The 288,358-nt window shown below is 37.2% G+C and overlaps 2 protein-coding genes across 5 annotated transcripts; one reads left to right on the forward strand and one right to left on the reverse strand.

The window, feature by feature from the left end:
* Positions 1-44,424: 44,424 nt before the first annotated feature.
* On the reverse strand, positions 44,425-52,120 carry Ndufa4 (NDUFA4 mitochondrial complex associated). Its single transcript, XM_052173248.1, has 4 exons — positions 51,963-52,120; positions 50,814-50,902; positions 49,793-49,853; positions 44,425-44,639 (listed from the first exon to the last, which is right to left on the reverse strand). The coding sequence occupies exons 1-4, from the start codon at positions 52,002-52,004 to the stop codon at positions 44,583-44,585; spliced, it is 249 nt and encodes an 82-aa protein (XP_052029208.1). The 5' UTR covers positions 52,005-52,120; the 3' UTR covers positions 44,425-44,582.
* Positions 52,121-52,446: 326 nt separating this feature from the next.
* On the forward strand, positions 52,447-227,094 carry Phf14 (PHD finger protein 14). 4 transcript variants are annotated; one of them, XM_052173245.1, is made up of 18 exons: positions 52,447-52,647; positions 83,909-84,019; positions 90,771-91,534; positions 97,710-97,854; positions 112,513-112,672; positions 118,335-118,446; positions 119,370-119,507; positions 124,385-124,531; positions 125,048-125,318; positions 125,634-125,740; positions 126,772-126,867; positions 128,126-128,229; positions 130,036-130,167; positions 142,443-142,611; positions 149,926-149,976; positions 150,099-150,220; positions 191,278-191,395; positions 226,890-227,094. In XM_052173245.1, coding segments are annotated over exons 1-18 (2,823 nt in total). In that variant the 5' UTR covers positions 52,447-52,646; the 3' UTR covers positions 226,965-227,094. The 4 variants fall into 4 exon arrangements, 3 of the variants coding, with proteins under 3 accessions (XP_052029205.1, XP_052029204.1, XP_052029207.1); XR_007976556.1 differs by lacking the exons at positions 52,447-52,647; positions 226,890-227,094 and adding exons at positions 83,084-83,477; positions 188,993-189,173 and having other exon boundaries at positions 191,278-191,374; XM_052173244.1 differs by lacking the exon at positions 52,447-52,647 and adding an exon at positions 83,084-83,477.
* Positions 227,095-288,358: the final 61,264 nt, after the last annotated feature.

Raw genomic sequence — 288,358 nt, forward strand, 5'->3', positions numbered from 1 at the left:
AAGAGAAGAGAAGAGAAGAGAAGAGAACCCAGGAAAGTGTTAGCTGGGGTTGGTGATGAAGACCCATGCTCTCAACACTTGGGAGATGGAGACAGGATAATCAAAAGTTCAAGGTCATGTATCTACATAGTGAGTTCAAAAGAGTCTATCTGAAAAACTAACAGAAAAATTTAAAAGCACTATCCCTAGATCAGCCCATCAAAATACACATAAAAATTTAGCCCTTACTTTTATAGGAAATTCAAATGTAAAACCCATATACAAATCAGGAAGTCAAGTTAATTGAAGAATAATACACATTTGTGGCTTTCCTTCAAAGTTGTAGTCTGGTGAAGTTTTATTCATGGGATCTGATTTCTGCACTTTAGATTAGCATACTTTGAAAAGGGACATTGTAGTACAATGAAAATGTAAAGATCTGGGTTTGAGTCAGCTCTGTTGGTCATTTATAGGAAGCATGGATTGTATAAAAAGATGATATTATTTCAGTCTGAAATTGATTTGTAACATACGATATTTCATTTTGTTTGTTCATATTGATCAGATAATCCCCCAAATCAGCTTGAAAATTTCATCTCTGTTCATAGATGAGGAAAACCACGAAATTGCTTTTAACTAATTTACATAAGTATAGTAGAGTTTTATTCTAAATAAAGTATCAAATATAAATATTCATCTAAAATTCTAGAGAATTTAGCAATGTAAATTACCTATGAATTACATACACATTTGTATTTAAATCTTTTCCACTTTTATTAAAAATAGATCCTTTTCTCGGTCAATATATCCTAATTACAGTTTCCCTCCCCTCCATCCCTCCCAGTTCCTTCCCACCTCCCTTTCCGTCTGGATCTCTCTCCCATTATATGTTGGACAGAAGAGATAGCACAGCATGTAAACCTAAAGACTTGATCCTCATGACGGGAAGAGAAAATAAACTGACTCCTTCAAGTTGTCCTCTGAACTCTATGTGCGCATACATACACATAAAATAATACATACACATAAAATAATAATAATAATGTAAATCTCACTAAATATTAAATTATGAAAACAAAATAATTATAACGTGGGTTGGACTTTTTCTGTTCTCAGTGAACGTGATAATGTGCCCCTTGTCATTCATAAAACTAGTCCTTACTTTTATAGGAAAGTTTCTCTTAACTAATTTACTCTAAAGTTGAGTTGGCAAAAGTTTCCCATTTCACATATAGAATACTAAATTTCAGATTTTCTGGCCCATATCAAATCAAATATACCTTATTTATCAAACAAATATGTATCAAACAAATTTACTCATGTAAATTTTCAAGCAACTTGGTGTTGTACAATAACAAAAACAATTGATTAGATATACAATTTAAATTAGCTTTTGTTAATCTTAATAGACCTTTAAATCCTTAAAAGTATATCACTGTGTAGATATGTTACAAAACCACAAACCCCGATGAATTGACAGGACTTGCATTGACTGGTATAGTAAGGTCAGTTGGGCATTCCGGAAGCTATATCCTATAGGCTAAATGCAGTATTATTTTAACTATATCTCTCAGAATCTAAGCCTTTATGAGACAGGACCAAAGGCTACATGGACCAAGGCTGACCTTTGAATAGTGATCCTCCTGACTCTAACTCCTGTTTACACGTATGGGACACTAAGCCTGTTGGGTCTACAAACTTCTGTGGGAGTCCTAAGCTTAAAATAAAGATGAGACCAGATTGTCTACCTAATCAGAATTTTTAAAAAAAAAAAAATCTGTATAAAACTGTATGCCAATGACATATCTCCGTAGTAGAGTACTAACGTATGTAAGGCCCTGAGTTGGACTCATCAGGGAGAAAAATCACAAAATACTAGGAATTAAATTTCAATAATTACCAATCAAAACACCACTGTATGTTAGATAGTCAGATAGTAATAATAATGTTCTCTCTACAGTCTATTGTAGTTTCTCTAGTGAGGCAGTCAGCATTAAGACTCCTTGGCATCTGAGTTACTTTAATTCTGTTGTTAGAGGACAATTCTATTAAGTCAGAAACCATTTTACTTTTAAAATGCAGCAGGTTCTATTCTTTTGGTTGTGGTTGTCTTCAGGAGACAATAGTCATTGTATATTTTAATATCTAGACATACGTTGATGTATTTTGTTTCTTGGTTTGGTTTTCTTACTGGCTTGTTGCTCTCCATTAATGAAGACCAGCCTGTCAAGACTAGAGAAAACACATGTGGCTTTCTTTTCATCCAACCAAGGGTCAGTTTAAAGGATTGCTGAATGCTTCCTCAGGCATTCATAAGCGTCAGCAATGGCTCCAGTGAGAAAACACTAGCATTGATACTGATCACGTGGCTGGATTTTAATAGTTGTTTCATTTGTACTTATTAGTTGGGATAGTGATGCATTTGCCCTGTTCAGCCCTTCAAGTTTCTGATTCCCTTTAAACCTCACTTGTAAACAGACTGATTCTTTTCTGAGCTTGTAATACCTTGACATGAGTAGGTACTACCTTACATTTCTAATCCGTTTCTCTAGGAAAAAAAAAAAAAAAGCTTTCTCCCTGGGAGTTATAAAATTATTACATTTGTGATATTTTTCCTTCCAAATTGTTCCTTTTCAGTTCCATTCCACATGGTTTTTTGTTTAGTTGGTTGGTTGGCTGGTTGATTGGTTTGGTTTGGGTATTTTTGTTTTGATTTGTTTTGTTGTTGTTTGTTTGTTTTTGTACTTGTGGACAACGGGAGAAAACAGAGTCACATAGTTCCAGCTGGCCTGCAGTCTGCTATAGAGCTAAAGCTGCCCTTGAACTACTTGTCCCCCTGTTTCTACTTCTCACTTGCTGAAATTACAGGTATTCACCATGACGCCAAGCTTTTCCAAGAATGTTCCCACTGCAGTTCATAAATTATTATAGATTGCTATACTACAATTCTTTATTATTGAATATAATCTTGATTTACATTTCAAATGCTAAAACCTTTCCCTGTTTCCCTGAAAACTCCCAAGCCCTCCTCCCACCCCTGCCTCCAAGTATATGCCCTTCCACCTGACCCATTCCCACCTAGTCTCCCCCACCCCACACTCGTCGATTTCCCTTTGTTGGGGCATTTATTGAGCCTTCACCTGACCAAGGGCCACTCCTCCCACTAATGCCCAGCAAGGCATTCCTCTGCCACATTTTGGGCTAGAACCATGTGTACCCCTTGGTTGATGATTTAGTCTCTGGGAGTTCTGGGGCATCTGGGTGGCCGACATCATTGTTCTTCCTATGGGGCTGTAAAACCAGTATTACATAATTTAGATTTTTATCTTAGAACAGTTTTACTTTGGATCCAATTTTCTATAGCATAGATTAGCTTATGCTTCAATAACAATTTTATTCATAAATTCAGCCATACTGCTAAATTGCATCAAATATGCAGTGGCTTAGAATAACAGTGCATGTTGCTCATGCAACGTGGTCATTGTGATTAAGTATGAGTGGGAGATAGGGAGTAGACTCTTCCCCGTATCATCCACACTCAGGAATCCTATAGTTGACATGAGTCGACTTGCATTTTCTCCACTTTGTAAAACCTTCTACCTAGAAATGAAAAATACCCTTTCTCTTTTCATATAATTATTGAATAAAAGTCACCTCAAGGTGACTTGTGAAATATTACCTATAAATAAAAATATTCCATTAAAAAACTATTCTTTCAAGAATTAAAATAGGCTCAAGACATGAGGAGGTAAGTACTCCATTGTGTAGATATTCACCTTTTTACTATCACCTCATTACCCAAGACTAACTCTCTTATAGATAGAGTCTCTGTATTGTTCTATATAGCTCTTCTTTAAAGCTGTTGTGCTACTAAAGAAGATTTATATGAGAGAAGCAAACCTTTTCTTGTTCTTTTACAAGAAACTACCCACATTTATAAGGTTCTCTGACCTCAAAAATTACTGGTCACTTATTCAAATCAATCTTAAAAATGGAGAACAAAACAAGGCACAGAATTGTCTCCAACTAATTCAAAGCAGCACAAATCAACACAGTATACAGGATATACACGCAACACATAATACAAGGAAGGATCCAAGACCAGAACTTCCTGCTGCCTGCTGCCTGCTGCCTGGTTCAGTGCTGCGATGAGTATCTGTCACTTACTCCCACTGAACTCTGCCTTGTCTTCCCCCAGCAGCAAACCTTTCCTGCCTTGAGTTCCTTTTTTTTTTGTTAATTTTGTTACAGTAAAATGAAAACAACTAATCCACGAATGGTTTGTAAACATATACTTAACATTCTCCTTCGTATCTGCTAATCTTTATGCTTATTAGTATGTACATGCATGTTACTTTAAAAAAGAAAATAAGTTGTTTTCAACAAAGTTCATCATAAAATTACTTTATGTCATTGTCCTACTCCAAAGTAAAAACATTAGTAAAGTAAGGTTAAATCTAATGATGTACCATTTCAAGGAAGAAGCCCTGAATAACAGCACATATTTCCTAACCTATCCTTACTCTCTCTAACATTCTTTGTCTCCCACTCCCAATTCCCATATTGTTTACTCTGAAATTTAAACAAATTCCCAAAGTACCATGTCCCAGTTGAGAATGAAATTAAACTGCCATAAGTGAGTGTGAAATTTTGTTTCTTACCACCACTGATCAGCAAGGGATATCACCTCCAGTTGTAAGAAAAGCACTTATGGAATGAACTGTGTTCGGCAAATTCTCAATTGTTGATCCAGGCATGGTGGTGGAAGCCTTTCATCCCAACGTTCAGGAAAAAGCTAGAAGATATCTAGCTTGGCCTAGATAGTGAATTCCAGGCAAGTTAAGACTAGCTATACCTTGTCTCCAAAAAGAGTACATATTCTGACCCTCTCTATAATCATACAATATGATTATACTTGCAAATAAATCCTTTAAATGTAATTAAAGTTAAGTGCCATTACAAGAAGAAGAAGGAGGAGGAGGAGGAGGCGGAGGAGGAGGAGGAGGAGGAGGAGGAGGAGGAGGAGGAGGAGGAGGAGGAGGAGGAGGAGAAGGAGAAGGAGAAGGAGAAGGAGAAGAAGAAGAAGAAGAAGAAGAAGAAGAAGAAGAAGAAGAAGAAGAAGAAGAAGAAGAAGAAGAAGAAGAAGAAGAAGAAGAAGAAGAAGAGAGAAGAAGAGAGAAGAAGAGAGAAGAAGAGAGAAGAGAGAAGAGAAGAGAAAAGAAAAGAAAAAGAAAATGAAAAAGAAGAAGAGCTCAGGGAGACTGTCCCCCTCTCTTTCTTTCTGTAGCAAGAAAAGTGTCATGGAAGAAAACATTCAGGAGACAGCGATCTATAAAGCAGTGAACAACAGAAATCCAATGTGACTGCTCCTTGCCCTCAGACATGTAGTCTCCAGTACTGTGAAGGGGCAGGAAACAGTGTAACAATCACTTTGTCTGTGGTATTTTGTTGTGGCACCGAGGATTGCCAATACACTAATCTAAAAGAGGTCAGTCACACTCTGTCAGCTACATATTTGTTGAGTCGGTTGTATTCTTTCTTGTTCTCTTGCTTCTTAGAAGGAGAAAAACAAAGCTTAAAAAGGAAAACCTGCATCTCCAAAATAATCTCTCTACCAAAGTCTGTCACTACTTTCTAACGCAAATTCTTCCTTTTGTTCCTAGTGGCTTTCCCTTCCCTCTGGAACTAAGCCAATTTAGGACACTTCCGTGTTGGTAAGGAGGTTGTTTTGACAAGCACAATATCCAAAAAAGATGATAATCTTTCAAAGATTTGGGACAACAGTGAATTTGAACAATTCTCCTGGCCCTTCAATAGTAGACTCTGTAATGGAGACTAGCTAGACCTTCCTTCCACATCCACTGACACCCTCCCTCTGAGCCAACTGCGCTGACATCGCTGGATTCCTGGACCTAGCCTCTCTTCTCTGAATCTACCATTGACTATCATTTTCTGTTAATTAATTTCCATCTAAAGATAAGTAATGTAATTATAAACTGGTAAATATTCCATTTACTCTAGTATATGAAGTTAAATTTAATTATGTTACAACTGTTTACTTTATAATATGATTATTTTATGCCTAGAGACTCTTATCTGTGTTCATTGTCTCCTTCTTCATTGTCCACTCATTCCTCAGCCAACTCCACAGAAATTGTTGTCATGATTGACAGTTTCCAAGGTTTGGCAGCTAATGTTTGTACTTTTATGATTAAATTTTTTGCAACAATAAACAACCACCACCACTAATCTTTTTTGAAAATTTTCTCACTCCAAGTCTTCTAGATTATAAGATGTAACCCTTGAAGCACTTCTCAGTATCTTTCTCTGTTTCTTTCTACCAAATCTCTAAATGTTAGAACATTTTATGCATGCCCCAAATCTTTTTTCTTTTGTTCTACCTCTGTGTCATGTTCTGTGTGTGAGTGCATGCACGCACATGTTATGTGCGTGTGTGCATGTATGTCTTTCTGTCTGTCTCTCTTGCTTGCTCTCACTTTTGTGTGCCTGTATGCATGATGCATGTATCTTGCTTACTCTCACTCTGCATCCGTCTCTGTCTGTATCTGTCTGTCTCTGTCTCTGTCTTTCTCTGTCTGTCTCTTTGTCTCTCTGTCTCTCTTTCTGCTATGAACAAATCTCCAACCCTTAAGTGCCACCAACATGTTGATGTCATAAATATGTACCCCTATCCTTCTCCTTTACAGACTGTCACATTTCTATAGCAACTGCATACTTTTCACTACTTAAATGTCTGACAAATGTACCAAGCTGCCTTCCCAAACAGAATTCTTGGTTTCTTCCACTGTTTTTCTTTCCCAGATTCTCATAGATGAGCAATACAACAGCAGCCACTCCTTTTCTCAGTTAATTGGATCAGAACCCAAAGGGGAACTCTTGTATTATACTTTCTTTTCTCCCTTTCATCTACCAAGTCCTGTTGCTTATGGTTTCACACCATATCAAGATTCTAGTCCCTTATCTCCATCCTCTTGCCTGCACCTGGTTCATAACTAATTTCTCTCCTTTTACTCTTTCCATCTTCCATCCGTTCTCCAAGCAGCAAATCATTTTCTGAAAAATCAACACAAGATTATATTGCTTCTTGAATAAACTATATCCTCAGAGTGAATTTCCATTCTTCACATGATCAACTGTCTTGTTTATGTCTTTCTGTGTAAATTTTCACATGGCTATCCTCTGTCCATGTGAGCTGTGAGCTTATTTGATTCCTCTTCAGAGTAGTAGTAGGTGTTGCCCCCGTTTGCTGACACTTAACAGCTAACCCCTGTTCCCCCAGCTTTACCCTCAGCCTCCTCATTCCTACTCTCCAGGTTTCAGTTTTCATGACTACCTTACAGAGACTATCTTTTCACTCCTCACAGCCAAAGTCCTTCACGATTCAAGTATGTTCCTGTTCATCAGCTTCCTAGTACTTAATACAGTCTATCCCTAACATCATTACCTGTTTTGTGTCTTTTCCAATCATAACAAGAACTATCATAGTATAACCTCTGACTTCCACAAACTGTTCCATGTCTTCCTGATCATAAAGCTAGTGTGTTGGCATTCACTATCATTCACAGTGTTCACTAATATTTGTGGATATCTCTCTTACATACAAAAGGTTGGCTGCACTTCCCTGCCAGTTTTGATTTTAAAGGTAGCCACATGACTTGCATTAGCCAAAGAGAGAAATGAGACCTGGAGGATCTCATCATTGGATAGAAACTTTGAGAGACACTATTCTTTTCCATGCCTTTAGCGACTGTATAGAATGAGTGAGAATCTCATTTGAGACACTCCTGGAACATACCATTTTCTTGTTTTAATACAGAATAGTTCTTCCAAATTCCCTTGGTTGGACTGAGGCTAATGGGATATAAGATTTTCCGTGATGAACCTAAGAAAATCACTGGAAACCAAAAGAATTTGGTCACTCTAGGAACTAAGAAAGATATATTTAAATAAGCCTGTGATAGTTTTAATAAGAATGGCTCCCATTGGCTCATATATTTAAATGATTAGTCACCTGGAAGTGGTACTATTTGAAAGGACTAGATGTGGCCTGTTGAAGTAGGAATGGCCTTGTTAAAGTATGCCATCATGGTTGGGCTTTGAAGTTTCAATACCCTATACCAACCCAAGACCAAGTGCCTTCAGTCTCTCTCTCTCTCTCTCTCTCTCTCTCTCTCTCTCTCTCTCTCTCTCTCTCTCTCTCTCTCTCTCTCTCTTTCTCCTGCAAACCAGGATGTAATGTTTTCAGCTACTACTTCATGTCCATGCACACCACCATGCTTCCCGCCATGATAATAGACTAAACTTCTGAAACTGTAAGCAAGCCACCAGTTAAACTCTTCATTTTCTAAGAGTTGTCTTGGTTGTGGTGGCTTTTCACAGAAATAGAACAGTAACTAAGTAATGGCTTTCATCATAGAGTGAGCATAATAAGCAGAGAAACAAGCCATTGTGATCCTACTGAGATTTGGATATTTTGTGATCTACATTACTGCCTAGCATCTCTTGAGAAATGAAGAATTGATACTTGTCAGGCAGGTACTACCATTGCAAAAAACAAACAAACAAACAAACAAAAACAACTATAATAACAATAAAACATAGTGTGGAATTGAATCTAGGAAACAAGACATAAGGACAGATTTTTTTTTTCAGAGACTGAAAGCATGATTTCATGAAACCATACCATAATAAAATAATTCATAGCTTTTCTATCTGGAGTAACTTAGAGTGACAATTATATCCTAATGTATTAGAAAGCCTAAAGAAAAAAGGTTTTAAAATGAGTTTAATCATAATTTACATTTTCTGTCTTCCACTGAAGTGTAATAAGAAAATTAACTGAGGAAAATAATTAGCTTACAACAAGCATAAGTATAAATTTAGAAAGAGTATATAGGTTCAGCTGTGAAGAGTAACACTCCCCAAATTCAAGAAGGAAAGGATGAAACAGACTGTTAAGCAAGAAGGAATGACAAAATCAGCTCTCCAATAGAAAACTAACAAAAAGTATGTAACTAAATTGAAGTGGCCCAGGATCTTCTTTCAATTGGTCATAATGGTCCAGGGAAGCTGGCTCTGGTAAGTTCAATACATTGCAATTAAGTTAAGGTACAGAAAGAAAATGATGAAAGTGAGAGGAAGAGAGAGAAAATGAAAGAGAGGAAGGTGGGCTCACAGGAAGAAAGAGAAGTAGACATGGTTTTTTTTTTTAATCCAGTAAAATGTAACTGTGTTTGGAAAAGAGAGTAAATGTATCATTGATTCTGGAGTAACCAAATTCAGATTTAGGAGTGGTTAAGTTTGCGGGAAATTTTTTTTATGTCCAATAAATCTGGTCTTAGTCTAGAAATATCTATGACTGCTTGAGACTTAGTTGACTTTTAAGATCTTCTTCCTACAAGAAGTAGGTAGAGATAAAGTTACTCAATCTCCAAGAATGGAGCACTCTTCGGTAACAAATGTAGATGGAATCAAGAGGAACACTGAAGCTATTCAGAATGGAGGACGAGAGGGTCATGGCAAGCCCAGTTCTCTGTATACTAGGGTTTAGATCTGTCCTAATCAAAGCACTCTCTGACTCAAATAGGAACCACTTACAACATGGACAAATGCTGTAGTGTATTTATTACCATGTCTGTATGGTAAAGTGTACTAAGGTTTGTTTGTCCATTGTTTACAAGCATGTCCGCATGTGGAATGTAGATAATTGATTGCTGTTTAATTAATTCTATGAATAAAGAGAGGTTGCATTTAAACCGCCCCATCTCCACCCCAATAAGGTCACCTCTGGAGATAAGTTTTGTTTTGGTCACAAAGAAGGGACTAGATCTGATCCAGCATCTGGGATCTGTGTGAAACATCACTGGGCATCCCAGTCTGTTTAGGTATGTGAATGTTTGGTGACCTTTACTATGGATCTCTCTGTGTATCTCTGTCTTAGTCACTGTTGTCCTGCTGTGAGGAGACATCAGGATCACAGCAATGCTGATAACGGAGGGTTTTCTTACCATTTCAGAGGTTAGCCCATTCCTGTGGTAGGGAGCACACAGCACACAGCAGACCTGAAGCTGGAGAAGAGCCTGAACGTTCTACATCCTAATCCACAGGCAGCAGAAAGAGAAAGAGTCTGGGTCTCAGTCTGCCATGGGCTATTGAAACCACAAAGACTACCCCAGATGACACACTTTCTCCAACAAGGCCACACCTACTAATCTTTCTAATCCTTCCCAAATAATGCTACTCCCTGGTGACTATGCATTTACATGGAAAGCCTAAGACAGCAATTCTTGTTCTGTTTAATGTGATCTCTCTGTGTTTCTGTCAGTTCTCTTGCTTGGAGGAACAGATCTAAAATGAAAGGGAGTAGGAATTTGAGGCAGGACCAGGGCCGACCTCTGCTACCTGTAAATTCTCAAATTCTTATTCATCCACCCAGAGTCAAATCTACTTTGAGATTAATTCTGTGACACAAGTTAGGCAATGTTGTCTGTACTTGAGAAGAGAGTAAGACATCCCCCAAAGTACCCTCAGAATCGGGAGTAGAGTGAGTTTATAATAGGCAGGGCTTCCTCAGTGACCTGTTCAGAAAATGTTCTATAGTAAGCAAAAACTTGAGTGAGAGATGCCTGGGACAGTCCTATTGTGTTTTAGCTGATGCGGCTAAAGTGAATATTTCAGTCTATCTTGCAATTAGCTTTGGATGCATGAATGAATTATTATCTAAGGAGTGTGACAGAAGTAATATATGTGAACCACTTTCAGGAATGGCCTATAAAATCTCCCATGCATGCTTTTCCTCCATTCTCCGTACCCAGTTATCAAATAAATATAAAGAACGTTAAGGCTCTATTACAGAGTAAAAGGAAGCATAATACAGGCAGGTCCCCAAATGAGTTATTTTTAAAACTTCCTGTCATTTAGAAGCATCTGTTTTATATTTCACTATATCTTTTGTGTTAACCATGGAGATTGGAGGTTTTCTGAACTAATGTTTATGTCCTTTACACACTCATATGTATCTTAACCCTGGGTGTAAGTATTTGAGATGAAGTATTTGGAAAGTAATTAGGGCAAGATGAATAGAACTGTTGATACTGCAAGAAGGGACATTAACTCGATGTGTTAGCATATGCCTTTAATCCCAGCACTCAGGAGACAGAGGCAGGTAACTTTCTGGGAGCTGCAGGATAGCCATGTCTATGTAGAGAGACTGTCAAAAAAAAAAAAAAAAAGACAATGGGCATTAAAGTTCACAATATATCTCTCTGTCCCTCTCCTACCCAGTTTGTTCTTTCTTTCTCTCCTGTGAGAGGACACAGGGAGAAGACAGTCATCTTTAAGGCAGGAAGAGGATCATAAGCACAGACCAAACCATGCTGTTACCTTAGTCTTGATCTTCCAGCCACCAAAAAGTGTGAAAGTAAATTCCTGTTATTTAAGCTACTTTTTGTGCATTATTTTATGATAGCCCAAGCTAATCCAGAAGAATTCATTTTCTTTAACAATGGTATTTGACTAATATACAAAGTAAAATGTGTTTCAAGCAGCCCTTCATTCGAACTTTATTGTTCCAATATTTGTCCACTCTAGTGTGCCATATTCAATTATGAATTTTACTTCCCTAAAAGCAAACCTTCACTTGTATTTAGTCTACCACTAATCTTAAATTACCACATAAGGGCTAGAGAGATGGCTCAGCAGTTAAGAGCACTGACTGCTCTTCTGAAGGTGCTGAGTTCAAATCCCAGCAACCACATAGTGGCTCACAACCATCCATAATGAGATTTGATGGTCTCTTCTGGTGTGTCTGAAGACAGCTACAGTGTACTCACATACATAAAATAAATAAATCTTTAAAAAAATTATCACATAAAAGTAACCTTGTATTTTTCCTGTCTTGATTTGTTCCAAACATACATGCTTACGCTACAAGTTCATATTACTCATGTTTCAAGCCATACAACCCATATGTATTTATATCCTATTTAGTACTGATTATCTTTTGTTTTAGGAAACAAAAGTCTGCTTCCCCAACACATACAAAAGACAAATGTGGGTTAGTAAACAATCATCAAATAATGAATCAAAGAACTAAATATGAGATTCCTTCCCTTACAGCTCGCATAAACATACCTTATATGCCTTTCTGAAAGGCGCATTACTAGAAAAAAATCAGTAATATAGAAGAAAAATTATACTTTTTCCACTAAGACTAAAGATTGTGACATTTTAACACATTGTTTGACAGTATGTGTTCAGGAGTAACCCTAACAGGTCTCACATCTTAGTTTATCAATTTCTGTTCTACATAAGTAAAGACAATTATTTAACTTCACTGATTCAGTTTCGTTAGTTGTTGAATATGAATAAAAATTGTCCAAAGGTTGTTTTTAAGAAGCTATGACAAAAGTCACATACTGAGCAACAATGAAAGGTTTGGAAAGTGAGATCACTTTGCTAATGCCCTAAGGACTTATAATTGATAATTTGGGACTATTTCCACAAACATAGCTGCAAGTGCAGAGTATATATGTTGTTAGAGAGTAGACACTTGGTGGTGAGGACAAAATGGACTCAACTCAAGTTCAGTTTTAAGCTGATAATATTATTTGATAACATCTAACATCTGTTCAATCACCCTCTTTGAATCTTATTTTTTAAATAGAAAAAAATGCCTGCTGAATACTAATAATATAGGAATAGAAAATGGCATAACCCTTGTAAATAGCTTTGTGTGCTTGACTATAAGCTTTCTCTTCATTTATACCTTCCAAAAACAAGCACAGAATTAACTCCACCACTTCCCCAAGATTTGTTACCACTGATTATCTGGCTATTCCTCTTACGCTTGCTTTCTGCACATCTCTTTTCTTAAACAATATTTCATAAGATTTGACTTTTTATATGACTTTTGAGAAGTTAAGTACATTAGTTAAAGTGTCCTATTTTCTTACTAGTGATTAATTCTCATTATATTCTAATAAATGTTATAGTGTATGATCTGTCCTTGTTGATGATCTATGATTATGTCTATATATTGATGATCCACTAAATACACACTCATTTCTTCTCTTGGAAACATTTACTTGAATTTTAAATCATATCTATTTGAAACAGTATCCCAAGAAAAGCAGATATTTTGGTATAAATGTTAGCCAATAACACATGTTTTATGTTTATGAGTCTGAAAATTATTAATAGGCATCTAGTTCTAATTTCTCAGTGATGTGACTTATCCTCCTTATCCATATGTCTTTGTTTCATTTGCTTGTACTGAAAAAGCAAAAAGGGACATTTTAGTCTCATAACTATTTTGCTTTAATATGAAAAACAAGTACATAAATTTATTCATGACTGGTAGGCACTGTGGGAATCGAGTAAAACAAAGGAGGATACATTGCAACATTGTAATGATGAACTATAAATGCTTATATACATTATTTTTCTAGAGTAATTCAAATTAATAGCTTCCATCTGCACACAGGATAAAAGGTGTCCACATGGTAAGCAACTATCAGGAGTTCAGGCTTCTGTAGCAGCTATTTCATTAGTGGTTTATATATTATCCCTTAGATACTGTAGGAAAACATTGCACTGCATTTTATTTTCACTTAATAACCTATAAGTACTTGATGGTTTTTTTTTCTTCTAAACATTTGTTCAAAATTCAGTTGTTATCCATAAGCTAAATTATGCTACCACTGAGAAAATGTCTCATATCAAAAGTCTTAACAGTCCTTTATGTTCAATGTTTTTGATGAATGCTAACAGGCTTATTACATATCAGACACTGTCAGAACTGGAACACATGAGGGAGAGCAATAAATGCTACACTCTACAATATGGGTATGTAGCAACTGTAAGGATGTAATGTCAAAATAGGATTCATACACCAACTCCTCATAGGTCTCATAAATAGCAAATCTATGACCATGTGTTTTGGGAGGTGCAAGAAAAAAACAGATTGCATATTGGCTGGAAATAAAACTCTGGATTCTAAGAAAAAGGAACTAGGGCATAATATCGACTTCCTACATTTCCCTATTCCCAATCCTCTATGTGCATCTTCACAGTACATATGGAATTTCTGGATTGAAAATGAAATTCTGTTTTTCTCTCTCTCCTAGTCAAATGTCCCAAGACACATGTTTGCCTGCCAAAGTTTTGTTTCCAACCCTAGGGATTTGATATCTTAGTTGAAATATGTAGCATTATTGTATATGTTTATTCATTTATTTATTTATGTATGCATTAATATCTTTTTGATATTTCATCTTGCTATATAACCTGGACTTTGCAGCAATTCAAATTCCTCCTGCTTCTGTCTCCAGAATTCTCAAATTACCAATATGTACACACATTACTCCTTATGGAAATTTAAAAAATGAAATATATACAATTTTCTCTCAAACAAGGACAGCATAATTGTTGAGGTTGGATATACAGCAAATGTACCTTAACAGCATAATATTAACTTGTTTTAAATGGTATAAATATGTTTCAAAGAGATACATTCACAAAAGGACATTAAAAATAATAAATTCAAAGAGCAGAAAACACAGGAAACCATTGATTTAACATAACAACTGTTTTGGAATAAAACAAAATGAATCAGAGCACCAATATAAACTAAGCACAGAGATGCCCACATTCTGGTAATTACTTAGCTAAAATATACATATATTGTGAGATATAGGTCTTGAGATTAAAAGGCAATGAAGGAATCTATTATTGACTAAGTACTCATTTTACTCATTTTCTGTTTTTTCCTAATTTTATTGAATATATATAATTTTCTCATATAATCTAATTTCTTTCTTTATGTATCTTTTCCATTTTTCATTCAGTAGAGAGTTGTTCAGTTTCCATGAGTTTTTAAGATTTCTGTTCTTTCTATTGTTTGAGATATCCAGCTTTAATCCATGGTGGTCGGATGGGATGCAGGGTGTTGTCTTGATTGTCTTGTGTCTACCAAGATTCCTTTGTATCAAAATATATGGACAATTTCAGGGAAGATTCCATGAGGTGCAGAGTAGAATGTATATTGTTTTGTGTTTGGGTGAAATGTTCTATAGATATCTGTTAGGTCCACTTGGTTTATAATGTCTGTTAGCTCCAATGTTCCTCTGATTAGTTTTTGTATGGATGACATTTGGGGTATTTAAGTTTCCCAATATCAGTGGGCAAGCGTCAATATGTTATTTAAACTGTAGTAGTAGTATTGTTTTGTTTTGTTTTGTATAAACTTGTTTACCCTTGTGTTTTGGGACATAGATATTAAGAATTGAAATGTCATCTTGGTGAATTTTTTGCTTTGATGAGTATGTAGTATCCTTCTCTATCTCTTTTACTTAGGTTTGGTGTGAAGTATATTGTGTTAGATATTAAAATGGCTATACCAGTTCTTTTCTTGGATCTATTTCCTTAGAATATCCTTTTCCACCTCTTTCATTGTGATAATTCTTATCTTTGATGTTGATACTTGTTTCATGGACATAGCAGAAGGATGGATCCTGTTTTTCCCTTCGAAGTATTTTTTTGTTTGGGGAATTTAAACCATTCATATTGAAAACTATTAATAATCAATAATTGCTGACTCCCATTATTTTGTTGTTGGTGGTGGTGGTGGTGTGGTGGTGGTGTTATTTGTTTGTGTGTGTGTGTGTGTGTGTGTGTGTGTGTGTGTGTGTGTTCTTCCCTTCTTTTAATTTTGCTGGTGAGGTTATTTCCTTTGTTTTCGTGTATAGAGTTAACCTCCTTAGGTTGGAGTTTTTCTTCAAATACCTTCTTTTTTTCAAATCAAGTAAGGCTTGATTTGTAAGTAGATATTGTTTTAATTTAACTTTATCATGGAAAATCTTGTTTCCTTCATCTGTGATTTTTCTTCTATGGATATATATGTTTTCTTAATCTATGGATTAAGTTTTATTGGGTTGGCATCTGTGTCCTCTTAGACTCTGCAGCACATATGCCTGGGCCCTTTTGGCTTTTATAGTCTACATTGAGAAGTCAGGTATAATTCTAATAGGTCTGCCTTTATATGTTAGTTGCTATTTTTCCCTTATAGATTGTTTTTTGCTCTCTATATTTAGAGTATTAATTGCTATATGGAGAGTGGACTTTCTTTTCTGGTCCAATTTATTTATGTTCTGTGTGTCTCTTGTACTTTTATAAGCATCTCCTTCTTTATGATAGGAAGAGTTTCTTCTATGATTTTGTTATTTATTTGGTCTTTGAGTTATGTTTTTCCCTTTTCTATACCTATTATTCTCAGGTTCAGCCTTTTCATAGTGTCTGAGATCTCCTAGATGTTTTATGACAGGAATTGTTTAGATTTAACATTTTCTTAGACCAGTGGATCTATGCCTTCTATCACATCTTCAAAGCCTAAGATTTTTCTCTTCCATATCTTGTGTTTTGTTGGTGAAACTTGCCTCTGTGGTTTCTGTTCTAATTCTGAAAAACTTTGTTTCTACATTTCCCCCAGTTTGAGTTCTCTTTATTGATTCTAACAGTTTTATTTCTCATATTCAACTTTTTTGGTGACTTTATTTTAAATATTTATTCACACTTTAATATTTAATAACCTCTATCATATTCATCAAAGCTATTTTAAGGTATTTTTAGTGTGATTCAACTATTTTGGAATATCCAGGGTCTGCTGAGGTAGGATAGCTGAACTGCAGTAGAGACATATTACCCAGGCTGTTGTTGGTTGTCTTTTTACATTAGTGTCCCCACATCTGGAGTTAGGATGTTTAAGGGCCATGTGTTGACTTCTGGATTTGTCTTCTCATGGCGGGGAGGGGATATTTTGTTCATTTCTGTTCCCTCACTGGGTTTTGAAAAATATGATGGTTGTGTGTTGTCTGTTTGTCTGTTTGTTTCCCTTTTTAGCTGGTGTTTTCACAGGGAATGTTTGCTGGTGTTAGAGACTGGGTAACTGAGGTGAGTTGGAGGAAGGAAGCTTGGAGGAAAAGGTCTTTGTGATCCATTGTGGATAGGGTCAGAATGGAAAGGGAGAATCAGTACAGGTTTCCAGATGAGAATGATACTGAAGACATTGGATTTCAGGAGCTGTAGGAAAGGTATGGGCCTGCCTTCAGACTACTCATTGCCCTGGGAAGAATGGTCACTGGGATAGGAGGGGAATTTGCTAAAATTGGGGTTTGGGATAAAGTAACCAGTGGGAAAGAAAGGAACAAAATCTGTGGGATCCTGTTGTGGGAAATATTAAAAAGAGAGCCATCAAGTTCCTGCACTAGTGCGGGTGAGCCACAGAGCTCATGCGAGGCTACAGGGCTCCTACCCAGTGCATCTCACTAGGTGGTCCCTCTGCCTGCCATCTCTCTGACAGGGGACCCTGAGTTCCTCTCTCTACCACACAACTCCCCACACACCTCATGATCTATCACCTCATAACCTAATTACCCAACAGAATCAAGACTCTTAATGCCTAAATAACCAATCAGATTTATATATCAATAAAAACGCAATTTACAAGATGTCAATACAATGATTTTAGAGACAATTGATAAGATTAAAAGCTTTCCACATACTTCTAACCTTAGAAAATCATAACTTCTTGTGGCTGGTAAATGTCACACAGATACACATCCAAAGCCATCTGGGTTCTTCCTCCTTCCTCTCTGGCAAGCTCCATCTCTCTGCCACTCTTAGCTCCACCCCCTTTTCCCTGTCCAATCACAGACCTTCTCTGCACTAATGTAATTGAACAGAGAAACTCCAAGGCCAGGATCCAGAGGAGACAGGAGCAGGACATGGGAAAATGGATGCTGCTAAAGAAATTCTGCTGCAGAGCTGGTGACTGGAGCTAGGAATTAGAACTGAGGGGTGGAAGAAAAGATCCTCAGGAAGCCTCCTGGCTTTCTCAGGTTCGACTTGTGTTTTTGCAGGGGTTACGTGCTGGATTTAGGGTCTAGGACAAAGCAACAAGTTGAGGGAGGAAGATTAGAAGGTGATGGTCTGTGGGATCCACAGGAATTGTCGGCGGTGGAGAGAGAAGGCTGCAGCTGGTGGACTGAGGAGATGCAGTCTGGGGGAAGGGAGAGACTGAGTCCTTATCTTTATTGTTTCTATCACTTATTAATTCTAACAGGAAATAATTATGTATTGAATATATGCATAAGGCAAAATATAGATAGTAAAGAATTATATACACAGACCAGTAAGAAAACTTTTGATAAAGATTGAATAAACATCAGTCTGTATGAGAACCTTAGCCTACCCTTCTATGCCTTCAACAACAACAACAACAACAGCAAAACCAGCAATGAAATGAGTGTACAAAAAGCAAATACTGCACCAATAATAAAGCAAAAAACCAAAACCACAATATCAAATGGAATGATGACAAATTTCAATAAAATTAAGAAGGACCTCAGAGGGAATATGATCATCAAGCAATAAGAATATAAACCATGGTGCGCCCAGAGGCAGTCTGGGAGCTCACAGCACAGCTCGTTCCAGCTTAGGCTTCAGTCTTGAGGCCTCTGGTGGTAGCCCTCGGACCTCTCCGCTTCTGGATCCAGATCGGCCTGAGCACCAGCGCCACAACTCCAGGTCCTGAAAGAGGCAGGTGGGGCTTCCGGGCAGCCAGCGGGAGAGGTGAAGATGGAGAAACTAAGATATTCCATGACAAAACCAAGTTTACCCAATATCTATCCACAAACCCAGCCCTACAAAGGATAATAGGAGGAAAACACCAATACAAGCAGGGAAACTTCACCCTGGAAAAAGCAAGATAGTAACCTTTCATCAAACCCAAAAGAAGTTAACCAATCAAATTTAAAAAATAACGTCAAAAATGATAGGAAGTAACAATTACTATTCCTTAATATCTCTTAACATCAATGGACTCAATGCCCCAATAGAAAGACACAGACTAACTGACTGGATACGTAAACAGGACCCTACATTTTGCTGCTTACAGGAAACACACCTCAGGGTCAAAGACAAACACTACCTTAGAGTAAAAGGCTGGAAGACAATTTTACAAGCAAATGGTCTCAGAAAACAAGCTGGAGTAGCCATTTTAATATCAGATAAAATTGACTTTCAACCCAAAGTCATCAAAAGAGACTCTGAGGGACACTTGGACCAATTAGATTTAACAGATATATATAGAACATTCTATCCTAAAGCAAAAGAATATACCTTTTTCTCAGCACCTCAAGGTACCTTCTCCAAAATCGACCATATAATTGGTCACAAGACAGACCTCAACAAATATAAGAAGATCGAACTAATCCCATGCCTCCTATCAGATCACTATGGAGTAAAAGTGGTCTTCAATAGCAACAAAACAACAGAAAACCCACATACAGGTGGAAATTGAACAATATTCTACTCAATGATGCCAAGGTCAAGGAAGAAATAAAGATAGAAATTAAAGACTTTTTAGAACACAATGAAAATGAAGACACAACATACCCAAATCTATGGGACACAATGAAAGCAGTGCTAAGAGGAAAACTCATAGCCCTGAGTGCCTCCAAAAAGAAAATGGAGAGAGCATACATTACCAGCTTAATGACACACCTGAAAGCCCTGGGTGAAAGAAGCTATTTCACCCAGGAGGAGTAGAAGGCAGGAAATCATCAAACTCAGGGCTGAAATCAATCAAGTAGAAACAAAGAGAACCATACAAAGAATCAACAAAACCAGCATCTGGTTCTTTGAGAAAATCAACAAGATAGATAAACCCTTAGCCAGACTGACCAAAGGGCACAGAGAAAGTATCCAAATTAACAAACTTAGAAATGAAAAGGGAGATATAACAACAGAAACTGAGGAGATCCAAAAAATCATCAGATCCTACTACAAGAGCCTGTATCAACACAACTGGAGAACCTGGAGGAAATGGACAATTTCCTTGACAGATACCAAATACCAAAATTAAATCAGGACCAAATAGATCATCTAAACAGTCCCATAATGCCTAAAGAAATAAAAGGATTCATAGAAAGTCTTCCAACCAAAAAAAGCACAGGACCAGATGGTTTCAGTGCAGAATTCTATCAGACCTTCAAAGAAGAGTTAACACCAATACTCTTCAAATTATTCCACAAAATAGAAACAGAAGGAACACTACCCAATTCCTTCTATGAAGCCACAATTAGGCTGATACCAAAACCACACAAAGATCCAACAAAGAAAGAGAACTTCAGACCAATTTCCCTTATGAACATCGATGCAAAAATACTCAATAAAACTCTTGCCAACTGAATCCAAGAACACATCAAAACGATCATCCACCATGATCAAGTAGGCTTTATCCCGGGAATGCAGGGTTGGTTCAATATACGGAAATCCATCAATGCAATCCACTACATAAACAAACTCAAAGAAAAAAACCACATGGTCATTTCATTGGATGCTGAAAAAGCATTTGACAAAATTCAGCATCCTTTCATGCTTAAAGTCTTGGAAAGAACAGGAATTCCAGGCCCATACCTAAACATAGTAAAAGCAATATACAGCAAACCGGTAGCCAGCATCAAACTAAATGGAGAGAAACTTGAAGCAATCCCACTAAAATCAGGGACTAGACAGGGCTGCCCCCTTTCTCCTTATCTTTTCAATATTGTACTTGAGGTACTAGCTCAGGCAATTTGACAACATAAGGAGGTCAAAGGGATACAAATTGGAAAGGAAGAAGTCAAACTATCATTATTTGCAGATGACATGATAGTCTACCTAAGTGAGCCAAAAAACTCCACTAGAGAACTCCTACAGCTGATAAACAACTTCAGCAAAGTGGCAGGTTATAAAACCAACTCAAGCAAATCAGTGGCCTTCCTATACTCAAAGGATAAGCAGGCTGAGAAAGAAATTAGGGAAATGACCCCCTTCACAATAGCCACAAATAGTATAAAGTATCTTGGGGTGACTCTTACCAAACATGTGAAAGATCTGTATGACAAGAACTTCAAGACTTTGAAGAAGGAAATGGAAGAAGACCTCAAAAAATGGGAAAACCTCCCATGCTCATGGATCGGTAGAATCAGAATCAATATAGTTAAAATGGCCATTTTGCCAAAAGTAATCTACAGATTCAATGCAATAACCATCAAAATCCCAACTCAATTCTTCACCAAGTTAGAAAGAGCAATTATCAAATTCATCTGGAATAACAAAAAACCCAGGATAGCTAAAACTATTCTCAGCAACAAAAGAAATTCTGGGGGAAACAGTATCCCTGACCTCAAGCAATACTACAGAGCAACAGTGTTAAAAACTGCATGGTATTGGTACAGTGACAGGCAGGAGGATCAATGGAACAGGATTGAAGATCCAGAAATGAATCCACACACCTATGGCCACTTGATCCTCGACAAAGAGGCTAAAAACATCCAATGGAAAAAAGATAGCCTTTTCAACAAATGGTGCTGGTTCAACTGGAGGTCAGCATGCAGAAGAATGCGAATTGATCCATCCTTGTCTCCTTGTACTAAGCTCAAATCCAAAGGGATCAAGGACCTCCACATAAAGCCAGACACTCTGAAGCTAATAGAAAAGAAACTGGGGAAGACCCTTGAGGACATCGGTACAGGGAGAAAGTTTCTGAACAGAACACCAATAGCGTATGCTCTAAGAGCAAGAATTGACAAATGGGACCTCATAAAATTACAAAGTTTCTGTAAGGCAAAGGACACCATCAAGAGGACAAATCGGCAACCAACAAATTGGGAAAAGATCTTCACAAATCCTACATCAGATAGAGGGCTAATATCCAATATATATAAAGAACTCAAGAAGTTAGACTCCAGAAAACCGAACAACCCTATTAAAAAATGGGGTACAGAGTTAAACAAAGAATTCTCACCTGAAGAACTTCAGATGGCAGAGAAGCATCTTAAAAAATGCTCAACTTCATTAGTCATTAGGGAAATGCAAATCAAAACAACCCTGAGATTTCATCTTACACCAGTCAGAATGGTAAGATTAAAAATTCAGGAAACAGCAGGTGTTGGAGAGGGTGTGGAGAAAGAGGAACACTCCTCCACTGCTGGTGGGGTTGCAAATTGATACAACCACTCTGGAAATCAGTCTGGCGGTTCCTCAGAAAACTGGGCACCTCACTTCCAGAAGATCCCGCTATACCACTCCTGGGCATATACCCAGAGGATTCCCCACCATGTAATAAGGATACATGCTCTACTATGTTCATAGCAGCCCTATTTATAATTGGCAGATGCTGGAAAGAACCCAGGTATCCCTCAACAGAAGAGTGGATGCAAACAATGTGGTATATCTACACAATGGAGTACTATTCAGCCATTAGAAACAATGAATTCATGAAATTCTTAGGCAAATGGATGGAGCTAGAGAACATCATACTAAGTGAGGTAACCCAGACTCAAAAGGTGAATCATGGTATGCACTCACTTATTAGTGGTTATTAACCTAGAAAACTGGAATACCCAAAACATAATCCACACATCAAATGAGGTACAAGAAGAGAGGAGGAGTGGCCCCTGGTTCTGGAAAGACTCAGTGAAACAGTATTCGGCAAAACCAGAACGGGGAAGTGGGAAGGGGTGGGTGGGAGGACAGGGGAAGAGAAAGAGGCTTACAGGACTTTCGGGGAGGGGGGGTTAGAAAAGGGGAAATCATTTGAAATGTAAATAAATTATATTGAATAAAAAAAATAAAAAAAAAAAAAGAAGATGTCAGGGGACTGGAGGGATAAGGGAGCTGGAGAATTAACATCTGGCCCCCTGGAGGAGGGAGGTTCACCAGCCCCTGTGGATGAAGCTGCATCCAGTCAGCTCAATCCCTTTCTTCATCAAAATACACTGGAAACTATTAAGTCACGTGTATTGGATGCCCTCTGAGAGCAGGGCCAACTCCCCTTTGCCTTGGCCAATTACTGCTAATGACTTCTCAAACATGACAGCTGTTATTCTTAACTACTGAAGCAATCAGCAAAACAGTGTTCAACTTTTCCCCCAAAGTTTGAATTGCTTTAAAATAAAAGTAAAATTTGGAAATGTAAAAAAAAAAAAAAAAAAAAAAAAGAATCTCAAACAACAAAGCCCCCATTCTTGGCATTGGCAAGTCTTTCTTCCCCATTTCACTAACCTTCTGTGTCATTCCAGTTCTATATAACTACCTTGCCCACAAGCCTTGTTTCAGCCTCTGTTTTCTAGAGAACTCTGAGCAAGATACTATCAAAGATAAATACCTAGTGAGTGACTCCGTCGAGACTTGGCACAAAGCCTATTCAGTTTTAAACGCTTTGCTTTTTCTTCCTAGATTTTTACTCCTACTTAAGAAAAGTAGTTTCTGGGCAATTCTTTAATATTCACTACAGAACAGTAGTTTGTTGATTTTGTGTGATCTTTATGATCTTGACTCATTTGTATGACTGTCTTCATGAAAAGGCCCTTTGGGAGCTGTTTGGCTGACGGTGGGTGGACCTGTCTTACCTGTCTGACTTTTTCTCCTTTCCTAGTTTCTCACCTCCTGCCTTGGCCCTTCTGAGAAAAGGTGCAAACAAAATTCCAGAGTAAGGAAAGCTTAATTATACTGGTATTCAATTAGTCATTCTTTTTAAAGTCCGCCTTATTCTACTACATAATATAAGTTTTCAAGAGAATCAAAACTTTCTGATTTGAGTAGACCTTGGAATATGTTGGACTCAGTTCCCATAAGCTCTTGACATGTAGTTGTTCTTGTCAACCTATGCTCAGTAAGGCCAAGGTAATACAATGTACCATATCACAGTGTGTATTGTGGTTTCTATAGTTCCTATTAACAAACTAATACAAGGTTAGTTGCTTTATATGATGTAGATTTGTTTTCTGTGTTAGAACTTTCAGTCTCACTGGACTGTATGTACTTCTTTCTTTCTGTAGGTGTAGCTTCCATTTCTGTAGCTTTGTACCATATAGAGGATGCTCGTATTCCTTGGCTCACAGCCCCTTTTCCTCATGTTCAATGCTAGTACCATTACACTTCTCTGACCATTCTTCCACAGTCCCACCTCCCTCTGACTTTCTTCTTCACTTTCTCGATTTTACTTTCAAGGCCTCTTTTGATAACATTGGACTTACTAAATCATTTGAGGCAATCCCATCATTTTAAGGTCTGCTGATTAGCAATATTAATTTCATTGGCACTCCTACTCTTGCTATACACATTATGTGTTGGGAATTTAAAATGTGCATTGCTTTAGGAGGAGGCCAGTCATGGGGAACATTAAATAGTACAGAAACAGCATCAGAAGAAAAAAAAGCCATCAAGAAGTATATGGTTAAAACCATGTAATTTGACAAAAATGTAAGAGAATTCATCTAATAAAATGGTTTTGTAGGCTGGGAAGTTAGCTCAATGAATCAAGTGTGATGACCAGAGTTCAGATAAGTATAACCCACATAAATGTTTGGAGGTCCTGTGTTGTCTAATAGGGTAAAAATGAGGGATCTCTGGGGCAAGCTATTAAACCACACCTACTCCAGGCTCAGTGAGAGACTTTGCCTCAGAACATAAATGAAATGTAATCTAGGAAGACAACAAATGTCGATTCCAGGCCTTTACACACATGTGTACACATTGGTACCCACATACATATGAGCATGCATACACACATTCATACTATACATTTTGTTTTGTAATTTAAGATGTTTGAATATAGGATGTCAGAGGGAAAAATAAGTAACTCTTTATCAAGTTTAGAACAAGTAAGTTGGCAATGTAGCGTTACTGAGGATGGATATCTCAGCATCTCATAGTATTGACTCAATACTCTTTTCTGATTAAGTGCATGCAAATAGGAACACAAAAAGTTACAGTCATTAGTGTGGAGCCCATAGGCAAGAAACATAGCTCTTTTCTCTGCAGTGTCTGAGGAGTTCAACTGAATGTTTAGAAAATTCAGCTAAAGACCAACTAGTAATCTCAGCTTCAAACAAGATAAAAATGTCAGGGCAGGAATGTATAAAGCAGAATTGAGATTTAATAAAGATATTTTTGTATATACTTAAGGACATTGATCAAGAGAGGAGAGAGATTCAGAAAGCAAGCTAGGCATGCTCCCAAGTCTCTAAGAGAGTTGTGTTTTGCTGTGTTTCCAAGAGTATTGAGGGCAGCTACAGAAGCTAAATTGTCACTGGGCGGTTTCTGGAAGGCACCTGACAGAATTATAGTTGATTAGGGGTAAGTCCAAAACACAGTGAAGCAAGAAGTTAGGAGACCTTTTCTGTAAATGAAGTTGACAGTCCTGTTTGAGGTTCTCAGACAATGCCTGGGAAAAGGATTGGGCCCAGCCCAAGGTCATGTACATCCAGGTCTGAAGCCTGGCTCATTGTTACTTCAATACAAAACACATATCAAATCATTATTTCTGTGTTAACAGCCTTCACAGTAAATGTTGATGATGATGAAATCCTTTTTCTTTCTTTCTTTCTTTCTTTCTTTCTTTCTTTCTTTCTTTCTTTCTTTCTTTCTTTCTTTCTTTCTTTCTTTCTTTTTCCTTCTTTCTTTTGTTTAATTTTATTAATCATTCCATTCATTTATCTCTCAAACGATCTCCCTCTTCCCAGCTACCTCTCCACAAACTCCCATCCCACATCTGCACTCTCCCATGTCACATTTGCTCCTCCACCCACCCACTTTTTCCCACCCCACTGCTCCTGCATCCCCTTACTCTGGGGCATCAAACCTCAACAGGACCAAGGGCCTCCCCTACCATTGATAGCAGACCAGGTCATCTTCTGCTACCTATGTTTATGGAGCTGTGGCTCCGTTCCTGTACACTCCTTAGTTGGTGGTCTTTCCTGGGAGCATTGTGCTCTGGCCAGCCTATATTGTACTTTCTATAGGGTTTCACCTCAGCTCTTCCAGTTTTTCTGCCAGATCCCCCACCGGGGTCCCGGAGCTCAGTCTGATGGTTGGCTTCAAGTATCCACATCTACATTGGTCAGGTGCTGGCAGAGTCTCCTAAGGAACAGCCACACCAGGTTCCTGTCAGCAAGCGCCTCTTGGCAACAGCAGCAGATGTCTGCTAACAGGATGGATTCCCAGGTGGGGAGGTCCTGAATCACCCTTCCTTCTGTATTGTTTCCAATTTTTTGTCTTTCTTTCTTTTAGACAGGAACATTTCTGGGTTAAAAATTTTGAGATGGGTATGTGGCCCCATCTCTTAACCGGGGGCCATGTCTATCTATTGGATGTGGTCTCTACAGGTTCTATCTCCCCTTCCCTGTGCATTTAGGCTAAAATCATCCCTGTTGGGTCCTGGGAGACTCTTCCTTCCCTCTTGCCTGGGACCCTCTAGAGGCTATCCCCAGTTCCTCATCCCCCACTGCTACATATTTTTATTCAATTTCCTGACCCTCTGTACCTCCCACCCATCCTCTCCAGTGTACCTGATACTGCCCCCTTATTTCCTCCCCCTCCTTTTTCTTTCCCAGGTCCCTTCTCCCTCCACGTCCTGTGATCATTTTTTATTCAGCAAGAGACTCAAACCAAGTTCCTGAGTAAGGAGTCCTTTCCCTTCTTACAGCTTCATAATTTATTTTTTATCTTTCTATCCTGTCTTGGTCATTATAGAATTTACAACTCTTGCCTTTGAAGAACTAAAAACAACACCATGAAATAGGATTTGAGATACATTTTCCTAGCTTTGTCATTCATTCATAGAAGCATTCTTTCAGCATCGGGCACAGGTTAATTCAGTGCTAGTTTCAACATAAAGAGAAGACCAGCATATCAAGATTTTCGGTTAGCGTCATAATGTTAATTAGAGTGGGTGGAAGATTGTTATGAATGCTGTGTGTGCAGACATTGAGGTAGCAAACCTAGGGAGAAATGACACCACTTCTTAGCCACACAGCTGTGGCGTACAAGGCAGGCAGTCCCTTGTCTATATACTAAAACCAGTAGTATATCATTTAACCCACCTGATGCTAGTGGGTAAGCTTTTATCAAATTTTCTTATTTCCTCTTAGGCCTATGTGATATGGCTTTTAGACATTTTCCTTTAAGGCTTCTGAAGGCTGAGAAGAAATGCACCCTAGATTAATTTTAATAGCTTATATCATAAGATATACTAAAGACATACAAGACCTCTTGCTCACAGGCTCTCATTTCCTAGAGACCACTTTATGAAGTAGATCTATATGGTTCAGGGCAGAAACTCTGATGTCAATTTTTTCGGATTCAGGTCCTGAATTTCTTTGTTTTGTTGGACTTTTGGGCATGATTCATTTTATTTATTTCTTTTTAAAGAAAGAATAATAGTAAAAAGAAATGTGTAATTAGCAATAAATGAAGTTTTATACACACATGCACACACACACACCTATATATGTACCCAAACATATATATATATACTTCAAAACTTTTACCTATTACCATTAACTTCATTCTGATAATAGATGCATCTTATAACTATCTACCTCTCTTTTCTTCCTACCTTCAACAAGACTATGAAAAGTAGAGATTTTTCCATAAGGATAAATTCTACCAATCATCCTAGAGAAAAAGAACCAAAAGCTGCAATGAAATTCTTAGGCAAATGGATGGAGCTAGAGAACATCATACTAAGTGCGGTAACCCAGACTCAAAAGGTGAATCATGGTATGCACTCACTAATAAGTGGATATTAACCTAGAAAACTGGAATACCCAAAACATAATCTACACATCAAATGAGGTACAAGAAGAAAGGAAAAGTGGCCCCTTGTTCTAGAAAGACTCAGTGAAGCAGTATTCAGCAAAACCAGAACGGGGAAGTGGGAAGGGGTGGGTGGGAGGACAGGGGGAGAGAAGGGGGCTTACGGGACTTTCATGGAGGGGGGCTAGGAAAGGGGAAATCATTTGAAATGTAAATAAAAAATATATCAAATAAAAAAATTAAAGTGTTAAATACATTTATAAATGTACATCTAATAAAATTATTTTATTTCGAAAAGCAAATGTTACAAATGCTCAATAATACAATATTTGAGTATAGTAAAGTAACAGAGTAATTGCTTAGCTTCACAAACCCCTCAGTTAACTTTCTACTCCCATGCACACACGCACACACAATTTTCTGGATGCATTTTTAAGAACATCATTAGTAATGACTAGCATATTCTCAAACTGTTAAAAGATTTACAAACATACATAAATTTTTATACTCAATTGTTTTGAGTATAAGTTGGATGCTCACATGTTTTGAGTATCCAGTGTTTTTATAACTTAAAAAGAAAAGGAAAACTAGGAATAAAGGCATGGATTGCTTTCAGCAATGATGACGATGATTTACTCTACTACTCTAGAGACTTTTTTCTTGTCAAAAAATGCCCAACAGGGTGGGGGTGGGGAGATGGAGCCTGAAATGACCACATCGATTAGATAGACAAGGCTCCCAGTTGAGGCAAGGGACCACCCACCTATCTTCAACATTTTCAAGCTGAATTGTTCCTGTCTAAAGAAAATGCAGGGACAAAAATGGAGCAAAGACTGAAAGAAAGGTCACCTAGCGATTGGCCCAACTTCGGATCCATCACATGGTCAATGCACATGCCAAACTCTTACACTACTGCTGAGGAACTTTTGTGCTTGCAGACAGGAGCTTGGCATAAATGTCTTCTGGGAGATTCTACCAGCATCTGACTGAGACAAGTGCAGATGCTTAAAGCCAACCATTGGATTGAGGTCGGGGATCCTTATGGAGAAGTTGGGAGAAGGAATGAAGGAGCTGAGGGGGATTGTTCATCCCTTAGGAAAAACAACAGTGTTGACTGACTGGGACCCCTCAGAGCTTCCAGAGACTAAACCAAACACTGAGTAGAAAACATGGGCTGATCTGTGAACCCAGAGTTGAGGACTGCCTTGTCTAGTATCAGTGGGAGAGGATGCCCTTAATCCTGTGGAAACTTGATTCCCCACAGAAGAAGGATGCTGGTGTGGGTGAGGAGAGGGTAAGTGGGCCAGTAGGGAGCATCCTCTCAGAGGAAGAGAGGTGAAGAACACGGGAAGGAGGGACCAGGAAGGAGAGCAACTTTTGGAATGTAAACAAATAAAATAAGTTTTAAAAAATAAACAAAAGGTCAGTGGGTTTTATTTAGCCTAATGTCTGTTTTCTTACTTCATATTCATCTTGGTTTAAATGTGAAATAAATTAAAAACAACAGCATCCCACATCTAGAATAAGAGATAGATATTCTTAGTGAAAATATAAAGATATATCTGGAACCAAACAAAAAAGTTGTTTAAAAATTATCGACTGGGAGGGGAAGTGGAATACATCAGTTCAAAGACTTTTTATAAAGGGCCTTTTGTTATTTTTCTTCAGATTCTCTGTAGCCATTGATTGAGACTACACATGTTATTCTATAGTTTGATGAACTGCTTTTTCCAAGAAATATTTATTAAACACAAACTATGTATCAGGTACCATCTTAACTGTCAAGGAGACATTAAACAATTAAGACAGACCAAAGTATTTAATCTCCTAATTCCATTTTCAATGACTAAATATTTCATTTTATATATATATATATATATATATATATATATATATATATATATATATATATCCTAATTTTCATTATCCATTAATCTGTTGATGAACATCTAGGCTGTTTCCAGTTACTTGTTATTGTGAACAGAGCAGCAATGAATATGAATAGCCAAGAATCTCTGAAGTAGAATGAGACTCTTTTGTATAGCTGGATATTGAGTTGTGTAGCTGGTATTGAATTAGAGCTATTCCCAGCTTTCTGGGGAACCACCACACTAGTTTCCATTGTGAACCTCCAAATTTTACTCCTACCAACAATGAATAAATGTCTCACTTTCTCCATATTCTCACCAGCATGAGTTGTCATTTGCTTTATTGATCTTAGCCATTCTGACTGTTGTAAGATGAAATATCAAAGTAGTTTTGATTTGCATTTCCTTGATGACTGGATGCTAAGTATCTCTTTTGCATGTTTCTCAGTCATTTGTATTTCATATTTTGTCAAACCTAGTCTTTTTAATTTTTAATTAGGTTATTTGTTTTATTGATATTCAGGTAGTTATTATTATTATTAAATTACTTCCCTCTTTTTTGATATTAGTCTCCTATCAGTTGTGGAGTTAGTAAAAATCCTTTCCCATTGTGTAGGCTGCCATTTTATCTAAATGATTGTATCCTTTGTGATTCATAAGTTTTTAATTTCATGGGGTCCATTTATTAATAGTTTATCTTAATGTCTGCGCTATCGGTGTGCTGTTCAGAAAGACTCTCACTCCCACTTTCTCTTCTTTCAGAGTCAAGGTATTTAGCCTTATAGCTAAGATCTTTGGTCTATTTGGAGTTTAGGTTTGTACAGGGTGATAAGTATGGACCTTTTCAGGTTCTTCTACATGCAGCTATCCAATTTAACCAGCAACATTTGTTAGAGATACTATTTTTTTTGTTCAATGTTGTATATGATTCTGGACTCTTAGATTCAAAGATTAGGTTTCTATAGGTATGTGGAGTCACATTTATTCTTTTTAATGATAATACAATTTATGTAAAACTAATACGAATAATACTGTGTTACTGTAGTTCCGTAGTATATCTTGATACCAGTGATAATGATACCTTGAGCAGTTCTTTTATTATTCAGGATTGATTGTTTTAGATATCCTGGGTTTTTAGTTTTCCATATTAAATTGAAATTTTCCTTTCAGTTCCTATGAAGAATTGTTTGGGAATTTTGATAGGGATTTTGGTAGAGGAATTCTAATCCAGCAACACACTGCTCCATCAACGGATTATATTCAAAGACTTTCTAGGTCTGTGTGTTCTGACTTAAATGACACATTTTTAATTCCTCTGGATGGAATATAGACACATCCTTAACTCATCCTTAGTACAATTAATGCCTAACAATGATGGTAATTTTGCAAAAGGAAGTAGTCAATGTTTAAAAATGATATCCAGTTGAGGGGCAGACAATGTAACAAATCAGAGAATGACTTGACAGAATGTGTCATAAATAGGCTATGTCCAACTCACAAGAGATAAAAAGCATAGGGAAGAGAGGCTATTTAAGAGATCAGTGCAGAGAGAGAGAGAGACAGAGAGACAGAGTGAGACAGAGACAGAAAGAAAGAGACAGAGAAAGGGAGACAGAGAGAAAAAGAGACAGAGACAGAGAAAGGGGGAGAAACAGAGAGACAGAGACATAGAGACCCATAGACAGTGGGACAGAGAAACTTAGAAGAGACAGTTTTCCAGAGACAGGTTGCAAATAAAGACTTAAAAAGCCAGAAAATGACCAGAGCAAGAAGATTAAAATGGATTGCCAGAGTTAGTTTGAGGTCAAGAGAGTAATTTAGTCAGAAGCTAAGAGAAGCCAGTTTGAATCAGTCAGCTTGGAGAGAATATGGGCCCAAACAGTGAGTCAACCCAGCCAGCCAGGCTCAGAAACAGCTAGATACGATGACTTTATTCACCATTCAGCCTGCAAGACAACTACTTCCAGAGCATAAAAGTCACTTTTATAGACTGCATTGAATCTGTAGATTGCTTTTGATAGGAGGGCCATTTTCACTATATTAATCCTACCAATCATAAACATGGAAGATCTTTCCAACCTCTGATGTCTTCTTCAGTCTTTTTTTCTAATTTTTGTTACACAAATCTTTCGTTGTCTTTGTTTTGATTATACCAAGATATTTTTTCATGTTTTGGGGAGGGGTTATTGTAAAAGGTATAATCTATAATGTGTATTCATGAAGGGTACTAATTTTGTGTGTTAATTTTGCATGTTGTTACTTTAGGGAAAGTATTTATCAGCTGTAGAAGTTTCTTGGTGCAGGTTTTAGTATCTTTTATGTATAAAACAATAGCATCTGCAAGCAGAGATACTTTAAATTATTTCTGTCTTATTTGTATCTCTTTCTTCTTCTTCAGTTGTCTTAATGCTCTAGCTAAGACTTTATGTTCTAAACTGAATAGGTATAGGAAGAGTGTAAAACCTTGTCTTGTTTCTCATTTTAATGGAAATGTTTTAAGTTTCTGTCCAGGATAATGTTAGCAAGTGTTAAAGAAAATAAAATTATGAAATCTGCAGGTAAATGGATGAACCTAGAAAAAATTATTCTGAATGCTATAACCCAGACACCAAAAGACAAGTATTGTATATATTCTCTTACATATCGGTGTTAGATTTGAATCCTTCAATAGGCATGCTACAATCTATATAATATCAGTGGTTAGGAGTAAATTAACGAGGCTGGAGAAAGAGGGAATCTCTCAAAGTTGAGGAAACATAATATGTAGTTATGGAGAGACTAGGGTCAGGGTAAAGACTTGAGTGAAAGAATTAAATGGAGAGGGGGAGGTGGGTAATCATGGGAATACTGGCAGGGACAACAAAAAGAGCCATGTGAGGGTTAACTGGACACTCACCATTGTAGAAACATCTTAAAATACATGCATATATGAAAGAAATATAAATGGAGTTGCCAACGAAATAACAGGATAGACAATTCCCCAACTCGACAAATTTTACCACAAAGTCCTCTACCACTAGGAATGAATTACATCTGGTTGAGTCTTGGGCTAAAAGGGCCTAATGAAAAACCCCAAATATGTCAGACTATTGTCAGGGTTATTGGTTGTTCTCCACAAACTGATCGCAAGGGCCTATTGCTAAATACAGTTACATATCTTACTGAACAAGGGTGCCAAGACCTACCTAGCTAGAACCTTTATCCATACTGACTAATGTTCATGGTACTGCAAGGTACTCTAAATGTTACCAAAAGAGAATGGTAACTGCCAACCCATCTACAGTAGTGACATGCCTTCATGATATGCTATCTCAATAGGTTCACAAAAGTTATGGAAGAAACTACTATCTGATTAGATTTAAGGCACACTCCAGGAGGTGGAACCCATGTCTGACACTGATTGGGTGGCCAAGATCTTGAGACTTAGATAGCCATGGGTCTAGTGGAAAAGTATTGTTCTTCTGCTAAAGGAACATAGTAATAAAATGACTCCTAATAACATTTTGCTATACCCATAGGTTACTCAGATTTCATTAGAAAAGTTTTCTCTGATAAGAGATGGTAAGAGATGGTCCAGAGACTCACAAATGGACCATGTGCAGAGAGTGAGAGCCTTTGGAACACTCAGCCCTCAATGGAATGTCTTCATTAAACCCCTCCTCTCCTCTCCTCTCCTCTCAAGGCTCAGGGAGATGTGTAAAAAAGAGTCAGAAAATTTGTAAGAGGCTGAGAGTTTGGACAAACCTAAGAAATAATGTCTTTGAGACTCAACAGGACTGATACACATATTAACTAAGAGATGAATTGGCAACAAGCAAGGGCCTACACAGGTTCAAGTCAGATGGGGTCCTAACATTGGAAAGGGGAAGTGGACCTGAGCTTTAATTCCTAAAAAAGTTTACAGCTGACATCTGCTTGCAAAGGAGAAATTAGTTTTGTCCAATGGAGTCTCAGTGGGTATATTAATCATACTTCCGGGTAGTCCTTATCAGCATCAGTAAATGCTCAACACAAAATGAATTCTTTGGTATTTTTGTAGACTTTTTTCTTAAATCTTATATTGCTTTGGGCATTTATTTTTCTTACTGGTCTTGGACTTATGCATTAGGTCTCCAATTTTTGTGAGGGACTTTGTTCTGTTTTGTTTTCCCTTCTGATTTTCATTTTGTGTATATGGGTGCTTTTGTGCTTCTTTTTTTTTTTTTTTTTGCTTTTGTTGCTTTGTTTTATAAATTCTGGTTTGTTTTGTTTGTTTGTCTACTTGCTTGTTTGTTTACTAAATAGAGAGAGAAAGAAATATGAGTTGGGTGGGTGGGGAGGCAAAAGAATCTTGGAGGAAGTAGGGGATTGGAAACCATGACCTTAATATATTACACAACAAAAATTATTTTATATATTCATATATGTATAGACATATATGAGGATGTGCATATATATCCTCATATGAATACATATATATCATCATGGAGCTTTCCTTTTAGTTGGTATAAATACATCAAGGAAAATAAGTCAGTGTAACATGTGTTTGGGTTTTGCTTTTTTTTTAGTGAGTGACAAGTAAAGAAACGGATACAGTGTGATTAAAGTGAGGTAGAAGGTAAAAGCTTAGACAGGAAAGGTCCTGCTGCAGCGATGACATTGAGCCAAATGCAGTGATCATGTTTATGATACCAACACATAGAGCCTGAGCTCCCCCAGTCTCCTGAGCCTGGTCAAGGAGAACCTAACACACACACCTTAAAGAAAAAGTAAAAGAGAAAAAAAGGTGAGGAAAAAAGATAAGTAAAAGAAAGGAGAGGAAGAAAACTGAGGGTAAAGGAGGATGAAAGAGATTAACAAAGAAGATGCTGGTGCAAAGCCTAGAAACAATATGTGAACATATAGTTTTTGGGAAAGAGAATTTAAATAGAAAGACAAAGACGGCATCCCATTCAGGAATATATCTTTCCATGTAAGATAAATGAAGTCTACTTGGCCGAGTTTGTGAGAAAAGTGGAGAGTTGTAGAAAGCGGTGCCAGCGGGTCCGAGGGCCCTTGCATAAATATAGCAAAGGTCTGCCTTGGAGAGGCTCCAGTGAAGTGGGAGGGCTGTAGAGGGAACACCATCTCAGAGGCAAGGGGGAGGAGGAATGGGATGAGGAGCTGTGGAGGGGGAGTCAAGAGGAGGGCAATGACTGGAATGTGAATGAAATAATAATGATAATGATAATACAACAACAACAATGAGTCTAGAAGGTTAGCAGGATAGATGGCAGATTAAATAGGGCCATATATTGAGCATGGTTTTAATTTTTTAGGTATTACTTTGAATAAAATGAGAAAATGATAGAGATTAAGCACAGGAAAGTCACATTCTGATGCTAGTTATGGTTGGAAGATATTCTACACAGGGAAACAAGCAGAGAGGCTAGTCTAATAATCTATGTTGATGTAAGGGTTGGGGTAAAAATAATAGGCATACTTGAAGACAGTATTGAAGAAGATTGAATGCGTCTACAAGGTTTGTTTGTCAGAAACATTTGCCCAATACAGGTGTTAAGATATAAGATTTGAAGAGGTTATTTAGTCCATAGGGCTCTATACTCACTAGTGATTTTTTTTTATTTCATTGGACTTATTATTTCAAGTGGATTTATTATAAAAACATGATTGGACTTCATTTGCTGTTTTCTTTTTTTCCCTTCCACTATGGAATGACATAGCAAGGTCCTCACCAAATGTCAGGCTTCCATCTTAGCTTCCAGTAATAGAAAGAAACACATTTCAGTTTAGTGTGAACTATTCTGTGGCATTCTGTGATGTCACTATAAAACAGACTGTAACAAGAGTGAGCAGGACTCACTATAGAGTACGAAGACTAATTATTGAATGAGAAGCGCTACCTCACCAAGTACTTTGGCCTCCAGCACATGGCATTTGAAGACATGAATACTTATAGAGAAAAGGTTCAAAGTTGGTCCTTCAGGGGGACACTCCACTTCTAGGGCCGTGAGATGAAGAGGGGCAAAGATGAAGCGCAAATGCCATGTTGTAGAATGAGAATACCACAGTGCTCTCGTGACCAAGGGAAGAAAATGCTCAAGGAGGAACCGTACCAAATAGTGTTTTGCCAACGTGAAAACGAGGAAGTGACTAAATTTAGAAAGATGGAGCCCACCCATGATGGTGACATAAGTACTTTTAGTAGAATTAAAAACAAAACCGCAAGTTACTCAACTTCAAACTAGTGTGATTTAATACATTTTACTTGTGTATGTAAAGTCCGGATACTGCAAATTTCCAGAAACATTAAATAGAAATGCAGAAGTCTATGAATCATCATGGTAGCAAAGGTAATTATAAATCAATGGACATTAATTTGGAACTGTTTAAAGGTTTCAGTTGCTTCACTATGTGGAATTGTGAAATGAAGTCTGTGGCCTGGTTGAATGAGGCTTACTCCAGAGACCCAGTAGAATATCCTACAAGGGACAGAACCAGTGAGCCATGCTCCCAGATTCTCAGGCTCCTGACACCAACTCCATACTCCTGACTCCTCAACTCCATAATCCTGTGGTCATCAGTCAAATGTAGGGCCAGGCCCCTAGTGTTCTGGCTGGAGTCCACCCCCAGAGTCACCTGGCTACAGCCAGGTTTTCCAGCCCCACAGTTACCTGACAACAGCCAGGTAGCCAGTCCACTATAAAGGGTGCTGCCAGGCCCCTCCTAATTTGCTTGCTTTTCTCTCTTGCCCTTATGCTCTTGTCCCCCTGTTCCCTCTCTCTCCCCATTCTTTTCCCATCTTTCCACGTGGTCATGGCCAGCTCTATCTTTTCTTTTTCTCTTTACTTATCTATCTCTTTTTCTTTTCCTACTTCTCTATAATAAAGCTTGGAAACCTTATACTGTCTCTTCTTATCAAAGGTCACCGTGTAGGAATAATGGATCAGGCCTCAGCATCTCCAGCCACCAGACTAGACCAAAGACTCTCCTGCCCAGCCAGGCTTTCTCTACAGATACACCAGGCCTGTGCCACAACATCCCCGCCTTCTGGGCAAGGATCTTCTTCCCCACTAGCCTGGCAGCCTCCTCTGCAGGTACACAGGCGCTCACCATCCCTTTACAGATACATGGGTGCCTGCTCGTTTTCCCTACATCACTCCATATAACTAAGATTACATTGCTTGATATAATTTTATGCTTTTTAGAAACTTGAACAGGAACCTCGGAGGCAAGCCTCAGCAATAGAATACCAGGGATGAAACAGAGAATATCAGGCATTAAAGACACACTAGAAGAAACAGATGCATTGGTCAAAGAAAATGTTACATCTAAAACAAAAATCCTGGCATACGACATTAAGAAACCTGAAATAATGTGAAAAGACCAAATCTAAAAATATTAGCAATAGAGAAAGGAGAAAAAACACAGGTCAAAAGTCCTGAAGTTAGTTTCAACAAAGCTGAAAATTTCCATAACCTAAAGAAGAAAATGCCTATTAAAATAGAATGAGCATATAAAATACCAAAACATTTGGATAAGAAAAGAAAATCCCCTCCGCAGATAATTTTAAAACACTAAATGTACAGAAAAAAAGAATGAATATTAAAATCTGTAAGAAAATAAAACAAGTAAAATATAAAGGCAGGCCTATTAAAATTATACCTGACTTCTTAATGGAAACCCTAAAAGCCAGAAGAGCCTGTTCTACAAACACTAACAGACCACAGATATCAGCCCAAACTACTATACTAAGCAAACTTTCAATTACCACAGATGGAGAAAATAAGATATGCCATGAAAAAACCAAACTTAAGCAATATCTATCTATAAATCCAGCCCTACAGAAGGTACTAGAAGATAAACTCCAACATAAAGTGGTTAACATCATCCATGAAAACAATAAGAAGCCCACAGCTACAAAATCAAATAAGATAAGCAGACTAACACATCACCATCCCCACCACCATACCACCACCACCACCAACAACAACAACAACAATAGGAATCCCACTCATTGGTAATTCATAACTCTCAACAGCAACAGTCTCAATTCCTCAGTAACAAGACACAGACTGATACAATGGATGCAAAAACAGGATCCACCCTTCTTCTTAATCCAAGAAACACCATGATATCAAGTATAGACATCTCCTCAGAATAAAGGATTAGAAAAAATATTTCAAACAAATGAACATAATCAATATTCAATCATGATATAATCAACATAATAAACATTCAATCAATATGATATAGACATTTTAATATCTAACCAAAAAAAAAAAAAAAAAAACAGAGCAAGAGGACACTACATACTCATTTAAAAAAAAAAGAAGAAGAAAAACAACCACCAAGATGGCATTTCAATTCTTAATACCTATGTACCAAACACAGGGGAAAACAAGTTTGTAAAAGAATCACTACTACAGCTTAAATCATATATTGACTGCTCCACATTGGTAGAGGGAGTCTTAAATATACCACTCTCACCAGTAGGCAGGTAATCCAGACAAAAACTAAACAGAGGAATACTGGAGCTAATAGCTGTTATAAAACAAGTAGACCTAACAGAGATCTAAGGAACATTTCACCCAAACACAAAAGAATATACCTTCTGCTCAGCAGCTCATGTAACTTTTCCAAAAATTGACCACATACCTGAAAACACAGCAAATCTCAATAGATACAAGACAATCAATATAACATCCTACATCCTATCTGATCAGCATGAATTAAAGTTGGATATCAAAAACAACAAAATCAACAAAAAACTTGCAAATTCATGAAGAATTGTCTACTGAATGTTGCTCAATGAATTGGTTCAAGACAGAAAAAAAGAAATTAAAGAAATGAAAATGAATGCACAGCACACCCAAAGTTATGGGACACAATGAAAGCAGTGCTGCAAGAAAACTTCATAGCACTAAGTAAATCAAGTTCATTATACATTTAAAAAGAATGGAGCTATCCCATGCTACCACACCTGAAAACTGTAGAACAGAAAGAAAAAATTACTCCAAAATAGTATATGACAAGAAATAATCAAGCTCAGGTATGAAATCAATGAAATAGAAAAAATACAATACTACACAATACAATACAATATAAAGAACTAATGAAACAAAGAGTTAGTTCTTCAAAAAATTGAGTGTCAAACCATTATCCTTTACTAAAAGGCATAGAGAGAAGATCCAAAATAATAAATTTAGAAATGAAAAAGGAGGACAGACATTGAGGAAATCCAGAGAATAAGGATATTTTTATTAGACAATTCTTATTGGACAATGTAAAAGAAATAAACAGTCTTCTAAATACATACAAGTTACTAGAGTCAAGACTGGATAAGAAGTTTAAACAAACCAATAAACACCAGTGAAATTCAAACAGTCATTGAGTTTCCCAACCAAAAAAGGCCTAGACCAACAGAGGTGAGATCTCCACCTTCTCTCTGGAGGGGATCCAGCTAAGAGCACACAGGGTCTAAGATCAATGGAACAGCTGGGAAGGAAGTCTTCCCCTGCCATTTGCACCAGGGAGCCTGGAGACTCCACAACCTTCTGTGCATAGCCCACCGGGAGGGAGTGATCTCCCAGCAGGCTCTCACTTTTGAGCTCAGAGGAGTAAGAACACAGGCTTTCAGGCCCACAGGAGGGACAATCTCCAGCCAGAGACAACAATACCAACTAGATGGTAAAAGGCAAGCACAAGAACCCTACCAACAGAAACCAAGGCCACATGGCAACATCAGAACACAGCAGTCCTGGATACCCCAACACACCAGAAAAGCAAGGGTTGTATTTAAAATCCTATCACATGATGCTGATAGAGGGCTTCAAGAATGACTTAAATAACTCCCTTAAAGAAATACAGGAGAACAGTGGTCAACAGGTAAAATCCCTTAAAGAGGAAACACAAAAATCCCTTAAAGAAATACAGGAGATCATGGGTCAACAGGCAGAAGCCCTTAAAGAAGAAACACAAAAATCCCTTAAAGAATTACAGGAAAACACAAACAATCAAGTGAAGGAACTGAATAAAACCATCCAGCATCTAAAAGTGGAAGTAGAAACAATAAAGAAATCACAAAGTGAGACATCTCTGGAGATAGAAAACCTTGGAAAGAATATAGGAGTCATAGATGCAAGCATCAACAACAAAACACAAGAGATAGAAAGAACCTCAGGTGCTGAAGATACCATAGAAAACATTGACTCAACAGTCAAAGAAAATGCAAAATGCATGAAGCTGGTAACTCATAACATCCAGGAATTCCAGGACACAATGAGAAGACCAAACCTAAGGATTATAGGTATAGTCGAGAACGAGGATTTACATTTTAAAGACCCAGTAAATATCTTCAACAAAATTGTAGAAGAAAACTTCCTTAACCTAGAGAAAGAGATGCCCATGAACATACAAGAAGCCTTCAGAACTCCAAACAGACTGGACCAGAACAGAAAATCCTCCTGGTACATAATAATCAAAACATCAAAATCACTAAACAAAGAAAGAATATTAAAAGCAGTAAGGGAAAAAGGGCAAGTAACTTAAAAAGGCAGACCTATCAGAATCACACCAGACTTCTCACCACAGATGATGAAAGCTAGACGATCCTGGGCAGACCTCATACAGACACCAAGAGAACACAAATGCCAGGCCAGGCTACAATACCCAGCAAAACTCTCAATCATCATAGATGGAGAAAACAAGATATTCCATGATAAAACCAAATTTGCACAATATCTGTCCACAAATCCAGCCCTACAAAGAATAATTGATGGAAAATGCCAACACAAGGAGGGAAACTACACCCTAAAAAAACCAAGAAAGTAATCTTCTTCCAACAAACCCAAAAGAAGATACCCACACAAACATAAAAATAACATCACAAATAACAGGAAGCAACAATCACTATTCCTTATTACCTCTTAACAACAATGGACTCAACTCCCCAATAAAAAGAGATAGACTAACAAAATATTTCTCATGTAAATCTTCAATCTTATCAGAAAATGTTTGTAATTCCCCTTTTAATTAATTTAGTAATTTTATTTATCTACCATCTTATCTGCATTATTTTTCATGATAATCTTCAATTTTAATGTCTTTCTATATACTTCCTCCATTTTATCAGAAATGTTTCCAATGTAAATCTTTGATTTTATCTCAAATGTTTCTAATTCCACCTTCAATTAATTTAGAGTTTTTAATCAACCATTTTTATGTAAAATTTTCCATGAAATCGTCGATTTTAACATGTTTGTCTATTTATTTCTTGAATGTTACCAGAAAAAATTTCCATGTAAATCTTCAATATTATCTGAAAATGTTGATAACTCTGCTTTCAATCAACTTAGATTTATCTTTATGCCTATCATTTTATCTATATAACTTCCATTATAATCTTTAATTTTAACATGTTTTTCTATATATTTCTACAATTTTATCAGAAATAGTTTCTATGTAAATCTTCAAGTTTATCAGAAAATGTTTATAATTCCACTTTTAATCAACTTAGGAATACTTTTATGCCAATCATTATTATATCTATATAAAATTTTCCATGATAATCTTCGATTCTAACATGTTTTTCTACATTTTCTACAATTTTGTCAGAAATAATTTCCACATAAATCTTCAATTCTATCATAAAATGTTTCTATCCCACATTTCAATTAATTTAGCAATATTTTACATGTCTACCATTTTACTTCTTAATTTTCCATGAAAATTGTCCATTTTAACGTGTTTATCTGAAATATTTTCCATGTAAATCTTTAATTTTATCATCTTTAACTTTACTTCCCTTTTCAATAAATAAAAACTAAAAAATAAAAAGAAAGTCCTGGACCAGATGGTTTTAGTGCAGAATTCTATCAGGCTGTCAAAGAGGACTAATATCAAAAATATACAAAAACACAAGAAACTAGCTACCAAGAAAACGAATAACCCAATTAAAAATGGGAAACAGATCTAAACAGAGAATTCTCAAAATATAAAACTCAAATGGCTAAGAACACTTGATGAAATGTTCAATATCCTTAGGCTTCAGAAAAAGGCAAATCAAAACTTTGAGATTTTGTCTTATACCTGTCGGAAAGGCTAGCTTAGCAAAACAAGTGAAAGCTCATGGTGGTGAGGATGTGAAGTAAGAGGAACACGAATACATCTGTGGGAGTGCAAACTTGTATATCCAGTATGGAATCGCTGTGGCAGGTCCTTAGAAAAATTGGAGTTGATCTACTTCATGATCCAGCTATACCACTTATGAGCATATACTCAAAAGATGCTTCTTCCTAACAGAGAACCTTGCTCAACCATGTTCATTGCTCTATTCATAATAGACAGAAATTGAAAACAACCCAGGTGTCCCTCAACAAAGGCATGGTTAAAGGAATTGTGGTACATTTACACAATGGAGTATTACTGTGCCAGTTAAAACAAACCAAACCAAACAAAAAACTGACATCAAGAAATTTGCAGGTGGCCTGGAGAGATGGCTCAGCAGTTAAGAGCACTGACTCCTCTTCCAGAGGTCCTGAGTTCAATTCCCAGCAACTACATGGTGGCTCACAACCATCTGTAATGGGATTCAATGTCCTCTTCTGGTGTGTCTGAAGACAGCAACAGTGTATTCATATACATAAAATAAATAAATATTTAAAATAATTTAAAAAAGAAATTTGCAGGTAAATTGATGAAACTAGAAAAATGTAACCCAGACCCAGAAAGATAGGTACTGTATTTATTTGCTTATATGTGGATATTAGCTTACAGCCAAGCTACAATCCATAGACCCACAGAGGATAGGTAGAGTAACAAACCAGTGGGAACCTTTAGAAAAGGGAAATAAAAATAGATATAGATGGAATGATTGGGGCTGGAATGGAAAGATCAAGTGGGGAGAGAAGGGGGATTACGGGAAGGAAAACCAAGATAGCTAAAATTAAGGGCCTTTTGAGAGTTAATATGGAAATCTAATACTGTATATCTAAGTGAAATTGCTGAATAATGAATGGGGGAAGACAGTCCCAATTGGTTATCTCTTGTCAGCAAAGGTTCCAGTACTGGGATTGGGTTCCATCTACTGGAGTTGCTGGTGAAAGGGACCCCATGGGAATTACCTAACAACTTGGGCTTTTGCCTAGACTGTAGGTTGCTCTCTATAAACTTTACAGCAAGGCCCCACTGCTGAAGACATCGATACAACCCATCAAATGTGGTAATGTTGAGCTGGTGCCTACATAGAGCCTTTACCCGTTTCAGTGTTAGGAAAGACGCTGAGCATTTCAAACACTTCATGCTCTCAAAAGAGAAACAAGCCATTTATCTACAATGGTGCATTGCTAGCAATATATCTATGGAAATGGTTCCACAAAGCTTGTGGGAGTAACCAACCAGTAGGTGATTTAAGGCACACTCCATGACATGGAACTCAGGGACCTGGGGTAAAATGAAATAATGCTAGTCTTTTTAAAAATGTGATGATAAAATATCTCCTAATGACATTCTGTTCTCATAGATCAGTGCCTCATGTAGTCATCAGAGAAGTTTCCTCCTGCATCAGATGGGAACAGAGACCCACAGCTAGGTATTGCCCAGTGTGAGACCTTGGAACTCCCAGCCTTGAATGGGAAACACATGTGCAGGGTCTGCATTAGGTTCCTCTGCATATATATTATGGCTTCAAGTTTACTGTTTTAATGCGATTCCTGTGTACAAACACGTGGGTCTCTTACTCTTGGCCTCTTTTCCTTCTGTTTGTCTTGTCTTCAATGTGATAGGTTTTGTCTTACATTTTATTTTGATGTAGTTAAGAATGCGTGGAATGCTAAAATAAAGGTTAACATCAAAACTGTCTTCTTCTGGGAGAGTTTTCCTTGAGTATATGAAGTGACATTCCAGGTCAAGTTCAGAAGTGTTGACCAACATACAATGGACCCCAGTTTGTGTGTGCTCACACTTTTAGCTTTTTAGTTCTTGGGTGGTGTTTAATTTGGTTTTCTTAGTTTTGTTGTGTCAGGTGTTTGTTTTCCAAAAAAGAACGTAAAAGTTTGGTGTGTAGGACAGGGAGAGAGCACCTGGGAGGACTTGAGGAAGAGGATGGATATGGCGAAAATATATTTAAATCGAAAAATTGTTTTAAATAATAAAAATATTTAAAAACAGAGCATCAAGTAATTGAAATTCTTCACACTAAATTCAGTCTGAGTTTAATATCTATTTTAATTTCTGATAGTTTGGTGCAAACCTTGCTTCCTCAGCTTTTAAAATGAGATAAAACATGTATCCCAAATTCAGGTTCAGTATATTCACTACGAATAAAATTTATACACTTATGTTAAAAATCAAAATTATCTCACTAGTCTCTGATGTGATGATGGATACACACTTCTGTAAAAACTTGATATAGGATACATACTTGCTTAGCCACCAGGAAAATCTTCTATCTATAGGGGCATCTGAGCCAAGGGCCTGCAATCACTGATTACTTTCTAACTTTTGAATATCTGCCAAAGCCACACAATAGAAATTTCCAGCATCTTTTGGCTACTAGTTAGCTGTGACAGATTCTCTTATCCTAGGACCAGTGGAAATAACCCTGAAAATAAAGATAATGTCAAGGTAAAGAATGTTAACTGTATTTCAATTCCAGCCAATAAGAGAAACCCAGAGCTTTCTATCTTGTTCATTTAACAAAGGTGTGGGTATTTTTCCCAGTAGCCCCTTACAGTTTGAAGTTACCAAGTGTGGTATGCTTATGCATACCTACATATGCATACACCCACACCATTATTAAAGAAGCATGAGTTGTCACTTCCAAATGTGTAAAGAGAAATTCAAGAGAGTTTTGTTTTAAAGTCCTAATACTTCATTTTTCAATATCCTAGCTATCATTCCCATATGAATTTTCAGTTTTAAATAATGACACGCATCAAGTTTCAGAGATTTATTCATCAGTGTAATAAACTCCAAAATAAAAATCAACATGATTTCATGCATTCAGGGACATATTTCCTGCTTAAGTGGAAACTTGTGCGGATGGCTTCTGAAAGACCTTCATTATCAGCAGCTTTACATGAACTTCACAGTTTAGAAGTCTGGGCCTTCTTTCTTCAGTTTGCTGTAGTCCACGTTCACTGAGTAGAACTTCAAAAAAAAAAAAAAAAAAAAAAAAAAAAAAAAAAAAACATTTTAGATTGCCAAAACCAAACATGGCACAGAACGTTTATTTAGAATTTGATGACTCAACTTTCTCAATAACAACTTAGAAATAAAAATTTTAAGAATATTTAATGATGCAAACTTAATTCACAAAAAATTACTTTATCTGAAATTACAGTCTGTCAAGATAGATTTGGTGAGGTAAATAGGCATCCAATTTGAAGCCTAAATATATTCTACTAGTTAGACCAATAGGGAGAATCCATTGCAAAGTGAATAATTATTAATTCCTTTGAATACATACTTCTAGCCTGTTAAGTTTTCAGTTTATCTCCATTATTTATAATCAGGAATCTCTAACAGAATGTAAGTATATAGACTTGGCACCTTGGCTAAGGAACTGCACGTGTCATGTGTAAGACCCTGAATGCAAAGGAAGAGTCCAGTAATGTAATGCTTTGTGGCTCCTGCAGCTCTTCAGCTGTAAACTGCCTTTCCCCCCCCTCCCCCCCTGAAGACTTTTGGAATTCTGAGCTATATCACAGTCACTTTTGGTGATAGCTTTTAAGAACCCTGACATTATGCATGTTTAAAATTTCCAAATATATCCTGATAGTCAATTGGAATTCATTTTAGAAATAATTTTAAAGCCGGCACACACCTGTAATTCCAGCACTCTGGGAGGCAGAGGCAGGCGGATTTCTGAGTTGGAGGCCAGCCTGGAGTGAGTTCCAGGGCAGCCAGGGCTTACAGAGAAACCCTGTCTCGAAAAAACCAAATCCAAAAAACCAAAAAACCAAAAAAAAAAAAAAAAAATAATAATAATAATAATAATTTTACCGTGGTGATAGTATTAATAATGTCTAACAACTAGTGAGTTTTAAAAAATGATATATTTGAAACTGGCTTGGAATTTCTACTGGAAGAAAATATTATAATCTTAGTTTTACTTATTCTTATGCTAAAGAAAATTAAGGAGATAATGCTATAATTCCTTGATGATTACATGATTTATCTACAAAAGTTATCATACCAGTTTGTTAGTTGGATTGAATAAAAATGATCCCCATAGGGTCATATATTTGAATGCTTAGTTACTAAGGAGTCACCTCTGATAGCATTAAAGGATTAGGTGTGGCCTGGATGAAGGAAATGAGTCACTGGAGGTGAGTTCTGAGGTTTCAAAAGCCCATGCAACACCAGTTCTTTTCCTGCTTGAAGATCAGGATGTAGCTCCATATATATTCTCCAGTACCACACCTGCCTACAAGGATGCCACAGCATCCTTGCTCAGATGTTAATGGACTAAGTCTCTGAAACTATAAACAAGCTCCCAATTAGATGCTCTCTTTCATATTAAAGACATGCCTTTGTCATGGTGTCTCCTCACAACAATATAAGAGTGACTAAGACAATTTATACTAAGAGAGAACTTCAGAGCTGTTGTCAAAGATCAAAGGTACAAGAGTAGCTTAGCCTATGTGAGGGCCTACATTCATTCCTTCCCACTGTAAAAATATATATATATATATATATATATATATATATATATATATATATATATATATATATATATATACATACAACAAGCAGTTTACAAAAACCTGTTTCCAAACAGATTTCTTCAAACCCCTTTTACTTCAAACACACACTTGTCACATAACCTAAGGTGACCTCAGTGGTAGGTCTGAGGATGATCTTAAGAATTGAGGTTCTCCATCCCTTCTTTCCAAGTACTAGACTGAAAGCCACTACAATCAGTTTTAAAGGTGCTGAGGACTAAACGAAGGTTTCTGTAAGTGCTAAGTTAGTACTTTACCAGCTGAATATCTTCCACTTACTTGAATTTTAAAAAAAGAAAAATTTTGAAAATTTAAAGCATATTACCATGTCATCCTTAGGTCTATATACACAGACCTAGGGTTTTGTGAGACAGAAAATCTTAAATAAACCATTGATATTCTTTGTTCTGTCTTAAGAATTTACCTAGACAATAGAATACTAGTCTCAAATATGTTCACATATTGGGATATTTACAGGTGGATATGCAGGTATAATATATTATGAAGAAAATAAACATCTAATAGATGTCAACAATGAATAGCTATTCTGTTTATCTTAATCACCACAATCCTTTACATTCCTGTTGCTTTATATAAATCCAACTGAATATCAAATTGTAACTTACGTAAAACTGTCTATACTAAAAGGCTGAAGCTAGCTTAGTGGCTGAAAGCATGAAGCACCCATCTAAAGGTCCACAAAGTTCAGTTCCCAGTGTCTATGTGGGGTGGCTCACAACCACCTCTCTAACTTCAGCACAATGGACTCTGACACTGAGAGTTTCAGTAGGTACCTACACTTAGATGTAGCAACACATAATATATGTATTCAAATAATAAAAACAGTAGTGTACACCTTTAAATCCAGCATTCCTGAGGTATAAGTAGGTGGATCTCTGAATTCAAGGTCAGCCTAAACTACATATCAAGTTCCAAGACAGCCAAGGCTACTTCCTTAAACCATGTTTTGACAGACATGATAGTACATGCCTTTACTCCCAGCACTTTGGAGACAAAGAGGCAGGCAGGTATCTGAATTCAAGACCTTCCTGGTCAACACGCTGAGTTCCAGGGGATACCAAGGGATATAAAGAGGGACCTTGTCTCAACAATTTTTTGTTTTTGTTTTTCTCATAGCTAATAGGCTTTTGATGTATGGCTTTGTACTTAAATTTCTCTATGCAAGTAATTTTGTAGTCTCCTTTATTTTTTCATATCCACATCTCTGCTATTTGTTGTTTTTCTTAACAGTGGTTACTTCAAAAGCATCCTAGATTGCTATATCTGATCTGGGTTTTTGAGCATTTCTTTCATTGATGTATTTCTAGGCCCCTAATCCTTAAATCCCACCTTTGTCTAATCTCTTGTTGTTATATTCATTTTTCCTTTGGGGAACCAATAACCTCCTTTTATGAACTGAATACTCATGTCCTCTTGAAATATCTGTTCAAATTCTAGCCCCCAATGGGATAAACAGAGCATTTGGAAGGTAATTATGTCTTGAGGACAATGCCATCACAACTGGACAGTTTTCTTTATAAAAGAAAAACAAGACAGAGCGTCTACCTCTTTTCCTCCCGTACAAGCACAGACCTCATACTCCCCAGCTCCACAACTGTGATAAGCTTCTGTTGCCTAAACTTCCCTAAGAGACTTATCATAGCCACCTCAAATATTACTGTCTTACTACCACAGACCTTTCATTTTTATTTACGTTGCTGTTTCTATGTTAACTACTCGATTTTTACTTCATTCCAATCTTAATCTGATGAGAAGCCCTTATATGTCACTTCTCTTGTCAAGAGAAATGGAAAGAATAATGAATCAAAATCCAAAATAGTTCAACAGTGGTAAGCATCATCCTCCTGTCTCATGTCACACCTGTCCCAGAAAGGAGATGGCTAAATCTAATTTCTGTCGGCAGGATAAAGAAAATTTCCTTTAATTCTTCTGGGTGAAGCCAAAAGTCTTTAGACCCAGCACTAGGGATTAAAGGGCGGGCAGATCTCTGAGTTTGAGGCCAGAGTGAGTTCTTAGACATCCAAGGCAACCCTGTCCTCAAAAAATTCTCTTAGGTGACAGAAAACTGACAATGATACCTAGTTTACCTCATTGCTTGGGTATAGAAGCAAAAATAAATAGACCTCATTCATTCCAGGCTTTCAAATATCTAGATTTACTTCTTTTCATCTCTACTTCAATATGGCAACTTTCTCCAATTTCTACCTTTTATTACCTACAGGTACTCAAGGCTCAGACAATGCCACAATTGGGTCTGAAACAGGATTTCTCCGTGTAGACTTTGCTGGCCTAGAATTCAGAGATCTGCCAGCCTCTGCTTCCTGAGTGCTGGCATTAAAGGTGTGTCCTGCCATCTCCAGCCAGTTCTAACCACAAGGTCTTAAAGCAGCAACATTCCACTCCTGTTTGCATGGCCTCACATTAGCCTGTGTCACTGTTTCTCAGGCACTGGTACTGGCATAACTACTGGAATCATCTGGTACATTTTCTAAAAAACGTTTATACTATACTCCAATATGTTCTTTGGTCAAACATCCAAATTCTAGTTCTTTTCTCTTTCTCTCTCTCTCTCTCTCTCTCTCTCTCTCTCTCTCTCTCTCTCTCTCGCGCTCTCGCTCTCGCTCTCGCTCAATGTTTTTTAGATGAAGATATACCCCTCCCCTGAATAACTAGTACTTAAAATTCCTAAGACAAAATTACAAGTGAGAGTATCTGTTTACGGTTTCTTGAGCACATTGTTAAATACACATATCAGACAGACTGTTTCAGTGTGGCCAGTAAATTTCTAGTTTTATCTTTAGAGGACAGCAACTTAAATACTTAAAAGCCTAATTATAGTTGGGTTAAGCAGAAAGTTTTAAGCAAATAAAGAGTAAATCTTACTAGCTGCTATAAATAGTACTAAAGAACACCTATTTCTACCACAGACACTTTCCCCAGGTGTTAGTCAAAGAAGGCTCACTGTGTCTCTTCCTGAGTGCCAAGGTAAACAACTACTGGTTGCTTAGAAACAGTTGGATATACCAGAAAACATATGGGACACTTTAAATAGATAAACTGCATATGACATGAAATTATACCCAAATACAGCAATAGTTTTGGTAATCTGAGGGCCTGCATTTAAAAAACGTTACATCTAAGAAAGGTTTCATTTGTGAATCAATATTCTGTGTGAATGAACATATTCTTTCAAAAAATAGCTACACAGAACACTCCTCTGGGAAGATGTTAAAGTTTATCTGAGGCTTGTGTCAAAGTTTAATTTCAACTGACTTTCATTTCTTCCTACTAATCCTCACCTAAAATATTTGAATCATACCGAGAAATAGTCAAGGCAAAGCACCCAAGAGACCAGAGTTGCTCATACTTCAACAGAAGCAGCACCTGAAACTTTATGAAATGTTAATCCCAGCTTAGTCAAGGGGCAGGGGCTCTTCAAAGTTTATTGTAACGATAATGGAATTTTACCTGCATATCCCATTTTAAGAAAACTAACATGTAGACACATCTGTTACAATATGCTTCTCTGCAACTTTCAACAACTTTGCACCTTACCTTATATTGGTCATTGGGACCCATTTTGTTCCATGGCTCTGGGTTGTTCTTCTTGTCCCAGCTAAAAATGGGCGAAATATTATAATTATTACAGTAACAAAACACTGCTTACAAGAGTGTTTTAAAAATACTTCCTTAAGGGCTGGAGAGATGGCTCAGTGGTTAAGAGCACTGACTGCTCTTCTGAAGGTCCCAAGTTCAAGTTCCATCAACCACATGGTGGCTCACAACCATCTGTAATGAGATCTGATGGCCTCTTCTGGTGTGTCTGAAGAGAGCTACAGTGCACTCACATATAATAAATAAGTAAATCTTTCAAAAACTTTATCTTAAAAAAAAAAGCCTTACTTAAAAGCTACTACTTTGAATAGATCAATCTCATTTTTTATTAGGCATTACTTTCATTGTAGAGTTAAATAGAAATAGAATTTATAGGTAAACAAGCATGCAACTGGTAAGTAACACAACACTGCTCTTCATCCCTGTCTTTATAACAGGAAGGTTTGTATTTGGCTTTTATCGGTTTTCTAACTACAGAAAGAATCATTGAGGAAAAGTAGGTTACATTCACATACAACAGGAATCATGGTTAAGTATTTCATAAAAAGCAACTGTTACCAGGCACGGTGGTGCACGCCTTTAATTCCAGCCCTAGAGAGGCCCACCTGATTTCCACAGCTGAGTGCCAGGACAGCCAGGTGTATATTATGAGGCCGTCTCAAAACAATAACAACAACAACAAAAAAAAAAACCAAGCAAATGAACAAACTCACGTACATTATCCAACCTGCAGAATGTAAGAGTTGGTATAAGCAATTCCACTTGACCAATAGGAAATTAAAACTAGAGAGGAGATAGACAAGCTCACGAAGCCAGCCAAATAAAGGTCAGCAGCAGAAGTAGCCCTGGGCTGACCGCAAGGCTACAAGACTGCAGTTGTTTCTACTCCATTACCTCTCCAGTGACTGCGTCCCCAGCTCAGGTTCTTAGCCATCCAAGTATTAAACCTTTACGCACTCACCTGACCTCTGGATTGAACAGTGCCAAGCGCATCACATACAGTGCTGCTCCAGTACCCCCTGCTCCAATAAAGACGAAGAGAGGAATCAACTAGAACCAAATGAACAGAAAAGAGTAGTCATCATCACATACATTCCTTGACCTTGTCCAAATAAGGGCACACTGGTTTCTTTCTATATATGTTAACCTCCAAATCTGCTATTCCCTAACTTGTCCTACAATGGGAATAAAGGTGGACCTCAGACTGAAGCTTTGTTTCTTTTGATTGTTTTCTAAAGGCATGATCTTTGTAAAAAGATGTTAGGATGGTTTTGGCCTAGGAGTCCAACTTCCTTACCTGGCGTAAATTATATGGACAAATAATCCTATCAAGTACATTCACCTCTGTAACACTCGAACAACATTCCCATTAAATTTCATTGCTTCCCTGAAGTAATGGGAAATCATTTACCAGGAAGGCTAGAAGAAGCGGTAATCCCTTTGAAAAGTATTGAAAAGTTCTGTGATCATAACTTCTGTGAAATAAAGAGCATAACTAGCTGGCTATGCTTTTAATGTCTATTAAAAGCACTGGTTTTTAGGAATGAACTCTGAAAACGGATTGCTGCTAATTTTGCTGAGTATTTAGAAAACCAGACGTAAGGCAAGGATTAAGGCCCGTCCAAGGGAGTTTTAGATACACAACATCCTAAGGACGAAAAATACTGGACGAAAGTGACATGTCAAAAAAACTCAAATAAATTTTGCAAATGTCAAGTTTTCCAAGCAAAGTGAGGATTACAAGATGACGATCCCTTGCATTTTTGAAGGCTTGGTGATGCAATGAAGGGAATCTATAAAGCCTCAAAGAGCAGCATAACAAACTTGGCCTCTCTTGGATTCTAATCACTCAATGTACACTCCTCTTGGGACCAAGTAATCTGAGAGATCGTGGCCGCTGTGTCCCAACACAGAATGTTTGCCTTTCCCTGATGTCTGCCACCTTCTGCTTCAAGAAAGTTCACCCCATCCCCATCAGAGACTTCGAGCAATCAGGTCAGCCCAACCACAGAATGTAACCCAAGGAATGGAGAAAAGAGACAGTCCCCAGGGGACGCGGGCAGGCGCAACCAGAGCTCAGAGGCCACCCTGGCAAAGATCGTGAACTTACGCTGGGATGCTTCTTGGCTTGCCCCAGGATCTGGCGGAGCATGTTTGCGGCACGGGCCTACCTACACGGCGAGAGACGATTAACACACACACTACGCTGCTTCTGCAACCTGGCTGAGCGGACGTCCAAAGTCACCCAGGACCTCCTACCTGAAGGACCCCTGGCTCTGAGGGCAGCCTGCAGCAGGAAAGCCCGGATGCGGCTGTCCTCTACGGTGCCTGAATAGGTGGTCAGACCTCGCTCGATTGCCCTAACCGGCCCGACCACTTCTTCCCATTGTTAAGCTCAGCATCCATCACTTCTCCACGGTGAATCTTTTTGATAGGTTTATTTTTTTTGCATAGAAATCAGCGTCTCGACGGATGAGACAGGCACTTCTCAGGACGCACGCGTGTAGCTCAGGGTCATCCGGCGGTCCGCTGGAAGTGCGCTCGGCGGGCGCGGCTTCTCCTAGCGGCGCCTCCCGCCCGGGACGCGCGCTGACGCGCTTGGGGGCGCGCGTGCGGGGCGCGCGCCGGGCCGCCCGGAGAGCCCCGGAGGGAGCTGCCAGGCGCCTCTGCAGGCTCAGCGCCCAGATCCCGCAGGACAGGTCGCGTCTCCAGCCACCGGGGTCAACGGCTGCGGTTTCAGACTGCAGCTGCTTCCTGTCTTTCACTGGCGCTTAGGGACAGAAGTTGAAACACTAGTAAGTGACTTCAAGATGGCCGTAGTTTCTACAGTGTGATTTCTAGTTTCTTTAGGTCATGGCACAACTATTGAAGAGTCATCGTCGCCCCCAAAGAACTTTTGCAACATGCCACCATCTCTTTTTTGGTTCAGATACTGCATCCTTAAAAGTATGTTCATTGGTCGTATTCCTGAACCTTTTCTTCTACCCTAATTCAAGGTTCATTTATCTCTTTGCAAATTTACTTTTACCCAAAGGCCTTCCTTGGGGGCGGGTTTAATGGGCACTTTGGAATCACAGCCAACAATTTGGACCCTTTCCAACTCCCTACATACCTTAAAGCTCTTCAAATAATAAAAAGAGGAGACCTCTTCACCGAAACTGTTAAACTGAAGATATGGTGTGTAGCCCAGAACAGGCTTCAGATGGAGGTGTGTAAGGAAGACAGTTAAGTAAAGGTCTGAAGAACTTAAAAGGGAAGGCACAGTAGGGCCACATCTGACCCAGGGACCACTTATACAAGGACTTTATGTTTGGGACTTTAGGAAGCTCACCAGTAAGATGATGTGAAATAATTCCTTTGGCTGTGAAGAATGGGGTAGATAAAGGGGCCGTTGTAGTAGTCCATGTGAGAGAATTTTGAGTTGTCCCAAGGGAGGGAATGCAATGATTGGGGAAAAAAAAATCACCAAAGATTTCAGAGAAAATTTTGTGGTACCAACATGGCTTGATGGTTGGATAGATATGGGTGAATGAGGGGAAAAGAATAATATCAGAAGTTTAGTGGTGACCAGCGTGAAAATACCCATGCAAGTTGCTGAAATAATGGATGAGTGTCTACACAAAACCCACAGTATTTCTAGATAGCAGAATACATATCTAGATTAGAAAATAAATGGAGTCATTTTATTAATTAGGAAATGAGATGTGTGATTGGCTAAAATCGCTTAGGAGATAGAGTGAGAAAAGTCTCAGAGAGGATCAAACTGAGGAATTCAAGTATGCTTATGTCATTTATTCATAAATGATGAACATGAACATTGTTTGGATAAAACCTGTAAAGAGGGAAACATGGATCATAAGCTGTGAAGGTTATGAATATAAAGGCTGGCATGGATTGCTTTCCTTCCCTTCCTGTTCTCTCTGTTCCCCCTCTCCCTCCCCCTGCCTCTGCCCCTCCCCTCCCCACCCCTCCCCTCCCCTCCCTCTCTGAGAAACCCTTTGCTAAATATATAGTCTATACCATGTCTTGTGGCTTTTGCTTTTGTTTCCCTGGCCTCTGACTCAGGATCCTCCTGCCCCAGCCTTCCAAGAGTTGGTGTTACAGACATACACATCCATGAACAACATTCAGCTTCTAGGGATTTAGTATTGAAGGGGGGAAAAATACTGTGATCTAACAGACATACCATGTTGACTAAAAGGGGCAGGTAATGAACAGATAACTTTAGATAATTACAGATGTACCAATAAAATAGAACTGAAAAAAATGACCTGGAAGACGCAGAGGAAAGAAAATGACTTTAGCTAGAGTAGGCAAGGAAAGATGCTTCTGGGCTAGCATCTGAGTAGAAAACTAAAGGAAAAGAAGAAATTACTAAGGTGTTTTAGCAAACAGCAAGAGGCAGGAGTGACTAGCCTAGACAAAGCAATGGAAGAGAGAAAAAAGAGATCACTGAGAGAGTAACAATCTTGGTAATGCTTTATATGCTATGGTAACAAGTATGGCTGTATTAAAAATCAGTACAGGAAGTACTCAGATGTGAACAACAGAAGTAACAGTCGTGAGTATGGTCAGCCTGCTAGCAACAGAATTACAGGATGGGAGGACCTTTTGCTGAACATTTCATTTGGAATGATAAATATTGGTAATAAAAAGTAAGTAGACATACAGAAATGCCATAATTCAAAAGAAAATAAAGTCTAGAAGTTTGCTATTTTGTTGATTTTTGAAATAATGGTATTGGCCTAGTTCCTAGACATAATAACATGACAGCTAGGTGAAGTCCTTTGAAATATCAACAAAGCAGAATGACACACTATAAATTTAACTAAACTGTAACTAACTAACAGGTCAGATTGTCAAAGCTTAAAGTTTGCATATTAAAGTTAGGGGAAAGAATATTCGAGCTGCGTTTTAAATAGGGCTGGAGACAGTAGAGATGACAAAGAAAAGCCAACGTAAAGGGAACATTGCAAACTTCAATGTGGCTTTCAGCAGTAGGGACCCTGTATGTGGTAGATTATATCACTTACAAATTCCTCTTGCCTAACCCTGTACAGAGCCATATTGGGGCAGTCTTGCACACTTGGTCAGAGTTTGACTTTGGTCAAGGTTAACTTCTCCCAGTTAGCCAGGATCCTTCTCCACCCAGGGTGGAGCGCTCGAAGTAAAGGTTAAGTTCATTGTTCCTCCAGGTCTAGGAATTCCTGAATTAAGCAGGTGACCCACCCAGCTGCCTGAGCAGTCAAGACGAGGACCTCCAAGAGAAGCTAGACAACTTCCACCGGAACTCAGCCTGGAGTCTGGGGGGAAGGGTTGCCCAAACTGTTAAAAGGTCTGGCGGGCTTTGATCAGTGAACATTGTCTTACCCGCACTTCTTTTCGCCCCTCTTCCCTATTTATTCCTCAGCTTCTGTTCCAGAAACCCACTTCGTAATAGCTGCAGGCAGCTATGGAAGGCTACATAACCCTTAGAAAAACGAGGTTATCTCAGTGCCTCAGCAACATTGGCTTTGGTCAGGTAGCTTCCTTTAGTAGGAGATAGAATGTGAGAATTCCACCTGTCATACAGAATTGTTGGCTCTCTCTCTTCTTTTTTCCCATCATGACAAGATCAAGTTATGTTCTAAACAGTGGCTGCTCTACCAACTTGGGTGTGGGATTGAGCGCTATTTGGAAAGAGCCATTGTGTACCAATGAGAGGTATGTAAAAAGTAGGAAAGAAAGCTTTATTGTTTCAAGTCATAGTAATTGTGATTAGCAGTGTAGTCTGTTTTAAAAAGAATTACAGGTTGGACCAGTGATGCAGGGTTCAAATAGAAAAGAAGCACACTACATATTGCTGAAAAAATGCTTAGCTTTGGGTTTTAAAAACTGTGACTGTTTGAAATATGAATTGGCATTACATTTCTCCAGTCTTCCAGAGGAAAGACTCACATAGAAAGATATGTTTGTGCTTATGAACTCCTTACGTTGATTCAAGCCTAGAACCAAGGAGTAACACTGACAAAAGCAGGGTCTAGTTAAAGATGATTCCCTAGGTAACTGTAGCAATGTATACCCAGCTGTCAATGCCTGTATACAGTCCTCATTCTCTTCACTCTACATATCCAGTCTCTAGTCACTGTTCTACTGTAGAAATTTACGTGTGCCTGTATTAAAGTTGTTAATTCACAGATCTTCAGATCAATCAAAAATAATTCTAGGAAAAAAAAAAAAAACCAAACACCTAGAAATCAGTATTCGAGTGGGAATATAACTCAGTTCTGCATCACTTGCTTAATGTGTGTGAGGATTCTAGTTCTATCCTTAGCACTGAAAAGTTATTTTAGAGGTAATAAAAGGAGGGGGAAAACAAGACAGAAACACTAAGTCTGGAAGGACAGGAAGAGAAAAGGTAATAAAAGAAGAAGCTTCTACAGTATCGTTTGTGGATCTTCGACTCTGCATTCAGAACACCGACAGACCGAGTTCTAGGCTCTCCCTGGGATGAATGCACTTTGAGCACAGGCATGGGAGACCTGAGTGTCTTGAATGGAGAGTCTGAAATGGTTGTCATTTTGAAAAATGACAAATTATTTTGTTATATTGGCCTTTTCTTCACATATTTAATGCTTTTTCATGGAAAAATTATATTAAATCCTCTGGCTAGTGTCAAGCTCAGACAGGTAACTTGATTTGATCAACAGAGCATACAAAATTAAAAATAAAAATAATATAAAAAGAAGGCTAGGGAAATGGCACAGTAAAGGGCACTTACCTTTCAAATATGAGTACCTGAGATTTCATCCCTAGAACTCAGATAAGGCCACATGCACCTCTAATCCTACAGAAAACAGACACACCCTAGAAGCTAACAAGACACCTAGCCTGGAGTATGAAGTAGCCAACAATAAGGAATCCGGTTTCAAACAAACAAACACACAGGTTTTGTATGGTGAATACCTCTAAATCCCTATCAATAGCACCCAAGATAAATTAGTGCTCTTGTATATGTCCATTGAAGACTAAAAGATTCTGGAAGTTATGGTGATTATGTGTTGCTATTATGCATGACAGTAAAGAAATAGCTTCTTTTGAGAAATTTAATTTAATAACTGAACCAAAAAATACAATTATATTAATATAAATTGAAGACAGGATCATATTTTTATTCAGTTTGCATTTAGGATTTTAATTATTTTTTTAGTAGATAAAATGACAATTGGAGTTATTTTTATGATAAAACAAATCCAAAGCCTTCACTTGTTAAAGATTCTGCAGCTATCCTTAATCTAAAAACAAATATATTCTTCAACTAGCATGACTCTTTAGCATAAACTACCACTAATTATAAAACTTCTATTAGAAAAATGAAATAGTTTGGCCTTAAAGTTTACTCTCAGTGTCATAAATCTCAAAGCTTCACTACTATAAGTTTAAATTAAATATTTGAAATACTTTATGTACAAAATTCAATGAATATTAAAAAGCAGAGACAGGGCAATTTAGTTAGTACTTTTTATATGAAACCAGGATACATAATATTTTAGGGGAAAATGTATTTGTCTTATATGGAGTAGGACATCAAGCATCTAATCTTCATGTAGACTTTAGATTATCTCATTTTCCATCCCTCTTCTTTGATGCCATTTATTAAATATCTCTCTTCATTTTTTATTTCCTTTATGGATTCCTAAGTTCTTTCAATCATTTGGTCATGAACACATATCGATTACTTACTAGGTACTGTTTGCTGTCCTGCGTGGACGTGGTATCTGCATGCTCGTGTGTATCGGAGGTTAGTGTCTGGCGTGGCCCTCAGTCACTGTCCACCTTAGTTTTTGAGATAGTCTCTCCCTAGATGAGAGCATGTGGATTTGGTTAGACTAGCTGGCCAGCACGCCCATGAATCCCCCTGACCTTGCTTCCTCTTGTTCTGGAATTATAGGTGTTTACCACTGCTCCCTGGTTTTATGTGTTAGGGATTGACTCAGTCCCCCTGTTCTACAGCAAGCACTTTGCCACTGAACCATCTCTCCAGCCTCACAAAATCATTTTGAAATCACTGAACCTACAAAAACTGTGAAGTATCTCCAATTGGAGACATGTTAAGTCATGCAAGATATATGTCACTCTTAAGAAAACTTGAAAATGATGAGTCTATAAGATGAGAGTTTATATAATGGAAACCTGTGGACTTGTTTACAACATATATGTAAAAAGAATGTGTAGGAAGAAAAGAGCAGTGGTTCTCAACATGTGAGTTGCATATCAGATATTTATATTACAACTTGTAACGCTATCAAAATTGCAGCTACAAAGCAACAATGGTGTAATAGTTTTCTGATTGGGGGCATCACAGCATGAGAAACTGTAGTAAAGGGTTGCAGCACTGAGAAGGTTGGGAACTGCTCTAGAGACTGTGAGCAAATGAAGATCAGGACCAGAGTGAGGAAATAGTAAATACAAACTGAAGGTCAATATGTCAGTATTGAAGAGAAGCTGACCTCCTAAGCTACGTAGTTGTATAGTAAAGGATTTATTATTATGAATTGCTATGATATGGCCTGTGGAAAACAACTTCCTGTGATACCTGAGGTCTGCAGAGGAGTCAGGAGGGAAAAGAAGAATTGAAGCAGACAAACAAAATCACCTCAGACACATAATCACAATACTTGTTTCTTGTTTCCACATTTCCAATTCGATGGTATAGGAGTCCCACAAACGACTCTGTAGCTCTTCTCATAAAACCGAACACAAACTTAGTTCAGAAGAATATATGAGAAAGGAATTTGGCAGTATGAAGAATATTAACTGTCCTTGATGATCTCCTGTATTCTAGATGTACATCTCTTTAACCCCATTGAGTAGTATGCCCTGATGTCTCCTTCACAAACAGGATGAGTCACGTAAACTAATAGCACAATGCCCAATTTTCCTGTTTATTGACTAACATGATGGGAGCCGACTAAGTCTCCGGTGTAGTAAAATCAGCTTGTATGCTGATAGAAGCATACTTCCATTGAAACGAAGTCTTCTGAACAGGGTGCTGGTGGCACTCATCTCTAAGCCTAGAACTCAGGAGGCAGAGGTAGAGCCAGGCAGATCTCTGAGTTCAAGGCCAGAGTGAGTTCTACAGAGGGAGTTCTAGGACACCTAGAGCTTCACAGAGAAACCATGTCTCAAAAAAAAAAAAAAGAAAGAAAGAAAGAAAGAAAAAGAAGAAGAAGAAAAGAAAAAGAAAAAAAGAAACCATAAACAAGGGCTGGAGAGATGGATCAGTGGTTAAAAGCACTGACTGCTCCTCCAGAGGTCTTGAGTTCAATTCCTAGCAACCACATGGTGGCTCACAACCATCTATATTGGGATCTGATGACCTCTTAGATAGCTACAGTGTACTCACATACATAAAATAAAAATAAATCTTTAAAAAACATAAACATGCCAGCAGAGCTATGTTACCAAGATAAGAAGCCACCGTGGAGTGTCTAAGATCACGGTAATAAGAGCCACTTTCATATATAATCCATTTGTTTTTGGTAAGTAACAACAGACATTCTTTGCTAACTTAGAATGTATATTATCTGGAAAAAATGATTCCACCTCACAAAGTATTGCTTCCAACTGTCACTGTAACTATCTTCAAAACATAATCTCACCTTTTGTATTACTTAAATTGTTACAATGCCATATGGTAAGGCAATCAAATTCCCTAAGTATGATCCAATGTTTATATTTTATTTGTTGTAAAAATGAGTGGAGAAGAATCAATACTATGCCGAACAGGCAAGCAAGCCAAACCCATGTCTACAGTGTTGAAGCCGTTATAACAAAGCAGAGCCTCTTCAAAATCATTTATGTCCTCCTTCATTGTGATGAGCATCCATTTGAAACAAACATTTTCACATTCTTTGTCAATTTTGAAATATTTGTACATACACATCTTCTCTGGTTCTCTTTGTCAACTAAGTTTTTTAGTTTTGTTCCCTTAAAATTCTTGGTTATAAACCCAGACACTATTGCAGATGCCAAGAAGTGCTTGCTGATAGGAGCCTGATACAGCTGTCTCCTGAGAGGCTCTGGCAGATCCTGACCAATACAGATGTGGATGCTTCCAGCCAATCTTGGACTGGGCACAGGGACCCCAATGGAGGAGTTAGGGGAAGGACTGAAGGAACTGAAGGGGCTTTATCTGGCGCCAGTGGGAGGCAAGGCCCTTGGTCCTGTGAAGGCTTGAGGCCCCAGTGTAGAGGAATGCTAGGGCCGTAAGGCGGGAGTGGGTGGGTGGGGGAGCTCCCTCATAGAAGCAGGAAAAGGGAGGATAGGATAAAATAGGAGGTTTGCAGAGGGGAAACCTGGAAAGGGGATAACATTTGAAATGTAAATATATAAAATATCCATTAAAAAAAAAAACTTAGGCACGAAAGTCAAATAGGTAACTAACTGTATGTTCTATAACTTTCTAATTCAATGAACCTGGGGAGTTGTGAAATAGTTTGTATATGGTTTAATCATGTGTAAAGTGATATTAAAACAGTAACTGTTCAATGTAGTTGTAATAAAATCAAATGATATAAAAATTCTTGGTTATGCAGTCACAATATTAAACAACACACACACATCCCTTCTCCCACACACACACATATATCTGGATGTTCTTTCTTCTAAACAAATTGATATTGTGATGAACTGTTAGAAGTTCTGCTTCTGGGAAGATTATATTTCACTATTGTCACTAAGTGCTAATCTACCATGGGACTATAGTGATGTTGCTGTCTAGTTTGGGTTTATTGACAGTGTTTCATATAGATGAGCATCTAAAGGCCAGATTTCTTCCTCAGTTAGTTGGAAATTGGAAAGCGGTAAGGGTCTAGCCTGATCATTGAACATGTGCGTAATCTCTCCCAGACCCTTATGTTCAGTCTAAAGTAATAAAACCAACCAACCAACCAAACCAACAGAACAGCATGTGGAAAACTGTCCACAGAATCACATGTGCGGATCAAGAAGGGAAGAAACAGTGGTAAAGGAGTATGGAGTGTAGTTATTTGTGACACTTGCACACCCAGACTACTCAAGCTTTAAGATCTAGAAGAACTCATCTGGCTTCTCTGTTTCTTCCTGGTAATGGCATGCTGCTGTTCACATATAATCTTATAGCTTTGTTGTCAGACTATCTTGGGGTCTGCTTCGATCCAACACAACTCAAACACTTGGTGAATGTAGATGACAAGAATTTACTGTACTCAAGCTGCTACTGATCACTCAGGGCCACAGAACAGACTCTGTAGCTGAACTGTGAACCATCCAACCTGGCCCTCTTCTAGAGAATATTACAGAGCTTTTAAGCTTGAAAAACATGAACATCTGTGCCAGGTTACAGTTACATTTGCCAGCCAATCTGTATTTAGGAATAAGGAACTTCCTTAGGAACATGTCTTTGTGGTACACTTATTATGTTTCCATTGGTTGGGTTATTCCACTGTGGCAGGCAACTCATCTGTCATTCAGGTCTCAACTTGCCAACCAAGATGGCAATTACCCACGTACATCTCTGTCTGCCTGCCTGCCTGCCTGCCTGCCTGATTGCCTGCCTGTCTGCCCACACGCCTGCCTGCCTGCCTGCCCACCTGCCCACCTGCCTACTGGCCTTCCTGCCTGCCTGCCTGCCTGCCTGCCTGCCTGCCTGTCTGTCTGTCTGTCTGTCTGTCCTGTCTCTCCACAGAGCAGGATGTCAGCTACCCAGGGAGGTCTTGGGAACATAAACTTTAACTGACCTTTATTCAAAATGGAAGTTTTATTCAAAGTGGCTTCAATTTGGTTCCTTCTTACGAGACAACATCCAGTTTTTGATTAAATAAAAATATGTAGCATGGTAACATGCTATAATAATCAACAGAAATATTGAGTTGCATATAATCGTTGAAGAACAGTTTACATTGCAGCCTAGATCTATTGTAGAACAGCCTTTACTTTGAGCTCATTCCCAAACTAGGAACATTTTGGGTTGCTCTGTTTTTAATGGTAATCACTGTTTTCATGGGATAAAACAAAGTAGGAGCACATGACCTGCCCAGTGAACCCCAAAGCCCTGAAACTCCTGCACCTTCAGGCTTTAGGCTAGTCAGTGAAGTTCAAGACCTCAAGCCTGAGGCCATTCATGTGAACCAAAAAATACAGAATCACTCCAATACGTGTATACGAGTTCCTAGATTCACACCACTGAGCCATTTACTAGACCAGTCTGACAAAGGGTCCAGCATCAAGCTCACTCCTGGGCCCCAGCAGTTAGTTGTGTATCCATATTCAGTAGATGTGCTGGCTGGTAAATGTCTCTCCCTGATGAATCCAGCCAATAAAAGCTGGAAGGGGTACCTACTTCACATGTGTAGACAGCAGCCTAAAGCCACAGAGATCACACATAAACAAAAATTGATGGTGCTATCAAAAGCATAAAATAAAATAAAATATCAATATTTGACCCTAAGGAAATAAAGACATATAAGCTCTCAGAAAAAGAGTTTAAACTCAGAGAAACAGAGGGAATTGGTGATCCTCAGTGATTGAAGGGTGGGTGAAATGGGAGATGTTAGTAAAAGGTAACTGAAAAGCATCAGCCACATAGGAGCAATCAGCTCCGGAGATTACAAAATATTAAGTATAGTTACTAATAGTGAATTTGATGTTTAAAATTTGCTAATAGACTAGATCTTAAATGTTGTCATTACAAAAAAAGAAAAGGTAGCTGAATGGCTAGCTATGATCCTCTGTGTTCTAGAAAGTCTAGTTTAGAAAGATTGCCATGAGTTTGAATTTAGCCTAGACTAAATCAGAAATTCCAGGCCAGCTTTAGCTATAATGTTTTTACTCTCTCTCAAAATAAACAAACAAAGGAAAAAAAAAACAGTAAAAGGGTAATCTGCAGAGATATGTTAGATAGCTTTATTATGGTAATAATTTCACAATATTTACATATGTCAACTTAGCATATTCAGTAGGATGTGGTGGTTCATCCCAAACATGCTAGTATTTGCAGAGGTTTAGGCAAGAAATCCTGAGACTTCAGTCACTCTAGTCTTCATAGGGACGCCTTGTCTCCAGGAAATTAAATCAGACCTGGGGATGTAAATCAGTGATAGAAAATTCACTTTGCATCTCTCATACCTTTGATTTAAACCCCTGTACTTAATAAAATGACACCATCACATTCTGTGCTATAAGTCCTTATGGTTTGTTAACCTAAATAGAGGTTAATAAATTCAAAGGGTACCTTGGATATATGAGAAACTGTCTCCAAAGGGGGTGTGGGTAGACTTTTATTTGTTTGGGGGACAGGGTCAAACTGGTCTGGACTAACTCAGTGGTCCAGGCTGGTCTCAATCTTCTCGCAATCCCCCTGCATCACACTTCTGAGTGATAGAGTTAGAGGCTCAAGTCACTATGCTTATCAAGTGTAGCTTCTTTTTTAAACTTAATTCAGTAAGTTTTATTCTTAATATTGTTTTTATTATTTATAATAAGGAACATGAGTATTAACTGAGAATTGATCATTGATATTGTTAATTTTCACTTGATAAGTTTTATTCGATATATTTTTATTTATATTTCAAATGATTTCCCCTTTTCTAGACCCCCCACTCCCTGAAAGTCCCATCATCCCCCGTCCCTCCCGCTGTTCTTCCATCCACCCCTTCCCACTTCCCTGTTCTGGTTTTGCCCTATACTGCTACACTGAGTCTTTCCAGAACCAGGCCTCTCCTCCGTTCTTCTTGTACATCATTTGAGGTGTGGATTATGTTTTGGATATTCCAATTTTCTAGGCTAATATTCACTTATTAGTGAGTACATACCATGTTCACCTTTTGAGTCTAGGTTATCTCACTTAGTATGATGTTCTCCAGCTCCATCCATTTGTCTAAGAATTTCACAAATTCATTGTTTCTAATGGCTGAATAGTACTTCATTGTGTAAATATACCACATTTTTTGCATCCATTCTTCCGTTGAGGGATACCTGGATTCTTTCCAGGTTCTGGCTATTATAAATAGGGCTGCTATGAACATAGTAGAGCACATATCCTTATTACCTGCTGGGGAATCCTCTGGGTATATGCCCAGGAGTGGTATAGCAGGATCCTCCGGAAGTGACATGCCCAGTTTTCTGAGGAACCGCCAGACTGATTTCCAGAGTGGTTGTACCAATTTGCAACTCCACCAGCAGTGGAGGAGTGTTCCTCTTTCTCCACATCCTTGCCAACACCTGCTGTCTCCTGAATTTTTAATCTTAGCTATTCTGACTGGTATAAGATGAAATCTCAGGGTTGTTTTGATTTTGATTTTCATTTTCCTAATGACTAATGAAGTTGAGCATTTTTTAAGATGCTTCTCAGCCATCTGAAGTTCTTCGGGTGAAAATTTTCTGTTTAGCTCTGTAACCCATTTTTTAATAGGGTTATTTGACTTTGGGGTCTAACTTCTTGAGTTCTTTGTATATATTGGATATTAACCCTCTATTTGATGTAGGGTTGGTGAAGATCTTTTCCCAATTTGTTGGTTGCCAATTTGTCCTTTTGATGGTGTCCTTTGCCTTACAGAAACTTTGTAATTTTATGAGGTCCCATATGTCTATTCTTGGTCTTAGAGCATAAGCTATTGGTGTTCTGTTCAGGAACTTTCACCCTGTATTGATGCCCTCAAGGGTCTTCCCCAGTTTCTTTTCTATTAGCTTCAGAGTGTCTGGCTTTATTTGGAGGTCCATGATCCATTTGGAGTTGAGCTTAGTACAAGGAGATAAGGATGGATCAATTCGCTTTCTTCTGCATGCTGACCTCCAGTTGAACCAGCACCATTTGTTGAAAAGGCTTTCTTTTTCCACTGGATGTTTTCAGCTCCTTTGCCGAGGATCAAATGGCCATAGGTGCGTGGGTTCATTACTGGATCTTCAATCCTATTCCATTGATCCGCCTGCCTGTCACTGTAATAGTACCATGCAGTTTTTAACACTATTGCTCTGTAGTATTGCTTGAGGTCAGGGATACTGATTCCCCTAGAATTTCTTTTGTTGCTGAGCATAGTTTTTAGCTAGCCTGGTTTTTTTTGCTATTCCTCCTTCTGTGAAGCCACAATTACGCTGATACCAAAACCACACAAAGATCCAACAAAGAAAGAGAACTTCAGACCAATTTCCCTTATGAACATCGATGCAAAAGTACTCAATAAAATTCTTGCCAACAGAATCCAAGAACACATAAAAATGATCACCCACCATGATCAAGTAGGCTTTATCCCAGAGATGCAGGAATGGTTCAATATATGGAAATCCATCAATGCTATCCACTACATAAACAAACTCAAAGAAAAAAAAAAAACACATGGTCATTTCATTGGATGCTGAAAAAGCATTTGATAAAATTCAGAATTCTTTCATGCTTAAAGCTTTGGAAAGAACAGGAATTCAAGGCCCATACCTAAACATAGTAAAAGCAATATACAGCAAACCAGTAGCCAACATCAAACTAAATGGAGAGAAACTTGAAGCAATCCCACTAACATCAGGGACTAGACAAGGCTGCCCCCTCTCTCCTTATCTTTTCAGTTTTGTACTTGAGGTACTAGCTTGGGCAATTAGACAACATAAGGAGGTCAAAGGGATACAAATTGGAAAGGAAGAAGTCAAGCTATCACTATTTGCAGATGATATGATAGCCTACCTAAGTGACCCGAAAAACTCCACTAGAGAACTCCTACAGCTGATAAACAGCTTCAGCAAAGTGACAGGTTTGCTGAATCAAATCAACTCAAGCAAATCAGTGGCCTTCCTATACTCAAAGGATAAGCAGACTGAGAAAGAAATTAGGGAAATGACCCCCTTCACAATAGTCACAAACAGTATAAAGTATCTTGGTGTGAGTCTGACCAAACATGTGAAAGATCTGTATGACAAGAACTTCAAGTCTCTGAAGAAGGAAATGGAAGAAGACCTCAGAAAATGGAAAAATCTCCCATGCTCATGGATCGGCAGGATTCATATAGTTAAAATGGCCATTTTGCCAAAAGCAATATACAGATTCAACGCAATACCCATCAAAATCCCAACTCAGTTCTTCATAGAGTTAGAAAGAGCAATTCTCAAATTCATCTGGAATATCAAATGTAGCTTTTAAAGCTCTGTTTTCTTTTTAGAAGTGAAAAGAAAACCATTGGAGGACAGACATGAGAGATACTTTGCAGGTTCTCTATGACACTCCACTGATCTCTGTACCTGTTGTTATTGCCACATACTGTTTCGATTATTCAAATGAGTACCTTTGGAGTACATTTAGAACTGATGGAATGCAAGCTCTTCCACTTTAGTCTGTTTCAAGATTGTCTGGGGCTTGCATGCAGTTTTTACATCTTAAAGTTGTATGATAATCCAAATCTTGCCTCTTCACAGTTGCTTAAGTAATCTAGTACAACATACTACATATATTCCTCTTTATTTTTTATTAATGTCAGTATCGTAGTACATATACAAAGATGTAGGCAAAACACCCATTCACTAAAAATAAAGGTTGATTTTTTAAGGTCATTATTATGGGTACAATCACATTTTCTGAGCATTCTGTCATTGTAAGAAAAGTATCTAAAATAGTCAGTTAATAAGAACAAAGTTTCTTATGGTTCAGGCTAAGTTCCCTTCACTTGATTCTGCTGCCCTTAGGCTTCAGGTAACTCAGTATCCCATGGAGAATTATGTGACAGAAGAAAGCTGCTCAATTTATGGTGGCCAAGAAGCAAAGTCTTCCTACTCTTGTAACAAGGTTCCTTCACACCTCACATCCATGGGACTATGAATCATAAATGGATTAATTCACCCATGATCCAATTGCTTCCTAAAGACTGGGATATGCCATTTACTTTTCTAGGTTAGGTGATAAATTCATAGGAAGCTCTGAAAGGCTATTTCCCCAGATGATGTCACATTTCACAGAATTGGAGACCTTGTATACTAGGGGCTTGACAACATCAGAGACTTTGGATTGATGGCTGTGTTGTGCAGTTGATACTGGTCTCCTGTTTCATGAGCTTTGCGTTACTCTTGCCATGACATATATTTCCTCAAAAATAATAAGGAACTCACTCATTTTCCATGTATTTATGATTTGTTCTCAATAAATCTAATTATTCAATAACCAGAACCATGTTCACAAAAATAAATATATAAATAAATAAATTAATTAATTAATTAAAAAAAATAAAGACTGCGTTCATTGCTGCTTTAGGTGCTAGGCTTTCAATCCATGAGCTTTTGGTGAACAGCTAAGAGATAAACCATAATAAATGAGAATACATATAAGTACAATTGGTGCACAGTGATGTTAAATCACTGGGACTGAAGAGATGGCAGTTTTGTTTTGTTTTTAAACAGAAAAGGGACCAGGTAGAGGAATTTTAATCTAGCAACATGGCTACTCTAGCTGGAATACAAACAAGCCCTTTAATCTTAAATAATGCAAGTAAAGTTAGTTTGAAGAAGGAAGCACCCATGTTTGAAAGTGATATCTAAGTGAGTGGCAGACAAAATGAGGAGTCACAGAAATATGTGACAGAACACAAAATGCCAAACTCTCATGAGAAGAGAGAGGAAAGGGAAGGAAGGGGCTTGGCAGAGATGAGCAGTGAGAGAGTGGAGGCAGTTTGACTGGGAGAGTGTTACAGAGGCAGATTAGGGAGAGCAGTTCAGTCAGAGGCCAAGAGAGAAGCCAGATTTAATTAATCAGCTTGGAGATGAATTTTGAGCCAGAACATCTCAGTTCACCCAGCCAGCCAGAATCAGAACGAACAAGAAAGGGTGAGCTGATTCAGCAGGAAGTCTCAGAGACTGAAAACATTCTAGGCCTAGATAAGATTCTACAGAGGCTAGAAGCTTTCTGAACTGGCCCTATGTTAGCAGACCGAGGCAATAAGCCTGGGAGATGGCATTACGTCAGGCATATAAAAGTCACTTTAGCATGGCTCAGAAGTTAAGAGCACTTTCTACTCTTGCAGGGGATCCAGCACCCACACTGGGCAGAATCCAGCTGCCTGTATCTTCAGTTATTGGATGAAATGACTTCTTTCTCCTTACAGGAGTACCTGCACATATGTGGCATACATTTGTACCGACATATACACATAAGTAAAAATATAAGTAAATAAAGAGAAAACATGAATAGAGTCAGCTAATTCTTTCTGTAATCTCAACCAGAATGACTTTATCAGCTTTATCAAATATCAACTCTCTCAAACTATGAGGCCCTAGTAAAATATGCATAAATTTACTTGTTTTTTTTAGGTTTCATTTCCATAACTAGAAGAGTTAGTTGATGTCAGATGTAGGCTGTACAAACTTACAATAAATATATGGGTTGAAGTATGCTTCCCTCGAATCCATGAAGACACAGAACCTCCTAATGTGAACTTACTTAAGTAAGTAGGGTATTTGTTGTACTCAATTTAATAAGGCCGCATTGTAGTAGGGTGAGTCCTAAATCAAGTGCTTAATATTCTTACAAGAAGGTGATATCTATAGACATGTAGAGAACACTAAGTAAAGAGAGGAGCAGAGATTGCATTTGTCATTTGAAGCCCAGAAACACCAAGGGCCACTGGGAACTAGAAGAAGTGAAAAATAGATCATTCTCTTTAGAGGGAGAATAACTTCGTTTACTACTTCATCTTAGACAAGTGATCTCCTTAACTGTGGGAAAATAATTTCTTGTTATCTTCAGCCACCCACTTTGCAGTAAGTTTATAGCATCCTTAGAAAGATATTGGTAAGCTACCAATATCTTAGAAAGATATTGGTAATCCTAATTTGGACACTGTTGCAAGAAACTCCTAAAAATGTGAAAGTGGCTTTGTAATTGGAGCAGAAATATATCTTTAGCGTATAATAGAAACAGCTTAGATGTCCTTAAGAAATAGTTTGTGGGAATATGGGAATCTAAGTCAGTCCTACTGAAACACATTCAACACATATACAGGTAGTCATAAACACAGGTAAATATTTAAATGTTTATACAAAGATTCATGAAGAAATGGAGCACAGTTGGATGGACCCTGAAGGAAGGGCCATCCTCCTTATAAATGATAGAAAATGTGATACAATTTTGTTTTTCTATTGGCCATAAAGAAGAAAGCTTTATGAAGCGTATAAAGCAGATTTTTTTTAGTACCATTGAAGGCGCAAAATCTATCAGCAGCTGAGAGTGCTCCTGGAATTATACAGTTCACCAAGTCTCTGTACCTTCAAACAGCTTCCCAGATACTTAAGCTTGACAAATACAAGCCGGAGACAAAGGCACAGAACCAAGGAATTGCTGGTTCTGAGCATGATGAAACCCATAACCAAAGCAAGTGATTGATGAAAGGGTTCATTTGGCTTAGGCTTCCAGACCATAGTATATCATTGCAAGAAGTCAAGACAGGAAGTCAAACAGGGCAGGAAACTGGAAGCAAAAACAGATGCAAAGCCATGGAGGGGTGCTCTGCTGCCTTGCTGCATATAGCTTGTTCACCCTTATAGAGCTTTCTTATAGAACTTAGGACTACCAGCTCAGGTGGCTCAATCATATGGAGGCATTTTCTCAGTTGAGACTTCCTCCTCTTTGATGACTCTAGCTTGTACCAAAGTGACGTTTAACTCTCTAGCATAGCATCTTTTGGAAAGTCTTTATAACTTAGAAAAGTCCCTGTATTAGAATGTCTTTAATAAGATAGGCATCTCTAAATTACAGTTTGCTGCTACACTACAGGTAATTAGCTACTGTCAGCTTCTGTTACTAAACCTCTTCTTCGAGCCAAACACAAATCACACCTGCAGTCCCCTTTCTAATAGACCCTGAGACCAGTCATACAGAAGAACAGGATAGAGATGATTCCAATTTCAACAAAAAGGAAAGGTCTAATTACACTGACAAAGAGAGGTCTTTGATGTTGCAACCTATTCTCAATTCTTCAGATAGCACCTTACTGATCAATATACTCAATGCTCACAAACTTGTCTAAAATTTCAACCTGTGGATTCAAGTTCACTGGCTGCTGGCATTGCTCAATGATTTTATTAGAGCACTGAATCTCAGGCATGGATGAGGTTACCGCTGTTGACTTTTCTTTCCAAAGGACATTTGGCAAAACATTCTTAGTTGTCACAGCTTGATTGGAAGTGAGCTGCTAAGGCATGTAGTTGCTAGAGGGAAAATCCTGGATCATCTTACAAACACAGGGTCACCTTCTATACCACATTATCTAGCCCAAAGTATCCATGGTCCCTACATTGAGAAATCCTAGTTCTGAGTAACAAAGAAGCTGTATTTCTTAACATTGAATTTAAAACTCTGGACTTTTTCTCACTACATACAAACACACACACACAAACCTATGTACATATACATATATATATATATATATATATATATATAATATTTAAATACACATTTAGCATTTAATATATTTAAATATACATATTGTCTGTTCTTGGCATTGTTTTCTAGTTCATCATCTCAGGCATTTACTTATTTATTGCTCCATCTTGAACGTCTATTAAAAGAAGTACTTGTTGCACATAGACTGTGATCAACAGGCATTTTATACATGTGCACACACACAATCACATGTGATAATTTAATTATTTTTCACTACAATATCTTCTTTTTATTGGCAGTAACATTTTCCCTATTTTGGGGGGCCAAACCACATCAAATAAATCTTTATTTCAAAGAGTAAAATTTTATTTCCTTTTTATTACCTAAACATATTAATGTGCCAATCAGATTTTCAGTTTCAACATGCTTTTAGTCCTGGGAATTTCTATATGTTTTTAAAAATATCTCCCTTCACTCTTGAATAAGTGTGTAGTTTAGATGCACACTTAAAAGTTTTTGTGTATGAATATGAATATCAGTTTCTCTAGAATGCTTTCCCTTTCTGTTTCCTCCTCTCTTAGCATGTGTTTTCTTTCTCTGGTTGCTCAGAGGAACAAACAGTAATTTACTTTATTATATATTCAGCTGTATCTTAAACTGTGGCTGGGAAAAGACAATAATCATTTTTCATGAGGTACAGTCCCCTAAATTGCTACATACCATATTTATTAAATATGATTTAGTGAAAATATCTTTGAAGAACTTGCTCCTCATTGCATTTGGTGATTTGATGTCTACAAATTTCACAATTTTTCAAAGCATTTCATTTCCCATTCTAAACATACTGATGTTCAACGTGTGTTGGGTTCCATAGCTTCCTGCAGCTATTATGAAGTGGGTTTCTGGAACAGAAGCTGAGGGATGAATAGGGAAGGTGCGAAAAGAAATAAGGGCCAGGACAATGTTTCACTGATTGAGGTCGGAAACTTTAATGGAGCCAGACCTTTTTTTTTTTTTTTTAAGAAAGTTTATATTTTTTTTTTAAATTTTTTAATAGATATAATTTATTTACATTTCAAATGATTTCCCCTTTTCTAGTCCCCCCCACTCCCCGAAAGTCCCGTAAGCCCCCTTCTCTTCCCCTGTCCTCCCTCCCACCCCTTCCCAGTTCCCCGTTCTGGTTTTGCCGAATACTGTTTCACTGAGTCTTTCCAGAACCAGGGACCACTCCTCCTTTCTTCTTGTATCTCATTTGATGTGTGGATTATGTTTTGGGTATTCCACTTTTCTAGGTTAATAACCACCTATTAGTGAGTGCATACCATGATTCACCTGTTGAGTCTGGGTTACCTCACTTAGTATGATGTTCTCTAGCTCCATCCATTTGCCTAAGAATTTCATGAATTCATTGTTTCTAATGGCTGAATAGTACTCCATTGTGTAGATATACCACATTTTTTGCATCCACTCTTCTGTTGAGGGATACCTGGGTTCTTTCCAGCATCTGGCAATTATAAATAGGGCTGCTATGAACATAGTAGAGCATGTATCCTTATTACATGGTGGGTAATCCTCTGGATATATGCCCAGGAGTGGTATAGCAGGATCTTCTGGAAGTGAGGTGCCCAGTTTTCGGAGGAGCGCCAGACTGATTTCCAGAGTGGTTGTACCAATTTGCAACCCCACCAGCAGTGGAGGAGTGTTCCTCTTTCTCCACACCCTCTCCAACACCTGCTGTCTCCTGAATTTTTAATCTTAGCCATTCTGACTGGTGTAAGATGAAATCTTAGGGTTGTTTTGATTTGCATTTCCCTAATGACTAATGAAGTTGAGCATTTTTTAAGATGCTTCTCCGCCATCCGAAGTTCTTCAGGTGAGAATTTCTTGTTTAACTCTGTACCCCATTTTTTAATAGGGTTGTTCGGGTTTCTGGAGTCTAACTTCTTGAGTTCTTGATATATATTGGATATTAGCCCTCTATCTGATGTAGGATTTGTGAAGATCTTTTCCCAATTTGTTGGTTGCCGATCTGTCCTCTTGATGGGTCCTTTGCCTTACAGAAACTCTGTAACCTTATGAGGTCCCATTTGTCAATTCTTGCTCTTAGAGCATACGCTATTGGTGTTCTGTTCAGAAACTTTCTCCCTGTACCGATGTCCTCAAGGGTCTTCCCCAGTTTCTTTTCTATTAGCTTCAGAGTGTCTGGCTTTATGTGGAGGTTCTTGATCCATTTGGAATTGAGCTTAATACAAGGAGACAAGGATGGATCAATTCGCATTCTTCTGCATGCTGCCCTCCAGTTGAACCAGCACCATTGGTTGAAAAGGCTATCTTTTTTCCATTGGATGTTTTCAGCCCCTTTGTCGAGGATCAAGTGGCCATAGGTGTGTGGGTTCATTTCTGGATCTTCAATCCTGTTCCATTGATCCTCCTGCCTGTCACTGTACCAATACCATGCAGTTTTTAACACTATTGCTCTGTAGTATTGCTTGAGGTCAGGGATATTGATTCCCCCAGATTTTCTTTTGTTGCTGAGAATAGTTTTAGCTATCCTGGGTTTTTTGTTGTTCCAGATGAATTTGATAATTGCTCTTTCTAACTCTGTGAAGAATTGGGTTGGGATTTTGATGGGTATTGCGTTGAATCTGTATATTGCTTTTGGCAAAATGGCCATTTTAACTATATTGATTCTACCGATCCATGAGCATGGGAGGTTTTTCCCATTTTTTGAGGTCTTCTTCCATTTCCTTCTTCAGAGTCTTGAAGTTCTTGTCATACAGATCTTTCACATGTTTGGTAAGAGTCACCCCAAGATACTTTATACTGTTTGTGGCTATTGTGAAGGGGGTCATTTCCCTAATTTCTTTCTCAGCCTGCTTATCCTTTGAGTATAGGAAGGCCACTGATTTGCTTGAGTTGATTTTATAACCTGCCACTTTGCTGAAGTTGTTTATCAGCTGTAGGAGCTCTCTAGTGGAGTTTTTTGGGTCACTTAGGTAGACTATCATGTCGTCTGCAAATAATGATAGTTTGACTTCTTCCTTTCCAATTTGTATCCCTTTGACCTCCTTATGTTGTCGAATTGCCCGAGCTAGTACCTCACGTACAATATTGAAAAGATAAGGAGAAAGGGGGCAGCCTTGTCTGGTCCCTGATTTCAGTGGGATTGCTTCAAGTTTCTCTCCATTTAGTTTGATGCTGGCTACCGGTTTGCTGTATATTGCTTTTACTATGTTTAGGTATGGGCCTTGAATTCCTGTTCTCTCCAAGACTTTAAGCATGAAAGGATGCTGAATTTTGTCAAATGCGTTTTCAGCATCCAATGAAATGACCATGTGGTTTTGTTCTTTGAGTTTGTTTATGTAGTGGATTGTATTGATGGATTTCCGTATATTGAACCAACCCTGCATTCCCGGGATAAAGCCTACTTGATCATGGTGGATGATCGTTTTGATGTGTTCTTGGATTCGGTTGGCAAGAATTTTATTGAGTATTTTTGCATCGATGTTCATAAGGGAAATTGGTCTGAAGTTCTCTTTCTTTGTTGGATCTTTGTGTGGCTTTGGTATCAGCGTAATTGTGGCTTCATAGAAGGAATTGGGTAGTGTTCCTTCTGTTTCTATTTTGTGGAATAGTTTGAAGAGTATTGGTGTTAACTCTTCTTTGAAGGTCTGGTAGAATTCTGCACTGAAACCATCTGGTCCTGTGCTTTTTTTGGTTGGAAGACTTTCTATGACTTCTTCTATTTCTTTAGGCATTATGGGATTGTTTAGATTGTCTAGTTGGTCCTGATTTAATTTTGCTATTTTGTATCTGTCAAGGAAATTGTCCATTTCCTCCAGATTCTCCAGTTGTGTTGAGTACAGGCTCTTGTAGTAGGATCTGATGATTTTTTGGATTTCCTCAGTTTCCGTTGTTATATCTCCCTTTTCATTTCTAAGTTTGTTAATTTGGATACTTTCTCTGTGCCCTTTGGTCAGTCTGGCTAAGGGTTTATCTATCTTGTTGATTTTCTCAAAGAACCAGCTCCTGGTTTTGTTGATTTTTTGTATGGTTCTCTTTGTTTCTACTTGATTGATTTCGACCCTGACTTTGATGATTTCCTGCCTTCTACTCCTCCTGGGTGAAATAGCTTCTTTTTGTTCTAGGGCTTTCAGGTGTGTCATTAAGCTGGTAATGTATGCTCTCTCCGTTTTCTTTTTGGAGGCACTCAGGGCTATGAGTTTTCCTCTTAGCACTGCTTTCATTGTGTCCCATAGATTTGGGTATGTTGTGTTTTCATTTTCATTGTGTTCTAAAAAGTCTTTAATTTCTTTCTTTATTTCTTCCTTGACCAAGGTATCATTGAGTAGAGTATTGTTCAGTTTCCACGTGTATGTGGGTTTTCTGTTGTTTCTCTTGCTATTGAAGACCACTTTTACTCCATAGTGATCAGATAGGAGGCATGGGATTAGTTCGATCTTCTTATATTTGTTGAGGTCTATCTTGTGACCAATTATATGGTCGATTTTGGAGAAGGTACCATGAGGTGCTGAAAAAAAAGGTATATTCTTTTGTTTTAGGATAGAATGTTCTATATATATCTGTTAAATCTAATTGGTCCAAAGCTTCAATTAGTTTCATTGTGTCCTTGTTTAGTTTCTGTTTTCCTGATCGGTCCATTGAGGAAAGTGCAGTGTTGAAGTCACCCACAATTATTGTGTTAGGTGCAATATGTGCTTTGAGTTTTAATAAAGTTTCTTTTATGAAAGAGGGTGCCCTTGCATTTGGGGCATAGATGTTCAGGATTGAGAGTTCTTCTTGTTGCATTTTTCCTTTGACCAGCAAGAAGTGTCCATCAGAGTCTCTTTTGATGACTTTGGGTTGAAAGTCAATTTTATCTGATATTAAAATGGCTACTCCAGCTTGTTTCCTGAGACCATTTGCTTGTAAACTTGTCTTCCAGCCTTTTACTCTAAGGTAGTGTTTGTCTTTGACCCTGAGGTGTGTTTCCTGTAAGCAGCAAAATGCAGGGTCCTGTTTACGTATCCAGTCAGTTAGTCTGTGTCTTTTTATTGGGGCATTAAGTCCATTGATGTTAAGAGATATTAAGGAATAGTGATTGTTACTTCCTATCATTTTTGACGTTATTTTTTAAATTTGATTGCCTAACTTCTTTTGGATTTGAGGAAAGGTTACTATCTTGCTTTTTCGAGGGTGAAGTTTCCCTCCTTGTATTGGTGTTGTCCTCCTATTATCCTTTTTAGGGCTGGGTTTGTGGATAGATATTGGGTAAACTTGGTTTTGTCGTGAAATATCTTAGTTTCTCCATCTATGGTGATTGAGAGTTTTGCTGGATATAGTAGTTTTGGTTGACATTTGTGTTCTCTTAGAGTCTGCATGAGATCTGCCCAGGACCTTCTAGCCTTCATACTCTCAGGTGAAAAGTCTGCTGTGATTCTGATAGGTCTTCCTTTATATGTTACTTGGCCTTTTTCTCTTACTGCCTTTAATATTCTTTCTTTGTTTAGAACATTTGGTGTTTTGATTATTATGTGACGGGAAGTATTTCTGTTCTGGTCCAGTCTGTTTGGAGTTCTCTAGGCTTCTTGTATATTCATGGGCATCTCTCCTTTAGGTTAGGGAAGTTTTCTTCCATAATTTTATTGAAGATATTTGCTGGCCCTTTAAGTTGTAAATCTTTACTCTCATCTATGCCTATAATCCTTAGGTTTGGTCTTCTCATTGTGTCCTGGATTTCCTGGATATTTTGGGTTACAAGCTTTTTGCATTTTGCATTTTCTTTAACTGTTGAGTCCATGGTTTCTATGGAATCTTCAGCATCTGAGATTCTTTCTTCTATCTCTTGTATTCTGTTGTTGATATTTGCATCTCTGTCCCCTGATTTCTTCCCAAGGCTTTCTATCTCCAAAGTTGTCTCCCTTTGAGTTTTCTTAGTTGTTTCTACTTCTGATTTTAGATCCTGGATGGTTTTGCTTAGCTCCTTCACTTGCTTGTTTGTGCTTTCCTGTAATTCTTTAAGAGATTTTTGTGTTTCCTCTTTCATGACCTCAGCCTGTTGACCAAAGTTCTCCTGTATTTCTTTAAGTGATTTTTGCGTTTCCTCCTTGTTGGCTTTTATATTCTCTTGGATTTCTTTCAATGATTTTTGTGTTTCCCTAGTAAGGTCTTCTAACTTTTGATCCATTTTTCTCCTGAATTTCTTTAAGTATGTCCTTCATGTGTTCCTGTACCAGCATCATGACCTGTGATTTTAAATCCAAATCTTGTTTTACTGGTGTGATGGGGTATCCAGGACATGCTGGTAGAGGAGAATTGGGTTCAGATGTTGCCATATTGCCTTGATTTCTGTTAGTGATGTTCCTGCGTTTGCCTTTTGCCATCTAGTTCTCACTGGTGTTACTTGGTCTTGTCAGTGCTGGCCTCATCAGTGCAAGCTGCCCCTTCCCCGTTGGCCTCTGGTGCATAGCTTACACCCTGCACTGCCTGTAGACAGGGTGCTGCTGTTCAGGCTGTTCAGATCCCAAAGCAGGCACCTGAAGGCTCCCGCTGGGGCCCGCAGGATTTACTGGAGCACACCAACTTCTCCCAGCTGGCCGCCCAGAAGCCCCTCTAGCCTCTTGAGGGACCTGGAGATGTGGTGCGGCCGCCCAGGCTGATCTGAAGCGGAGAGAGTTGAGCTGAGGGCTTCCGCCTGAGGCCTTGCCCAGATTGTGTCTGTGGACCAGATGGAGCCCGTGTGCACCCCCAGGGAGCGCCGACGGTGTATGCTGCTGTGACCTCCCCTGTGTTCTGCTCACTCCACTGGGCAGCTGATTCCCCTATCGGGCTGGCGCACACAAGGTTAGCCTGGTCGCCCAGGCCCTGAGTCCAGGCAAAAGCCTGGGAGGTCAAGGTCCGAGCAAAGTTCCCCTAGGGCTATGACTGTTAATTGGGTCCGCCAGGTGACCCGGATGGCCAGCGTGCACGTCCGTGCTCCCCGAAAGCACCGGGAGAGTCTGCTGTGCTAACAACCTCCTGGGCGGGTTGACACACAGATGGCCCACCAAGCCGCCCAGTTCTTGGGGTCAGTCCTGTGCCTTTTGGGGCCTAGACCCCCGTTTTGTTAGCCTCAGGCTACGCTTGTTAGCCGTCTCTGCCCTCCCGAGCACTCTGGGTCCTGTAGGCAAAATGGCGGCTCGTGCGCCGACCAGGGCAAAAAAACCTCCTGGCTGGGTTGGCACCCCGATGGCCACCCGAACAGCCCAGGGCCTGGGTGCAGGCCAACGCCCGTTGGGCCCATACCCCTGCGGTGTTGGCCTCGGATTATGTTTGTGTACCTCAGTCTGTCCGATCTCTGGAGTCCGAAATCAAGATGGAGGTGAGTCTCTCCTGACTCGGAGCCAGACCTTTTAACAGTTTGGGCAAACCCTTCCCCCAAGACTCCAGGCTGAGTTCTGGTGGAAGTTGTCTAGCTTCTTTTGGAGGTCCTCCTCTTGACTGCTCAGGCAGCTGGGTGGGTCACCTGCTTAATTCAGGAATTCCTAGACCTGGAGGAACAATGAACTTAACCTTTACTTCGAGCACTCCACCCTAGGTGGAGCAGGATCCTGGCTATCTGGGAGAAATTAACCTTGACCATAGTCAAGTACACTCAGCATTCCATCCAAGGATAAAAATTCCTGCTTTAACCTACTTCCCTATTATATCCTACTGGCAGATTCCTGCCCAAAGACAGGGATTGTCCTTGACCAAAGTCAAACTCAAACCATGTGCATGACTGCCCCAATATGGCTCTGTACAAACGTGTATTTGTAGAATAAGTGAGTGGATTTAATTGATTTCATTCAATCCTTCGTCTAATATCAGTATAAGAGTAGCTCAAAAACTGTTAAGACTGCTGCAGATCATAATATTTTAATATCTTCTTTAAGATAGAATGTGGCATCTGAAACTGTTGAATGATTGCCCTATCTAGTACTTAGGGTTTTACTGCTGTGAACAGATACCAAGACGCCAGGACCAAGGCGACTCTTACAAGGACAATGTTTAATTAGGGCTGGCTTACAGGTTCAGAGGTTCAGGCCATTATTATCAAGGCAGGGACATGACAGCATCCAGGTAGCCATGGGGCAAGAGGAACTGAGAGTTCTAACTCTTCTTCTGAAGGCTGCTAAGAGAGTACTGACTTCCAGGCAGCTAGGATGAGAGTCTTAAAACCCATGCCCACAGTGACATACCTACTCCAGAAAGTCCACACCTCCAAATAGTGCCACTCCCTGGCCCAAGCATATTCAAACCATGACACCCTCATTTTTAATTCACTTAAAAACAAATTCAATTTTTGTAGTTTGACACCAGGAACTATTTTCTGTTAGTATAGATATACACTCTGAGATACTTATCAAACTGGGCAAGGTGGCTTATTTCTGTAATCCTAGTACTTATGAGCAAGATTGGCCCTCAAAAACAACAACAACAACAACAACAACAACAACAACAAAACAAAGGCAAACAAACTACAATATACTTGGGAGAGGAAATTTGCCATACTTGTTTTATGTCCTTTTTCCTCTTAGTAATACTGAGCTCTGTGGTTTATTTACATGGATATCTTCCAATCAAAAAGTGGTTGGTTACTCCTATAACCTTTGTGCCACTATTGCACCAGCATATCTTGGAGGCAGTTTGTGGGGAGATCTCAGTATCTGTGGCTGGGTGATATTGATGATTACCTTTCTCCTCCTCTGGTAGTGTGAAGAACACGTTAACACTAGCTTTCAGGGATGACGCTTCTAGTTGAACACTAGCTTAATGTCTCTTTGTTCAATATCATAAGTAAGTGGTGTCTTCATCAGTAGGGATTTACTCTCAGGTTGTAGAGAGAGCAAGTTATAATAGTCCATGATACTTGAAGAACTCTATGGAACCTGTCCAGTGACTTAATAGGAGGTAACCCATTCCTAGCACTGGAGTTTTTACTTGGGGAGATGATATCTAGTTGAGGCATTGTCTCCCCCAGTATAGTAAATATATTCTATTTCATTTCATTTCATATTGTATTTACTTTAAAGAGCATCTACACTGGAAGATTTCTGTTGTAAGACAGTCCTCAGAATGGGGTTTTGTGAGGAGAATTCTGAGTGCTTGGGAGACTACAAGATAGCAAGACAAGAGTCTCCTGAGCTCAGTTTCTTGAAAACACAGAACTTGTTCTTCGAGTGTGTTTTCATGCTTCTCCCAGGTGTAGTGAATAGAAGTGAGTTTATTTCAGATTATTCATCACAGCTAGCTATTGTTATTTGTTTATTATCACCATTTAAAAGATGTTTTTGTCATGTGTAGCTTTCCTTGCAATTGAACTCTTTACTTTTGTGATTCTTAGTCATAGATTTTAAATTTTCTAATGCTCTGAATAAGGTTAGCTATTGCATGACAATTTAGTCCACCTTCTTTTTAGGTTCCATTCTCCCAGGGCCCATTGCCTGTAGACCAGTAAACAAGTTTCCATATATTTTTTCAAGGGGTCATTAGTGTTAGTTGTCTTCTCTGTATTCCTCACCCCCATTATACTTTGGGGTGGCTTCACTAGCACTGTAATTTCACCTTCAGATTAGTTCATTAGCATATCAAGGCCAGTCCTGGGCTTGGCTTCTTTCTGACCAGTGGCTTGTTTCTGAGGCTTAACTCTCATTGGAGCTACACAAAATTGTTGTATTTCTTCTCTTTTTTTAACTTAAGTTCCTATAATTGAAAAATGGAATATTAATGGAATATTTGTCTTTTTGAGTCAGTTAATTTATACATTTTTTGAGCCAATTAATTAATCCTCAATCAGGATAATTTTTTCTCTATTAATTTTCTTGCAAATTTCATTTTTCTTAACAGCTGAATAATATTCCATTGTGTAAATATACCACATTTTTATTATTCAACCATTAGCTTATGACATCTGGAATGTTTGTAATTTCTGGTGATTGTATATAGAACAGCAATGGACATGGATAAGCAAATATCAAGAATGGTGTCTTAGTCAGGGTTTATATTCCTGCACAAAACATCGTGACCAAGAAGCAAGTTGGGGAGGAAAGGGTTTATTCAGCTTACACTTCCACATTGCTGTTCATCACCAAAGGAAGTAATGACAAGAATTCACACAGGGTAGGAACTTGGAGGCTGGAGTGGATGCAGAAGTCATGGAGGGATGCTGCTTACTGACTTGCTTCCCCCTAATGCTCAGCCTGTTTTCTTATAGAATCCAAGACTACCAGCCCAGGGATGGCACCACCCATGAGGGGCTAGGCCCTCCCCGCTTGATATCTAATTGAGATATCAATGCCTTACAGCTGGATCTCGTGGAGGCATTTCCTCAAAAGAGGATCCTTTGTCTGTGATAACTCCAGCTTGTGTCAAGTTGGCATAAAAAACAAACAAACAAACAAAAAAAACCAACAAAAAAACTAGCCTGTACAAGTGGTATAGTCAAATCCTCGTAGATGGATTGTCAACTTTGTGAGAAACCTCCACTCTATTGTCCAAAGTAGCTGTACCAGTTTTCACTCCCAGCAGCCATGACTGTCTCCTTTCCCTCACATCCTCACCAGCACATGCTGTCATTTGTTTTATTCATCTTGTCCATTCTGACTGGGGTAAGAGGAACTCGCCAAGTAGTTTTAATATGTACAAGTTAAATCAGTTAAGTGGATACATTTTCTCTGTGAGATTAATACTTTTCAAACAGCAATTAATTCAACTCTAATGTAACTTTTCCATGTAGTACATGTGCAAAACGATAGCTCTCTGTTGATAGAGGACTATGAGTGACCATACTGGGAACATAGATCTTTCCAAATACCATGTTCCAATGAGGTAGTAATCTCATGAACGTTTTTTAGTAATAGAAGAAAGTCCCTTTTCAATCAAGATACTTTTCAAATACTCTGGTGGATGTATCAGGTAGGTGTGTTTTGGCAAGATGGACAGAACTCTTCTGTAAGCCTTGGGCACTATCTGACAACATTCTGATCCCTTCTGGTTTCTCTCTGCACCCCAGAGCTGACCCTGTGCCACAGCTCTTCATACCCAAATTCCTCCCGGAGAGAACTTGTCTGCCAGGAGTACTGACACAGAGGCTTGCAGGAGGGACAAGCCACAGTCAGAGACAACAAGAACAGATAACACCAGAGAGAACCAGAGGCAAAAGTCAAGATCAAGAATATAAGCAATAAGGCTACCTGGCATCATCAGAACCCAGTTCTCCCACCACAGCGAGCCCTGGATACTCCAACATACCAGAAAAGCAAGACTTAGTTAAAATCATATCTCATGATGATGATAGAGGACTTTAAGAAGGACATAAATAACTCCCTTAATGAAATACAGGAGAACACAGGTAAATAGCTAGAAGCCCTTAATGAGGAAACAGAAAAATCCTTTAAAGAATTACAGGAAAACAGAACCAACAGGTGAAGGAACTGAAGATCCTGAGATCTCATACCAGACCTCAGAGAACACAAATGCCAGGCCAGACTACTATACCTAGCAAAACCTTCAATTGCCATATATGGAAAAACCAAGATATTCCATGACAAAATCAAATTTACACAAACTGTTTCCATAAATGCAGCCCTACCAAGGATAATAGATGGAAAATGTCAACACAAGGAGGGAAAATACACCCTAGAAAAAGCACAAAAGTAATCTTCCAACAAACCCAAAAGAAGATACCCACATAAACATAAAAATAACATCAAAACCAACATGAAGTAACAATCACTATTCCTTAATATCTCTTAAAACCAATAGACTCAATTCCCCAATAAAAAGACATAGACTAACAGGCTTGATACGTGAACAGGACCCAGCATTTTGCTGCATACAGGAAACACACTTTAGTGTCAAAGTCAAATAATATCTCAGAGTAAAGGGCTGGAAAATAAATTTCCAAGCAAATGGTTCCAAGAAACAAGCTGGAATAGCCATTCTAATAACAGATAAAATCGACTTTCAACCAAAAGTCATCAAAAAGATAAGGACGGATACTTTGTTGCTATTGAAGGCTGATCTTCAATAGCAACAAGAACAACAGAAAGCCCACATAGACATGGAAGCTGAACAACAGTCAATGATAATTTGGTCAAGGAAGAAATAAGGAAAGAAATCAAAACCTTTTTTAGAATTTAATGAAAAGGAAGGCACAACATACCCAAAGTTATGGGACACAATGAAAGCAGTGCTAAGAGGAAAACTCATAGCTCCGATTGTCTCCAAAAAGAAACTGGAGACAGCATACACTAGCAACTTGACAACACACCTGAAAGCTCTAGAAGAAAAAGAAGCAAATACACCCAAGAGGACTAGAGGGTAGGAAATCATCAAACTCAGGGCTGAAATCAATCAAGTAGTAAAAAAAGAACTATACAAAGAATCAACAAAACCAGGAGCTGGTTCTTTGAGAAAATCAACAAGATAGATAAACCCTTAGCAAGACTAACCAGAGGGCACAGAGACAGTATCCAAATTAACAAAATCAGAAATGAAAAGGGGAACATAACGACAGAAACTGAGGAAATTAAAAAAAAAAAATCAGATCCTACTACAAAAGCCTATACTCAACTGGACAATCTGGAGGAAATGGACAATTTTCTAGACAGATAGAAAATACCAAAATTAAATCAGTATCAAATAGTTCATCTAACCAGTCCCCAAACCCCTAAAGATATAGAAGCAGGGGCTGTGAGTGAGCTCTCTGATTCCTGTAAAAGTTGCTGAGTTTTAATGGACTGAAACCGGTAGCTTTTGGCTCTTAAACTGGCAGGCGAAGGAGCGAGTGCGCGCATGCGCTCTCAGCCTGGCTGCCAGAAACGGCGGTTTTCACTTCCTCCTTGTCAGAGCTGTATCCGGGTCGTTCTCTCCATTGTTTCTTGACAGTCGGCCCCAGACCGTGGAAATCCTGGGTCTTTTGTTGCTTCTGGTGCAGGCTAATAAAGTTTTCTCTTTATTTCCAGTTTTTCCCGGGGCAGGTCCCCTCGCAGGGCGGTCTGTTCCGGCCTGGCGCCCCTGGCCGGGGAGTGCGGAGGAAGGGGCGCCGGCGGGCGGGCGGGCGCGGGGCGGGGGAGGGACGGCGGCCCGCCCCCGGGGTCGCCCCTGCTCGCTCGGCGCACCGCCCTGCCTAAGTAGCCGCTCTCCGACTTGTCTCCTCCGCCCTCTGCGCGTCCCCGCTGCTTGCCTCTCGCAGCCTTCCCTAGGTCTCCAAACGACCACCTCACGGATTCCTTAGTAAGTGTACGCGAGGCCTCCCTCAGCTCCTCCGGACTTTTCCTTCCTTTCCGTCAGGCTTTGCGGAGCCGGGAGGGCCGGGCCGGGTGGGTCCCGCTGGACAGACAGACCCCAGAGCGGCCGCTCCGCGGTCCCGTGGCTTGTGAGACGCGGTTGGTTGTAGGTTTCTTCTGTACGTGGGTTCCGAACGAGGGATTGCTGAGTAGTCATAGAAGTTAGGCGCGGGTCTGCGATGATTTGGGCTGTTTGAATTTGCTCTTGGCCTCAATGTCAGGGGCAACGGGGCCCTTTCCAACCAGCGCCCCCAAACCCAACTTTACCCCAGCCCTCCCCCAAGCACAGTGTGGAGAAGTCATTTCTATTTCCCCCAGCATCACAGTTCTCCCTGTTTGGTGAGATTGTAAAATGATTGCAATATTTTCTCTTAACAGTGGATCGCAGCTCCAAGAGGAGGCAGGTGAAGCCTTTGGCCGCTTCTCTCCTGGAAGCTCTTGATTATGATAGTTCAGATGACAGTGATTTTAAAGTTGGAGATGCTTCAGGTAAACGTTTTCTTGCTCTTTCCCTTTCACAGCTCTCTGCGGTTCACTGCATTTTAAACTTTTTGTTCTTTTGAGACTTTTGATTAAAATGTTCATTTACTGTGCACACAAACCATTTATTTTGATCATTTAATTTCTCACATTTCCCTAAGATCCTTTCATTAGATCCTATTATGGCTTCTGCTTCTGTCTGTATTTAACTCAGATGATTAGTTGTTAGGGAGGGAGCCTATTCAAAAGTGGGAAACATTTTTCCCATTCTGTACCTTAAAAAAAAAATTATGCTTATATATTCAAGGGAAGACTTGAGGTACTCCAGATGTAGAAGAATATATATATATATATATATATATATATATATATATATATATATATATATAATATGGACCATAATATCCTTGAGCAGTGTTATTTCCATATCAGCCCATATGGCATACACTCTTAGGGGAGTTCTTTTTGTGCACTAACTTTCTTAACAGAATGACACCCAAGGAAAGCTTTAAAACAGCGGGTACAGTGCCTTAAGTGCTAAGTGCTTGCTTATTCTAGTTAGTGATCTAAAGAGATGATGAACTTGTATGTTCACATAGTTTAAAGGCAGAAAGGGAACATTATGATTTTTTCTTTGTGCATTTTCTCCTGTATGCTTAATGTGTACTTAATATATTAAGTTTCAATTAAAGCAACCTGAGAAATGACATGATATGGGCTGTTTTATCTGTAAAACATCAGTGAACACCTGAACATTAAGAACTTTTTGTATTTCTCTCTCATCGATGAACATTTAGATAAAGTCTAAAATAAAAGCCGTTCTACTTTGAGCCCTTCCACAGGTTCTTTTCCTGAAGTACTGGGAGCATGCTCCGGGCCTTTCACACGCCCACCGCTAGACTAGACTTCTAGTCCCTCTGCCGTGTTTTAATATCCCATCATGCACCAGCCCCTCTGACATGTTTTTACTATCCCATCATGCAGTTTGAGCGTTTGAAACATCTTGCTCCATTTCTCGGACTCTCTCTCTTTTGAAAGGTGCTGAGAGGGTGGGCGGTGGTGGCGCATGCCTGTAATCCCAGCACTCTGGGAGGCAGAGGCAGGCGGATTTCTGAGTTCGAGGCCAGCCTGGTCTACAGAGTGAGTTCCAGGACAGCCAGGGCTACACAGAGAAACCCTGTCTTGAAAAAACCAAATCCAAAAAAAAAGACAAATATACAGCCAAAGTAATATATATATATATATATATATATATATATATATATATATATATATATATATATATTATATCTATAATGTATATCCATATACATTAAAGAAAGGTGCTGAGAAGAGATGAAATTAGTTTGGATCAGCCAGTTGGGAAGAACTCTGTGAGTTGGAAGCCAGCCAGGGCTAGCTACCCAGACAAACCTAGTCTCAGAAAACAAACAAAAAATTACTTTGTATTGTGTTACTCTTAACAACATCAGCCCACAGAATTTGCATTGTGATCTGCTACAGACTCATTTAAGTTTTCTAATAGCTCTTTAAGGAACTACTTCTTTAGAGGCACAGAGTCACTGAGTTTAAAGGACTGCTCATGCGACTCTTCAGAAACTGATATCGAGCGGGTCTGACTACAACATTTTTTCATTGTTTGGACACTAAGAGTGGATTGATAGAATCTCAAATCAAAATGGCCTGGTAGTTGTGGCACCTGAGGAGCTCACTCGAGCAGTCAACCCTTGATAAAATTACCTCCTTCAACTGATTTCTAACCTTGACTTTGCAGCTCTTTATCTCCTATGTAGTTAATACATGGTGTTTGGTATGTTCAAAGAAGGAAAAGTAGGAAAGTGAAAGGAGGTAAATGTCTTCTTAGGGATGGCTAACAGGAGTGTTCTTTGCTAAAAGGTACTACTGGTGCATCAGTGAGATTTTTAGCTGACAAAAAATTGTTACCATTTAGAGGATAGGAATTAATGAAACAAACTCCAACATTTACTTTCTTTAAATGTTTAAATGGTTTTGTTTCAACAAATCCTGGTTTGATATATTTATTCTTTTTTTTTTTTGTTTATTGAGGTGGAGTCATTTACACACATTTCTCTTTATGAGGGATGAAATAGTTCAGAGTTACATGTATATGCTACCTTAAAAAGAGTGTATGGTATTAAGCCTAACCAGGGTTCCAGATCTTGATTATATACTAATTATTGTTGAAGGAATGTTATATTTGGCTAATGTTTGAACCCTAAAAGCACTCAAAAATTCCTACTGTTTGTTGCCTCTTATCATACAGTCCCAGTTGTTTACTGCCCTGGCTCCTGGCAAATGTATGTGAGCTAAGATTTCAGGTCACAAATTTATTTCTGTAGCTTTTTCATGTTGTTGGGAAAAAGAGCTAGTGGAAAGTAATTTTATTTAAAATAATAGGCAATGGCAGGCGAGTCTCTTTTTCCATTTTGACTCAGGTGTGTTGGTGATCATAGCTGAGATATTGACATATGCTAGATCAGCACTATTTCCTCCTCATAGTTGGTTGAGGGCAATAAATATGCCCTAAGTTAGGGCACAATTAAAATTATAATAATGACCTCCAGAAGAACCATATGTGGAAATGTTGGTGGAATCATATACAAATGACTGATTTTTGTAGGTCTAAACCAGCCCAATATTGGAAATTAAATGGTTTAGCTTAAATAAAATATTTTATTTGATTTGTGCCTAAGGTTAGAAATAATTAATTTTTTATCTGAATTGAATGCTTTTGAAAATGTGAGCAGTTAGCAGTCTTATTAACAATATAAACTTGTGGTGCCCTGGCCTTTTATTCTTTCTTTGCTACATAAAGCAAAGTGGGTTAACTAGATCTTGATGGGTTATTTAGCTAGTGTAGCCATTTTGCCTAGGAGTAATCTAACTGGAAGGGTCAGGTTGAGGTGTTTGTAGTTCCTTACGGTGGTGCTTTTCGCTTAACCTGATCAAATTATAGTCATTAGCATTTCACACAATACTTTCCCAAATGTTATGGTGAAATCACAAATAAGTCATTGGATTGCAATTATTAAATGATGGGTAATCAAGGGGTGGCTGATTCTGTGTATAGTTCCAGTCAGGAGAAAGGATTATTTTAGACCAGATACCTCTATCAGTTCCATTGAGGAATGAGAGGAGGTGTGTGAACGAAGAATATTTAGAGAAAAACAGTTTTGTGAGGGAAGCATAAAACATTAAAGGGTATGGAAACATGGAAATATTATTTCTATCTGGGATAGGACAGAGTAAAAGGAATAGTAAAAGAAAAATACTAGAAAACAGTGAGGAGATGTTTTTCTAGATGTAGGTTTCTCAGAATGCATTGGTACCATTGGTATTTTGTGCTGGATAATTCTGTTGTGGAGGTTTGTCCTATGCAGTATAGTATAGTGCTTAGAGCATCTTTGTCTTGTACTTGATGCCTATAGTGTTGTAGTGTATTCCCTACCTGTTGGACCTGCTATATGGTCGCCAGTGTTTTTAGGAACTAGAGCATGCATGTCTTTAGGGGAATGGCTTGTCCATATTAGGGAAACTCTTAATTTAAATTTACGCAGAAAATGCAAGATGGCACATCTGTAACTAGAGTCAGTAGAGAGTGAATTGGGTTGAGTGATGGGCTTCAGAATCAGTTAAAGGTGACTCCAGGATAACTCAGGACTAACCAGAAGACTAGTGATGTGTTATTTACTATGCTTATTTATGGTGCTAATTCTTGCTGCACTGTACCTATGAGAAGAATAAGGCTTATGGAATTGTTGGACAGAGATTATATTTCATAGTTGTAAATCTCTAAATTGTACTGATTGTATTTGTTTTTTATTGTGAAGAAAAATTGAGCTTTGTTTAATGATACTGATAACTGCTGATTATTGCATTCATATTATTTGAATATTGCCAAGGGATTTTTGGAACCATATTGTTAATTCAGTAACTAAAAAAACAAACAAAAAAATTCCTTAACAGTTGAAATGAATGCTGCTTTGAGAGATCCTGACATATTTTGTGCTTTGAACGTTTTTTTTTAAATTTGTATCTAAATTAGGAATAGTAGTTTAATTTTAAAGTTATTTTTATATGTAATAAAAGTTCATTGTAGATGTGGGATTAATTAGCTCTGTCCTTATGCATAAGGTAGATTTTTGGAACATCTGGATAATTGACACCATTCATTCTCCTTCCTTCTTTGCTTTCCTTCCTTCTCTTCTTTCCTCCACATGGAATGATAAGTTTGGAAGGCAGCATGGGCTAGTTCTTGACATCGTGGAAATAGACATGGTTTTTCTTTTGTAGCTTTTAAAAATATAGCCAGTGGTCGTCCTTGTTTTCTCATTGTGGTTATTATTCATCTGTGGTTATGAATAAATATCTCGAATGAGTACGTAGAATATGGTAGAATATACACCAAAAAATGACTAATTATGAAAAAGTTATATTTCCGAGACCCCGGTCCTGTTGTTAGATTAGATGTCTAAGATGTTACATTTTCTGACTAAAAAGTTGGGCTAGTATTTGAATTTGGAGAACAATGTCATGTTCTTGTAATCATGCATTGACAAATACAAAGGTAAAATAGTTAAATCTTAACATTGCACTGTGCTAAGACATGGTTATAAATCAAAAGCAAATCAAAGAATATTAGTTTACTTCTATATTTGAAAATAACTGCATTAGTATTGACATCGAAAATAAAATCACAAAATCCATATTTGTGAAGTTTACCAGGTGTTACAATGTTGGAATCTCATCAGGAACCCATACTCTGTACTAGTGACAATAAACTTTAGTTTATTGACTAATAAATTATTATGTTAAAATATCTTCTAGATGAATGATCTAGAAGAATAGGACCTCTACTTCTTGTCTACTTTTTAGCTTTCTTGATTTCAGTGTTGCTTGTGTTGTAATGCTCTTTAGTTACTGTGCACAAGGGATCTTTTCTTGCCTTTGAAGTATTTACTGGAATCTGCTTATTTCTCAGAAGACCATTATTTAAAAATTTGTAGAAATTATTGCTGATTTTAGCTAGGACTGATTTTTCTTTGTAGGTTAGGTTTAATAATTTATAGAACTCTTGAGCTGAAAAAAAAAAAAAACACTCGCTTTGAAATGATACTGAGTCCTTACTCTTTAAATCCCCAAATCTACAAGAATTTCTTAACTTTGACAGAGACTTGTTTTATAGCAAAACCTGTTGAAATCCAACTTAATTTGTGTTATATCTCATACTCTATAAATACTTATACTTAATATTGTTGAACTATTATATTTAATTACAGAATAGCACTTTAGGCATAAATGTGCTATTATGCATATTACAAATTATTTTCATAAAATGTGATCATTTCCAAATTTAAGCACACATACCTGACTCCAGAGGTCTGAAACATAAGGAATTGATTGACTTGGATAGTAGTGCATTTTTGCCCTGTGTAAGATTGTTTAGAATAAGGGTGGTTTTGTTTTTCCTCATATTCTATTCAAAAAGCTGATAGTCTTGAGATTGATAGTAATTTCATTGAGTCATTCAAAATCGTTTGTTTTCATTTCTTACATGAGCTGACTAACACACAGGATAGTTTGATTATTAGCCTTGTATATGGGGCTTCTGAGGTGATTTAAATATACGAATTAACTTTTGAACCTTCAATTCCCAGTTAATTTTACAGGTCAAAGAAAGTTAAATTCATAGAAATTAAAATTGTAAGGAAACAATAATACTTTATGCTATTTGAGTGTTTCTATTTTCTTGATAATAGATGCAGACAATTTGTTTTTCTATAGGTTTTACAGTTGGTATACAAATCCTTATCTCTCTCTTTTTCCACTTCAAATATTGCTCCTGTACAAATACTTCAAATTTTTATTTGTTGGCTTGTGTGCAGGCAAGATTAGAATAGAGAATAGAGCTGGGTTGATGTGGAATCTGCTTCCCTAGGTGGGAATGGAAACAACTTGCTAATTAAAGGCTTGCATGAGGCACTGAATAACCATAGTCCATTTATTCAGTAGCAGGTAGCTGATCATTTTAGGACAGATTCATTTCTTTGTCAGCATTTTCCCTTCAAGGTCATCTAGTAGGTGGAACTTATGAAAATTTACACGACAAACGATATAAGCAGTATTCTGTTAATCAGGAAGACTGAAATTTTCTTTCATCTTCCATTTTTTATGTGCCATTGGTATTGTCTATTTTTGCATTTGTACGGATCTAACATTTGCTACAAGTTGATTGTCATATATCTATGTTTGTTTTGATAGATAAAAATTTAATAGACAGTTTTACAGGACTAACATTTTTCTTGCTTGAAATGTGATTCATTAGTATAAGTATGCATATTGCATGAAAGAAGGATGTAAAGGAAGAATAATCAAATTATATTATTAAGTTACAGTCAAGTGTGCATTAAAACATACTTTTAGAAAATAAATAATTATCTCTAGATCATTATACTGCAGTTAGCTATTTGATATAAATCAGTGGTGCTATGTTTAAGGTATATTCTAACTTACATTTCATTTCTCATCTTCATTAGTTCATATTGGATTACGTCACATATCAACTTTGTTGACTTATTTTTTGACGAGGTTGGGAATGTCTACCATCCTTTGCCTTAGATTTGTTTATATTGTTTTGCAAGTTATCCACAAGTTTTGGTGGTTTCATTTGTGTCAGTGTTGTGTGTGTGTGTGTATGTATATACATATGTGTGGTTTTTTTTTCTCATATTTTCAACAGATTCTGAAGGGAGTGGTAATGGAAGTGAAGACCCTTCAAAGGACAGTGGAGAAGGTTCCTGTAGTGATTCTGAGGAAAACATTTTAGAAGAAGAACTGAATGAAGATATTCAAGTAAAAGAAGAACAGCTTAAAAATTCTACAGAGGAAATAATGTCATCAGACAAACAGTTAATTAAAATGGAAAAGAAGGAAGAAGAAGAAAATGGAGAAAGACCTAGAAAGAAAAAGGAGAAAGAGAAGGAGAAAGAAAAGGAAAGAGAGAAGGACAAAGAAAAAACATCAGTATCTGATAGTGCAGCTGCTTCTGCTGCTGGCACCATACCAGCCACAAGCCCTCCTGCTGTTACCTCCCCTTCTGTCCCTACCAACGCCACCACCACTGAGGAACAAGTCAGTGAGCCCAAGAAATGGAATCTTCGTCGAAACCGGCCCCTCTTGGACTTTGTGTCCATGGAAGAACTGAATGATATGGACGACTATGACAGTGAGGATGATAATGACTGGAGACCCACTGTAGTAAAGAGAAAGGGGAGGTCGGCATCTCAGAAGGAGGGCAGTGATGGAGACAATGAGGATGATGAAGATGAGGGAAGTGGGAGTGAGGAAGATGAGAATGATGAGGGCAATGATGAAGACCATAGCAGCCCTGCTAGCGAAGCATGTGGCAAGAAGAAGAAGAGTAAAGTTCTTAGCAGAAACAGTGCTGATGATGAGGAACTGACCAATGATAGCCTGACCCTATCTCAAAGCAAGAGTAATGAGGTAGAGCAACCCAATTTTTATGATATCTGTCTGTCTGGGGAAAGGGAATTTTCTAAATCAGTACTTATTTTATTAAGTGGCTTCCTTGAATTTTTATTTAGTTGTAGGAGTGAATTAACACCCTGAATTTAACATTTATTATTTGGTCAACAAACTTTTAATTATCCACAATTTGTCAAAATTCTTCAGGATCTGTAGTCTCCATTCCCAGGAAAAGTATGTAGAGAGACATTTTTATATCTGTAGACTTGGGAAATGATAGTTTTCTATTCCCATTTCTATTTTCTTTCTGTTCATAGATGCCAATTGGCAATGAGTGGATTAGGAAAGTAGAAGCTCTTTCTTGAAACATAGTTTTGTCTATAGTTACATAAAAATAAGGCTTTTCCTTACATTAGAAGAAGGTAACATATAGCTCTTTTATTTTCTTTCTCAGACTTTCAGAGAGTTGTTTTAAAGGTTAGTCAGTTATCAGCTGTAGCAATCATCAGTATAGTCACCAATCTTTGGTTTATGTGTGTGATAGTAAAATGTACTTTCCCCCCCTAACACATCCACAATGAACAAATTCTCTGCAAAGAAGTAAAAATAAAAGCAAACGTTTTACCCCCTAGAACAAACATTTCTATCCTGAAGCAACAGTAATGACTCAGTCCTGCCATTGAAGTTCTACTGCAAGTTAGGGTTACCCATTGGTCCAGAGGTGCAACGTTCAAGACTTCCGTTAAACATATCTGTGTCTCTGTCTGTGTGCCTATGTGTTCTCCTTCTAAAAGAAAGACTGAGTTGATGTCTTACATGTAGATGTATGTTACATCACATGTAGAACTGTACTAATTATGTCATTTCTGTTAATGTGTTTATGTCAACAAAATTTACTTCACCATTTTTTTTTGTTTTTCATATCATTGAAGTGCCTTAAACTAGTAGATTTTCTTTATGCTTTATTTATTTTTTCATAATTTTTCTGCTTACAGATTTTCAGAGTAGTAACTGTCTATTTTAATTAGGCTTAATATAAAATTTGTGGACTTGTTTCTCTTAAATAATATATAGCAAAGTCTCAGGGATTCCAAGTCAGCAGAGATGACTTAAAAGCTTATATTTGCCTTATAAACATTGATTAATTTTTAGGTTGCCCTTATTCCCATGAAGAATGTTACCTGCTTTCATTGCCAGCTTCATTCTTATCTTTAGGTAAAGGAAAACTCATTTGAGGAGATAGTATGCTACTATTTAAGGTTGGAGCATGAGCTGTTCCATATTACTAATGCTGTCTTGGCATGTTTATGGATATTTGTTAATATTTAGATTGGACATTTGTTCATTTTTATAGCACTTAGCATATATCTATTGACTGAGCTTACTTTTGGCAGAATATCTAATGTTTCATGTTCACATTACTATTCACAGAAGTAATTTAATAATAGAGAACCTCTGGAGAAGATTCATGTTAATATGTAGGGACACTTGTAAATGTGTAGAAATGTATTTGTTACTTTTTAATAACCTCTACTTGATAACATTGCTAAATAGACTAAGTTTTATAATACATTTCACGATCACATATATGGATTAGTGTTTTTTTCCTCGTTCTAGTGAAAAAAATGAAATATTCTGGTAAATAATAGGACCTATATTTAAGTGTCTTGAGGATCTTCTGGCGTGAGGTCCCAAAGTATTTCTTAGAAAAGTACCCACATAAAATGACTTGTTGAAAGCTCATTTCTCTAGAACAACCTGCTTGGAGATTGGTTGCAGTTTTATCTTCACATCTATTTGAAGTTCTCAATAATTTTCATGATTTTAATTATATTTAAATTATATACTAAACTAAATATAAAATTTTACCTAAGAAAGTAATCAGTTTAGATTATTACATATGTTTAGAGTTTTCTATTTATATGTTCTTTTATTTATAACAAAGTTGTTTAAAGTTTATTATTGTTGCCTTATGGATAATGGTTTTGTCAGTCTTTCTAGTTACCTATTTTGGTTATTAATAATAACTACATATTCATTATAGTTAACAAATTTATTTCTAAAGTTTTATATTTCTCGATTTTGCCTGTAAGTGCTGAGATTCCACTTCATAGTAGAAACAGCCAAAAGTGTGGCTTTAGAAATATACATAAGAATATCATAGTTATTAGCTGATAGCCTTTTCTTAGTTGTAATATCAAGTATATTTTCAGATAAATTATGTGAGTTGTCATCTGTAGGTAAATGGTTCTCTTAAACCTTAGCAATTTTGAATTTCTTAGGTGAATTTACTGTTTTTGATCAGGTTCCAACATACCTAGGCACATAGAGGAGTGCTTCTAAAACACTTTGGTTTTAGGATCCTGTTATTAAAAAGTTATTGAAGACTTATAGTATTTAGGTAGATTATATCTATTGACATTTACAATTTCAGCTTAATCTTAGAAATTCTAAAAAGCAAAAACAAAACCACACAAAAGATACAGAAACAGGCAAGTTAGCATAGTGAGAATAGTCTTTACTGAGCACTTTCTGTAGAGAGTTTCCTGAAGCAAGCCTTTGCTTCTCTTGAGGGGATGGAGCACTTGATGTGTTACATTTTCTGCAGACTGGTGACTGTTGGCTTTTGCCTTTGCAGTTTTTAAATTAGTACAGGCTGATAACAGCCCTGCAGTATGGCTGTGGTTTTTTTTTTTTTTTTTTTTGTTCAGTCCTTTAGTTTGAAACTTCTTTGTCCACCCATTTATCTCTGACTTAACTTTTTCAAAGATGCGTACTGTAACATTTTCAGAAAATGGTTCTCATTTTTAAGACATTGAACTTAAGAGTTGTAGTTGAAAATTTATGAATGGAAGAAATTCTTTCAGAATTGACAGTCTTGTTTTGTTAAGGAGGAATTATTTCTTTCTCTGAGGATCTGTAGAACAGTTTGGATCTTGGGTTACTGTTTTGATAAGTACAACCTTATATTTTTGGCTTAGTATAAGAATTTGTCATATAAGGTTCTTTTATGCTTAATGATAATGTCACCTGATGTTTGCAATTAATATGCAAAGATTTTGGTAAAATTTATCAATATTTTAAGTAGGGAAATACTAACTCTTTCTCTTGAAAAACCATCTGTGTTTCCATAGAGCAAGTGTGTTCAGGTAATTCAAGCACAGGATCAAATAAATACAAAACACAGTTCTTGTTAGCATACTGCTGAAGATGTGTATGTGTTTGGGATATCTGACTTACTAGTTAGTTATCTCTTTGCACATTTTTAAGAAAAAAATTGCTGTAAGACCTATTCAAAATAGATTTGGAATATTGTACAAACATTTAAGAGTCTTAAGAACTAAACTTTCAAATAAAACATTTATTAAGTATTATTGATCACACTTTTGGTTATACTATTTTTTTCTTTTAAAGAGTGGTTCCATGTAAAGTATAGTGGAGTTGTCTCTATTAAATTTAAATGTAACAGGTTCAGTTTAGTTCTTTTATATATATTTTATAAACATCTTGGCAAATGAACACTAAATATGTTTTAGAGTGCAGAGAAGACTCTAGGCTATGTTCCATTTCTAGGCAACTATCTTCATTTTTACATTGGCATGCAGAGCCTTAGGATTTGACCAAGCATCTTCATGCATTCTACCTAGTTCTCAGTTGCTGCCCTGTGCTCTGTATGGCCCCCTCCTCCTGTAGATGTGCCATTTTCTTCTCCATTTAGTCCCCTTTGCTTAGCTTTTACATATAAACATATTTCCCCATGTATTCTCACCTTCCGTAAGTTCTTTTCATTAAGATTACCTTTAAATTTCAAGGAGAAAAATGAAATAATCATTGAATTATTACCGTATTGCCTCCCTTTTTACTATTTTCAAGATGTTTCTTTTGTTATTTCTAACTCACTTGTCTAATTTCTATTTTTATGTAAATCTTCATTAATTTTTTTGTTAAAGGTTTTAGCCTAGTTTCCTTTGTTAGAAGACACAAACTTTCAGAAATACGATAACAAATTCATAGGAAACCAGGCTTATTTTGATTATAAATGTGCTTAAATCACACTTACACAGTAATACATATTTGCTCTCTATTAACAGACACTAGATCATGTTTTCAGAACTTTGGTTTAGATTTTCCCATTGAGCCATTGTGACCTGCCGTGAGGGGAGCACTGCAGGGCTGTTGCTCCCTGCTCCTGGGCATTCCAGTTGGAACAAGCTTCTTACTGGATCAGAGGGCGCTAACCAGAAGTCACTGCAAAGTTTTCTCATTCCCAGCACTAGAGCACAGTACATGTAGAGAGAATTCACATAGGTAGTTTAGTCATTGTTCTTCTGAATAAAATCAGAAAACAGAGAAAATTCCTTTTTCTCTTCTTTGCCGAGGGGAAAAGCTATGGCACATGCAGAGAAGTGACAGACCTCTGGTTTAGTTTCTACCTCAAGGAATTCACTGTTTTCTCATTGACAGGTTTACTCATGGAATTCTCTTATTTTCTGTATTAAGCCATATTCTAAGGCTTAGATGTAATTCTATCATACAAATGTTGACAGTCCATTAACACAGGTAGCCTCTTAATTATCAGACTCTGCTTCACTAGGTTATTTCCTAGTTGATGCTATTCAACAAAACAAAAAACAAAACCAACTTAGAAATGCTGGCCTATGAAAAACGTTTGGAGTTACCTCGGGGATGATGAGTTATCAGTGCTCATTTGGGCTTGTCACTCATCCTACCTCTGGCTTCCTGCTTAAGTGTCAGTCTGTCTTTCTGTTTTGACCCATGTACAGGAAGTATCAAGGAAAGGAGAGGGGCATGGATAGTGCAGCACTGAGGACCTTTATTACTTCCTGGATTCTTACAATGACCTTCTGTTCCACTTTAATTCTGTCATTCTCATTTTACAAATGGCAACACTGTATGTTCGACAGCTGTGAAGGAAAACTTTGAAGGAGCCACAGGATGTTTGTTAGCTACCAAGATAATGTAAACACCGGAGTTTCATATAAAATAGTCTCACTTTGCTTGCCCTGATTTATTTTACAGCTATAATTTTAGATGTTATTCATAAAATAGCGAAAGAAATATTGTGACCCTTAAGAATTGTCAGTGGGTATTGTGACATATGCCTGTAATCAGAGCTAGTGAGAAGTAGAGACAGCAGGGTTAGAAGTTCGAGGTCAACCTTGGGTACATAAGAAGTTCAAGAAAATATTGGGATATGTGAGATTTTGTCTCAGAAAGCTCAATATTTAAACATATCATTTACAATTTTTATTGAAGTTATGTTTTTTGAGGTGGAGCCTTGCTATTTTATCCAGACTCCCTGGCTCAAGTTATCCTTCTGCCTAATCCTCTCCTGTGGCTAGAGCTGTATGAGTGTGTCACTGTGCCACAGTGAAGTGGGTTCTTATTAAAGTTTATGTCCATAAATGAAAAAGGTTTAAAGTACCACGATAGACTTTCTTTTCTTGAAATTTTATCCTTTTATACTCCTCTGATACTAAGGCTTTTATCTTTTATATTGATAGTATCTATCTTTGTTACCAGTTTGCACTAGATATTTCTTGTGATAATGTAAGGAGTACATTTTCTTTCTTTTCTATCAACTACTTAAGTTTGGTTTTTTTTGTTTGTTTTTTTGTTTGGTTGAGCTTTTTTGTTGTTTTTTGTTTTTTTCAGATTATGTGTTCAGGCTCTGAGTAGTTGCATAGCTTTGGACCTTTTACACTTTGCGATTTAGAGTCTCTCAGACATCAGATGCATACTTGCTTACATGTTATCTTTATCTTATTTCATCCTATTTTGTATTTGTGTGTCTTGTCTTTCCTAGATAACAACTTTTCTGAAATTTAGGAACCACATCTTAGACTTTTAAAGTCTGTATATAGGGTTGGTAATTACTTAAGGATTAAGTGTTCCTTTTTCCCTAGTTTAAGGGCCAAAGTCAGATATTAAGCAGATAGAGCTTTTTGCATGCCTGTGCCTTCTCCTTTTGCAGAGGGGAGAACCCATTCCACCTGTGGAGAAATGGCAGAGTAAAGGGTCCTGGGACAGGGGTGTAGCATGCACTGAAGCTACTAATAGAATGCCACTTACATTAGATGTACAAGAAAATAGTTTTAAACAAAATGAAAATTGTGAGTATTAAGTTACTCTTAAATTAAAGTGTGATTTTTCTGATTTATTTTAATATTAGGACTCGCTGATTCTTGAGAAGAGTCAAAACTGGAGTTCTCAGAAAATGGACCACATTCTGATTTGCTGTGTTTGTCTTGGAGATAATAGTGAAGATGCAGATGAAATAATTCAGTGTGACAATTGTGGCATTACAGTTCATGAAGGTAATTTTGCTGTTTTTTTTTTTTCTGTTGGAAATGGATAGTTGACATCTTATTCAAAGAAAGTTTAAACTGTTTTCCATTTGTACTCATTTAAAGTTTTACTACACTATTATATGATATTATTATTTAATTGAAAATCATGTCTATTGAATTCTTGAAATTTGTTTATTTTGTGTATACGTGGTATGTGTGTTTGTGTGTACGCATGTGTGCAGATATGCCCTCGCCTGCATGTTTGCTTGTTCATGCATGTGTAAAAGACAAGAGGATGCTGGATATCTTCTCAACCCCTTTCCACCTTTGGTTTTGAGACATTTGCTTATTTCACTGAACTGTTTGGCCATCGAATCCCAAGGACTCTCTTTGTCCATCAGTGGTGGCATTACAGACATACACCACCTAAGCCCAGATTTTTGTATGAGTACAAATACTTGACCCACAGAATCCTCTCCCCCATCCCAATCTTAATGTGTGTGTGTGTGTGTGTGTGTGGTGTGTGTGTGTGTGTGTGTGTGTGTCTGCATGTGTCTGCGTGTGTGTCTATGTCTGAGTATTTGAATCAGGAGCCTGTGTACTCTAGATTTGCTCTGAGTTTGCTGTGTAGTAGAGAGGGTGACCTAGGACTGAATTGATGGACTTGTGATTTCATACTCTGCCTGATAGACATGGTTATAATCTAAGCCATGGATGCTGTAAAGTCATACCATTCAAGGACTGATTTCCCTGGGAGGTTTGCTGGGGAGGGAGTGAACAGAGATTGCCCCTGGGCAAGGGTGGGGATAGAGTTCCTGAATTCCAGGCCTCCTTGTGGCTGCTAGTTCCTATGTCTGCTGCTGCTCAGTCCCTGAGGGCAGGCAGTGGGATGGCCTGGTTACCTATAGGCATTGCTTGTCAGATATGTTTTAGTATTTATACATTTACTTATTAAAATGTTTTATGAAAAGAACAGTATTTCTTTAGAGGTAAGTGCTAACTTTTTTCTTCATGTTATTAGTTATTCTTAGTTTTTCTTCTCTTTTGGAAATGTTTCTATGTTGTCAGATTGACTGCAGCTATCCTCTTAGCCTCTAGAGTAGATGGGATTATAGGAATGTGTACTGTACCTTGCTATATAATTTAAAATTAGAAAAGGAAAATCCAGTTAGCCAATAGAAGGTACTATTCAATATTTAAAACTTTCATTTAAATCCTTTCAAACTTACACATGTATATGTGTGTGTGTGTATATATATATATATATGTTAGTTATGTAGTTGTAGTCGGCCTTTTTTTTTATAGGTTATTTTAATTCTTCCTGGTATTCCCTCTATCCCATCCTCCCTTCTTCCTGCCTATATGAGGGTGCTCCTACCCCCACTCCTGCCCTGACGTTCACCTCATCGCTCTAGTATCCCTGTACACTGGGGCATCAAGCCTCCACAAGATCAAGGATCTTTCCTGCCATCGATGCCAGATAAGGCCATCCTCTGCTACATATGTGGCTGGAGCCATGGGTCCCTCCATGTGTACTCTTTTGTTGATGGTTTAGTCCCTGGGAGCTCTGGGAGGCGGGTCTGGTCAGTCCCCTTCAGCCCTTTCATTTCCACCTGGCACCAGACATAAAATTCAGAGAATCACTGGCCTGAAGATAATACTTAAATCTTTAAAATTGATTGTCATATTAAGGAAGAATATATGTAGTGGGCATTTTAATTCTTTAGAGGATATAAGGAAATTATTACTGTGGAGATAACTGTATAGTAAGCAGAGGAGAAAATGTTTCAAGAAGGGAAAATGGGTAACTGTCTAATAAAAAAATATGTTTAGAGTTAGATAATGACCTAATTCCTATGGTAAGTTACCCAGACTCAATGGTAGACTCCAGGAATACCACTAGCAAGCTATCTCAGGTTAGGAGGCAAATAGTACCAATAGCAGGCTGGAGGTGGGTGGCTTATCCAGTAAAGCACACAAAAAAAGCTTAAGTAGAGAGGAGAGTTGAGATTTCTAGGACTTTATAAAGTTCAGGTAGCTATGGCCGCCTTCCTTTTATCTCACCACTCAGGAGTGGAGGCAGAATGTTTAGACGAATAGCAAGAATAACATTATTAGTAAAATTTGAGTTCCATTGAAAGACAGTGCTTAATATGTAAAGTGGATGTGTTTGACAGAGACACCTAAATCAACTTCAGGTCTCCATATGCACATGTGCGCATGCATTCATAGCAGTACTCAAGCACATGCATATAGTGATACCCCTATGTACACTACACACACAAAACAAAACACATACACACATATAATATTTTTACATGATTTAATAATAAATATGGAATACAGATGAGGCCCACATGTAAAGATCCTGGGTGCATTATATTGTTGTGCAGATGCAGCAAGAATTATGTATGGCTCCAGCTTTGGCTCAGGTTAACCTGCTGAATAATTATGGGATTTGTTTCCTAAGCAAGATATCAAAATATGGTATCATCAATAGGTACCAAATTAAATAAATTTGAAGGTATTAATCCAAGCTCTTCAGAATCTTTTGTATATTTAGTAACTATGTGCCTCATGTTTTTTTGTTTTTCATCATCCATTGTTTCTGTTTAAAGGATGTACTCTTTTTTTTTTAATTTTTTTATTCGATATAATTTATTTACATTTCAAATGATTTCCCTTTTCTAGCCCCCCCACTCCCCGAAAGTCCTGTAAGCCCCCTTCTCTTCCCCTGTCCTCCCACCCACCCCTTCCCACTTCCCCGTTCTGGTTTTGCCGAATACTGTTTCACTGAGTCTTTCCAGAACCAGGGGCCACTCCTCCTTTCTTCTTGTACCTCATTTGATGTGTGGATTATGTTTTGGGTATTCCAGTTTTCTAGGTTAATAACCACTTATTAGTGAGTGCATACCATGATTCACCTTTTGAGTCTGGGTTACCTCACTTAGTATGATGTTCTCTAGCTCCATCCATTTGCCTAAGAATTTCATGAATTCATTATTTCTAATGGCTGAATAGTACTCCATTGTGTAGATATACCACATTTTTTGCATCCACTCTTCTGTTGAGGGATACCTGGGTTCTTTCCAGCATCTGGCAATTATAAATAGGGCTGCTATGAACATAGTAGAGCATGTATCCTTATTACATGGTGGGGAGTCTTCTGGGTATATGCCCAGGAGTGGTATAGCAGGATCTTCTGGAAGTGAGGTGCCCAGTTTTCGGAGGAACCGCCAGACTGATTTCCAGAATGGTTGTACCAATTTGCAACCTCACCAGCAGTGGAGGAGTGTTCTTCTTTCTCCACACCCTCTCCAACACCTGCTGTCTCCTGAATTTTTAATCTTAGCCATTCTGACTGGTGTAAGATGAAATCTTAGGGTTGTTTTGATTTGCATTTCCCTAATGACTAATGAAGTTGAGCATTTTTTAAGATGCTTCTCCGCCATCCGAAGTTCTTCAGGTGAGAATTCTTTGTTTAACTCTGTACCCCATTTTTTAATAGGGTTGTTTGGTTTTCTGGAGTCTAACTTCTTGAGTTCTTTATATATATTGGATATTAGCCCTCTATCTGATGTAGGATTGGTGAAGATCTTTTCCCAATTTGTTGGTTGCCGATTTGTCCTCTTGATGGTGTCCTTTGCCGTACAGAAACTTTGTAATTTTATGAGGTCCCATTTGTCAATTCTTGCTCTTAGAGCATATGCTATTGGTGTTCTGTTCAGAAACTTTCTCCCTGTACCGATGTCCTCAAGGGTCTTCCCCAGTTTCTTTTCTATTAGCTTCAGAGTGTCTGGCTTTATGTGGAGGTCCTTGATCCATTTGGATTTGAGCTTAGTACAAGGAGACAAGGATGGATCAATTCGCATTCTTCTGCATGCTGACCTCCAGTTGAAGCAGCACCATTTGTTGAAAAGGCTATCTTTTTTCCATTGGATGTTTTCAGCCTCTTTGTCTAGGATCAAGTGGCCATAGGTGTGTGGGTTCATTTCTGGATCTTCAATCCTGTTTCATTGATCCTCCTGCCTGTCACTGTACCAATACCATGCAGTTTTTAACACTATTGCTCTGTAGTATTGCTTGAGGTCAGGGATACTGATTCCCCCAGATTTTCTTTTGTTGCTGAGAATAGTTTTAGTTATCCTGGGTTTTTTGTTGTTCCAGATGAATTTGATAATTGCTCTTTCTAACTCTGTGAAGAATTGAGTTGGGATTTTGATGGGTATTGCATTGAATCTGTATAGTGCTTTAGGCAAAATGGCCATTTTAACTATATTGATTCTACCGATCCATGAGCATGGGAGGTTTTCCCATTTTTTGAGGTCTTCTTCCATTTCCTTCTTCAGAGTCTTGAAGTTCTTGTCATACAGATCTTTCACATGTTTGGTAAGAGTCACCCCAAGATACTTTATACTGTTTGTGGCTATTGTGAAGGGGGTCATTTCCCTAATTTCTTTCTCAGCCTGCTTATCTAAAGGATGTACTCTTTTATCTCCTGTTTATCTCTATATGACACATGTAGGTTTCCTCTGTCTTATTTTGATTTTCTACTGCAGAATTCACTATCCTAAAAGAGGGTCAACAAAAAGCCAATTATAACAGGATTTACCATTGGACATATAGTAACTTGACACGCATCAGTCATCTTGATCCTAGAGAGATAAAGTGAAATTCAGGGAAGGAAAAGGAAACTATGGGACCAGATGTAAATTTTATGATAAACTTTTATAAGGAGATATAAGAAGATATAACTGTAACTGATGGGGCTAAGGGAGAGGTTGTCCCTATAATTTAAATGTTACATTAGTTATCAGTTTCTATATAACAGTTATCCCCAAACATAGCAGCTTAAAACAATAGACATTTGTAACTTAACATGATTTCTATTGAGTAAGAAGTCAAATTGAATATTTGAATCCCAACACGTATTGCTTCTCAGCCTTTTGGCTAAGATCAAGTGAATCCCAACACTTCAGAATCTTTGGATGGTTCTGGCTTAGGGTCTTTGAAGTTGCAGATAAATCTGTTGGCCTAGGTTGCATTCATTCTAGGACTGGAGTTAGAGGTTTTGTTCCCAAACTTAGTTATGTTAGTCCTCAATTGTTTGGTGGCTGTTGGTGAGTTCTATACCATTTTCCCCTCTGTATGCTCTATACACCACCTTACTTTATTTCAGAGGGGTTTGTCAAAAAACAAAAGAGCTGGAGATGATTATATGAGTGATCAAAGAGAAAGACAGAAGAAATGGAGATGACTTTTGAAAGAGCAAGTATCCTTTTTTACCTTGTTTAGGGCATACATAGTACAATTTCTGCTGTGTTACCAAAGCTGGTTAGATATAGGAGGGGCAATTCCAAGAATCTGACTGCTAGGCTGTACTGATTATGGAGGGCTATTAAAGACAGCCACATGCACAGTATATTGCATGTTCTGTGCTTACAGAAAGGAGCTAGTGGGAAGGGAGAATGGATAACTGATGTTAAGAATTAAAGGAGAACAAGGACATTACATTCAGTGTTAGAGAGGGGGGTGTGTTCTAACATGAAGTAGAGGTGGAGCAGATGAGAGTAGTTATCATAATAACTATAGAGGAAAGAGGGTGTGGGTATAGATGTACATTGTTAGATGGGGTGTTTGGAACATGTGGAAGTTGTTGATTATTTAATTTCTTAGTAAAATATATAGCAAAGATGAGATTGAGCACAGAGAGGACTTGAAATTTGGATGTGATTTCTGCCTCCAGAGGTGTGTGTGTTAGAATCTTGGCCCCCAGTGTTGTAGTATTGAGGTTGTGGAACCTTTAGGAGGTAGGGACCAAGGGAGGTAATTTTATTATGAAGTATAGCGATTGGTTTTCTCATTGGGTTGAAAAGTGCCTGGGAAGAATGTTTGTTTGCCTACATTTGGAGAGGATACAATGCAGCCTGAGGGTTAGGGGGCATAATAGCAGCAAGAGAAGGTAGCTGGTTACATGGCACATTAATGGCCAGAAAACAGAACAATGAATGCTGCTTAGCTTCCAGTCTCCTCTTTATCAAGTCTGGGACTCCCCCCATGGAATAACGGCACCTGCATTTGCTGTGGGTCTTCTTAGCTATTTAACTTAATCTAGGAAATCCCTCACAGACATACCCGGAGATAAGTCTCTGTGGTGACTCCAAATCCTGTCAAGCTGGCAAAAGTAACCATCACTGGGGTTTCACCTTTATAAATGGATTGTTATTATTTTATAGAGAATCAGATCTAATGGGATGTTATTGGGTGCCCTAGAAGGGGTATAGCAGATTTGACTCTCAGTTTTGTTTCTTGCACCTGTGTCCATTTAGTCCTGTGTCATGTGGTGTCATGGAGGCTATGACTCCAGTGTCATGCTGTTTCACTCTCCAGCCACCAGCCTGAATCATGAGCTAGCCTTTCATATTGGACATTATTCAGTACCAGGTATTCTGTTGCAGAATCATCAGCGGTACAGAGACCTTGTGACTTGTATTCTCATCTCGGTGTAGTTAAAATTCTCTGAAGCAGATCTAGAGAATGTGAACAATAGAAGCTGTAGCAGTACTGCCTGTTTGTTGGACTGACCAGTGATGTTGGTGTGGTGATGGTTGCTTGTGTCTCTGTTTGTTATTGTTGATGTGTGATGCAGGTATAACCTTTTCTGTTAGTGTCAGAGACTTCTGTTGTGATGAGGACACTGACTCAATTTACTTGTTTCTATTTCATTGTCACACTGAGAATAATTTCTATTTCTTAGATTAGTCTTTGGGTCATATTTTAGGTTAGGTCACTTGACCATAGATATAGGTTTTTTAAGGCCATGAACATAGTTTAAGAAATTGAATCAATTTCTGACATTCTGATGCTAGGATATTTTATACATTTAATTGCTACTATGTTATTATTAGTTTTCTTTGAGGCAGGATCTTGGTAGTTTAGTTGTTTATCAAACTTACAGACTTTCTCCTGCATCAATTTTCTGAGTGCAGGAATTATAGGCATGTGCTATTGGTCTCTGGCTAGCTGTAGCTGGTTCTCTTGTTCCCATTTTGCAATTGGAAACTCTTTAAAAAAAGTTCTGACAGTACTAGATTTCATTTTCTTACACCAGAAATTGACTGCAGCTAAACAGTCCTGTAGTCTTCAATTTATCTTGACTACTTTATCACCTTTGTTTGTTTACCTGGTCTGTGGAGATGGGTTAACATATAATTTCTCATTTACTCTATACTTGGGGGAGGGGTGTGGAGGATGAAGATACTTTGAGATTTCAGTGTTTTACATCTGTGATTCTAATGCATCTTTCTGTTTTTCTGTGATAGGTTCTCAAGTAGTATAGCCTAGGTTGGTTTTGAACTCCAAGTAGTTGAGACTAACTGTAAAATCCAGATTTATTGCCTTCGCGCCTCTTAAGCTTTCGGATTAAGGCTCTGTCTGGTGTTGGCTACAAACAAACTTGTACTATAACTTCAGACCTGGGCCCACCAAGGAATACTACCATTTAAAATTCAGAAGGAACATTTTTTTCTATCCTATGTTTTTCCCTCTTAGTTTTTTCTTGGTACTGAGAATGGAAACCAGGACTTTATTCACACCGCCGAAGTAAGCATTCTTCCATTCAGTAGTGCTCTGGTCCCTCTTCATGTTTTTTCTTTGTTTTCTTGTTTTAAGACAGATTCTATGTCTTAGTTACTTTTCTTTCTTTCTTTCTTTCTTTCTTTTTTTTAATTCAGTATATTCTTTATTTACATTTCAAATGATTTCCCCTTTTCTGGCTCCCCACTCCCCAAAAGTCCCATAAGCCCTCTTCCCTCCCTCTGTTCCCCCATCTACTCCTTCCCACTTCTCTGTTCTGGTATTCCCCTATGCTGCTGCACTGAGTCTTTCCAGAACCAGGGGACACTCCTCCGTTCTTGGACATCATTTAATATGTGGATTATATTTTGGGTGTTCAAAGTTTCTAGGCCAATATCCACTTATCAGTGAGTGCATACCATGATTGATGTTTTGAGACTGGGTTACCTCACTTAGTATGATGCTCTCCAGCTCCATTCATTTGTCTAAGAATTTCAAAAATTCATTGTTTCTAATGGCTGAATAGTGCTCCATTGTGTAAATATACCACATTTTTTGGATCCATTCCTCTGTTGAGGGACACCTGGGTTCTTTCCAGCTTCTGGCAATTACAAATAGGGTTGCTATGAACATAGTGGAGCATGTTTCCTTATTGCATGCTGGGGAATCCTCTGGGTATATGCCCAGGAGTGGTATAGCAGGGTCCTCCGGAAGTGTCATGCCCAGTTTTTTGAGGAACCACCAGACTGATTTCCAAAGTGGTTGCACCATCTTGCAATCCCACCAGCAGTGGAAGAGTGTTCCTCTTTCTCCACATTCTTGCCAACACCTGCTGTCTCCTGAGGTTTTTTTTTTTTTTTTTGGATTTGGTTTTTTCGAGACAGGGTTTCTCTGTATAGCCCTGGCTGTCCTGGAACTCACTTTGTAGACCAGGCTGGCCTCAAACTCAGAAATCCGCCTGCCTCTGCCTCCCAGAGTGCTGGGATTACAAGCGTGCGCCACCACGGCCCGGCTGTCTCCTGAGTTTTTGACCGTACCCATTCTGACTGGTGTGAGGTGAAATCTCAGGGTTGTTTTGATTTGCATTTCCCTAATGATTAATGATGTTGAACATTTCTTAAGGTGCTTCTCAGCCCTCCAAAGTTCTTCATGTGAAAATTCTTTGTTTAGCTCTGTACCCCATTTTTTAAATTGGGTTATTTGGTTCTCTTGGTTCTACCTTCTTGATTTTTTTGTATATATTAGATATTAGCCCTCTGTCAGATTTAGGGTTGGTGAAGATCCTTTCCCAATCTGTTGGTTGACGTTTTGTCCTTTTGACAGTGTCCTTTGCCTTACAGAAACTTTGTAGTTTTATGAGGTCCCATTTGTCTATTCTTGATCTTAGAGCATAAGCTATTGGTGTTCTATTCAGGAACTTTTCCCCTGTGCCCATGTCCTCAAGGGTCTTCCCCAGTTTCTTTTCTATTAGTTTCAGTGTGTCAGGTTTTATGTGGAGGTCCTTGATCCACTTAGAGTTGAGCTTAGTACAAGGAGATAAGAATGGATCAATTCGCATTCTTCTGCATGCTGACCTCGAATTGAACCAGCACCATTTGTTGAAAAGGCTATCTTTTTGCCACTGGATGTTTTCAGCTCCTTTGTCGAAGATCAAGTGACCATAGGTGTATGGGTTCATTTCTGGGTCTTCAATCCTATTCCATTGATCCGCTTGCCTGACATTGTACCAATACCATGTAGTTTTTATCACTATTGCTCTGTAGTAATGTTTGAGGTCTGGGATACTGAATCCCCCAGAAGTTCTTTTACTGTTGAGAATAGTTTTAGCTCTCCTGGGTTTTTTGTTATTCCAGATGAATTTGAGAATTGTTCTTTCTAGCTCTATGAAGAACTGAGTTGGGATTTTGATGGGGATTGCATTGAATCTGTATATTGCCTTTGGCAAGATGACCATTTTAACTATATTAATTCTGCCAATCCACGAGCATGGAAGATTTTTCCATTTTCTGAGATCCTCTTCGATTTCCTTCTTCAGAGATCTGAAGTTTTTGTCATATAGGTCTTTTACTTGTTTGGTTAGAGTCACACCAAGATACTTTATGCTGTTTTTGGCTATTGTGAATGGTGTCATTTCCCTAATTTCTTTCTTAGTTTGCTTATCCTTTGAGTATATAGAGGCTACTGATTTGCATGAGTTGATTTTGTAGCCAGCCACTTTGCTGAGGTTTTTTTTGGGTCACTTAAGTATACTATCATATCATCTGCAAATAGTGAGTTTGACTTCTTGTGGAATGTTCCTTTCCACCTCTAGGATACCTTTACAAAGGGATTCTGCACCTCAGTTAGCTAACCTAGATAGTTGTTCATGTCCAGAAGCAGAGCTCGCTTCCATGGGGTTTCCATATCCTGTGTAGTTGGTATCAGTGTCACACAGTGAACCACTTATCCTATCAGTCATTCTTCCATGGCACAGCCCTGTTGTCATAGAAGGAAGGAGATGACAAAGCACTTAATGCTCCTGGACTTGCTCTTTGAAGTGTTTTGGGGATCTGGCTACTATTTGACATATTAAAAAAAAACTGTATAATTTTTCTACTCGAGTAAATCTTCATTTTGCATAATTAATTAGTTGGTCATATGTTTGAGCATCCTAATTCAGTAATTTAAAATGTCATGGAATCTTGTTTTCATTGTATTTTTTTATTAATATGACTTGTCCAAAATTAATGATATTCATTGTGGTGCTCCCATATATGCAGAAATACTTATTGATTATGCTCATTTATTCTGTTTTCTGCCCTCTGGTACTCTTCTAAGTTCCTGTAAATTCCTCTTCAACAGCCAATCCAACTTCTTTTAAGTTTCCACATATATTAAGAGAACATTGTCTTTCCATATTTGGCTTATTGTCTTTAATATCTTTCATTTTTCATCTTATTTAAAGACTTCTGTAAATGTTATCTTTTCCATAGCTGAATAGTACTCCATTACATGGTTTCTTTCTCTATTACTTTATTAACAGATATCTATGCAGAATACATATTAGGTACTATGAATAGTGACATATTAAAATTTGGCATGCAATTGGCTAGCTGGATTATATAATAGGGTTTTGCATACCAACAGTGTAGAGTTGTTTCATCGATTCTACATATCCATAGTATTTTTATTTTACTTTTTAAAAATTGCTATTTTAACTGGGCCAAGGTAATACATTTTTTTATAGGTTTGATTTACATTTTGCCGTGGCTAGTAATTTAGAACATTTCTTTCATATATTTATTGGCTATTTGTATGACTTCTTTTGAAAATTTTCTATTCATGTCATCTTCCTATATTTTTTAGTTAGATCACTTATTTTGGCTGCTGAGTTCTTGTTTTGTATTTTGTATTTTAGACCTGTGTCAGATTAAAACATGGCTATTACCTTGTTCCTTTCCACTGATTGTCTCTGTACTCTGTTTTAATGGTTCCCTTTGTGTCAGGAATATTTACTGTGATGTATTCACATTTAGTAATTGTTGCTTTTAGAGATATGGATAATGGCTATTGGTTTGTCATACATAACCTTTACCATATTGAGTTTGATCTTTGTGTAAATAATTTGTTCAGAGTTTTTGTCGTGAAGGGATGGTCATTTTTTTCTACAACTGTTGTCGTTGATTTTATGATATTTTTTATTATCTTTATTAAGTTGGTTGATGTTTATGTGCATATAATGAATCATACCTGGGATGAAACCAACTTGATTATGGTATATGAGCTTTTTGATACACTGTTCAATTTGATTTTGTAATATTTTGTTGAGAGTTTTTTTTTTATCAGTGTTCAGATATATTGCACTATAGTGTCCATTCCTCTCCCCACCTTTTCTTCCTTCCTTCCTTGCTTGCTTCTTTCTTTCCTTCCTTTCATTTTTGATTTGTCTATGACTCTGTCAGGTTTTATTATCAAGGTAACTTTTCATAAAGTAGGATAGGTGTCCATTAACAGATGAATGGATAATGAGAATCTGGTACATATATAAAACTGCATATTATTCAGCTCAAAAAAATGAAGTCACAAAATTTACAGGAAAATAAGTAAGTGGACTTAGAATGTATGATAGTAAGTAAGATCACTTAATTCAGGAAGAAACCACATACATGTTCTCACCCATATACAAGTCATAGCCTATAATATATACACATATATTTGTGTGTGTATCATATAAAATTTAGTTAAGAGAATAAGAAGAGGCAATATCAGGTGACAAGGAAGGACAGAATGCAGGTAAAAGTGCATAATAATTTAATTGATAAGGAGAGGCATTAAATTACAAGTGAAGTTCCAAGGCTTTCTAATGGTTACTCTAACTATGTTCAATACGTTTGAGCTATGTAGAGTTTGGGTCTAGGAAAGCGCTAATAGGAGTGGCTATACTAATCCAGCTACATGCTATTGTTGAGAGTTCATTATATATAATAAAACAAATTTAAAAAATAAAGTATTGAAAAAAGCATAACAGATTTGGAAGAGTTCTGTCCTCCCCCTTTTCTTTTTTTTTCTGTTTTATGGAATAGTTTGAGAAACATCAGTGTTATTTCAAAGTGTGGTAGCATTCATCAGTAATACTTTTTGTCCTAAACTTTTTTTGAGAGAGACTTTATTGTTCATGTGTATGTGTAGTGTATGTGTTTATATAAGTTTGTGAGTACATACATATATGTGTGTGTATGTATGTGTTCATTTCAGCTAAAGCCATGTATTTCTCTGCATGTATGTAGGCTAGAGATCTATACTGAGTGTTTTCCTTTAGTTCTTTCCAGTGATTATTAATCCAGGGTCTCTTTCTAACTGAACCTGAAGCTTTAACTCAGTTAGACGGTATGGCCAGCAAGCCCCAGAGGTCCTCCTGTCTGTTTTTTTCCAGCAAGGGGATTGCAGGCCTGCTGAGCCTACGGTGCTGGCGGTTGTATTTAGGCCCTCATGCTTGCTAGGCATGCACTTACCACATGCACTACCTCCCCAGGATTCTGAGACTTTGTATTACTTATTTCATTTCATTCTTTGTTGATCTGCTCAGAAATTTTCTACCTTCTTGGTTTACTTTTGGCATTCAGTTATTTCCACATCGGTCAATTTCTTCTGGAATTTCCTTATCATTGTATATTTTTCAAAATAGTCCTTAGTATCGATTTCTCTGTTTTCTGATGTAGTTTGCCCTGCCCCCTCCTTGGGTGTACACTGTAAACTAATAATTCTGTTAATTGTTAAAGAAATTGAATTTATTTCATTGATTCTTGCTGTTGTTCTTTTTGACCGGATTTGGTTTTTGTTTTGGTTTTTATTGTTTGTTTTTACTAATTGTTTATTTTCAAAGAATTGAATATAAATTTGATTCTTCTTTTTATTTTTGAAAGAATGTTTAGCTAGATGTACTCTATTCAACATGTCTTGGTTTGCTGTATGTCCAGTTGTTTCAAGGATTTGTAATTTTGTGTTCTGACTTCTCAGGTCCACTATTTTTGTATGTTTGTTTTTTAAAATGTGTTACACAGGATCAGCAATATGGCACAGTTGGTATAGGTGCCCACTCTAAACCCTGACATCCTGAGTTTGATCTCTGGGATTCATATATTTTGTTGTCAAAATGCAAGGTTTTAAATATAGATCATTGTGGGTACTTTTGTGTTTTGTTTTCTTTTTAAAATACCAAGACATTATGATGAATGTTAGTAGATATACATTACCAATAAAATTGTCAAGCCTCAAAGGGTTAGTTTGTGTAAAGCTACATGGCCAGAAGGTAGAAGAATATACATTATTTAATTTTACTTTAAGAATCCAAATTCTACTAATTTGAATCATCTATATCTTCATAAAATTCAAGTCAATTATAAATGTATTTAATATATTTTCCTTAAATATGGCTTGTAGAGATTACCTTTGTTAAACCTGTTTCACATTTGAAAATAGTTAACATGCAAGATAAAAATTTATACTTATAACTTTTTAAAATTTAGCATTTTCCCATATGAAGGACTATTTTTGATATTCATGTTTTGAATGAAAGAAATAAATATTTAAAAATTCATCTGATCATTAATTAGATTGAACTAGAGTTGGTATAAAATGCCAGAATTTTGGTTAGAGTAAATACTAAGACTGTGGCAGAAAATATGGTGACATGGAAGGTCAGATGGCAAATGCTCTGTGATGACTGTGATACAGTGTGCCAGTCTTTAGGGACAGTGGGGCTCAGGAAACTGCCCTTTGACTGGCAGAGTGCCAGTGTCCATTACAGAGGAGGGCATTCTGGTAGTGAGGTTCAGAATCCATTCCCATGGATGTTTGTAGGTGTTTTAGAATTCTGCAAATGTTTGCTGAGTACAGCATACATTTTTAGAACAGAATTGAAACTTAGCTAAACATGTGAACTGCTGTGATTTGTCCTGATTTTACAAAACCAAGTTAATAAATTTGACAGCTTCTTGCAGCCTTCTTTATTTTGGTAATTTTCTACTTTGAACACAAATTATATCTGCATTGAAATAATTTGCTTTAAAGGAACATTATTTTGTAAAGAAAGTAGATTTCCTTTCCTGTAGTATTGGATTACTTATTGAGTAAATAGATTAACTATTTTTATTGTGTATTTTTATAATTTTAAGTAGATTTTAGTTATTGCTCTTTTATAGGTAACAGTAACTGTACCAATGAGAAAATTATAAGTCCGTTAAGTCTATGATTTTTATTACAAAATTGTACTTACTCATATGCAGTGAAGATGGTGGTTACTAAAATTTGCTTGTGTGCCTAATAAGTCCCTTTAAAACTATTTGTTTGGTATTCTCTTATATGACTTCAAGTATATTAAAACTTGCTATTATAATACTCTTGAATTGCATAGGACTAATAATTTTTATTTGTAATTAGCTATCTAAGTCATAGCTTTAAGGTGAAAAAGAAAATTTGAAAAATTATTGTATCCCTACTTTTATATCAGTTTTATAAACCATTACATTTTTTCAGAATTTTTCTGTACTTTTTGTTTCTTTGTTGATTTTATAAAAGTGAGTTTTAAAAATAAACCCTGTTAAATCATAACTATTTCTTTTCCTTTTCTAGGTTGTTATGGAGTCGATGGGGAGAGTGACTCTATTATGAGTTCGGCTTCTGAAAACTCCACTGAGCCCTGGTTTTGTGATGCCTGTAAATGTGGTGTGTCTCCTAGCTGTGAACTATGTCCCAATCAGGATGGGATTTTCAAGGAGACAGATGCTGGAAGGTTGATGTCATTATGTTGTGTCTATATGCCTGCTTCATAACATGCCTGCTTTGGACTTCCTCCTTCTTCCATTTGTGACCTTTGAGTCACAGACATTCTTCTCATCTTCTTGGCATAGAGGAGTGAATAGCCATGCAGATGGATGAGGGGAAGAAGGAAGACCATCTTCCAAATACTTGCATTTGTTTTTACACTCACCGTCGCATTCACTGTGAAGAAGCACACGGTGTTTTCTCAGGTTATGGTGATAATGCCCAAGACTCTTACCATTTAAATCATGTGTTACCTCAAGACCACAGTCTGGTAAATAGAGAAATTTGAACCCAGGTCTTAGCTCACATCAGGAGTATAACATACAGTGCTTAAAGTGGAGAAATTTTAGAATTATTAAGAATATTTAAGAATTAAATAACAACTCAAGAATAAAAATTCTTAATTAAGAATCATTATTTAAAAGTTATTAAGAGTATAGTCCTAAAGTACATGGAACTTATAAATGAGTTCTCGTAAGAAATCCTAGGAATGGCATACAGATGAAGGATAACCAAATTAAGGAATTATCTCTTTCCTTATATTGGACTTTAGACTTTATCACAAGAACAAGTTGTACCAAGTCGGTGCCAGAAACCTTTTCTGCTTTATCTGCCAGTCTTTGGATCGTAGGTGGCTGGCACAGTTCTCAGGGGGAGCTGCAGCCCTGTTTTAAAGCCTGTTACACATGCACTAGGTGAGAAGATAGTAAAAACTGATGTCAAGGTTGGGCCAGGGTTGTGAGGTACCAAGCACATACTCAGGTATGGGGCTACTCTACAGTAATGTGTCCTGTCCATCCTGTGGAGAAACTCGCGTCTTCTACTGTCCTCTATACCTTTGATTATAGTGCCCTGCTCTAGTGATGACAGAATCACACTCACTGTAAACAACCAGTGCTGAGGGTATTTGTCTCTCAGTACAGAGTAAGTATTAAAGCAGGGTTGTGAGGCTGAGAGACAGTTACACCAATGCTTGGTACACAGGCCTGCAATCACACTCACAGTCACCAACAGTTTGAGCAGTTGCCTCATTGAAGTACTGACATCATTTATGTTGTTTTTTTCTCTATGAGTCTAGGGGTGATTGACTATAGTGTAAGAATTTTCTCCAATCTTGTGTGTTTTGAAGAGTACGTACCTCAATCCTGCCAATAATAGATGCTCATGTTTTTATTTTGATAAGTAAGGCATTAGAATTTTTAAAATTTACTTATTTTAAATTAATTTTTGGAATTAAATATATGTGCTTGTGTCCATGTGGGTATGAGCACATGAATAGGTGTTTGCAGAGCTCAGAGGAGGGTTTCAGATTCACAGGGGCTGGAATTGTAGGTGTCTGTGTGCTGCCTGATATGGGTGAGTGGGTCTTTTGCATGAGCAGTAAGAGCAGCATGTACTTAACTGCAGAGCCGTTTCTCTATCATCTAGAATGTTTTAGTTAAGATTGCTCAATATTTTACTGGGCATGATGGTGGATGCTTTTAATCCCTGTACAGAAGCAGGTGGATCTCTGTGAGTTCAAGAACAGTCTGATCCACACAGCAAGATCCAAGACAGATGGGGGAGGTTACATAGAGAAACCCAGTCTCGAAACAAAACAAAGAACATATAAAACAGAATGCTTAATATTTTAATAATAGCCACAAGAACTACCTAACAACATGATTTTCACCATTGTCTTAACACTGAAAACAGGACATAGTCCCCAAATAAAATCTAGACTTAGACTTAATACGCTTTACTTCAGTAAAATTAAGAAAAACGTGCTTCTCATTTTATTTCAATTAGTAGCCAGACCCTTGAGAAATATAGTCTCAGTAGATTTCTAGGGTAGCAGAGTCTACAGTGGGATCTTCAGAAATGTGTGCTGAGGTTCCAGCTCTCTTGTTACCTAAGAAAAGAAATGAAATAAAAAATAGTAAGTACATTGACATATAAACTAGAACTTGATCGTATTGTATAGGTGGCATTTTTGGACTATGGTCTATAATTTTGTGGTCAGTAAACATTAATAGTGTGGGCTTTCAAAGTGTTTTGCTCATGCTTATACTTTTTGTTTTATTTTTATTCAATTATGACTTAAGGCAGCTCTTTAGCCTCATTATTATACCTTAGTTTGGTAGAACTGTTGAGAAGCTTCAAGGACACAACTCATACACAGCAGTTCCTGGGACATAGTTGGATTCACTCTGGATGCTGCTGCAGTGAGTCATTTCTTCTGAGCAGTGTTGTTCTACTTACCTGAGGTGGCCACTCCTGTGTACAGGCCACTTGGTGACTTATAATCTTGAATATTGAAACTTGGGAACTCCATTGTGATGAAGTAAGGCCATTTTGGGAGGGGGGCAGCTTCTTTTGGAGGAAGATAATTCATTTTACTTGTTTTCCTGTTGATTTTAAAGTTGTATTGACAAACTGTCTTTTGTGCTATTATATTCTGCAAAGTAACTTATAATGTTTTCTAAAGGAAGACAAAAGAAATCTCTTTAAGCATTGAGATTTAATAAGAAATATTTATATTAGCTACTCTTCATATTACATCTTTTTCCGTGGGCAGTTTGAAAAAATTTTGTAATAGACTATCTAAATACGTGTTTATGTCCATAGACTCTTGTAGGCTAGAATAGAAATTATGGGCACTGATATCTTTTGCTGCATTGTAATGCCAGCTTGATTTAAGACCAAGAATGAGAAAAAGCTATAAAACTTGGACCAGCCCTTTTGTATTTCCATCTTCATGTAGGTAGCCCATGGAAAGGAAGAGTAGAACATAGACTGTCTGAAGATGTTTGAAACTGACTTACCACATGAATTTAACTGGACAGTCCTCTGTTGATGTGAGTCAGTTGCTACATGCAAAGTGATTTCATGTGTGGAAATTGCTGTGCATGACTTAAAAACTAAATGCTTATTTCACTTCTTAAATAACACATGTTCTATATAACAAAGCAAAGCAAGGCATGTACCCTAAGGAGAGGCTGAGTGACCATCCTGGAACGCGAAGAGCCTGAGACGTCTCCTTCGCGAGCTTTGCAGGCTACCGTTTTGTGTATTTCCAGTGCAGTATGGCTCTGGTTCATGGGTCTTCTTTCCACTCTAGTGAGCATTATGATAGAGACCTGGAATCGTGGTTTGCAAGCCTCCACATGCTGCCACCCTTTAATACAGTTCCTCATGTTGTGGGGACCCCCAATCATAAAACTATTTTCATGGCTACTTTATAACTTTAGTTTTTCTCCTGCTAAGCTGTAGTGTAAACATCTGTGTTTTTTGATGACCTTAGGTGGCACCTGTAAAAGGTCTGTTTATCCCAGAGGGGTCATAACCTACCAGTGAGAGGCATTGCAGCATAAGGATGAGAGCATTGGATTCCTTAAACCTTACCACTTTCCTCTTCTACACTGCTATATTTGAAATAGTCAGTCCTTTGAAAGCATTTTTTTTTGTTTGTTTTTCAAGACAGGGTTTTTCTGTGTAGTCCTGGCTGTCCTGGAACTCACTCTATAGATGAGGCTGTCCTCGAACTCAGAAAGCCACCTGCCTCTGCTCCCAAGTGCTGGGATTAAAGGCATGCGCCACCACCACCCATCTTGAAAGCATTTCTTGATTTGCAAATGAGAAGAATAGATTGCCATCCATAGGAAACATTCAGACTGTTTAATTTTCCTTAGTAAATATTACTTGAGCTAAGACAGTGAGCTAAACACTGTGTTAAGCATTTCACATTCACCTGCATCTGATATCTGTTCCAGATAATCTGTAGTGTTCTTTACCTACGAGTCCCTTAACCATTGGTAATGGGTAGAAGGAATAGAAATAACATGCTGCAGATATTTTAAAAGTATTTGTTTAAAATAAGAAGAAAAGGTACTACACAGAAAAAGTACTTCAAAATTATTCCATTAATATAATTTCCATTGTGACATAAGAGATTTTTCAAGAAGTATATTACTACTTGGTTGTTGCCTGACTAGAAACAATATATGAATTTAATTGAATGCATTGATAGTTTTCATTCTAGAATGACAGTTTGCCTCTTTCTTTTGGTGGTTTTGTGATACTTGTTTTCTGATCCTTTTCCCAATCAACATCTGTCATCATAGCTCCAAGCAAAATGGATGGTAAAGTAACAAGGAAGATTTTCTTGTTGTTTTCATTTTCCAGTTTAATTACATAAGTTCTAAAATATGTGAACAGAAAGTGCTCAAAGGAATAAAATTGTGTTAGCGATAATTTTTTGATACATATTTTAAGAAGGACTTACATTGGTGTCCTCATGAATAACTGAGCAGTGATAGATTTGTGTGCCAGTCACAGAAAAATGGCAGTTGAGATCTTCCCTGCATATCTGAAGGTCAGTACAAAGCAAGCAGCCAGTTGTTGGTTTATCAAAGATAAACTCCTGTAGAGAACAGCGACATTTAATACATCAGTGAACACAAAGAAACTGCACAGATTACATTGAGAAAGTTTCTGCTCGTTGAGATGCTATCTTTATACTGAACTCCCAGGGATGCATATGGGGGGTGGGATTAAAATGTTCTATCAAGAAAATTTCAGAACTGTGGATTTTTTTTGTACAACAAAAATGATAAAAATTTTAAGCTGTTTTTCTGAATACTTCTATAGAATGATTTAGTCTTAGTCTTTTAAAACTTGGTACATCATAAAACCAGAACCTTTTAATCTAGGGGTAAAGCAAAAGTTGTCAATATAGTCTCAAGGTTCATAGATTGACATCTCACTTTTATCCTTTTTCTTATACAAGGGATGCAACTCTGGTATTTACACTGCACATTGCTCTCCAACATTTTGTTTATCGGCAAGCAAAAAGATGCATAATAAATTAGAGCTCAGAATGTTAAAGAAATTGGAACCAACTCTCATTTTTTTTTCAGTATGCTGAGAGTGAATATTTTAAAAACGTGTTAAAGCCTGTGCAGATTTTACACAATTTGGTTGTAGGTGGGTTTGTAAGTTTTAGTTCATAGGCTATATAGGGAATAGAAGCGCTCAATGAAAACTTCACATCCTTGCATTATTATAACTTTGTTTTGTACCCTTTCCCAGACACCATCAAAAGTTAAACTTTCTACCAAGCTGCTTTAAAATAAACCCTTAGGGATATCCAACAGGCTTGGGAAGAAAAGTAGCAATAAAGAACAATTAACCTAATTACTGCAGAATAACTTCATAGTTCTTAAATTAGAATCCTTAATTCTAAAAGTACTCACAGTAATGAATGTGCATATCTTTCCTTGAATGTGAAAGTGATGTTTTGTTACCCTTGAGTAGCACTCTTATGCAAATATTTAAGAATAACAGATAAGACCAAAGTGCAGTGAATCTTAAGTGAAAAGCAATTATGGTTTCTAAATCTACATTTTGACTAGGCTTCTAGAAATGAATGCTCTCTGCACTCATGCTCTCTGTGATTAATTATCTGCTTCATTCTCTAGGTATACTGTAGTTTTAGTTAAGAGTCTTGAGAGGAGGATTTTTTAAAAAAAAACATCTAATTATAAAATGCTTTCAGTACTATTTTAAGGTAGAACATATTTTTTGTTTGGATTTTATGTGAGAATTTCAGGAATGTATTTGATAGCAGAATTATGTCTTTTCTATTATAGATGGGTCCACATTGTTTGTGCCCTATATGTTCCTGGAGTAGCCTTTGGAGATATTGATAAATTACGACCAGTAACATTAACAGAAATGAACTATTCTAAATATGGTGCCAAGGTAAGATAAACTTTATGATTAAAATTTAGGCTTTTTGTTGTTGTTGTTGTTGTTGTTTCTTTATGTAGGCTTTTAAGCTTATGATACCTCAGAAGTGTTGATTAGTCAGTGTGCTCTTTGAGTAGCTCTTAGAACTAGGTTATTTATTATTATATTATTAATTTAATAATAATATAATATTATGCTTTTATATTTTTGAGCTACTATCTCATTGTAGCTCAGGTCAGCTTCAGGCATGAGGTAGTCAGCTTGCCTCTTCTTGAGATTATATATAGGGGTCACCATACTTGATTTGAATCATATGTTGATAGTTGTTTCTCCAGAGGCTAATGTATTGATTAGTCTAATTTCAGATAGCCTATGATGTATAAATGGATATTAGTTGATACTGTTTCTCTTCTCTAGGACCCAGAGAAAACCTTATTACACACAGTTGGATCAATTGAAATCTCACAACTTTAATTTTAAAGTGAATTTTATTAAAATTAAGAAAAAGAATATAATATCCACACTTCAATTTATTTTGAGCATGTGTCAGCCCATTACCAGTTCAACTTTTTTTAATGTAACAAGAAAAATGATCAAATTTTTTTCAACATAGTAAAATGATTATATATACATATACATGTATATATAAATATATGTAAAGTACTTAGAAGACCAAGCATCTAGCTCCTAAGTCCTCATATAATATTATTTGTTATTATTGCTATTATATCAGTTTAATTTAGATTGATTAGAACTATATAAAGAGCTCTGTTTTTGTTTTTGTTTTTGTTTTGGAAGACCTGGCTTACCTGCAGTTATTTGCATTAATGCTCTATGTCTCTTGAATATTTTAAATATTTATTGGATTCTTCATGAGAGTATAATGTTATTTCAGAAATATGTTTGCTGTGAAAATTTTCCTGTGACTTTTGTAGGAGTGTAGCTTTTGTGAAGATCCTCGCTTTGCTAGAACTGGAGTTTGCATTAGCTGTGATGCAGGCATGTGTAGAGCCTATTTTCATGTTACCTGTGCCCAGAAGGAAGGCCTGCTTTCAGAGGCAGCAGCAGAAGAGGTATGTTTATTTACTTCATTAACCATTGGGTGCTAAATGTGTTCAGAAGACTTTTCATGTGTGCTGTGTCTATCCTGAAGCAAGTCATAAAGCAGGAGGGAAACATGATAATCTGTTTTTAAGTCTTTGATCAGACCACTGATTTACACTTTTGAATATTAAATGACTGAGTCTTGTCAGTCTTGACTAGTTATAGCATACTGAAAAGCATGTCGAAAATGCTTTAGTGAGTTCTGACAGATAAAACATAGTGCAAGGTATCTTGAAGTATTGCTCTTTGGTATGTTTTATACAGAAGAATGAAACTTTCTTAAGGCAAAATTGTTCTCTTTGGGTTTAGTTTTAACTCCCTAGCATTTTTTCCAGGCTTACTGACTTTAGCTTAAGTAATTACTTGATTACAAAGTGTATTTTTTGGAACTCCTTAAAAATTTAAATTGTTTCTAGAACCCAGTGCTTCAAATTGGTTTTTATAACAGTATGAAATATGTATTTATAAGTTCTAATCTTTGGAAATTTCAAGAGATTACATACAACAGAAGAGTGTAATCTTAACTATGGTAGCAGTTTGGGTGATCCTCCTTTTATGTTATAAAGGTAGATAAAGTTGCAAAAATATAGGCTGCAGTCTTTACTCATAAAATTTGTTGCCTAATGCTATATAGTAGTTATCTTGATTAAAAATATATATTTAATTAATACATTTAAGTTAGGTTAGGAAGTGTTTAAGAGTATTCTAATTTTTAATTCATGTGTTAAGTTTCTAAAAGTATAACTCATAAAGTCTGTGGCATTCACAGTCATTTTTGAAGGATTTTAAGGAGTCTTAAGAACAAGTGCAATTAATTCCTTAAGTGATTTTTGAGGAGAGATAATTACCTATTCAGACTTTTACTATGCATTCATCATGCTTTCTGATAGTATGTAAGCTATTTTATTTATTTGTTATATAAAATTTTATTTTCTCTTAAAAGGTTTATTATGCTTTTATGTTAGCTAGGAAATAAGCAATCTAATGAAAAATTTACAGAAAATTATTGAAGATGTATTTTATTTCATCTTTAATAGATTTAAATAGAAATGGTATATTTTGACCTTTATCATTTTGTTCTAACTTTTGGTGCTGAGGAATTGTGATTTGCGTGAGTGCTGGATGAACATTGAACATTTCAGAGCTCCTGGCAGGCAGAGAAGTGTGACTGAAGCATAGGGCTGGGTGGACTTATCAAGACCAACATGCTAGATACTGGGCAGAGGTGCAGAGGGGCAGGGCAATAGCACTAATCGGGTTCACGGGTCACAGGTGAACCAGGAAAGCTGAGTTCTGCTCAGTTGTCTAATTCTGGATAACTGAGCTTCAGAGTCAGGATGTCTCTTTTGTAGAGACTTTCTTTCAGGTTTATGTTTGAGAGATTTACGTTTTATGATAGCTTGGGTTATTTTGCATAGTACTCATAGTACATGTTCCTTTTGGAGAAGACAAAAAGTCTCTTTACGTTAGGTAGGTAAGTAAAAATGTGCAAAACAGCAAGTGTACATTGGGATGCGTAATGATTTGGAGATTGCTCCTCTCAATCAGAAGGCATGAAGATTAATAGAAAACCAAACATAATCAATAGTTTGCAGTCACCATGTTTAAGAGCTAATTTGGAGAAAATGTGCAGGGCAACTTAAAATAATAAAGATGTCAAACTTGGACTTGAAGCTTCTTCCTGCCTTGTTGCTTTCTTTTATCAGTTAGGTAAATATGCCTGATCCCGTCTGGCCCACTCTACAGGCTTTGGTGTTGTGGGTGGGTTTCTTTCTGTTTCTGTTTTGGTTTGGTTTTTGTATTTTATTAAAGCATGTTTACACAAGTTTCTAGTTGTTATAAACACTTAATAGAATTGGTACCTTTTTGTGATCTTTTTGCTACTTGATCATACTATAATTCCAGCTGGCTATGGAATTCCCTGTACAGCATAGGCTAGTCTCAAATTCACTATCCTTTTGTCTCAGCTTTCTTAGTGCTATTGCAAATGAGTGTCATTGAAGCTGATAAGAATTAGAAATTTATGAAGGAATAATTATAGAATTTCAAAACTTTGCATGAATTGCTAGGGTGATTGTGAGATTTGCATTTGATAATATTTATTCTGTTAAAATGGATGTGTTATTTATAATGCTTACATGTACATTGGGTGCATGTAAGACACCCGCCCCCACCCCAACCACCCAACACACTGATGGATCTCATTGTGTAGTCGGTGGTAACCCCAGTGATCCTGTTGTCCCCCCTCTAAGATTACAGGCATGTGTGCCCATCCTCACCTTAGGACTTTTCAAATTAAGCATTTCAATTTAAAGCAGATTTATTGCCTTCTGCTTCAATTTATGTTCCCTTTAGGTTTCCTAGAAAGCTTTTATTTTCTTGTTTAAACTTGATTATCAAGTTGGATGTCATACTTTTCTAGAACTACTTTATGCAGATAGTAAAAGAATGCCTGAAAAATAGAATTCAACACCTCAGTTTCATCCAGTGATATTTACCATATTTTTAAACTTTTTATATAGTCTTGGAATATATTGTCTTCTACATTGATGAAGCTCTGTTAGAGGTGTGTCTGGTTTCTTTGTACTTCGTAAAATATTTCAAATTATAAGAATAGCCAAATTGCTATGTTTTAAACACAACATGTGTTTTTCAACACATCAACAGCAGTGTTGATGAGTTCTTGGGTATAACTTCCCTGACATTTCTAGGAGATGAAGTCTTATAGGAAATTTTCCTGTTTTTACTATGTTCCCACTCCCTCTGAGCTGTCTGTGTGCCTAAAGGACAGGAGTTGTGCTGCACATGCCTCACATGGGCTCGGCATCGCATGGTCACTTGTCTGCATTTCTTTTGCTTGTGGCTTTCTGTAATGGTCTGTGGTCTAATGTAAGATGAATCTTTGATGAGGACTGAAATCTACACTTGGTATAAATATGTAGAATGTAGTTAGAATTATACTTCTTTAATAAACTGGTATTTTTAGGTTCTCCACCAAGATTCTTATCTTTCCCAGGTTTCTAGTACCAGATGTGATTTTCCTCTTGCAGAATAGACTTTCTTTTTTTCTTTCCTTTTATTTATTATTATTTTCTATATTCTTTGTTTACATCCAAATGATTTTCCCTTTCCCAGTTCTCCCCTCCCCATAAGTCCCATAAGCCCTCTTCCCTCTGCCTGTTCCCCAATCAACCCCCTCCCACTTCTCTGTCCTGGGAGTCTGCTACAATGCTGCATCAAGCCTTTCCAGGACCAGGGCCCTCTCCTCCCTTAATCTTGGGAATGATTTGATATGTGAGTTGTGTCTTGGGTATTCAGAGCTTCTGGGCTAATATCCACTTATCAGTGATTACATTCCATGTGTGTTCTTTTGTGAATGAGTTACGTCACTTAGGATATTTTCCAGTTCCAACCATTTGCCTAAGAATTTCATGAATTCAATTGTTTTTAATTGCTGAGTAGTATTTCATTGTGTAAATATGCCACAGTTTCTGTATCCATTCTTCCATTGAGGGACATCTGGGTTCTTTCCAGCTTCTGGCTATTATAAATAAGGCTGCTATGAACATAGTGGAGCATGTGTCCTTATTGTATGCGGGGGAATCCTCTGGGTATATGCCCAGGAGTGGTGTAGCAGGGTCCTCTGGAAGTGTCATGCCCAGTTTTCTGAGGAACCACCAGACTGATTTCCATAGTGGTTGTACCCTCTTGTAATCCTACCAGCAGTGGAGGACTGTTCCTTTTTCTCCGCATTCTTGCCAACACCTGCTGTCTTCTGAGTTTTTAATCTTAGCCACTGAATAGACTTTCAATCCCATTGGATTATTGGCTACCACTAGTGTGCATTCTATCATTTCACTCTTAGGTAAGACATCATACCATGCTGTCAGTGTTTAAGTTCATAGATATAGCTGTATAGGAATATTGTTTGCTTCTCCTCTGTGGATACTTAGACAGTGCCATCTAGTACCATGAAAGCTAGCCATCAGGAGGAGTCTTTCAGGTCAGAACCATCTTGGATTGTCTGCATCCTATGTCTGAAGTATACGAGACTGTATCTTCAGCAATAGAGACTCATTTTATGCTTCCGGGAGGCAGCTGAGAACAATGGAAATAGACCGTGTTTTGGGAGTCCCTTGGACTACACTAACAAGTGAATTATAAGGTACCCTTTGGCTACCAGCATGTCCTCATGTGAGATACTAGTTAGAAGATAGATCCCTGACTGTTGTTACTGTCAGAGTCTGGCCTTCCTCATCTATTTTTTCCTGGATAAAATATGTGTATGCATTGCTAGTGAGTTAAGAACATCTCATTACTTATGATGGCTATTGTTATGCCTATTTACTATATGATTACAATTTACTATTTTATTTATTTATGGATATGTAACTTTAGCTTTTGTTCTTAATTCTCCCCTAAGTTTATTAAAATTGATGTATTACACTATAAAATTTTAAAGAAATATACAAACATACTCACATAACTTAACATTTTTATCAATAGTTTGAAATTCATATGGTCCTTTATTATTTTGTGGTGCTCGGATCAAAACGAGGTCTTTCTCATGGTAGGCAAGTGTTGTATGGATTGCTGTATGTCCAAACTGTTTAGAGAGAACAGTTGGTAATTTGAGGTTGAAAGATTACATTTCAAATTCAGTAATTTTTATCATGATGTGTGAAAATTGCTTCCTTAATGTTTTATTGATGTAGCCATTATTAAGAGATTTGTCAAATGGAAACTATTATTTATTGATAGTTTATTTTTAAAATGCACATTGGAGTAAAATTTCAACTCTCCCCTCTCCCTCTCCCTCCCTCTCTCCCTCCCCCCCCCTCACTAGGATATAGCAGATCCATTTTTTGCTTATTGTAAGCAGCATGCAGACAGGTTAGACAGAAAATGGAAAAGGAAAAACTACTTGGCTCTACAGTCCTATTGTAAAATGTCATTGCAAGAGAGAGAGAAACAGCTGTCACCTGAAGCACAGGTATGGGAATCACACCTAAATTTACTGTTTTTTTTTTTTTTTCAGATCTCATGTGAGTTTTCTAATGACGTGATTGAAATTGATGTCTAGCATATAAAATATAATTGGAAAGTTTATTTTATAAAGCAGTAGTTTGTGATTAGACTTGAGTAGAATGTGTTTCCAAAGAAATTATGATTTATTGAATCAAAGGTGTAGTCAGTTGTAAAGTATTTCATGGTTGAAAGTTTGTGCTTGCACATGGTTATCAGTAGAAGATTACTTCTTTGTTAGGGATGGGAACACACATCTTGTTTCTTTTTGAGCTCTAGGGCCATCACAGGGCAGCTGTTAGTAGGTGTGGATTCATTTATTGCAACTCCAGAATTGCCTTGTACATCCTCAGGATCAGTGATAAATCTGATTTACCCTACTTGTGAAATTTTAGTATTGTTATCTTCTCTAAGCATAAAAGTAAAAGGCATGAGGAATATATTCCATTTTATTTTCATTCAAACTGCCTGCATTTCTTTATAGGCAAGGATCAATGCCCGACTACAGCAATATCGTGCCAAGGCAGAGCTGGCTCGATCTACCAGACCCCAAGCCTGGGTTCCAAGGGAAAAGCTACCCAGGCCCCTCACAAGTAGTGCTTCAGCCATTCGTAAGCTTATGCGCAAAGCAGAGCTGATGGGCATCAGTACGGATATCTTTCCAGTGGACAACTCAGATACTAGTTCTAGTGTGGATGGAAGGCGGAAACATAAGCAGCCAGCTCTCACTGCTGATTTTGTCAATTACTATTTTGGTCAGTATGGACACTGTTACATACACCGTCTCCCTGAGAATGAGTTGCTAATGACAGAGTCTGATATGCTATTAATGTTTTAGAAAATCATTAGTATATTGTATATGTCAGAGGCATGTTTATTTTCCTAATTGTAGCCTTTGTAAATTCTAGGCTCATGTATTGCTATGTTTATTATTAAATATGCTTAATTTTTGTTTGACCAATGTAACTTTATCCAAATGATCATTTCTATGGCTAGTTTGCTTCTTTGTGTATGTTTTATATTAGCTGTTGCTTTTTACTGAAGTAAAATTGGATATTTAATTTAAATAGAGAGAAATATGCGCATGATTCAAATTCAGGAAAATATGGCTGAACAAAAGAATCTAAAGGATAAATTAGAGAATGAGCAAGAAAAGCTTCATGTAGAATATAATAAGGTACGTTGGCTACAAGTGCACAGTCTCACTCAGTAGAGCTCATTGATCATTCTCTTGTGATTTGACTGTATTTCTGTGTTTCAGTTTAAAATTCTAGAGGTCTTCGGCTCTTTTCTGCCCTTCATAATCATTTTCATTACTGTTCATCTTACTGAGTGCATTCTTACACCAGGCACAGTTGTGATCCCTACACACATAGAAAGCCATGTAATGTTCTCCTTGTCCTTAGTGTGAGTCAGGGGCTGTTGCTCCTGTTCATAGGGGTGGGAACTGAGGGTTGAAAAGGTTACATAATTTGCACATGGTGACATAGTAATCAAGGCTTCCAGTTGGGGTTTAAAACTAACACAGCTAACCTAATTCCTTATTCTTAAATGTAAACAGCATTATAGATCTTTTGTAGTTTGTTGAAAATTTGAAAACCCAGTCTTAAACTGGTCGACTTTTAAAAATTATATGTTATTTTTTTAAACTTTCTCAATTGAAAAATTAATTGTAATTTTTCCTCTCTAATATATTAAGTAAGATCTTTCTAAAGTGTTAGGTTCTAAGTAGCTTGAATATTTAAACTAGTATCTAATATTGTTCCCAAAAAAAACCCCATTTAAAGAGATGTAATTACTAGGAAGTAACATCTAGTAATCAGCAATATTGTAGAAAAGAAGACTATGAGGAATAAAGTCACAAGATCTGCAGACTTTTGGTAGTTGATCTTAGCCAAGATAACCTTTGGGATTTTTAGTTTTCTCATGAGAGAAGGGATGGAAATGTGATTCGATAGAGATTTGATAGCAAAATGTGTCAAATTATATGCCAAACTATATATGCATCTTCACTAAAATCTGTAGAATAAATGAAAATGATCCCCTTCTCTTGTGGATGTTCACCACACGAGCAATAATTATATCTTTGTGTTTTAGTAGTTATCTGACATGAATATGTTATAATAAATGGAAAATAAATGTGAATATTCTTGTTTATTTATATTTGCACATATAAAAGCTTACTAATTTGACTTACGCTTTTTGTAGCTCTGTGAATCATTAGAGGAACTGCAAAATCTGAATGGGAAACTGCGAAGTGAAGGGCAAGGGATATGGGCCTTACTTGGCCGAATTACAGGGCAGGTTAGTTTCTTCTCAGTTGCTTTCTTCAATTCTTGCTCTCTTTTTGATTTTTTCAGAGTACATGGTTCCTACACAAAAGTCATTTTGCTAATTAAATAATTGTGTTCCTTCAGAGCCTAGTCCCCCAGGGCAATGACTTTTGTCTGAAATACTTGCAGGCCACTGGCAGCTGCTTCCTACTGAGAACCTGTAACTTAATTTGGTTCTTTCGCCAGCTATCTTGTTGGCATTTTTTTTTTCTTTTGCTCAAATTGATTGACCTGTCACTTTTGATGAGCTAAGATATGAGGCATGAGTTTCCTCTTAGTATATTCTTTATTTGGTGGTATTAGATTTTTGTCACAATTTTCCTTTCCCATTCCCTTCTTTTATGAACAGATTTCGTATCAATACAGAAAATACTACAGAAGTAATTCATTTTAAAAGGTGAAGATGAGGTGTTGCTTTTGGACATATTAATACTTTTTCCTATTAATAGGTAGTTAGATTTTTTTGGAAAATTATGGTGTTTTGTATTTGATATTTAGAAAAGGAAATTTGGAGTTACTTACCAATCTAGCTTTTTTTTGTCTGGGTTTATATTTTTCTCACAAAAACTTCCTCGATAGTTTAAAATATTATCTACTATAAAAGACATTTCCATTTATTAAGTAACTTCATAGAGGATTGAAAATTGCATTGTGTGATAGCAGTCTGCACAGACACATGTATCATATGCATGATACTGTTCCAGTTGCCTGAACAGATGTGAACTCACCAGGCCACTAAGAAGTGACTTTGATAGATGGTCACTGTCTCAGAATCCAGCATGCTACACATTAGTAGAGTACCAAAGAGAATTTCATCTGCCTTTTTGCAGTTTGGTCCAATAAGATAGCTTTTCTAGTTAGCCTGTGGAACACCAATATAGCCGGGCTGTTGCAAAGCAGCGTACTGGTGGCTTCTGATTGTTTCCTGAGTGGACTGTATTAAGAGTTTTAAGCCTCCTTTACTTTCCTCATTGTTCTAAGGGTTTCAAGTGAAAGTAGTATAATTTTCATAAAGTTGAATGTATTTCTAAGGACTAATGAGACTATGCAGCTGTAGCTTTATAAGAGAAGTATTTGAGATCAGCAATTCATTTTCTTTCCCATTACTAATATAAAGCAGATTTACCTCTCTCAATGCTAGCTTACTTAGATTTAGTGGCACGTGGGGGGAAATACTGCTTTGTACTTCATCTTTAAAACAGCATGTACTGCATTTATTCACTCAATAGAAGTTGAATGTACCAGCAATCTTACGAGCACCTAAGGAAAGAAAACCAAGTAAAAAAGAAGGAGGCACACAAAAGACATCTACTCTTCCTACAGTGCTTTACAGGCAAGTAATGCAATTATAACAGATTAATATTGTTTACTTTTCAACTAATATGTACTAGTCAGAAATTACCTTACATGCACAAAAGTGAACTTTGTCCATTTCAGAATTTCAGTTCAGATTCTTTCAGGTTCAGTTGATGCTTTGGAGATTGAATGAAAGAACAGATACTTATTCTTCAGAAAGATAAATCATGTATCTTGTAAGGAACTGAGAATGACTTTTCGTACGCTGCATGGAACAAAGAATTCTTTTTAGAAAATTACAAAGTTACTTTAAAATCTGTGCCTGTTATATTAAATTTAATATTTTAAATTTACTTATAATCAATACTTATATAATTATTATTTTAGTCAACATAATTAATTAAGTAACCATTTATAGTTTACTTGAATGTGTAATTTTGTTTTTGATTTAGGGAGTGATGAATGGTAGTGTGTAAACTTGATGAATTTTATATTTTAATCTCTCTGTACTTTCTTCTCTCCTTGCTTAGCTATAATTATTTCATTTCCAGACATAGTTTTCTTAATTACTTCCTATACTTAATATTTAAGCAAAATTGATCACTATAGTGATTTTATATGACAATACCATTTTTTCTACATAAATGAAGGCCTCATTTTTTTTCTATATTTAGACAAAGAAATCACTTTTTATGTCATGTATTAATCATATTAAGGGAAAGATTAGAAAATGCTGTTGTGCTTGTATGGGTATATTATGTGATATAAATAACATAAAAATAATGTGCACATATATGTTTGCATACCTGTGTATCAGTCTGTAGTATAAACATTAGTGTATTACCACATTGTTTTCCCAAGTGTGGTTGATTCTTTCAAAAATATTAGTCATAGTACCAGATATTGGAGTTTTATGACTATAATTATTTTTTTGCTTCAGAATACATTTAAAGTGATATTCTTTAACTTTGTTGGGCTTTTTTTGGTTGTAACTAGTATTAATTTTTGATATTATTGCTGCTTTACACATGGGTATTTTCCAGGGATATTGAAAAACCCAATTCTTTTGACTTTTTGAACATTTCTGTTTCTTTTAGTCTCTCAGGCAACTTTCCAGTCATTCTGTACATCTCCAATATAAATACATGCTAAATTTTCAGCCCACGGTGCTCATTTTCTTGGAAGTAAATTGTCTTTTCTCGCAAAAAAAAAAATGTTAACTGTCTGAAATTGCTGTTTTTAAGAATTCAAACTCTTTCTTTTGTGAAAAGAGACATAGAAATATAGATTACTTATATGTTTAAGGTTGTATGAGAGGTTTATAATTACTGGTTAAAAACAAAGTTGTTGGTGAAAGAATTTCTTTAGACCATCAAGGTAATTTTCAAAATTAAAATAATTTTCATAGTTTATGTTTATAAAGAAAAGCTGAAATAATGCTAAATGAATTTTAACTAATAATTGAAGGCTATGTTGAAAATGCATACTCTAAATGTTTCTATCCTTCAATGGTTTATCTTTAGAAAACTTTTTAAGCTTATATTAGAAATAAGCTATAACATTCTGTACATTATCTAGAAATAGAAGTTGGTATTGTTACAATGATGACTGCCATTAAAAACATATTAGATACTGCAGGGTCCCCAGCACACACTGTCCTCCCGACATATTTAAGGAGGTTAAGGCAAAATGTTCATGAGGTCGAGGCCAGCCTGGCCCTGATCAGAATCGCCATGACAGAAAACAAAATAATCCAGAGGAAGGCTTTGGAATGCACACTGTTACAAGTGAACTACGTCACTGTGGACCTCAGTGTGACTCTCACTTGCTGCTTTTATTAAAGTTGTGGAATTTGTAAGAAGAACCATGATCAGCATCTTCTTTTACTGTGTGACACCTGTAAACTGCATTATCATCTCGGCTGCCTTGATCCTCCTCTTACACGGATGCCAAGAAAGACGAAAAACAGTTATTGGTAAGTGAAACAGACAAGAAATAGTTGGAATGAGTTTGCCTTTAGCTTCAGCAGTACAATCATGGTGTATCACTACTTCCTAATAAAGTGTTTTTCACATTTCTAATTGAATATTTTTCTTTCAAACTTACATGAATAAAGTATCATTTTTGTAGAAATGAATTATTATTTTTTTAATCTTAGTAATGTATACTGCCTTTCATTGAGTCCCAAGAGCTTTTTGTTGTGTTTATAATTTTTATTTTATGATTTGGTATTTCTGAAATGCTTTATTTTTGAAGGCAAATGAATTTTAAGTTTCATTAGCCCCTTTTTGAAATACCAGAAACTTTGAAAACTTTCTTTTTTAAGAGAGAGTCTCATTTTCCAGTCTTATGTTGAAGTTACTATGTTGTTGGGGATAACTTTTAACTTCCAAGCCTCCTGCTTCCTCCTCCTGAGTGCAGGACTGTAGGCCTGTGCCAGCATGCTCAATTTATGTGGTGTACGGAGTCAAACCCTGGAGTTTGGTGTGTTTAGTAAATACTCCACCAACTTAACAACATCTCCAGCCCTGACAAGCATTTGTAATTATTTTTTCACTGACTTAGTCATGTTGAATCACTACAAATTATTTTATTAAACTTTTTTTTTATTGCTGTGTTGAAACATCCTGACAATAACAACATAAGGTTGAGAGAGTTAATATTTGCTTATAGTTCAGGGTATAGGTCCTCATGGCTGGGATGTCAAGACAGAAGAATCCTTATCTCCTGTGCAGAAAGCTCATGCAGTAGAGATGGGTTTTCCTGCATCAATGAATTTAATTCAGATCCTCCTTCACAGGACTAGCCTTAGACTCTCCCAGGTGATATCAGATTCCCTCACGTTGACTGTTGATAATAACCATCAGAGAGGCTTATAATGAATTTTATCCTAAAATCATTCCAAGGAAGAGACAGATAATCAGATTTTAATAGACTGATTGGCATATTATTTTAGAAAAGGGAATACAGGCAATAAAAAAGTATGAAATGGATATGGATATTATTTTTATGCAAAATCATTGTTCTAGTTGTTTTAGAAATGAAAGGACCTGACTCCTTGAGTTATAATCTATTAAAAAGGTTATGGATTCAGGGGCCTGGAGAGATGGCTCAGCAGGTTAAAGTGCTTGTTGTGCCTTCTTGAGAACCTGTGCTTGGATCTCTAGATTCTAGAATAAGGAGCTGTGCGTAGCTTCCAGTGAGTGTCATCCTAGCCCTTGGAAGCAAAAACATGAGGTTCCTGGAAGCTCTCTGCTCATATAGTATAGCTGGATCTATAAGTTCAAGTACAGTATTGACCTGTCTCAAAAAATAAAGTTGTTCTTGGAGGATCTGTGGGAGGGGAAAAGCATGAGCAGAATATATTGTAAATTTTATTTTCAACAGCAACAAATAAAAAGTATAAAGTGATGGAGGAAGACATAGGTTTGTAGTCTTCACACACACACACAATTTCAATATATATGTATAATGGAAAACGTGGTATTTGACTTTATGAGTTCTATATTTTACTTTTTTTTCTGTACATCCCAATCTTTTACTTGGCATTTTTCAGATGAATGGTCCCTACTTTGATAAATTTCTCACTCTCTTCTTTTTGGAGTATATGACACTCCCCCTGAGATGCCATGGAGTCCACGTTTTGTGTGCTATTTTATGCAGAAATAACCTTTTGTAATTATTTGTAAAATATTTTTAAAAGATGATTTGACAGTGGTGATAGACAAATTGTAGCAAATTGAAAAGGTTCTCTAGATATTTAAACATGAAAGTGAATGTTTTGCATAATTCCTCACAAGAAATTTTATAGTTTAGTGTTCAAACTCTATTTTATGTAATAGTTTTATAAATGGTTTTCTTTTGTCTTTTATAATTGTAATATAATTATATACCATCTTATATTTTGTCCTTCAACTCTCTTTCAAATCCACAGATTCTTTTATCATTAATTGTTCCATTTGTAAAGGTTTATACATATATATTTCTATATATAACTTTCTCAGCTTGTAGAATGTTATTTATATGCATTTGTTTTTAATAGTTGACCAATTGCTATTAGGTAACCAATTTGTGTATGTGGTCTTGCCTGGGGAAGACTATCTCTCCCAGTCTCAGAGTGATGTGGTTGCCTGTCGTTCTTTGTGTATGGCTGAGGCCTCATTACCATGTGGGGTATGTTCCTTCCCCAACCTTGCTCCCATTTACTATGGTATGTCAATTATTGTTATTCACTTCATGTTTCATAAATCATGTTGATGAGAACTCATGGATATACGTTTTGGCATTTTTAGGAGACAGTCTCACAGCAGACTCTGGTCCTCTGCCTTTTAAGTCTTTCTATCCCATCTTCTTTAGTGTTCAGTGAGCCTTATATGCTAGAAGTGTTTTATAGATGTATCCATTGGGACTGGACTTCCTGATTCTACATTTTGTTTTTCTATGTTGGTCTTTGTCTATTGCAAAGAGTTTTCTTGATGAGGTTCTACAGTTACCTATTTATATGAGGACAAATATTTAGAATGTAGTTAGGGATTTTGCTGGTTTATAAACGCGTTGGTTTATAGGTTCTGCCTTAAGATCCATGACTTTATTAATGCTGGGTAGTTGGTTAGGTTTCTAGTAGGAGGCATGATTGTCATCCCTTGCCATAGAGCTGTTGCTTATTGCCAAGTTATGAGTACCACTACTATACCCTTAAGATTATTGTGCATGTTGGTCAGAATTACTGTTCATAGGCATCCTAGCTGGTTAAGACTTGCTTGCATCCCTCCTCTAGAAGCTTTTATGGCGCCTTTTGGCACTGTGAAAAGTATTCCTCCAGTTAGGTCCAGCTCAGAGGTGTCTAGGTCCTGTGTCTGAAGTATGTAGTGTCTCCAGCAATAAAGATTTACCTTCCACTTCTGTGGAGCAACCAACGGCAAGAGGAATAGCCTGTAATGTTTGGAAGTCTCTTGTACAACCCTGGCCTACAGATCAAAGGAGGGCTTCTGATGGGTTTTTGTTAAGTGGTCTTTGGCTCCTTGAGGTAGCCTTGTCAGTTAATAGTTTTGATTATTTCAATTAAGTTTTTTTTTTTGATAGAGGAGTTATAAGCTATAGGACCCATCTCTGATAAAATGTACATATTGAGTAAATACATACATGATTAAATAAATTTCATTAATAAGCTTGTGTATCACAGTATTGCCGATGATTACTAAATGACTTCAGATACATGATTTTGACATTTCCAAGGCAATCATCACTTTCCCTGAAAGTGCTCTTTGATTCCATTGAATTGGATATTCTGTGGCTTTTACACTAGCCTATTGTGTAGATATCTGAAGGTAAAGACTACAATATTCAATATCTTACTGAAAGAGTGAAAACTCCCCTTTTGTATAGTTATATATAGCACAACTTGTGGCAGTTGCCTTGAAATTGGAATGTATTTTTTGAATTGTCTGTTACAAAATCTTATTAATATTTTGGGTATTTCATTGTTTTGTGGTTTCATGGCATGGCATTTTGTTGCCTGAACAAGCTTTTAGTGGGTTTGGGAATGACTACCCAACAGTATGTTGTAATGCTGAGAAGTAGCTGCAGAAGTAGAAATAAAATGACAAATGCTTTAATTTGAAAACTTGATTCTACAAAAGCATATATTTTTATATTATAGGGATTTATGTATTTGTAAAGTAAATTTGCATATTGGGGGAAAAGTTTAGTTGATAACAATGCTTACCACACAAGCATGATGACCTGATGACCTGAAATTTATATTCATAAGCCTTGTAAGCTAGACTTGATCATGGTGCATGCTTGTAATCTCAGCACTGGGAAGGCAGAAAGTGTAGATTTTTTTCCCCTAAGCTTTTTATGTTTTGTTTTGTTTTGTTTCTTAATTTCATTTAATTTCTTTTTACACTCCAGATTTTATCCCCTTCCTGGCCCAACCTCTGACTTTTCCACATCTCATACCTATACCCCCTTTCTGTCTCCATGGGAATGTTCCCACTTCCCTGCCCCCAAGCCCTACTCCACCAGACCTCCCAAATCCCTGCGGCCTCCAGTCTCTTGACAGTCTATCTTGTGCATGGCAGTGCTCTGTTGTATATGTGTTCGGGGCCTTATGTTAGCTGGTGTATGCTGCATGATTGGTGGTCCAGTGTCTTGAGAGATCTCAGGGATCTAAGTTAATTGTTGTTCCTACACAGTCACCTGCCTCCTCAACTTCCAGCTTTCCCTAATTCAACAGAGGTCAGCAGCTTCTGTCCATTGGTTGGGTGTAAATGTCTGCATCTGACTCTCAGCTGCTGGCTGAGTCTTTCAGAGGGCAGTCATGATAGGCCCATTTTTGTGAGCACTGCATAGCCTCAGTAATAGTATCAGGCCATGGTGACTCCCCTTGAGCTGGATACCATCTTGGGCCTGTCACTGGACCTCCTTTTCTTCAGGCTCCTCTCCATTTTTGTCCCTGCAGTTCTTTCCGACAGGAACAATTCTGGGTCAGAGTTAAGCCGATATCAAATTAAATCTAGAGATACTTGAAGCAGACCCACTAAAATCAGGGACAAGAATGCCCATTCTCCCCATATCTAGTCAATATAGTACTCAAAGGTCTAGCTAGAACAATAAGACAAAAAGAGATCAAGAGGATGCAAATTGGCAAAGAAGAAGTAAAGGTAACACCATTTGTCGATGATATAATAGTATATATAAGTGACCTCAAACATTTCACCAGAGAATTTCTACAGCTGACAAACAACTTTAGCAAAGTGGCTAGATATAAAATTAACTCAAATAAATCTAATAGTCTTCCTTTATACAAATGATAAATAACCTAAGAGAGAAATTAGTGAAACACTTCCTGTCACAGTAGCCACAAATAATATAAAATATCTTGGGGTTTCATGGGGTAACTCTAACCAAACAAGTGAAAGATCTGTATGAAAGTGTAGATCTTTAGGTCTTGCTAGTCAGTCAGTGTAGCCTAATTAATAAGCCACAAGTCAATGGGAGACCTGAGATGAACAGTCAGATAATATTTTGTCCTCTATGTACAGAGAATTGCTTGCCTGTGGACACATACACACGTTGGAACTGCTTGATAAGTCTTAACATTTCATTGAGCTTATGAAACTGATTAATTTGTTATCACTTTGTATATTTAGGGATTAAAGAAGAAAAAATACATATGAGACAGAATTTGCTATTGTTTCTTGGCTTATTCATTTAAGAGGCAGTGGCATTTTATTATGTTCAAAAAACAAACAAAAACCTAGCATTTCACGGTTTTTCATAATTTTGTTTTTCTAATAAATTCTCTTCAGAGTATATTCACCATGTGAATTCTACCATTGATCACTTACTGATGTTTTTATTTGAGACAAATATATACCAGTTTAGTTTATTTTTGATTGTATTTTGGTCCTGGTTTGTTAATCTAAAAAACACCTATAGTTGTGCTAGCAACATATCTGTAAGAATTTTTAAGTAATGCATTAGAAAGTAGCATTTTGTTTTTCTCACTAGTCTTGTTTTCTTTTATTTCTTTTATTTTTTTATTTTTTTATTTTCTATATTCTTTGTTTACATTCAGAATGCTTTCCCCTTTCCCAGTTTCTTCCTCCCCATCGGTCTCATAAGCCCTCTTCCCTCTGCCCATTTCCCAATCACTCCCCTCCCATTTCCCTGTCCTGGTACTCCCCTACAATGCTGGATCAACTCTTTTTAGAACCAGGGCCCTCTCTTTCCCTCTTCTTGGGTATCATTTGATATGCTAACTATGTCTTGAGAATTCAGAGTTTCTTGACTAATTAATATCCACTTATCAGTGATTGCATTCCATGTGTATTCTTTTGTGAATGGGTGACCTCACTTAGGATGATATTTTCCAGTTTCAACCATTTGCCTAAGAATTTCATGAATTCTTTGTTTTTGATTGCTGAGTAGTATTCCATTGTGTAAATATACCATATTTTCTGTATCCATTCCTCCATTGAGGGGCATCTGGGTCCTTTCCAATTTCTGGCTATTATAAATAAGGCTGCTATGAACATAGTGGAGCATGTGCCCTTATTGCATGCCGGGGGATCCTCTGTGTATATGCCCAGGATGGGTTTAGCAGGGTCCTCTGGAAATGTCATGTCCATTTTTCTGAGGAACTGCCAGACTGATTTCCAAAGTGGTTGTACCATCTTGCAATCCCACCAGCAGTGGAGGAGTGTTCCTCTTTCTCCACATCCTCTCCAACACCTGCTGTCTCCTGAGTTCTTAACCTTAGCCATTCTGACTGGTGTGAAGTGAAACTCAGGGTTGTTTTAATTTGCATTGCCCTAATGATTAATGATGTTGAACATTTCTTAAGGTGCTTCTCAGTCATTTGCAGTTCTTCAGGTGAAAATTCTTTGTTTAGCTTTGTACCCCATATTTTAATAGGGTTATTTGGTTCCCTGGGGTCTAACTTCTTGAGTTCTTTGTATATATTGGATATTAGCCTTCTGTCAGATGTAGGGTTGGTGAAGATCCTTTCCCAATTTGTTGGTTGCCATTTTGTCCTTTTGACAGTGTCCTTTGCCTTACAGAAACTTTGTAATTTTATTAGATCCCATCTGTCAATTCTTGATCTTAGAGTGTAAGCTATTGGTGTTCTCTTCAGGAACTTTTCCCCTGTGCCTGTGTCCTCAAGGGTCTTCCCCAGTTTTTTTCCTATTAGTTTCCGTGTGACAGGTTTTATGTGGAGATCCTTGATCCACTTGGAGTTGAGCTTAGTACAAGGAGATAAGAATGGATCAATTCGAATTCTTCTGCATGCTGACCTTGAATTGAACCAGCACCATTTGTTGAAAAGGCTATCTTTTTTCCACTGGATGTTTTCAGCTCCTTTGTCGAAGATCAAGTGACCATAGGTATGTGGATTCATTTCTGGGTCTTCAATTCTATTCCATTGGTCCACTTGTCTGTCACTGTGCCAATACCATGCAGTTTTTAACACTATTGCTCTGTAGTATTGCTTGAAGTCAGGGATACTGATTCCCCCAGAATTTCTTTTGTTGTTGCAAAGAGTTTTAGCTATCCTGCCCCCAGAATTTCTTTTGTTGTTGCAAAGAGTTTTAGCTATCCTGTGTTTTTTGTTATTCCAGATGAATTTGAGAATTGCTTTCTAACTCTATGAAGAACTGAGTTGGGGTTTTGATGGGGATTGCGATGAATCTGTAGATTGCTTTTGGCAAGATGGCCATTTTAACTATATTAATTCTGCCAATCCACGAGCATGAAAGATTTTTCCATTTTCTGAGGTCTTCTTCCATTTCTTTCTTCAGAGACCTGAAGTTCTTTTCATATAGATCTTTCAGTTGTTTGTTTAGAGTCACACCAAGATACTTTATTTTGTTTGTGGCTATTGTGAAGGGTGTCATTTCCCTAATTTTTGTTTTGTTTTGTTTTTCATGACAAGGTTTCTCTGTATAGTCCTGGCTGTCCTGGAACTCACTCTGTAGACCAGGCTGGCCTCAAACTCAGAAATCCACCTGCCTCTGCCTCCCAAGTACTGGGATTAAAGGTGTGCGCCACCACTGCCTGACTTTCTTTCCCAGCCTGCTTATCCTTTGAGTATAGAAAGGCAACTGATTTGCTTGAGTTGATTTTGTAACCAACCACTTTGCTGAAGTTGTTTATCAGCTGTAGGAGTTCTCTGGTGGAGTTTTTTTGGGTCACTTAAGTATACTATCATATCATCTGCAAATAGTGATAGTTTGACTTCTTCCTTTCCAATTTGTATCCCTTTGACCTCCTTATGTTACCTAATTGCTCTAGCATGGACTTCAAGTACTATATTGAAAATATATGGAGAGAGAGGGCAGCCTTGTCTATTCCCTGATTTTAGTGGGATTGCTTCAAGTTTCTCTCCATTTAGTTTGATGTTGACTACCGGTTTGCTGTATATTGCTTTAATTGTGTTTAGGTATGGGCCTTGAATTCCTGTTCTTTCCAAGACTTTTAGCATGAAAGGATGCTGAATTTTATCAAATGCTTTTTCAGCATCTAATGAAATGACCATGTGCTTTTTTTCTTTGAGTTTGTTTATGTAGTGGATTGAATTGATGGATTTCCTTATATTGAACCATCCCTGTATCCCTGGGATGGAGCCGACATGATCATGATGGATGATCGTTTTGATGTGTTCTTGGATTCAGTTGGCAAGAATTTTATTGCGTATTTTTGCATCGATGTTCATAAGGGAAATTGGCCTGAAGTTCTCTCTCTTTCTTTATTGGATCTTTGTGTGGTTTTGGTATCAGTGTAATTGTGGCTTCGTAGAATGAGTTTGGTAGTGTTCCATCTGTTTCTATTTTGTGGAATAGTTTGAAGAGTATTCGTGTTAAGTCTTCTATGAAGGACTCATAGAATTCTGCACTAAAACCATCTGGTTCTGTGCTTTTTTTGGTTGGAAGGCATTCTATGACACCTTCTATTTCTTTAGGGGTTACGAGATTATTTAGGTGATCTATTTGATCCTGATTTATTTTGGTATTTGGTGTCTGTCTAAGAAATTGTCCATTTCCTCCCGATTCTCCAGTTGTGTTGAGTATAGGCTTTTGTAGTAGGATCTAATGATTTTTTGAATACCCTCAGTTTCTGTTGTTTTATCTCCCTTTTCATTTCTAATTTTGTTAATTTGGATACTTTCTCTGTGCCCTTTGGTCAGTCTGGCTAAGGGTTTATCTAACTTGTTGATTTTCTCAAAGAACCAGCTCCTGGATTCGTTGATTCTTTGTATGGTTTTCTTTGTTTCCACTTGATTGATTTCAGCCCTGAGTTTGATGATTTCCTGTCTTCTCCTCCTCCTGGGTGAATTAGCTTCTTTTTGTTCCAGAGCTTTCACATGTGCCATTAAGCTGCTAGTGTATGCTCTCTCCCGTTTCTTTTTGGAGGCACTCAGGGCTATGAGTTTTCCTCTTAGCACTGCTTTCATTGTGTCCCAAAGATTTGGGTATGCTGTGCCTTCATTTCACTAAATTCTAAAAAGTCTCTGATTTCTTTCTTTATTTCTTCTTTGGCCAAGGTGTCATTGAGTAGAGTATTGTTCAGCCTCCATGTGTATGTGGGCTTTCTGTTGTGTTTGTTGCTATTGAAGACCACTCTTACTCCATAGTGATCTGATAGGAGGCATGGGATTAGTTCAAAGTTTCTGTAAGGCAAAGGACACCATCAAAAGGACAAATCAGCAACCAACAAATTGGGAAATGATCTTCACCAACCCTACATCAGATAGAGGACTAATATCCAATATATACAAAGAACTCAAGAAGTTAGATCCCAGAAAGCCAAATAACCCTATTAAAAATGGGGTGCAGAGCTAAACAAAGAATTTTTACCCGAAGAACTTTGGATGGCTGATAAACATCTTAAAAAATGCTCAACTTCGTTAGTCATTAGGGAAATGAAAATCAAAACAATCCTGAGATTTCACCTTACACCAGTCAGAATGGCAAAGGTTAAAATTCAGGAGACAGCAGGTGTTGGCGAGGATGTGGAGAAGGAGGAACACTGGGGTTGCAAATTGGTACAACCACTCTGGAAATCAGTCTGGCGGTTCCTCAGAAAACTGGGCACCTCACTCCCGAAGATCCTGCTATACCACTCCTGGGCATATACCCAGAGGATTCCCCACCATGTAATAAGGATACATGCTCCACTATGTTCATAGCAGCCCTATTTATAATAGCCAGAAGCTGGAAAGAACCCAGGTATCCCTCAACGGTATGTTGTGCCTTCATTTTTGTTAAATTCTATGAAGTCTTTGATTTCTTTCTTTATTTCTTCCTTGACCAAGGTATCATTGAGTTAGAGTATTGTTCAGTTTCCATGTGTATGTGGGCTTTCTGTTGTTTTTGTTTCTATTGAAACAAAATGATCTGATAGAAGGCATTTCGATCTTTTTATATTTGTTGAGGTCTGTCTTGTGACCAATTAATTATATGATCTGTTTTGGAGAAGGTACCATGAGGTGCTGAGAAAAAGGTATATTATTTTGCTTTAGGATGAAATGTTTGATATATATATATAAAATCCAATTGATCCAAAGCGTCAATTAATTTGACTATGTCCCTGTTTAGTTTCTGTTTTCCTGATTGGTCCATTGAGGAGAGTGGGGTGTTGAAGTCACCCACAATTATTGTGTTAGATGCAATGTGTGCTTTAAGCTTTAGTAAAGTTTCTTTTACGAATGAGGGTGTCCTTGCATTTGGAGCATAGATGTCCAGAATTGCGAGTTCTTCTTGGTGTATTTTTCCTTTGACCAGCGAGAAGTGTCCTTCCACGTCTCTTTTGATGACTTTTGGTTGAAAGTCAATTTTATCTGATATTAGAATGGCTACTCTGGCTTGTTTCCTGAGACCATTTGCTTGTAAAATTGTCTTCCAGCCTTTTACTCTGAGGTAGTCTTTATCTTTGACACTGAGGTGTGTTTCCTGTATGCAGCAAAATATAGGGTCCTGTTTATGTATCCAGTCTGTTAGTCTGTGTCTTTTTATTGGGGTATTGAGTCCATTGATGTTAAGAGATATTAAGTAATAGTGATTATTGCTTCCTGTCATTTTTGATGTTAATTTTATATTTGAGTGGTTATCTTCTTTTGGGTTTGTTGAAAGAAAGTTACTATCTTGCTTTTTGTAGGGTATAGTTCCCCTCCTTGTATTGGTGTTCAGGTTAAATTTTTTTGTTAGCATTATACTTAAAAAGGAATTTTAAAGTAAATCTACATTTTACATATTTACTTACATTGTATCAGTTAATATGACTGCATCAGCAAAACAAATAGTACTTTGTATTTGTACTATGCAACTTAGGATTTAAAAATCTCAAGATTATTTAATTTATTCATTTATTCACTTTACATCCAGATCACAGCCCCTCCCTCCTCTCCTCCAAGTCCTAATCTCCCATTCCCTTTCTCCTCCACCTCTCTTTCTCCTCTAAGAAGGAGAATCCCCACATTTGTTACCAAACTGCCCTGGCACACCAAGTTGCAGCATTACTCAATGCATTTTCTCCCACTGAGGCCAGACCAGGCAGCCCCGCTAGGATCCAAATGCTGGCAATAGAGTTCAAGTCAGACAGATCCCCGCTCCAATTGTTACACAACCCACATGAAGACCAAGCTGCACATGTGCTATGTATATGTCCGGGGCTAAATCCAGATCATGCATGCTGTTCAGTTGGTGGTTCAGTCTGTGTGACCCCTCTTGGTCCCCAGATAGTTGGCTCTGTTGACCTTATGTTGTCCTTGACTCTTTACTCCCTCAGTCCTATCACTCACTATTTCACAAGGCACCCTGAGCTCTGCCTGACATTGGCTGCAGGTCTCTGCATCTGTTTCCATCAGCTGCTGGATGAAGCTTCTCAGATGATAGTTATGCTAGGCTCCTGTCTGCAAGCATAGCAGAGTATCAATATTGTCAGGAGTTGGCTCTCCCATGGGGTGAGTGTCAGGTTGGGCCAGTCAAAGTTTGCCCATTCCTTCAATCTCTGCTTAATTAAAGATCTCATATTAAAAAGTAAAATAAGCTTAATCTAAATCTATTGTATTGATTAATCAAAATAAAAAATTTGATAGTTAATTAAGTGGTAAATGTTTAGAGATGTTTCAATTTTAAGTTACATTTGAAGGTACAAATATCAGCACATGAAGTAAATATCATAAAAATAATTTACTGTACTACAAATCAGACTTTCAGAAAACTATTTATTAATCCTTCTTTTAAATCATATTTTATTAAGTATTTACTTCGTCTACCAAGTAAAATGACTATTTTCCCCAGTACCCCACAGAACTTTTCTAGAGTTTTCTCCAGATGATATATTCAACACACTTTGTCATTAAATTTAGTGAAAAGATATGGTGGCAAAGGAGTAAAAGAATCAGTGTCCTTAAAACACTTTTCAGTATATGTCACCTTAAAATGAAAGTCATCATTTGAAAAGTAAAGATACCTTCGTAGTCAATGATCTATAACTTATGTTTGTTCACAAAAGCATTGTTACATATGTTCTTGTAATAAGTGTATACACCAAATTGCTTTTTATAATATAGTCATAGTAGTCATTCTTGCAAGAGTAGAGATGTGATTGATTGTCATTACCACATTGCCTGTGAGAATTTGTGTGTGTTTTTATGTATGAATACTTTTTATATTTATAGGAATTATACTTAAAATCAGAAGATAATAGATCTATAAACTTAATTTTTCATAAAAATGTGTTCAGGCAATGCTCAGAGTGCGACCAGGCAGGGAGCAGTGATATGGAAGCAGAGATGGCCATGGAAACCTTACCAGATGGAACTAAACGATCAAGGAGACAGATTAAGGAGCCCGTGAAGTTCGTTCCACAGGATGTGCCACCAGAACCCAAGAAGATTCCAATAAGAAACACGGTATTTATTCTTCATTTATTGGTCTTAGTGACATTCCAGTGCAAAAACATTAAGCAAATGAAGGGTTTATAGCATAAACATACACTTGGAAGACAAAAGTGTCTATATTGCTCTTAAATCTTTCTCTGAATTCAGTTGTCTATATTATGTAGTGTATTATATTTAGCTGAGAATCTAGTTTGTAGGTTCTGGTAAAAGCCTAGTAGTGATCACCAATCTAACCAACGCTTCCACTAAAACCACAACATTACTGAAGCCATAGACTCCTGTGCCTGCCTCAGCAAGCTCACCTGTCGAGACTACCTTTCATCTCTCTTTTATATCTCAGTCCCTAATCTTTCCCTTTGTATTTCAAACCCTTGTATTTATTAACAGTAGTTTGTCAAGTTTGAATCTTTGTGTGAATTCAGACGCCAAGTTTGAATCTTTGTGTGAATTCAGACGCCAAACTTTTTTTCTTCAGTTATCTAATTTTTTTTTTTTTTAACCAACATTAGCACACTTAACATTTACTGTTTTTTTTGTTTTTGGGTTTTTTTTTTGGTTTTTTTTCTGGCTTTCATGTCTTTATTTTTTTATTGCATATTTTATTTGTTTACATTTCTAATGGTATCCCCTTTCCTGGTCTCCCCTCTGCAAATCCCTTATCCCATCCCTCTTCCCCCTGTTTCTATGAGGGTTCTCCCCCATGTACCCACCCACCTGCTTCCACTTCACTGCCCTGGCATTCCCTACATCGAGGCATTGAGCCTTCACAGATGGCCATCCTCTGCTACATATGCAGCTAGAGTCATGGGTCCTCTTTGGTTGGTAGTTTAGTATCTGGAAGTGTTTAATAAAACCCTTACTAATTTGATTAATCCAAAGAGACCCATATAGCTTTAATGCATTTAATTTGACTGATAATTTCTTGTGGGAAGAATAGATCATGCTTCTTTATTTTTCTCTTAGTCATTCCTTGTTTTTCTATTAATGTCTTTGTCTTAGTTAATTCTGTGAATGCCCCCGTGTGTGTAGTATGGTAAGAAGCATTTAGAGAATAGTAGAGTTTTACTAAGTTGCAGACTATTTGTACTTCACTAGATTTCATCTCTGGGTCTAATAAGATGGAAGGAAAAGAAAGGACTGGATTGACCACCTCTATGCATGGGATCTGGCACATTACTGTCCAAAGGCAATAAGTGGGCTGGATGGTATATTGTTTTGTAATGATATATTGTTTTGAAATGACAGATTGAAGCTTAGGGAATGTTATGATTATTCTGTATACATCATAAATATAATTTTTTCTTAAAAGTTTAAGAGGATAGTATGTTCAATGTGAAAAATATTTCACACTTTCATCAACAGTGTCAGGAAAATTAAAAATTGGTAATAGTACAGCTATTACATTCAAAGATGGAAAAAAATCTCAGGCTGCACTGAAATCCAATATAAAGTCCAGCTGGGTATTATAATGCATATTTACATTATCAGATATGGGAGGTTGTGACACATGGAGTAAAGTGTGAGGGCAGCCCACGTTTTATAGAAAAACCTTATGGTAGGTGGGGCCAGTGTGTGTTTTAACTAGTAAAAATTACAAATACAACTGTTTGTTTTTCGTAATCATAGATATGACTCATCGATTACATTAGCATTTAACGTATTAGTGAATGAAATGATCTAAGTGACTTTTCCGAAGACTTCTCTAATAGCCGGGTATAATGGTGTAAGGCCCTTATCCCCAACATTTGGGAAGCAGAGATAGAAAGGTCTCTGAGTTCATATCCATCTTAAAAGGGTCTACCTTTAAAAAACTGTTTCAAAAGTCTATCATGGTGGAGCACATTTCTTTGGGAGGCAAAGGCAGGCAGAAGCAGGCAGATCTCTGAGTTCGAGGCCAGCGTGCTCTACAGAGTGACTTACAGGCCTGCCAGGGCTACACAGACGAGCCGTGTCTTGAGAAACAAAAACAAACAAAAAACACTTCAAGTAATAATAATATAAAGGTGTTATGTGTTTTTAAAATGAAATATAATAACCAAACAAATGACAACATTAAAACAAAATATCTCCCTCAAGGATAAGGTTTTTTTATTTTTTGAAAAAAAAAAGGTGTCTTCACACAGCAAAAAAAAACCTTAGCTTTTCTAAAAAGTCCTAACTGCAGTTCAGCCTTTATGGGTCTGTAGAAGAAATGTAAATTGTTAATGTAAATAGAAAACACACACTAAACTCTTTTTTTTTTAATAAAGATTTATTTATTTATGATATGTAAGTATATTGTAGCTGTCTTCCAACACCAGAAGAGGTGTCAGATCCCATTACAGATGGTTGTGAGCCACCATGTGGGTGCTGGGATTTGAACTCAGGACCTTTGGAAGAGCAGTCAATGCTCTTAACCCACTGAGCCATCTCTCCATTGAACTCAGGACCTTTGGAAGAGCAGTCAGTGCTCTTAACCCGCTGAGCCATCTCTCCATTGAACTCAGGACCTTTGGAAGAGCAGTCAGTGCTCTTAACCCGCTGAGCCATCTCTCCATTGAACTCAGGACCCTTGGAAGAGCAGTCAATGCTATTAACCCGCTGAGCCATCTCTCCAGCTCCCACACTAAACTCTTATTTAACATAGTTGCAGTTGGAAGAAATCCTCATGCACCTAGTAACAGCAAACCAGAAATGCTTCCTAAAAGAAAGTCTATATTTTGACCTCAGGATTTTCAATGAGTTAGAAGGTGGGCAAACATTTTATACACCCATTTCCTTGTAAATAAGCTAGACTAAAACCTTATTTATTTATTTATTTATTATTATATGTAAGTACACTGTAGCTGTCTTCAGACACACCAAAAGAGGGCATCAGATCTCATTACAGATGATTGTGAGCCACCATGTGATTGCTGGGAATTGAAGTTAGGTCCTTCAGAAGAGCAGTCAGTGCTCTTAAATGCTTGAGCCCTCTTTCCAGCCTCCAGACTAAAACTTTATAAACAAATGCCCTAAATAATAATTAGCATTGAGGGTAACTCGAATATAGTACATGTTTTTTCGTGAATGTGTTTGGAAAGCATTAAATAGTGCACAGGAGATTTGTAAAACACGAGAATACGACTGTCTATTCTGGCACAAACATAAACACATGTGGGAAACTCATGATGAAACAAGTCTGAGGTCTGAATTACTTTCTCAATTTCTCAGGGCCTCTTTTGAGGTCTATGTAAACTTTTAGTTGAAATAAAAATGGATTTTTTCTTAAATATTTGGTCATTGTGAGACAGATTTAGAAAGTGAGTCATTTCTCTTTTTCTTTCTTTCTTTCTTTCTTTCTTTCTTTTTTTTTTTTTTTTGTTTATGGTTTGTTTGTTTTTGAGTCAGGATCTCTCTGTATAGCTTTGGTTGTCTTAGACTTCATTAGGAAGGCCTAAAACCCAGAGAGATCTATCTGTTTATTTCTCCCCAAGTGCTTGGATTACAGGTGTATTCTGCCACCACTACCACCAGCAAATTAACAGGAGTCAATAAACTTTGGTCATTGATATCTCTCAATATCAATAGTCTTCATTCACCAATAAAATGAGACAGACTAACTGAATGGATATGAAAACAGGATTCACCTTTCTGCTGCATCCAAAAATACACCTCAATATTAAGATAGACTCTACCACTGGGCAAAGTGTAGAACAAGATATACCAAGATATAACAAGATACACCTGAATAAGCCATCTGGTATAGCTATTCAATTTCTAACCAAATAGACTTCAAATCAAAACTAATCAAAAGATACGGGGAAGAACATTTCATACTCACCAAAGGAAAAAATTCTATGAATATGACATTTCAATTCTTAACATCTTTGCCCCAAACACAAGGGTATCCAAGTTTATAAAGAAATATTACTATAGCTTACATCACATCACCCTTATATCACTGCACCCTTACATCCTGACAGTAGGAGTCTTCAATACTCTATTCTCATCAATAGACAGACAAAAACTTGACAAAGAAAGTAACATGTTATAAACTAGTTGAACCTAAGGCTAGTTACAGAATATTTCACCCAAACATAAAAGAATATATGTTCTGTTTTATTTATATTCCTAAGCTGATGACTTGCAGTATGTAATTGTAAAATTATCAGTGAAACATTATTGCCAGTATTCTCTATTTTCATGTGAGTTAATAGTGTCAATCCTAGTATGGTATGACAAAGTTGAGAAAATGACTGAACAATGAAGTTTTAGAAAGGACACTGTCAGGGATAACAAAACATCATTCTCAAAGATGGAATTCTCCTGTAATAGAGCATGCTACCTTTTTCTTTGGTGCCACTGATACCTTGCAAATTGTCACCAGAGTTGCTTGAAGAGTTTTGTGCATGGGACAGAGAATCAATTAAATGAGTTGATAAGGGCTGGGAATATAGTTTATTGGTCAAGCTCTTGCCTAACTTGTTCAAGGCCCAGATATAATACAAGTACCCTAAAAATTATTACAAATAGTATATAAATAAGTAGTCTGATTTTCCCCCAAATTGTCTACGAAATAAGCACAATTAAATCTAAATTCAATTGACTTCAGTATGTTCCTGCCCATTTTCTCTGCATTTCTAAGCCAGTATCCATCTTTCTTCTCTCAACTTGTCTTAGGGCTTTTATTTCTCAGACACTGTGACCAAAACTAGGTTAGGAAGGGAAGGGTTTATTTCACCTTACAGTTCCATATCAGAGTCAATCACTGAGGGAAATCAAAACAGCAATGTGGAGTCAGGAGGCTTTGGGGAAATGTTGCTTACTGGCCCGTTCCTCATGGCTTCATTAGCCTGTTTTATGTAGCAGGCTGAGCTACACCCACATCAGTCATCAATAAAGACAATTCACAAGTCTTGTCATATATGGTGGGGAAGTTTTTTTCTATTTTTAAGTTCTTTCTTCCCAAATGCCCGGTTTGTGTTCAGTCAATATAAAAGTAGTAGCACACAATTACTTAGTCAAGTTACTCAGCTAATTTTTCTGATAGCACCTATGTAGCTATATTTGTATGCTTTTATTTTACATTCCTTCCTTATCAATGTTGAGCTTATGGGTTTCATTCTTACTGAAATGATGCAAAATCTATTTGTTTTTATAAAACTTGTTTAACAAATTTTCTTATATCATTTTTAAATGGATACATAGTTTGTATCATATTAAAGATATTAAAATAAGACTTAGATTTTGGAACAATCTTGTTAGTTAAACTTTAGTTGTAACTTTAAAAGATCTGTATAACTGAGTGTTTATTTTCATATTTCACCCTAATTGTTCTCATAAGTAGTTACTGTTATAGTTTCTAGTTTAATAGACTCAAGTGTTGAGACTTGCTTCCAGTCTCTTGTTCTTGCTTATATTTTATGGGTGAGGCAGTAGAACTACTATGAAGACAGCCTGGCCTTGCTTCCTGCTGAGAGCCATATAATGTTGACATTTTCTCTGCATTGTTTTTGTGTGGAGAGAATCTTCTTCCTTTTAGGCAAAGAAATTACATTTGAAGCAAATAAATGAGAGTCTTCATGTCTCTTTTGAAGTTACTTTAAAAATGATATTTACTTTTGGGTATATTTTCTAATAACTTTAATGTAACTTGAAAGCTTTCTGATTTTGGTTTTCACGTCTTCATACTGTATGTATGCATCTGGAGACTTTTCATCTTTACACAAGTGCCAGAGGGCTTTCGGACACCTGTCCTTTCTCTTCGTGCCTTCGCACATGCATCAACTTTCCTTTCTTTGAAGTCCTGCAATTTTTATTTCCCAAGACTCATAAATTTTGGGATTTCTTAAGATGTATTTGTTAACATCGTAAATATAGTAGCACAGTACATTTCCACAGCCTTTACTGAACCCTACTGTCTTGTAGAGAATACTGCTTCTTTTAAGTCATTATTTTGGAGAAAGAATTAACAAATTTAATGTTTTCCTTCTCTTCATAAATATTAATTTATTAAGGCAAGGTAAGCTATAGTTTTCATTTGTTTTATTAATATTTAAAAGTTTATTAAAGCTAGTATACAAATTAATGGGTCTTAATCACTCTATTTTATATGTGTCGTTGTTATAATTGCTTCCCCTCCAGTGGTAGTCTTTAACTGAGAGGTAATAACATATCCTACTTAGTTTATTCATGTACAAGTTAGTCGCATTGGTGTTAACATTGTAGTGCTGAGAATCTTCAAAATCTTTAGTGATGAATATTTTTAGATGTAAGCTTAGTTGCATATGAAACTATAGTCATTGGTCCCTCCATGTGTACTCTTTGGTTGGTGGTTTAGTCCCTGGGAACTCTGGGGGTCTGGTTGGTAATGTTGTTCTTCCTGTGGAGTTGCAAATCCCTTCAGCTTCTTCAGTCCTTTCCGAACTCCTCCATTAAGGTCAGAACATTTTTTAATATAAATTCATTAGTGTTGTAAATCTTAAGTTTTCTTGTCTTGAATGACTTTAATTGGACTTTAGTTAGTGGTAAGAAATTGCAGAGTATGACATTTGTGGATTTTTGGTACTAATTAGCAAGGGACTAGATAATCTGAAGAACTGACGATTAGAACACTGATGTATTATATTAGAAAATTGTCCTAGTAAGGATTATTTGACACCTCTCCAATTTTGAAATGAATATTTTTTTTTCTTAAAAAATCTCAGTTATTAGAATAAAACCTAAGTGGTACCTTTTGTCTCATTTAGTTTCTAGAGCAGTGGTCTGCAGATGGGGATTGTAAATCTTCAGAGGTTGTGCTATGTAAGATAGAGAGTTTAGCCATACTGGCTATAAATACCATTACTGTATTTCCTTTAAACATGTAGATAGCTTTGTTCAAATGAAGTACAAATACAATCCAAATGCAGGATATAAACTTTTTTACTAAATTATTTTTGCTAGTCTTAATAATTTTGGTCTTTGTCTTCCACCCTTTTTTGTGGCTACCTAGGGATTTTTTTTTATATTGCAAAAACATACATGCATAGGTACATGTGTGAGAAAACAATAGATGTGATATGATTTCAGTTTCAGTGTTTTAGTTGTAGAAGTGATTTGTGGTAAGATCTGAAAATTACTCTTAAGTAAATCATTTTGTGTAAGTATCAAGTGCTGAAGAAAGTTTTGAAATATTAGTTCTTTCCTATCAAATCTGTGATAGGAAAGGTGGTATATTATATGACATATTTTTAGCAACATACAAAGGAGCAATGCAACATTAATTATAAACACTAATTTTCCAACATAAAATATAAAACTTAACAAAGAAAATTTATAGTTATCATAATAATCTTTAAGAATTTTTGTGGGTTTCCTTTCCAGAGAACCAGAGGACGAAAGCGAAGCTTTGTTCCTGAGGAAGAAAAACATGAGGTTTGAATAAGTTAAATTCTTTTTACATAGTCTGAACTTAAGGAAACTTTCTTGTGTTGAATTATTACCATTCCATTCTTCCTATTCAGATTTGTTTTGTTTACTTCATTTCTGTATGGCAGGAAAGAGTTCCTAGGGAAAGAAGGCAGAGGCAGTCTGTGTTACAGAAGAAGCCCAAAGCTGAAGACTTAAGAACTGAATGTTCAACTTGCAAAGGAACTGGAGATAATGAGAATCTCGTCAGGTAAATTGAATGCAGAGACCTTGTCCTATGGGTTCAAAGCCAAATGCCCATCATTTTATTTTTTTAATGACAGATACAGTATAAACAACTACAGAAGAAATCCTCTATTAAATGCTACTTAGTGAGACTGCAACTTCAGAAATAAATTTTCTCCACTTATTAATGTGCTAGACATGCTTAAACTTGAAATTGAGATAAAAATAACAGTGAGTAGGGATCTTGAGCAAGAGAATTCATTTTCTCTTGAGAATAAATTGGTAATGCTTTATGTAAAGAAGCTGCAGAAATATTTGTCTTGAGTACCTTGTACTAAGATTATTATGTTTTATCTCATTAGACCACAGTTTCTAAAGACTCTTCTCATATCATAAAAGTTGAAGTTTATTCACATTGGTGATTATAGAGTATGATTGGCAACAACTTTCATACCACTTCCTCATTGCTTTCCAAAATGAATGTGTTAAATGCTTCTCTGTTATGAAATAAAGAAAGGTGAAAAGATGGCCTAAGATAGACTTTATTTTTTGTTTGGTTTCCTTCTTTGTTTGTTTTGTTTTGTACTTTTAAAATTTTTCAAGTCAAACATGATACCTTCCAGGACCTTCAGCTGATGCTTCTCAGTGGCTGCTCTTCAAGCTTCCAAGCCTTCTCGTTTTAGCCATTTGTATCTGTGGCTAAGAGAAGAAACTGCTCCAAGTGATGGGGGAGTGGGCGGGGGGCGGGCATGAATGGAAAGCAGACTGCTCATTCCAAAGAGCTTGTAGTCTTCAGAGGCCAGTGGCACAAGGTTCACACAGCGTGGAAGGGGGCAGTGTCTGAGGTCTTTTAGAAATCACTTTGAATAAATCCATAAGTCAATTAACTGGTGACAAGGAAAGTAAACATTTCAAAAGGAATAAAAAAAAATGATAAAACACATTTGTTTGTATGATTTAAAATATTTACTATTAAAATGGTGTCATATATTTCAGTCACTAAGATATAACTTCTCTTTGTGTTACTTCATAAAAGGCATTAAGGTATAAAGTTATTAGTTTTTTTATTTAACAAGATTAGGAGGAAGTAAAAATTCTAGCGAAGAAGTAGAAGGATAGGGACTACTTTATGGATTAAGTTCTTTCACAAGTTAAATTTCTTTCACGTTTAAGAATATACCTGAATGATTGTCTTCCACTTATAATTTTTTGAAGACTGTCAATAGTGAGATCATAAGCATAAGTATGACATAGTTGTAGACATAAAACTAATTTTTTTAATGATAGTTTCATGTAATTAACAAACCTTAATCTAACAAAATTCCCTTGGACCTGGAGATAATGTTGAGGAGCTCGGTGATTTGAAATTATCCAAGATTTAATGCTGATGACGCTCCTTGAACTATTTCAGTGTGTATGGAGTATCATCGTTTTGGAGATAATACATTGATTCTGGATCATTTACTATGAGATACATAGATTTTTTTACTGAGTTGTATTATTTTTGGATATATTAGATACTAGAAATGAATACAGTTTTTATTTCAAGAAGATCTTCTTTTTTCTAGGGCATTTCCAAACCTTTATATTTTAGTTGTCTTTCAAAAAATAGGTTTTGTCTTTCTTCTAGCCTGAAGAGTTTTTGAGAGTATTACCCTTCTTATCCGTTTCATGGCTTTCTATTAGAACAACTTATTTCTACTCAAATTATTGCAATGAGCAGTATCTGGATGGGACACATGGGCCTCAAGTAAATACCAGTATGCATTTTCTGAAATGATTAAATTACTATCAACAAATGAGAGAAATAGGATCATCAATAGGTAACAGTATTTACCTTCCAAAAAATTACCTAGAATTGATGATATATAAAGCTAGCTTCTTTCTCTGGTTTGCCTTATTAAGAGTTAGGAGTGCAAACCCTCTGTAAAACTTTTAAAAGAATTGATATATATACAATTGTATGTTTTCATTAATATTTTGGAAGTTAAAGATGGATACGAGGTAATATCACAAGTGGTTTTTATTAAGATTTAATTTATTTATTTGAGTACACTGTCTCTATCTTCAGACATACCAGAAGAAGACATCAGAACCCATTACAGATGGTTGTGAGCCACCATGTGGTTGCTGGTAATAGAACTAGGACCTCTCCGAGAGCAGTCAGTGCCTTTAATCGCTGAGCCATCTCTTTGGCCCCACAAGTGTTTCTTAGTTGTAATGTTATCATTCTTTTAAAAAATATGTTCAGTTTAGACACCACTGTTCTTGGTTTTAAAATTTTTATATAGAATTTTCTTTTGCTTAGCAAAATTAATTTTATACTTAATATTTGTCAGTTCGTCTGGCATCTCATTTATTTTGAAATTGGCACCATTTGAAAAATTCTTTCTCCAAAGTCATATTTTTATGGTAGTATTATACTTTTATCATGCATACTTAGTATTTTATCTCTGATTTTAATATACTTAATTTATTATTCATGCAGATATTCATTTAATTATTTCATTAATTTGCAAATTCAGGTATTGAACCATGATTTCATGATGATCTCTTAAATATAACTTTTTTTCTTGTAAAGATATATAAAGGACAGGGAGATCGCCAAGTCAGCAGGGTACCTGCCATACTAACACAAAGAAACTAAGTTACATTCCCAGTACTCACAAAGAAGTGGGCTGTGTAGGATTTTGAGTGTCATCCCTTTGCTGTGGAGGAAGAGACAAGAAGACATTGAGTCCCCCTGAGCTGCTGTGATGGCTCTATCAGGAACCTCTGATCGCGATGGGAGACATGGGCCTCAAGTAAATGCCAGTATGCATTTTCTGAAATGACTAAATTACTATCAACAAATGAGAGAAATAGGACCATCAAGGTTATAAAATATTTAGCTCATCTTTAATATAATCTTTTAAACGTAAACATTACCTGATAATTGCCCATATTCCTTTATGTCTTAAAAATACAGTTAAAAAGCTAAAGGACTGCTTGAAGTTGTTAAATTGTGGTATCTCTCTATGAATATATTTGCTTTGATAATTATGTTCTATATTTAGATTGCTCACTTGCTGATGCCCAATTTTTTCCACCTATAATGCTCAGAAATACTTGATAAATGAATCACAGGCACTAAATAAACTCCATATAAGCATCTTTTTTATTTAATAAAAATATTATGGAATAAATTTAAGAGCAAATCAGGTCACTAAATATAAGAACATGTATCTAGTAGGTGTGTTTTAAAGGCTTAAAATGGAGAATTGCATTTTGGTACAATGAGAATGCACGCACACTTGTATGTGTATATGTGTATTATGTAAGGAAGGAAACCTGATGTACCTATAAAAGAATAGACATGGAGGAATTTTTCTCTTTCAAAGTATTTGATTCTTTAAAAGTTCAATTTCGGGGATAAGTAGACCTTTCATCTCCATGAGCTTTTTACTCTGCTATTAAACTGAGAACAACACTGAACCTTATAGATTATATCAACCAGGTAAACACAATGTGTGACAGACACCCTTTCCTCCAGCGTGAGAGGCACATCAGCAAAGAGTCTAGAAAATTCCTATCTGTGAATTTTCTTAAGCTAATGCCTTCTGTTTTATTTTGTATATAGCTGTTAGGAGCATGTGGGTAGGAAATAATCTGTGAGGCTATTTCAGCTTTATAGCTAATTCTACTATTAACTGCATGCTGGAATCTTATCTGAGTATATGGTAAGTTATATAGATAGTGAACCATTTTGGTTATAATGTTAGGGTGTTAGCTTGATGCCTAAGTAATGCTATCAGCACATTGATTTTTTTTTCACATTTTAAATGTGTGACTTAAAGGATGCTTTTTCCTAAACTAAATTTGATTGCATCGTAAACTATTAGGGACACCAACAAGAATTCATGTATAATTGATTTTTATTTCAAGTATTAGTCTCTAATGAGTTTGAGTATTTAGATTTTTAATTAACTTTTTTTGTTCTAGTCAGTGAATAGGGTTGTAAATTTCCTGGATCATAATTGAGGTTTTCTCTTTGAGTTCTGATTGGACTGATAGTGAACCTAAATTTGGCTGTCATTTTGTTAACTATTTTCAGTTAAAACTTAAAAATTTTAAGATATGTTCCCCTGTTCTAATCCTGTACATGGTAGGCAAGTGCCTTACCTCTTGAGCTATATCCCCAGCATTATAACATGGTAATTATTTTCATGTCACTGAACATCACTAAAATTATATTGCTCGAGTTATTTTAAAAAATATACTTTTGTTTCCTTTAAGGAAAGATAGAATTAAATTTCAGAGAATTCTTATACTGTTTTATTTATAGAATTTCTTCATTACTGACTTTTTATAAATTTCTAATATCAAGATTACTATTTTATGGATGACTATTGTATGCATTGTGCCAGTGACTGAGCAAGGTCTTGCTCACACTAGGTGAGTGCTGTCACTGAACTGTAGCCCCAGTCTGTCTTCGTTGCGGTTTACAATCTCGCTAATTTTATTTCTTGAGTGTTTAAACAAATAATGTCAATATTTCATCAACATACTTAGTCTTCCTAATTCTCATAGTGGATTTAATGTACAAGGCAAAGCACAAGTATCAGAGCTAGATGTCTCTGATGTATTTCCTATAATTCATATCTTGAATCTAGCTTTTGTTTAATTTTAACAGGGTTCATATCAAAGCCAAAGAAAAAAAGCAATATTCCAAATCTATACTGACTGAGTCATAAGGGATTACTTGTATTTAAATGAACATTTATAATTATGACTTCATAGTAACATTATTTTCTGAAGTTTTAACATTTGGGTGATGTTGCGGGGATGAGTTTGAGACAGGGTTGCCTAGGCTGGCCTGGAAGTGTAGACCAGACAGGCCTTACATATACAGTGATTCTTTTGCCTCTGGTTTCTGTGTTGGGAAACTGGCAACTGTGTGCTTTATTTTTAAAACAATTTCAAACCACAGTTGTAATAGACTCCTTTCATGTCGCTTTATAATTGAGTAAACCTCCTAGAATGAAAGCCAGTTTTCTAGCTGCCCTGTCTCTGATTAATTCTTCTTGGTTTAATTTTACCGTTAAAACTTACAGGCAATAGTGCCTGCTATGTAGGTTGTGTGGAGTGATAAATAGGATGATATAATCCATGATTAGGAAATGGTAAACATTCCTTCCACGCGTACTAATAAGAAAACATGTAATTTTCCACCTCATTCTATATGGTCATCTTAAATTATTTTGCTACCTAGCAAGACAGGCAATGTTATTGCTACTGAGTTGGTTGGGTGAGAAAAGGTACAGTCAAGGTGCTTCCCAAAAGTTGTTTAACTAAAAAGTAATGAATTCAAGTTTGCATCATCTCACTCCAAATTCCACAATTTATGTTATTTATGGTATTTTATGTTTTAGTTCCTTGATGCTTAAAACTTGTGTGTGAATTCCAATCATGTGACAGAAGCCATTAATCTTAATATTTGTGGGTAAGAGGCAAGAGGATAATTGTTGAAGATCAGTCTGAGTTACATAGTCACATAGTGAAACTCTTTCTCCAAAAAAAAAAAAAAAAAAAAAAAAAAAGCTTAGTAACAGACTTGTGTAGGCTGCTTGGTGGGACTCATTCCATGTTCCATGCTCTGTTTGTTTTTCTTGTTTTTGTTTTGTTTTTGATGCCTTTTTGGCCTTCATTTTTTTTTTCCAGTTAACCGAGTGCTACAACCCTATTCTCTTAAGCAAACTATTTTTAAATTAATATTTATTAAAATATTATTTATCCTTTTAAACTTTATAAGTCACTGTGTTATTATTTGGTTTTACTTTATACTGAATAGGGATTATAGCACTAGTAATGGAAAGGGAACTTTGTCCAAGCTTTTCTGGGATATTTGATGTTTGAGAAGTGATTTTAGATAACTTTAAGGTATTTCAACTTAATCAGTGAATATAATTACATTGTACTTATACTGTGTATATATACATTTAAATGTTCCATGCATACATATTTAGCTCAGATAGATAGGTAGATAGATAGAGATAGATAGATAGATAGATAGATAACACATAAATTTAATGGTATGCAATTTATTAAAGTTGCCACTTAGATAATGTTGTGGTACTATGCATAATTTTACTCTTGTAATCATTACTAATATTAATTTTGTTCCTCTTTTAAAAATAAGTATTCTGTGGTTCTAGTGCATCACTACTCTAGGTTAGAGAAACCTAAACGCAAAGCTAAACTTTAGATAGGCAACTAATTAATCACTCCTTTGTGCAAAAAAAAAACTATTCAAGCATCACTACTTTCATTTTGTGAATGAACTTTGTAGATCAGATGTACCTTGCAAAAGTTGTTTCTTTATTATCTGTGATCTGGAGGATTATTATTTTAGTAGAGGTGGGTCATTTAAGCATACCAGTACAAAGTAATGAATTTCAGTCCATTAAAATTAAGTAGGCTTAGAAAATGAGACTATTTTAAACTAATGTTCATAAAATGTCAGCTTGTCCTTACCTGGAAAGTCTTATGTTGTTATTTTACAAGCTACGGTCTTCTCTGTAGCTTATACAAATAGACTTCATGTGTCAGAAGTTGTCATAATTGCAGAGTCACATGACATAGGTGTTCCTGCTTGCCTGTTGAGATGCCTTCCTGTGCACAGATAATAGAGGTAATAGATTGTGCTTTTAAATTTCTGTTTTCTCCTTAGGGATATAACCTTGAAACTATTAAATCTGCTTCTTGCACTCCTTCTCCCCCTTTACCTTCTTCATTCTCTAAATGATATATGCCATTAGTATAATACTAGGTTTCTTGCTAGTACTATAGATGTAAATGGATTGGTTATTGACTAGTAGAACTCAAATGACCATTTTCTTGTTTATTGAGGGACTTCTCCAATTCCTCTTCTGCTTTTATCTAAGTCAAGTGCCAATATTTTTCACAGTAGTGAAAAACAGAACATGAAACTTATCTGAAAACATCTAATAACTAAAAGAAAGTGTGGGAAGAATGTGAAAGGCTACAATTTGAATATTACACATGAAGTTATATTAGTGTATTTGTCATTACTATGATAAAATACCCTGAGAAAAGCAGTTTAAGAAATGAAAGATTTGTTTGTTTGTTTGTTTCCTTATTTTTGCCTCTCATTTTCTGGGTACAGTTCATCATAGAAAAGGAGCCATGGCAGCAGGAGCTTGCCTTGAGGCTGGTTACATTGCATCTGTAGTTAGGAAGCGGAGGGAGAGGAATGCTTGTTCTCATCTTAGTTTCTTCCTTTTATGTAGTCGAGGATCCCAGCCCAGGGGATCTCCTTTAACCTAGTAATTACACACAGGCACGCCCAGGGACTCATCCCCACATGTGTTTTCAGATCTAAGGCTTACAGTTGAGATGGGGGTTGTAGTTAATTGGTATAGCCCTGTATATTTAAGAACCTGGTTTAATCTCCAGCACTACACTTAATCAGCCAGTTAATTTGAGGTTGAACCATGATAGAAGAGAGTCTGTGTCTTTGAGGAATGCAGATAGTATTTCTGGAAACCAGTTTTTGAAGAGAACACTACATTATTAGTTTAATATGTGTATGTTGGATGTTTGCTGGTGTGTTTGGTTACCTGTGGGTATGGAAGCCACTTTTGGCTACCTTTTCTTATAAGCAGTCTACCTTGTTTTTGAAACAGGGTCTATCACTGGCCTGGATTTTGCCAAGCAGGTAAGTAGGTATGGCTGACTGTGACCACGTATCTGTCACGTATCTGTCTTGCCCAGCACTAGAATTACAAATGGCCTCACAGATGGCTTTTGGTTGTTTCTCATTTTCGTTTTCTGGTTTTGGGTTTGCTTTTTATATTTTTTTTAATGAAAAAGTAGATTCTAGGAGTCAAAATGACTTATCTACCCAGTTCCCAAAATTGTTTTAAAAAATACCTTTAAGTCTCATATTCTATAATTTTCTAATATTGAAAGAGAATTTTTAGAAATGTAAAATGTTAACTCAGATATTAAAAATTCTAAATAATTTATAGAAAAATATGTTAGTGATTACTATTTTTAATATTCTTAACCTAAAGTGTTTTTCTCTTGTTGATGTTACACATTTTAAAGACTATCTTGTCAAAAGACTGAGTTAATTATAAGGCATTTGCTCCTCATTTACTATTTATTTAAATAGGACTATAGTAGAAATTTGCTTTAACTTGAAAAGTTTGTCTTTTTTGTTCAAAACAAAACAAGCTGATTTTAAAAAATAAACATGACTTAAGTTATCTAGGTACGATTGTAGTACTTTGTGCTGCCTATTACGTGAGTAGCCACTTTTCTGACTGAGAGTAGATTGTTCTTCACTTTAGTTCTTAACTAGGAAATAGTTTCCAGGAATATAACACATTTATCCTAAACTGAAATAAAGTATTATTATCAACTGCAGAATTATCTTTTCAAATTATAATGCATTTAATAGAATTTAAAGATGAATATAGGTCCCCCTATATCCAGCAAGCACCTTTGTGAAAATAGTTGCCTTGAATTTTGTCCTCATTTTCTTGTGTAATCTTGTGTTTTATTAATCAAATGGGTAATGCAGAACTGGGCTGATGTTGTCAGATGGCTCAGGAACTGGCTCTTACCACTGCTGTAAACAGCAGTTATTCACAGTCACTGCGTCACTTTGAGCCAGACAACCACTCAGCGCACTGCCCTGTGGTTTCCTGAAAATGCCATAATCCTTCAAATGCCACATTAAATTGAGAGAAAACTCTCAGTGCCGGCACAGTTATGTAAAAGGACGAGCATGAGCTGAGGGAGATGTTCTGGAAGAGCAGGAACCTTTCTCTGCATGTGTGCCGTTCCCATTATATCTTTGACACAAAATGTTGCAAAATGATTTAATGGTGGCATTTTATTTTGCTGACTTTCCCTTTTTCATTAAACTCAAAGCAGTGTTTGGTTATGAATGTGGGGGAACGGTGGCCAAGCCATAAATTACATAATAAGAATCAATTTTCAAATTAAATTAATGATAATATTTAGAAATGTATATTACTTTCTCTCTTTTATATTTTATATTAGCTTTAACATAATAAATTATGGTCTTAATTATATTGCCCAAGTTAACTTTTTTTTATCTTTCAACTAAACTGTGATTATAAATGTCATTTTAACAAATTTGAAAAACTTTACAGCTTTACGTAAATTGTGATGCAGACCAAACCTCTTTCCTACGGTACAGGAAGTATCTTGCATTTGTTTCTTATGTGGCCACATATAAGTAGAACAGTAAAACTGTATACATAGACTTCATAGTCTAAAAGATGGATGCCTATTAGCTTTATGATTCACATTTTCATTAGAGATAATTATTGTCATCTTGTCCTACATAATATAGGATAGAGCTTTCTTGTTCTTATGGAAGCATGCCACATATAACTGGATAAATTAACTTAGCAGATTGCAGTTCGTAAGTCTTTTGCACGTAATTTCTTTGTTCTGTTGTTGATATGAAATACCAAGTTGTGTATAAAGGTATTTTGAAAAGATGAGAGTGTTATATTGCACAATTTTAGTATCTTCTTTTCTGAAAACAGTATATCAGATGTGCTTAATTGAGCATCCTTTTATATGTTGGCTCTCAGGCTTTATAAAAATACTACTTTAGCTAACAGAAGTTGGAGTATCCCAGCCCCAGTGCCATCCATTGTTTCCTTTTCGCTGAATAAGATTTCATCAGGAAACATCATTGTTTTTTAAGGACTCCTGGTAGAATTAGATTACATTTGCTGATGAATATTAACAGTTGCTTTTTCTCCTAAATATCTTAATAGAAGGATTTATGTGCTTAGAAATCCTTATCTTTATTTGACCTAATTAGCTACATTATATGATGTGACTATATGAAAGTCAACTACAAATGACATAAGTACTGTGTTAAGAATGGGATTTCAGTGTAGCTTAGGTGCTGAGCAAGCACGTCGGAAGGCCTGCAAAGGAAAAGCCTTGAATTTGGGGTACACAGAAAGTTTCTAAAGAGCCATACAATCTCTATTTATTCTTTTTCTTCATTAAAAAATTAATTATTATTAACTAACTATTTCTTGTAGCAATAGTGCTGCAACAGTGGTGAAAAGATTGCCCAGGAAACTACAGACATCTGATGGTTTCTGAGCAAAGGCAATGACAGAGATGCAACACGTACTTTCAGGAATTCTTTTTACTCTAGTTTAGAAAACCAGACAACTCAAAATATTACCTGTATTTCATAGTAGTAGCCATTAGTTAAGTCTGATTTTTCTGGACATAAGCCTAGCAATAAAAATTACAAGCATTAGTTGTGAACCTGAGGCTATTAAAGACGGGCTATTTGTAAGGATCTTTCTACATGCATATCCAGAAGTTAGCACAGATTTATTTTTATTGATTGCATTCAGTGTGCATGGATGGCACTGTGTTACACAAAGATATCTCCATCCATGTTATATCCCCCCTCCTCCTTCCTTTCCCTTGTTCCTTTGTTTCCCTAGGCCAGTGACTCTCAACATTCCCTAAGGCTATGAGCCTTTAGTACAGTTTCTGTCCTGGTGATCCCCAAACAAAACATTATTTTGTTGCTACTTTATAACTGTAATTTTGCTAATGCTATGAATGATTTTTTAATTTATTTATTTACATCTCAAATTCCAACCCCACCTCCAGTCTTCCCTCACAGAATCTCTGCTCCCATTCTCCCTCCGCTGAGGGCAAGTGACCCCCATTATTCCCCACCCTGGTGCTTCAAGTCTGCAGAATTAAGTACATCCTCTCCCACTGAGGCCAGACAAGGCAGCTCTTCAGAGAACAGATGCCAGAAGCAGGCTAAATCTTTAGAGACCAACATGAAGACTGAGCTGCATATGAGTATCCACATGGTGACTGTTACATATGTACCGGGGCCTCATTGCAGCCTGAGTATTCCTTTTGATTGGTGTTGAGTCTCTAAGAGCTCCTACGGGTCCAGGTTAGTTGACTCTGTTGGGCTTGCAATGGAATTTCTATCCTGTTTAGGGCCTTCAATCCTTTCTGCCACTTCTTCCATAAGAGTGCCTGACCTCCCTCCAGTGTTTGGCTATATAGATATCTGCAACTGTCTCAGTCTGCTCATGGGTAGAGCCTCTCAGGGCACAACCAAGCTAGGCTCCTGTCTACAAGCATAGCAGAGTATCTTTAATAGTGTTAGGGACTGATGCTTGCCCATGGATTGGGTCTCAAGTTGGGCCAGTTATTGGTTGGCTGTTCCTTCAGTCTCTGCTCCTTCTTTGTCCCTCCTTTTCTTTTAGACAGGGCAAATTTGGGTCGAAAGTGTTCTGGGTAGGTTAGTGTCCATATCCTCATCCCCCAATGGGGGTCTTGTCTGGATGCTGGAGGTGACATCTTCAGGTTTCATGTCCCCATTGTTAGGCATGTTGGCTACTGTCACCCACATTGATTCCTGGGGCGATGTTCAGAGTATCTGATGTGTGATTGCTGTTAAAGGGTGGTCCGGCCCAAAGAAGTCATGACACATGGCTTGAGACTTGGTGCCCCACCCTATTTTTCATTTCTGCTTTTATATCATACATACATACATACATACATGCATGCATACAAACATACATACATGAGTGATTTTGTGTGTGAATACTATTTAGGATCCACATGTGAGAGAAAATATATTTATCTTTTTCTGATCACCTAGGTTCCTTAATATATGATTGTCTCTAGTTAGCTCACCTTGTATATAAGGATGTTCTTCATAGTACTTTTTATAGTATGGAAAAAGATTTATAACCAATTTTAATGCGTAGAATTAGTGGGAGTTAGTGATTATTATGCACATTAACTTCTGTTCTCTTAAGTACATATTTCAGCGTAAACAAAGAGTACTTGATGGATGATTTGGCTCAAAAATGCTGTTTGGGGCTGGGAATAAAGGCACATGTTATAATCCCAATATACAGAAAGCAGAGCCAGGTGGACCTCTGATTTCAGGGCAAGACTGCTCTATAAAGGGAGCTCCAGGCTAGTCAGTGTGACCTAGGCAGAACTGCCCAAAACAAGCAACAACAAGGAACAATTTTGGGGACTGAAATTTTTTTCAATTAGTGAAGTGCTTGTGGCCCAACTGTGTAAACCTAAATTTGATCTCTGAACCCTCATAAAAAAAGCTGCACATAGTAGTCTGTGTATGTAATTATGTGCTGGAAACAGGAGACCCTGGGTCAATGCTGGGCAGCCAGTTTAGCTCAGTGAGTGAGCTCCCAAGTACAGGCAGGCCATGTCTGGGGGGAAAAGGAAGGAAAGAAAAGAGGAAGGCACAGATATGTATATACATCTAACTTCTGACTATGTGATAAGTGAGGAAAGAAAACACATTAGGAAACTGAGAACACAAGTTAATCCTGAAAGGAAACACCATGACCAAAAACAACCTGAAGAGGAAAAGTTTTATTTCATCCACAGTTCCATATCAGTTCCATTTCAAAACGAGTAAGTACAGGAACTCAATCAGGGCAGGAATTTGGAAGCATGAGCTGATGCAAAGGTCACACAGGGTGTTTTTATCAATGTGCTTTCTTATAGAACCCAGAGCCACCAGCCCATTGGTGGCCCCACCCACAATGGACTGAAATCTCCCACAATCAATCACTAACTGAGGAAATGTCATACAGGTTTTCCAGCAGCCCAATCTTAGGGAGGCATTTTCTCAATTAAGAAAATGAAGTTCTCTCCAACATGACTATAGCTGTGTCAAGTTGACATAAAACTAATTAGTACACCTGACTTGTTTGTAGCTTCACACACAAATTTCTCACTGTGAAGCCACAGCCTTTCATTTCTTGGTCATCTCCAAGATCACACATTAATATTAACATTACAACATAAAATGTTTTACAAACTTGAAAAGCTCCGCAGTGTTTAAAATCAAACCCTTAAAAATCTACCTCTTTAAAATATCCACTATCTTTTAAAATTCATTGTCTCTCAATTATGAACTCCTATAAAGTCAAAAATAAGTTAATTTTTTTATGTGAAGAGGAAAGAATCAGTCACAATCTGAATGAAACAAACCAAATTCCAGCTGTAGATTACTCAGTACAAAGTGTGCATGGTCTACTCCAAATTTTTGGAGCTCTTGTAGAGGGCTTTAGTCACTTCTCAGGCTCTGCCCTCTGCAGCACACATAGCTTGTCTTCTAGGTGAGACTCCAGTGCAGTGCGCTGTTCCTGCCATTTTTGTTGGTCATCTCATGGTACTGGGATCTCCAAGCTACTGTGTCTCTTGCCACAACTGGAATGCACTTTGGCCAGTAGCCTATCCTGTGCTCTGGTTATGGTACAAATCCTCAGCTTTTCTTCCTTGACCCCTTCGGTCCTGGAGCTTCATCTGCTACTGAGGCTGCAACTTTACCAATCACTTATATGTGCCTCTCAATGCCAGACCACCACTGCTCTCCATGACCCCTATGCCTTCAAAACTCTGACCTGGGTGACTTTTACACTACCAAGTCTGGCTGCCAGCATAAGGTACAATCATCGCTACCTCTGGGATACAGTTCTATGCTCTTAGGAAACACTTCCCAGAAGATTTCAACTCAGTGATGTTGGTGATCTCTAAATCACTGCTAATTTCCTAGCTCCAGCTGACCAGTATCCATTTTTCCAGCAAAGCAAACGTTTTACTCTAGTGACATGTGTCTCTTATTAAGAATTCTGCCCCAGCTAATCAAGCAACATATTCTCAACTATAAATAGCAACATACCTGGCAGAGCCTTTAAGGGATTCTCAAAAAAAAATTTTTTTTGTTTGAAACTTCACAAGCCAGCACTGCTCTCAAGACTCTTTATCTTCTAAGCTTAGGTAGCTGTCTGAGCTCTCAACACTCAGTGTTTGTCCTAGTCCAGAGTTCCAATGTTCTTCCAAAATCCTCCCCACAAAGATCCACATGCTCAAGTCTGTCACAGTAATATCTCACAAAGCTGGTACCTGCTCATCTTAGGGTTACTATTGCTATGATGAAGTGCCATAAACAACTCCAGCTTGGAGAGAAAAGGGTTTATTTCATTCACATTACCATGTAATTCTTCATCATCAAGACCACTGAGGGCAAGAATTCAAATGGCGGGAATCTGGAAACATGAGCTGATGCACAGACTATGGGGGAGTGCCCTGACTGGCTTGCTGCCCCTGGATTGATCAGCCTGCTTTCATACAGAACTCAGGACCACCAACTCTGGGGTAGCCCCACAATAGATTCGGCCCTCCCACAATCAGTCACTAAGAAAGTGCCCTATAGCAGGGTCCTCCGGAAGTGCCATGTCCAGTTTTCTGAGGAACCTCCAGACTGATTTCCACAATGGTTGTACCATCTTACAGCCTCACCAGCAGTGGAGGAGTGTTCCTCTTTCTCCGCATCCTTGCCAACACCTGCTGTCTCCTGAGTTTTTGACCTTAGCCATTCTGACTGGTGTGAGGTGAAATCTCAGGGTTGTTTTGATTTGCATTTCCCTAATGACTAATGATGTTGAGCACTTCTTAAGGTGTCTCTTGGCCATCCGAATTTCTTCAGGTGAAAATTCTTTGTTTAGATCTGTACCCCATTTTTTTTAATAGGGTTATTTGGTTCCCTGGGGGTCTAACTTCTTGAGTTCTTTGTATATATTGGATATTAGCCCTCTATCAGATGTGGGGTTGGTGACTATCCTTTCCCAATTTGATGGTTGCCGTTTTGTCCTTTTAACAGTGTCCTTTGCCTTACAGAAGGTTTATGGGACGTATGGGGAGAGGGGATCCGGGAAAGGGGAAATCATTTGGAATGTAAACAAAGAATATAGAAAATAAAAATATTAAAAAAAAAGAAAGTGCCCTAGAGGCTTACCTGCCTCCCTGTTGTATAAAGGCATATCCCTTAACAATAGCTTGTGTCAAGATAGCATAAAACTAGCCAGTACACTAAGTAAATTTAATGATAATAATAACAATAACAATAACAATAATAATAATAATAATGAAAGACATGAAATAGAGTGCATCCTGCTTTATTTTGTGTCCTAATTTAGCACAACGAGATCTTGGATTTCTTTTCATTGCTCACTTTGATGGATAATATGCATCCTACGATGTATTTTCCTTTTTGCCTTCATCATAGCATTCCTGAGCCTTTCTAATTTAATCAACATTAATGTGTTGTGTATCTTATGTCAAAAATACCAGGAGGGCCTAGAGATTAAAAAAAGTTTCAGGTAGCAGACTATACTCAGTTTCTCTTGCCTGAATTTGTATTCTTGGGTTTCTTTCTAAATCACATAGCAGTTTAGCATAGGATTTCTCCTGTGGGCTTAGTCATCCACTCCTTCAATTTTAAGGAATTGAACATTTCTGTTTAAAAATTAAATAAGATAACCTAAATGCAAGACAATTCATTTTCTCTTGTAAGTGGATTCTAGTCTGGAGTGTGCTTTCATTTTATCCCATATGTTTAGGTATGCTGTGTCTTCATTTTCATTGAATTCTATAATATCTTTGATTTCTTTCTTTATTTCTTCTCTGACCAAATAGCATTGAGAAGAGTCGTTCAGTTTCCATCAGTATGTAGGCTTTTACCTTAGTCTGTGATGATCCGAGAGAATGCATGTGATTATTTCAATCTTCTTGTATTTGTTGAGACTTGTTTTTTTTTATTCGATATATTTTTTATTTACATTTCAAATGATTTCCCCTTTTCTAGCCCCCCACTCCCCAAAAGTCCCGTAAGCCCCCTTCTCTCCCCCTGTCCTCCCACCCACCCCTTCCCACCTCCCCGTTCTGGTTTTGCTGAATACTGCTTCACTGAGTCTTTCCAGAACAAGGGGCCACTCCTCCTTTCTTCTTGTCCCTCATTTGATGTGTAGATTATGTTTTGGGTATTCCAGTTTTCTAGGTTAATATCCACTTATTAGTGAGTGAATACCATGATTCACCTTTTGAGTCAGGGTTACCTCACTTAGTATGATATTCTCTAGCTCCATCCATTTGCCTAAGAATTTCATGAATTCATTGTTTCTAATGGCTGAATAGTACTCCATTGTGTAGATGTACCACATTTTTTGCATCCACTCTTCTGTTGAGGGATACCTGGGTTCTTTCCAGCATCTGGCAATTATAAATAGGGCTGCTATGAACATAGTAGAGCATGTATCCTTATTACATGGTGGGGAATCCTCTGGGTATATGCCCAGGAGTGGTATAGCAGGATCTTCTGGAAGTGAGGTGCCCAGTTTTTGGAGGAACCGCCAGACTGATTTCCAGAGTGGTTGTACCAATTTGCAACTCCACCAGCAGTGGAGGAGTGTTCCTCTTTCTCCACACCCTCTCCAACACCTGCTGTCTCCCGAATTTTTAATCTTAGCCATTCTGACTGGTGTAAGATGAAATCTCAGGGTTGTTTTGATGTGCATTTCCCTAATGACTAATGAAGTTGAGCATTTTTTAAGATGCTTCTCCATCATCCAAAGTTCTTCAGGTGAGAATTCTTTGTTTAACTCTGTACCCCATTTTTTACCAATCCTACATCAGATAGAGGGCTAATATCCAATATATATAAAGAACTCAAAAAATTAGACTCCAGAGGCTTGTTTTGTATCTGATTATATGGTCACTTTTGGAGAAGGTTTCATGAGGTGATGAGAAAAATGTATATATTCTCTTGTTTTGGGGTGCAGTGTTCTTTAATGGATCTGTTAAATCCATTTGGTTCATATCTTCACCGTATCTCTGCTGAGTTTCTGTTTCAATGATCTGAACATTGGTGAGAATGGAGTGCTGAAGTCGCCCACTGTTATTGTGTGATTATTGTGCGTGTGTTATTGTCTTATATGAATGTGGGTGCCCTTACATTTGGGGCATAGATGTTCTGATTTGAGACTTTCTCTTGTTGGATTTTTGTTGTTGTTGTTGTTGGATGCTTTGATAAATATGAAGTGTCTTTCTGTATCTCATTTTATAACTTTTGTCTAAAAGACTATTTAATTTGATATTAGAATGGCAACTCCAGATTCTTTTTTGGGACCATTTGCTTGGAAAACCTTTTTTTCTAACCTTTTACCCTGATTTAGTTTCTATTTTTGTCACTGAGTTGTGTTTCTTTTATACAGCAAAAATGCTGGATACTGATATTCTGTGTCTTTTTATTGGGAAATTGAGTCCATTGATGTTGAAAGTTATTAAAGACAGATGATTGTTCCTGTTATTTTTGTTGGTGGAGGTGGATTATGTGTGTATGAATCTCTTCTTTTGGGTTTGTTTTGAAGTGCTTAATGTCTTATGTTTTCTTGGATGTAATTACCCTCTTTCTGTTGGATATTTCCTTCCTATATTCTCTGTAGTTCTGGATTAGTAGAAAGAAAGTGTTTAAATTTGGTTTTGTCAGGGATATCTTGGATCATTTTGTTCAATTCCTTCACCTTCCTGATTGTATTTTCCTATATTTCTTTAAGGGATTCATTAGTTTCTTCTTTAAGGCCTCTACCTATTTGCCTGTGTTTTCCTGTATTTCTTTAGGGGAGTTATTTAGATCTACCTTAAAGGCTTCTATCATCTTCATGAGATGGGATTTTGGTTCATTATCTTGTTTCTCAGATATTTTAGGGTATCCAGAGATTGCTGTGGTGGGAGAACTGGGTTCTGATCATGGCGAAATGCATTGGGATCTATCCCTTAGAATTTTGTGCTTGCCTTTCACCATTTTGGTTATCATTGGTGTTAACTGGCCTGGGTTTCTCTGACTGGAGCTGGCCTCATTGGAGACAGGTAGATCTTTGTGACCTGAGATAGAGCTGCCTCCATGAAAGAAGGCAGTGCTGTCTCTGGTTAGGGTGGCCCTCCTGTGTGTTTGTGTCTCTGGTTAGAGCAGTCTTCCTTTGCCCTGTTTACTGTGGACCTCCTGTGCCCTTGGTTATTGCTGACCTCCTGGGAGATAGGCAGGCTGTACAGTTTGGGAGGGTATCAGGCGAGTTCATCTGGCTTGGGCCTGGGGAGGTGGAAGGAAACTGGAAGGGCACATTATTTCTTAATTCCACAAAATCTTTTCCTTTGAAGAAGTAAACTACTTTAGTCTACAGTAGTCTCTTATCTGCAGTTACCTATAGTTAATTGTAGTCTCCTATTTTTAAGTGAACAGAATAATTAATTGTGTTTATTATTTTTATAATTACATTTTAAAAATGTACATAAGAAGAAATGAATTACAGTCAATTATGCCTATATCCACATTATGGTACATGTTATTCAAATATATCAATTATGGTTAAGATATAGCTCAGTTGGTATAGTGTCTCGCATGCACATAGTCTGACTCTGAATGGACACTTGGCAGAGAAGAGGTCAAACAATTGCTGTCAGGTTTTTTCCACCACATGGCCAGTTTGTCAGGCCTGGGGGCAAGTGCTTTTAAACACTTCATTCATGTCATCTGTTCTTTTCCTCTTAGCTAAATGTCTTTCTGCGTTGAGTTGTGAAAGCTTCTGTTCTCCTGCTCAGAATATGAGTCCTCGCTTTCCTTACTGCATCCACACTGTATTTACTACCACTTCGTAATTGTCACAGTTATTAGGTTGGTTTTTACACTATTGCAGTGCTTATGTTCATGTGACCTTTTTTTTTTCTTTTATTCTAAAGGGTAAGAGTGATGATACCAAATCAGTATACACTTTAAACAAATTCATTCTGCTAATGTCTTGTAATACTACTACAGGGCAAGTAGAAACAAACAGTATATGTAGACATCAGTGCTATCTGAAGTCTCAGGCATCCACTGAGGATCTTGGAACATAACTTGTGGATTTATGGGAGACTAAAATAATTACTCTTATGTCCTTTCACTAACTCTTCTGTTCATATCATGACAATTATAGGATTTAGCCAGAAATTTCTACTTTTCTCAAACTTAATTATATATAATAAAATTTCCAGTAAATACACCTAAATCAGTTTTTTTAAATTTTAAATGTATTTGTTATATATTTATACATAATAATGGCCTCAATATGAATATTATAACATCTTTATATATGTACATATCCGTAATAATCTCCATATATTCTCATTACCCTCTTTTTTGTTGTAAAGATAAGGTTTCATGTTGCCCAGGTCCAACTCCTTAGTTGTTTGTACTGCAGATGTACAACACGATGCCCAGTTACCCAGTTTCTGTGATTCTGAAACTAAGGTACAGCTCCAGCCCCAATCAGTTTGTTGTTGTTACTGTTGTTGTTGTTGCTGCTGCTGTTGTTATTGCAGTAAAATCTACCATAATGTAGATATGAGCATAAGTTACTGTAATAGTCCCCTATAATAAAAATTCTTATTTTTCCATTTTTATCTCAAATTGAAGAAACAAGATGAAAGTGTATTAAATATTCTATTGCAATGAACTTATGTTAATGGTGTAGCAAAGATTTTTATCAATCCAAAGAATAGAAATGGGAAGTTTGATTGTGTTTTGTAATGTTGAGATCAACTGTTCCTAATGTATGATATTGGGATTTGCTTTCCACTTCAAGTGCCCCTTTTTATGGCAAAATTTAAAATATGACTGTTAGTACATAGCTTTGTAGACACTGCAGATAGTTTTCTACATTGATAATATTTTTGTTTTCTTATGATTCTTTTTACTGTCTGAGGGTTTCTATTCCTGCACAAAACATGACCAAGAAGCAAGTTGGGGAGGAGAGGGTTTATTGAGCTTACACTTCCACATTGCAGTTTATCACTAAAGGAAGTCAGGACTGGAACTCAAGTCAGGAAGCAGGAGCTGATGCAGAGGCCATGGAGGGATGTTTCTTACTGGCTTGCTTCCCCTGGCTTGTTCAGCTTGTTTTCTTATAGAACCCAAGACTACCAGCCCAGGGATGGCACCACCCACAATGGGCCTTCCCCCTTGATTATGGATTGAGAAAATGCCTTATAGCTGGATCTCACAGCATTTCCTCACCTGAAGCTCCTTTCTCTGTGATAACTCCAGCCTGTGTCAAGTTGACACACAAAACCAGGACACTAAGATTTACACATACACACACACACACACACAAAGGAAAACTGATGTGTTATTAAGTAGCTGGTGAATATCTTACATATAACTTAAGTAGTGAGTGAGCATTTTCTTCTGTCGCTTTCATATGAAATTCCCATGTGTTTTTTTTGTGTGTGTGACATGTTTTTAAAGATATGCTATGTCATTTATGTATTAGATTATGATATCACCATCTTCCTTTAAGAGAATATAAGTCATGTTCTGTTGATTTAAAAACAGCTTCTTTGTTTAGACTTTCGTTAACCTGAGTGCATGGACACTAATTTCAAAACATGGTAAAGCTAATTTGCTATTTTGTATAGCATTTTGGCTTTTGAAAGTATTGAATAAATATTTCATTATTGATTAGAAATTTGAAAATTGTCTCTATTGTAGAAAGATAAACTACTATATAATTTCCATTTTTTCTAAGTACTCATATACTTTTCTTTATTTCATCATTTATTAATGTTGAAAAGTCTTTCTGAATACTTGTTTCTTAAAATCCTCACAAGGTAGCTTTTGCTTTGTTTTGGCTCATTGCAGCCAAACATGTGAGTGTCAACACCTGGAAAAGAAGAAAATAAAACAGAGTGGCTAGGTGCTTAAATTCCATAGTGTTTAGTGTCAGATGTCTGTCTAGCACTTACTGGGGGTGACTTTGAGCTGACCATAGGTTTTGGGTTTCATTTGAAAATGGAGGATTATAGGTTTCATTTCCAGAATCTTAGTGAGGAAGTATATGATACATTCCATAAACCTCCTGGATTATTGTAATAATCGCTAGATGGACTCTCTTGCTTTTAATACAGCTGTCTTCCAATATAGCTGTCTTCCTAACACATGATCTTGTCTTTATTGCATTTAAATTTATACATGGACTTCCCAGTTCCTGCAGAGTAAGTTAGTCTTTACAACAGAGCCTGCTAGACCCTCCAAACTGGCTTCAGTCTGTCTTTTGTTTTCAGTTTCAGCTATTCACAGCTTTAAGTGACCAGTGTATGATCTTTCTAAATCTGCCTAGCTATTTGTATGCCATCTTGGTTTTACTTTGTATCATGTCTCTTATGGGTAATATGCCCCCAAACATATAGACATGTGAACCCGACAGACCAATTCGTTGTCTTTACTCACATCTTCTTCTTGAAAATGCCCATCATCCTTCCTATACCTCTAAAACACAACTTCTTCAAGATTTTCATTCAAATTCTATGTTCCTTGCTTTTTATGAAAAGTTTCCCCTCAGAGTGACTCTATTATCTATTGAATTTTCAGAACTTTTGTATACTCTCTACTTAATTTGAGTGCTGAATACACAAAAATTTTTGGTATTTTTTTTCGATGCAAAAGCAAATAGTTTATTTTTCAGCAAGTCAAAGTCAACCCTCAGTCAGTCCCTCTAGGCAAATGACACGAATGCAACCCTGAATAACTATAACAAGCAGTTTTTACACTTTTTAGGGGCACAGGTTACATCAGCAAGGTTACACTTCAAACTTATTGGCTAAGCATATTGACCTTTAAATCTATTGGCTAGCAAGCATGACACACATTTGAGCTCTACCTGGGACTTTCCAGAGGGTCAGGTGACTATCAGTCAGTATATTCTAAGAACCTTTTTACTCAAGAGTGTTCCCGTGGGTAGAGAATGGAACTTGGCCTAGCCTTGACTTACAAGGGAAGCTGTAAGGAGGGTATGAGATTGGAAAAAGCCCATGGGGTCCCTCATTCCCCCCTTTTCATGCACAAGCTCCAATCCTGGAGCTATACTCAGGGGTCTTGGGTAACTCATACTCTTCAGGTCCTGTCCTCAGGGTTTCATATTGTTGGTGCAGGACTGCCAGCTGCACTGCTCCTATCATCTCTTTTATGAAGGCAATAAGCTTGTTCAATATGCGGGGTCCAAAGGTCAAGAATAGCAGGAGAACAACTAGGTGTCCAGACAAGGTGGATATGAGGGTGGTTAACCAAGGCAGGAGTTAAACCAAGACTCAAACCAGCCCTGACTGTTCTCTTTCTCTCTTCTGCTGGGGTAGGACTTCTCTCACCTTGACCATTGAATCTTTAACAACCCCAGAATGGTTTGGATAAAAGCAACACTCCTCTGCTAAGGCAGCAACAGAGCCTTCTTGCTGGAGGGAAAGTTAAGTCTAATCCCCTCCTGTTGTGCAGTACTACTTCTGATAATGAAGTCAATGATTCTTGAAGGAGACTGGTGGAAGTTTCTATTCATTCTCTATCTAAATTAGTGACTGCCCTCAGACTGTCATAATTTTTCCCTTTTAAGACCCAAGCAGAGATCCCAGTCACCTCCAACCCTAACAGAAAGGAGACAGCATTTTTGTTATTTTTAAAGACTATGACACAGATTAGAATCTCAATCCAAACTAGTAAAGGAGTAAATTTTTGAAAGGATAGTGAAAATATAATTTTAATGAAAAAAAACCTTCCAAAAATTATTGTTAAAATTTCACTCATGATCATTTGTTTCACCATTTAAAAGGATGCATGACACAAGGTCCTTGGTATGACCAGCCAATTTTACCATTCCTTAATAATTAGCACAGAAAAATAATAAATAAAAGAGAACAGTATGTATAAAAGGTTTTCATAAATAAAATGTGAGTTGATTGAAATCTTGCTGGAATTTGACTGTAACCTATTGATTCTATCAATGGGCCTATGTTTTTTGTCAGCTGTGTTGTTCTTATTCAGTGTGCAATTCTAGGAACACCTTAACAATTTAATTTAAAGCAGATCTCTTTCACTCAATGGATTTTGTAAAGAATATTCTTAAAGAATTGCTTCATATGGTTTTTGTCAGTTACAGCAAAGCTCAACTGGTTGTAACTAGGTCATACTTATTATCCTTCACTTTCATGATAATGCAGCACTTAAAATGATAAGCATACATGATTAATACACTAACAATGTCACACTAAGATCTTAGGTTACAGTTTCAATAGTACCTAATACTAATAATCAGCCTCTTTACCTCTCTTTGGTTTATCACATTTTTAAGATGAAATGCCTAAGAAGTTTAAAAATATTAAAATATAAAAACAATATTTAAGATAGAAAAAAATTGGGTCATATTTAAATATTTTTACACATCTTTTTTGTTTCTTTCACCAAAGAACTAAATTATGGGCACAATTAAAAACAATGGGTTAAATAACAGGATACAGTTGTCAGGGCTAAAATTAAATATAGTACTAAATTTGTATAAATAAAAAAGTACGGTTGTAAGAGGAGATTTTTTTCATTTTCCATACATTATGAAAAAAATCATAGTTTAATTTTCTGTGAACAATATAGGCAGGGCTGCCTGTTGTTCACCATATTGTTTTGTAGAAAGCCCGGACTGAATAATTTTAAAGTGGCTGTGTAAAACTTCATGTCTCTAAAAATTTAATAAGTAAAGATTCACTTTTCAAGTCTCTCATGTTTTAATGGACACATTGCAGCAGCGAGTTAGAGCTATTAGAACACAGCAAAATTGCTCTGTTTTGTCCAAAACTCAATGCAATGTACTTCATAAAATACCCATTCACACCAGAAAAATAAATTCTGTTCCTTCTTTTCATCAGAGTAGAAACATCAGGCACCCATTAAAGTTAAAAAGACTTTAGATGATAGGTGAAAATACATTTGAGGGTAGTTGCTGATGATAAAGGCTATAGTGGTCAATAGTAATGTAAAAGGTGTGGACATTTCTTGAATTTGTCAGTTTCTGTTGATGATTCTTTTAAGGGTTCTCTAGAACACAGATTTTCACAGTATTATTGCTCAAAATGCAAAACAACCTAGATCTCCCTACTTGACTACTTCAGCCGGTTCGGGAGTTGGTGACTTGTTATCTCATTTATAGTATTTTGCCTTGACTGGAGCACAAATTTTGAGTTTTTGGGGAACATAGTCTTCCTAACAGTGTGGTTTGTTTGGGGATTCCCATGGGCCTCCTTTGGCCAAGAGCTCAATTAGATGTAACCCAATCTTAGTACTAGAATCTTCATTAGGTGACAATGTCTCCTCCATTAATTGGCAATTTCATTTAGATTGAACCTCTGAACTGTACCTTAATTTTCACCATCTGTCCCTATATTCCTTCCCCTGCCCTGCCTGATCCTCCCATTCTATCCACTCATAATCTAGTCTTAACTGTTCTATTTCCCTTTCCTAGGGAGATCTATCTGTCCGCCAAATCCCAACCTCTTAGTCCTCACTCTATACCTAACATGTGTGGTTTTGTAGATTATGTAGCTTGACTATCATTAATTGACTCCACAGCTAGTATCCACATGGAAGCAAATACATGCCACATTCTGTTTTCTACAGGTGATGATTCTTACTTCTACTTCTGGAAATTTACCTACAACTTCGTGCTGTCTTATTTGTAAATGGTTGGATAATACTCCATGGTGTAAATGTGCATTATCTTTATTCATCCTTCTTTTGAGGGATATCTAAGTTGTTTCCAACACTGGCTATTATGAGTTGAGCTGCAGTGAGTAAGCATGGTTCAGTAAGTGTCTATGTGGTTATGTGCCTTTGGTTACCCTGATTGGCTAGCTAAAATTACAAGATATTATATTGTTGACAGCTATTGTGAAATGTGTTGTTTTCTTGATTTCTCTCTCAGTCCATTTGCAATGTGTATATAGGAGGGCTACTGATTTTAAGAGTTAATTCTCTACCTACTTTGCTAAAAGTGTTTATCACCTGTAGGAGGTTCATGGTTAAATTTTTAAGTTCAGTTATGTATACTATCAAAGATACATTATCTTCTTTCTTTCCAGTTTGTACACCTTGGATTTCATTGAGTTGTCTTCTTGCTCTGCAGTACTTCAAATATAGTACTTCAAAGTACATATCAAACGGGATGGAGTGAAAGGACATCCTTATCTTGCTCCTAGTTTTAGTGGAATTGCTTTGAATTTTTCTCAATTTAATTTGGTGTTGGTTTTGGACTTGCTGTAAATTTCCTTTATTATGTTTGCATATGCTGCTTGAATCCCTAATCTCCCCAGGGATTTTATCATGAAGGACTTGAATTTTGTTAAAGGCCTTTCTGTCAGCTAATGTGATAACCATGTGCTTTTTGTCTTTCAGTTTGTTTATATGGTAGATTGTATTTATTGATTTATGTATGTTTAACTATGTCTACATCTCAGGGGTGAAGCCTACTTGATAATGATTAATGATCTTTTTGATATGTTCTTGGTTTCAGTTTGGAAATATTTTTAAGAATTATACACCTGTGTTCATGAAAAAAATTGGTTTGTAATTTTATTTTTTTCTGTTTAACTGTGTCTAGATCTCTGGGGCAAAGCCTACTTGATGGTGATTAATGATCTTTTCTACATGTTCTTGGATTCAGTTTGGAAATATTTTATTAAGAATTATACATCTGTGTTCATGAAGAAAATTTGTTTGTAATTTTCTTTTTTCTGTTTATATGTGTTTTGCGTATCAGGATAACTGTGTCATCATAAAATGAATTGGCTATTTCTATTTTATTTGTAGAATAATTTGAGGAATATTGACAGTATTTCTTTCTTTCTTGGGAGACTTGTAGTGGCTACTTCTCTTTTATTCGGGACTATAGATCTATTAAAATTTTTATCTACTCTTGATATAACTTTGGTAAATGATTTATATTGAGAAAATTATCCATTTCTTTTCGCTATTCCAGTGTTTTGGAGTAAGGTGTTTATAGTATGTCATTATGATTCTGTGAAGTTCCTTACTGTCTGTTATTATGTCCCATTTTCTTTTATGTTTTGGTTAACTTATATATTTTTCTCTTTACCTTTAGTTAATTGGTATAAGAGTTTGTCGATTTACTGATTTTCTTAAAGAGCCAACACTTTGTTGCATTGATTCTTTGTACTGTTTTATTGCTTTTATTTTTATTGATTTCAGTCCTGATTTTGATTATTGCTTGCTGTTTATTCCTCTTGGGTGTGCTTCCTTCTTTTTGTTCAGAGTTTTGGGTGTGCTACTATGTCACTAAGAGATCTCTCTCTCCAGCCCCCTCTCAGTCTTGCTCTTTTGTTTAATTTCTAACTGCTATGAACTTGCCTCTTAGAACTGCCTTTGACTTGTCTAAATAATTTGAATATGTTATATATTCATTTTCTTTCAATTCTAGAACATCTTTAATTTCTTTCTTAATTTCTCTCTTACCTTATTTTTCATTTTGTAGTGAGTTTTTCAGTTTCCATGAGCTTATAATCTTTTTGTTGTTGCAATCCACCATTAATTTGCTATTGTTGGATAGTATGCAGGGTGTTATGTCAATTTTTTTTACATCTACTGAGACTTGATTTGTGCCCAAGTATGTGGTCAGTTTTGGAGAAAGTTCCAAGAGGTGCCAAGAAGAGAAGGTATCTTGTATGTTTGGGTGAAATTTTCTGTGGATATCTGCCCATTGGTTTATGATGTCAGTTAACTCCAACATTTCTGTTTACTTTTTGTTTGGATGAAGTCCAAATAAAAACTAGTTCATACTAGTGTTTGAAGGTCAATATGTAATTTAGGCTATAGTAGTGTTTCTTTTATGAACTTGAATGTGCTTGTGTTTGGGAATAGATGTTAAAAATGGCAATGGCTTCTTGGTGAAGTTTTTTCTTTTATGAGTACATATTTTCTTTCCCTCTCTCTTCCTGATTGTTTTTGGTTTGAAGTTTATTTGTTAGATGCTAAAATTTTTATGTGTGTTTTTTTTTGATGTATTAAAAGGATGGATCCTGTTTTTACATCCATTCTATTAGTCAGTGTCTTTTGGGAGGATTTGGACCATTGATGTTGAAAAGCATCACTGAATAGTTTTGTTGATTTCTGTTAATTTTGTTGTTTTGGCATGTGATTACTGTCATTTTATTATTGGTGTTGTTATTTTTGTTGTAGTGATGGTGGTAGTGATGATGGTGGTGGTAGTGGTGGTGGTAGTGGTGTGTGTGTGTGTGTGTGTATGCGCGCGCGCCTGTATGTATATGAAGAAGTAGGTGCAAATCATGATTTTTACTTATTCAAACTTTGTATATGAATCTAAAATTATCCTAAATGTGCTTTATTAATTAAAAAGACATAAAAAGTAGTGAGTAGAAACATGTTTTAAGGTTTTCTTAAAACTAACAAAAATTCAAATCATAGAGACATATATATATACATACACAATATGTGTCTATGCATATATCTGTATGTGTGTGTATTACTAGAAATTCAAGACAATTTTGTAAAATTTTTTATGAGATATTTTCTTTATTACACATCAAATGTTATCTACTTTCCTGGTTTCTCCTCTGCAAACCCCCTATCCTATCCACCGTCCCCCTGCTTCTATGAGGTATTCCCTTTACCCACCTACCCACTCCTCCTTCCCCATGCTGGCAGTCCTCTACACTGGCGCATCAAGCCTTCACAGGACGATTGATGTCCCACAAGGCCATCGTCTGCTTCTGTGGAGCCATGGTTTGCTTCATGTGTACTCTTTGGTTGGTGATTTAGTCCCTGGGAGCTCTGGAGGATCTGGTTGATTCATATTGTTGTTCCTCCTGTGGGGCCTCAAGCTCCTTCAGTTCCTTCAGTTCTCTCTTTAATTTCCTCCATAGGGGACCTTGTGCTCAATCCAATGGTTGGTTGAGAGGATCCACCTCTGTATCTGTCAGGCTCTAGTAGAGCCTCTCAGGAGACAGCTATATCAGGCTCCTCTCAGCAAGTACTTGTTGGCATCCACAATAGTGTCTGGGTTTGGTAACTATATATGGGATCCCCAGGTAGTCTCTGGATGGCTTTTCCTTAGGAGACACTTTTTTTTTTTAATATCACCTCAAACAGCATTGATTCTTTCAACCTGTATACGTGCATATACTCGTAAACTTGTATATATTTGTCTATATTTTGTATTTTAAGTAAACATAAACTAAAATATTCCCTATGGCTTTTTCCAGCATTCTTAGTGTTATTTATCTCTGTTATTCCCTTTCTCTCTGTGTTGCCTCCCTTCCCTCGCCTAAGTTAAAGTTCGCTGCTCCAGTTTTTACCATGTTCCTCATCATAGCCCTTGTGTCCTATCTCCTTACCATAAGTTCCTCTATCCCCCAGAAAGGTCCATTATATTTCCCTGGATACTGAAGTTGTTCCACGTTATATATGTTTATCTAAAGATTTGTATCCAATAAAAGATAATAGCATTTGTCTTTCATGTTTTGTGTTATCCCAGTACAACTTTTTCTAGGTTCTTTTTTATCTGCAAATTCCATGATTTCATTTTTTTCTGTGTAGGTTAAGTGTATTTCATTGTATATATGTACTTTGTTTTCATTGTCCAGTCATCAATTGAAAGACATTTAGGCTTTTTCCATTTCCTAGATACTGTGAATAGAACAGGGAACACAGCTGTACCATATAGCTGTGGAGCAGGATAGCAAATTCTTTTATATAGGTCAAGGAGTGGTATATGTGACTCATATGGTAGATCTACTTTATCTTTCTGAGTATTCCCCACACTGATATCCATTAAGGTTGCATACAGAGAAAAGAACATCTTGAACAAATAGCACTGGGAAAACTGGATCTCCATGTATAGAAGAATGAAGTTAGACCTGTATCTGTCATTCTGTTAAAAAATAAAACAAAGCACAGCAAAAGCCTCCAAATGGATGAAAGACCTTATGTGAAACTAAAGTGCTGATATTGCTAGAAGAAAACATAAGCAGTACCCTAGAAAATACAATTGTGTAGGAAAATATGTTGAGAATAGAACTCCACTCACTCGAGATTAAGGTTTTGGTGCAACAAAAGAGACAAGTGAAGATGAAGTCCACAAAGGCAAGAACTTTGCCAGCAGCACATCATATAGAGGATTAGTAGTCATAAAAAGAAATAATAATAGTAATAAAATGTATGTAAGGAATCAGATTACCAGGTTGGAAGTGGGCTCTGGATTTGAATAGACAGTTCTCAGAAGGAAGAAATAGAAATGGTTACAATACATCTCAGAAAATGTTGAACACATTTAGTGATTAGGGGAAAGCAATTTAAAACAACTTTGAGATTGCATCTTTCTGCTGAAGGAATAGCTCTGATCAATAAAACATTAGACAAATGCTGATGGAGATGTGAGGGGAGGGCTACCATCATTCACTGTTTGATCAGTATTGGAAGGCAATATGGACAATTCTTTCATTCTATTGCTAGTCTTTCCCTGAGTTCAGTAGCTCTGTTAACAACACTTCCTAGAACCTGTGGGTCTGTCTTTTGTCCAATAAAATGGCCAGAATTTGAGCTCTCTTTTGGGATCATTGAGAAATTTTCCCCAGTGTCTTGGCTGCTATCCAGGTCATGTATTTTTCATTGTCATGCCTCACCAGACTAGCAGCACTTCAGTGCACTATTTTAATGTCTTTTTCCAATGCTGCCTTGAAATTTTATTGAATATTTTAGGACACAAGAGAGCTAATGGTACAGAAGAATGCAAGGCGTAATAGTGACTTCTTTCCATTACTGTTCTTAAACATTTTTCAAAATCCCTGACACTCAAAATTTTGTCTTGATGCCTTTGACCTGTGTTGCTTTATAAAAAGTACAAATTAGTGACATAAAGTCATCAATAGATTTAAAGTTATGGATTTTGTTCTTGTTGCATCATGAGAAGACGAGGTCTGAGGAAAGAATTAGAAAATAAACAAAATTCCCTAAAGGTATCATTCATTATACTTAAAGGTGATTTTTAAAGGATATGTTTCTATTAGTAAAGATTAGGAAAAGGATATTCAATTCTTCAAGCATTCATAGTTGGATATGCCATCGTTTCTGTTAAGGTTTTGAAAATATGGGGGTTAAAAACAAAATTTTCACTCACCATGCCTTTTTCCTAATTTTTATTAAAATGAGCCTAATTTTTCTAATCAGGTTCATTTAGGGATACTGTTAGACATGTAGAAGGACTAAACCTGCCCACTACATTTAATTATTATGGTGTGACTTAATATTATCATGTTCTCTATCATTTTAATAACTATTGTATAATTTTTAGATGTATGGAAAGCTAATCCTTAAGTAAATTTATGTGATTCGTATTTTATGTTATCATTAATTATAATTAATGCATTATGAATACATAAAGTGACTGCAAGAAGCTTATATATGGCTTACATATATGTATTCAATTTCTTTGCTTAATTATTTTGTTCTGGGATATTAAATTGTAAGTAGGATAAATCTTGGTTTCAAGTACATTTAACTTATTTTCCATTGTAGAATATTTCATATTGTTAACTTACACAAGATCATATATTAAATCCATCAATATTTATATTTTTCATGTAGCAAGAGTGCTTCTCCTTGGGTCTGGAGAGAGACCTGCCTGTAAAATGCTTCTTATGTAAGGATGAAGACTTGAATTCCAATCCTCAGGCCCCATATCCAAGTTGAATATAGTAGGGCATGCCTGTAATCCCAGCACTGAAGACAGAAACAGGAGGATCCAGGGCCTTACTGACCAGCCACCTGATGCCAATCAGTGAGCAACAGGGTTAGTGAGGGACTCCCATCTCAAGAAAATAACAATTATAATGAGTTGTAGAGTAATTGAGGAAGACTCCTGATTTCAGACTGTAGCCTCCACACACATTTGCACACTCACCCATCCATATTCACGCACACACACACACACACACACACAATCAAATGTACAGTCAGAGAGATATATATTTAAGCATACAGGAGGGAATCTCTAACCAGTTCTGTTACTGGTAAGATGCATTACCTTGAATTAAATTGACTTGTCCTTGTTTCGTCTGTATCATTTTTAAATATAGAGATTCCAAAAATAAATAATATCCAAGTCAGAAAATAATCTGGAACAGTGTTCTCTGACGGTTCATTTAGAACTTGCAATATCTCCCTGCATTGACTTGAGGCAACAGAGAACAAACTTGTGTTAGAGAGGAATAATCAAGTCTCTTGTATGAAAGAGCTCTAGTCAGAAACGGACAGTTTTTCTCCAAGGGAGCCATCATGTTTTTTCTTAAAATTTTCAGTTCTAAAAACCCGGAGACAAATTTAATCCAGTTTAATATCAGAACCCAAATACATTGTTTTCTTGATTTGATTTATTTCCTGTTTCCTAAATGGGCATCATGTTTTATCTTATTTATATAGCAGGAGTTTGAGTTTCTATTGGCTTTGTGGATTTTTAATGCATAAAATACACTATTTTAATGACGTAGAACTAAAGGGAATTTAACAGTGGGATTAGGCACAACGAAATGTTACTTCCAAGTATCTTTGAACTGGAAATTACATTAATGGTCAAATTAGATTCTTGGTCTCAGACTCTGCCCTCTACATGGGCTATGCCGGTCAATTCTTGTAAGACCTGTGAGATGTGTTTATCTTCTTTTAGATAGGAGTGATCTGTGCTATAGAAGCAGCAAACTGGTAAATTAATTAATCCAGGTATATGTTAAACATTCGTGTGTGAATTGTTATGTATTAAGACTTCTTTCCCACAGAACAGTTTTATAGTGTTTGACAGGTCTGCTGGCTTTTCATTTACTGTGTTACTGTCACATTTTTGGTGTGACATATTTTGATTTCTTTTAATCATCACATCAATAGTCTCTAAGATACAGATAGGAATCAAAAACTAATTTTATTTCTAGTCAGTGAGAAAATGGAGAATTATTTGCCTAAGACCACGCACTTGAAGTGTGATTGAAGTGGATACTGAATGTAAGCCATTGTAACTACCAACACCAAACCCATGCCTTTGTCATTAGGTTCACTACCTCCCTGCATTGCACTGATGTGACTCAGCCAGACACAACAGAGACTTCTGATACCACTACACCTAGTGCAAGATGCAGGACTCAGTTAGACTTTCTGATTCATCTGTTGCTAAAACTCTTTGAAAATATTTTTTTCTATATTAATTCCAAAGTGAGTTAAATGGATACAAGTGAAGTAAATGCTAGGTTAAAACATACATTTTGATTTAAAATACTGAAGCTTTTTATCTTGACATGTTAGAGCTGAAAATAAGTAGTGCTGCTTATTCCAGCATCTAGAGAGACTAAAAATATTAGATTAAAGTTAGTATGAAAGGGAATATTAAAAGTAGCTTTTGTTTTTATCACAGTTAAAGACCAACTTGGATTTAATTGAAGTTTAAAATGGATTTCCATGATATCTTATGCATGTATTTGCCAAGGACTATCATAAGTAATTACAAAATCCTTTTCAATTAGTCTCCATTACTTTGCACATAATTACGAGTGAAATATATTTACATTATAAATGCTTATCCCCTATAGAATATGCTTTACCAGTATGGCTTAATGTTCAGACAAAGTACTCATTCAGATTCAAAACTCTTCACTTAGGGCCTAAGGTACTGCGAAATGTAGAACAGGATTTGCTATTTGTAAAGGATCCAGCTCTTGCTGTTGCTTCTCATATATTGATAAGTTCAGCCTTTCTTTTAGCATTGTTTCACAGTGTATTCTTTTCCTTGTGGAGTTTTGTTTGTTTTCTGCGTCTGTGGTTGAGTTTGGCATGGTAGCTCTCCTCAGCACTGCTTTATTTCTCTATGTGCCTCTTTTCACTTTCTTTTTCTCAGTGGAACTTAGAAGCATTAAACACATCTTTCTAATAGTTAAATTAAAAAATGAACATTTTATGATGTGACTATTCATGTACATAGCTGTAATATGTGAAAGAAATGCTGAATTTTGTTTCTACATAGTAAAAAAAATGTTACTTCTAACCTGAAGCCCTTAAGATTTCTCCTACCAAAATCAAGACACAGAATTAGCAAATACTGTTAGCCATGCATTTCTAATTCAGTCTTTTTCAGAGGAAGCCAAGTGTAAAGATGAGGCACGGTTGTATGTTTCCTTGAGTATTGTAAAATTGCCATTCCTGGTAACAAAAGCAGCCCACAGCTATTTTTCAGAATTGTAACTGACAACATATATTTTCCTTTATATTTAAGCCCTTCTCTCATAGTTGACAATCAGAGATATTACCAGTAATGTAAGAGGAGGCAACTCAGTGTTCAAAAATAAAATATTCACTTGTAATCAGTGTGAACCTGCCTACAATCATGGCATTTAGGGTGAGGATTTCTGTCTCTTTATTATTTGAATCTACTGTGGTGTTATTAGTATGTTTCATAAGACATAGTTCAGAGCTGCTATGATCTTTAAATGTTAATGCTCTTTTCTTATCACTTTACTGTGTAGATACCCTTCATGAGACCCAACTCTGCCACAGCTCATCCTCGGAGGCAATCCCGGAAACCTCTTATATAAGTGTGATTTTTAAAATGTGGATAAAACTCTCAATAGAGCATATAAACTAAAGGAGAACAGCTATCTTGTCCTTCCCATAAGCTTATCACTGCAAAAAGTGCTTTTGCTTGTCAAGTTTGGATAGAATGTAATTGATTGGTTTATTATATGGGCAGACAAGGCAGTTAATTTGCCTGTGTGGATTTTTTCCTTTTTTCTATTTTTCTTCGCTTCTCCTTCTCTCTCTCTCTCTCTCTCTCTCTCTCTCTCTCTCTCTCTCTCTCTCTCTCTCTCTGTCTGTCTCTCTCTCACACACACACAATATTCAGAAACACTTGGTGTATGCATTATTAAAACAATAGTGGGGATGTTTTGTCAGTATTATTTTAGTTGATAAATGTCTTCCCTCTTGTTTCTTTGGCAAAAGACAATACAGTATTTGGACTGAAAACTAAAGGAAGCCAGTGGACTTATCTGCTCTGTGCTACCCTGTTACTGAATGATTCTCTCTCTGTTATTTGTTTGTAAAAAGGACAATGCTTTCCACTGATCTGCAAGTCTGTATCACCTCATTTACTGCGTGTATTCACACACGAGGACATCCCTAGACTCATATTTAATGCTATATCTATTTGTGTATTCTGTAAAAGTGAAGGACTGGGGAAGATGACAGCTCTCTTGAGTACTGTGGAAGCACTTGATGTCAGCATGGACATTTTATAACTAGAATTTAAAATCAAGAATGAACATAGTATCTCTATTAGTCTTTAGGTATTTTTTTCAGAAACATCCAAATTTATGCCTTATTGTTTATTAAGATGAACTTGCTGTGTTCTGCATAATTTTACTTTTTGAACTTAAATGTGAAGCTATGAAATGGGGGAAATACAGAGCTTGTTGAGTACACAGCCTGCCTGCTGAAAGATCTTCACCAGCCCCTGTGTCTTCCCAGAGGTTCACAGTGTGCATTTGTTCCTCACTCTTTACTCATCCAGTTTTAAGTCAACGGCAGAAATACTTTGACTACTGCACCACTTAATCTTGAACTGATTTAGAAGAGCCTGTTGAAATTGAAATGCACATATACATGTAAATTGTTAAAACTGTCTCTTGAGATTCCATTGTTTATCATTGTGGACTTTTTGAGGTATAAGGGCATTTGGAATATTTTAAGCTTTAGGATTAGAATAGCAAGTGCTGTAGATAGTAACTGCAAGTGTAAAGCTGGTGTTTCTAGTAAGATGTAGTGACAGGAACTATATGATTGCACAAAATGTTTAGTAAAATTAAACATGTATGAAATAATGTATAAGGATACTAGTAATTTTTGGATCTTATTGCACTGGAAAAAATACTCATAATTCTTAGGAAAAGCAGTGTGCTTTCTTTGAATATAAGGTAGAACCAGTTGACACTACTTAACTTAAAGAAAAGATGGTGAACTCCAGCAAAGCTTTGAGAAATGACAATGGATGCTTACCATTTTTCAAATGATCTATGCTTTAGTCCAGTTGTCTTTTAGTATAAGGTAAGAAAACATTAATGAATATTTTTTGATTTAGGGTTTCTTCTTCCCTCTGACGGGTTTCTGTTTTGGTTCTGAGAAATCATAGGTAGCATGGTTGTAGTGGCATTTTTAACAAAAGCCCTTCCACAGTGGTTACTATTAGAACAGTGAAATTGTCATTCTTCACCATTCAGTTTTTATTGGTACATTATACTCTTCCACATTTGGTAAAAGACCCATGTTACATGTCACAGTTCCTACATGATATATTCTTAAAAGTCATACTCAGAACAGAATGAAGCATTTCTTTTAATAATCTCCTAAATGAAGTACAAAATTAACTTTTGCCCATTAATGGCCTTTTGCTCTTAAAGATAAAAATGAATGTTTATCTGAGAAAATATTTCTAAGTAATTTATATCTTAAAATATACGTAAGAGAATGCCAGCTCAGGTATTTTTCAGTTATTTGTTACAAAATAGGAAACAGAAGAAATATTAAAATGTCAGGAAAGGGCTGGTATTTTAAGGGAGAGTGTTTAATTGGTATAGTGCAATATTATCATCAGTACCTACCCATGTGAAAAGCTGACACAGGCTTATAATCCTAGTAATATAAAACACAAACAAAAGGATCTCTGTGATTGATTGGTCAGCTACCCTACAGATCTGGCAAATACCAGGCTAATGAGAGACCATATATCAAAAAATATGGTGGAGGATTTCTGAAGCTGTATGGCAGACCAACACACACACACACACACACACACACACACACACCCTCATAAGTATGTTTTACATGACTCACAATATGGAATTATTTCACCAAAATCTGTTTAAAATTTCAGAAGGATTCTGCAACAGATTATAATATTAACATTTTCAGAAACATTTTCGGTTTTCTGAAATTATTTTTGACTATTTAAATGTGTTTACTAGACTTCCTCAAGACACATAAAGACATAACAAGGCATATGAAGTCAGGGTTTATCTGTATCTGCCTGAGTCACTATTTAAATTTATATATTTGTAAGGAATGTGAGCAGAGACAGTACAAGTGGTTCTTCATAGAAAGAATGTCTGCTTCTTTCCTGTGGTAAGCACCTCAAGGTGCTCTATAACCTTGTCAGTAAGACTGACTGCTGTTCGGGTACATAGCATAGAATGAAACTGGATGTTCATGCTGGGCATGGTAAATAAGATGAGATTGACCCCCTAGCCTTTCTCTCACTTACCTTACTTACACTGTAAAATCAGCATCTACACTATTGATTGGAGTATATTTAGTTAATTATGAACAGCAAGATGCAAAAGCACGTGGAACTTGAATTCAGCAGGTTGTGGTACTAAAACATTTTCCAGGGCATGAGCAGATGGAGATCAGTCTATTAGAGAACAAGGCAGACATGTTTCAGGTATGGAAATGTCTAATCATTCTCTCATGCTGTGAAGAGAGACTTGACCTTATTGTGTATTGTCATGAATTGCCCTGTTTCATGTTCTGGGTTTCATTCTTTTTGTTTTGTTTTCTTATTTCACTTTTAAAGTTGCAAGCTGACTGTTGCAGATGTAAATAATGAATTGATTCCACTGTTTAAGTGGAATTGGATTTGGCTTTTCCCAAATAGTGTTTCACTTTATCAATATCCATCTGTAATGAGAAATTTTAGGCTGTTCTACCACCCACTCATTCACTGCTGCCTGAGAGAAATCCCCAGTAGTATTAACAGGATAGGTTCAGGTGTTCCACATTCGTCTGATGTTTGTGAAATATGACTTAAAACAAGTTTCTAATTAACATATATAGAATATGTTCATGTATGTAGTAGCTTGCACTAAAATTGTTACTTGTTACAAGGATTCAAATATTTTTCTTGTAGGTATTATACCATTGATAGAATGTAGAGTTTTATGAAAGTTCATATTATTTAAAAATTTTTAATGGGCCTCAGTATATATTTATTCCACGTATTAAGACATTTAATTGAAATGATTGATCAGTATTCACTGCAGTAACTTATTAGTTAGTTGCTGAATTTGTATTTGAATTGCTAGTAAGGTTTTATGTAAGCAGTGTTAATAGTCAAGGCTAATTGAAGAGAAAGTCAGAAGAGCCAGCCAATCGGCTCTCTGGATGCTCATGTTTCTAAGTAAGAAGTATGGTGTTCCGTAGTTTCAGAGACAGTTTCTTTATTCATTATCATATAAGGAATCCTGACTGCTGTGCTCCATTGAGGTCACAGAATATCTACAGTCAACAACACCAATATGACCATAAAACAATACATCCCATTTCAAGTCTGAGCCTCAGACTCTGCTTCTTTCCAATGGCTAGTTTATCATGTCATCATAAACTGTTTGCTTAGGAGGTTCCTTGACTTATAACAGCTAGTGAGTGTGTTTTTTTTTAAGGAATTACTTATATGTGTATATGCCACAATTAAGCTTATTATATTAGAAATTAAGAAAGCTAATGAAACCCTTTAGAGCAATCGTTCTCAACCTTCCTAATATGGGGACCCTTTCATACAGTTCTTTTCATTGTGGTAAGCACCAATCATAAAATTATTTTTGTCACTTTCATAACTAATTTTGCAAGGGTTATGAATTGTAAATATCTGTGTTTTCTGATGGTCGTAGGCAAGTCCTGGTGGAAAAAATCCAAACAGGTCACAATCCCCAGGTTGAGAACCACTGTTCTAGCACCTTGGCTATTTTGCTTTTGGGTATAAGAGAAAATTTTGAGTTAAATATGTTTGCTTATTTCCACATTGTCACTAGTCACTCAATATCCAGTTTAATGCTTGTTATGTGGATCATAGCACACAGGAAGGTCAATCGTTTTCTCTTCTCTAGGGTGCTGTACTTAATCGTAATGCTAAGTAAGTATTTTAATGAAAGTAGAGCTGCATTTATCTAGTCTCTACATTTTCCTAAATCATTGACATATAAAGTAACATAGAGACCTTCTCTGTCAGTTGTGTTTCTATCAAATATTAATGTAGTATGTAGGAAGTTGTACTTGATAGGTACTTAATTGGTTAGACTTTGTTTACGTTAAAAATGGGATTTGTTTCATTTCACTATACTACAAATTTTAGTATTCTCTGTAGTCTAATGTGCACAATATTTATTAAATACTTTAAAAATACTTCTTTAGTCATCAAGTTTAGTTTTTATTTAAAGACATGTTCTTCATTTGCTAAGTTTATATTTTCTTCATGGTTAAAGTATTGCCTTTTTGCTATAATGTGCTATCGGTATAATGTTTTTCTTATATCGACATTTGTTTCATTTAATAAAGTATGTTGTGTTATATCACAGTACTTTTGTGGCTCAATGGCTTCTTTTGAAAACTTATACATTTTATTCATTTGTTTTAACAAATTAAGTGTGTTACAGGTGCAATTAAAATGCTTTCAAGTACTTATTAGAAATAGAAACTAAGTAAAATTAATCAGTAATTGTTTTTACCCTATTGTACTTTTCAGAGTTTAGCCTTATATAAGACATTTTTATATAGTCAAAATCTACTATTTGCTAAGTTTTCATACAATTTTCACAGTTGTGTGTACATAGGATATAGAGTCTACTATTTTAATCTATACTCTACGATTTTAAGAAATGGTATCATAAATTTGTCAGTAGGCCTAGTTAACACAAATTTTTCAAGTTCTGATAGATTTTTACCTCTGCCATTTAGGATATAATTGTTACTAGTACTTTCAGTTATGATTTTGTTTCAATTTAACAGATTTAATGAAATTTTTCTACATGAAAATAACCTGTAAAAATCCTTCAGATATATTTATTCTTTACTTGGCAAACTTCAAGTGGGGTATTTGTCTGTGATTTTCTTTCTCTCTCTTGGATTTTGGTGCTTGCTAGGGTAGAGACCACTGCTTTATGCTATTTAAACTTGGACTTGCAGACTTTGCTTACTGGTGAGTAAGCGAGGACCTTAGAGAACTATCCTAAGACCCCCATTGTCTGCCATCATGAGAAAGCCGTCCTGAAATGTATCCTGATGAAGGTGTCAGGAAGAATTAGGTCAACTCTAACGAGCAAATGCTTCACAGCATCTTCTGAAAGAGCTCCCAATACCAGAACAGGTATTGGATCATTTAAAATTTTTAATGTATTTTTAGATACCTCATTATAAACACTGTCAATTTGCATAGCCTTAATAATTTTGGTAGCATAATTTCTGCATATAGAAGTTCTGTAAGAAAATTATGGTTATAAAAATATACTGATACTATTAGGAAACAATGGCTGAGAGTTTTTAAGCAAGTAAGAACCCTGAAGACCTGGAAAAATTGAACATAAAAATGTGAGACAAAAGGCAGATGAATGGTATCTTAACTATAGAAACTTGCCACAGAAATGTAGCACCAACTGTAATTCAGGCTGATGATCCTAGTGTAACAAAGGCAGAGAAAATTGGATTTTATATATTCCCCCTGATGGTATAATGGTATATACCAAATAATGGTATTTATAACATGTCAATTAAAAGGATTAGTGACATATTATAGTCCCTATTCTTAAATCAGTATTCCTCTATGATTCCAAACCTTTTGAGCAACTTAGAATCAGTCTTACTTAAAAGGCTTTTGTATCGCAGTATTTAGTGTAATGGAAATTTTAGTTGCTGAAAGGTAAATTAATTCAATTGAGAAAGGAAGACCTAAGTATTAATTCTGTAGGCTTACCATATGATATACTTATTTTACATTTAATATTAGCTATATAATCTTGCTTTTAAATGCCAGAGAAACAGTTATTTGAACATTTAAAAATTTAAAATATTTTTAATTTTTTCCAAGCAGTGTTATAATATACCATAACCATACCAAAAAAGCACTTACCAGTTTTATTTTATTCACTTGTGTAACTGGAATTACAGTAAATGTACACTTCAAGTTCATTTCTTGAGCTTCAGTTTTCTTGAAAATAGTTCATTCACTTATTTCATTGATAAGAACTAAGTTATAGAGTAATAATGAGTAAGTCATGGTGTATAGTTACCTCACACTTACATGTGCCTGCATGACTTGACTCTGGAATTGTGAAATGGGTCCTTGAAAGGCTAGGTTTTTGTAGTATGGTAAGAAATTTTGATGAAATATATAGATGATTGTTTTCTTTATTGTGGTCATTTTTAAAGTTACTTTCTTTTGGTATATACATAAGAATAGCTCCGTTTTGTATTTTCCCAATGCTTATTGAATGGGAATTTTGTGTTGTACTCAAGTAATCTGCTTAATAAATCCTTTCTTTGATGTTTTAGTTGTAACTTAATTGAATTTTAATGCTCTAAACCGTGAGAAATCAGTAATAAAATTTGATTGGTTAAAAAAGTACTTCTCTGTAACTGAAATTACAAAGAAAACCAGAAATGAAACACATTTTGTAAGATATATACATCTTGATACTAGTTGCTCAATTTTGGTCTTATGATTCCAGTTGATGCAAAATTCATTTTAAAAACACTGAAATAATACAGATTTTTCTTCATTGTCAGCAGGATGAGATTGTCTGAAGCGAAGAATAGGTATAGTAGTTTTCTTAGATTGTGTACATCATATGAGGCAAGACTATCAAAACATCTGCTGAGTGCTAAGTATCCTCAGAAGTATTTGAAACACCAAGTACATGGAGAAAACTTGACAAAAACTAGTGAGAGTAATATTCATCCTTGAAGTGGCTTCTTCTTGTATATTTAAATATTCTGTTACTTAACATAAAGAGATTGTGTCTGCTATAGATTGTGGTAGCATGCTATAAATGTTAGAAAGTTCATTTATAATATACATTAACCTGAAAAAATACAAGCATAAATTGAAGCATAAATCATATGACAGAAATTACAGCTTAGACTTCTGTGAACTGTCTACTGGATAAATGATTAATTCTCTTTGTTCAAAATTTAATTTTGATTGCTAATTTTTGCACATATACTTACATATATAGTTATTATTCTTAACTTTTTTTATCAGAATGCTGTTCCATGCAAATTGTATTGTTTCAATTTTTCCTCTACAAGATTTATTTAAGATTTAGATCTTCTTTATGATAAATCTTTATTTCAGAATCTCCTGAACAAAGGTTAGAATTAAATGTTAAAGTTATTATGTGTAATACTTTGTTCTTTTGTCTTTGAAATAAATAGTTTCAACATTTAGATACACTGTGACTCTGCTTACCCTACAGATGTGATGAATGCAGACTGTGCTACCATTTTGGCTGTTTAGATCCTCCTTTGAAAAAATCTCCTAAACAAACAGGCTATGGATGGATATGTCAGGAATGTGATTCTTCATCTTCTAAGGTAAGGGATTAAAGGCTTGAAGAAAAGAAATTAGTTTCTTTCATCTTACAATTTTTTTTTAATACCACAACATTCTTTCTGACTTTAAGAATGAAGAAGAAAACTATATTAGATGGCTTAAATTTCCTCCAATGTAGAGCATTTAGCTGTTTTGTATGGCTTCCATATTACTCTAGCATGTTAAATATTGTTGTAATAGGATAATGGCTCTGCTAATTTAGTACTTTGAGGCCATAGCAGGGAACAACTGTTAGTCAAAGAGCTTAACAATAAAATCTTATTTTATTTTGGAGATGATTCATCTTAAGATGAAGCAAATAAATATATTAGGGTTGTTTCATAGACTCAAATCATTTTAAAATTAATTTTAATAATATAAACTTATTTTAGCTTATTAGAAAGGATGAAAATCAAATAAGTCCCTGGGAATTCAGGAGCCTGATACAGCTGTCATCTGGGAGGCTCTGCCAGTGCATGACAAATGCAAAGTTCAGCCAACCATTGAACTGAGCACAGGGTCCCCAGTAGAGGAGTTAGAGACAGGACCCCAGGAGCTAAAGGGTGTTGCAGTACCATAGGAAAAACAACAGTTTGAATCAGGGAGTAAACCACCAACCAAAAAGTACACATGGAGGGACCCATGGCTCCAGATCCATATGCAGCAGAGGATGGCCTTGTTGGACATCAAAGGGAGGAGAGGCCCTTGCTCCTGAGAAGGCTGGATGCCCCAGTGTAGGGGAATGCCAGGTCAGGGAAGCAGGAGTAGGTGGATTTTGGTGAGCAGGGTGAGGAGGGATGGGTTAGGGGATTTTAAGGTGGGGGGAGGGACCAGGAAAGGGGACAACATTTGAAATGTAAATAAAGAATATATCTAATAAAAAATGCCATTTCCTATACAGCTCATTAACATCTTTCTTAGATAATTACTCAAATGAAAGCAAAATGTCCACTAACAAACAAAAAAATCAAATTAAGCTTTACATTTATCTTCTAAATTAAACTCTGAATTTTTCAGAGTATCAGGCTTTTACCTTTCAATTATGGCAGTCTATAGTTTCTATTTGTTTGTTTGTTTGTTTAAAGGCCCTGAAAGAATAGCTAGATTCTTGGTATTTGTTCTCATTTTTCAGAAATGCTGAATATCTTTGCATGAGGACATAAGGTTCAGGCATGGGTTAACAATATTATTATTCCATACAGTTATAAGGAAAATAAAGGCTTATTGTAAAATGAGAGCCATTTTTTAAATAAGTTAAGTCAGTATGAAAATGATGTCAAATTTGATGAAATTGTTATTCTAAAGTTAATTTTAATTTTATAATGTTGTTGAATCAGAAATATTCTTAAGTAGTCAAGATTTATTCTAGCTTAACACAGATGCATTGTGAAACTTTTTTCTTAAGCTTCAAAATTTTGGTTATTTACAAATTAGTTTCTGTCATTCATTAATGCTTTGTGCCTACAAAAGTTAAGCATTTTTTCTTTCTCTCTCTGATCTACATTTACCCTGCATCTCTTCTTCCATCCATCTATCCAAACCAAATGCTTGGCACTGTTCAGAAGCCTCATTGTCCTTATTTGACATGGGGAATCACTCTGAGTCTTCCCGGCTCTTCCATCCTTACTGGCTTCTTAGTTTAGTAGCTTCCCATTCTGATTCCATTACAGTCCTTTCTGCTTTGGAAGCTGTCTCAAGAGCTCTTTGAAACTTCTCTTTTATTGTTCTTTTCACCAGAGGCCTCCAAATAAAGTATGAAACAAAGTGACATTTAACTTAATTATATGTAACATTCTATTGTAATCTCTAGGCCTGAATATATTTTATAATAAAAAGTTTAAAATATTTCTAGACTCTGTAAAATTGCAACATTTATAAAAATACAATTAGTTTTTATAATACTAATTTCATCATAATTGACTTTGTTTGGTTCACTTATATTGTTATCCAATCATAAGGACTTGGGTGTTCTCTAGAAACTTAGCACTTAAGAATAGGTACATAATATTAAATGACAAACACATTTAATGTTTTTGAAATTGGTGAATAATTTAATATATTCATTCCATGGATATAAATAGTCATTGTCCTGTAATTGAGGAGTCTCTCTGACGATATAATCACAGCTCTGCATGAAAACCTAGAAGTGGTTTCCTGTCATCCTACATTTACAGATAAAACAACAAAAATCAGAAAGCTTCTGTTCATGCATCCCTGTTCTGCTCCTCGGTTTCATTCCAGCGGTCTGTCTTAGTAATGCCCTTTAGTATAAAATGGTACTGGTAGGGTCATAGATTGAATTAGGTTCATATAGTGAATTTAATTTCCATATTTCATTGTTACTAGTTATAGAGAGTTCTTTAGTTTTTTCTTAAATACTTGCCAATTTTTAATAAACATGGAATGTTTATTTTATAAAATGCAATTTCCTAAATTTTTGTGGTATGCACCTTCAATAAGAATATCACACCTACAGGGACTGAGAAGAAGGCTCGGTAGGTAAAGTGTATACTGTGCAGGTAAGCATGAGGACATATGCGCGGATCAGCAGCATCTACATAAGAGCCTAGTGCTGCAGTCTGTGTCTGTAAGCCTAGCACCAGGTGGGGCACACACTGGCTGATCTCTGGAGTGGGTTGACCAGCCAGTCCAACCAAAATAGTGAGTTCTGGATTTAGAAAGAGAGTCTGAGTGGTAGGGAAGGTACATGGCACCTGCCTCTGGCCTGTCATGAACAGACATGATTAAGTGCACCCACTTACATGTATAGTATTGTAGACTAGACTGAGTATTGTGGTTTTTTTTTTTTTCTATACAAAAACAAGAGGTTTATTTTCTGGCTCATCATGGTCAAACTTCAATTAGTCCCTCAAGATGAGTTACTTAGAAGGCAACCCCAAATGGCTATTACAAGCAGTATTTATACTTTTTAGGGGCACAGGTTACATCAGCAAGGTTACAGTTCAATCTTATTGGCTAAGCATATTGACCTTTAAATCTATTGGCTAGCAAGCATGACACACATTTGAACTCTACCTGGGATTTTTCCAGAGGGTCAGGTGACTATCAGTCAGTACATTCTGAGAATTTTTCATTCAAGAATGTTCCTGTGGAGAAAGGAACTTGGCCTAGCCTTGACTCCAGGAGGGAGGGGGAAACTGATAGGAGGATGTGGGACTGGAAAATGCCTGTAGGGTCCCTCATTCTCCCCTTTTCATGCACAAGCTCCAATCCTGGAGCTACGCTCAGGGGTCTTGGGTAACTAACTCATACTCTTCAGGTCCTGTCCTCAGGGTCTCATGTTGTTGGCACAGGACCACCAGCTGCACTGCTCCTATCCTCTTTTTTATGAAGGCGATAAGGTCGTTCAATATGCGGGGTCCAAAGGTCAAGAATAGCAGGACAATTAGGGGTCCGAAAAAGGTGGATGTAAGGGTGGTTAACCCAGGGGAGGAAAATGAAACTTCTGTAACTGATGTATGAAAACAAAATATCAATGTATTTATTTTCAAGTAAATAGTTTTGACATTTGTGCCTCTTTGGGAACTTAATATAGCAGTTTCCCCAAGGAGTATCTTGCCACAATACATTAAACAAGCACATTTAATTGAACCTAGTAATATGGGAGATTGAATGTCTAGATTTTATGCATTGTGAAGATTTATGAAAAATATTAAAATGATCTATGCTTAAAAGTTCTTTTAAATTTGAAGCTTATAACTGACCCATAAAAAGGACTTTCTAATACTTTAACTATTAATTTGACTTCTGGGATTTTATATGACATACATGTTGGAATATAGGTTTCTGAATTTAGCATTGCTGAAAGAGAAATCATTTTCATGTAAATCCCATCCTGATGTAGTAGTTTTGACCCTTGTACATAGTGACTGCAGTTTACTGAAATGTTCTGCACTAATCTTTTCTGAGTTTTGATTTAACCTCATATTGCTTAAGATGTGTAAAATCTGTAGAAAGTAAAGACAATCAAAAGATGTTTTGTATTGTTTTGTGCATGTGAGTCCTGTAGAAAAAAAAATCTGTGATGGAAGGTAGGTTTGGTAATTTTATTTGTTTATTTGTTTAGGTATTGACAGTGAATTGCTATTTTTCTGTATGGATGTCTGTGTGAGGGTGTCAGATTCCCCAGAAATGGAGTTACAAACAGAGCTTCCATGAAGGCACTGAGAATTGAATCTGGGGCCTCTGTCTAGAAGAGCAGCCAATGTCATCTCTGTAGCCCCTTGCTAAAAGTTTAAATATTTAATCTATGATGTATTATTCTCTCTAACTGTTCCAGGTAGTTCAATTGTTTTTAACATGAACTCTGGATTTCCTGCTTGCTAGTGAGTAAGGTTAAGCCTGCACGCTGCCTATTGATGTGCTTTTGAGGCTAAGCATGTTTGTAGTTCTTAGAACATTTTCCCTGGGGGAAAATATATAAATGTTGTTTGCCTTGTAGTTTTTAATTGAGTGTTTGGGGCTGCTAGTAATGTATCATTTCTGTTCCAAAATTATAGCTAGTGATGAAGTTAAAAAGAATTAACTTGATAGTCTATAAAAGAGTAAAGAAAGTCTGAGCTACATAGCAAGACTACATTTAATCAAAACAAGCCAACAATAACAATACTATTGTATATTGTTGCTTATGTTCTGAAATAATTAATGATAAAACTGCCTACTTTAGGAATTTATATGCTTCATTATCATAGGAATATTTTATTAAATAGCAATTTTAGCAAAACAGATTACTGTCATTCTTTTGCAATACAACTGGAATCAGTACTGATCTGATTGGTTCAATAATCTAAAGTTTTTCCATGAATATATAATATAATTAAACATATGTTCCACCAAGTCAACCTGGAAATAAGATTGTTTCAGATAAAATTGGTCAATGTTTATGATACACGTACTTTGATATATTTCTTTACAGAATACAAAATAATTAAAATATTTTAATATAGATAATTGCTTCCTAATGTATTCTAAAATAATTTGCAGAATTAAAATACTAAAAATCACTTTTCAACATATACTTATTAGAAACTTGAAAAAGCGAAGCCATTTTCTAACTTTGGTGATGTGGACCTGATGAGTTTATGTACCATGCTGTGGAATGCCATATGTGACAAGGAACTAATCAGAACTGAGAAAATTAAACACAAAGTACAGCAGGATACCCTATATGGAAGGAAATACCTTTGAGGAATCACCAGCATCCTTCTGCCCTTTATTCTAAAATAGCATTTTATCATTTTACTTATTTTCATTTTATAGTAAAGAGTTTACATATTTAAAATTTGAGCATTATTACAAAAGGATATTTTATAATAATTTTCAAAAAGTAAAGAATTCTTTTATTTAATTTTCTAAATTCTTTGTTTACATTCCAAATGCTTTCCTCTTTCCTGGTTCCCCCTCCCGATATGTCCCATAAGCTCTCTTCTCTCCACCCATTCTCCAATCAACCCCCTCCTTTTTCTCTGTCCTGGTACTCCCCTACAATGCTGGATCAGGCCTTTCCAGGACCAGGGCCCTCTCCTTACTTCTTCATGGAAGTCATTTGATATGCTAATTGTATCTTGGGCATTCAGAGCTTCTGGGCTAATTAATATCCACTTATCAGTGATTGCATCCCATGTGTATTCTTTTGTGATTGTGTTACCTCTCTTAGGATGATATTTTCCAGTTCCAACCATTTTGCCTAAAAATTTCATGAATTCATTTTTTTTAATTGCTGAGTAGTATTCCATTGTGTAAATATACCACATTTTCTGTATCCATTTCTCCATTGAGAGTCATCTGGATTCTTTCCAGCTTCTGGCTATTATAAATAAGGCTGCTATGAACATAGTGGAGCATGTGTCCTTATTGCATGCCGGGGAATCCTCTGGGTATGCCCAGGAGATGGCTCAGTGGGTAAGAGCACCGATTGCTCTTCCAAAGGTCCTGAGTTCAGATCCCAGCACGCACATGGTGGCTCCAACCATCCATAAAGAATTCTTTAACTTTCTGACATGGCTTCTGATGCTTACTGTGTTCACAAATCATGGGAGTGGAAGAAAAATAGTAACTGGAATAGATAGATGGTAAACCTGGTTGAAGTAAATTAGCATATTGTAAGTTGCGAAAGTGGCAACCTAACCAGTGTCATTTATATTCTTGCTTTAAATATCAGTGGAAGATTTCAGTCATTTTAGTTAAGATATGGGTAATTTGTTTTCTATAGTTTACTAAACATATAATTTAAGTATTTTAGCATCACATCAACTTTTCTGTGACTTTTTTCTTTCCTAACTTGTATGTTGTACCTTAAGGATATATCCTTTTGCCTATCAGGTAATGTTTTTGTTTTTGTGTTTTGCATTTTTAGTGTACAACATGATATTTTCCTATATGTGTATCATTGTGAGATCCAACCCTTTAAGGTAATCCTCAAACCTAAGCTAAACTGAGTGAACTCAGAGAGGAGATATAAACCAGGGGCTGTAGACACAGGGCCTGTGTACTGTGCTGTCATGTTAGTTGACTTTCAATTAATTCGTATTTGACAATTCTAAAATTAGACTGTATATCATTAAGCATTTTGTATATTTAAGTAATAATTTTCATTTGTCATTAAATATGATGAAAGATATTGTATAATGGGAAAGTAGTTAAATTATAATAAAATCAAAATATGCCTATGGGATAGAAGAAAGAACTGTTTCTGCTCAGGAAAATAGATGGGCTCAGATTTTTTTTAAAATTTTTTTAAATTGGATATTTTATTTATTTATATTTCACATGTTATCCCCTTTCCTGGTTTCCCCTCCAGAAGCCCCCTATTTCCCCCTTCTTCTATGAGAGTGCTCTCCCACCCACCCACCCACCCACCCACCCACCCACTTCTGCCTCCCCACCCTGACACTGGGGCATTGAGCCTTCACAGGACCAAAGGGCCTCTCCTCTCATTGATGCCCGACAAGGCCATCCTCTGCTATCTATGCAGCTGGGGCCCCATGTGTACTCTTTGGTGGTTTAGTCCCTGGGAGTGCTGCGGGGTTTGGTTGATTGATACTGTTCTTCTTCCTATGGGGTTGCAAACCCTTTCAGCTCCTTCAGTCTTTCCCATTACTCCTCTATTGGGGACCCGATGATCAGTGCAATGGCTGCCTGTGAGCATCTTCTTCTGTATTTGTCAAGCTCTGGCAGAGCCTCTCAGGAGACAGTTGTATCAGGCTCTTGTCAGCAAGCACTTCAGTCTGGGCTTGGTGGCTACATATGGGAGGGATGCCCAGGTGGGGTAGCCCTGGATGGCCTTTCCTTCAGTCTCTGCTCTACTCTATATTTTGTCCCTGTATTTCCTTTAGACAGGAGCAATTCTGAGTTCAAATTTTTGAGGATGGGTGGCCACATCCCTCAACCAGGTGCTGTGCCTAACCTCTAGATATGGTCTTGACAGGTTCTTCCTCCCCTCTGTTGGGTTTTTCAGGTAATGCCATCCAGTTGGGTCCTGGGAAACTCTTGCTTTCCTAGAGTCTGGAACTTTCTGTTGGCTACCCCGAGGTCCCCATCCCCCATTGCTACACACTTCTGTTCAATTTCCTGACCCTCTGTATATCTCCCCCACCCCATCGCACACCTGTTCCCCCTTCTTTTTCTTCTATCCCTCTTCTCTTCCTCCCAGTTCCCTCCCACCCTCTACTTCCCATGATTATTTTGTTCTATGGACTCAGTTTTAACTACAGTGCTATGACCTTCAACAAGTGTTCCAGTTATGTAAGGCTTAGCTTGTTTTGTAGCAGTGGTTGAGATTCAGAATTAATGACTTGTTTGTAGAAGAGATGGTTTTATAAAGCAATATCATTGTGAAACACAATTTCTGCAAACATACCAATTAGAGTTTCCTGTTTCTGTGAGAGTTTTACATTATATAGTTGAAATAATGTGTAAGTTTCTTTGCAGAAAAACATCAATTTCATCCTAGAATTAGGAGGCAATGATAGCTATCATTATATAATTAACAAATTTAAACTACAGAATTTATAGTTTTCTTAACAACTAAAATTACATATTATGTTATCCTGTATTTTACATCAAGAAAAATGTATATTTCATGCTAAATATAAAATGGTGGTCCTGTGAATTACTTAGTAGGTCAAAATTTAAGCAATGGCTGTATCAGGTCTAATAGGAGTAATAGGAAAATATCTAAGTGATATGAACATAAAAGGAAACATAAAAATCGTTTTTTAACTGAAAATATGCTTGAGTAACAGGAAAAGAGCATTTCTGATACCCTGAAGACATTATTTCCTACTAATTTATTGAACTTTTAGCTAAAAATTGAAATAAGATGATAAAATATATTAAATTTTAAAATAATGCCAGCCAAAGATATACTTAAGATAATACATTAGGCCAATGAGATGCCTCATTGCATAAAGCACTTGGTGTGCAGGCCAACTTGTGTCCTTCAAGTCTAAACCCCATCACTTTTGTTTGAATCTGTAATCTGAGTACCCCTACAGTCCAGTGTGAGTTAGAAAAAGGGAAACGGCCTGGAAGCTCACAGTCCGCTTAGCCAGTGGGATGCAATGAGGCAAAATTAGCAAAAGAGACATCCCTAACTAAGCGAATGAGAGACTATTCCTGAAAGGTAACCTCTGACTTCCACACTCAGATGCTTACAGGAACCTCATGCTGTGTGTGTGTGTGTGTGGTGTGCACACACATAATATTCAGCAGAAACAATTTTTTGAAAGATAACCTGTATTTTGTCAATGTATATGTTGTGTTTTATTTGTTTGCCTGTTTATTTAGGAGACAAGGTCTCACTAGATCACTATCCTCAGGCCTTTTTATGAAGGCTAGTTGCCTAGTAAGAGCTGATATTCCAGGAATGTGCCACTATGCCCAGCTTACATTGTGTACATGATGGAAAATTCTGTTCTAGTAGATTATAGTAGAAAATAATAGTAGAAATGGTATATATAGATGTAAATATATTTGTAGATTGTTGAGTTGAGCTATAAAATTAGGGAAGCAATAATTCAAAACAGCAAGAATATTTAAAATAATAAATGTATAAAATTCTGCTTTAAAACATGTTTTTTTCTGTTTTTTTTTCTCTTTGTTTTTGTGATTGTTGTTCATTCTGAGTCCACTTTTCCAAATAAAGTTGGAGTCAGTAAAGAAAATCACATGCAGCTATTTACAGTGTTACATTCTGAGTCTAAAATTGGAGGAGCATGGACAAGGTCAAGGCCAACCTGGGTTGTGCCACTAAAGGATTGAAACAAGATACAAATACATTTCCTGTCAGAACAGTAAGATGTGATCATTGTAGAATGTTCACAATGGTTATAAAGAAGGAAAACAATGTACTGCAATTTAAAGGCTGGTTACTTTTCAAAATTTTAGTTTTATCAGTTTGTTATATAGCAAATGTCCTTAATTGTATACGCAATATATGCATTTCCATGTTCTTTTATTAAATCTTATTTTTAATTACATAAATGTATGTGTGCCTGGGGGTGGGGGAGGGAGTAATGTGTGTGTAAATGCAGATCCCTGCAGAAGCCAGAAGCATACACTGAATCCCTTGAGCTGGTGGTAGTAAGGCAGATGCCAGGAAAGTCTCCCCAGTGAACTTCTAAAAGGCATCCTGGCAGTAGTGAGCCAAGGAATACCAGAGAGTCACAGCACACAGCAAACCCGACACAAGAGATGTATTGGGAGGGGGACCCCCCCCCCAGGAGGGTGGCTGTCGCTGCTCAGGTGAGTTGCAGCCGAGAATCTGGAGAACACAGGGTTTATATTGGGTTTCTTGGGGATGGGGAGAAGCTTTCCAGGGTGGCTTGAGATTGAGGGGTTATGTGGTCTGATTGTTGGAGTAAACTCAAGGACCAGTAGGGTAATTTTTTTTTTCCTTGTAAGTCAGGGCCTGGCTATTGGGGCTGGAAAGACCATTATAGCCTTTAGAAAACAATTGACATTTAGGGCCTTTAGGAAAGTCTCGGGGTAGAGTGGGGTTGAAATGGCAGTTACAGCTGTTATGGGGTTTTTGTTGTTGTTGTTGTTGTTGCTATTGTTTTTGTTTTTGTTTTTCTTTTCTTTTCTTTTTTTTTCTTTGAAGCCTCTACAGCCAGGCTGCTGGAGCTAGGGAGAAGGTATATGAAGCCTCTTGTGTGCTTTGGGTTTACAAAGTTTACAAAGGGAGTTAGAACAAATAGCCAACATTCAGCTTATCAACTATATATATATATTCTGAGGATGGATAGGTATCTGTAACAAGTTGTGAGTACAGGTATTAAACTTCATCTTATTTTGTTAATGTAATTAGGCAGTTCCAAGAGCCTACAACAGCAAACTGCTCCTTAATAACTCACTTTAATATTCGCCATATCTCTCCTGGAACACCTTGAAATACAATTCATTTTGTTCTACTCTAAGACAGGCAAAGAATCTGAATAAAGTAGGTTTCACAGGATGGGAGAGGTCTGTATAGCAGACATAGTGCTGCACACCTTAGCACTCAGGAGAATGAGGCAAGCCGTGAGTTTGATGCCAGCCTATTTTCCAGACTGAGTTCCAGTCCAACAAGGACTACATAGTAAGGCCGTGTCTTGAAAAGGTAAAACAAGGGGCAGGGAGAGGGATAGAGAGAGAGATGTCTTTTCATCTGTGTCTTTGTTTTTACCACAGGAACAATGCAACTTCATTTTTCTCCAACCTTAAAGTTCTGTTCCCATCAATAAAATGTTTACTTTTGTTCAGTCATTCTCAAAAGATCACATTTCACACTCCAGGTCAGAAACTCCAGGACAGGAAGGAAGGATAAAAAGAGCCACATGTCTCCCTCTCCTCTTCCTCTCCTCTCATCATTCTGTTTCATTCTCTTCCCTGACTCTCACTTTTCTGTCTTCTATGCTTTACTACCCCCATTACAGAATGCCTTGGTGGGATATTTGTTCATGTGTGTTGCTATAATAAAAATACTTTGAGCAAGTTAATTCACAAAGAAAACAAATTTTCTTGACTGTCAGCTTAAGAGGTTCAGGATCCTAACAGTGGCATTGCTTCAGCTGTGGTGGAGGAATCGCATGTTAGATGACGTCACAGAAGCAGATGCTCACTAGAAGGGAAAGAGCAGAAGGTGAAGACTCTAGAGTCAGACTTACTCTTTTGTAGCAATCTTCTCCTTGGAATTAGGCGGGATTAGAAGGCCATTCCCTCCTTCTGGAAACAGTGCTGTTAATGGCCTAAAGACCTTCAACTATGATTATACTAATATACCCTAACACTGCCAAGCGTCCAGCACAAGAACCCTTAGATGAGAAAACTCATGTCCCAACCATAGCCTCCAGCTTAAAGCCTCCATTTCTCTACAGTCCTTGGGACTAGCCTCAATTCCTTGCCTGCTCCCTTGGTATTCAGCAGGATTTTCTCTGAGCTGGCATCTTTGATGTCCAAGTCATCTGCACTAGCCTGACTGAAAACTCTTACAGCAGGATTTTTCCTATCTTCTCAAAGACAAAGGGTCAGGTATTAAACATCTTTTATATTTTAATTGTCTACTTCTCTACTGCTAGTCTGATTCCTGCTTAGCCACTTTTGAAAATATTTTTAAAGCATTATTCTGGCAAAAGGAAGTATATAAGTAATATGGGTCCTGTATCCTACATTGTACTTTATATGCCTGAGGCTGTTTACTGGTGCACAAAAATTGTCTAGTGTATAAATCTGTGTCAGCCATGACCCAAATATGCAGAAAAGATAAAAGAGAAGAAAATACCTATTCAGCAAATATAAAAATTATATATTTTTATAAATAGTTCTGTTCTACCTGGTATACTTAGCATGTTTGTTAATATATAAATTGATTATAGCAAATATTTTTAAAATATAAATTCAGTTTAATTTTTTAAAAATCTTTACTTCTAAAGTGAATAATATTTGGTTTGCCTAAAAGTATATAATGAATCTGGCAGAAAAAAAACCACATGTTCTGCACAAAATTGTACAGGGAGCTATAGCCCATAAGTGTTTGAATATTTACTTTGTCTTGGTGGATATGCTATATGCTTACAATGCTTCACATAAATTATTGAATAAATATCTACAGTTTAATTCATAAGCTGTGCTAAATCTTTTATTGTGTGTTAGAATTTAATAACTATATATATAACTCTTGACCCTAAAAGTTACACTTTCGTATATCTGTGAAATACTATCTAGCTTTCATAGTTTTCTTCAAATGATATATTATCCACAATTTGCTTTTAATTCTTGAATCTGAAAACAGTGCCTCTAGTCCCTCAGTCCCTGATACACTGTATTTGTACCTTCTAGTTGAATGCAAGACTTTAAGTCTACTATCCCAGTTTGTATACATATGTTATTTCACTGTAGGTGGGCTAAATACCATGAAAATGATTTCTTGGGAAATTCTTTTAAATTTAAGATGAGCAATCTACCAGTGAACTTACTAGTGTCTAATTTGTTTAGAATCTGAATATTCCATATCCATAATTGTTCATTGTCTGTGCCTGTAAGTGCATGTTGTGCACAAATTTATGCATGTGAATGTATATGAACATGTGTGCACCCCAGAGACAGTCACAGATGTCCAGATGTCCATTCCTGGGGATCCCTATACCTTTTTGGGGGCAGTCTCTCATTTGGCTTGGAGATTATCAAGCAAACTAGGCTACTCAGCTCAAGCCGCACTCCCTGTCTCTGCTCCCTAGCAGGGATTGCAAGTTCTTCTGGCTTTTAAAATGATACGCATTTAGCATAACTGGATTATGTGGGTTTTTTTTTTTAGAACAAAAAAAAGGGACAGGAACTACTTAATTAGTTTTACTGGTACTTATGTGGTTAAAAATTAGAATAATATTACTGTAGTCCAAATGCCTTAAATTTTTACTGATAAGGAAAATTAGCTTGGAGATGATGGTCACGACAGACTTACACAGCTGGCTAGAGGCAGAGTGATGTCCAAGTCAGTATTGGCCAGTGAGTGCTCTGCCTGTCAACATTTATTAATTGAGTGTGTCAAGATCTTCTGTAGTATGATAGTGTTACTTGATAAATCTAGTGATTAGTCTATGATAAGCTATAGACATGTGGAAGCATTTTGTGAAACTCACACTACAGAAGGAACCATGACGATATCAGATGGTTACCGTCACAAAAAGCTAAGTAAATCCTGACAAACACAGAAATATTTTTTACTCTCCTTGTTCTATAAGAGTAGATGTCCAAAATTGTGATTTGTCACTGAAAGGGAACTCACCTCTAAATTCATTTGGGAGTGAGTTCAGGGAGTGCTAGGGAGGGTGAGGCCTACACTGAGTGGTCTACACTCTTTGTCTACTATACTTGTACATAAGAAAAACTAATAAATGTTTTTTCATTGAGATTAAGGTTGAAATCTATATTGATAAATTGTTTAATACTTATGAAGCATTGAGAATGGCGATCCCTCTGTTTTTATCCTTTTTCTTTTCATTTGAAGGCTATTTAAATTTAATTAAACACATTGGCTTAACTGCCATTATTGGAAATACTCTTTGTCCTTTTTTTCTCTTGTAACTCAAACTTTGTTAAGGAGTAACAATTTTCTGTGTTGGCAATGTTAAATGTAACCTTAGCTTTCAATTCATTGCTGCAGTTACGTTTCCAGAGCCTGCTTTAGGAGATAAACCCATTGCAAATGAAGACAGCATTCATTTTCCTTCCACCTCAGGCCACACAAAATTGATTGGGGTAATAAAATGACAGCACCTTGTAATATACTGAAGGCTCTTTAATTTGAAAACCAGTTCCAGCCTGATTCCGAGCTTGTTTAAAGCTAATTTATGGCTTACATAATTTTCAGCTGGCTGACCAAGGTAAAGGATGATGTATGAAAACTGATAAAGAATTAACTTATGATACATTCAGATGTGTCTTGTTAAAGTCAGATGGTTTTTAAAACAGAAGGCAGGGAGAGGAGTCAGAAATACAGAAATAGTAAGTCGGGTTTTTTTTTTTTTCTTTTGGGTAGCACTATTAACCGTAGTTTAATTTCTCAGCATGTGTTAAGAAGAGCTTACTCTTTTTTTTTTTTTTTTTTGTAAAATCAGTTCTATTTTGTGTTTTTTGTATTTTAAAGAGCTACATTTTCCATGACATTAAGGACAATTTGATAAGGGTGAACACCGTCACAGCCATTATGACTTTCACAGTGCTGAGTCTATATGGCAAGGTACTGGAGAGGCTGCTCGGTAGTTTATTCAGGCAGGGGTTTTCAAGACAAGCATCTTTCTCAGATGCAGGCAGAAAGGATTTCAAGTTCTTCATGTGTATATGAACTGAGAAGCAGATTGTAGTCTTTTTTGCTATGTAGGCTATTTCATCTTAGTATATTATATTTAAGCATTTTAACTGGTAAATGATATATCCTCCCTAGTAAAGTGCTCTGTATTAGGAACGAGGCAAGACTGTTGACAAAACTGTTGTCAGAATTCCGAATTAGGGACTAGACAGTGTAAGTAATTTATATGATTACATTTTACCTTCATATAAGACAGTGGAAGATTGGTGTGGTTATCTTGATTTTTGTTTGTTTTGTTTTGTTTTTGCCATCTTACAATTTCCTATCATTGTAACACCCCAAAAACTGTAAACTGAGTGTATTGACTCATGCCTATAGTCTTGAGACTCAGATGCCTACCTGAAGCAGGAAGATTACTGTGAGTTCCACTTCAGTGGTTGCCACGGAGTGAGACCACATCAAAACCACACCTGATACTAAAATTTCAGAGGATAGTATTTACTTAAGAAATGTATGAGTGATGATGAAGGACTGTTAGGCAACACTGGCATAAATAACCTTGATCTTGGCCTTTCCTTTAATATTGACTTACTTAAAATTTCCTCAGTGTTAGGTGTTAAGCTAACATTCTATACAGCATTCACATTGGAATAATTAACAAGTAAATTATAGATTTATTTTTTTCTATCATCTGCTGTTTTATCAGGATTATAACCCATACATGCTAGGTCAGATAATTTCCACTGGAATGAATCGGTTTATAATAACTTTAATGTTATGATAATGTGAAAGGGTTCTATATTTACTGTAAACCCTGTGCAGAATTGTGAAATTTGATCTCTTCCTCTAGTGACAGGTTATACAACAGTGTCTTGATGCTGGGCAGAGGAAGCAGTTACTGGCAGCTGCCCCTTAGCCATATCTATGTGAACCACAGATCATCTCCAGGGTGCTGTGCTTCTGAACTTTCTAGTGTCCAGTACACTTGGTGTGATGGTGTGTTTTTTTTTTCTTACGGTATTTTTCCTTTGACAATGAATTTATTAATCTCTTAGAGAGCCAGAGAGAGACTATAATCCACAAGATAAGGTTTCAGATCACTTTGTAATTATTGAAAACTGTGCATTGTATCAACTATTTGACACATACAGACATTAAGTCCAAGCCTTTATAAGCTTCTTTACATAGTACTGTGTGGACCTTTGAAATGATAGGAACTTGGCACTTACCAGTGGCCTTGCAGGTTATGTGTTTTTCTTTCATATATTTTTGGAGTATAAACTGTGACTGACCCTATCCAGAGACATAACTTACCACCTTTATTATTTTGTTGCTAAAACATTTCATTTTAGTTTCAGCATAATATCCAAGAAAAAAAAATGTGAGTCCTATTAAGACTTAGTAGGAATAGCTTTCAATGTAGCCAAACCTGTCCTAAGGCATACAATGAAGCCTCAGCTGGCTGCATACTTGCCATGTAAGGCACGCTGGTATTTCAGTGAGCTGTCTGATTCAGGGTGAGCAGTGCACTACAGGTGCCATCCAGCCACTGCTTCAGAGATTTTTCTGTTTTAATTTTCCTTGTTTAAAACTGAATTTGAAATTCTATGACTTAAGTAGGCATAGAACTTAGGCAACCCATCTAGGCACAAATAAATGATTGCTATTGTCCCTTTGTATTTTATATCTTTTGGTAAAGATATTTCTAAAACTAAATTTTCTTTTACCTTCAGTCCAAGCTTAAAATTTTGTAAAAGTGAAGCCTCTATTGATATTCTTTATTGTCTTCAGGGGAAAAATAATATATACAGTAGTAAATGCATAGGAAAAAAACTATAGAAAATATTCCATATATGATATTCTACTTTCACAGAAATTGACTGGCTCGAGCAACCTAAAAATTTCTTCAGATATTGAAGTGAGGTTTTTTTTTTTTAAAAAGTTAAATATTTAGTTACTACAAAGAAATAAGATTAAGATCATTTTGGCATTGTTGTTATTAAATTTTATATTTATATTTGAACTCTCCCCTTAATAATTCCCACATGTCAGTGTGTACTCATGTCTTTCTTGAGCCATTTGGAGGAGAGTTGACACATGACTTGGTGTTGTTTACAGGTTGTAAGAGGATTAATTCTTAAGCTCTATTCATGAATAACCTTACATGTAGCCCTATGAAAGAACAGGATCAAGTTAGCGCACGTAGGGAAACTAATTGTCACACTCTGGTGAATTCCATATTGAAATAAAGACAAATAGAAATCACTAGTTGATTTAGATTGAAACCAAATTTAAAGGGGTTTGAAAAGTTGGGTTGCATTTAAACAATGAATGATATTCATACTAATCCTACAGTTTTGGTAATTTATAATGTTAAGCAATAAATAGGGTGCCAAGAATTTGTGTCTGTCTTTGAAGAACTGAGAATAAATGACAAGACATAGGCAGTATGGCAGGAAACATGAAGCCTCTAAGATAGTACCTACAACAAATGATTGTAGAACAGGGAGACACTTGATTAAATTTCCCCATAGGGTATGGATTACCTCAGTGTTTCTAGTAATGTACTGATGTATTACTGTGAGATGGAAGTGAACCCCACTTGTCTATACATGGATATATGGTATATAGACACACTGAAGTGTTCCAGTCTCATCCTTCCTGTGTTCAGTTTTATTCTGTCCTATTCCATGTCTCCTTTCAACATTTACAGCTTAACTAAATCCACATATTTGTCAAGACTAGGATGTGCTACCTATTTGAGTACAATCCAGACTGGTTTATATAGATCTACATATTTTAATAGGTTTGTGGATATATTAATATAGAAGTAATCGTAACCTAGGAAAATTTACAGTATCTTTTGTTGAACATTTTCTGTTGTTTTTCATTTTATTAGGAATATATCAAAAGAATAAATAATGCTTGTTGGTTTGATATAAAATAATATACTAAATTTTCCTTTCTCTGCATTATATTGACTGTAGTTCACCAAAAACGTAATTGCATGTATGGTTTCCACAGAAGTTTAGTCAGCTAAACAGATTTTTGTTCTTTCAATTCGATTTGTGTTGCATCAGTGCAGTGAAGCAGATCTCTTCCTAATTATTAGTATTTTCATCTTTGAATTTTTAAACCTAGTTGAACTTGTTTGGTTTTAGCCCTTATAATCTTTAAATATTTATCTTCTGTAACATTATAATTTGATACAGGTTTTTAATATCACTAATTTCTTTTCCTTATTGTACTGCCTACTAAAATTGAAAAATGCTATTTCATGAAAGGAAAAATAAATTCAAACTCCCAATATATTTTCTTCAAGTTAGCTGGCTGTGAGAATTACTTACCTACCAAATGTTAAGGGTTTATAATGTGAATATTTAAAAGCAGAAATGTCAAGGGTAAACTGAATAAGTAACCAAATAGGTTTGCTGGCCATTAATTTTCTGTTTGGGGGATTTTGTGTGATACTACATCATTACTGGATTTTCTCCAATATATGCTTTACACTTAACTTAATTATTCATAAATCTTAGGACACAAAAACACATAATACCTCAAATAAGTAAAACTGCAAATGTTTAGTTTTCTTGCTAACTTTAGCCATCTTGGATTTCTAAGACAGTAGCAATACCTAATGACCTTTTCTGTTCTTACAGTGGCATACATAGCCATTATTCAATATGCCATAATGAATCATTTTTATCTTCATCTTGCGTCTGCTCAGTTTATATAGAATAAATATTTATGCTTTCTCTGTTTTCAGGGCTAGAAGATTCAGATAGAATACGTTTGAAGTATCAGCTATAATTCATTGCTTGAAAAAAAAAACAAGACCTTATACTGATCCTGTGTCAAAAAGAAAACCATCTTAATCATTTCAGCTGCAGCTTATACTGAGATAGCATCACTATTTCCTTCTTGAGAGAGTAGCTGTAAAATAAGAAAGCACTGAAATAGTTATGTATAGTTTGTTGTTTTCTACGTTAAATTCTCAAAACAGATTGCTACCTTATTTAACACAGGGGTACCATTACCTAATGACCTAATGTCTATTTAGATTTTAAGTTTGCAGCTATAAATTTCAGTGAATTGAATCTGCAAACCCCATGTGTTGATTTGCCAGTATCAGAAAAATATTCAGCATTTTGCAGGTATTTTCCTGATAGTATATAATTGTTGATTTAATTGTGGGAGCACAGCCCTGATTTTAGTCCTGGTCTTGCTTAAATCAGCTTACACATTTTAATAGCAATCTTATGACAATGTATACAGGTAAACTTAGTTTCACCAGTCACTTAAACAACTACTTTTTTAATCATTTAACTCTATTTTTTTGTTTGTGCCTTAACGAAATACAGAAGAGTAAGAAAAGAAACCTGCTTTTTAGGTATTCTGAATATCATACAATCCTGCTAATACCACTCCTGGGCATATACCCAGAGGATTCCCCAGCATGCAATAAGGACATATGCTCCACTATGTTCATAGCAGCCTTATTTATAATAGGCAGAAGCTGGAAAGAACCCAGATGTCCCTCAATGGAGGAATGGATACAGAAAATGTGGTATATTTACACAATAGTATACTATTCAGCAATTAAAAACAATGAATTCATGGAAGTCTTAGGCAAATGATTGGATCTGGAAAATATCATCCTTAATGAGGTAAGCCAATCACAAAAGAACACACATGGAATGCAGTCACTGATAAGTGGATATTACCCCAGAAGCTCTGAATACCCAAGACACAATTCACATATCAAATCATTCCCAAGAAGAAGGAAGGAGAGGACCCTGGTCCTGGAAAGGCTTGATGCAGCATTGTAGGGGAGTACCAGGACAGAGAAGTAGGAGGGGTTTGATTGGAGAATGGGCAGAGGAAAGAGGGCTTATGGGACTTATGGGAGGGGGGAACCAGGAAAGGGAAAATCATTTGGATGTAAACAAGTAATATAGAAAATAATAATAATAAAAATCCCCAGTCTTCAGGGAAATGCACATCAAAACAACTCTAAGATTTCATCCTAACTGGTCAGAATGGCTAAGATCAAAAACTCAAGTGACAGCACATGCAGGTGTGGGTGTGGAGCAAGAACACCCTCCAAGGCTAGTAAGTGCAGACTTGTACATGCACTTTAGGAATCAATTTGGGGTTTTTCATAAAACTGGGAATAATTTTACCTCCCAACCCAGCTATACCACTCCTAGGCATATACCCAACAAATACTTCACCCACAAAGACCCTTGCTCAACTATGTTTGTGGAAGCTGACATTCTTAGCCACTCCATGGCTTCTCAGAGAAGCCTCAATAGCATTGTTCAGCTAGCCTGACATTTCCCCCCAGGCCAGACTCCCTGACCTTTCTGATGTTCATGCAAACTGCGCATGTGTGGGCATTGGGTCTTTAGCCTCTTCCCTGTTCCTAGATTGTCCCTTTCATGAACTGTTCTGATGTGCCATTCAGGCCTCAGCTCCTCTGTCATGGCAGACTTTCCTCATTACAGCCGAAGATAAGTATGTAGCCAATTTCTATCACTTCGTCTTCTCTCTCAACTATATCAAAGTATTATAAAATAATCTTTATATTGTCTGACAGTTTTCCCCATTGGAATTGAAAAATATGTTGTTACTCACTACTCTTTTTCCCTTTCAATCATTTAAGTAGGCCTAGTGAATAGTAAATGCATCTTTGTTGCATAATAGACAAATAGGAAACAATGATAGAAGTTCAATAATTCCTGAGTTATTTGCATAGAAATAATAAGATCGTTTAAAATAGGAAGTAAAAATTGTTTTCACTCTAAAGAAGAAAAATCACTTAACTTCTTCCTTTTGCATCTGAGTTTATATTTACATTATAATTTTTTGAAATCTAATTTTAGCTGTGTGATGATAGACTACATGATTTTGAGTATTTGCTATCTCGCAAACATTTTCTGTTTTTTTCTTTTTGTAAACCACAGTGTGCACTTGTACTATTTTAGTTTAGTTTAGTTTAGTTTAGTTTAGTTTAGTTTAGTTTAGGTAGGTTAACCCCAAAGCCGTTCTTTGATGTTGGGTTTTTTCCTCTATTTTAGGTCTTACATTTTACAGCTAAAGAAATTGAGTCTGGGATTCCCATTGCCTTTTCTGAGGTCATACCAACACTAAATACTAAAGCAGGATTCACACAGGGTTATTTGACTCCAGAGTCTATGCCTGCAGGTATTTGGGGTCAAATAGCATACTTACTTTTCAGTATAATATTATTTGAGCTATAGACACAAACATAAACAAACTATTTTGTATGTACTGTTTGTCATCCTAAGCATTGAAATGGTACCCGTTCAATGTTGACTTAACCAGGTGTGCAGTTGGAGTCTGTAATTCAGGACCCATGAACTACGATTCAAGCTCAGCTATTAATTAGCTACAGGGCCTTGGGGAAATCAGTTGTATCTTCTGGGACTGACTTGCTTTTTTTTCTGGAGTTAACAGAATAGGCCATATGGTCATTACATGAGATACCGTCTAGTTTTTTAAGCCAGTGAACTCCCATTAGGAAAGTGTAATCTTGAAGAGACATCTGTGGGAAAGCAGTTTTGTTTATCTTCTCTGACTTTGGATTTGTTATGTGCCCAGTGCTTTTGTAAGGTAACAATTTGCTTTTCTTCATAATAAATAGAGGAAGGTAATATTCCCTCTTTAATCAAGTCATGAAATTCAGCAAAGTACTTAACAAATTGCTAATATAAAGTGAAAAAGGTTGTTAATGTAATTTTATCCACTATTGATTTTCCTTATATTGCTAATTTAAGGTCTTTACTAAATGATATTAGTTTTGTAATCATTAATAAAAATGACTATCGACGGTTCTGTATATGCAAATACGAGTGGATTTTGCTTCTTTCTTATTTGTATTCAAAATAAGATTAAGTAACAGTACTCCACTTATCACCTTGAATTTAGCTGTAATGATCCCAGCTTTTGAAAACAAGCATATTGTCATCATTCTATACAGCCTTGGAGAAATCAGCCTCTTATTAAATATGCACTGTATTGCCGTGGTGTGTGTGAGACATATAACAACATCTATTTCTGAAGTAGACCTCTTCTATGAGAATTCTACCAGTGACTCGGGTGCCTAACCTGAGAGGAGACAAACTGGAGCAGAGATGAATATGCCTGCTCGTGCTACTTGCATTCCTGCTTGAATTTTTTTTTAAATACATTATTGCCAACAAGACAGTGCAAGCAATAGTGAAAGTTGAAAATGTACAGACATTCAAATACAGATTTTTCTATTTTGAAAGATAATTAAGCAAAAAAGTCATACAATTCTCTGCATGTATTGCCTGTTCTTATATAAAAATATATAAATATTTCACAACTTCCTATATGAATACATATTTATATATAAATATGTATATATATTCTTTATATAAATGCATATGTATATATCTATATATACTTTATACATAATCACACAAATATATTTCACAACCTTACGTATTTCTTAATTATAGCATTGCATCAAAAGTGTATGTTAATTTGATTGTATATCATATCTTTTTTTTTAAAGACTCTTAAGGATAAATTTTTACCTTTCCCCAAATCCTACATGGTCCTACCTCTGTATACTTTGAGTTTTCTTAAAATAGTAGCTGTGCTTCTGTCTTTAGACAATAACCTTTTCTTTGTTGCTGTCAATCATTTGAGAACTCCATAGCCCTGATCATCCTTATGTGAGCCTTTTTTAAGGTCCTAGGAGCCGTGTTAACAAGATAATATCAGAATGTCATTTTGCTTAGAAGTTGGTCCTTGCACCAGTTTCCAGGGCACCCTCTGCTTCTCCTATTTGTATGTTCTCTCAAGATTTAAGAACTGTGTCACAACAAATCCTGACTATTGCCCAAAAACTGTAGACCTCCCCTTGTTTTCAGTATTACTTTCTTTGCTTTCAGTCATCCAGCATCTAAAAATACAAATGGAAAGTTCTAGAAATAATTGTTCAGTTTTCTGCTTTGTACTGTTCTGAATATCAGATACGGTCTAACTAGCCTACTCTTTCCTTCCTAGAACGTGAATGATTTCTTTGTCTACTGTGTCCACGCTGTGTAGATCACCCATTCATTAGCAACAAAGTTAACAGATCTATGGTCCCAATGGCATGGAAGCTTCTGTTCAAGTGTACACATGGCCTTTCCGTTGTGGCCTAATACTGCTTGAAAGATAGTCTGTGTACTATTACCTCCATTCACTCATCCCAAAACATTGTACTGTTTCATGTCACCGTGTGAAAATGAGGGGAATCAGGCACAGAAAAATGTCTTAAGAGAAAAAAAGAGGCCACATTCACCTAATTTCCATTGTAGTATGTTTTCATAATGTTTCATTTGTTATTGTTATTCTTATTATGCCATTGAGTATATATTAAACCATGTATGGTAGGAGAAATCACAGGACACATAAGGCTCAGTCCTATGTGTAGTTTCACCATGTAATAAGGATACATGCTCTACTATGTTCATAGCAGCCCTATTTATAATAGCCAGATGCTGGAAAGAACCCAGGTATCCCTCAACAGAAGAGTGGATGCAAAAAATGTGGTATATCTACACAATGGAGTACTATTCAGCCATTAGAAACAATGAATTCATGAAATTCTTAGGCAAATGGATGGAGCTAGAGAACATCATACTAAGTGAGGTAACCCAGACTCAAAAGGTGAATCATGGTATGCACTCACTAATAAGTGGATATTAACCTAGAAACCTGGAATACCCAAAACATAATCTACACATCAAATGAGGTACAAGAAGAAAGGAGGAGTGGCCCCTTGTTCTGGAAAGACTCAGTGAAGCAGTATTCAGCAAAACCAGAACGGGGAAGTGGGAAGGGGTGGGTGGGAGGACAGGGGGAGAGAAGGGGACTTACGGGACTTTCGGGGAGTGGGGGGGGGCTAGGAAAGGGGAAATCATTTGAAATGTAAATAAAAAATATATCGAATAAAAAAAAGAAAAAAATATATTGCTGCTAAAAGGAAAGACCACTGATTTTGGAAAATCTACAAAGATAGTTAAGATGGTTATCAAAAGTTTTCATATATACCTAGAAGATGCTCCAACATGTAATAAGGACACATGTTCCACTATGTTTATAGCAGCCTTATTTATAATAGCCAGAAGGTGGGAAGAACCCAGATGTCCCTCAATAGAGGAATGGATACAGAAAATGTGGTACATTATACAATGGAATACTACTCAGCTATTAAAAATAATTAATTCGTGAAATTCCTAGGCAAATAGATGAAACTAGAAAATGTCATCCTGAGTGAGGTAACCCAATCACAAAAGAACACACACAATATGCACTCACTGATAAGTGGATATTAGCCCAGAAGTTTGGAATACCCAAGAAACAATTTACTGACCAAATGAAGCTCAAGAAGAAGGGAAACCAAAGTATGCATACTGAAGGAAAGATCATCCAGAGACTGCCCCACCTGGGGTTCCATCCCATACACTGTCACCAAACCCAGACACTTTTGTGGATGCTAATAAGCACTTGCTAACAGGAGCCTGATATAGCTGTCTCCTGAGAGGCTCTGGCAGTACCTGACAAATACAGAGGTAGGTGCTCTCAATGAACCATTGGACTGAGCACAAAGTCCCCAATGGAGGAACTATAAAAAAGGACCCAAGGAGCTAAAGGAGTTTCCAGCCTCATAGGAGGAACAGCTATGAACCAATCAGTACCCCATGCCCCCAGAGCTCCTGGGATCTAAACAACCAACCAAAGAGTACACATGGAGGACCCATGGCTCCAGGTGCATATATAGTAGAGAATAACCTTGTTGGACATCAAAGGGAGGAGAGGCCCTTGGTCCTATGAAGGCTCGATGCCCCAGTATAGGGGAATGGCAGGACAGGGAAGTGAGAGTGGGTAGGTTGGTGAGCAAGGGAGATGGGGTGGGATAGGGGGTTTTTGGAGGGGAAACCAAGAAAGGGGGAACATTTGAAATGTAAATAAAATATCCAATAAAAAAAAGAAATATTCAGAAAGCATAGTTGTCAATGATTTAAATTAATGTCCTTATGTCTTTCATGGTAAACCTTGGCTGTTGTGCTATTTTTTCCTTCAAACTGTATATTATTTTTTTTATTTCATTTTGCCCCAGCTGCTCTTTTTCATTATAGATCTGCATAAGAGTGATAAGTAATAACCATGTGACAGAGTTAATTTTAGGCTGTATTGAAATCTTTCTGCCAAAAAAATTATTCCACTACCTTTAAATTTAGTTTCACGCAAGATTTTAGGACAAATCCAGAAAGCCACCTTTTAACCAAAATATCACTAGAATGGTCCCCTAGGTAGTTGCTAAGACTGTTAGCCTCTAAACCACTTGAATTGGGCCTCTGTAGTTTCCACAGTTTCCATCGCTCTCAGCACCACTGTCTTCATCCAGACTCCTACTAGAATGGCCCACTAACCTCTATTTACAGTATGCAGTACAACCACTTTTGTACACATGTTAGAACCTCTAACATCTTCCATGTTCCTTCGAAAACCATAATGATCAGGTTTATCACAGCACTAGCCCACTACCTAGAACTAGCTTCTGTCTTAGGTGTCTGTGGTTATGGTAAAACCCATGACCAAGGCAATTTAGGAAGGGTTTATTAGTGGCTTATGGTTCCAGAGATACGTGTTATCATCCTGGCTGGGAAGCATGGGAATGGGGAGGCATGGTGACTAGAGACCAGCTGCGAGCCCACATAACAAACTGAGATTGTGGTCTCAGAGAACTTAAAAGACAAGCTGCGAGCCCACATATCAAATGGAGATCACAGTCTCAGAGAACTTAAAATGCAATTGGTCTCTTGACAATACAAAGGTTGTTCCCAGTGGCAAACTTTCTCCAAAAAGGCCACATGTCCCAAATAGCCAACTGGGGACCAAGTATTCAAATGCCTGGATATGGAGAATAAAAATCATTTAAATTACAACAGGATATGTTCCCTAGAATTTTCTCCTGAAAGTTAAAGGGTCCTATATTTTTCTGGAATTTTACATATCATAATTTCAGTGACTTACTATATTGTTTTAGCATATTATAAGCCTCATGTGGCAGGGACTATGTAGGAGTGGCCTTTTTTTAAAGTCCAATATAGTAATATCAAACAGCTATTTAATTTGATCAAAGATGGTTGTGGGCATAGCTTACATAACTTTCTTTTTAAATGGGATATTTAAAGTTTTCATTACATGGAATAATATTGTCATAGTCTCATATTCTATATTGTAAAACATTGAGAAGTATATTATATCAATAGAATCATTAGCTGCTTAAAGAGACCATTGGTTAAATGATGCATTGTCATATAAGCTTTATAAGTGATTTAAATCTTGCCAACTATCCTACATTTGGGAATTGTTTAAATATATACTAGTAGATGAGTTCATTATAGTAATAACTTAAAGCAAATGGCTTTAAATTTAATTTAAAAGCTACTCAATAGCCAAGAGATAATCTGTAAATTCAGGAAATAAGCATACACTATGTGTTTGTTCCTGATAATAAAGTACCACTACAGAGGATTTTTCTTTGCATGTGAGTTTTACAAAGTAAATTTTCTGTAGTAAATAAAATATCCTTTTCATTCTATAAAAAGTTAATGTGCCATAGGAGATATGTTACTTGGAAATCTAATGAACTATTAATTTCTAATAAAACAATGAAGATTAATGGGCTTACTCTGGGGAAAATAGCACTCAACTTGAAATAAGTCCATTTGAGAGAGTTTAGTCAGATCATTTAAAAAAAAGGTATTTATAATTTGGTTTCTAAAAAGTTTATTTCTAAAGATTTAACACTTGATGTGGAGTTAGTCTTAATAAAAGAGCAGTTTATGTTAGATTGAGAAATGACTCATCTTGAAGATATAAGAAACCTAACTTTGGAGAGAAGAAAGTATCTGATGCCGTAGCCCAGCTTTGTACAGTATTTATTAATCATTAAAAAGCAGACTTTCCCTATATGATGCCAAGGGGCTAAAATATATTCCAGATTACTTAAAATATATTCCAGATTCTGCTAAAGTAAGAATCTTGTTTAATCAATAGACATTTGTCTATAAGTCACCAGTAGCAGAAGCGAAGATAGTTCTTTAGAAGTAGGTTTCTGACATTTTCAAATAATACAGAGGTTGTTATTGTGTTTAAGTGAAAAGGTTCTTTTCTTCTATATAGTTGACACTTTGAAATACCTGATTCAAGGTATTAAAGTAAAACGTCATTATTAATGAGAATGTCTCCTAGGCAAAGAAGATATAGTTGAAAATGAAAACTGTATTTACAAATCATTACAGCATTTACAGTTACACTAATCACAATACAGTTAAATCAGGTTCTAATAGCTCTTAAAGTCTAAGAACTAAAAAAATTATATAACATGAGTTTCACTTGTGAAATATTTCTCAATAACTTTGATTTTCTGACAGGCAGAAAATACTGATTTACAGTGTAGAGTCTATAATGAGCTATCAATATTGTGGAGGCACCTAAGCTCTGGTATTTATAATTGAATACTTCTGAATTCTCTTTGAGGCAGAGTTAAGAGTTTTGTGAAGACATTTTATGTACAGACATTAATTAAACACAGATTTTATTGTAAAGAGAGGGGGACAAGGAAAAAGTAAGACACACCCATGTGGGGGCATGGGCCTACTGAGAAGGAGTGGCCCTGTGTAGTATTTCAATTGTTACTACATAGTACTTAAAAACAAAGTGAAGAAATCTTTACTTCAAAGTGTTTGAAGTTCATTTGCCTTTAATGTTTGTATCAAGATGACTTTAGATTATAAAAAGAGTTGAAAAAATTGGGATAGCAAGCTTGTATGCTCTCGTCCAGCTCCTTTTTCCATTAACAATTTACAGAGGAGTTACCAGCCATAAACCAGAAAGAAACCTTAGACAGTTCTCTGAAGTAAATACTGGCATTTACTAGATGCTGCCAGTGCTGCCTCTTGTGTCTTCTGGACATAATGCAGTAAAAGCTCACTTTCGTTTTATCAGTTGAGTGTTCTTAATTTTGTTCTGTTGGTAATGATTGGCACTTGGTTATTTTATACAATGTCTTTCCAATGCAGCTTTTTTGTTCCTTTATTGTTTTTCAAGAAAGGATAACTCTGTATAGCTCTGGCTGTCCTGGAACTTGATGTGCACACCAGACTGGCCTTGAAGTCACAAAGATCTACTTGCTTCAGTCTCCCGAGTACTGGGATTAAAGACATGTTCGACCACCTCCTGGCTTCCATTTTCATTTTTCTAGTATGTTCTTATGATTAGGAAGTTGTGTGTTAATCAGAAATCTCTGGCCTGTGTTACCATCACTCTCAGGATGTGACATTAGAATATGTCACTATGGATTTCTGCTGATGCTAACCTTATACATCAGTTGGCATGGTGCTTATGAGGTTTCTTTCCCTGATAAAGTTATCATTGTTCCTTTTAAAAAAGGAGTTTCAAATTCTTTATATTTGGAAGACAGTCCAAAGAGTTGTTTTAAGTCTCTAGACAGTTAGGAAAGAAATTGATGTCACACTCTTGTTGATAGGCAGCCTTAGAAACATTTTAGCCTTAATGACTTGTTGACCAAGGAGAAATGTAAGAAAGAAAAGAGGTTTCCATATATATCATAGCTGTAATTCTAATTATCCTAAAACTCTCCTTCACTCTGATGTAGATTTTGCAATGAATAAAAGACTGTATACTGAAGGAATTCTGAATTGAGATTACTTAGGAATTTTTAAATTGAAAAAATTTAACTATTGAGCATTTAATGACTTACTAAGTTGTTCCTTAACATCAAAATTATCACAAAATATTCACAATTGTCTGGCTCTCATAGATCAAAGTATATAAGGAATTTAAAATACCAAAGTAGATTAGCTGTAAACCTGCACACACCTGAGTAATGCTCCTAAGTGGAGTGTTATGCTCTCTGTCTCCTGTCTGTCTGTAGCTCCCTCTCCCTCTCTGTCTGTCTCTCTGGAAGGTATGTGGCTAGTAATTATAATAATTTTATAGAAGACAGCATGAATTTGAGATGGGATGGGGGAGAGCATGGGCGTATGTGGAGGGCAAGAGGAACAGGTGGGAATAATACAGATATGGGTGACACTCATGGATAAATTCCTCAAAAGTCCATATTATTAAAGTTGCAATGGTTTTATATCTTTGGGCAGATATAAACTTAGCAGTTGGTCTGACATTTGTAAAGAGTCTGCTGTAACGCGATTGTTCTCATCTAGAACATATTCTTTTGTCCTCACCTATGCCCTACTCTCTTTCTATTTGACTTGTTGCTGAAATAAAGGATAGACTTTTGTGAGGTTCAGTAAAACAGAGATTTCTTTTACTGTCTTTTGTTTGAATAAATGAAAAACAGAAGTAAAATACTGCTATTTCTGAGATGCTTGGGGATGGGAGCCATGGGATCCTGCTTGCTAGACAAGAGCTCTACCACTGAGCAATACCCTAGGCTGCCCTTCACTTAATGATATGTGTAGTTGAGCTGTTTTACTAAGAGAATCTAATGTTACTTTAGTTTTATTTTATATTCCTAGGATTTTTAATTAAATATGCAACTGTGTCATAAGAAAAACCCATATACTTTTTACAGTAAATTTAATTAAGCATTTCTTGTAAGTTCACTTCAGTGTCTACGATGGCCCACTAAAGTTGGAATTCAGTTGTAAAATGGTAGATTAATTGCCTTTTGTATGGAGTGAAATAAGAATCTCAAATATGCAAAGTCAGGAAATGTAATTAGAATCCTCAATCGCTTCTTCAGTGCATTGGAAAGCTGAATGCAGAAGTACAGAAAAGGGCCAAAGGCTGTTGAGTGTAGCACATTACACACGTTTCACACTTTACTTAATGACCCAAGTGTTTATGACTGTGAAGCAAATGCACCATTCAAAAAGTTACGGTGGAATTGTGAAGCATTAAAAACTCCAATTAATTTTAGTCTGAAGTATGCAGTGTGCTCATTTTGCCTGAAACATTTTCATTATCATCTGTATTTTTCCAGTTATTAGGATAAATTTTTCCTCATTGGGGAGCATGAGCATGTTGTCTAGTAAAGCATGGTATTAAATACTGTTGGGAGTTAAAACTAATGTGTGCCCCCTATATCAAACATTAATATTAATAATAATAATAATAATAATAATAATAATAATAATAATAATAATAAAAGTGGTGTTTGGGTGCAGTTTGAAACAATTTGGGTGTATTACTTTCTGCACCTCATCTATTGACTGCAAACTTTTTAAAAATATGTTTTTAATTAAATAGCATTGCAGCACCTTGTCCCTTTCTACTCTCCAGCCCCTCGGAGCTCCCCTCTTTCTAGTCCCCCCCCCACACCCCCCAACTCTCCAGTTGATAGCCTTGTTTTCTTTTAATTATTGTTGTTACACACACACATATGTATGTAAATATACATGAATATAGCTTGCTGACCCTGTTTTTGCGTGTGTGTAAGTAGGTCCAAGCCTGACTGTTCTGCATTGAGCAGCCAGGAGGAAGTCTCATCTCTGAGAGGCTCAGTCTCCCCCTTCCAGCTGACTGCAAACTGTTCTACTAGTGTCTTTAAAAGATACACAACTTACTTCTTTAAAAAATATTGTTAAAACATATACATATCTGTGATTACAAATTTACATTCTATTTCAATAGCTATTCCTTTTCTGATGAGTCAAAGACATATTAAGATTTTTAAACAAATTAGAATCATTTCCAGTTACTGCTTATCTGCACTCTAGTTTGCTTAACTACAGCAGCAACAAGCATCCTTTCTGAGAATTGCATGGCTAAGAAAGGAAAAACAACTGATTTCACTCTTTTTGTAAACATAGACCCTCATTTTTCTCACTTATTTATAGAAATAGCTTGTATAGTCAAACTATAAGATGACTCAATAAAAGTCATGTTTTCTAGTTAGTAAAATAGCCTGTGCTCACAGTGGAAATATAAGAAAATTCAGAGTCTCACAGGCAATAAAATAAAACAATAATATCACTTAGCCATTCAGACCTTTAGCAAAGGAATTTTATATAGATCCATAGGAAGAAAGTGTTTCTTTTTTCTTTAACTATAGATGTATGGGTGTCTTCATTTTTTGGTGTTTTGTTTTTGTTTTGTTTTGTATTTTTCCTTGTGGAGTTTTCCCACACATTTCATATATCATTTCATTTAGAAAACCAATTAAATATTATAATTTGAAACAAATAGCCATTTATTTAATACTGAAGTGGTTTTTTGAAACATTTTGAGCTTACAGATAATAGGATAGATAATTCCTAGCTCCCTCCTACTGTTTCCATCTTGTATAACAATTGTATAATTATCATAACTAGAACGTGTTACCAGATGATTTTATTGACCACCCTGTGTTTATTATCAAGATCTTCAGTTTTCCCAGTAGTCTTTTTTATGGTCCACTATTCCAGACTGCATTAAATGATCATGCTATCTTAGCCTTCTCCAGTTTGTGACAGTTCCAACTTTTGTCATCCCTGACCGTGGCATTTTTTCACACTACTGTTGAGTTCTTTTATAGAATACCTGCTGTGTGCTTTCCCAGTATAAGCTCAAGGAAAGACTGCAGGTGATGTGCCCTTCTTCCTGCCTCCATTGGCTTAGTGGTGCTAAGTATTAGCATCACTAATAATACTAATATCAATACTAATACTTATTAGTATTAGGTAACATTGATCTTGAACATATGGCTGATGTGGTATTTACTGGGTTTTTGGTTTCAAACTTAAGTAATCAAACAAAAGAAAATTGTGTGCCTTTTTATGATCTTACCTTTAAAAGAAATTCTTTAAAACATAGCAGTTTACAAGGTAAACCTAATGCCTTTATTTGTACACTATAGCTTGAATACAGAAGTTATCTGAGCAGTAAAATATTCAGATTTTAAAATCATTTGCCATTGCATGGGGTTGGTTTCAGCTTAAATGAAAAGAAGGTGGATTGGTTTCATTAATTAGCATCAAGTATTTGAGCTGTTATCAAAAGAAAAATGCATTAGTTAATAAAGTGAAATAGAAGGAGTCTTTGTCCCACATTAAATTTAAAATTTCATTTAAAGGAAATCATGCAATTTCTATGCAGTAGGAAGGATTTCCATTTGACAAATAAGACAGTGTTTATTCTTGTTTCTCTTTCCCAATAATGCTTCATTCTCTGCCACCTAGAATATTAGACCATTACTACATGTCCCTTGTGGGCCTAGAAACAACATCTCTCCTCTTTGCCGTAGTCAAGGGTAAAATAGTAATAATAACAACAACAACAAGGAAGCTTGTGAACCATATGTGGTCACTCGGTGATGTGTGTGTTACTGTCATATGACTGCACACGCGTCTGAGGAGAGCAGGCCAAGGTCACGTGGCATCATGGTTCCCTGGAGCTTGAGTAACAAGCCTAAGCATTGGGAGCACGCCTGCGTGCGCTCCAGCTCCCCAAAGGGGATGTTTTCTCGCTGGTGCTTCAGGGACCCTTCATGAAACAAATGCCAAGCTTGTCAGGACTGTCACTAAGAAACTGAACCATGTAGCAGGGGTCTTCTTTCCCTGGGAAACAAGCAGATGCCTTAGCTCAGCAAAGTGAAAAGACCGGCCACAGAGGCGCTGCCGACTCGCACTCGCTGTGCCGTAGGAGAGATGCTGTGCAGAAGCCTGCCTTCCTTGCAGCTTCACTTGCTGTGCACTTATTTATTAATGGTGTCCAGTCTGTTGCCTGAAGAACTTGCTTAATCTTGAACTGTAGATAAAGTTCTTATAAAATGGGCCTGCAATGTTATGTACACATTTCCAAAGGACAGTCCTTCAAAGCTTTACAGGATCAAGCTGGATGATTTTTTTAAAAGGTAAAATCAATTACATTTATTTTTATACTGTCATGCTATAGCAATTTCAGTGTTATATCCCAGAAATTAGACTGGATATACTTTTACTCCTCTCTGTGATCTTTTGCCATATCTAAGCTGCAGCTGCAGTCATATAAAATAATAGATAGGCTTTGATGGTTAGATAAATGATTTAAGATGTAAAAAGGCAAAATTTTAAGGTCAAATCCTCAGAATAAAAAACAAGACCAAGACAGTATGTATTTCTCTAAGAGGAGGCAGAGCTACAAGACATGACTTTATAAGTGTGTTTTCTGGTAGGGAAGTCAGCCAAAGATGACTGCTGTTATATTGATGCATTAGCTTATTGATTCCCTACTTATTTCTGTTACATGTTACATATACTAAACTATTTGTAACTTAATGGAAGTTGCAAACAACTATTTTACATAGCAGCATTCTCCTATAAAAGCAAAACATATAGATACTTCCTGGACCTTAAGCTTCCCAGACTTATTATCATATCCATACATCAGTATTTTTATTTTTTTATGTACATGGATTTTTTTCTTTGCCTCATGTGTGTGCATGGGCCTGTGTGTGTGTATGTGTGTGCGTGCGTGCATGCACATGCGTGCATGTGAGTGTTGCCCATAGAGACAAAAAGACAGCAACAGATGGAACCCCTGAAACTGGAGTTACAGATGGTTGTGAGCCTCTATGAGGATACTGGGGAATTGACCCTAGTCCTCTGAAAGAACAGCCAGTGTTCTGAACCACTCACAGTTTCTACAGCCCCTTTACATTTAAATTTTGAGTTAAAGTAGTGTTAAAATTGCTAGGTAAAGTTAGATACAGTTTATTAATGAAGTAATATTAGCCTGCACACTTAGTAGACCGGGCAGATGATAAAGGCTTGCTTTGTTTGCCATGACTAAAAGGATATGAATTTTAATAACTCTATTGAGCTGGAGACATGGCTCAGTGGTTGAGTGTACCTGTTGTTCTTACAGAGGAACCTGTTTCTACATACCCAGCACCTTCCCAGCACTGACATAATGGTTGAGAACCATCTATATAATTGCAGTTTCAGAAAAATTAACACCCTCTTCTATATTCCATGAACACAGAAATGGATGTGCTATACATATGTAATTGCAGACAAACACTCATATACCTAAAAGTAAAAGAAATAAATCTAAAATATATGGCTTTTTTGGCATATACTGCTTCACACATTTTTGCTTTCCTTCTTTTATCAGTGTTGTTACTGTAAATCAAGATTGCTGGAAGCATATCTGTTGAATAAGGAATGTCAGTATGCCTTTTTAAAGTGTGTATTGGTTTACACACAACTCTTGTTCTTACTCTCCAATATTTCGTAGAATTCAGAAAATATTGAGTAAACTCCAATTGTATGCTAATTGCAGCCATTTAGACAGTAGGAATATAATATACAGAAGAAGAACTTGTTTGAAAAGCATCTTGACAAATTTAGTGCTACCTAACAAAATGTACTGTCTTAGTTACATTTCTATTGCTGTGATAAAACACTATGATCAAGGCCACTGACAATAGCAAGTATTGAGTTGGGCTCATGGTTTCAGATCTATAGAATATGTGATAGCATAGCAAAGGCATGGTGGCAGGAAGAGCTGAGAATTAGCATCTTGGTTCACAAGCCAGAGGCAAAAAGAGCACACCAGAGATAAGGCTAGTTTCTTGAAACCACAGAGCTATGCGCAGTAACACACTTCTTACTTTCCAATCTTTCCCACACATTTCCACCAACTGAGACCATGTATTCAAACATTTTGTTTCAGCTTTTGATGGGCATTCTCATTCAAACCACCATGACCTCTTTACCAAGGGATTTTCTATACTGACACTGTCTTACTTAGTAGAAGGCAGTGTAAGGTAGGAAATGAAGACTTAATTTTGCATAGGTTGTAAGTAAAATGTAATTTCTAGAAACTCTTGTGTATGTACTAATACCTCTTCAGATGTCAATTGGTGGAAAATAACCTGCTCAGTAGAAGTTAAAGGGAAGTTTAAATGACTGACAGGAGTAGTTAGGAAAACTGGCAAAGTTGTACTGTCAAGATGATACTGAAATCTCATCTGATATCTCACATATCTGTAAAGCTTCAGAATAATCGGTAATATCGATAATTTCTCTAATTTCCTAATATTGTTGCAGTCTAAATAAAAAATAACATTCATGTTAGAGACAAGGACACTTTCTTCATTTTACTGATTGTAGAAAAGGGTTTTGTTGTCTATTTGTTTTTGTTTTTTCCATAGAAGGCAATTTATACAGACGTGATTTGCAATGACACTAAGCAAAACTCAACAGTTATGTAATTTATTTAAACTTGATTTTATAAAATACTGAGGTACAGATTGATTTTTTGGAGATAACTGTATTAACTTTATGTAAAGACACTTGAGGATTTCTGCCTGTGCTTTAATTAGCTCAGTAATGTTTTATGAAATGCCTATTTCAGTTAATAAAAAGTGAAAGATATTGGTAAGTCAGAAATAACAGGAAAGCAAGACTTCTTGGTACTTGGGATTGTTAAAGGAGTATATTTACTAAGACAGATTACCAAAAATAGGATGAAATATTTTTTCAGATGCTTATTATTTATGCTGTGAAGGTCAGCATTTAATATTACACACAAGGTACATTTCATTCCTCTGGTAGCAGACATTATGATGTCATTTCATTATCCACCATGTGCCATGGGAAACTGATGTGAATTATGAGGCCACCACTTAGAATCGAAACTAGAAGATTGTAAGTGTTCTATAGCATGACATGTCCATGTTTCCTATTTTAGAACTGACTGATCTTCAGATAACATATGGTGGTAGAAGTAATTGAAAAATTGACAGACCTGTCAGGAAAGTATGCTAGATGAGACCAAAATGCCATGCTGGAGCACATAAAGTGTCTTACAAGTTAAATTTATTGCTTTTTATCAAAGAGCAAAGTAAAGGCTATCTAGCTCTCCTACTACAGAGAGCACTGTTCAGTAGCAGGTGTTCTGAAAGTAATTCTGAAGCCTTGAAAGATGGGTTTCTTTTAATCAACATTTAGAAGAAAATACCATGTAATATAATTAAACAGTAAGAATTTTCTAATTATAGATAGAGAATCTTTTCCTTATTTTGGAATCAGAATAGTACATTGTTTTGCTGGTAAGATACTGTTAATGTTGTCAAGCTGAAAACTCTGAAATGTAGGATTTAATGTTTGCTAAAATTTATTTTGCAGGAAGATGAAAATGAAGCTGAAAAGAAAACCGCATCTCAGGAGCTCAGCATGGAGCAGAAAACTCCAAAGACATAAAGACGGACTGTCTTGTGTGTGCTGAAGCTTCTACAACTTATGCCGAGGCAGATAACATTTCTAATTTGTAAAATGTTAATTGTAAAATCTAATTTACAAAACTGTTCTCAATAAAGTCCTTGAAATAGGAGCTTGTATTTGAAATTCGTATTTTTTTTAAACAATTCAACTCTGATTTATAGGTCAAACCATCAGAATATCTTTTGGCTTCTTTATTGTTTTGTTTTGTGGCTTTGTTGATAGTGGGATTTATTTTGTTTCAGTTTTTGTTCTTTTGAGACAGGGTTTCACTGTGTACTCTTGTGAACCTAAATATACCTATGCAGACAAGGTTGTCTACAGACTTAAATTGATGTGGGCCACCATAACAGCAAGAAATTGTCAAAAATATGAGAACAAGATTTTCTTTGTCTTATAACCTAAGCAGAAAAGGGTTTTGTTGTCTTTTGTTTGTATCGATATGGCCTAAAAGAAACCTCTGGGAATATGTAATTCACCTTTATTTTTATTTTTATTCTTTTTACTATATTCACTTGTTATCTTCCAAAAGAACTTACCAGTGTTCCAGTTACCAATATAAGGAAATCTCAGAATTCTGATTTCCTATTCCTATGATAAGCACTATAACTGAAAGGAACTTTGGAAATGAAAGGATTCACTTCAACTTACACTCCCAGGTCTCAGGGAGCCATGGAGGAACGCAGCTAACTGGCTAGTTTGACTCGCTCAGGCTGAGCTGGCTTCCTTACACCCCCTGGGCACAGCTGTCTAGAAAGAGTGACACCCAAAGATGGGCTGAGCCCTCCACTGTTGTCACGACACCTCTCACAGATAAGGCCACATGCCTGTGTGGTTTGTGCAGTTACTTAGTTAAGGATCCCTCTGCCAGGTGAGTGTAGGTTCGTGTCAGAATGACAATAAAACTAACTGGGACCACCAACATAATTAAAAAGAAAGATCAAGAATAGACAAATGGGGCCTCATAAAATTACAAAGTTTCTGTAAGGCAAAGGACACCACCAAAAGGACAAATTGGCAACCAACAAATTGGGAAAAGATCTTCGCCAACCCTACATCAGATAGAGGGCTAATATCCAATATATATAAAGAACTCAAGAAGTTAGACCCCAGAAATTCAAATAACCCTATTAAAAATGGGGTACAGAGCTAAACAAAAAATTTTCACCCAAAGAACTTCTGATGGCTGAGAAGCATCTTAAAAAATGCTCAACTTCATTAGTCATTAGGGAAATGCAAATCAAAACAACCCTGAGATTTCACCTTACACCAGTCAGAATGGCTAAGATTAAAAATTCAGGATACAGCAGGTGTTGGCAAGGATGTGGAGAAAGAGGAACACTCCTCCACTGCTGGTGGAGTTGCAAATTGGTACAACCACTCTGGAAATCAGTCTGGTGGTTCCTCAGAAAACTGGGCACATCACCTCCAGAGGATCCTGCTATACCACTCCTGGGCATATACCCAGAGGATTCCCCAGCATGTAATAAGGATATATGTTCCACTATCTTCATAGCAGCCCTATTTATAATAGCCAGAAAGTGGAAAGAACCCAGGAATCCTCAATGGAAGAGTGGATGCAAAAAATGTGGTATATATACACAATGGAGTACTATTCAACCATTAGAAACAATGAATTCGTGAAATTCTTAGACAAATGGATGGAGCTGGAGAACATCATATTAAGTGAGGTAACCCAGTCTCAAAAGATCAATCATGGTATGCACTCACTAATAAGTGGATATTAGCCTAGAAAATTGGAATACCCCAAACATAATCCATACATCAAATGATGTTCAAGAAGAATGGAGGAGAGGCCTGGTTCTGGAAAAACTCAGTATAGCAGTATAGGGCAAAACCAGAACAGGGAAGTGGGGAGGGGTGGAAGGGGGAACAGGGGGAGGGAAGTGGGCTTATGGGACTTTCAGGTAGTGGGGGGCAGAAAAGGGGAAATAATTTGAAATGTAAATAAAAATATATTGAATAAAAAAAAAGAAAACAGGAAATGCTCATGCATGCAAATACTGAAAACCAGCCAATGTCACAGGAACTACTGTTGCATTAGCTTGTCACATCATAGGCCAGATTTGCAGAAAGGATGAAAAATAATTTGACAATCTTTGGTAGTAGAGGTAGTGCCATGATTTTTAAGCCATGAACTATTTCAGCAAGGGGGCTGGAGAAATGACTCAATGGTTAAGAATGCTTACTGCTTGTAGAAGACTTGCCCCAGGGGATCCAGTAACACTTGTAGCCTGTTCTTATACAGGCACCTATGTTTATACACACATGCACACACACACACACACACACACACACACACACACACACACAAACGAATGCACACAATTTTTTTAAAAAAATGGTTAATAAAGACCTATTTATCTGTTCATACAAAGTTCTCTTGGCCATTTAAAAACAAAAACACTCTACGTGCTTCTCTGGCTTATATATTTACAAGGTCTTTCTGACCTCAATCTTTTTTTTATTTAAAGATGCATTTATTATTTAGGTGAGTGCACTGTCACTGTCCTCAGACACACCAACAGAGGATACCGGATCCCATTACAGATGGTTGTGAGCCACCACGAGGTTGCTGGGAACCAAACTCAGGACTTCTAGGAAGACTAGTCAGTGCTCTTAACCTCGGACCCATCTCTTCAGACCCCTGAGCCTCATTCTTATTAGTGTGTTAAAGCCATTGTATCTTCCCTGCTTCTGACTTCTGAGCTGGTATTTACCAACTCCAGCAGCAAGAATGAATCTAGTTGCAGTGTGTTGAACCATAGTTCTGGAAGATATCTTTATTCGATTATTGAAGGCAACGTTGCTTAAAATAAAGGTTAGAACTTTGAGGGCGCTTTTAAGAGAATGCAACATGCAGCGTCCGTCCTCTCCATTAGAATGGAATCAATATGTCCTCCCTGGGGTCATATTTTTATCACTCGCATCTGACAAGCTCACTAAAGGTGTGACAGTAGGATGTGCTGGCAGATTGATACCATACGCTGAAATAAAACTTGAAGTAGGGCAAACAAGAAGTTTATTGAAGGGTAGCCTCTATGCTGACTGGAAATCGGGAAGGGAGCTCCAACTTAACAAAGCAGACTCCTTCGCTGAATTCTGGACTGGGACAAAGGAAAGGCTGAGAAAGCAGTTCAGTCTCTGCACAGCAGTTTTGCCCTAAGCAATTTCAAAATCACTCTGACATTTTTTCCTGCATGGATCTATTTCAGAACAGCCGTATTTATACAGATTGGTATATTACCAGGTTTTTTGGTGGTGGTGATTGGTTTTCTGTTTTGTTTTTGTTTTGAATCAGGGTCTCCGTGTAGTCCTGGCTGTTCTGGAACTCATGTATACGAGTCTGGCCTTAGATCCTCCCGTGTCTGGAGTGTTGACATTAAAGGTGTATGCCACTATGTTTGGCTGTCCCTTTGAAAGGTATTGGATTGAGCACAGGGTTCCCAGCGTAGGAGTTAGATAAAGAACTGAAGGAGCTGAAGAGGTTTGCAACCCCACTGGAAGAACATCAGCCAACCAGACCCCCCAGAGCTCCCAGGGACTAAACCACCAACCAAAAAGTACACATGGAGGGACCCATGGCTCCAGCCGCATTTGTAGCAGAAGATGTCCTTGTTGGGCATCAATGGAAGAGGCCCTTGGTCCTGTGAAGGCTCGTTGACCCAGTGAGGAGGAACGCCAGGAGAGAGAAGTTGGAGTGGGTGGGTTGGTGAGCCTGGGGAGAGGGCAAGGGATAGGGGGTTTCAGAGGGGAAATGAGGAAAGGGGGTGATAACATTTGAAATGCATATAAAGAAAATATCCAATAAAAAATAAGAGAGAAAAGGAGCTATAAAACAAAAAGGTAATGATAACTATTTCATACCTTAGCAGCCACATTACATTTCCTTGGTTATGCATACAGTAGTGCTTCTGAGTATGAGATTGATGCTCTTCATATTTTAATAATGAGCATTGTGAGCCTTCAGAGAAATGAGTGAACAAAAGCTGTATACCTTCTATTTAGCAGCAAGATTTTAAGTGCAGACACCCAAAAATATCACAATATTTATATAGTAGCCACTAATATCATTCTTCTTTTGACTCATACTTTTCATTCTACTTCACCTATAATTCTCTACACTAACATTTTAATAGTTTATTTATTACTTTTAGATTTTGTTTTGTTTTGTTTTTAACTGTGTATGTGGAGAGGTGCACATGCATACAGGAGCATTTTGAGCCAGAGAGGCCAGAAACAGTGGAGTTAGTTGCTTGTGAACCGACCAAGTGGATGTTAGGAATCAAACTCTTTATCTTCTGCAAGAACAGTATGTGCTTTTAATCGTGGAACCATCTGCCCCGAGCATCTTTTAGGTGAAATAGAGGAAATTGCCGAACTACCATTCTTTACACTCCATAATATAACCCTGCATCATTGGACCAACTATGAAGACACCTATTGTTTGTCTGTGACATCCCAGAGGAGCTTTGTCCATTTTTTAAAAACAAGTAGTTGATTCCATTTTGTTTGTTGCCATCTGTTCTGTTGATGCCTGCATTTCTAAAATGAGATGTTATTGTGGGAGGCACAGTAAAATTTACTGTGTGGACATATTCAGTAATTGTACTTAATTGATTCTGTTATTCAAATATTTTATGATGTCCTTTAGAAAAGTTTTCAGTGTAGCAGCAAGATGGGGCCATGAGCAAGAGTGTTTGCTATCAAGCCTGACGGCCTGGATTTGATCCCTAGGATCCTCATGGTGGTGAGAACTCAGGAAAGTTGCCCTCTGGCTTCCACATATACACAAACACCCAAATTAATAAATAAACGAAGGCAGAGAGGTTGGAGTAGGCTGGGTGGGGGAAACACTCTCATAGAAGCAGGGGGAGGGGGACGGGATGGCGTTTCCAGGAGGGGGGCAACAGGGAAAGGGGATAACATTTGAAGTGTAAATAAAGAAGATATATATAAAAAACCCAAAACACTTGTTTTACAACATGTACCCATTACTTTACAACAGTGAATGTTAGAGTCAATCCTTACATTTCCCTTTGGAAAAATGGTGTGTATGAATTAGATGCTTAAAGCCCATACTTAGATATTCTGTTAAAAAGTGTGGGATTTCTTTTTAAGATTTACCTATTCTTGGTGTGTGTTTGTGTGTGTGTGTGTGTATGTGTGTGTGTGTGTGTGTGTGTATGTGTGTGTGTGTGTGTTCTGCGTGGGGATCTGTGCTCCTGTTTGCAATAACTGCAGAGGGCAGAGGCATCAAATTCTCTGAACCTGAAGCTAGAGGCAGCTGTGTGCTGCCCAGCATGGGTGCTAGGAACCAAACTTGGATCCTCTGTACTAGCAATATAAGTTCTTAAGTGCTGAGCCTTCTTCCCAGCCTCATATGTAAGTATCATAATGCCACAAAATAATTATGAGTGTCATTAATCACTTTATTTGCCATTTATATATTTTCACACTATAGATTTATATTATATCATAGACCAGCTTTCCATAACAAAATAACCAGAGTTTGCATATATTAAAACACAAGAAGTTTATTTTTCAGTTTGGTATGAAACTGGATCACAACTCAGTCCAGTTTATTTTCTTTCCCACAAGGCATTATGTCCCTAACTTATCTGGGTTGTATTAAGGAATATTGCAATAGTATCTGGGGCTGTATAGATTCTTTATTTTTACAGAAAGTCTTCATAAAGTTTGCTAATTGACATATGACCTATAAGTTAATCTCTATAGGGTAGCCACTATATTATGAAACCTTCCTGTTCTTATGATCCCTTTAATCCTGTTACTGAACTCATTTCCTAGCCCGTGCCAAGATGAGAATCATGGCACTGAGGCAGCCTGAGACCAGCAATGCCTGGAGAACACAGCTTCCTTTGTACTTCATGATGCATGTAATCCTAGCCCACAATTCATAGAAACAAATTGTGTTACGATAGCATCTGAGTTATATTTCTTCATAACCTCCAAGAAGTTAAAAATAAAACAACCTTTTATTAGTCTGTCTCTATCACAAACAGGAATAGCAATTTTTTCCCTTAACTGTGTTTAGTTTACACTCCTTCCTTAGGTCTAGGCTACAAACAGCAGAAGCAGACAGGGATGTTACACCACACAGCTGCCTGGCAAAAGGAAACTGCTAGATATGAGTTCTTAAATCCATTCAACAAAACTTTAGTAAGACCCCTTGGTTACTCCTTTTAGCATGTAACCTGATTCATAAAATTAGGGTCTAATTCTTATAGCTGTAACAACAGTGTAAAAAATAATCACCACAAAACTACTATGAAAGGTTACATAGAAATCTAAACAATACACAAAAGAACTACAAATTTTAACATTTAAAAAGTGGTGATGTCACTTATTTGAAAATGTTCCTTTAATTCTTTAAGAGATTTTTGTGTTTCCTCTTTCATGACTTCTGCCAGTTGACTCACTTTCTCCTGCATTTCTTTAAGATTTTTTTTTTTTTTGCTTCTATCTCTTGAGCCTTATTCTCCTGAATTTCTTTAAGTGATTTTTGTGTTTCCATTATATGGGTATCTAACTTATTCATGTTCCCCTGTATTTCTTTAAGAGATTCATTTATGACCTTTCAGTGCAGCAGTGTAGGGGAATTCCAGAACAGGGAAATGGAAAGGGGTGGATGGGGGAACAGGGGGAGGGAAGAGGGCTTATGGGACTTTTGGGGAGTGGGGAGCCAGAAAAGGGGAAATCATTTGAAATGTAAATAAAAAATATATTGAATAAAAAAAAAGAGCTCACAGAGACCTAAGTGGCAAAAAAAAAGAAAGAAAAAAGAAAAAAAAAAGAAAAAAAGAAAGAAAAAGAAAAAAAAAAAGAAAAGAAAAGAAAATGTTCCACCGGCTGATAAGTGGATATTAGCCCAAAAACTAGAAATACCCAAGATACAACTCACAAACCACATGAAGCTCAAGATGAAGGAAGACAAAAGTGTGGATACTCTTTTGGAAAGTGAATCAAAACACCCATGGCTCTCAGACAACCAATAAAATGAGCATAGGGTCCCCAATGGAGCAGCTAGAGAAAAGACCCAAGGAGCTGAAGAGGTTTGCAGCCCTGAAGGAGGAACAATAATATGTACCAACCAGTACCCCAACAGCTCCCAGGGACTAAACCACCAACCAAAGAGTACACATGGAGGGACCTATGGCTACAGCTACATGTAGCAGAAGATGGCCATTTCAGCCATCAATGAGAGGAGAGGCCATTGGTCCTGTGAGGGCTCGATTCCCCAAAATAGAGGAATGCAAGTCAGGAAATTGGGGAGGGGCATGAGCAGGGGGAGTGGGGATGGGATAGGGGGTTTTCAGAGGGGTGACTCAGAAAGGGGATACCATTTGAAATGTAAATAAAGCAAATATCTAATAAAAAAGAAAAGAAAATGTTCAACAGACCCACCGCATTTTTAATGATCCCATACTCTAGTTTTTTTGTTTTTTAATTTAAGCATGGCTATGAGTTTCAGTGAATGCTATCAACTTTCCTTGGGGTTAGAAAGTATGTGAGGGGACAGCAGATATGTGTATCCTGTGGCTTGATATTGGATTAGGCATGGCCTGCCTTGAGTCTGATTTCCACTCTAGAGGGCAGTGACTTCCCTTGGTAATTTTCTGGGCATCCAGATAAAATGGGGGTGGATTCAGTAGTTCTGGCTTCTAATACCTTTAGAAAAGTAATAATATTATTATTTGAATGTCATAATATTCATTTTGCATTATATTCTTTTGCAAAACAGTCATTAATAGTTTTTTCTCTAAACAAGAGCTTTGAATGTATCATTTTCCTGCCTAAAATATATTTTGTGTTGTTTTTCTGATTACAAAAATGTTTTCTTTTTTAATTAGATGTGAACAACTCATAAAAAGAAGACTCCCTCCTACAAAAGTTTTACATGGTCACCACAAACATACTGCCAAACCTGCTGAAAAAGAAACAGTAAATTAATTTTATTTGCCATTCCTCCAGAGTCTGTGGGTCCAAAGGCCTGTACAGGTTTCTCTTGAGTGAGTTCTGATACTGCTCGTGACAAAGGCAACTTCCTCCTGATATCAAACTAAATAAGGTTCACTTGCATTTGTAAAAGTTGATTAGAAAACCACTCCATTTTCCATTACATTTTTTACATAGCCATGAATGAACAAATTTCTTTATTTCAGACTTCTGAGCAATCATAGCAGGTAATAAATGTTGTCCCATTGTGATTGCAATGTGGAATCTGTGACTTTGTTATCTGCAGAGGAAGTCAAGCACTTAAAGCAACAGTATAAAAGCTCAAGTAGCTATGGTATAATTCTGATTTGTTTTTTAGAAAACTCTTAATTTCCTAGTTACAAAGCCAAATAAGATCAGCCCTTTAAAACTACTGAGCCATGAAACCCATTCTCCTTAAGGGCTTTAAATTTGGGAGCACACTCATGAAATTTATAGCTTTGATGAGATATAGTCTGCCTGCAGACAAGATGAGAGTTAGACCATTGGTTTCCCAGCGTGACACCTATGTGTTCTTGTGTGCAGAAGATTTCATTAGGCTCATAATATCACAGCAAGCATCACATTAATGTTTACAAGGTTGCTTTTGTCACTTTTACATCTTCCATTTACACCTGCAGCATGTTAAATAGGTCACTCTAGAGAAAAAGTCCCTGCTTTCACTGCCACTGTCAGTGGAGTGAAATAAAACCACCATTTCATATTCATGGTGTGCAAGCCACAGATTAGCAAAAGAGAGAGCTTCTAGAAACAATAGATAACTGGATCTGACCAGATACCCTTAGAAGCATGCATGCAGTAGCTTTCACTGTTGACACTTGGAGAGCAGAAGAGGTAGCCAGGCAAGTCTGACTCTTGCTATTTGGGGCAGAGCCTGATCTAAAGGAGATGTGAGATTATCATTGCCCTTAAGGATAGATTAACTTCTTCAGGACATCCAGACCTCAGGACAATGAGCAGAGGAGCTTGTTAAGTAGGACGAAATGCATCAGAAGGCAGCCACCTCTACAGCAGCATGCCATCTGCCTCACGTATTGAATGAAGAGCTCTGCGGGAAGAAACCTATGATTTGGAATTGGTAGTGCTCCTTTTTATTAGGTAGTGAGTGTCTGTGATTAAGAAAATCAGTTCTATAAGCTGTGTTCTTAAATGTGTTTAAAGTGTCTAAGATGTTTTATCTGTACTTTTACTATTCCCTCTACCTACTGTTTACTATTATTCTTGACACGCTCAGACACAAATGAGACAAGAAAGAGTACAATAAATTCTTGGGTGCTCCAAAGTGAGACTAAGCAACTTTTGATGTTATTTCGTCTTTAAAGAGATGTAAGAAGATATTTGTTTTGATTCTTAATGGTGATTATATGTAAAGCATAAACAGCTAAACTCCAGCCCCATATTTGTATTTTTGTACCTTCAGCAGAAATATAGAACTAGTCAGAGCTATAAATCATGAATACATTTCAGCCTCCAGAGTCTTGTTGCACTGAACTCGCTTTATAATTACACTAAGAAGGGATAACACTAATGCCTTCAAAATGTTATTTTGCTGCTAGAATTAAATTAACAAAAGGACAAAAAGAACATCTGTTTGGGGTTATGATACTTTCTCCTGGGAAATACTTTCTTCTGAGGCTATCTTAATGGCCTGCATTGATTTGGATTTTATTATTTTATTGAATCTAATTCTAGAAGTCAGGAATAGTCTCACGGAAATCTTCTTGTACGATGTTGGTCTTCAGGATCTTTAGACACATTTCTTCTTTTTTCCTACACCCTAGCTCCCGAGGGAAAAAGTAAAGCCTTGACACTCATAATTCCAGTTTTGCATATTGTTGTCTGATAGTTCTCTAACACTTCATCATCAGGTAAACTGAATCTTTATACCATTGAGCAAAACAATCCTTCAGCACCATGATGCTGTCGCTAGGAGCTTGACTAGCTCATGTACCTTTAAGTTTTTATTAGTTGAGAGTTTCATAGAACATGTTTGATTACTTTGTGCCTTTTCATATTTGTAAACACAAAGATCACTTTTGTGCTGCCAAAATATTCTTCTTAGATGTGTGGGCTTCCATTGGCTCGTAGACCACATACTAAAGGCTACAGTCTCGGAGAAATTGTTCTTCCCTCTTCTAACAGCTAAGAATTGCAAATTATTCTAAGGTAATAGTTGGCATTTCATGCCCAGTTTCTAGCTTTGTGCTGGTACTTGATCTACCTTAGGGGTGTATAGGTCTTGTGCATGCTTTCACCCCTGTGAATTCATTTATGTGACTTCTCTGTGTATAGCAGCCATGAAATATCCAGAAGATGCTATTCTCATGTAATCACATACCACATTGGGCTCTTATTTGCTTTCTGCCTCATGTTATGCATAGTCTCTAGGCTTTGCGGGGAGGAACTGCAAAAGATGCTTCTCAAATGAGGACTGAAATGTTGACCCATGGGTATCATAGTAGGTCATTAGGCATAAGTTAGTTCCATACTGTATACATTTATCAGATTAAAAGCAGTAAGTATTCCCTTAAGGCTATCTCCTGTCTAGCTTAAGGCTTTTGGCTTGGATACTGGTTCTAGATATTGCTGTCATCTTGTGAAATAGGACTTAAATCCAATCAGAAAATGGCTAATGACTCCCATGATGTTTGTGCTATTATTACACCAGTGAGCATGTCTTGCCAGACCAGTCATTATTGTACCTTCTAGGATTCACATCTGGATATCACTTTTCTCCTCTGGTAGTGTGATTAGCAAATACTGGCACCATAAAAACTAGCCAGTGGGAATGAAGCTTTTGAGTCAGTACTACCTTGCTGATTTTTGGTTTTGTTTTGTTTTGTGTGTGTGTGTGTGTGTGTGTGTGTGTGTGTGTGTGTGTGTGTGTTTGTATCCTATGATTCAAGTGTGTGGTGTTTTTGACAATATGGTCTCACAATCAAGATCTGAGGAGAAAACCAAGAGCAGTGTGACTATCCTATAATGTTTGGGGGTATTTGGGACCTCATTCACCAACAACTCCACTTGCACTATGGTTTTATTTATTAGATGCTGGTGTAATAAGGATGGTGTTGCTTTGTAATGGCATAAATCCACTGTTTGTGTGTGTGTGTGTGTGTGTGTACACAACCATTTATTTGTTTTCTAAGTTTTCTCCAAAGGTCTTATTACTCTCTCCTCATACTCCCTCCTCCACTCTCCCCTCTACTCCCCACACTACGGTTTAGTCTTTATGCTGCATTATTTCCTTGTAACCCTTTCTACAAGTGCGTTTTATCTCCCACCCATAAAAAGCCCCTACCAATACCCCCTAATAACTAATTTTGACCTTTCTATATCTCATATAAATGAATAATGCAAACTTTGTCTTTCTGTGAGTGGTTATTTCACTCAATATACTTCTCTCAAAGCACATCATGTGAAAGGGGTCCCTTATTTTATAAATATTGATAATTCCATTGTTGGCATACCACACTTTCTTTATTCATCTATTAATGAAAATTTAGTTTGTTTTCATCTTATGAAGGTTGATATATTTTCTCACTCATTCTACTGGTTCTTTTGCTTGTCCAGAGAACACTGACAAATACACACTTTTTATTGCAGCTGTAATTCTACAGAAGGCATACATACATTAGCTCATATATCCTCCTATTTTCCAATATTTTAGGTACATATCTAGAAGTTATATTATTGGCTCATATATTAATTCCATTTTTTGTTCCTATGTTTTTTGAGACAGGATCTCACTATATAGTACATGTTGGTTTTTATCTCATGATATTTTTGTTTCAGTCTCCCAAGTGCAGCAATTGTGTCTCTCTGTCAGCACATCTGGCATTACTATTACATTTTTGATTATCTTCCTTCTAAATCTCAACAGAAGATACATAATTTTGTATCTCTAACAACAATACACATGGATTTGTATTTCTCTCATAATTCTTTTAGTCTCTGTTTCTTTACAAGACAGGAACTTCCTCAAGCACTTCAAAGCTCCTGCTTCTTTTTGAAACTGAGGAAAAGATTTCCTTTAGGTTCTCTCTGGTCCTTCCTATCAGTATTCACTCTCCCTGTACCTCATGTAATCAGTGCATTGTTTAACTGTGTGCTTTACTCCTCTACTACTTGACGATGTAACTATAAACCTAGGTAAGCTAATCAGTGCTCCTAAGTGACCAAGATATACGAGTCCATTTCAAGCACAGTCTGGAATGGTATGGACTTTCAAGTTTTTATTTGGACTTTTCTGTATGTTTACAACCTACAAAGTTTAGGGACATAGTAACCAGACTCTCTCTCAAGGTCTCAATCCCATTTATTATAAAGATGAAAAGAGGCACATATATATGTATAAAAACATACATACCACTTATTAGCTCATCTGTCCTGTCCCATCAGATATACTCAATAAAAGCCATAAGTTCGTAAGATCTGTCAGTTGTCCTTCCTTTACTGACACATCATCCTGTGGACCCATGTATATCTACCATGGCTTTACTACTGCTCGCATGATTATGCCACTCACAGTTATAGTCTTCTGATCAAAGGTCAATAATGGTTCCTTAATTTGTTCACCCAAAAGCCCCTACTATGAGCTACACTCTGTGTGATATGATGCCTTGGTTCCCAGTCTAGTCTTGGCACAGGCATATAATGAGAGCGAAAGTTGTAATGAATGCTCTAGTAGAGGTTGATAAAAAAGGCTACAAGGGAGAGTGGGAAAGCTAAAGAAGCTTAGGCTTTGGGACAAGGATCTCAAAAAATAACACTTGGGTGTGGCTGTGAAGGCATGGTTTATGTTTTTAAGAGAAGGAGTAGTTAGTGTGAGTCATGTTTCAAAGAAACAAGCAACCTGACAATAGACAAAGGCAAAGTCTGCAAAGGCTAAATGTAGTTTAGCTTTTCTGAATCCAAGAAAATGCTAGACAGAAACTACTCAGAGCACAGCCTGGGAAGATATGAGGAGACTTTGTCAGGAAAAGTCTCTGGTTTTGTTAAGGACTTTGCATTTAGTTTTTTTTTATTTTTATTATATATTTTCTTTATTTACATTTTAAATGATATTCCTTTTCCTGGTTTCCTCTCCAAAAACCCCCTATGCCACCCCTCCTCCCCCTGCTCACTAACCCACCAACTCCTGCTTCCCTGTCCTGGCACTCTACTACACTGGGACATTAAGCCTTCACTGCACCATGGGCCTCTCCTCCCATTGATGTCTGACAAGGCCATCCTGTACTACATATGTGGCTGGAGACATGGGTCCCTCCATGTGTACTCTTTGCTTAGTTATTTAGTCCCTGGGAGCTCTGGGGGTTCTGGTTGGTTCATATTGTTGTTCCTCCTATGGGGCTGCAAACCCCTTCAGCTCCTTTCGTCCTTTATCTGTTTTCTTCATTGGGGATCCAGTGCTCAGTCCAATAGTTGGCTGTGAGCATCCATCTCTGTATTTGTTAGGCACTGGCAGAGCCTCTCAAGAGACAGCTATATCAGGCTTCTGTCAGTAAGCACTTCTTGGCATCCACAAGAGTGGCCTGTGGTCTGTGAATTGTATCTTGGGTATTCCAAGCTTTTGGGCTAATATCCACTTATCAGTGAGTGCATACCATGTGTGTTCTTTTGTGATTGGGTTACCTCACACAGGATGATATTTTCTATTTACATTCATTTGCCTAAGAATTCATGAAGTCATTGGTTTTGATAGCTGAATAATATTCCATTGTGTAAATTTTCTGTATCCATTCCTCTCTTGAGGGACTTATGGGTTGTTTCCAGATTCTGGCTATTATAAATATGGATGCTATGGACATAGTGAAGCATGTTTCCTTATTACATGTTGGACCCAGGAGTGGTAGATAGAGCTGGGTCCTCAGGTAGTGCTATGTCCAACTCTCTGAGGAAACACCAGACTGATTTCCAGGGGAGTTGTACCAGCTTGCAATCCCACCAGCAATGGAGGAGTGTTCTTCTTCCTCCACATCCTCATCAGCATCTGCTGTCACCTGAGTTTTTGATCTATCCATTCTAACTGGTGTGAGGTAGAATATCTGGGTTGCTTGGATTTGCATTTCCCTGATGACTAAGGATGCTGAACATTTTTTTAAGTGCCTCACATCCATTCCAGTTTCCTCAGTTGAGAATTCTCTTTAATACTATTCCCCATTTTTAAATAGGGTTATTGGGTTTTCTGGAATCTAACCTCTTTAGTACTTTTTATATATTGGATTTTAGCCATCAATCAGATGTGAGATTGGCAAAGATCTTTTCCCAATCTGTTGGTTGCCATTTTGCCCTATTGAGGGTATCCTTTGCCTTACAGAAGCTTTGTTATTTTATGAGGTCCAATTTGTCAATTCTTGATCTTCGAGTATAAGGCATTGGTGCACATTCAGGAAATTTTCCCCTGTGCTCATGTGTTTGAGGCCTACTTTCTTTTCTATTAGTTTCAGTGTATCTGGTTTTATGTGGAGGTCCTTGATTCACTTGGACTTAGCTTTGTACAAGGAGATAACAATGGATCGAGTTGCATTCTTCTACCTGCTATCTACCAGTTGAACTAGCACCATTTGTTAAAAATGGTGTCTTTTTCCACTGGATGATTTAGATCCTTTGTCAAAGATCAAGTGACCATAGGTGTGTGGGTTCATTTCTGGGTCTTTAATTCTGTTCCATTGATCTACCTGCCTGTCACTGTACCAATAGCATGCAGTTTTTACCACTCTTGACCAGTAGTAGAGTTTGGGGTCAGAAATGGTGATTCCCCCAGAAGCTCTTTTATTGTTTAGAATAGCTTTCCCTATCCTGGGTCTTTTGTTATTCCAGATGGATTCGGAAATTGCTCTTTCTAACTCTATGAGGTACCAAAGTTAAATCAGGATTAAATAAGTGATCTAAACAGTCACAAAAGCCTCAAGAAAATAGAAGCAGTCATTAATAGTCTTCCAGCCAAAAAAAAAAAAAAAAAAAAAAAGGACTAGGACCAGATGGGTTTAGTGCAGAGTTCTATCAGACCTTCAAAGAAGACCTAATACCAACACTCTTGAAACTATTACATAAAATAGAAACAGAAGGAACACTACCCAATTTGTTCTGTGAAGCCACAATTACACATATACCTAAACCACACAAACACCCAACAAAGAAACAGAACTTCAGACCGATTTCCCTGATGAATAGCCATGAAAAAAACTCAATAAAAATTTTCCAAACCAAATCCAAGAACACATCAAAATGATCATCCATTATGATCAAATAGGCTTCATTCTGGGGATTCAGGGCTGGTTCAATAGACAGAAATCCATCAACATAATACACTACATAAACAAATTCAAAGAAAAAAAAACACATGAGTATTTCATTAAATGCTGTGAAAGCATTTGACAAAATCCAACACCCCTTCATGATAAAAGTCTTGGAAAGATAAGAAATTCAAGTCCCTTGCAAAAATATAGTAAAATCAATACACAGCAAGCCAAGCTCAAACTAAATGGAGAGAAACTTGAAGCAATCCCACTAAAATCAGGGACTAAAAAAAGCTGCCCACTCTCTCCATACCTATTCAATATAGTACTCAAAGTCCTAGCCAGAGCAATTAGACAACAAAAGGAGATTAAAAAATACAAATTGGAAAGGAAGTAAAAATATCACTATTTGCAGATGATATGATCATATACTTAAGTGACCCCAAAAATTCCACCAAAGAACTCCTAAACCTGATAAACAACTTCAGCAAAGTGGCTAGACAAAAATTTAACTAAAAAAGATCAGTAGCCTTCCTCTACTCTAAGGATAAACAGGCTGAGAAAGAAATTAGGGAAATGACACCCTTCACAATAGTCACAAATAATATAAAATACCTTGGTGTGACTCTAACCAAGTAAGTGAAAGATCTGTATGACAAGAACTTCAAGTCTCTGAAGAAAGAAATCGAAGATTTCAGAAGATGGAAAGATCTCCTATGCTCATGGATTGGCAGGATCAACATAGTAAAAATGGCCATCTTGCTGAAAGACATCTACAGATTCAATGCATTTAGTTCTTTAGAATTGGATAAGTAGTTAAAGAACATGAAACTTAAGAAATACCTGAGATGGTTGTACACCATTGTGAATTGTGAATTGTGAATTGTGTACATTAAATGGTCAAAACAGCACATTTTGTATTATGAAGCTTACCATAACTTTTAAAATTTAATCATAGGATATAGAAGGGGCCATTGAAATATATGAATTATATTTTAATAATGGTGTTGAAAAATCAGCCCCTGAGAAACAAACCACATGGGAAATATTTAAAGCACTGACAGTCTGGCTCCGTGCTCTGGTCAATTAAGTCCGAATGTCTGGAGGTGGGCTAAGCATTGCACACCTAGTGAAGTGCTCCAGGCAAGTCTAATGTGCACTCACCGTACGGAAGCACTGCTGAAGGCAATAAGGAACCAGTGAGGAATTTTAATCAAGGGAATAACCTCATCACATTTGCATTTCAGGAAATCCGGATTTGTCAATTTCCTGGAACACAGATCATCAACTTTTCAGTTCCTTGTGAGAAGCCATGAGAATGGCAATAAAGACTATATTTGTGGTAAACATTCAAAAAACTCCTGACCAAGGCTAGAACACATATAAAAAACATGGGCTACTCAGCAAGGAAGGATCCCAGCATCTAGAGGTATTAAGTCCACTGGTGTGTGTGCTTCTGCTGCCTCGAACTGGGGTTGCAGAGGGGAAAATTGCCTTTGTTTTGCTTGTTTGTTCATCATTTTGTTTTGTTTTGTTTTTGAGACCTGTCTGATGCTGAGCCATGTTTCCTACTAACCTCAGCATTATCAGTGTCTGATTACCACCCAATCCAGAAGCCTTCTTCATTATGTTTCACTCCTAAAATCTATAATGATTCACACTAATGATGTGTGTTTAAGAAAACATACAATCAGGTAACATCAGCAAAAGTAAGCTAGACAGTAAGGTCCTACTCTACTGATCCTACCCTACAATTCTGTAGTTACTGCCCAGTTAACTATCAGGGCCTGCTCCCAATCACAATTTCTGACAACCACTAAACACATGCTTCCCACAATGTGGTGTAGGTGAAATCATGATACATAGCAGCCGAGCATTCCTCCACTGAAATCATCTGTGCTATAATTATATATATATATATATATATATATATATATATATATATATATATATATATATATTAGTACTAATTCCTTTCTCTTGCTAAGTGAACTTTCAGATCTCCAGTTACACCATGGTTGGATCTCTCCTCCTCAGTCTAGAAACTCTTAAGAGCTTTCCAGTTGCATTAGTTGCTTTTCTGCTGCTTTGATAAAACACCACAACAGGAAGACCAGGTGTCCATATTGGAGGGAGGGTGACAAGAAACAGGAACAGGAAGGTGAGAGTTCACATCTTGAACTGAAAACAGAGGGGTGGGGCAAAATAGAGGGTGAAGCTTTTTACTACAAAATTCTACCCCCAATGATATACTTTCTTCAGCAAGTATGTGCCTCTTAAGCTCCCAAAGCAACAACAACAACTTGGGCCAAATAATCAAATGGCCAAGGCTATGGGGGAATTTCACGTTCAAGCTACCACACCAATTTTCAGGGACTATAGTGAAAGTTGTTATACATATTTATGGAAAGATCTTTGCAAGGACATAATTTTCCTTTTACTTCATAGTATCGTGTATGAGTTTCATCACTCAGTTACAACATATGGTGGTTTGAATAAGAATGACACTAATAGTGATATATTTGAATAGTTGAACCCCGGTTGGTGGAACTGATTATGAAGGAATTAGAGAATGTCTTAGGGTTTTACTACTGTGAACAGAAACCATGACCAAGGCAACTCTTATAAGAATGACATTTAATTGGGGCTGACTATCAGGTTCAGAAGTTCAGTCCATGATCATCAAGGCAAGAGCATGGCAGCATGCAGGTAGTTATGGTGCTGGAGGAGCAGAGAGTTCTAAATCTTCATCTGAAGGCTGCTAGGATGCCAGTCTTAAAGCCCACCCCCACAGTGACACACCTACTCTAACAAGGCTACACCTTCTGATAGTACCACTCCCTGGGCCAAGCTTGTACAAACCATCACAGGTGGTATGGCCTTATAAAGAGCTGTGTCACTAGGGGTGGGCTCCAATGTTTCAAAAGACTGCAGCCATTCTCAGGGTCCTCTCTACCTTCTTGCTGATCAAGATGGGGCCTCACAGCTGCTGCGACTGTCATGACTGACTTTACTGGCATGGATGCTAAACCTCTGAAGCTGTACTTCCAATTAAACATGTTTTAAAATAAGTCACTTTGGTCATAGTATTTTTCATAACAATGAAAACCTTAATTAAGATATAGAAGTGTAGGTTTAAAATAGCTTAGCAACACAGGAGCGTGCTTGCCTTGAGCTAAAGGCATTCTCCAACAACCCATTTAGCAATCAGGCTGCTTGTACTCCTCTTTCTAAAGAAAACAATTGGTCAGGGACATAATTTGACTTTCATTGCTATGAAGAGACACCATGACCAAGAAAACAGTTCATTGGGGCTGGATTTACAGTTTCAGAGGTTTGGTCCATTATCATCATGGCAGGAAGCATGGCCGGCTTCAGGCACACATGATACTGGAGAAGGAACTAGTTCTGCATCTTGATCTAAAGGCACCCTGGAGAAGACTCTCCTTCCACACTGGGCAGGGCTTGAGCACAAGTAGACATCAAAGCCCACCGTCATAGTGACACATTTCCTACAAGGCCACACCTATTCCAATAAGAACATTCCCTCTAATAGTGCCACTCCTTGTGGGCCAAGCATTCAAACACATGAGTCTATGGGGACCAAACCTATTCAAACCACTAAGGTCACTCTGCCCTAATAGCTTTGTAGCACCTGCTTAGTAATGCCTACATTGTAGTCAAACACATTTTGCTTTTTCTAATATAAGTAAAGTTTTCATTAAACTAACAAATTTTCTCTTTCTCAAGATATCCTGGCTTTCTACAACTAATAGCATCTTCTTATTAAATTAATCTGTCTTCCCTCACTTGGACCACTCTCTCACAAAAGTGATGTTCCCAGTGCTCCCCTCTCCCTCCAGGGAAGCACCAGGCCCTGGCCTACAGTGACAAAGCTTGCATGATTGTCAACACACATAGCTCAGACCTGCCAAGGCTGGCTTACATTATTTCTACTTCGTTTTCCGAAATAATCTTTTTCTCTTTTTTTCATCCATCTCATGTGTTGTCTCCAGCAGTCTAGCAGTCCCCCATATAGATTCAAACTTCAGAACAGTGGCTTCTATGCGGGCAGAGCAGCTGTTGGTAAACTTCTCCCCAGCAGGCTTGGACAGGAAAACAATTGAGGCAATAGCATCCCTGATTCCCTTTTGTGATTTGGAGGCTTTTCCCAGGAAGAAGTCTACTAGGAACCTTAGGATAGCCTTTGGTGTCACTAAGACCTTCATGATTTCCTCACAGGGTATAAAACATAACTTAACTTTTTTTTTTTCCAGATATGGTTTCTCTATCTCCTGGAACTCACTCTGTAGACCAGGCTGGCCTCGAGAACTCAGAAATCCGCCTGCCTCTGCCTCCCAAGTGCTGGGATTAAAGGCAAGTGCCGCCACCACCACCCGGCTAAAACATAAATTCTTTTAACTGTGTTTCTTTCAACAGGCAGCTGGGGCTCTGCTCCTCTGCACACTTAAATCAGCTTCCTTTCCTAGTCTTTCAGAATTTGACTCTGTTTTTCTTTTTGTCCCTCTGTCTTTAAAATCCTTGTTTTTCTGTTCTGTGGTGTAACTGATCTTATAGAGAAAGCAGAGATAAACATAAGATGGTATTTTTAAATTAATATATATATATGAATCCTTAAATGTATTTTTTTTCAGAAAATTTTAAAATTTCTTAATCAGAGGTAGTTTGTAATGAATAAAAATCCACTGGAACCTCCTTAAGTCATAAGGAAGATTTTGTATATGAGTATAAGTTTGCTTATAAAGATCAGGCATTCCAAATTAGGTGTAATGAAGATTTCTAGTTTTTTTCAGACATGGACACTACCTATTCATTAACCAATCTTATAGACTCAATGAGGCATAATAAAATATCTACTAAATATTACTAAGAAAAATATCTAATTTAAGGTCTATTTTTGTCTCTTCCTGTCTTACAGTTTCTACTGATGTGACAAAACAATATAACCATAAGTAACTTGGGAAGGGCAGGGTTTGTTAAGCTTGGGAGTCCACATCCATAGGCCATTACTAAAGGAAGTCAGAACAGGAGTTCAAACTGGCCAGAAACCTGGAGGCAGGAACTTATACGAGGCCATGAAGGAGTGCTGCTTATTGGCTTGTGCCTCCTGGTATGCTCAGTTTGCTTTCTTATAGAACCCATGACCACCAACTGTGGGGTGGCACTACCCAGAATGGGTTTAATGGGGTCCTTGCCCTGTTGATCACTAGTTAATAAGATGCCCTACAGGCTTACCTACAGCCTGATCTTAGGAAGAGATTTTCTCAGTTGAGACTCCTCTCCAATGACTCTAGCTTGTATCAAGTTAACCAAGAACCAGCATACTCCTTTTCTGAAATCCCTTAGAGAATACGCTTCTACATTAACCATAACAGCCTCTAAACTCAAAGAATTTCTACTAATCCCAATTTTTCAGTCATGCTCCACAAACTTCAACAAGCCAATGATCAAGAGTAGTATACTACAAACATGGTAAGCTACAGCCACTTATAAAGGCATTTCTCCCAGACCAAGATCACAAAAGCCCATGCAGCATCTGAAGATTAAATAAATCATGGCAGAACATTATCTGCTTCATTATGGACATAAAATAATGTTTTTCTTAAAATTAAAAATGTATAGGTTATCTATTCCATCATCTATGGTTTCTTAAAATATGTTAAAATGTTCATGTAATTTTTTAAATTTTAAAATTAATATACATAATTTGCCTTATTTTACCCTTCATACCTATGTATGCCCACTTACTCTCAAATATATGGCCTCTATTTAGTTGATGTGTGTGCGTGTGTGTGTGTGTGTGTGTGTGTGTGTGCATGTGTGTTCATATATATATATATATATGTATGTATGTATGTATGTATGTATGTATGTATGTATGTATAATATATTCAATCCACTTACTGTTAAAATGTTACCCATATGTATATGATTTCAGATGTGACCAAATAGAAGGGGAGGTTACCCCTATTCTCAGCATTTCTTAGCTGCCTGTAGTTCCTTTCGTAGGGTTGAAGCATAAATGAGATTAATCCTGTAAAACTTATAATTTACTATGAAAAGAGCCATGTGGCTCCAAGAGGTTTTGTGTGAGGACAGCAACTGGGGTCATGCAGAACAGGTCAGTCTTGCCTGAGTTTGAAGGTTCTGAGGCCCGAAATATCTCTATAACTAGCCCTCAGAGCAAGACCTGAAGCTTGTTAACACAGCTAGAGAAGCAGAACAGTGAAAAACCTGAAGACAAACCACTTGGAGTCCAAACTGTCAATCATGAGACGCCTATGTAAAGAAGTATTCTTGAAAGCTTGGGTCAGATCTCAGCGTGCCAAGCAATTCAGTGTTCATTCAGAGTAAAAGATATCTAAGTAGGATTTAATTTTATTTTAAAATTGGAATATTATTTGTCCTGTAACCACATTTCTAAAAGAAAAAAAGACTTGAGGTCATTGAACCCCACTATCTGTTGTTCTTTACAAATTCCACATTGGATAAAACTCTCATTGTTTGTTTGTTTTTTTTTTTTTTTACAAGAAACACCACACTTACAATGAGATGTAACATTATTTAATAATAAAAGAATTGATGTAGCTTAGAATATTAATGATAATATAAATATAAAGAAATAGCTGTTGAATTTAAAATGCATACACAATCTGTAACCAATTCATTTTCTAAATGGACAAAATTAATTTTCATGTCATTTCTAAAATCTTTAGATGAGTTCAGTAGAGATCAGTCTGTGAGTATTCTAAACACATTTGAGGAGGCTTTGTCTCTGCTTCGTAAAGGTTTGCATTTGTTTGCAGTTCACTGAACACACAAAATGTCAAAGGAATATCTCAGCTGTGGGATCCACACTTCATTTTATAGCACACTGTAGAACGTAATGGTTCTGAGCATCCCTGAAAAATGACATGAAACATTTCCACTGACTGTTAGGGGCTTCTTGGTGCCGTACTCAACCTGCAACTCTCCTCTGTCTGTCTGTCTGTCTGTCTGTCTGTCTGTCTATCTCGGTTTCTCTCTTTCTCTCTGTTTCTGCCTCTCTCTGTCTCTCTCTGTGTGTCTCTCTCTCTGTCTGTCTCTCTCTGTCTCTCTGTTTCTATGTGTTTCTCTCTCTGTTTTTCTCTTTCTCTCTCTCTGTTTCTCTTTCTCTCTGTTTCTGCCTCTCTCTGTCTCTCTCTGTCTCTGTCTCCGTCTCTGTCTCTGTCTCTCTCTCTCCAGGCCACCCGAGATCCTAAGCATATCCAGTATGAGGGATATGTGTAAGTTAAAGTGCAGACCTTGATCATTGCTCCTGTTGCCTGGAAATCAGAGATAGTCTAACTATAAGAACATATAGGAGCTACTTATTAATCACATAGCATGGGGTCTATGTCTGCAATTTCTTAGAGTGCATCCCCACTTAGTCTCATAGGCTTGAACCCTCCTCATAGTCTTTCACGTGCTGCTTTTACATGGCATTAAGAATGCCCTTAATAAAGCTCATATACAAAGGGACCATGTGCTGAATATCCTCCTTGAAACCTGACTTCCTGAGACTTACTAGCTAATGCTAGTAAGAGGCTTATGCTAGAACAAAAATTCTAAGACAAGCAGGATTCCCTCAGAACACAATTTCAGAGGTTTTGCTACTTCTGGTTTAAGCAGGGTGAATGGATTGTCCTGATGCTTCTAGTGAAGAAGAATGAACTCCTATTGAAGAGCAATGGATAGAAATCATTCATAGTATGCTAGTTCTACTCATACTTTCTTTCAGCAAGACTGAAACTTAGAGACAAACAAATGAATAAAGGAAGAACTTCTGCAATGCATAAGACAATAATACCTCACCACTAAGAGAATTCCTGCCCCACACTAACCATACAGGACCTATTCCCAGGATCTGCTCTATATGTATATACTTTTGTTCTTTTCAGTGTTTTGGCTATTGTTAATTTAAAGTACGTGCCACTCTTCAGGAACAGCACTATAATAGGACAGCAGACAACACCCAAAACATTTTACAAACATTCATAACTGCTCATGGAAGCTTCATTTTGCTACACTGAGTCTGAATGAAAAAATTGTAACCATGGCCAAATCTCAAAGTAAGTGATTTTTGTGAGCTTAAGCATCCTGCTTCAGTCACAGAAAAAGAGCCAGGCATTTGTTAAAAGGGTAAGAGATGTTATTCAAGTTTCTACAGTAAGAGAGGAAGACTGTAGTACAAATAGAGCTCAACTCCACAGGGGGGTGGGTTGAGATCAAGATGTCTTTTCAATTTTATAGTGTGTTAAAGGAAAGATACGAAAGGGTACCACAAGATGCGGCTGCCAGTCAGTGTGATTTTAGCCATCTCTGTGCTCTGACTAGAGTTTCCTTGGTGTTAGGCTCCTACTCTCCTCAGGGACTAGGAGACAGTGCCTCAATCTCTCTCAGTGATTGCATTTTCTTGGTCTCTGGGAAAAGCACGCTCAAGTTATAGATTTGTATCTCAAAGAGAAAGAAAAAGGGATTTAAACATTTTCCAAAGTACTGCAGGTCAGTCCTAAAGCCAGGAGTATGTTAAAAGAACAAGCATTCGGCCTTCTTAAGCAGGTCATTGCCCTAAGGACGAGGCCTGAAACAGAGTAAAGCCATTTTACACTATGGTCAAGTCTCTTTGTCTGAGCAGTGGCTCAAACAATTTGTTTGTGTTGTCATACTTACATTTCCCAACCCAGAGATTTCTACCTCCTGATAGTCTCGGCATTGCCATTTCCTTTCTTGTGAGTTCAGGCAAGAGCTATCAGTGGCTTCTAACCAAGCTAATTGTGATGCAAATGAAAGGGTGAACATGAGTGCATGTGTGTAATCATACTACATAAAACAGCAACACCGCTCTTAATCCCAAATGCATAAGCTGAAATCCTAATGTCCAAGGTAGTTGTTATTAGTGGGTCCATAGGGGTTGATTGAGTGCTGAGAAGAGTGTCTAAAGGAGTCAGATTGGTCCTCTTATAAAAGAGGCCTCAGAGAGCCACTTGCCACTTCTCCAAATGAGTACACACTGAGAAGATGCCATCTATGACCAGAAATGAGGTGACACTGAATCTGCTGGCTTTGGAGCTTGGACTTCTCAGACTCCAGAACCGTGGGAAATAAAAGTTACACAGCCAGAGTTGACTAAGACAAGACTGTGCACATTTCTGGCTTTGGTAAATGTCATCAAGTCACATAGAAATAAGTGAGCTGGAAGAACTGAAGATGGTCCACGCCAACAAGTAAGAAGGCTCCCAATCTTGTGACTTCAAGGAAATAAACTCTGTCAACAACTGAAATGGGTGTGTAAGTAATCCTCTCTGAGTAGTATGTCAGATGAGATGCCATCTCAGTGTGATATTTTGTTCCACAGAGTACCAAACAAATCCTGTGTTCAGACTCTACTTTTATTTTTATTTTTGTTTCATAGATACTGTGTTTTGTGAGTGTATGTTGTTTTTACTTAAATTTGAGGCAACTTGTACACAGCAATACATAGTTTAAAATATTGGCATTTCTTTTTTTAAAGGTTGTTATTTCTAAAATCACATTTAGTTGTATACTCTTCTAATTTTATTCTCCCTTGAGGGAAATGTGTTTTAACATGTAGATCATCCAAATGTTACATCCTGTATCCTTTCTCCTCTGAGAAATGCAGGACTATTTTAAAAAGAAGAAAAATAACAAAAATAAACACTTTGTTAAGTCACAGTTGCTCTCCTTTTTCACACGATATAGAGATGTAGACATATTCATCAGACTCTTCCTCACTGTACCAAAATTCTCACATGAATGCTTTAAGAATGGAAAGATTTATTTTGGCTCACAGACTCTGAGGTGTCACCCCATGGTCTGTGGGCTCCATTTCTTTCAGGCCAATAGAGAAGCAGAGCAATGTGAAGAAAGGGCATGGCAGAGAAGGTTGTCTAGTTTATGGTAGCCAGGAAGAAAAAGGAGAAACACCAAGAGAAAAACAGGAAGCACCAAGAGCTAAGGTGTGTCCTCCAAGGGCTTGCCACCTATGGCCCACTTTCCATCCAGCCAGGCTCTACCTTTCACAGTGCCACGACCTCCTGATATCAGAGCCCTCCTAATGGCATCGTCTCTGGAAATACTCTTGCAGATACATTTTGAACTGTGCTCCACTAAACCTCTAAGTGTCTCTTAACTCACCCGATTGATGCTTTAGATTCATCAAAATTGTCCTGTTGTACATTCTAAAGATAGCTGCTATATTCCACATTTATACAGCACATGGGCAAGTTAAATGAGATGCCACTGAGTGGGCGCTCTCTTGTCCCTGAGTGAAACATGTCACGAAAGAGCTATCACATGAGAATCTGGGATTCCTCTATGAATTTCTTTGTAACATTTCCGAGGACTGTATGGTTCACTTATGTATGTATAGTCTTTGTATCTTCAATAAAACAGGTGCAGTAAAATAAATAAACACAAGGAAATGAAACCAGGATTTTATAAATATGAGTTAGGATCCAAGGCTAACATTGAGAATGGTAGTGCAGAGAGGTAGGCCCTACAGAGTTATTAAAGTCAAGCTTCAGACCTGGCTCCAGGCTTCCTGGAGGCTAAGTAGCTAGAAATTAATGAGTAGTCTAACAGATTTTGATATGTTATCAGTAGGGGAAATGTATTTTCCAATAGTTGCCTAATTCTTTAATACCTCATACAAAATTCCTTTGCAGATAAAGTTTAAATACAGGAAGTTTTGTGCAAAATAAAGGGACTGCTAATTAAAGGAAATATATAAAGGAGCATGTTTACAAAAGTGTCTCTCAGGAATAACTGATGGTTTCAAAAAACACATTATGATAAGAAAGAGGGTTTCAAAAGGTTCCCAAGTTAATCATGGTATAGGGCTGGGGGGTAACTAAAAGCCTGCTGCGTTGAAGGTTTAATGCAAGATGATTATCCAACCTCTTTGTTGAACAAACCTTGCTAATATGGCCTTCTCAGGAAATTCACGGGGTTTTCTGTGGGAGTTTGAAATGTCAGCAGAGCATGCTTTCTGTTGATAGTATCCCAGAAAAGCATCCTAACAGTTGGGGTGGGGGTGGAAGGGAAAGATAGTAAAATTATTTCATATATGCTGTACTGTGTCATAGACTTTCTGGAGATGTTGCTTGGCATAACTCAGGGAGAAAAAAAAAACAAACAAAACAGAGAAAGACAACAAGATAGCTTGCTGAGAGTCAGTTATACAAACCCTTAGCAATTACTGGTGATACAGGATTCCTTTCAAGAAGTTAGAATCATGATGACTTTCACACAGATTAAAAAAGAGAGAAAAATGCATGCTAAAGATTATTATTTAACTCATTGTCAAAAAGGTATTATAGTGGGTTCAAGGGAGAATCCAGAAAGTAGATACCATTTATAAATCAGGAATATAGAAATGAATTTTTAAATGGCCTCAAGAGGGGCTGTTTCCACAGAATCAGAAGGCTTTCTCTCCACCACTCAGTTCATTTGCATTTCTGCTGCCATGTGCAATGTGTTTCACCATTGATTATAAAATAGCTCCATGATAATGAAAGGTTACAATTCAATAACTTTGGAAAGGTGTTTCCAGACAGGAGAATTTCAGCTGGGATGCAGTGGAAAGGAGGAATCCTCCTTGATGTTCTAGGCCTTCCCATAGGTGTCAGATACATAGATTTGCTTGCCAATCTTGTCCCTGTCTTTCTTCCTTTGTTTCTGTCTTTCTTCATTTGTTTCTTTCTTCTTTTGTTTCTTTCTTCCTTTGTTTCTTTCCTTCCTTCCTTTCTTTTGTTCTTCCTTCCTTCCTTCCTCCCTCCCTTCCTTCCTTCCTTCCTTCCTTCCTTCCTTCCCTCCCCCCCTCCCTCCCTCCCTCCCTCTCTCTCTCTCTTTCTCTCTCTCTCTCTCTTTCTTTCTTTCTTTCTTTCTTTCTTTCTTTCTTTCTTTCTTTCTTTCTTTCTTTCTTTCTTTCTTTCTTTCCTTCCTTCCTTCCTTCCTTCCTTCCTTCTTTCTTTCAGATTTACTTATTTATTTATTTCAAGTAAATGAGTGCACTGTTGCTGTCTTTAGACACACCAGAGGAGGGCATCAGATCCTATTACAGATGGTTGTGAACCACTTTGTGGTTTCTGGGAATTGAACTCAGGACCTCTGGAAGAGGAGCCAGTGCTCTTAACCACTGAGGTATCTCTCCAGCCTGCCCCAGGCTTTCTTAAGTCACAGGTAGCCAGGTGGCTAAATTTGGGCAAAGGACTGAGGATAGCCATGTCTGTATCCCTTCCAGACCCATGCCTTTTCTTTCTTTCTTTTGTTTTGTTTTGTTTTTTTTTTCTCTCTTTTTTTTAAATTTTTTTATTCGATATAATTTATTTACATATCAAATGGTTTCCCCTTTTCTAGCCCCCCACTCCCCGAAAGTCCCGTAAGCCCCCTTCTCTTCCCCTGTCCTCCCACCCACCCCTTCCCACTTCCCCGTTCTGGTTTTGCCGAATACTGCTTCACTGAGTCTTTCCAGAACCAGGGGCCACTCCTCCTTTCTTCTTGTACCTCATTTAATGTGTGGATTATGTTTTGGGTATTCCAGTTTTCTAGGTTAATATCCACTTATTAGTGAGTGCATACCATGATTCACCTTTTGAGTCTGGGTTACCTCACTTAGTATGATGTTCTCTAGCTCCATCCATTTGCCTAAGAATTTCATGAATTCATTGTTTCTAATGGCTGAATAGTACTCCATTGTGTAGATATACCACATTTTTTGCATCCACTCTTCTGTTGAGGGATACCTGGGTTCTTTCCAGCATCTGGCAAATATAAATAGGGCTGCTATGAACATAGTCGAGCATGTATCCTTATTACATGGTGGGGAATCCTCTGGGTATATGCCCAGGAGTGGTATAGCAGGATCTTCTGGAAGTGAGGTGCCCAGTTTTCGGAGGAACCGCCAGACTGCTTTCCAGAGTGGTTGTACCAATTTGCAACCCCACTAGCAGTGGAGGAGTGTTCCTCTTTCTCCACACCCTCTCCAACACCTGCTGTCTCCTGAATTTTTAATCTTAGCCATTCTGACTGGTGTAAGATGAAATCTCAGGGTGAATGTAGGGAACTCTCAGATCAAGACAAGGTATAGACACCTACTTTAAAAAGAGAGCCTGACTAATCAGAGGCTTCTGGATGAGAAATGAGCAATCCATCCTTGGATATGGCATATACTTTAGCAGCAGAAGTCTTGTGTATATTTGTGAGTTTCCTTCTCAGCAGCACAAAGTAAGCAAATTTTATGATGATTTTAAGTTTGTTTTCAATAGTACTTTGGATTTATATATCCAAATAGGTAATATGTTTATGTTGTTCAATATGAAACAAAACAAAACAAAAACATAAGCGATGTACACTTTCCACCTCTCTCTCGGCTTTTATATCCCTGTTCTGAGCTCCTAGGACCGGGTCCTATATACCCCCGACTCAAGGTTGAAGCAAAGCCACTGCTCAGCACTTCTCCCTAAAAGCAAGTATCAAGTCTTACTCTTTGGGCTCAGGACTCCTCACACTGGGAAACATGGAGGACCCATGTCTCAGCACAGGTGTGTTTGAATCTTATACTTTTCAGCTTTGCATAAATTAGTGACAGAGAATAGTTTAGCATGTAGATGGTGGTTCTACCCCGAGGTGCCCACTATCCTTACAAACAGCAGTACACACTGAGAGCACACTGACACAGCAATCCTGGAAATGTTGAGTGTTGAACTGGAATAGCAGAATGAACAGAGGGAGAGATTCCTAGAAGCCAGATGTCAGCTGGGACCCTTTCACAGGGGTAGACACAATGTCAAAATCACTGTTCCTTGCTCAAAGGCAAACCCAGAGTAAGTCATGGATATTTGGACTTAACATCTCAGTAGCCTTATCTATCTATCTATCTATCTATCTATCTATCTATCTATCTATCTATCTATCTATCTATCTGTCTGTCTGTCTGTCTGTCTGTCTGTCTGTCTGTCTGTCTGTCTGTCTGTCTATCTATCTATCTATCTATCTATCTATCTATCTATCTATCTACTTACTTATTTATTTCATGCCTAACTTTCAAAATTTTGTATTTTTGGTCATGCCTTAACTGTCCATTTAGCAGGTATATTAATGGGCTGGTTTTGATCTCAGATTTAAAGTATGCTGAATAGGTTCTGGGGCTCTCTAGAAAGCAGTTTTGAGTTTGGTGAGAACAATTGGTTAGGGTTCACACAGGCTGCTATAAACGCCCTGAGGATGCTCTTCTTCTGAGACTTGAAATACTGTTGATTCCAAATCCTGGGAACTCAGAACAGGGATACAAAAAACAGAGAGGGAAGTGGAAATTGGACATCATTTGTGATTTTGTTTTGGTATTGCAGGGTACATGAATGCATCCCAGGCAGAACAACAGAGACAATGATACCTATACCTTTTCATTTAGTGGTCACCAGATTTTTTTCACCTCAGCAAATCACATAACCTGAGGATTCACCTTTCTTAAAGATTCACAATGGCTGTCTGAGCTTGTGCCACTTACACTACTATACAATGCATCAACAAAAACAGGCAAGAAGTGTTCTTTAGAAGAAGTGCAGCTCTATCTGGGTGTGGAGTATGGGTATTTCTAGGCTCTGGGTTCAGCTTCATTGGCATCTGCTCTTCTTTGGCATTAAGCATAATTGGTTTGTAGTAAGCCAGTGTAGTGACTCTGACTTGTCCTTGTTCTTGTTTTGGGGGGAGATTCTCAACCAGGTGGACCAATTCCACAGTGGACCAATTTCCATGTTATGCCCGTTTGACCTTCTTCATGTGTGAGTGTGCAATCTAAGCAAACACAAGCCATCTTACCTTTTGGATTTTCTCTGCTGAATGTGAGAAGTAGTTTCTTTCCTCCTTGAGACTTCAGAGATCTGATACTCATGAACATTTTCACACACGGATGAAGGCCTTGAGCAATAAAGGTAGAATCCAGATTCCACGTCCTGAGAGCCAGGAAGCTGCTCTGTGCCTGACATGCCTCCGTTCCAGGCTAATCCTGTCATTTTCCAAGAAACCTATTGAGCCTATCCTGAGTTATGTAAAATAAAGAATCCTGATAATATCGAAGGCTCCCATGAGTTTGTCATAAACTAGGCTGTCATTTTTTAATTTATGCAGAGAAGTAACTGCCAAGCAAACTAGACTATTGCTGAAGGCCAGTTAGCTCACTGTTTGCCCTGGAGGTCAGAATATGTACAGAACCAAAGGATGATGAAAGGCCACCACACAAATGCCCTGTCAGGATAAAAAGAGTGGGGCAGTCTCAAGGCTTGTTTTTTTTTTGTTGTTGTTGTTGTTTGTTTGTTTGTTTTTGACAACCCACAGCACTTCAGGGACATAATATCTATGTTTGGCAGAACAATTTTGCCAGCTAAACAAGGACTTGGACCCTTGCAAAAGCCACAGGAACAGAAAATTTCTTCTTCTCACCTTTTCACTTGAATGTTTGTCAGTCATCAAATAATGCAGTTCCCGTCATCAGGTGTCACGTCCTATTATCTCTCTGTGACCTTGAGTGCCCTTGCTTATTGCCCGAAAGCTAGTCACTGACATCTGATTTTCTTTTTCTCTTTCTTTTCTTTTTCTTTTTCTTTTCTTTTCTTTTCTTTTCTTCCTGTCTTTCTTTCTTTTTTGGATTTTCGAATTGGAAAATTTCTCCATTTCTTCTGGAATGTGAAAATCTTCCTACCTCAATTTTATTGTGATATACTCCTATTTCTGCCCAAATTTGAGTTTATTCTCACCTTTCTCAGGTCTCCCCTTTGTAGTGGCACAAGTTGAAGGTGTGGTGTATCTTCTAGCTTATGAGTTATTTGAGGACAGGGATTCAATGTCGCCATTTGTGTGTGGGGGTGGGGGTGGGGGAGTGCTGCATGCACATACCAGTGCTTGTATATGTATGTGCATGTGTACAAAAGCTAGAGTTCAACAATGGGTTTTGATCCACAGGAGCCAACCACATTGTTTTCCCAAGGTAATAGCTCCCCTTTGATCTAGCTCAGCTGTTAAGCTAGTATGGTTAGCTCCAGAGATGAACGTGTCCCCACCTCCCTGCAGCTGGAATCACAACTGAGACCTACCATACCTAGACTTTAATTTATAGAATTCAGGTTCTCATGCTCATGCAGGCAGTCAGCTGACTGAGATATCTTCCCAGTCTCATGTTTGCTTGCTAAAAAAAAGAAAGTTCAGGGGAACATTTCTTCTTTGGGAGTACAAACTTATACAACCACTGTGGAAATCAATTTTGCAGTTTCTCAGAAAACTGGGAATAGTTCTACCTCAAGACCTGGACATATACCCAAAAGATCTTCCAACAGCCCACAAAGACATTTGCTCAACTATGCTCATAACAACTTTATTTGTAATAGCCAGAAACTGAAAGCAACCTAGATGTCCTGCAACTAAAGAATGGATAAAGAAAATATGGTACATCTACACAATGGAATACTATTCAGCTACGAAAACCAAGACATCAAGAATTATTCATGCAACGATGGAACTAGAGAATATCATCCTGAATGAGGTAACCCAATCTCAAAAGAACAAGCCTGGTATGTATTCACTTATAATTGGATATTAACCATAAAACACAGGCACCATGTTATTATACTCCACAGACCCAAAGAAGCTAACCAAGAAGGAAGGCTCAAGTGAGGAAGGTCAACTCTCACTTAGAAGGGGGAATAAAATAAGAGTCAGAGAAAACTGGGAGGGAGGGATATGGAAGGAGAATGGGGAGTTCAGGATCAGATGTGGGGAAGGGCAGGCGAGATGGCTGGATGGCCATGAAAAAAAATGGAAATCTGAAATGGATGGGGATGAGGAGGTAGGGGGTACATCTCCAGGAAGAGACCTGGGAGAAGGGAGGTGCCCAAGAATCAATGGGAGTGATCCTAGCTGTGACTCACTACATTGGAGATAGGGAACCTCAAGAAGCCACCTTCTGTAGGTAGGCAGGAACCAGCGTGGAGCAATAGAAACACAACCCCAGCCATAAACCTTTCAACCCCAAGTTTATCTTGTCTGCTAGAAATGCGGGCATGGGATGGAGTAGAGACTGAGGGAATGGCCAACCAATAACTGGCCCAACTTGGGACCCATCCCATGGGCAAGCACCAATTCCTGACACTATTACTCTGTTATGATAACTCTGTTCCTGATACTCTGTTATGAATGCAGACAGGAGCATGTTGTCCTCTGAGAGGCTCCACCCAGCAGTTGACTCAGATACAGACAGCCACAGCCAGTGGACAGAGCTTGAGGACACTTATGGAACAATAGGAGGAAGGATTACAGCCTCTAAGAGGATAAGAACTCTACGGGAAGAGTCCAACCAACAGGGTCAACTAACCTGGACCCTTGGGATTCCCAGTGTCTGAACCACAGACTAAAGAACATATATAGGCTGGACCTAGACCTCCCTGTACATATATAGGGAATGTGTAGCTTGTTCTTCATGTGGGTCCCTAACAACTAGAATGGGGGCTATCTCAAAAGCTGTTGCCTGTACTTGGGATATCTTCTTCTAGCTGGGCTACCTTGTCTGGCCTTAGTGGGAGAGGAAGCACCTAGTCTTGAAAAGACTTGAAGCGCCTGGGTGGGGGTATACATGTGGGGACCCCCACCCACCCAGAAGAGAAGGAGAGCCGGGAGGGAGTAAGGAATGTGGTAGGGGTAACCGGGAGAGGGGCAGTGAGTAGGATATGAAGTGAATAAATAACAACAAATTAAGTTTTTAAAAAATTCAATCTAGGTAGTACAAATTAGTCATGATTTAAAAAAAAAAAGCACCACAAAGTTGTGTGGATGGGGAACAGGAGGTGGGTCTGGGAAGAGTTGGCTGAGTAGGTTAATACAGTCAGTACATGTGGTAAAACATTCTCAAAGGATTAATAAAACATATTTCCAAAAAAATTCAGTGTCTAACATAATTATGATGCATAGTGGATACATAAAACATATGTCAGATCTTGAAAGTATTAGCACAAATCAATGAAGTTTATTGATTTATTTTATTTCTTACATGGGTTTGTGCTGCTCAGGGCTTTTTGGGTCACATTTGACAACAAACCAAAATAATATAAAATATATAGGGGGTGAAGACCTCCTGAGAAGACTTGATTAAGCCAATGGTAGGGTTGTACCAAATATCGGAGGACAGCTGTCACAAAGTCCAGGGGCATCCCCAAATAGTCTATCAGTCCTGTCAGTGCCCCCGGCCATGGCTCACTCGGGACTTGTTTCTTCCTTACACAGGGTGAGGGGAAATGCTGGCAAGCTGAGAGCTTCATGCTACACGGTGTTAGCCACTGACAAGGAACTGGACATTGTCTTGCATAAGATGGAAACTTTCCAAGGAATGACATGGGATGCCTAGTAACATTGCCCCTTTTCATGTCTCCTTGAACCTTTATTCTTTGATTTTTGACTGTGAAATTCTCTTCAAAAAAGGCCGTAAGTGCTTCTTTCTCTTAAGCTTACATAAAGTGGAAACAACAGTTTGCTGGTCCTAAGGCTCCTGTCCTACTGCTCTTTGAGTGTGCATGGCATGGCCAGACTAAACCTTAGTTACCAAGAGGGAATAAGAAAAAAAAGAGAGATAGGACTGTTCTTCTAGGTCCCTGTTACATGTGCTGCCCCCTCTTGACTTGCTTGCATGATTAAACTTAGCCAAGACCTTAGCACTGATCCTAGAGGCCACTCACCAGCACCTCTCCCACCCCATAGGAAGAATGAGTGAAGTATGTTGTGAGCCATGTGTGGTCAATTTAGGATTTTTATGGCAAAAGTTCATGGGTTAAAAACTAAGTCTTGTTTTTGCTGCATCTGATTATGTGAACATGGGAAAAAGTGCTTCCTTTGTGCCTGCTTCTATAAAATGGAAATAGAACATTGTCTATATCAAAGAACTTTTGTGATAATAAGAGTAGTTAAAATAAACAATACCTAGCACATAAATGGTAGGTATCTTAGCTATTATTAATATTACTAGTCTCTCATACCCACTCAAAGGCAACATTGCCCAGACATAAGGGAAGGTGCCTAAGGACTCTCTGTACTTGGAAAAGTGACCATCCTTGGATCCATCCAGTGTGAACAAAATGGCTGAGAGGCCCATAAGAAGAAAGCAGCTAAGATTATTAGCAAGATGAATGTGGTGGAGGGAGATAGGAAAGTGGATTCCACATTAAGATAGGAAGCAGATCGGGCATACAGACAAGATGAATGCACTTTATTCATTTTAGTTATTTCTCTAGCCACAGTTTCACCAGAACCCACAAGAGATGATTTTGGATACGGAGCACAGACCAAGGATTGCAAATGAACTCTGTTTCATCTCAACTATTTTGTCTTGGGAGTGCTTTATTTAAATTATTTGAAGAATAAATTAATAAATCATAAGGAATGTAATATACGACAATGCATATAATAATGTATGTAAAAAATAGTATGGTACCTGATATGCATCAAGCAGGAATAATTGCCAATACTTTGAAGCACAAACCAAGTGCATAGTGCAAAGCAAGCCCCCACCTCTAGTTTTCCAAAGGGAAGAGGCTCAGAAGAAACAGGGATATTTGGCTGGAAAATCCCTTCTAGTGCATACTATTAAACCTGCAAATGATGAGCAATGAAAAATGGGGACATTACCTGCTTCTAATGCCTTTGTCGTTTCTGACTGATTCTCCTCACTGATGCTGGAAGCAGTGAAGAGTGAGCTGCCCTGTGCTGTCATTAGTGAGTGCTGGAAAGGCAGGGTTTTCAAGAATAGGTTCGCAGGGAATTGCTCATTTTCCCCATTATATTCTTTTTTTCCCCTGCCATTATATTCTTAAAAAAAAAAAGGGAGGGAGGGAGGCAAAAGGGAAAAGAAGGAGGGAGGAAAAGAGGGAGGGAGAACATATACACACATGCACACACTCAGAGGGAGAGAGAGAGAGAGGGAGGGAGGGAAGAAAAGAGAGGGGGGAGAGAGAGAAACACAGAGAGAAACACAGAGAGACAGAGACAGAGAGATTCCCAAATACTTTTCAACTCAAAGAAAAAAAAGTAACAAACATTTTTTAGCAGAGAGGAGAACATGGCCTCCCCTAGGTCTAAGTCAGCAAAGATTACAGACTGATAAAATGCTTTCATACCCATGAATGGCTGCAAACAGACACAGCCTCCATCTTGCCTAGAGGAAGAGGAAGATGTGTCATAATGGTCTGTCATTACTGAGCACTAAAAGCAACTGTCCTCTGTCACATCTCAGGCTAGTGTCAGGACACTAGGGAGGAGAAAGCAAGTTCATGGTGCATGAATGAAAGAATTTACCCAGGGGAGGTGATACAAAGAAAATGTGTCATGTTCTAGGGAGTTAAAGAAACTGCCAGTTGTAATTTTAGATACATTTTCTGGATAAATTAAAATACTTTTATTTTGGTATGTACATGTTTGAACCTGTGGTGTACTGGAGTGGGGACAGGGGCAGAGGGAGGTTTTAAATGGGAGAGCAGTGTGGTGGAACATGCTGTGATGTTGTTGAATGTCAGGAAAGTAGAATTGTGTTCGGGATGGGCTATTCGGGTGCTTGGTGATTAGTTCATCAGAGGTGATGGAAACATCTGCAGGCGTGGCAGCTCAGCGTGGCCACAGAAATGTCACTGCACTTACGATCCTCAGGAATAATTGGTTAATTCTCAGCCTGGAAAGGGTGTGCTGCAATCAGACAGCGCCAGTGGCACTGGCACACAGGAGCTTATTCTGGTGGCTTTTTTTTTTTTTTTTTTTTTTTTTTTTTTTTTTAGGAGAGACATGATCAATGGCTGTTTTTGAGAGATCTTGATTTTAGGCAAATTTACTTGGCCATCATGAGTGCCACGCTATCAGAAAGACAAATTAATTTAACATGAGTGACTTCCTGGTCCCTTATGAATTACTTTCCAATTGTTTTTAATAGCATCTCTTTATCTCTCACACAAGAAAACACAGTTGACCTTTAACAGCCTCTTTTATAAATGAACCCAATTGCAGCCCAGCTTCTCCACTCTCAGATCTTTATCTCGTGGCACCTTGAATCCAAGCTCATTTGGATGCAGGTCCAGCTGTCTCTCTAATGGTATCTATCCATTAATTAAACACTGTGAGCTTAACAGCCGGCACAACAGCAGCTGTAAAGGATGAGAAGGCAGTTCTCTTTTAATCTACAAATATTTATTTTCTTTTGGGGGATTGGTTGGGAAAAGATTAAGTGTATAGGAGGATAACCAGCTTACAGAGAATATGTGTGTTGTGGTGGAAGTTTCCTGTTGAGTCACATCAGGTGCAGTTCGTAAGCAGGAAGGCTGGCTCCTAATCCCCACAATCATAAATTATGGATGCTGGTTAAAACAAGTATCTTCCTCCATCTGGGCTAAGGAATGGGTCTTTGTTCTCTGAGTGTGTTAATAGATGCATGCAAATGAGTTTACAGGGAAGAGTGAGTATAACGCAAATAGAATTGGACTCTGATATTTATGGGAGTCTTTCGGCGCAAGAGCCAGGTCATGACTTGGTATTCTTATCCAGCTACAATGCATTATGGGCCTTCCTCCAGTCCATTTACAATTTCTCTGGGTTCTTAGACTCATTCATCATTGAACTGTGTACAAACATCCCTGGAATATCAAAACAATATGCTGAAAGCTGGACACAGTTTTGGCTTTTAAACAATCCCATTTAGATATAGAGACAGTGGGGTGTGCTGTAGAGTATTAGAAAAATACTGTCAAATAAAATTAATAGAATAAAAAGATACCTAAACTTTTTCAAAAGTGGTGCTGCACTGAAGTGTGTGTGTGTGTGTGTGTGTGTATGTATGTGTGTGTGTGTGAAATGCTTCTTTAGCTAGAAACAAGTACAGTTTGCATTTTAGAATACTCACATCTCAACAAATAACAGATTGTATTTTCATTTCTATAATCTTCTCAAAGATGTCATTTATTGACCTTAAATAAATGTATACCTTTCTACATGATCTTGCATATATTTTATGCCCTGACTTGGCAGTTGTTCTGGAAAACGTCTTTAGGTTACTTTGAGTTTTCCTGAAAGAGAACACAAGATAAAGACTAGGTTGCAAGCAGCTTTTGAAAGGAGAACCTACAAAGATTTGAGAAAGGAAGTAGGAAGAAAGACAGGACCATGGGAATATTAAGAGGGCAGGGTAGTTTCCTGAAGTTACCATTGGAAGTCACAGAGGGCAATTCTGCCTGCCCCTGGAATTGTCCATCTGGAAGATAGGAATTTGAGTATTTTAACGCCAGTTCCCAGTGTTATGTAGGACAAGTTTGTGCAGTATCTTCCCTGGAAGACTAAAAATATTTCTATCTGTTTTCACTTAGAGGTGGGCTCTTAGGCTATGATGAGATCTTTAGGAGTAACCAGTGTGATAGATTTGACTGAAAAAAAATCCATATTTTAAAAGTTACACAATGCTGAATACAGTTGAATGTATTTGAGAGTGTTATTTTGGTTAGGGTTGATGGGGCTTGGCAGGATCTAGAGTACCTAGGTATGCCTGTGAGCTATATGCCCCCTGAACATGTTTGTGAGAGGTTGGACTGATCAGGTAGTTTAGGAGAGATGATCCATTCTATGGAAGGCGACACAGTTCTTTAGGCTTGGGTCCTGGACTGGATCAGAAAGAAGGGGGCTAGCTCAGGGTAAGATCCATGACTCTTTTCCCTCCTGACTGCAGATATAATATGCCTCCTTCCTTAAGGGACAGGCAGTTCTGTTGCCCACCATGATGGACTGTACCTTTGAACTGTAAGCTATAATGAAACCATTCTTTCTCAAATTGCTTTTGGCAGGGTATTTTATCATAGCTAACTGGAAAAAATATCTAAGCAAAAATGGGTCTATTATAGTTCTTTATGTATAGTATACCTTTAGAAGTATGTACTAACACCACTATTTTATTTTCAAGACATTAGTTCGTTGAATACTAGCTATTGAGATAAGTACCAGAAAAAATGTTGCCTTTCAAGTTAGCATATTTTGTAAAGCAAATTATTACGGTGCTATGGTACATTTGTACCTCTGTGCAGTATGGAGTTAGGGGAGGTAGGAGATGTCCAATTTACTGGAGGTGGGAAGAAGGATTTGGGAAAGGAAGTAGTTAGTAATCTTTTGAAGGTGTTAAAGGAGGAGGGAAAAGGAAAAGGTATCTCTACAAATGTAGTAGTGTGGAATTCTGAGACAAAAAGACTGCAACTTTTAATGGAATGTCATTGACATCAAATGTTTTCAGCTTGGAAAAGGAAAATCTTGGGAGACCTGAAAGTCATTCAGTGTGATTGGAGAGTGGCTATGAATGGATAATGCCAAAGCTGGCTAAAGAGGAAAGGCTAAATAATGTAGATCATCTTTCCAAAATAGGCACTGTATTTCATGTTGACTTTACATAGAAAATGTTGGGGATCCAGCAGGGGCAAATGTGTTCATGAATATATAATGAACACATATTCATGTGTATATATAATATATATTATATATACACATGAATATATAAAATTGATTAAAAACAGTAATACTAGTTTTGTTATAGGGCAACTCCAGAAGGTGGCTGATTTAGTTATTGTAGACTTTAATTGTACAAATGTGGATGTGTTCTTATGGGATTTTGTAATTGTATTAAATATTAAATGTGCAAAATAGAAATACTTTTGTAGTCTGATCGGCAGTAGGAGTGAGGCCCCATTAGCGTCTGCCTCTGGCAGTTGATTAACTTGGGTAGAAGTAGACTTCCATACAACAGAAAACAGGAGGGGAACATGAAGAGACTGCTGTACCTGGTGATGCAGTCTCGTGTCAACCTGGTCCTGTACAGAGAGGCTGAACCAAGTACTGATGGAGCTATTGGAAAAGAGCACATCTGTCTACCTCCCACTACCAGTTGTGGTGCTGTGGATAGGTGTGGAACACATAGACTCATGTGTGAATGCTTGACCCACAGGAGTGGCACTGTTAGAAGGTGTGGGCTTGTTGGAGTAGGTGTGGCTTTGTTGGAGGAAGTGTGTTAACCAGTCTCCTAGTGTTCTAGCTCCGAGCAGGGCAGAACACAGGAGATAACATTTGCTGCCTTTGGAGCAAGATGTAGAACTCTCGACTCCTCAAGCACCATATCTGCCTGCAGGCTGTCATACTTCCTTCCACGACTACAAGGAACTGAGCCTCTGAAACTCTAAGCCAGACCCGACCAAATGTTTTCCTTTATAGAGTTGTCCTTGGTCATGGTGTTCCTTCACAGCCACAGAAACCTTAACTAAGACACGCATTCTTTAGAAATCAGGCAGAATGATGAAACTGGCTCCAAGTCTTCGGCATTCAAGTTCTAAGAGCCAGGGCCCCCGGGCAGCATCCTCAAGTCTAGGCAGGTAGCATTTTCAAAGGATGTAAGTAGACTAAACCAAGGCTGAAGGGTGGCTACAACAAGTTAACTGAATACAGGTGACAACTCCAAGTGTGAGCATTTTAGGACAATCTTGCAGATACTCTCTAAAGACACGAGAATTAAATTTTTGGGAAACTGCTGAAGTTTGAAGGAGTTGAGGTCCTTAACATTGAAATTAGCATTATCATGGATCTCATGGATCTTATATATTTCTACATAAGAGTAAGGCCTGCACGATTTGGCTTGCAAACCCATAATGATAATATAAGCACGAGCGTGCCCGACCAAGCCCAAGCCCTGTGACTCAATGCTCTAGCTCTTTCCTGGAAAAGCTCTCTTGCACATACATCACGATGGTGCTAACTTGCCTTTGTGTCCCACTCCTAGATGTGGAGTATTTTCGTGGGTTACACCATGGAGGCTAGAGGCCCCTTCCTTACATATGACAGGTAATCATGCTGAGAGCCAGTCCTATCGCTCTTGTCTACCTTTTTGCCGGCTGGCTTATCTCAAGAAGGTATTGATCAGAACTAGGGGAAGAGGCTGTATATTCAACCCTACTGCCAAAGAGGGGAGATTTATCTCAGTACAAGTAATGGAAGGTGGCAGGAAAAGGGAAAATATGGCCCGAGATCAGCTACATTCAATGAGACAGTGATGTCTGGAGGAGTCTGTGACAAAAAGAAGACAAATCAGACAGGTCAGATTGTCACTCTGAAGAGCCCGGCCAGCAGCACCTGCAGGTGATGTATGACGCTGCAGGCTGCTGAGCGCTACCTTCCGAACCTGGGCTGCGTGGGCCTCTTCGTGAAGAAACAGATTTATTGTACTGTCGTCGGCGCATCACTGAGCAGGACTGTGAGGGATTGTGGGTAATAAGTTCTCCCCCACCCGCCACCCCAGCCCCCGTTGAAGCCAATAACCTGCCTTCTTTATCTCAGTAAGCAGAAGACACGGAGACAAAGAAAAATTGAACTCAGACTCAGATTGCTTATCGCCTCATCCTCCCGTGTCCATAGAGTATGTGGTGAACACTGTGGGGGGAAAACAGAATAACAATAACCCGAGGTAGTCATATATGTGCTTTTATATTTTTACAAAATTTATAAGATTTATAATTTTTAATAATATAATAGTAAAGTGTGTTTGACATTTCTTTTCTTTCTTTTCTTTCTTTTTCTTGTTTGTCAATAACATATACTTTAGGAGGAAACTTATTGGAGATGAAGAGGAGGGTGCTCACATATCATATGGTTGGTAACATCGGTGCCATGTTTTGAGGAGAGTTTAAAAACTGTAGAATTTAATTTGTACATTCTCTTTGGTTGTGTGGTTTTTACAACTAGGGGACTTTTCTCTTCTAATTTACTTGTAGAAATGAGCAAAGAGAGAGGATGACAGAACTATCCAACTGGAAGTAAAACTTGGAAACAGCCTAAATGAAATTTGTTTAAGTTATAGTTTATAGCAAACTGTTACTCAATGGAAAAAAATGAATTAGAAAAGTCAAGGTTCAGAACAGTTTGTATTGTGTGATTCCACACAATTGTGGAATCGTGTGTGTGTGTGTGTGTGTGTGTGTGTGTGTGTGTGTGTGTGTGTGTGTACTTGGAACATTTTTGGCATGGAATAAAAGCATGGAACAATAATTCTGGAAAACTCATCTGATGGTAGTTATAGAGGGAGGAGCTCGGTACTTTTGAAAGATGAAACAATCCATCACCCACTGGCAGTTTCATTCATGTAAAAGTTAAACACATGCCAGGCAAAAGGGCCAGTGGGAATACAGCTGTCTGAATCGTCTAACACAGACTGGTGATTAGCTAAGTAGCTGGCCACGTTCAAGAATATCTCTGCTACCCACTCTTACCCTGACAAAGTACAATGTCTCCCATCCTTCTAGTTATGGTCTGTGTATGACTTCTGCAACTGGAAAATGTGTCAAGAAATTGGGGGGGGGGTGCGGGAAAGCTTGGGAACGGGCTCAGTGGGGAAAGCATCTGCTGCACAAATGTGAACAGCAGAGTTCAAATCCCCAGTACTCATGTGAGCGCTCTGTGGATGGGGCAGCTGCCAGCACTTGGGAAGCAGCGACAGGAATCCTGGAGTAAGCTGTCTAGCTACTATAGCAGGAATTTATGAGCTTGGGTTCAGCAAGAGGCTCTACCTCAATGAATGAAGGAGAAAAACGATGAGAAAAGATCCTTGATGATCAACTTCAGGCCTCTGCACAGATGTGCATGCATGCACACACACACACATACACACACACACACGTGGGATCACACACAAATGACTATACAAACACATATGCATGTACATCATACATATACATGTGCAAAACTACAATGCAAAGGAATTGAAGTAAAAGAAGATAAGTGAAGTGGTTTTGTAGAACAGTGATAAAATACGTAGAGATGCTAGGCACGGTTCTTATTGACAACCATCAACCACAGGGAACAAATAACTTACCTTCAACTGCCCTTCCTGATTGGGCAAGAAGCTATTGCAATGCTAGAGTGAGAAACTTAACTGTCTTTTAAGTCACTTCTAAAGAGGTAATACTTGGGTACTTCTTGCTCTTATTTTTATCTAAGGCATCACTCATATTATTAAAAATGAGAACCAGAACATGTGGGAAATAGATCTTCGGTTCTTGCAAAGTATGTGAGTTCAGAGAACACCATATTCTGAGACCACACCTCTGTTCATGAGGCCTCTACCTAACTGCTGTTGTGAGCTTTTGTTGATTGAAAACCACTTTATAAATTGGGTCGTATTCCCATTTCACTGTTATTTTAGGGCACTTTCTTTGACTCCGGTCCTGCTAGATACTAGAGATATGAAGATGGAAGGATATGTTTTCATAGCGTTTGCAATCTAACCAGAAAAATAAATACATGGCAAAGGAGTTATAATGGAGACTATAATTGCAATGCAGCAAAAAGGAATATATTCCAGTAAGCAGGAGCACACAGTGATGTTCAGGACTGGAAAACACTCTGATGTGTTAATGAGGGTGAAAATATCTACCATATAGACACCGTTCTAAGTGTTTACCAAGATGATTTACATGGTGTTGTACAATCAAAATGTAACACTGAGACTTCGTTCTTCGGATAAAGTGAAGTGCTGAAGAATCTTGTGAGTTCATTTAATAAATACCTCACATTTTTCTTTTTGAAAGGCCCCTTGTTTCTGCATTTAGCATTATCATAAAAGTATCAGTGTCCTCTTGAATATTTTTTTCAAATTCGTTAATAGAGGAAAAAAATGCCTTTGAATACTGAAGAAGAAACAATGGGCTCAGATTACCTAGAAAATGTATTAGGGAATATTGAGGCAAATGTTACCAGGCCTCAGTGAACACAGGAGCTTTTGATGTTATCAAAGGCCAGTAGAACCCTCCTTCTCTTGCTATAGTCTACACTTCAGTCCATTTACCTTAGGTTACATAATTCATATGGAAAACAATATGCCTGCCCATGTTAATGATGTATCTCAAAGAAAATGGCTTGGGGTGGAAAGATGGCTCAGTGGTTAAGAGCACTTGCTGCTCTTGCAGGAAACCTAAGCCTGGTTCGCAGCATACACATAGTGGCTCACAACAATCTGTGACTCTATTCCATGGACTCCAATGTTTTCTTCTGTACTTTTTGGGCATCAAGAAGGTATGTGGTGCATAAGCATACACAAAAGCAAAACGCTCATACACATGAAAAATAAAAATTATGAATACATAAATAAACCAAGGAGGAAGAATACATAATAAAAATGCATCATATGAAATTCACGAATAATTAACAAGCTATTATTTTAAAAGGCAAATGGATATGGTAGATAAGCTGACCGAGTAAGTGCATGTGATTCTCTATTTGCACGACTTTGAACACGTATCCGTTGCTTTTCTCATTGTTTAAATCAAACGCCTGACAAGAAAGCATCTAAAGTGAGGATGGACTTAGTCAACTTACAGTTTGAAGGTATCGTCCATCGGTGGTGGGAAAGTATTGTGACTGTGAGCCGCACAGGCCTATGGCGGCAGGATGTAACGTGGGGGCTGTTACATCACTACTGGAAATGAAACACGGCAGGACAGGAAGACAGAGACCACTGTAAACCTCAAGCCACTCCTCCCGCTGCCACACCTGTCAGAGACTCTGAAACCTCCCAATACAGTGCCACCAGCTGGATTTCGGTATTCAAACACACAAATTAATTAAGGCAGGCTGTCTTCTTTAACACATTCATTCAGATTCTCTTTCCTCGCACAGTAAGAGGCGAGCCGAGGGAATGCAATAGGTAGTCCTAGTGCAATATTCAATAAAAACAGAATGAAATTACAAAATAAAGAGCACAAATGTTCTATATCAATTTTGTTTGATAGCCCAGTGTCTTCAGAATGAGCAATCTGCAGTTTCCAGAAAGCCGTAGAAATAGAATCAGTCTTTCGCCATCTGCTGGATTGAAGCGGGGTTTGCAATGCATCAGTTCCGCGGTGGGGAAAGGATTCCAGGACACAGTTAATGTCTTTCCTGCTGCAGGACAGATAGAGTGTGCCCTCGTTTCTCGGCTTGTAGCCATTTCCTGTGAATGCATTGTCTCTTCCCTTTGTCTTTACTGCTACAAAGATAGATTCAAACGAAAATTCCATTTATGTTTCGAACCTGATGTGGATAAAATATGGCCTCGACAGACAAAAGACATTCAGGGAATCGTGATGGTGCTTCAGGCTAGAGCTTCACCCCCAAGCTTGTTTAGATAACTGCACTCAGCCAGGGGACAAAATGTGCTCAAATAATTCGTACTACTGATCTTCTTGTTTTGTTTTGTCTTGTCTTCTTTTTTTTTCTTTCTTTTCTTTTTTTTCTTTGCAAACATAGGGTGGGTAAAACTGTTCTCACAAGGTTTATTCTCACAAATGCACTCTATGTGATCTGAGAAAGAATATATCTCAGTAAAGAAGTGGACTAACCAAACAATGCACATTTATATTATCAGGTTTATGGGAAAATGAACATGGCATATATGCATGTATATTGAATCTTGAAAGTGGTCTTGAACTTCATCATTTATATATATATATATATACATATATATATATATATAATATATTATGTATTTATATATAATTGTATATTATATAATTATATATTATATATTTATAGAATTATATGTTATATCTAAATACTTATATAATTATTTATTTATTTCTTTTTCTTTTTTTAAATAACCAATAAAAATTTTTAATATAAAAATGTATTCTGTGACAAGAAAAATTCCAGAGAGATGGAAAGTAGCACCAGAAATCCATTAATTTAGGCAAGCTTGTAGAACCAGAGATAATTATTTTGAAGTCTTAATGAGTGATAAAAATGTGAACCTTCCAGAAGGTGGCAAATTGGATACTTTTCAGCCATTTCATATGTTAGCACAGTATCAGATACCCAGTCTCCAAGACACGCTATGCACATGTTCTAAGACAGAGTGCATATATCAGGGATGGTTGCTGGTTCTGATCATAGAGATGCAAAGAAGGCCAGCATTTTGTCACTTTCTACTCCCCAGTGTTTTATCCTTCATTCTGGTTAAAGTGACTTCCAGGGGATTTAAAAGACTAGCATTTCTTTTCCTTCCCTTCTTTGCTCTTACTCCTTTTAGGGAACCAAATAATAAAGAACTACTTATACTGCAAAAGATGAGAGAGTCACCAGATTAAGAAGTAAACTCACAAGGCACTTAAGAATATCCTGTGCTCATAGCTCAGCATTGAGACAGAGAAAGCCTATAATAATTTTAAAACAAAAAGGTGCAAACCCTAAGGAAGAGGAGAATATGCTTTTGCACAATTATTCCATTATTACATCCAATGATATACTTTCAAATAAAAATAACACAAGAAAACAAGAAAACAAAATGGGGTAACAGATTCCACTTCCTTACAGACCCAGGACAAGTTGTTCAGGTGTCGCATCATCCACAGTGGGTTAGGCCTTCCACTATCAATAAGCAATCAAGAAAATAGCTCAAAGACATGCACACAGGCTATTCTGATAGTCAATTCCTCAACTAAGGTTATAGCTTATCAGGTGTGTCACCTTGACAACCAAGCCTTTTTGATTATCTTTGAAGGAATGCTTAAGGACCAGGGTTGACAAATGTGGGCATGTAAAATAGCAAAAGTCAAAGTTTCCTTCTTCGGTGTCCTTTCCTTTGGGCTTCCATCAGAAAGTGATCTCCAAATTTTGGGTGAACTGTCCTGTTTCAAAACAATCTAATTAAAACAAAATTGAATTGCTGGAATACCCAGAGACTTACATTTTAGTTGGTTGTCAATACAGCCGTGTAGATAGCCAAGATTTCGGGACACATCCCAGAAAGTTTCTTTTTTCAAACTGAGGTAGTGTGGCACTCTTGTATAAACAGAATCTGAACCAGTTGCTACTAGATCTGCCCTATAAATACTAGGGAATCAATAGGTATTAGAAAGTAGCTTAAACATACAACAAAGATCTCAATACAGCTAAAGTCTTGGGACAGAATTACTTTAACAATGGTTTACATCATTACCTCTTACCTTTGAATTAAGTTGAGAAATTATACACTTTAAAAATTAAACTAAAACCCAAAAGTTCTTCCCTTTCATCAGTAATTGAATTTTTTTTTAAATTTTTTATTCGATATATTTTTTATTTACATTTCAAATGCTTTCCCCTTTTCTAGGCCCCACTACCCGAAAGTCCCATCAGCCCCCTTCTCTCCCCGTGTCCTCCCACCCACCCCTTCCCACTTCCCCGTTCTGGTTTTGCCCTAAACTTCTTCACTGAGTCTTTCCAGAACAAGGGGCCACTCCTCCTTTCTTCTTGTATCTCATTTGATGTGTGGATTATGTTTTGGGTATTCCAGTTTTCTAGGTTAATATCCACTTATTAGTGAGTGCATACCATGAGTCACCTTTTGAGTCTGGGTTACCTCACTTAGTATGATGTTTTCTAGCTCTATCCATTTGCCTAAGAATTTCATGAATTCATTGTTTCTAGTGGCTGAATAGTACTCCATTGTGTAGATATACCACATTTTTTGCATCCACTCTTCTGTTGAGGGATACCTGGGTTCTTTCCAGCATCTGGCAATTATAAATAGAGCTGCTATGAACATAGTAGAGCATGTATCCTTCTTACATGGTGGGGAATCCTCTGGGTATATGCCCAGGAGTGGTATAGCAGGATCTTCTGGAAGTGAGGTGCCCCGTTTTCGGAGGAACTGCCAGACTGATTTCCAGAGTGGTTGTACCAATTTGCAACCCCACCAGCAGTGGAGGAGTGTTCCTTTTTCTCCACACCCTCTCCAACACCTGCTGTCTCCTGAATTTTTAATCTTAGCCATTCTGACTGGTGTAAGGTGAAATCTCAGGGTTGTTTTGATTTGCATTTCCCTAATGACTAATGAAGTTGAGCATTTTTTAAGATGCTTCTCCGCCATCTGAAGTTCTTCAGGTGAGAATTCTTTGTTTAACTCTGTACCCCATTTTTAATAGGGTTGTTTGGTTTTCTGGAGTCTAACTTCTTGAGTTCGTTATATATATTGGATATTAGCCCTCTATCTGATGTAGGATTGGTGAAGATCTTTTCCCAATTTGTTGGTTGCCGATTTGTCCTTTTGATGGTGTCCTTTGCCTTACAGAAACTTTGTAATTTTATGAGGTCCCATTTGTCAATTCTTGATCTTAGAGCATATGCTATTGGTGTTCTGTTCAGAAACTTTCTCCCTGTACCAATGTCCTCAAGGGTCTTCCCCAGTTTCTTTTCTATTAGCTTCAGAGTGTCTGGCTTTATGTGGAGGTCCTTGATCCATTTGGATTTGAGCTTAGTACAAGGAGACAAGGATGGATCAATTCGCATTCTTCTGCATGCTGACCTCCAGTTGAACCAGCACCATTTGTTGAAAAGGCTATCTTTTTTCCATTGTATGTTTTCAGCCCCTTTGTTGAGGATCAAGTGGCCATAGGTGTGTGGGTTCATTTCTGGATCTTCAATCCTGTTCCATTGATCTGCCTGCCTGTCACTGTACCAATACCATGCAGTTTTTAACACTATTGCTCTGTAGTATTGCTTGAGGTCAGGAATACTGATTCCCCCAGAATTTCTTTTGTTTCTGAGAATAGTTTTAGCTATCCTGGGTTTTTTGTTATTCCAGATGAATTTGTTAATTGCTCTTTCTAACTCTGTGAAGAATTGAGTTGGGATTTTGATGGGTATTGCATTGAATCTGTATATTGCTTTTGGCAAAATGGCCATTTTAACTATATTGATTCTGCCGATCCATGGGCATGGGAGGTTTTCCCATTTTTGAGGTCTTCTTCCATTTCCTTCTTCAGAGTCTTGAAGTTCTTGTCATACAGATCTTTCACATGTTTGGTAAGAGTCACCCCAAGATACTTTATACTGTTTGTGGCTATTGTGAAGGGGGTCATTTCCCTAATTTCTTTCTCAGCCTGCTTATCCTTTGAGTATAGGAAGGCCACTGATTTGCTTGTGTTGATTTTATAACCTGCCACTTTGCTGAAGTTGTTTATCAGCTGTAGGAGTTCTCTAGTCGAGTTTTTTGGGTCACTTAGGTAGACTATCATGTCATCTGCAAATAATGATAGTTTGACTTCTTCCTTTCCAATTTGTATCCCTTTGACCTCCTTATGTTGTCGAATTGCCCGAGCTAGTACCTCAAGTACAATATTGAAAAGATAAGGAGAGAGGGGGCAGCCCTGTCTAGTCCCTGATTTTAGTGGGATTGCGTCAAGTTTCTCTCCATTTAGTTTGATGCTGGCTACGGGTTTGCTGTATATTGTTTTTACTATGTTTAGGTATGGGCCTTGAATTCCTGTTCTTTCCAAGACTTTAAGCATGAAAGGATGCTGAATTTTGTCAAATGCTTTTCCAGCATCCAATGAAATGCCCATGTGGTTTTTTTCTTTGAGTTTGTTTATGTAGTGGATTGCATTGATGGATTTCTGTATATTGAACCAACCCTGCATTCCCGGGATAAAGCCTACTTGATCATGGTGGATGATCGGTTTTGATGTGTTCTTGGATTTGGTTGGCAAGAATTTTATTGAGTATTTTTGCATTGATGTTCATAAGGGAAATTGGTCTGAAGTTCTCTTTCTTTGTTGGATCTTTGTGTGGATTTGGTATCAGCGTAATTGTGGCTTCATAGAAGGAATTGGGTAGTGTTCCTTCTGTTTCTATTTTGTGGAATAGTTTGAAGAGTATTGGTTATAAGTCTTCTTTGAAGGTCTGATAGAATTCTGCACTGAAACCATCTGGTCCTGTGCTTTTTTTGGTTGGAAGACTTTCTATGACTCCTTCTATTTCTTTAGGCGTTATGGGACTGTTTAGATGATCTATTTGGTCCTGATTTAATTTTGGTATTTGGTATCTGTCAAGGAAATTGTCCATTTCCTCCAGATTCTCCAGTTGTGTTGAGTACAGGCTCTTGTAGTAGGATCTGATGATTTTTGGATTTCCTCAGTTTCCGTTGTTATATCTCCCTTTTCACCTCTAAGTTTGTTTATTTGGATACTTTCTCTGTGTCCTTTGGTCAGTCTGGCTAAGGGTTTATCTATCTTATTGATTTTCTCAAAGAACCAGCTCCTGGATTCGTTAATTCTTTGTAAGGTTCGCTTTGTTTCCATTTGATTGATTTCAGCCCTGAGTTTGATGATTTCCTGCCTTCTACTCCTCCTGGGTGAATTGGCTTCTTTTTGTTCCAGGACTTTCAGGTGTGTCATTAAGCTGCTAGTGTATGCTCTCTCCATTTTCTTTTTGGAGGCACTCAGGGCTATGAGTTTACCTCTTAGCACTGCTTTCATTGTGTCCCAAAGATTTGGGTATGTTGTGCCTTGATTTTCATTAAATTCTAAAAAGTCTCTGATTTCTTTCTTTATTTCTTCTTTGGTCAAGGTGTCATTGAGTAGAGTATTATTCAGTCTCCATGTATATGTGGGCTTTCTGTTGTTTTTGTTGCTATTGAAAATCACTCTTACATCATAGTGATCTGATAGGAGGCATGGGATTAGTTCGATCATCTTATATGAGGTCTGCCTTGTGTCCAATTATATGGTCGATTTTGGAGAAGGTACCATGAGGTGCTGAGAAAAAGGTATATTCTTTTGCTTTAGGGTGAAATGTTCTATAAATATCATTCAAATCCAATTGGTCCAAAGCTTCAATTAGTTTTACTGTGTCCCTGTTTAGTTTCTGTTTTCCCAATCGGTCCATTGAGGAAAGTGAAGTGTTGAAGTCCCCCACAATTATTGTGTTAGGTGCAATGTGTGCTTTGAGCTTTAGTTAAGTTTCTTTTACGAATGAGGGTGCCCTTGCATTTGGCGCATATATATTTATTTATATATAATTATATTTAAATAATTATATATAATATATGATTTATATATAATTATATATACATAATATATATAATTATTTATATATAATTATATATACATAAAATATATAACTATATATTTTATAAATTATGACTTATATAAATATATAGATAGATTATGTATATAATTTATATATATAGATCTCTCTATATATAGATTATATATATAGTTCTCTCTCTGATATATATGTGTATATATATATATATATATATATATATATAAAATTAGGTTTTTTTTTTATTTTTGTATTTATTTATTTATTTATTTTGGTTTTTTGAGACAGGGTTTCTCTGTGTGGTCCTGGCTGTGCTGGAACTCACTCTGAAGACCAGGCTGGCCTCGAACTCAGAAATCTGCCTGCCTCTGCCTTCCAAGTGCTGGGATTACAGGTGTGTGCCACCATGCCCAACTAAAATGAGGCATTTTTTTTATTATTTATTATATGTAAGTACACTGTAGCTGTCTTCAGACACCAGAGGAGGGCAACAGATCTCTTTACAGATGGTTGTGAGCCGCCATTGTGGGTGCTAGGATTCGAACTCATGACCTTTGGAAGAGAAGTTGGTGTTCTTACCCACTGAGCCATCTCTCCAGGACTTAGGTTGATTTTAAAATTAAATAATTGTCTAGACACTTCAGAGGGTGCGATGAAGTTCAAGATCACTTCAAGACCACTTCGTGGTATATAAGTGGAGGTAGGTCAGAGCTGTTTTCGGGGAGGGGATTATTGTATGTGGGGAGTTGGTGCTCAAGGATGAGGTACTTAGTGGGTTTTAGACTTGGAGTTGCTGGCACATTCACATGGCAAACAAATGTTGCCAGTATTTTTTGTTTGTTTAATTGATTGATTGGCTTTTAAAAGATAGTGCCCTTCTGTGTTGGAAGCCTGGGCCCCAACCCAGCATTTATCTGCCTCAGCCTCCTAGGAAGCTGTGCTGCAGAAGCTGCCCTGCTGGGTGGGTTGGCATGATTTCTATGCCAAAGACTTGCCATCACTTTTGATTTTGTTTTCTCTTCACCTTTCTTACTCTAGCTCTCACTGGCCCAGCAGGCACTTACTATGTAACACAGGCTAGCCTCAAATTCATGGCAATGCCCCTGCATAGCCTGCGTAGTCTGGGATTTGTAGGCAGGAACAACCATCCCTTAATCCTTTGCCAGTTTGTGGAAGCGCCCACTGTACTTCCCACTAGACTTGCAGGCTCCTCACCGACACGCTATGAACAGACATGGATTTCAGGCAAGAATTTGTGGGGTCTTTTGGAAAACACCAAGTCAGACAACAGGCTATCAATTCATTCTCTGACGGAGAGGGTCAGAGGTCAGCAGGAAAGGCAGCTTGAGAGAGCATAGGTCTAGAGTCTGGGGACCTAAGAACTGACAGCTTGCTGCAATTTTGTTATGTAAGTCCAGTTATTCAAGAACAGATCAGTTAAATCTCACATTTCCTTCTTGTCTGTCACCGGGGTGAGCCACTTTCACAGATGCAGATGACAAGAGGAAGGCAGCTGTAACGGAATAGAGTGTTATATCGTGGGAAAACTTCTGTTTTTGCCTATTTTCAGTTAACTTCAGTACTGGGTCACATTAGAGATGTCATCCAAACACCTCTCCATGTTGTGTAACTTTGATCCAGAAGAGAGTTGTATGAGACTTGCGATAGAATTAGAAAATACACATTTGAACAACTATGGGTGAAAACTCTGAAATGAGGCAATTTCTAAAGGACACTTATTATTAGAATAACCCTCAACATAGAGTAGTTGCAATGGCATACTAGTGACTGAAGGATAGGAAGTAAATTCTATCTTTGCTAGTAGCTGCCACTGGTATCATTGTAGGTGCAGCCATGATGCCTTAGAAGGATATTCTTTGTACCAATACATGTCAGGAATAGAACACTTGTTTCTTCTTTGAGCAGACATGATCCATTGTGCAGTCTGTGTATGTGAATGCTGTTCCTCTGTGAATGCCAGCGAACTAAAGAAATCCCATCTAAACTACTAACCCCTGTGACATGCACATTATAACACTGATGCACATCTCCTGCTCCCAAAGCAGAAGGGAATATGTTGACAAGCTCTGCTCAAATGAGAATCTAGGCATGGCCTCTTGTCATGAGGCAAGGAGAAGGCACAGAAGTAGAGACAGGTGCGATCTAGATCTTCTAGAAAGCTCTCCTCTGGGGCCAATTGCAAACAATATGAATTCGACAATACTCACTCTTTTTAAAAAAGTTTCATTTATGTTTTTATTTATTCATGTGTGTGTGTGTGTGTGTGTGTGTCTGTGCGTGTATACCATGATGTATGTGTAGTGGTCAGAGAAACTTTCGAAGGGATTGGTTCTCTTCTACTGTGTGGGTCTTGGAGAATGGACTCAGGCACTTAGTATTTGTACCAAGTACCTTCACCCAATGAGACATCTCACAGACCTGATTTATTCAAACTCTTAAGACCTACAAAGAAGCAGACACTCAGCTGAATTCTGTTTGGAGAACATAGTTGAATAAGAATCAGAAACCATCTCCATACAAATACCTATGGCTTGTTAGAGATCAGCATTACAAAGAGAGGTTTGCTACACACTTTCAAGAACAAATGGGGACAACTACCACACCACAAAACCAAAGCCAAACAACCTCTAATATTTTAAAGACAATGTGTTCAGTAGGACTTTTTACTACCATGATAAAATTGCTAAAAACAAAACAAAAACAAAAACAAAACCCAAACCAAAAATCCTCTCTATAGTTAGTCCATCCCATTCTTCCTTTATGTCAACTCTTCAGTTAGGACTGCTCAGCACGATTGCTCCTTGCAACTTTGGAAGCCAGATCTTATATATGCTGTGGTGACCTGGAGATTTTGCTATCAACTTCCTCAAGGAAGTTGTGGGTCAGAGTTCTTCCCAACCCCCACCACTTGGCATGGACTCTTGGGGAAGCAGAACAAGGGGAGTTTGACTGCCCTTATCTCATGGTGGCACAGGGTGATGAGGCCAGGACTGTGGGGTCCTCAGACTCTTGGACATCTAGGCATCACTGAAGTTGAAGAAGGGCTGAGAATGGAATCTGAGAGCAGCCTGTACTCTGGGCAGGAGAGAAGGGGGGTCCCTGGCTTGTCCTAGCAGTGATTGTCCTTAGCTGGGTAGAGGTACGCTGGAAGCTCAGAGAGGTTGTCTATGGGTGAATTAAACAGTAGCTCTGTAGTCGAAGGCCTTCTTCATGGTGCCCTATGGCGGGTCTTGATGAAAGAGACAGCAAATGGTTCTAAACTGTTGATTGACTGTTCATGGCAGAAAATGGGTGCACATCTATGTCCCATACCCACTTCTCAGGGTGGACCTGAGATTAAATACATTTTTGCAGAGAGGAACGTCTGGGAAGGAAGCTTATTGACTAAGCCCTGGGGGCCTCTAGGTACCTCATAAGCATGGATAACTCTGTTCTGGGCCTACTTGACCACAGGTCACATTTCCTTATGTGAGTAGTGTGGCATGTGTTCCAGGCCAGGAATCTGGCAGGGAGCAGGGAGTCTCCTAAGTCTCAGGTGTGTGCCCACTGCATCTTTGGGCCTCAACCTGCTCTACTTAACCAAGCTTGCTGGCATGGTTTTACTGTCTAACAGAAAGTTACCTCAGAAAGCTTGTTTCTTCATATCATCCAGTCCTCACAGCTGCGAAGTGTAGTAATTTCTAAGAACATGACCTTTATCTTTGGCTTTATCAAAATAGAGTTATTTTCCAGGTAGTAACCAAATAAATCTCCAGAAATGTCTTTTCCTTATTTTTTTTCTTCTCTGGTACATAAATCACCTATCCTTAGCCAAGCTCAAAGAACCTACTTGCTTATGTGTGAGCATGTCCATCACTCCTATTCTCTTCACCATTTAGTGTATACTTTAGAGCCCCTGTGACTGTTATTGCTAACAGAAGCTCAACTATACCAACATAAGTTTGACTTTGAAGTATTTAGAAAGGTGACTATGAAGGGCTTGGATATGATGAGTTGTAAAACCATCATTTGGAAAAATAAAGGAACAGGTTAAGATAATGTGCTGATGGATAAATATGTTTAATTGGGCCTTGGCATATTGGAAAATCAGAATCATTTAACACATAGTTAAGTGGGTAGATGCCTTGTGTTATGGGAAATTTAGAACCATGACACCATGCTTAAGGAATGGGATTCCTTTTCTGATGCCTCTTGAAACTTCCTATCCTGAAGAGGAGACAGATTTAGACCTATCAATACTCTGGTCATGATTTGGGAATAATTACCGTTACTGCCCCCAAATGAGGGATAAAGAACTATGAAAGTGTAATAGCAATCCTGAGCAGAGTAATTAGGACAGGCTTTGTGGAGTAGGTGGCATTGGAACGAGGTTTTGAAAAAATGGGGAATAAGAATTAAAGCTGATGGAGCAGCGTACTTGTAATATTCAGGTCAGAGATAATGTGGGGCTCAAGGAGGCCACAGGGAACAGAAAGAATCAAAATTCCATCTAGGGAATATTTCATAATTTTATGGGGTTGGCATGGGGTCTCTATGATTAGACTTTTAATCTTATTTGGGAGGAAATCAAAAGCCACTTCTGAATGGCAAAGATTGGATCAAAAGCATAATTTAGGCAATTGTATGTAAATTCGTAACTAGCAGTTCTGGGTATCAATATGTGAAGGTCTACAGATGATGCTGAATGAATTTTCTGATCCCTAGTGGTTCACCGAGAAGGTATGGTTTATGATAATTGCATGGCATTTATTTTGAATATTTGTTTCCTTCAGATTTTTTAATTGAGTGTCTGATATTGCTCTCTTCACACCAGCATACCAGGTAAGAGCACTGGTGGTTGTTCTTATTCACTGATAATGTTTCCTGTGTTGCAGGGAGTTGGCCTATGAATATTTTTTGAAGATCTTTATTGAGTTTCTCTTACTGTATTGGGAGAACAGTGGCAAGACTAGCTGCTTTGCTGATACACAGCCATTAATTCCACTCCTGTCCTGGAGTCTCTGAGGCTCTTGTTTTGTAAATTGCCTGTTTGCTACTTTAGGTTTAATTTGGTCCATCTCTTTTCAATACAGTCTTTGTGACTATGATTCCTAAAATAGCTTTACCCATGGAGAGAAAGAAGTATCTGTTTAATAAATATTTTTTTTTAACTACCTATCGGGGCTGAGGATGTTCCTCAAATGGAACATATACTGTTTTAGCATGCACAAAGTCCTGGGCTACATCTTTAGCACCATATAAAATAGGTATGATGATGCATGTCTTTAATCTTAGTACTCAGGAGATGGGTAAAGAAAGATCAGAAATTCAATGTTGTCCTTGTGTTTCTAAGAGAAATCAAAAATATCTGAAACAATAAACTACTGTCAATGAGAGTGGAAAACAAAAGAACACTGTGGTAAAAAGCACACAAGAGAGCAAAGAAGTACATCTTAAGGTGAAAAGAGGAGAAAGGTGTCTAGATCTCAATGTACCCTTCTTAGGGCACACTTCCTATCATCTGATTCACTGCATCCCAATAATGTCATCATCTGGGACCAGTGCATAAGTGTTTAAGTGACTGTTACAATCTTAACCATAACGTTCAGTTCATGTTGGTCAACTTTAATTTTTTTTTCAGTAGAGGTCTCTGGATTATTAAGAACCACCTCCAGACCTAGTATTGATCACAAGAGGTTATACTTTCAATATGAGGTTATAATTAGATGAGACTTTTGTGGCTTTTTGTATGGGGATGAATCTGGAAAGAAATAGGATAAATAGAATCAAGATCAGAGACAGTCCCAGATTGTGTAGTGGTTCAGTAAATTCTCATTACCCTATTTTACTTCTCTGCCCTACTGATCTAGTAGTGGTGGGTCTGGAATGTCATTTACTTTAGTGACAGGTGAATATTTGAAATGTATCTTTGTGGTGGTGCATCTGTCAGTGTCACAAGGAAAGCATATCTTAGAGAGTCTGCTGATCCTTGAAGAAGACAGACATGGAACAGAACTTTCCCAATACATGTATCATCCTGAAGCTATCATCTAGGTGATGCCAGAAGTATGTGTTTGGGAATAAAAGCTTACTAAGAGCTTTTATATCATGGCTTATTATCTCCATCAATAGCTGACTTGGGCTAAGCCTTCACCTATGCATGGAATCATTTGATTACATTTTGAGACACATGTCTGTAATACCAGCACTTTGGAGGCTGAGGCAAGAGGATTGGTATGAGTTTGAGGCCGGTTTCCAACAGATACTGAGCTTCAGGCTAGCCTGGGCTAAAGTATGAGACCCTGTCTCAACTCCATCACCTGTCTCCTACAAATAGACTATAGTACATCATAACTAGTCTAATTTTAAGTCACCTTTCAACTGCCCGTAGTAGCTAGTCTGACCTTTAGTATTCGTTTAACTATTTCCACAACATTCAAGATTCTGGAAAATATAGAGCAAGTCTTTTTCTACTGTTGATCCTGCTGTTAAAAATTGCTAGTTTTGGATGAACATGCTTGCTGGCAGCCTCTTTCTTCTGCCTATGATATTTGGCATAAGTAGAAATGTCATAAACCAGGTCTGGGCTCGCTCCCTGTAATGAAGCTTATACATTTCATTTGGGCTTCTGAGTTATCCCTCTTTATACAGATATTTATTTATATTTATATATCAGCCTCACCTTTCAAAAATGTAATGAGGATTTGCGCAAATTAAATTCTCAAATTAAAGAATAAAATCTGAAATGTTTACTCAGTGATGTAATCTAGAATCACATGGGAAGAGAGTCATAAATGGAGGATTATCTAAATACAGCTTGACCTGTATGTAAGCATACCTGTGATGGTTGCTTTGAGTCTGTTAGCTGATATGGGAAGACCAAGCCTACTTTGATGGAACCCACATTACATGTTAGCATTTGCTTAGGGCATATTAAGAAAGAATACAAAAAAAAATAAGAAAGAAAGAAAAAAAAGAAAAGAAAGAGCTACCAAATCAATACTGTCTTCCTTCCTTCCATCCTTCCTTCCTTCCTTCCTTCCTTCTCTACCTCTTCCATCTGTACAGAGTAACTATAACAAATTATTTTAGTGCAATATGCTATCTCTCCAAATACTGGGTTCTTATATTTGCTCCCTGCTCACTCATGACTCTTTATGATTTCTACTACAAAAACTGCCTTTATGAATTATTTTTAACAACCATTGATGCATTTAACATATTATAAAATCAGAATGATTTACTTACATTCTATCCTGTGGTTGACACAACAGGTGGCTCTTTATCGAATGGAGGTATGCTTGTCCCTATTCCGTGGATGGGGTGTGCTTTCATGTAAGCATGAGACAGGTATTGACACTTTGTTCTAATCCCTTCAACTCAAAAGGCAACACCATAGCTGAGATTGAAGCTGGGAGCAGAGCCCTCCTCGTTGATGGAGACATGCTAGCACACTCTCTGCCCTGTGTCATTAAAGCTTAACCCTGACTAAAGACACCCAGGGTTTTCCTTTTTTGCTCCATACCTCCTACAGTTTGAGCAAGCTAAAAATCACACCTAATCGTTACAGGAAGCCAGACCCATAGGGGTTGAGATTTTTATTTTGTACAGGGAAAAGATGGTTCTCAAAGAGACCAGGTCAGTTTTCCTAAGGTTGGTGAGTACTGACTAGTAGCAGAAGATCTGTATACTGTCATGATATGTACAGAGACAGAACATAATTTGTCATTAATAAAGCATGAAAAGTTCAAAAATCTAAAATGTATGTGGGAAGTCAGGATGCCCCAGTATTGATGCATTAGGAGGTCTAGAAGAGACAGAGTAAACAGAGGCAAGGCATCATTTGGAGAATGAAAAGAAATAGTTTCTTGCATCACTAAACAGCCTGGAAGAATTTATTAAGTTGTAGTCAAGATAAGGAGAACCACACCAACTAAGACTTAGGTAAATGTCAAATGTATTTTAGAACATACAGAATAAGGCAGATTGTAGTTAAAGCTTCTAGAGAAAAGAAATCATTAACGCAACTATCCTGGTTGGAAGGCTATCTTCAACAAATCAAATGCCAATGAGAATATGGGGAAACAGGGACCTTTGTTCACTGCTGGTGGCAGTATAAACTAGTACAGCTTCTATGGGAATTGCACAGAGGTTTCTAAAAGAGCTAGAAATAGAATCATATGACCCAGTATACCAAAATCTCACCATACACTCACAGGAATCTATATTCTATCACAGAGATGTTTACATATCTGTGACAACTGCTGAGGACAGAATCATCTTAGATCTTCACCAACTGATTAGTAGATAAGGAAATGTGATACATACATATAATTTTATTCAGCCATAAAAATGAATTCTTGAAGTGGTGACTCTTCAAATTACAATATGAACAAGGTAATCAAGACTAAGAAAAACAAATATGACGTATTCTGTCTTAAATGCAGATCCTAGTTTTGGATATATATCCAAAACTAGAGAGGGGAACCATGAAAGAGGGGAGCCTGGGGCATGGTGGAACAGAGAAGAGAGGGAGACCAAGAGAAACAAGTTATGTATGCAAATGCCATAATGAAAACCTATTTTTGAAAAAGCAGAGAGCATTGGAAGGAGAAACAGACATAAATGCAAAGAGAAAATGAGACAATATAAAAATTAAAAGGAAATGATCTGGCCATTCCCAGTGTATGTCATACAAAATAAAAAACAAAGTAAATACACTTTCACTGTGGAGGTGGAGACAGGAGAATCCTTGGACTCAGTGACCAGTCAGTAAAATCTGATGAGTTTCATTGGTAAACCTTGTCTCAATAGTAAGGTTGAAGAATTAGAAAAAAAAAGTCTATAATTTATATGGAAATACAGGGACCAGTGATAGGCAAAATAATCCTAATCAGAAAAAAAAATAGCTGTCTGTAGGCATGACTATATTTGAACTCATTCTACACGCAGAGCTATAGTAAAAATGTCAACATAAAAGCAGTACAAAATAAACATATAGTCAAATGGGATATAATAAAGATACAGAGATAAACCAACATAGCTTTGGGCACCTAACTTTTGACAAGTGCGTGAAAAATATACACTGGAAAAGACAATCTTTTCAACATGTGATACCAGAAAACTGGATATCAATTTGTAAAATAATGGAAACAGATCTGTATCTTTCACTCGATAAAAAATCAAGTCAAAGTAAATCTTTACCTTAATTTGAAATGGGAAATGCTACAACAGTTAAAGGAAAACATGAAAAGCTATAAGTTCAGATAACATTCTTCCTAACAGAACCTCAGTAGCACAGAAAACACTCTCAAATATTGATCAGTGGTCAATATAATTTCTCACTTTATTCACCTGTATCTGATCCTTGGCTGTAGGTTGAACATACCTGGAACATAAAATTAATGTCTAGTATGGCAGAGACAATGCTTAGAGGAACATGTAATTAATGGAAAGATGGTATTCAGTGTGTAAAGGCAGGAAGAAAAAAATCTCCAAAGCAAACAGAACATAGATGCTCTGCATAAACTAACATAAAAATGTTCAATATGCAGCTGGTCTGTGGCAGTTTAGCTTCACTGAAGAGAACAACAAAACTTGAGTAGTGGAAGAAGAGGCATGGTCAGGGAGATCAGACATTTCTATACAAATCCTATGCATAAGATAGGACTTTCTATAAAAATACTACAATGTCTATATTTTTGCTTTAAGCTATTTTATAAAAAAGGCATTGAACTCACTCAAATTCTAAAATATAGCTTCATTCATATCAGTTTGTTGATGAAATTTTAAAAAACCTGATTGTTTTAATCCAATCAGGATAATAATTAATACCAATTATATGTGAATAAAATCCCCTAATAAAAGTGAAATAATAATAAGCTATCAATAATATAACTAGTAAGAAATTTTCTTTGAAGCCACATGCCCTGGTTGGAAGTTAGACATCGTAAGGTGCAAACTGAAATGGGCAAATGCTTAGGTACTATGATTATTTCATAGGAAAAAATCTATTTCTCTGAGACACCATGTTACACATAAGAAGTCCAATGATTTTTCATTACTGTTGTTCTTAGAGCATCCATACATCCTGAAATTGTTCCTTTTTGCCTCTGAGAGAAGGGATTGGCTTAGACTCCTGGTGTGCACTTGAACCGGTTTCATTTGGAGTCATGTTTGAAAGTCTGTTTTATTGAGAGTCAGTTGGATGCAGGATGTATATGCAGTTTGAAGAACGATGGTGATAATGTTCCCTCAAAGCTATAGACTAACTAATGAAAACATTGCCAGGTATGGAATAGCTTCCCTCAAGTTGTAGATAAGTGGAGTTGAAGAGACTACCACAGTAATATAAACTATTGTAGCTGCCCTTGGTTACTTTCTAGCACTTGAAGGTAAGACACTATTTCGATCATACAACCAACTTAGAATAGAGGACTTGGAGAAATCTTGATGGGACTGACTTGGAAGCCTTCTCCTGGAAGAATAGCTCTCAGAGTATCCAGGGGTGCTATGCAATCTTCCAAGCGAGAAAAGCAATCAATAGTCCTTCCCAGCATGGTAAGGGTATTCTCCTACCCAGCATTCTCAAGGGTCAGTAGTGGCATTTTAACTTGGAAGTAACCAAAAGTTATTTTAATTGAGCTTAATCCCATTCAATAGGAGTAAAACTATGCCTAGAATTGAAAACTTAGAGGAGAATGTAGAAATGCCAATTTCCTAGATAAGCATACTTTCTAACTACATTCTAAATATGTAGCTGCACACCCTCTGAAGAGTGTAGCTCTCACTCTCCATTCAAGGAACTTCTTGCTATAGATATGGATCAATCATTACAGAAATGCACACACTGGCCAAAATGCAGAGAAAAACTAACTGTGGGGTGCTCAAGACCAATTGATAGATTAAAAACACAATCCCTGAACCCAAGGAAGATGGAGTAGAGATATTGTAAGAGCAAAGAACAGGAATTTGCTGAGTTGATGTGTCTACATAACAGGGGAGCTGCACCCACAAGATCTCAAAATAAACATTTTGCTGAAATAAGACCTGCAAAGTGACAACATCAGTTGACATCCCAATGTGGATTGGGAAAAATATCAAGAAGTACATGTACATACATACATGTAGATGAGGAGCTATAAGCAATTAATGGCTGCTGAGAGG

The sequence above is a fragment of the Apodemus sylvaticus genome, chromosome 2, assembly GCF_947179515.1.
Source record: "Apodemus sylvaticus chromosome 2, mApoSyl1.1, whole genome shotgun sequence".
NCBI lineage: Eukaryota > Metazoa > Chordata > Mammalia > Rodentia > Muridae > Apodemus > Apodemus sylvaticus.

Bases quoted from the DNA above. Each gene is read 5' to 3' on its own strand.
- Ndufa4 (XM_052173248.1), bottom strand. From the start codon at position 52,004: ATGCTCCGCCAGATCCTGGGGCAAGCCAAGAAGCATCCCAGC. The intron at 49,854-50,813 runs GTGAGTGCGTAA...GCCCATTTTTAG, and splicing joins CTGTTCAATCCAGAGGTCAG to CTGGGACAAGAAGAACAACC. The intron at 44,640-49,792 runs GTAAGGTGCAAA...TTTTTTTTGAAG, and splicing joins GTCCCAATGACCAATATAAG to TTCTACTCAGTGAACGTGGA.
- Phf14 (XM_052173245.1), top strand. The intron at 97,855-112,512 runs GTAATTTTGCTG...TTCCTTTTCTAG, and splicing joins TGGCATTACAGTTCATGAAG to GTTGTTATGGAGTCGATGGG. The intron at 112,673-118,334 runs GTTGATGTCATT...TTTCTATTATAG, and splicing joins AAGGAGACAGATGCTGGAAG to ATGGGTCCACATTGTTTGTG.